The 277,845-nt window shown below is 43.4% G+C and overlaps 2 protein-coding genes across 15 annotated transcripts; both read right to left on the reverse strand.

Moving 5' to 3' along the window:
* Positions 1-1,376: 1,376 nt before the first annotated feature.
* On the reverse strand, positions 1,377-135,209 carry FAM13A (family with sequence similarity 13 member A). 11 transcript variants are annotated; one of them, XR_005102993.1, is made up of 24 exons: positions 135,095-135,209; positions 129,529-129,718; positions 126,512-126,721; positions 116,994-117,174; positions 106,246-106,405; positions 77,214-77,386; positions 51,547-51,588; positions 42,031-42,075; positions 40,254-40,433; positions 37,212-37,398; positions 34,241-34,317; positions 33,547-33,589; positions 28,296-28,446; positions 20,389-20,602; positions 19,891-20,029; positions 18,723-18,804; positions 18,364-18,584; positions 16,922-17,005; positions 12,728-12,823; positions 11,084-11,167; positions 6,895-7,091; positions 6,097-6,198; positions 4,209-5,091; positions 1,377-1,920 (listed from the first exon to the last, which is right to left on the reverse strand). XR_005102993.1 is itself a non-coding variant. In XM_037379201.1 (23 exons), the coding sequence occupies exons 1-23, from the start codon at positions 135,119-135,121 to the stop codon at positions 4,965-4,967; spliced, it is 3,012 nt and encodes a 1,003-aa protein (XP_037235098.1). In that variant the 5' UTR covers positions 135,122-135,209; the 3' UTR covers positions 1,387-4,964. The 11 variants fall into 11 exon arrangements, 10 of the variants coding, with proteins under 10 accessions (XP_037235098.1, XP_037235135.1, XP_037235127.1 ...); XM_037379201.1 differs by having other exon boundaries at positions 1,387-5,091; XM_037379238.1 differs by lacking the exon at positions 126,512-126,721 and having other exon boundaries at positions 1,387-5,091.
* Positions 135,210-170,948: 35,739 nt separating this feature from the next.
* Positions 170,949-205,126, reverse strand: GPRIN3 (GPRIN family member 3). 4 transcript variants are annotated; one of them, XM_037379295.1, is made up of 4 exons: positions 204,897-205,126; positions 203,974-204,115; positions 176,199-177,927; positions 170,949-176,144 (listed from the first exon to the last, which is right to left on the reverse strand). In XM_037379295.1, the coding sequence occupies exons 3-4, from the start codon at positions 177,816-177,818 to the stop codon at positions 175,374-175,376; spliced, it is 2,391 nt and encodes a 796-aa protein (XP_037235192.1). In that variant the 5' UTR covers positions 177,819-177,927; positions 203,974-204,115; positions 204,897-205,126; the 3' UTR covers positions 170,949-175,373. The 4 variants fall into 4 exon arrangements, with proteins under 4 accessions (XP_037235192.1, XP_037235202.1, XP_037235213.1 ...); XM_037379305.1 differs by lacking the exons at positions 203,974-204,115; positions 204,897-205,126 and adding an exon at positions 203,627-203,871; XM_037379316.1 differs by lacking the exons at positions 203,974-204,115; positions 204,897-205,126 and adding an exon at positions 203,146-203,303 and having other exon boundaries at positions 170,949-176,105; positions 176,172-177,927.
* Between the last annotated feature and the right edge of the window lie 72,719 nt (positions 205,127-277,845).

Consider the following 277,845-nt stretch of genomic DNA (forward strand, 5'->3'; position numbering starts at 1 on the left):
TGTGTACATGCATTATCTACAATAATACATTACACACACTATACAGGTAAGTGTGTATACTTTCTATAGATACTTACACGCACAGTGTGTGTACATACGTATTTATATCTCCAGTAGCAGATGCCAGCCGTGGCGGCGGTGAGGTCTGTGTCACAGCCCCCCGGGTGGCCTGTGCCCCACGCGCCTGGCCCCCTCAGCGTGGGGCAGTGTGGTGTGTGACCCGAGGTGCGGGGCAGCGAAAGGTCCTCTCCTTTTTTTGGCGAGACCAAAAAGAAAGTTGCCAGCTCAGGGCAGCTGGGGCAAAGGCAGGGCCATCGCTGCTGCCTGGCCACTCGTGTACTGCGCTGAGACACCCGCAGCGGCGTCTGACACGTAACAAAAACTGTCACCGAACACCTGCAGTCAAAATAGTTTTATTTTCTCATTTTATATAAAATATACACGTAACGTTTGATCCATTTATGTTAAAAAAGACACCCACCCCACCTCTACCAGCCTCCGCACTCCGATCAATTCAAATATTTGATATATACCAAGGTATTTGTGTAAATATAGCATGTTTGATGTATATACATATCCATATATGTATATGCTTCACCACTGCATGCAGGTATCCGAAGGGAGGCAGGCACAGGGATCACTCCAAACATACAAGGTTCAGCAAGTGTACAACACCCTGTGCTGCAAGGAGGTGCGCAGGCTGGCGCGACTCGACGGCCTCCCCCTGTAGCGGGAGGCGCTGCTCTGCCCCCAGCTCCGAGGTTGCAAGTTTTTTCTATGAATCTTCTGCATTTGGGGTGCAGGTGGGCTGTTCGCAATTGGACTCTGGGAGCCAGTCAGTGTGTCTTACAGCCCGAGCAAGGGGCCTTTGACACCGTGATGGTCAGAGGCAGCAATACCTCAGTAACCCCCTGAAGGAGAAACGGGAGGAGACGAGGAAACAGCGAAGCCAAAGGACGTTGAAAACCAAGCAGCCGTACGGCTCCGCACCCTGGATGTGCAGCAAGCACAGCTGGCCTGATGCAGGACAAGACTCGGGCGGGGGGCCCAGCCTCTGGCAGCTTGCTCTGCGTGGTTGCCGCCAGCCAGCAAGGGCCACTGAAGTAGCCACCTGAAGCAGCCACCACTTCAAGCCCAGCACTGGGCCAGTGGCTGGCATGGCCCAGCCCCACAAACAGGACAAGCTTCACCTCTGGGCACGGTGGGGACAGCTGGGGGCTACAGCCTGGCTCTCACCTTGGCAGCTCATTTCCAGCACCGCTGAATCACGCATTTGCAAACGTCTCCAAAGAGGACTTGGGAAGCACCTTGGGCTGGAGGACGTCTGGCAGCGCTTACCCTCTGAAACTTGCACATACCAGGAATAACAACTGAGGTCTTAGCAGAATGATTAAAAGGTAAGATGCTTTAATTTCACTGCCTTTAACATAAACATCTGTTATTTGACTGTTTACTCGAGAGTAAACAGAGTAAAACCAAATGCAACTTGTAAGGATGGCAAGTCTTCCTCTGTCTTTAAGTCTTGCAATCTTATTTTGTCTGCAAGCCATTCCTCATGTAAACAAGGGGTGATGATTTACGGTGTGGTAACACAGACACGCGTGTCTGAAATGGCCCCGGTAAATGGGAAGCCCAACAGACCGTACTGCCGTCCTACAGCAGACAGTTTGTTCTGGTGACAGGGAAAGAGGTTGTCTTATACTAACCAGCTTATTTATATCACATAAAGTACATTTTTGTACAGTACTTCACACCTTTTAAAAAACAGTCTTGTATTTAATCTTCTCCAGTCAATAGACATTGATGTTGGCATAGACAACTCATCAAACAAAACACAGAGATGTTGCTTGGATTGACTTAGGAGTGTGGTGGGGCAAACGTCATTTCTGGCTATTTGTGGTTAGTGGGAAGTCAGATCAGCTGTGGGAGATACAAAGACAACATTTTAGTGCTCAGGTCTTGGAGCCCTGCTCCTGTGCAGGCTTGGGAGAGGGGAGTTGCAGCATCTGCAAACCCAGGACAGAAAGTTGAGCATTTATACGTATCCTTCCACGACTGGAATTTAAAAAAATCACTTCTTCTCTACGATTATCTTTCCTAGCAGTTCCCTTTGCAACAAAGCAGATGATGATTATTTTTTTTTTCTTCTTGCCACAGGGAAAAACTTGAAAAGAACAGTTTAAGAATAGAGATAGCTAGGTGTGGTTTGTTTTTTTTTTTTTTTTCTTTTAATGTACAATCTCAGTTAACAGGTTTTGTTACTTTTAGCTCTCAAAGTTCAAAAATAGAAACTCTCTAAAGTGCATAATTGTACTTACATTTCATATAAACTATCTGAAATTCTAGCAATATACCATGTAAACAGCGGTAACTAAGCATCAGAAAATGCTACAATCTCATCAGTTTAAAAATAAAATGGACTGTTCCCTACTTATCATTTATCAAGATTTGTCAGGGGCAAAACCCAGCAAACAAGATAATTTATCAGTACACAGTGCAAACAGGCTTTTAAAAATAAGCAGAGAAAACATACTCCTGGGAAGCCTTGGCTCACTGGAAAAATGTGTGACTATGAAAAAGGGCAGAAACTGCTTCTCCTGTCCAGATAAAGATGCTCGGATTCAGCAAAGCACCCAAGCTTCAGTCCATTGTGATTCAGCAAAATCTCAAAGGTTGAGGCACGTGCTCACCACCTGTTTTTGCTTTGCTGAACTGGGCATGAACAACAGAAAACTGAGCCCAGCGCCAAGGACTTTCTGGCAATCCAACATCCTTTCTCATCCCACACTTCTACTCGTAGAGTGACATCCCAGCCAGTTTGCCTTAGCTGCTTAGAATGACTCGGGAGAGCCGACTATGGACTCAGAGGAAGAGCCCGTACAGCTCTGATTTCCCGGGCTGCCTTGTGTTCGGATGGGTTTACCCTGGTCAGGCTTCCCTTCCAGTCAAACATCTTCAAAAAGCAGTTTTTGAGCCCATTTGTCAGCTCAGTTAACACACTTAAAGGATCAGTTTTGCCGAGGCAAAGCCCCACATCTCTCAAGTGATGGGAACTAAAGCACCTCTGAAAAGCCAAGCCCTAAATTCAGTCTTCACTGATCTTCTATAAAACAGGCAATTTGCAATCAGTAAAAAGAAAACCAAAAACCAAACAACGTGGGAGTCCCCGGCGCAAGTGCTTTCACTAACGCACATCACTGCTTTACCCATCCAGACCAGCAATGGGCACGTGCAGACCCACTGGGAGAAGGTTGCCTTGTGAAGCGTTTATGGGATCCTGGAGAGACCAAACCAGCATCGGTGCTGGCAAGAATTAACACAGCACATACAGCAAGTGCAAGGGGGTAAGTCTAAGCACCACAACCCAAATACATCTATTTGTGAGCCCACTTGCCCGTATAAAGAAGGAAAGGGGTGAAGTTCTGCGAGTCCTCTGGCACAACCTCTGCGAGGCCTGGCTATGACGACTGGCACCGCATTTGATCTCAGCCACCTGGCTTCTGCCCGTTAGCTCCCCGGGACCAACGCGAAAGCAAGGCGATACAGAAATGCTCTCCCTGGGGCAGCAGGATTGAGCCCTGGCTCGGGGCTGAGCGGGTCGTGCGTGCAAGCCTCCGGAGCGGGAGAGCGAGTCCAGGGGGCCTGGGACTGCGGAGCTGCAGGCCCTCAGCTACTTGGTACATCCCTGAACTTGCTGCCTTTCACTCCTTCAGGCAGCACGTTTGGCATGAGCACCTGAATCTTTTCTGAAAGTCATGAACAAATTCAAAAACAATGAATTGTCAAAACCCGCACCTAACACACAGGCCCTTTCCGTAGGCAGAGCACGGCTCTAGGCTTTCCGTTCCCTTGCAGTATCCTCTGCTGGTACACTACCTAAACACACCGGGAAAAGACCATCCCCTGTTGCCACCATCGCAGTGTCATTGCTGCTGCCCACATCGTCTGATAGTGGACATAAAATAATAAAATTTAGGCTAGCAAGTATGTATGACACTCACACGGACGGTTCAGCTTAGATCTTACGTTTGTGTCGGGTGATGAAGCACATGTACTAACAGGGTGGGTCTTCCAGGTATCTTCCACATACTTGACACCAGATATTTAACCAATCGGCCAACCAAAATCCCAAGGGATTCTGACTTAAAGCTTTTAAAACCTCTTTTCTTCCCAGTTGCCCACCCGTGGTCATAATGTTACAGTATTACCTTCCAAGCAGAACAAGTCGGCAAGAACCTTTCTGTATGGCTCGTTTTCTTTGCTATCCTAAAGAGATGTAGGTACTTTCTTCTATTTCAGTCGAATCTGCCATCAAAAAAGTGGGAAGAAAGTCCAACTCGAGCCTGGGCAAAACCGTAACTCACACCACCTCTGGGTGATGACGAGGAGATTCTTACAGCATTTCTCTAGAGCAACAGAAGATGTTGGACTCCAAACAGCCAGGTCAAAAGTCTGAGCAAACCTTTACTGTAGCTACAAGAGAACAGTCTTGGTGCTATCTGACCTGTGCCTTCACATCAGATCAGTCAGGGCACTTGTCTGTGAAACTAAAGTAGAAGCTATTTGATGATTTAATCAGTATTCAACCTGCTTTGCCTCTTGCTACGATATCCTGGGAAAAAAAAGAATAGCATGGCTGGTTTTGATATTCTAAATATTACAGGATCTGTAAGCAAATCAAAACAGAAGGATCCCTTCAGTGCAGCCACTGAGTGCAGTGTCATGCCTCCTGCACTGGCAAACTCCATTTTGGGCATCAGGCCTGGAAAAAAAGACTGGACAACAGCAAGGGTAGGGAGTGATGGAAAGCCACCTTTCCTCCCCCTCCCATCTCTGGGAATGGCCCATCAGTTCCCAGGGAGCTCCTCAGCTCTCCCCAGCCAGGCTTCTGCTGCATCCGCTTCATGCGTTTGTCCATTTGGTGCTCTCTCCTCTTTGTTTGCTGGCAAAAACAATCTCTTCCTTTACATGATCTTGGAGCTAATATCTCTTTTACTGATCAGGACCTCCAGCAGCCTCAGCTTGGCCTTAATCTGCTTGTATTCATTGTATTCTTCAGCCATAGGAGTGCGGTCTTCCTTCTGCACGTTCCTAGTGGGAGTGAAAGCAGATCATGAGGATTTCTGTAACAGTCTTGCCTCAGCAACCTCCCTCTGTCCCTCAACAAGACCTACAAAGTAGCTCCTCTCCTCCGCTCCTCATCAGGGAATGAGACCAAACTTCCCTCCCCTCCCAAAAAGGAATAAAAGAGGGGCAAACAAACTGCTCTAACAAAGCATGGGACGTTTGCATATCGAGGCTGAACTCAATTCTGTGGTTCCAAACGCAAAACCTTATTTGAAGCATGCCCTGATTCTCTGAAATTGCCAACCTCTGCACGTTTCAGGAGACATCTGAATGTCAGCCTGCTAGCATGGGCAACATAAAATACAGCTGCTCCGGGCTTGGCACCACATCACTTACATCAACAGGGACACTTGTGAAAAGGAAGGTGCTGTTTGATCAGGTTGGTCTTAGCTTACATGAAAGTTTTCAGTGATTTTACAAGAACCTCTAAGGATGATGGCTGGTGGCAAGAAACTAACACGGTAACTTAGGAGTATAAATATATTAAAACATTCCCTCAGCTTATTAATGCGGGACATTTTCTGAAAACAATAAACTCAGCTTCACTGAAGCAGAAATACTTGTTAAACTGGTGTCTGAATACTTCATAGACAAGCAAGAATAGGACAGAAATCTAAACATATATCGTTAGGAAAAAACCAAATTATTCTATCACCGAGAACCTATTCCACCATTCCTGGCAGCTGTGCTAGAGGCAGCGAGATTTTCACAATCTGTACTTTTGCTTTCCACTGCTTGTCCTAAGATAAAATTTTCAAAGAGGCTGTTGTCCCTGAAGTTCTCTGGGGGGCAGGGGGCAGAGAAGAACCTAATTTTAATGGGCAACTGTAATGAATGTGGGTAAAACATTGATGATGATGAAGAAATACATAATAGTGAATTCAGGTGTCTTTCTGTATCTGGAGGTCTTTGTGGATGCCAAACATTAAAAATAGCTGAAGGACAGGGAGACAGCTGAGAAATTATTACCTTCCATTTTGTCGGAAAAAATTATCTTCAAAGTCTCTCAATTTTTTCCTGATTCGCTTTTTCTCTTCCCTGACTTCTTGGAGCTGTTCTAACAGTTCAGGGCTGTTGGGTTCAAATATAAACAAGATTATACACGTGTACACAATTAGAGCAGGAAATATACAGTAACTCCACAAATGTACGGTTGTACCTATGCCAAGCAATGGAGCTGCTCCTGCAAGCAGCTCTAGCAACCTGATGTTACTTGCAACAAAAAACTCTCTGAATTTTGTTCAGCAAAACGACCATACACTTAAGCTGAAGCCTCTAAGGAGATCAAGTGTGCATTTCACAATTCACCACTAACTCCTATGAAAGAGTTATGCTGAAGATGGGTCTAGTTTTGGTGACTTTTACAAGACCAAGATTCAATGGTGACAGCTTAAGGATACCACCTACATGCGTTTGCATCAGACCCAGCTGCTAGAAACTAGCAAAGCTAGTTCAACTTGATCTCTCCAAAAGCTGAAAAGCCTTGTAGAGTACAGGGTTGTTTTCATGATAAAGCCTTGCCACTGGTGAAGTGCAGCTACTATTTAGTGCTAGAATCCAAAGATGCAGAAGTCCAATATCAGTATCATGACAAGGCAGTTTCTTCCCCAACCTTCATATGAGGGTCTACTGCATTTAAAAATAAAGCTCAAAACCGTCCAACTCAGATCATAAATGGGGGAAAAAAATTCTAGACACTTCTCTGACAAATAAAATGCTATCTTAGCAAGAAATAACTTTTTGAAGTTGTCTGTGAATTCAACATACATGGATGCTTCATGGAGATTTGAAAGCCCCATATCCTGATTGCTCCTAGATGGCATCTTATCATCCACCGGGGAAACAAAGCCGTCAGCATCATCTTCTAGTTGATCCAAGAAGCTACGCACGTTGAAATCTGTTTTCATGGTAATTGTGAGATCTGCCTTCACGTTGCTGTCCTCCTCTGACCCCTCCTCTTCCTCCTACAGAGAGGGACAGAGCACCCCCGTAACAGAACAGGTTACTGCTTTCCTTCTTAGAAACAGGCACCTCCTTTCACCACATGCACTGGGGAACAAGTACAAAAAGAGGTGGATAGGCAGAGCAAGCACTTTAATTGCCAAGCAATACGGGACACCAGAAGACCATCAGTAAGCCACCCTGTACCCAAAGCATGTCAGAGAAACTGCAACCACCAGCTCAAGACCAGTTAAGGAGACCCAGGGCAACAAAACCAGGTGGAAAAAAACCCTGGAGTTCTTAGCAACGTGTCGCTTTGTTTATGTATCCTGATGTAAATAAAAACACTTCCAGTCATTATGCGTACTGTCTAAAGCATACCAGCCATCCTCTAGGTTTCCCTACAAATACACCTGGCAGCATACAGATTGCCAGGTTAAAATGTGAAACATTCCCTCAATAGATGCAGCTCAACAGCTCGCTGTAACGGCTGAATTCCAGACCTCAAACACTTGCGCAGCGATAGCGATGAGCTCAGATGTCTTTCAGTGGCCCAGATGTGGGATATGATTGACTGTAAGAGGACTGCTGTTGCTAACATGTTCCCAACGTCAGCTCTGCACCATTTAGTTGGAATACACTAAAACTGGAGTAGAAACTCTGCCCAGTGCAATTTCCCTGAAGTACACTGATCATTGGGTTGTTTCAAATTTTTTTTGCAAAATTTAGAGGCACAAGATTTGAAAGTGTCTGCTGTGCTTGCTAATTCACAGTATCACTTGTCCTGTGACACTGTCCAGAAATCATTTGGATTATCAGGGAACGGGGCCCAGTTTTCTCTTACTTACAGAGACATTTCTAGAAGGCAGTTTTCAACCTTAATATAAGGCATGAGGCATAAGCATGAGAGGAAGGTAATAAATGCCAGCATGGACAGTAAGCCTCTTAAATATGTATGTGTGTATATATATCTATCTTAACAACCACATAACTCTAGCCAGGAAGGATTTAAGCACATGCAATTCTTTGAAGGCTTTTGAGGTCTAGTATCACCAAAGTCTTCAAGTGTATGCAAAAATACATTGTTGCACTGGGATCAAAAAAAGCCATTTTCTTTACTTTTTTTCACGCGATTCCTTGTGAGTAGTTCAATTATTCCTACGCGACTGCTCCCATATTTCGAGCAAAAAGGGAGAAAGTAACACTAGGACCTGGCATAGTCCCATTAGATCCTCAAAGTCAAAGATTTATGAACCTGTACATTTACATGAAATCAGAGTTTGCCCAGAGTATTCTTCTTTTGTTAAAGCTCTAGGCCATGAAAATGCACCGCAAAGCCACAGGCTGAGAATTACAACTAAGGTGGAGGCTTGAGGATGAAAAAAAGGTGAGCTGAGGAGAAGTTTTGAGTAATAATAATAAAAGATACAGATAAATTGGAATACATCTCAGGAAAATCTGCAGTGAACTTGCAAAAGTTAAAGCAATATTTAGCATACAATTAGACAAAACCATTTCTCCAGATGTAAATTATATAGTTTAAACAGAAGGCCTAAACCAGCAGTCAGGTACTGTCCTTAAACCCTGCAAACAACTTCATGCTGGGTGGGGGAGGGGAGACCATCGCTTGGTGCCATTTACCGGTCCCCAAGCATGCCGCCCTGCCCTGCCGGGTAAGGGCAACCAGGGCTGAGGCAGGAGAACGCCAATCCTGCTGTGGCGTGGAGGAGGATTTGCGAAGTCAATCTAAGCAGTAAAAGCGGTGCGCTTTATTGTAGAGGAATCTCTCTGGCACCAAAGGAGGAGCTCCCGTGCCCTTTCCTGGAAGACCCAAGTTGCTTCTGGAAAGAAAGGGAAGGGACAATTTTCCTAAGCGTTGTGACAAACCGCTTCCGAGGACATATGCAAGGTGTGTTCCTCACAGATGCCCACGAGCCCATCTCACTTGCTCCACGCCAAGGCCCCAGTGCACTGCCCCTGCCAGCAAGGATTATTCTGGCCCAGAGCTCAGGACAAACCTCCTGCCAACGGAAGCCCATGGGAGGAAAAGAACGTGTAGAAATTTCACTTGTCTTGACCTCAGTGCCAAAACACTAAATCTGGATGTCACAAGACCTCTTAAAGCATTTTGCTGTTTAAAACAAAGGAGTGAATTACAAGTATTCTTAGTAAGAACTCGAATGGAAATGGCCATCTAAGGCCTTTGCTTTAAACAAGTCTCACACGGGAATCTTATTTTAAACCTGCACTGGCATTTACACCGCAAACCAGAATGATCTTCACTGACCAGATCTATTTGGCTTGCACCTACTTGGATCTTTACGCAGTCATGAAGCATCTGAATTTTCCAGAGTTACAAATATAGAATCTCCAGAGCATCTCATCATCGGCACTTCCAAAAAGCAAACTTTGCAATCGTTTTTTCAACACAGACAATATTCAAGATATCGTATCCAAATGTTTGGTAAGGCTTCACCTCAAATCAATTCCAAGGTTTTATCCAGCTCTCCCAAATGCTTAGAAAACCAAACCAAACCAAGAAACCACAACACCAAACCCCCGAAAACACAAGAGTGACAGGGCCTGTCGAGGCAGGCAGTGCTCTGCCCATAGCGGACCTATGCAGGGGGCACGTTTCGGAGCCTTTTGGCAATTTCCTCCCTTTAGTTCTGAATGTGGTCCAGTGCAAAGCTGCCACATGCAGCTTCACAGGGCCCTACTTCAGTGTTAATAGGCATCGAAGTGTTCACAGGCTTCAGGCTGTCACCCCGATCTTCAGTCAGAAACCCGCCAGGGTTTGCATTCCCCGCAGGTCACTGCTGAGCTGGTGTGATGCTGCCCGGCACAGCACCAGCCATGCTGCGCAGCAGAGATCACCGTAACTGACAGCTCTAAGTTCTGACTCTGGGTGCAAGCATAGGTGAAAAATAAGAGGACACACTAAAAGAAAGAAACGAACCCAAACCAAACTACCCCCACCAGACCACTATTGCAGATTTGATCCAGCAGTTATCTAGAAAATACTGGTTGCTCAGTGACGATTAACTAGCCTCCAACCAGCAGCTTAACACCTTCATTCTGCGATCTGGTTTTAATGAACACGTGCCTTGAACAGTCCCATTAATATGCAATCTACTGTAACTGCCTAATAATCAAATCACCTTGGATATCTAGGTCTGCAGTATTCACACCGTTAACCAAACTCTGGCTGATTTAACGGATAAGTGACCCAAGTGTGCTGAAGCACTTTTTCCCCGTTAAATCGCAAAGGTAACAAAAGAAAGCCAGGGCCACCCAGCTCCACACTGCATGTCCCGGTCAACTGTTGGACAACTTCTCAGGGGAAGGCGGCCCGATATCACAGCTGTCTTCAGCATCAAGAATGACCACCCCACAGCAGCGCGACAAACAATAATCCTCCCATCCAAATCTAACCAAGCGTTAACTAGCAGAACCAAGTTGTTCTTAACTTCCGTCCTCACGTAACTTGGTTAGAAATACCCTTCACAAGGTGGTGACCAAAGAGCCCTGGATAAAATAAGCATGTGAATGGGAGCAGGTAAAGGATCCACAGGTGCCCCAGTTGGCTCCACGTGCGAGTGTTAGTTTTGTGAGAGCTCATTCCTGCCACGGTGCAAGCCACAGAGCTTTGGAGTGAGAAAAACTACCGCAAAACAAGTTAGTGTCATTAAAAAGAAAGGAGGAAAGGAAGAAAAAAGCAAGGTACAAAGGTAATTGTGATTTCTTTTTTTTAAAGCAAAATAAATTATGTGCAGGTGGAGGGGGAAGGAGAAGGATGGGAAAGAAAGCAAAGCCAGGGAAATACTGTACTCTTATCTACAAGGGAAGAATTTGATCAGAACTGGCGAGGCTTAAAGCAGCTACTGATTTTTCAGGAGGACACTGCGAAAAAATCAACACTGATGGAAAAAAATAAATCAATCATTCTTTTTCATTGGTATAAGGGGAAAATTGATGCAAACTGAGCAATTAGTTAGCAGCTGGAGGTCTTCACCTTTATCTCCTTGAAGAAGGAAGCTGTTTCGCCCTCGATAATTGGCTGCAGCAAAGGGCTTCTCCGCTTGCTGGAGGGGGAACCCTGTGACAGGTGTTAACAAGTATGTTACATTATGAACCCCTTTCTCCTCCACCACCTGCTCTCAGCTCATTCTCACCCATACATTCACTCTCAGCTCATTGCTGGACCATCAGGAGAAATCTACTTCTTAAACATGCCTGGCAAACCCCCTGAACCTTGGGCTGTTTTCTCTCAGGACACTGGACATTGCTTAGGAAGGGACATCGCTGCCAAACACTTTTAAGAAAAAAAACTTGGATGCTGGAATACTAGCTGGGCAGGAACTACAAAGGAAAGGCTGCAAGAAAATAGTCCCCAGCCCACGGCCCATACACACACCCCACATCTGGCTGGCTCTCCAGAGCTACAGTACAAGCCCAGCTAGGCTTCCCAGGCTTGGTTTCCAGGACCCTGATTTCCCACTGAATTGTCTAACGATGGTAGAGATGGATTTTCAAATGTGTCCCGCCTCTGCATGAGTCTCTCGCTGTTCTCACTTAAGGGGCTGGGGAAAGCCAGTCTTGTCTCTCCTCTGCTAGCCACCGTACAATTTCAGTTTCCCATCTAAATGGGATCTGACCTCTCTCTTTTCAGAGCTTTGCATTAAACTGCCCATGCACAGCTACACAGTTTCTTCCTTCTTGATTGCCAGCACCATCTTCACAGCACACATTTTGGGGAGTACTCTGCATATTCAAGGAGGATCAGCTTTTTGTTTTGTTTTAAATGCAGGACCATCTCCCACTATTTACAGAAAACAATGCCACTTCCCAGTGTGACTGAACTGAGCAATGCTGTGCCAGCCCATTCACTTCACTGCCCCTCTACAAGAAGTGGCCAGGACATAAGCGCTGCTTGGGAACAGCAAAAAAAGTGAAGGATCATACATGACAGAGTAAACAGGAACCATGATAAAACAATTCTCTTTCCACAGACAGGCTAAAAGTGTTCTGTGTGGGTTTTTTAGATCAAATAATTTTTAGAAAGTGGCCTACACAAGTTGTCTAAAATTAGAGATAGTGCATTTACTCCCTAGATGGGTGCACTGGATTCCTGGCTGGTGGCAGTGCCTCCTTGCCAAAGCACCACCTCAAAAGAGGTCCGCCACTTGCAGGATTTATTTAATACACACAAAGCGTTAGGAGACTGTTGGCCCTTTCTCTCAGCCAAGGAGACTGGTATCTCCTGCGGGACCCACACAAGTCTGTGTTCCTCACATACCAGCCTATGTAACCAAGCAGCATGGAAGACCTACAGCTCAGAGGATTGGTAAGAAAAGGGAAGTGAGGCTGTAGCCAAACACAAGATGATGAAGTAACAGCAGCAGCTCAATGGAAAGAGAAGAAACAACACAAGGTGAGATGTGCCCCATGGCTCATGGGTGGGCAGCTAGAGGCCCCTGACCAGCTTTGCGCGACTTCAGTAAACGGTGTGTCATAGATTGACTCATTTGCTTGGTCTTTGAGTGATAAGGGAGGCTGGGACTTGGCCTTAGTGACTGTGTTGTATGCAAAGTGTGGTGATTGCTGTTTCCTCAGCCCAAAACTGAAGAAATAGCCCCGAAAACAACACTCTACTCACAATGATAGGGATGGTGTTTGCTCTGGAGAGGATCTGCTTGACCAAGCGATACCTGTCATACAAAGGCTTCATCACCTGTCGTTCGTTTTTGGTAACCTGAAAAGGAAAAAGATTTGAGAACCATGAAGCTTGCAGCAGATGCTCCACTCTATAATGCATGTGCTTGTGATCGCTGTTAGTCAGAGGGGGCCTGAACAGAATCTCCTGAGGATGATGGGTTAGCAGCATTAACCCTGAAACTGGTAATGCAAGTGCTCCCATACATCATTACATCTCCTGTCGCAGGTGCCAGATGAAGCAGCACCCAAGCTGTGGGATGTCTTGTAATGGGGCTGTATGAGACAGGTTGTTTAAATGACCGGTTTAGGTATGTCCACAGCACAAAATGACCCACAGAGGCAACAGTCTGTGCCTGTAATCACGTCTACCATTATAAGGCACAACATGAGCTTTCCCACCCTTGTTCTTGTGGCTGGGGCCTCAGAGGCAATGTTTATGACGCACAAAAAGAGAAAAGAGGTGCAATGACTGGATACTGCAACGTAAGGAGTCTTTCTCAGGGTAGCTAAACTACAGGTATCACAAAAGCTGACCTGGCTTCGCTATTCCTCCTAATTTCCTGTCCAAGGCCGCAGTTCTTCATCTTTTGAACAACCTAACCTTGCTCTCCACCCCTCCTCCCAGCAACCTTGCTGAGGAGAAGTTACCACAGAGCTGAGAAGGGATGAAGGTGCCAGGGCTGTGTGGCACAGAGAAGACAGACTAGTGCTGTAATGCCCACCCCAAGCCCTCCTTACACTGCTCTGCCCCTGACTCTACTCTCCCTAGCTGTGGTCATGCTCCCTCCCCCGTGTGACAGTGTTACAAACTGCCAGTGTTTATTTCTGGTTTCTTTCAGACCCAAGCTAAGCTGAAAATCTTAGTACCGATAGTGCAGGAGAAGGGAAGACCTAACAGCTAGTAACTCATGTGGTAAAAGCAAAGGTCTGTCCAACCAGGTACTAGCTGTGAGGAAGTCAGGGTTTATTTCTTCAGTGTTTTGTTACAGCAGGCTTAGAAAACAGAGTACTCGGCAGAACCAACCTGACCATCACCTGTCTTTGTATTCAGTACTGTCTGACCCACATCCTATGACTGTCTTTCCATTAGCTCTTTTGTCTAACTTTAGATTATAAAGCTCTTACAAGGTGAAGCTTTAACTGATTCTGATGCCTATCTTCCTCAAGGCTTTTTGCTGCTGCTAATCACCAAAGCATCTGAACAGCCGCCACACAAAAATCAACAGTGTAACCCCCTAGGGAGCTTTGTACAGTCTCCTTTTCTGCAACAGAAATAGGAAGGAAGGGAATACAGCTTAAGACAGGGAGGAGATTTTAAAATGAACGGTCTTTTATTTTGTCTGCAGTTGACTTTCATTGGAGTGAGCTTCCTAAAACTTTCTCATCCTCCCTCCAAGCAGGGCAGGGTGCTGGTTTGCAAGGGGCAGAAGAGCTCCGAGCACTCCCAGGAGTGGGACTGGCAGGGAAGAACTCTTAAGAATCTGGAGGCAGCATCTTCCTCCTGATAATCAAGTTTCTTTCTTATGTTGGGGGCAGATGAACAGGGAGGAAGGAGGAGGAAGGCCTTTTTATTCCTTTCTGGGTTCAATACGAACATCCCCAAGCCTGACAAGGGGCGTACAGAGGGGCAGTCCCAGCTCTGGGGCCTGCATGCCCCACACCTCTGGAGCACAGGCCAGCTCCAACACCCTCAGGCTGGCTGTTGGTTGCATAAGTAGCACATATGGATTAGAGGGATGTGAGCAGCATCAGACAGTTCACTCGGCCCTCTCTGTATTGAGTGTTGTGTTGATCTGTTGCATTCAATGGCACTGGCTAGCAAGTTGCCTCCAACTTAGGGTATTTGTCTGCAACCCGTCAAGCATGCTACTGGAAAAACTGGGTAGCCTGCCTCTCTCTCATTCTCCCTAGCTTTACTAGGTTAGCGGTTAGTAGATCAGGAGGCACAGCACTACTGTTAGCTCAGTCTCTTACTAAAAAAATAAAACAAAAAAAAAATGACTACTGAGGCTGAGAACTAAACCTTCAATTAACAACATTTCAAAGCCGATAAATAGCACTGTTCTGCACAGAAAAATAAACATAAGCCTTGGAATGGGCAAAAGATCCTTAGGTATGTGGAAGAATGGAAATAAACGACATGCCTCAGTGTCTGAATATCAGCGTGGAGAGAGAACACAGAGAATTAATTCAGGCATTAGAAGTGTATGGGGCCTGAGTCAGCCCTGCTGATTTACACCAGCACACTTAACAGAAGGCAGATTCTGAAAGAAAATGTTTATCACACAGGCAAACTGTCTCAGTAGGTAAACATAAGTAATACCAGCAAAACCTAGGTATATTTTGGGAGAACATTAAAATGTAAAAAGCCTGTTGGAATAATGGAGCCTTTGACACAACTCTGGGGCACACTCCACATGGCAGAAGAGCAGCAGCTGAGGAACAGACCACTGCTTGCATTGTCACAGCAGCTCCAGAATTTCTGCAGAGATGGTCTTTTTGGCTTAAACAGTTCAGTTCCACCTTTGCAGGTTCATCTACCACTGGTGCAGAAAGACCCGGTTGCACGATAAATGTCAGCTCCATTGTTTATCTTATTTAGTTAAAATATCTTTAAGAAAAAAAAAAACTTGGCTGAACTATCCCCATTCTCCTCAGGCTCTCAGTACTTTTCCACTGCTGCAGTGCCAAGCGCTGGGAACAGCAAAAGCTGATCAGCTGCAGTCCTCCTTGCCATGCAGCGTTGCTAGGTATAGACTGCTTACTTAAACCCAAACAAATTAAAAAGCAGTTGTATAAATAAAGCATCAGAAAGGGGAGGAAAAAATAAAAGGTATGCTGACAAGCTAGGCTCTGGACTTGCCCTCTTTTTTAAACAGATTTAAGTGAGTTCACTTCAACGAGATGCCACCTGTTGATTTATGTCATTGTAAAAGCAGAAAAGCAGACTGTCTCGGGGGGAGGCAGGGAAGGTGAAGTGGATTCCCTTGTGCTGGCCTTTTGCTCCTTCACCCAAGAATAAAACTGCACGTCCTCTCATACAATTATGCTGTTTTAAGTTGCCAGTATATGTGACTGTGCAATATTAGCCCTTCACAAAGGTATTTAAGTAAATTAGCAATACTTTTTTTAAAACAATGGACAAAGGAGGAAATAATTCAGGAGCAAAAGGAAGGAAGCGATCAGGAATCCCGTGCAGCAGCAGAATGACAGATTTGTCAGCTGCACTAATCAATTTGCTGCTCCCGAGCCGCTGCTCAAGGGATTAGCACCACTCTGAAATTAAGTTACTTCACCTATACAGCGGGTAGCAAAGATTATAACGCCGTCAGTGAAAGAGGAGGAGGGATTCATACAAAGCCAACAATGGTGTCCTGGAAGCCACAGTGTTTCTGCCATGGCAGGGACACAAATACTTAATCCTCTGTCTTCACAAATAATTTTCCTTTGTTAAGATCAAATGTGCAAGAAACCTCATGACCTTTGCTTCCCTGGCACTTGGAAAAAAACATTGGTTTCTCAGAAGAAGAATGAAATTGCCTTTCAACTTATGCTGGGCTGCTTAGGAGACAAACTTGCATGAACCTTTTGGCACAAGCAAATTGTGCAAATAGCAAGGTGCTGGCACCTCCCTGCAAACAGCAAGGTGCTGGGAGAAACATGCTGTAGCTCCTCCAAGAAGGAGCAATGTATGCACACCTGTCTTCCCAGTTAGCCACTAATACTAGCAAATTGCAAAATTCCTGGTTGGATGGGGGACCACACACAACTATTCACATGCAGACTATATCCCCAGTAAAGGTGGCTGAGTCCACTGGGCCACAAACTGGGTATCTGTGGATCCTGGTGAGTGTGATGCTAAAATAATGCACATTCTGCCTCAGTCAGCCTGGAGGCTCGGTCCTACGGGTATCTGCCAAGCACAGCGCCGCGTGCAGACATCGCCTTGCTGAGAACACACTCTTGGGTAGCGATGGCCGCGAAGGATCAGAGAGGTAGATTAGAGGATGCACGTGTGGTTTGAACAGCAAGAAGTCTAATGACTGTGACATCAAAGGAGCATTAGGGGGATCATTTACCACAGACAAAGACATATAAAGATGTACTTTATAAAAAAAAATGCTGCTGTACATACCGGTCTGCCATGAATGCTTTCATAATACAGCAAAGCTTTTTGAAGAGCCACTTTTTCAGCTGCTATCTGATCTCTTGTCATGTCCTATGAAGAACGGCATACAGAGAGAGGAGGAAGAAAAAAGAAGTCAAGATTCCTGGACTGAACAATATTGATCTGTGGCCTAACCGAGTCACGCCATTTTGTCATTAAAATGTTCTGAAGATGGGTCTCTGCCTTCCAGTCCTCTCTTCCCAGCTATATTGCCAAAGAGACTGTTAACATGAGTGGCACCCTATGCACAATGCAGGAAGATTAGAACCATATAAAATTTGTATATGAAGGTGTTTTATGTACATATCGGGGACTTACCAATTATCAATGTGCTCTGAGAAAACAATGGCATGCAACTTTTAATCACAGCGCCTCTTTTTCAGTTAAAATCCAACATGTAAATTCTACACCAAAACACATTTTCCTTCTTTTTCTCCCAATCTGGGGCAAGCTCCAGCACCTCTTGCAAAGCTTGCCATCTTTGCTTTGACTGCCATAAACAGACTACCAAGAACTGAATTGCAGTCAGACCATCTCCTTCTGCCAGTTCTGCTATAGAGTGAGAAGCTCTGGCAGACAGGCTGAGGGGACCAAGCCAAAAAACCAAAGGGCAGACAGTTAGGGAACTCTTTTAAGTAAGTTTGCCAGAGCTCCCCCACTGAACTTGCCTGACACCAGGCCTTCTCTCCCTATCATAGCACCAAAGACTATCACAGACCCTCTTTTAAACAGCCAGGCTGTGGATTCTTGCTACCACCAGAAAACAGCCGAACACACGCTGTGTATCATCTTCTGAAGATCTAGTAAACAAAGATAATGCTGTCTGCCCCTCTCTTACAAAGCATGCACAATTTATGTGTCAACAGACTAAAGGACTTCACTTCCAAGGCTGCCCAAACCTCAGGAACTAGCAACATCAGACACAAAGATCTCCCTGCTCACAACCCTCAGAGATCACAGCAGCTAACACAGCTCAATGCAAAACTCTGAAGAGTAGTGACAAAAACCCTGAGAGAAGAGCATTCAGCTTTGGAGCGATAACTAGAAGAAAACAGATGACCCGATGTCCAGAATCACTGGAAGACTCAGAATTTGCCAAAAGCCTTTGTGGATAACAACAGAAATAGCCAAATACAGGGCAGGAAATATTGCAATAATTCAGAAACTTTACGTGGAATATACAAGGATCAGGAAAAGCACACACAGTGACATTCAACAGAAATGAAGGTCTGGAAAAAAAATCAGGTACTAAAGGCAGAGGGAAAGAAACTAAAGCAAGTGAGCCAGGAGTAAAGGCTGTAGACTTTGCAACAAAACACAGAAGACCACAAGGCTTTCCCAAATGACTCTGCAGCCATGAGTGACCCACTTGTACTTAAAGGCCTAAATTTGATCTGTCTAAATCGTACCTTAATATCTTCAGGTCGGTTTGTCTCTGTTCGTTTTTCTTGAAGCTTCTTCTGGATAGAATCAAGGGTCGCTTCCACTGCAGGCTTGGCAGAGTTATCTGACAGGTCTTGCTTCTTGTCATCGTCCTTCTCGAGCTGAGAGCCGAAGCTCTTGGGGAGCGTGTTGCTTCGCTGACGCACAACAGGGCCAAGGTCTTCCTCCGATATCTTTAGTTTTGACTCTAAACGGGGCATTCGGGGGAAGAGGAGTAATTTTTCTATTTAAAAATGTGGCAATGACAAGATCGCTGCCTAACATCAAATTTAAATGAGGCAGAGTCCAGCTGCCCCACAAAGGCGCACCAGTGGTGGTTGCTCACCTTTAAGTTGCTTTCGGAATTTGGCCAAATCATTTGTCCATTTGAGCACTTCAGGGTTGGCTGCTTTGTCGCTGTGGGAAGGCTGGGAGGAAAAAAACAGTAATGCTGAATCTGTGTTAAACCAACAGGAGAGACCCACTGAAACAAGTATATGTCACAGAAGTAGGTACAACAGAATTCGGACCCGGCATGGACCATGAGCACTAGCTTCTGACTGGCACCCTGCAGGCCTCTGACCAGCTCATTTCAGACCTTGTTTTAATTGCTCCTCCCTGTCACAGCACTGACTCTTCAGGGCATCGTAAGATTGATTTTCTTTTTAGAAAACACAAAACTTTTGATGGCAAACATGAATTTGCAGGAGTGCCTCAGAGGGCCAGATGAACGTTGGAATCCTTGTGCCTACTGTTTTCTAACAAGACGGCACCTCCAAAATAGTTAGCCTAGCCTGAACAGTTTGAGAAGTGTTAGGGTGATGCACATATTCACACCAAAAGCTTCCTTACATCCAAAGACAGCAAAATAACACAAATGCTAGGCTACAGCAAGCTCTGAGCATTTCTTCCAGCCTTTTCTAGTGCAGGAAGATCCTTTCAGCACATTCCTTTGTAGTTTAGATCCCCAGCAAAGCTTTATTTCCTTAAAAAGCTTTCTATGCATCAGAAGGGCATGTCAGGAACAATTAACAGTACAGTACACTGCTGCTGCTCAGCAGCACTTGACTGTGGTTCCTGGCTCAGAAGTAAGGCGGCTGTTCTCTCTCCTCTGCAATGCACTGCTGTCCTGGGAGTACCATCATGCAAATGAGATGTGCAATTGTGCTTCCCATAAGCTGAACTTTAATAAACAAACAATCAGAATAGCATAGCTATTCCTACACACTGAGTCTGTGCTTGTGGCACACAGTCTTACGTGTTGATCCAATTCTTACCGGTTTATTAGGCTATCCCTTGTTTTGCACTGATAATGCATAATGCTTGGAAAGGCAATTTGCTTAGTACAGATGCATGTTTTCTTTTTTCGGGCAGTAGCTTTTTTCATTTTTTCTTTTTCAGACCTTATAAAAGCTTTCAAGCGCTCTGTATGTTTGACAGACTTGCCTGATGTCCCTTCCCTTTGTTGCTAATGCATAACTCTCCATACAAATGCTTAACTCCTAGAGACTCACTCTGTATTTCCTCTCCTCTTCAAATTTGTCCTCAAATCTCCTGATCTTTTTCTTCAGTCCCTGAATCCTCCGGGTGAGTTGTGCAGGGGTAAGGTCCTCTCTGTCGTCTTCATAAGATCCCAAAGATGAACTCCGCCTCCTACCAAGAGCAGAGAAGAGCTTATCCAAACAGCCACAGTACGTCTTCATGCAAAGAAGGCCACTTAAAACTTTGTGCAAATAATGGGAAATCCCACAGAAGTGAGAATGCTATGTTGCTACTCTGTAATGACAGCAAAAGATGCTGCAACAGCACTTTTCAGCAACAGCCACTCCCTAGATGTCAATTCACAAACTCAGAAACTATTAGTTACCAAGAGTTTTCCTAAAAATATCTCTTTCCCATCAGCAGGAACAGAAACCAAACACAGCACAGCTATCTGGCATTGTGGCTTGATGCAACTGTGCACACCCTTTACAGCTGGGTTTGAGAACCAGGACAGGGAAATCACAACCCACCTCATGAAGGAATGAGAATTGGGAGGGGAAGGAGGCACTTCTGTATCATCCAGGTACTGTTGGCTCTGTCCATAGGCATAGAAGCGAGGGGACAGCATGGGATCGCTGTCCTCATCCAGAAGCTGGCGAATTAAGCGACCGGCCTGCGGGGAAAGGCGAGCCTCATCTGAGTCTAAGCCGTCTCGCTGCCATGAGGAAAGAGCAGGGATGGGCTCTGGGAACAGTAAGACAAAGGCTGGTTTTATCGTTTTTGTTTTACACGTACGACAGACTCCAGGCAACTTTTCTAATGAACCCTGACCTGTTTGTCCCGCACAGTGATTCCTTGTCATCAGGCATTCTCTGGGTCATTATTTGCATCTATCTGCCCAGCGTGCAAAGCATCGCCTGGCCATGGTGGGTACTCTCCAGAAACACAAATGATCACCTAGGCACAACAGAAAACTGTACCCAGAAGTTGGCCAGCAATTACCATGGACTGACACCAAACGAGGCTATCGCCAGCCAGCACCTCTGAGGGAAAAGTTACGCTGGACAAGAGAAAATTATTGGCACACTGCAGTATAAAGGAGGTAACTGGATTACAGGAGGGGTTTTTTTCAATTTCAGGGTGTACAAATGCTGTAAATGAGTTGCGTATTAATTGTCCTGCCATAGCCTCCAGCACTCCAGTACAACCCTGCTACCCACTATTGGAAATTCAAAGACTGGGAATAAGCCTAGGTTCTTCTAGTCTGCAAGGAAAAGCTGTCTCACATTACACCCAGTTCCACAGGGTGCTTAGCCTCGAAATGAACAATGATGGTAATACGGTCTGAGTTTCCCCCTTCTCTATCCCGTGTGCAATCCTGCTGCTTAACAGCATGGTGGAAAAGTGGAGATCTTCAGCCACCTGGACAACCTCACCAGCTGGAAGTAAAAGCAATGTTCTACAGGGAGATGGTGGACTGGGAGAGAAAGGGAAACCAAACGTAGCAGTAGCATTGCTAATTAGCATAACGGAGCCCAAGGAAAGCTACCACCTCAATCTTGTGATCGCTCCCTCCAGATGCCATAAGAAGTCCAACATTTTGTGTTCAGATAGTTTACTAAGCTGATTTGCATGCTCCTACTTAGCACCACGGGATTAGACAGTTTAAGAGCCAGGCTTTGAACTTACAAATCTAACAAATAGTTTGAGAGTCAAGTAAGAAAACAAAAACCTTATAGAAAGCTCCCAGACCAGTTGCAGAGCTACGGACTCATGATTTCCCATGCCTCGTGCATCTATTCTTCCATGAAGAGAAGGGGCTTTTGAAGTTACCGGTTTTTGAATAAAAAGCAGTATTTCCTTTTGCTGAACAAGGTTAACATTTTCATAGCTCCGAATGGATTACATAAGGCTTCCCTTACAGAATCTGTATGCTGTTTAATATTCCCACCCATGTACAATTCAGACAGCACAAGATCATCCACAATTCAGTAATGACAGGCTCAGCGGTATTTTGCCTGCACACGGCATCAAATAACGCTCTTCCCCCCTTCTTCCTTAGCACATGAATATAAATGGCACGCCTCTGCTTAGAGGTTGGTGCTGCATGCAAACTGATGTGCTGCTCTGAAAGGGATGGCTGGAGGTTTTTGCAGAGAGCCTCTTGCAGGTGTTGTGCTAAGTGAAGCACATACAAGCCTGGCTCACAGAGGCTACTTTGATGAGGTGTGTAAGTCCCAAGTGTATGTAGGCTGTTTTGCCACGGACTGGACAGCTAATGCAGCCTGCACTTCTCAATTAATTTCTAGAACAAGAGTGTTTTCTTAGCTGCGTTCAACCTTGGCAGTTCCTAATACCTGAAATATTTTGCTCAAGGAATCTGATAAGGAGGAGGGTGAAACAAAGGGCAAACTCTTCAGCCAAACTGCGACACTTTGGTGTTGCACACTTCCCTGATCTCTCATGATTTCAGGAGGGTCCTCAACAAGATCTCTTGTAGCAAAATAATGGCTAGTAACACTAAAGGAACAAATCTGATAACTTCATTCCTGCTAGTCAAATGTAAGTGATGCACACAATTCTTGCAGACATCTCTCTTGTCTGATTTTTGGAATACATTCTCACCCCAAAACAGAATTTGCTCTTGGAAATGGTTAAATCACACCTCCATGGGATTTATATACATGGAATAAACTTGGAAGAAATCAGCAGCATACTTAGCAGTAACCAAATTAAGCTGCTACACCACACTGGCTAACAAAGCCATTATTAATCATGCATGATGCATGTGACTTTGTCCCAAGGTGGATTTATACACCAGATAGCATGCGACATTCAGGGAATTGTAGTGGCTCAAAGAGCTTCTGATCAAACCCCAAAGACAGCAAAGCACTTTATGCAAGCTACCGGAGGCTGAGGTATGTCTACTTTCTCTTTTGTTAATTTCAGTATACTGCCCAAAAAGATAAACTCACATTCCACAGGAGAAAGTGTTAAAAAGGAGATGGGAAAAAGGAATAAAAGGAAAAATCAGACTTGGGACTTGATAGAAGAAATGGTTGCTATAGCAAATCAGCTGGTTTTAACCCTCACTCCTGGAGGGCCTGAGTCCACGCGTAACTTGTTTCCCTTACTGACTCTTAAGTATTTGAAAGAAAAAGATCTCATTTGGACACAAAAAATGGATAACCCCCTAGAATGTTGCACAGCAATTAATTAAGGAACATATTTAGGTAAGTAGAATTATGGATTTTATCTACATCCGATCACAAAGTGGACCAGAGCTGTAGTCCAACTTCCTTCCCTCATACTGGCCCGGTGCCAGGTGCTTCAGCTGGAAGCACTGGAATTGATGGATTGAATAAATATATAGGAACCTGCTAAGGGTAAGCTGCCACTTTTTCTGACAGGGCACAATGGATCAATTAGTGTTTAACAGAATACGTAATACCTTTTGTTACTCATTTACCCAAAATAGCTATCAGAGTGTTGAGCCTTTTCGGAAGGCTGCTAAATTCCTGGACTTAATGACTCAGGTTTGAAGTATTTGCTCTCAGGATTAATATTGTTACCCTTTCCCCTTTCTGCTACCTGAAGAACAAAATCTCAGTAAGGAATGTAAAAGTTCCACCTTTTCTTTGCCATTAGCTTGACAGAACAGTTACCCTTATTCATGTTCTGTCTTGAACAGATCTGTCTTGCTCAGAGAAAACTCAGTTTTCTACTCACCTCCACAGTCTTTCCATGTACTATTCCCCGCCCCCCCCTTCTCCATAATGAAAATCTTTTGTGAAAATAAATATATTTGGGAATATTTAACCAGCATGGCTATACCAGTGCAGAGAAAAGGTGAAAAAAATTTCTGTTTATTGGTCAGACTCTCAGTGCATTTCTTTTAGGTACACTTTCTCTAAGTCGGCACTGAAGAGATGAATTATGCTGGTATTGAGCCTGCAGTCCTTCAGAACTGCTGCACTCCCTCTCAAAATCCCACAACCAGCTAATCTTTCAACAAAGCTGTCAGCCATCTGCCAGGTGTTGCTCTGCAGAACTCTGTAGGCACACATACGCCTACGGCAATACAACCTCTCTGCAACCTGCCACACAGAGGGCTGGAGATATTAATAAACCTGTGTCATGCAAGAAGGGAGGAAGGAAGATTTAATTGTACCAAATTGGTGTATTATTGCTGAGCTCCAAGCCGCCACGCTGATAAAACCTGACTTTTTTTTTATCACCGTATTGTACATTTGCCACAGGGTTACTGGGGGCTGCAGGGCCAACAGAGGGGTGGCCACACACACACACACACGCAGCCCATGTCAGATGCAGCCAGCAAAATGCCGCAGGCATCTCCTGTTTCCCTTTCCTCTGCAGCCACACAGCTGATGCATGCTGCTCACACCGCTTTTACACAACCCCGTCTAACAAAGGAGGCCAAATCTCAGCTGCTGCAAACCCAAGTAGGTCCAGAGGGATTAAAAAGTCTGAACTCATTACCACACCTGAGGTCCTACTATTAAATCCCACCTGAAAGACCCCAGAAAGATCTCTCATAATAAAGTGAAAAAAGCAATTTAAAACCCCAAAACATTCACTAGCTCAGTAACAACCTATTTTACTCATCTTATAAATAACTGTTTGAAAACATCCTTGTTTGAATACATCAAGAGGTATTCTTCCTACACAGATCAAAAATGATCCAAATAAAGTGCTACCATGCCTTTTCAGTTAGTGAGATGACACATCTCTCAGCTACCAAACCAACTTTGTGTTTTGTTTATAACATCATAATAACCAATGAGAAAATAGTTTTTAAAATATTTGTGCTATCAAATAAAATCAGTACACAATGCAATTATTCTTTTCTACACATAGTAATAAAAATGCAATGTGTTTCATCACCTTTTGATTCCTTATGCTAAAGGGTGTTACACAAATACATTGATGTATCTTAAGTCCACAGTGTTGAGAAAAAGAAATCCAAATCTAGCTTCCCTGTTGCTGTACTCTTCGGATTTTTTTGGGGTGGGTTTTTTTTTTTCCCATGGGAAATTACCAATTAAGTCAGTGTTGAAACTATTCGTAGATCAGCTTCACCCTCAGGGTCTCAGTGCTGCAATACTTGAGTTCTCAACACTGAGAACCCAAATTGTGTTTTGAATTTCTGCTTCTATCCTTTTTTTTTTTTTCCCCCCAAGCTTCAAAGGTTGTAGAAAAATGTCTGCTGATTGTTTCCTAAGTGCTTGTTACTGCAAACTGCTTGAAATCTCATCCACAGAACCTTTTTTAAAGCGTCAGTAATGGGGCGATGTAGGCAGCAATCACATGCATCGTATTGATTTACTGAACTGCCAGCCGCCGTTACGGAGAGTAACATACTTGCAGATTTTCCTTGAGGGCAGGATAGCAAGTTCTGGGCTCGAATTAGAAACATTCGGTAAGAAATTTGTACAATAGTGCTGGACTGTGAAAGAACACTCTGTCCTCCTCGCTCACAGCACTCCATTCAAACGTAATCCGCAACAATTAAAAACTTTTTGCTAGGGAAGCAGCTCTGAAAACGCTTGCTCGCAAGCTGTCTCAGCTGGCACTGACTGACCCACCAGCTTAGCATGCAAGCCCAGCAGTCACACATCCCAGTTCACAGAGACAGCTCAGTTCACACCCAGCCCGGGAATAAAACGATTTGATTTGTGTCTGCCAAATGCACACTAGTCAAATATTTCTCCTGGATCATGGGAAACACACCTAGGCTTAGTGTTCAGAACTTGACTGTGGCTGGGGCACTGCTCACGCCCTGCATCCTACATCAGCAGCGTGATGACTACCACACATATGCCCTTACAGGCAGCAGGCGAGGCAGGTAGAGAAGGCAGGCACACAGCAGAGCGCCGAGCAGCCTACGCACCGGAGGAAGCGCGAAGCCGTCGTCTTTGTCCTTTCTCTGCCCAGCTTTAGGTAAAGGGAACATAGATAGCCTGGAGAAGTACAGCACTTCTCTCCTATTGTGTACAGATTGGACGATGTGGTGAACCTTAAAAAAAATACCTGGTAAGAATTACTTCTAGCGTAAGATAAAAGGCGGGGGGGGGCCTGGCAGCAGCTATCACAGTTCTGTGCCCCTGAAGGAGGGCTTTTAAGGTAGCTCTGGTCTTAACGTGATGGAGAGCCTGCCTGAGAGACAAATAAGAGCTAGTCAGTGGACAAGGCTGTCTTGTGTAATTCTGTGCCCACTCTTGAAGGCTCTTCCCTCACATTTGACTGGAGGCAGTGACAGCTACAGCTGAAGGCAACCCCTCAACCTGTAACTGTTCTCACAAGCCACTTTAAAAGGCGCAGCTGTTGTCCTGATCACTAGATGCTCTGTCTCCTGCGGTATGATACAGAGGACCCGGCACCCAGAAGTCAGCTCCACTATGCCCCAGAAGAACAGGTAATTTCCTGAGAGAAGGACCTACCAAATTTGCTAGAGCAAAGCAATAAACTCCTCAAGTGTTACTGCATTTGGAGGCACAGTCCTTTTCCTTTTCACTGGGGATGCAACCAGAGCTGCAGCACAGATCCTGAGAGGTCTGTGAAGGTCTGAGTGACACAGGCTGGCTGGCAGAGGAAGGGAGGATGCCCTGGCTGCTAGAGCTGTGGATGGGTGGTACAACCCTGCCTTGCAAAGCCAGTCTCAATTACAGACTCTGTCGTTAGCTGCAGAAGCAGCCTGAGAGTTGATGTTAAGATCTTCCACCTCCTGGATGCCGCAAGCTTGATTTCACGCCCACAGCTATGGAAGACTCAGAAGGCACCATTTTGCTGCTTTTTCATCTGCATCAACAAAATGGTGATTCTGGAAGGCATGCCTTTTAGAAGATGGCATCTCTCTCACCACAGACAGCTGTCCATCTCCTCCTCTTGTGAAATGCATGTGAGCAGAACAGAGGAAGGAAGGATCAAAGAGAAGCACTCTTCAAGCACAGCCACACATGCATAATCCTGTTTCATATTTGCAGGGCAAGAAAGCTAGAATCCGTAAGAGCACACCTATGAAGAAGGAATTGTACCAAAGGTGCAACTTATTTTGTATGATGGGAAAGCCTCTCTGGCAGATCTCTGTTCTCCCCTTCATGCGTTCATATGACTCCCATTAGTAACCCAAGAAGACAAAAAAAAAAAAAAAAAAAAAAAAAAGAAAGAGAGTCATTATTTCCAAAGGTTCACATGACTGCTGAAGCCACACATCACCTCTGAGAACACAGACATGCTCACCCTGGCCTGAGACCCTGTGGGGCAGTGCTAATTAGCATCCCAGCAAACACATACAGCAGCCAAGGCCTCCTGGGAGCCTTTCCATGGTGCTTTGATCAACCATGCTGCACACGTGGTGATACCACCCAGGGAATCCCCGCCTAGCAAGCAAATGGAGAAATGCTCTCCCAACCATGGTGACTAGTTGCTTGGTGAATCAAAGGCAGCCACGGCTGCAAGTTTTCTTTACTCATGCTCAAAGTGTCATAACTACTCCACTCCTAGAGGGAAAGGCAAAATATACTAGGTCACGTATTCTGTGGAGGCAGGAGCAGATTTAGAGCAATAAACTAGTTACACATTTTCCCCTCTCTTGCTTATTAGAATACCGTACTCCCCCTTTTCCTGCTTCTTCCCTGTCAAAGCCCTTCTTTCACTCCTAAAGCACAAACAGAATTCTTGCTTGCACATGGAAACCGTGTAACTGGAAAAGGGTTTGATCCCAGAGGTGCTGGACACCTTAAATTTATCTCAAGTTCAAATGAAACTGAGGTTCACGGCACCCACAGAGCTCCCCCAGATTTCCCACCCTTAACTGAGTCAGTGCAGCCACTAAGAACCACTATTAAAATAATTTAAAGCACACACAATTTAACACTGCTGTTTGAGCTGGCAATCAGAATTTTTTCACAGCATACATAAAAAAGTTGTTTGTAAGAGCTATCAAAAGACAAAACAGCAGACAGACAGCCTTTTTTCCAGCTACGCTTTTCAGATCTGAATCATTATTTCCAAATAGCGATTGAAGTGGAAGAAAAGGAAGAAAGAAGGAAGCTCCTTTCAGACTGTGAAACACCCAGCTTCTTTGAAGTATAGGGCCACCTAGCTTAATATGAGTGACCAGCCACCAAGAAATAAGTTATCCTGAAATGCTCCGGGACTTAAGAGTACTAAACAACACGTGAAAGTAACTTCAAGAATAAACCAACTAATTTTCTTCCTCTAAGTGACAATTAGAATTCGTACCCATCCAGTATTTTGCTTCCAGTTTCTCCAAACTTTCAGTTCCATATTAAGGACCAAATTGCTTTCCTGTTGTTTTTGGCAAGGGAAAATGATCACATAAAGACATATGCAGCTCACTCAGGTCTCCCTCTCTCCCTTTTCACTTGTACGACCAGCCATCACACAATCCTACCTTCCCAGTTGTTGTCATCACACAGCGCTGTCAAATCCAGCTGAGGCACTTCCGACACAAAGCTGTTTTCCTGGTCATCGGCATCTTGATTTCTTTGCAACTTGTTTTCAGGAATGCTTGGATGCTCTTGAATCTTCATACTTGAAGTCAGCTATATTCCCATATACCCGCAGAAATGAGAAAGAAAAAAAAAAAAAAAAAGGATGTTTCAGGAGGCAGAGGAGGAAAAAAACCCACCACCCTGCAGTCACAGCAGCAGTAAGCTCACACCTTTAGCTAAAAACATCCAAACAAACAGACCCTGGTGCTTCCAGCTCCAAATCCAAATCCCCTGCGTGGTGACCCCTACGTACTAACTGCTCACTCACACCGGTAAAAACATCCATCCATCTGTCTTCCTTGGATTTTTCCTTCAGGAATAGCCACTGCAAGTTCCCAAGACTACCTGCCCTGACAACTGCATGCAGCTGAAAAAGCCTCCGGTAATCGATTGGGATGAAAAGGGAGGGAGGAAGGCAGGGAGAAAGGGAGAGAGAGGGGGGCGGCTGCATACACTTCCTAAAGGAGCACAACTCCTTGGAGCAACAACAAAAACGCTGCTGCTGCTGTAAGTCTGTAGCAATATGGTGTCTTCTAAAAAGCAGGCACCAGAGCTCCTGAGGTAGCAGCCGCAGCCAGCCAGCAGCGCAGGCTACGTACATGAATGCTCTCATGCAGGCTGTGCTGGCTCAGATCAATTAGTGCCAGCTAAGCTGTGCTGGCTGCACATTCCCCGATTTCCTGTGGTTGTTTTCTAGCTGGGCGTGGGGAGAGCAGAACTATTTATGGAGGAGCTCTGGGTATTAAAGCAGTGTTGCGCAAATCCAAACGGCAGTGGGGTTTGGCATCTCAGCTGGAAGCAGTGTGGACTCTGGGAAAAAGCCAAAAAATTCACACAAGCATCCAATGACTTAGGAGGGGAAAAAAAAAAAAAAAAAAAAAAAGCAGCATGCTGTCAAGTAAATGATTCATCATTTAGCGCTACCTAGAAGCAACCGCTGTTTGCTTCACCACTATTCACCCCTGCACATACCACACGTCGTGTGCATTTATGCAGAAATCACTGCCATTCCCACAATGCAGATACACAGTGCGCGTGTCTGCAACAGTGTGCTTGATGACACGGGCAGTTTTGTCACTCTACCATGAAATAGCTGTAATGCCTCACAGAGGGCAGTCGGGAAAAGGAAGCGTAAGGCGTGTACATAAACATATAGTATATGATGTGATAATGTATAAACCCACCAACAAACGGAGCTATCCGAATAGACAGCGGCACATTACTACGTAAGCTATTTGATCTTGGTAAGAACAGCTTGGGTATAATTCTCTCAAACAGAGTCCAGCAGGTAGCCAACATGCAGATGTCCCCCTGCAGGAATTCTGATAATCTAGTTAGCCACCTGCATATGCTGATGTGTGAAGAAAACGGGCCTGAAGAAAATAACCAGTACATTTGGACATGTTTTATTTGTGAATCCAGAAGCATGGCCAAACTGTATTAAATCAATATCCTTAGTATATGCCAGTACGGCACATTTAATTTTTTTCATCTGCATAGAGCTAATGATGGGTTGTGGGTTTTTTCCACTCTGAGCAGAGGAAAAACAAGTAAACTTCATGCTGGGAGGGGAAAAATCTGCCCAGTAGACAAATTATATGAATCAATGTTTTTATCTGGATTCAATCCCATCAATCCCTGCAACTGGACAGGGTGCTGGACTATCTCATCTAGGCTCCCTTTCCTGTGAAAGGTTGGCCTAGGTGATCTTCCAAGGTCCCTTCCAGCTGGGGCTGTTCTACGGTTCTAAAAACCTGAGTGATGAACACACTGGTACTTGTAAAAAGTGTTCTGCATTGTATTTGTGTAAGGTTTGTATTTCCTTTTCATTTCAATAAATTGTCTTTTTGAATCTTTATAACAAAAGAAACACTAAATGACAGTTTGCCAAGCACTAATAACTTGTACAGCTTGACACTAAATCTGATTACAAATGTGTTTATTGTGAGAGCTGTAGATGGAAAAATTGCTAATTCATTATTCAATATCTTTTAAGCTGCTTCCAGGTTGGAAGGACTGAAATACTTCAAGGTCCAAGAACAAATTTCTTGCCAGGATCTAAATAGTCAGCGTACATTACAAACATAAAGACTGGTCAGTGGCCAGAAACAGGCAGTCTTCTACATTTAGTAAAGAACAAACTGTACCAGTTGATAAACTGCATTTAAATTGCCAGCACAGTATTTTAAGGCTGAAAGAAATAAATCAGTTAAGTTTCAAAGTAGGTGCTACTTTTAATAACATCAAGAAGCGTGAAGAGAGGAACTTACCTAGATTTTAAAAATTTCAAAGGTAATTTCAAAAGAAAATACCATCCTGTCACCACCACTGATACCAACTTCAGAGTTAAATGTCTTTCTATGAAGAGTGTACAACCTCCTGACTTCTACAAAGACTTGTTAAAAATATCTGTAGCAGACATAAGAGCACTTCCCAGATGGGTAAATGTTTCCATTACACATATATTAGAAAGATCGTATCAATGTTGTCTTCCTTCTAAAGTCACTTCAGCTGTTGGAAACATTTAAAAGCTGTTTAAAAAACAGACGTGTGCTGTGCCTGCAGCCGGTTACTCTCCTTGCTCACTGATGTAGCCTCTAACACAATAAATCATTAGGTGTTCTGGAGAACAGTGGTGGTACAAATCCAGGAGACTCAAGAAAGCAGATGTTTAACCTTCTTTGCACTAACGCTCCAAACCCATGCAGTGGTGGATGATTCAGTATTTGATTTCCTGATGCCACCAGTTGCCAACCCCCAGGACCAAAACCAAGTAAGGGAGAACCACTGTGCTTTAGGTATGGATGTGCCACAACTGCCCACAAACCCAAGGGGCAGCAAGTTCATGATTTCAGTAGCAGGTGGCAGTCACAACGTACACATAAATGACCACCCAAAAATCTTCAAACTAGGCACCTGATTTCTATTTTTTAGAAGCTTCTCCTGCAGCCGTGCTTTGCAGGTACCTCTAACTACAGATCTAAGTAACCAAGTCAGCTGCTTTGATTCTCCCTGCTCCAAAAGAGACTCAGCATAAAGAGCAGCTTAAGCAGCTAGAAGTAAAAGGCAACATAAAGGTCTTTGAATTCTGATCAGGAAGTTGTATTCTGTTTGATTACACGTGGACTGAAATCAATTTTATTTAAAAGGCTTGCTTCCCCCACATCTGACCATCCACTACAACCACAAGCAGGAAGTATCCTTAAGCACCTGTTGCTAACACCGTCTGACGCAAGCACGCAGCCATGCTGCTGCCTTACTCCTGAGTCATGCTAATCCCCCTCTACACCTGTTGCCACGCTGCTGTGAATCCTCAACACCCTTCCCCTACCAAGACTTGGGTACTAGAAACCTGTGTTTTTCAAATCAGTCTACATCCTAGAGCTTAGCTGCTTCCGAGGGCACATTACGAAGGCTACAAAAGCACCGAAAATTCATTCAGGACACGTGTTTCAAGGTATTTTTACTGCACCATGGACATGCAAGTCTGCACAACTGGTAGCTACGGCAAATTCCAAATACCTTTCCTAATATCTTCAGACTGGAGACAAGGTGAGAAAGAGTATGAAAGTCCCTGTCCCTTCCTCATCCTGAATGAGCTTTTTGTTACGGAAGGTACGTCTTTAAGCTGCCCTAAGCTAAAGCCTTACAAGGGACAAGGAATGTAAAATTACCCTGCAGGAATGTAACATTTTCTGGACCTTGTAATTCCTACATAATACAATCTCTGGGTTAAGGTTACATCTTCTCCCGCAGTTAAAATTCTAAATTTTAAAACTCTTCCTAAGGAGAAGTTTGTTTTAAGATTATGATTTCATATTCACATATACCTCGCCCAGATTAATTTAAAAGCTTAATGGGAGTATTGTGTGGCATGGCAGTGACAGCACCTTCTCCACATGCAAGCTGGTACGTGAGGAACAAGGTGTTGCAAAATCCATGCTCTGGAAAACACAACAGCTCGTAAGCAAGTGCAGGATCATTGGGAATTACTACTGACCCTCTGGGAGCAAAGTAGGAGATCCACCTAAAGCCCAGTTAGAGCAGTGATCAAAGGCAACACTGAACACCCCTCGCACAGTTTACAAGTTTCAGTGTCCCCTGAACTTCTGCAGTTACAAACACAGCTGGTCAGAGCCCAGCTGTTAGCAAATAATCTCTTTTACCTTTCCTGCTAGATGGAAATAATACCTACCAGAAACAAAGTCTTTCAAAGGCTATAAATGCATAGAGGCTGTTATTAAAAACAAACACACACCACCACCCCCAAAAAAACCCCAAAACAACCAAAAACACAAGAGGAGGCTATTTTAAAAATACTACCAGCCCTCAGTTAACTTCCAGACGGCCACAGAAACCAGACATTGTCCACAGCTGTTTTAGTGTGCTCCTCTGAAACGGGTGCACAGCTGAGGGAGAGGCACCTCGGATAACTCTCCCCAGTATTTTAGATGCTTGGCTGCCTGGAAGTGTTTCAAGCAAACTCAAACGAACCACTGACTGCAACGGTGTTCACCTAATCCAACCCCAGCCTTTCCATTGCGGAACAGTTAGATGAAAAACACCATAAAGTGAATGCCGGAGTGTGGTACTGAGCAGAAATGGAAAGTTTTGGAAAAAACTTTTGCCATCAATGTCACATCTCCCCTCCTGACAGCCATCCAACTACCAATTCCTACAGAGAAGCAGGAGATGTTCCAGTTTTCTAAGACAAATGGAAGACCCGCGTTCAAAGGCAACATTGGGAATGCATAAATAAAAGACCAAATGATTTTAGAGAAATCAAGAGAGACAAGCTGATCTTCTACCCTGGGAGATAACCAGTCACACACCCTGTTTGTAATGATTAACGAGGGAACTCAGCGTCACTTAAACCAAAGTGCTGACTTCAGTGACGCTTCCCTTTTTGGCAAGGAGGGATCGAAGGGACTGAAGCAGATGCTTTCAGATTCCTCAGCAGCTGAGAGGCTCCCTAAATTATGTAAATAAAAAGCAGAAGGAAGGAAAGGAAAGAAAAAAGCAAACGCTAACTCCATTTCTCTGGGAGAAATGCAATTTCACAGAACTAGATGCCTAACTACCTGTTTCCACTCAATAAAAAGCCCATTTAGAGACCACAAAACTGAAACACAAAATCCAAAAAATACCAACCTGAGGGTGCCTGAAAAAAACCTCATCGTTTTCACTTTCTTTGCTACAAAAAAACACAAAAAAAACACCAACATATTACAAATGCAAAACCAGACTTGTCTTATAACAAAAACAAGCAGGACTTCTGCACACACAGGTTTTTAGATTCTTGCTATGGCTGCACACATTAATTCATTCAGTAGACAAAGGGACAGGAGCTATTTGTGGAAAATATAATGTCAATTAATTCTAGTGCCCTTAATCCAAACCTTAATCTCTCCACAAACATAACTGTGGAGAGAAACTGTCGTTTCAGGTGAGCAGAGTGGGGTTGTACAGCTCTCGCAGAGGAGCAAAGCACAAAGAAAAGGGCTGGACCCCGCGGCCAGGTGAGACAGGCCCTGCAGCCCTCCGTGTGCAGCGCGCTGGTTCAGGTGCTACACAGCTGACTTCTCAAGTCTGCATCATCAGCATCTTCAGTGCTGTGCTTAACGGGCTGGGAGAAGAGTCTTGGTGGCATACGCTGCTGTGCAGAGCCCACACAACATATGCAGGGCCTCCATACAGCTCTACTTTGAAGCTAACACAGTGGATAATGCTGTTCTGCAGCATAACTAAATGTCACCCTCACAGTCTGTGGTGGAAGATCTCTTAGGCTGTACTACAACCACAGGGAAAATAAAACTTACATATATTTAAAGAAAAAAAAAATCACCTTTCTTCAGATAAAATTTCCATGTCATCAGGTCCTGTTCTGTCTATAGGCCTGGATGAGCTAAAGCTTTCCATAGTCTGTAATACAGCAAATGTTAAAGCAGTAAGATACATAAGAGAAATGGAGTCCAGCTGCAGGCCATTAAACAGATCAAATACAGGAATATCCAACAGGACTTCTAGAAACAAGACAACCACCAGACTATTGCCTATTGCACGTTTATAACAAAACAAACCCCAGACTTTGTTGCCCATAACCTGCAAAAACCCACAGCTGCTCACTGCTTTGTTGCTTTTATCAGATGACCTCAAGATAATGTAAGTAATGTAATAATGCTGCATGGTACTCTGTCTGTTCCCATTTTACAGACTGAGAGACAGGCTGAACTTGAGAGTAATTCTGTGGTGTGTACAAGTCCTGTAAGAGCAGATACCAAAATCCACAGCATCTTCCCAGCAGGACTACTTATGCCCATCTTAGAAAATACCCTCCTTCTTAGCCAAACCCTCCCCTAGTTTCTTCTTAAACAGGCAGAAGAACGCAAAGAGACTGTCATGTACACAGAGGTAATGTTAAGTTGTCCCAATACAAATGCAGGGCAAGAAATTCAACTGGTTATGACAACTTGTTCTGGAATTTGTCTTGGCTACCTTTAGAAACATTAACACTATTGTCTTCTAAGAGCTTGAGAAACTACTGTGAAGACAAGCCACTTGGGGCACATGTCCAGGAGGTCTTCTACCCTGGCTGTGGGCAAACCCCTCTTAAATAGAAGGACGTCAGTAAGCAGAATGGAGCGTGGTTCCTGCCCCAGCCCTGGGAACTGTATGTACAGACTTCTTGGGGCAGTCACAGCCCTCTCTCACCTGCTACACCTCCAGCCCCATAAGGTGACACAGCTCAGCCATTCCAGTCTTGCCCAAAGTGATTCTTCAAGTCCTACTGGCACCTGGCTACTGTGCCTCTGAAGTGCGGTTACAAGCTTTTAATGCTTTGTGGTTGATTTGCTCAGGAGAGTAAGCGGAACTGACAGTTCTTCCACCGCTGACTTACGCTTTTGAGTCAGATGCAATTAGACAGCTAAGAGGAAAGCTTCCACACACTGTCCTACATACTCTTTCAGGCTTTGAAAAGCAGGAAAGCTCAGAAAAGGGTAGCTAAGAAGATGCAACATCACAGGTTTGTTTACGTGATGAAGGCCTATTAGCAAATGCTAAGGAGCAGGTTATGTCCCCAAAGCAGGTAGTCTAATTTGGGTTATTACTTGAAGTGTACAGATGTAGCCAAAAGAGAGCTGAACCACCACACATCTTGCCAGTAGTCTCTGAAATGCAACTATGAAATAAGCCACACTCATGAAAATTTAAAAAGCAGCCTTTGCTCTTCAAAAAGAGTAGCACCATGCTCTCTGCCAGCTGTTTCATAACAATACTCCCAGCTGACAATCCCACTGCAACACCTCCTCTAGCAAAGCAAGAACCACACTGACAGTCATCTTGGTCAAAGTGCTTTTTGTGCAAGGTTAGTCCATTTTATGTTCCTTTCAGCCTCTGCCCCTCAGGAGATCCAAAAATGAGAGGCAGGGTGAATTCCAGTGGACATACTAACTTTGAGGACATTTCAATACTTCATGAATGTTTTTCAGGTCCACAGCAAAAGCAGACACTTCTGTCAGTCTTTCCTAAATCCCGAGCGAAATTCTCATTTAAACTGCTTTACGCTCCACAGGTACACAGAAGAGATGCAGAAAAGAATGTAAGCACTCGACCTTTGCCTATCAAAGTCCACTGCTACAAGCAAAGACGCAAAGTGCGCGTGTGCCTATCTCACCATGCTATTTCATGAAGTATCATGATTACTGATATAGAGCACTGAATCTCTACAGCCTACAATTTTTGGCAACTTCCCATCTTTTCATCACAAAGAGAAGTCAAATCCGCCTCTCTCTAGAATGCCTGCACAGGGTAACAGCATCAGGTAATTGCAATTTTGTGACCTAAACAAAATGACTCCCAACGCAATGTCACATGAAGAAGGAACTCACACACAGCAGGCTCTAAAAATTAATCAAGTACAACTGAAGGAAATGTCCTACAGCTCAGAAGGACAGTCTCTTCACACTGCTTTCACTCTACTGACCATGTAATGCATGCCTGGTGCTAGGCACCGGGATGCACAGCACTTCTGCCACTGCAAGTAGACCCTGCACTGAAGCGCAGTACAGTTTCTCAACTGCTGACACTACAACAAGTGTCTGGTTTGGTTGAAAGTGAAGGAGGGTGCATCAGTTTTACTCTACAGCTTGTAAAAGTTGACAAATTGTCTTCTATTGTGACGGTCACACACGAATATGATGGGCAAATTCTATAGCATTCCAGATTTTTAGGACATTCTATCAGTCTCATTTACCTCCTCCGTAAAAGGTAGCTAGAGGGATCAGTTTTTGGACCAACACACTCCAAAGCGTTCTGTAAACTGTAAACAGCACAGTAACTCACAGACTTCAGGGAAAAGGCATAAAACACCTTTGTCATCTTACCAAGAAGTCACTTGCAATCTACAGTTTCGGAACTTAGCAGGAATATAAAAATAAACTTGACCTAAACATGTGAGAACCTGCATCTGAGGTTCCAACCTCCTTGCAAGACTTTTGAAAGACTAGGAAAAAGATTGACTCTCTTTTTCCTTTTCCAACGTTCTTTGGCAAATTCAAAAGGAAAAAGCAAAAAGTTGGGGAAAGAGAAAATGACTGCAGATGGAGTAAGAGGATCATAGCAGAAATACGGCTTCTAAGTTGCCTCATCACAGGTTACAAGGGCGGGATCCAGTGTTCCCCATAGTCCAAAGTAGCCACTTATGCTTGCATTGTAGGCAAAAATAGCTACCCAAGGGAACCAGATTGCACTGAAATAAAAAAATACTTTTCCCCACCCTAGTACTAGGCATCAAATAGTACAGCACGCCAGCTTACCACAGGACTGTCCTGGTTGTCATTAAGCTCTGAAAGCTTGGTGCTGGATTTCTGCCGTTTTGGCTTATTCCTTTCACTAAGATATCCAGAGCTGTTGTCCTGAAATTTTTCTACTTCTTGAGTAGCTAGAATACAGTCTTCAAGATTGCTGAATCCAGAAGGAATGTTTTCTTTGTTGACGACTTCCCTAAAAAGAAAAAGGACATTACAAGAGGTTGTTTAAAACACTCTACCGCTACATTTACGGTAGCAATAGAGAAATGCATCACGGTGATTGACTCAGTTCCGTCAATGTCTTCTACAGCCTATGAAACCAGTATCTCTGGTTCTTCCTACTGCAGCAAACACCACACACTGTGCAATGCTAAATCCCATTGAGGAGTGAAAGCCAGGTGTATACACCTCAGATGAGAAAGCTGTGAGGATCAACATTTGGGACTTGATTCACTTCCCGCTAAAGCCAATGCAGAGAATCCCACTGACTTCACAAGGAGACTGGACTAGCTACTGGTTGTCTGTGGTATTTTTATAGAGAATATGCAGCATATTTTCCTTTGAGACACGTGCTTTTAACTTAGAAAAGTGATTCACAGCTGCAGTCCAAGGATCTCCTTTGGTGCATGCCACCACATAATCGCCCCTCTTACTCATCTTCTTAACTGCAAGAGCAGGACTGCGGTGCTTTAGCCAAATGCTTGATTCCTATTTGGAAATTACAAAAAACAGAAAAGGGAATGCAACTCTGCAACGGCAACGCAATGGCTAAGACAGAGAACTGTTCTGCTATGTTGGGAAGTGAATGGGACAGGTAGCTTGAAGTCATCCCATGGTGCTGGGACACTCTGGGCTAGCAGGGTTTAGGCATGTTTTCCAGAAGCCTGGCCTATGGTTTACCTTGCCCAGCACAATTAGCCTGCTGGGTCCTTTAGCATGCAGTTTTCCCTTCACAGCCTTCCCCCTACTTTGTGCAATAACGAAGATGCACATACATAACACATCACTGCATTACGGGAACAAGAGAAACCCAACACATCTCATTCTACGCTGTCCTACCCTGCTGGAGGCTAAAGGCAGGCTGCTTACACTTGACATTGAAAGTGGAACATTTGCTAACTGTTGTATGTGCAGCTCCCTCATACAGCGTTGTGCAACTCCAAAGCCTGCTGTCACGAACAGCAGGAGAATTTATCTAGACTTACACTGGTGTGACAAGAAACCCATTCCTCTGTAGTATCTGCACAGTGCCAGCACAAGAAAGTTTTCAGATCAAAAACAAAACCAGAAAATTTCAGAGGTTTTCTAGATCATGAATCTCTAGGGTTTGTTGGTGGAAGAGATTTCTAATACTTCTTTGTATCTCTATGATTAAACTTCTAAGGTAAGACATCTGCCTTTGTGGAAGTTTTTACAAACCCCTGAGCAGACCAATTACATATACATAGTGTCTAGATCACGTAGTCTGCAAAGCCTGGGAGTTCACCTATGTGTTTTTGTGATAAACATTCTTCCTGTCTTAAGTCCCATCTTGTGGCATTACAAATCCTCTTGTGATACATCACAAGGCAAAGAGATTAAATCACTGACAATCAAACCAACAACCGAAAGAAGTTTTGAAAGGAGCTCCCAAGTTTGACAGTTCACCCCAAAGAGTTTCAGCAATCTACCTAAGGGAACCAGGGAAAACAATCTGAACCATAGAGAGCATTCAAAACTTCCAGCGGGCTTTAAATCCTTGTCTCCAGCTTTACGGACCGAGCCTGAGCTACTGTGTCAACCATGTCTAAAGGCAGCTCTGTAACTCAATGTTGAAAAAAAAGCCCTGCAGTACTATATGCTTCCGAACACGTACACTAGCCTGTCCCTGACCTACTTACCTGAGAAGCCTGTCGGCAGGGCTACTAAACAAGAAAAACTACTTCAGAGCTGCTGCCAGATACTTGGGTGACTTGCAAACGCTGATTTCCCAGTCCATCTTCACAGCGTATTTTCATTCACTATGGATATGGCTTATTATTTTGTAACTACAGACTTTTTTACAACAGTAGCATCGATGCATTTTGGGAAATACCACGGCTGCAGCATTAACACAAGGTATTGCTGGTTATGCACCTGTACAGAAGTGGCTTTGTATAGGAAGGTGCAGATCCAATAGGATTTGGGGAATTCAGCACCCAGAGAAAAAACCCAAGAAACTAAATGTTTGTTTTGGAATCTAACTTGAAATCCTAGCAATCCAATACTACAGTCAAATATACACACTCTTTACAAGAAGAAGTGCTGTGTTAAAAGCTAGATATATGTGTAAGCACTGTTTAGATCACGGCCTTGCAAAGTCTGTCGTTACAGTTCCTCAAAGATAGCTATGCCTTGGGGAAGTGTTTTTTAAGGCTGCGATGGTAATACATTTGTACCACACAATATATGCCCCAAGCAGAGGGGCATAAAAGGAAAAACAGGTATTATTTTTACTCTTTGACAGACATTTGATGAAACTCACCACTAAATAATTCTTAAATTTTGTGTAACAGGGTGGATAAAAATTCTTAAATTGATTAAGCAAAAGGAAGTTTTTTCTACTTTCAGACAAACTCCCAAGTCTCTTCAATAAACCTAAACATAAGCTGTGCCTCCGCATACAAAAGGGGAACTTGATCTCATTTCTGAAGGCATTCTGAATTCAGAAAAGCATCTAAACGCAGTGTTTTTATCTGAAGAAAGTTACAGGCAATGGGGCCAACTGCTTGGGAATTTCCACTAAAGCAACAAATACTGTAATTAAAAACTCCACTATATTGTGTAAAAAACCGGATTCTTATCATGCTTTGCGCATGGTAAGATCCATGACCTCTAACAAACTACATTTTCCAGCTCTAACTGATGCAATGGAGCTCTGCACAGGCACTGCAGCCCGCTCTGCACTTTCAACACAGGGCAAGGGCCAGTGCATTTCATAACAGAACTAAGCATTGCCTTGATAAGAGGACATGACTAGGGTACACTTAATCAAATATACTTTCCAGAACAAAGAAATCAGGCTCATACATGTCTCTGTTTCTCCGGGCTTCCTCCTGCTCTTTGTGGTATCGCCTCCTCTGCCTGGCAGACACATTAGAAGAGGCTGAAGATGTTCCCGATTCAGAGTCATCTGAACTCTGGCCGCCTGAGCCATGAACATCAAAGAGATGCTGCTCCACGGCTGAGCGGATTGTCTTCTCTAAATACCTGTCAAGCCGAAAAATAAGGTCAATTGAGCTCAAAGACTGTGGAGCTCCCTCTCTGCAACATTAAATAAAGCAAGGGTATCTGAGGGTTATGTTTTACGATGGCAAGGCAGTATAAAAATGTCCTAGCACTCTGACATCTGCAAAGAGCTAAGCCAAAATCTTCAGATACCCTGATGACCCTTAGAAGAGCTAAGCCTTCCCAATTCATCTTGTTCTTTTTTATTTTTAGGGATGTTTGAACCTTCAGTAAAACAGCTAATTTCACTTACTGCACTAGACATTGGTGCCTAACTTTCACTCTCCACTTTAACAGTCCTTGCCCTGACAAAATTGTATATGATATCCAGTCATGCTGACACCGGCCAAGCCTCTTGGACAATCCGAGCTCAGCGAGGCAATGAGGATCATCTGCAAGGTGATTCACTGCTCTCCCACAGAGGGATGAGAACATGCAAACAGCACTTCACTACAACCTCCTCACACACTTAACTCGGTGACCAAGCATGCGTTTGGTTCTGAGTTCACCTGAGTTCATGCTGCTTTCACACTGTTCTTACGCCATGAATGCACCCACAACGAAACTTGACTTGCTCTGGAGTGCGATCACCAGCACGCCCACCGGCAGTAAGAGGGCTTCCACACAAGCCACAGCAAGGGACCCTCTGCAGTTGCATCAGTTAAAGATGTGAGACTACTTCAACTTTCAACACAATCAAATCTCCTTCATTTTGGTACTAACATTTTCTTGTAATATATCCTTCCTTCCGAGGAAGTTTTTATGGGCAAACTCTAAATGTGTGTGTGTGTATGTTAAAAGATCATTTAGAAACACATTTTTGCATACCCCACCCCTGTTTCTTGCAATGCTTTAAGCAGTCTACTGAAGAATGAGTTTTTCAAAAACATGCCTGTCCAAAGTCCATATATTGCTTCTAGTGCTTTCTCCATAACTAAAAAAGTTATTTGCAGGATTTGCTGGTTAATTTTCAACTGAGTAGCTATGAGTATGGGAACCTGTACCTGTGCTGACTTCTCCCGAGAATTTACAGAAGTTGTTGCTAAGTTGCTATAGTTAGAAGTCTGCTGAGACTGCAGTTCCCAAAAATGTCAAAAGGTCTTGCAACTGCAAAACCCCATGTGGTTTAACCAGGCAAGTATGTCTGTGTTTCATGTATTGACAAGAATCAGTTCTGCAAACCCATCAACCATTGGGAATTTCCAGCTCCAGCAAGGGAACCAACTTGTTAACTCTGCTGCTCCCAGTTATGGTAGTGGGGTCAAGCCCTGTCCTCTGCTGGGGTACAACAAGGTGCAAACAAGAGCAAGAGGATGACACAGTATGAATGGCTTCTCCAAATATGCAAGTCCTGCCTAACCAAAACATCACAGGCACAGTGTGAGAAAAGAACCAAGGGCCTGAGAATTTTTCAGAAGGATGTGATTTATTATCATTGCAGATGCTTTGGTTTGGGAAACATTGTCTTTTTGTTTGTGTAAGCACAATTCTTAAAGAGAAATCAATGAATAACCAGCAATACTTTAAAAAGCTCTGACATACAAAAAAGGCAGCTACAAAAATTGTAGGAGATACTTACTCTCCTGTAGCAGGAATGTTACTGCTGACTTGTGATACATGGGCACTGTGGAAAAGAAAAAAAGCAGAGAAAGTTAGATCTAAGTATCATAACAAGGTCTTAAAAACCCCTTTTCTTTGCAGTACTAAGATTTAAAGGTCTGAGTCGTCTCAACAGCAATTGCATGTGTGTGCACATGACTTGTAAAAGGGTTTTCCCCTTAAGGAATTTTCACTCCCATGGTATTGTGGCGCATTTTGACAATGCCAATATCCTAAAGAATTAATTTTCCTGTCATGCCCTTGCAGTAGGCCAAGGTGTAACAGAAAATATTTCAACCTCAACATGCTCCAGATTATTGGCTTTCTTCTTACCCTTCTGCTGCTGCAGGTTGTTTTTAGCCTTATCACAAAAGTCCTTGTCTTTTGAAAATGTATGGTCTGTGAAAGGTGACTTAATATTTAAGAATCTTTAAATATTAATGGACGACAAAGTCAAAATACATATTTTGCACAGTTCTCCTGCTACTCTGATACTCGTGTTCTTTGCCTCACGTTTTAAAAAATAAAACGTATGCTCTCTTCTTTCTCTTTTCCCTCTGTCTGTTTTCAGGCTCAGGCAGAGCCAACGTGACTGTAGGTGTCATCGCTTGCTGTTTAAAGCCCTTCTGAACAAGCTGACGTGCCACTTTGCGCAGCTGAGGTCTGCCTTACACTGTCACTGCTCGCCTCCCTTTGCCAAGCTGAGTCCCATCCTGCCCCTTCTTCCCCCACACTGACTCGGCTCTGCAGACAAGGTGACACTTTTTGCCTATTCATTCCTCTTGTGATCTTTGTTAAGTCAAGTAAGTTACATGCCTAGGGGCTTCATTTTGATTTAGCCCTGTTATCAGCAACGGAATTAGCAGTACCACCGACTGATCTATCCCAATGAAATGGCACTGCATGGCCAGGGTATGAGCCAGGCTGGGCACAAATTCTGCCTCCTGCCAAAACCACCATCCATTACTTTCAGCCTTTACCACCTTCTCCCAAACCGTTTCAATGCAGAAGAACCACCAACGGCTGACTTCCCTCCACCAGCCAAAGGTTTCCTCCTCTGCTTCCCTCAAATATTTCACGCTTCACCATACAGACCCAGAGCCAGCCAAGACGCTGCAGCACTCTCAGGTCATAACCGCTCTGTGGCTTTCCTGGGTTTGAGTGTCACTTGTGGCGGAAGGCAGGTGACAGAGGACAAGAAGGGTAAATGAAGAGCCACTACAGCCAGTTTAACCAAACTAACAAACCAGGCTAACTCCTGCAGTGAAGTACAACCCCCACAAACACTCAACTACAAATCAGAGTCCCCATACGCTTCAGCTTCCCTTGGCTGAGCCAGTGCTCCCCTCGGTGTGAGCAAAGCAGTGTGCCCGAAGCACATGTGCTTCTCTTCCAGTCCCAGTTTCACCCGGTGCTCGTCTCCAGCCCAGGGACAGGTCCCTGCAGCAGTGGCACCGTGTGAAAAACATCGATTTGCCAGTATATCCCACATCACCTGCACAGCATCCCAGCAGCTGTGTCATTCAGATGATTTCATGAACAGAAGACATACAAACAAATATTACCGTATTTATTATTATGGGCATGCAATCTGCACATAGGAAAACAAAATATTTGCAAGATCCCTCTCTTTCCACATGTGATATCTTGACTATTAACTACTGGTTGGCTTTGAAATTTGAAGAGTAAATGTCAAGTACCCTACTTGCTTTCCCATTCACTTACATGAACTATTCGGGCTCTTCACAGCCTGAAACCATTTTTTAAGATGTGGCCTCCCGTGGGAGATGAATTAGGAAGAAAGATGCTAGTGTGGTAGGCTAAACCATGTTCCAAGATACAATTCATACACTGACTACTGTTCCTACATGCGTGGGAGTAAGTTAATATTGTATCAACTTCCTATAATATTTACTTGCAATTCATACTGAGTGGGGGTGTCTTTCATATCACACCTTTCTTCTCTGTTTTCATTTCACAAAAGTGGTGGTGGGGAGGAGATCGGATTGTTTGGATTCTGTTTTTTTTAAAACATCCCCAGGATGTAGGTATATATACTCATCAGACAAGACAGAAGATCTCAGGAAATAGCTCTTCCCTCTATTTCCAACGGAATTAACACTGTGCAAAAATGCAAACTCCTCTTTCACATAAACTTGATGAAAGGCTAGATACCGTATGTAAGTAAAACTTCATGCTGATAACTCTGTGGTGTTCAAGGCCAACTGACTATCTGCAAACCACTCGCATCAGTACTGAAAACGCACCAGCTTCTTTACGCAAAAAGTAATAAAAAGAAGAAATAAAAGATAAAGCTGCAAAAATACCTAAATAAAATGCCAAAAAATTCCCTAACACCCCAATAAATACTGTAGTTGTCTATTTCTCAGTGAATCATGTGCTTTACTAACACCAATGCAGTTTTAAGTCCATTAACCTTGCTAATTCATAATGATGCTGTATCTGTGTAACAACTACTTTGTGGTATCTAGAAAAGCCCTACTGAGATGATACAGATTCTGTTGGAGAGCCACTAATACGGTGATTTTCAAACTACCAATAAATCACAAGAAAATATGTATACAGCTACATGCCAGCGGGGTGGATGACTACAAAATGAAGCTGTGATATTCTGATTTTACTGTATTTCCCTCCTAAATACTGCTTCCTGGCATACCGAATATAGCTTTATTCATAGCCCTGTGATATTTTAATGCTCTTTTATTAGCTTTCTCTCAATAAGATGGAGACTTTAAACCAGAGTTTTTCCAGATCCACTAAATTCCTTTTAATTCCGCAATTGGTAATTTTCCTTGCTATTTCATTTTGAAGCTTAATTTAAATGCATTGCTAAGTTGCTTTATTTACTCTGCACCAACCTTTTTTACATCAAGGAAGCTGACAGTCAAAACAAATGGTGGAGGGGAGAGTTACACAGTGGCTTTAGAAATTGAGCCTGCTCAGGGACAGAGGACAGAGCAGGAGGTGCTCCAGCGCGTTACTAAATGCAGGGAAAGGCACAGCCCTGTAAGGATTTCACAGCCCAGAAGAGCAACCAGGCAGGCAGGGCATATCCTGTGGGGTTTTCCAAACTTCTTGGGTGGCAAAAGTTGCTCTGCCTTTGGATTTAAGCTTCACAGAGCACGAGAGAAGAGCCATGCCCCGAAGAGCCCTCTTGGCATGCCCGCCTGTATGGGCAGCTGCCTCGGAAAGGCTGCTTTGCTCAGTAAATCATCCGGACAATGGGAACTCATGTTCTGCTTTGCTTAATTATTTTCTCCTCATGTCTGCTCCACTTCACTGATATGTATAGTCAATTATCTCCACAGCTAGATCATCTTTATTAAATTATGCAGCTGCTACAGAGCAAGCTGAGAAATAGTGACTTTCGATAGAAATTAAAGGTTCTCCTCAGCTGATGGAAAGCAGCAGGAGTGTTTCCCAGTTCTGGGGACTTTGACTTTCAGAAAGCCAGCCACAAAACCTGCATCAAGGCACACAGCTCTTTTAAGCGCTATAAACTTTTGAACTGGCTTCTTACAACCTTCTTGCTTTTCCTTTTGGGAAGTCTGACCTTTAGCACTTCCCAGTGTTAACTTGTTTACTGAAGTCTCTTGCTCACTTTCCGAGGTGTCACCAGCTCTGGATAACACCTTGCTCCACACACAAGGTCAACTCTTACTGCATGGCCTCTCGTCCCATTCTGGTTCTACCTCAAGTATGGGAAGGTTGTATTTTCCATCACCTTTAACACATTTAACCTCCCTTGCCTCCCCTGACTAGTACTCTCTAGGTTTAAAAGATACGCACTGGAGTAAGAATTCTCTCATGCAATACCTGCACCCTATTTGATCTGCATTGTGCATCCTGTGACAGCAGGCAACTAACAGTTGGACATCCACCCCACTCACCTGTTTTTTTTTTTTCATTCAAGGTACTACTGAGCAAAACGTTAGGGCATCCAGGTATAAAAGAGCAAAGTAAAAATATCAGCCAGAGCAAACTTAGTGACGTAGTACTTTTCCAGACTGAGTTTTCATTTATGAAGTTAATGAATTAATTCTTGACCATACTTAATGGCCTAAATCATAAGCTATACTTGCGATCTGGAACTAAGGTCCTTCATTGCGTTATTAATCTCCATCTGCTTTACGCAGGAAGCAAAGCTATTTTTTCCCCTGTTTTTGTTTGTTTCTTTGTTTTTTAAAGCCAAGCACAACAGTAAGAAAGCCTCAACAGATGCAAAAGCTTCTTACCATTTTGCCATTCCAGCACAGAGGAAGATGTTTAAATGGCTCTGGCATTTCAGATGGTAAATTTCTGAAGTCCTTCCAAATACATTATTCCAACCTGTGGCCTAGGAAATTCCTATTTCATAGGTACTTACATAGCTGAAACACTTTTCACTCTCCACAACTGTGGCAATACTGCAGACTCACATTGGATCTATTTTAAGACAACTACTTCAACTGACACACATTTCCCAAAAAGGAGGATTGTGTCTCCATACAAAATGTGAAAATAATTAGTTTAAGAATAGAGATGTGCTTTTAGTTACTGGGATGTCCCATCACACAGAGGACAGACTTTCAGTGTTTTCTGAAACATTTCATCTTAATGCTTTTGTGAGCTCAGATTCAGTTACCCTTTCTTTAAATGCAGTACATTATATTTGACACTACCTTCTTACCATGCAGAAAACTAAACCCACTGAAAGCAACTGTCTTGTTTTCTTCAGGATTCCTGCTGTTTCACTTGTACTGGGATCACCCTTTATGATGGGTGCACACTGACACCTACTGCTTGGAGCAGAGACAAGCCTGAAGGGGATTCATACAAGCCACTCAACTTACCTTGGAGAATTTGGATGGCTGAGTCTGTACAGGTTCCTCTACAGAGAAGGGAAATACTCCTAAGGGGAACTCTGACCTGCACAGTAGCTGGACATGTGAGCAGATGCATCCAGCAGGCCGGTGTTTATTTTCAGCCAGTGCCAATGTGATACAGGACGTTAATGTGCATCACACAACGTAATCATGACTTGTAAAAGGGTCCAGCAATCCTGTGGGCCTTTTCTGGTATGTCCCACTCAGGGGGCGGCATCCAGTGGGAAGGCGGCCAAGCAAATTTGTGAGCAGGCACGAGAACTAGAACAAGAATTTTCAGTTTCTTCAGAAAACTGACCTGAGAACAAACAGACCAAACCACCTTACCCAATATACTACAGGCTAAGAATACCTGACTTGCATTATATAAAAAGAGTTGTCTCAAATAACAACTGCTAAAAGAAGAAACAGTCAGCTGTACTGAATACTGCCAACAGGATATTAGTACTTCAAGGAAAAGAAGTACTAAACCAGGTGAAACTGTCCAGTGCCTTGCCTTGCACTCATGGGTATCTGCAATGCAGATTTTTGGCACTGCTTGTGATGTCAGCTCTCATCCCAATTTCAGTTGAATGCTCTGTACGTTAACAAGAAAGCTCCGCACTACAAAGCTTTTGCTTTTTTCCCTGTAATATCACTCTGGTTTATCTCAGGATATAGTCATCAGGAAACTCCTCTGAAACCATCTATGTGACTGATGTCAAATCTAAAGCATATACACCAGCACGAAGCACATCTGTAGATTCCCTGTCTTCTAAAAACTCACTGCACACGTTGAGTGGAAGTGTGCTTACAGGGAATTGCCATTGCCAGATGCTGCTCTCATTACCCAAAACTGCAGAGTGTTTCTCAGTACCGATTACTCAGTACAGCTGGCGTTCACAGTCTCACTACAGAATTATACAAGGAACAGCACTACGTATTTTTTAACAATCTCAACTCCCTTTGCCACAAGGTTTTGCAACAAAAGGTTTTGGAACATAAATGGCCTTCAGGCATGGCTCTCTGGAACAATCAATCACCCAGCAAGGCTCTTCTTTTAACAGCCCAGAAATCTCTTTGCCTGCTATTGGGCACAGCTGAGTCAACAAATCATCTTACCAAGGCGTACAGGGAGGGAGAGAATAACCCTGGTCAGCAGTAGATGAATGGACACAAACCCCAGATCTTACAAACTAGTCAAGCCCATCTCATCCTTGCAGTGCCAAACAAAAGAGGGCTCCAGTTACAAAATTTCTGATTTTCTGCCCAAATTTATTCATAGCCTGTTTGTACACATTTTCTCTTGCGTCAGTATTGTTACTTAACATAAACAATCCTTCCCCCTCTCTAAAGTCTGAAGGGAATATGTGTACTCTGGTTTATCTCTTATGGTGAATAAGCCTTCCCTGCTATTTTCTCCATCTTATACCAGGGTCTGCCTGCTTCTCTAATCATCTTCACAAATCTAATGCCATTGGAACATGGAGTTACTGAAACTGTACGAGGCTTCATCTGACTCTTGTGCAAGGGCATCCATTCTTTCTCTAAGTATACTGAAAACACTTCACTTTATATATCCACTGTCATGTGATTACTTCAACTTGATTATTTCATTTTCATCTCATACCTCCCTTCCATCCCTCCACAAACAAGAATGCCCACATCTTTTTCTTCCCTGCCATTTCCAAATGTGAGGAACTCCCCTTTCATGTAATGGATTTTCAGTATTAGTCCTGAGATGTATGACTTTATTACCTATGTTACTATTTTTCATCCCGTATTTTATATTTCATGCTTATCTTTATCTGTATCTACCTCAACCATCCTGTATCATAGCTCATCGTCATATATTTTCTCCTGAAGGACACCCTCATCCCATTCACCTTTCCTAGATTTCTGCTATAAGCCCAATTCATGAGCATGACTCTATTTTATTATGCCAGTGGCTATCAATGAAAAAAAAGTCAATGACACTTAAGGAACTCCACCAGCAACCTCCCTCCTCTCCTACAGCAGTACCTGTAGGTCTCACACCCTCTCTACCCATCTTGAAGCTCTAGTATAATGCCCATTCTCCCCATATAGATAGCATGACATATAAAGCATTTTACTGACATCAGACAGATTAAGTATACTCCTTTTCTTCCACTCTCTGGAAAGTCTTATAAAAAATAATTTAGTTGTACTGCTACCACCTCTCTTGACAAACCTATGTCACATTTTGTCTCATTTACCACTTACCCACTGCTTATTCAGTTACAAAGCAGCAGTGGTAATTAATTCTACACTTGGTCATGACTTTCCCAATGTCTAAAGAAAAAAACTCAAACAAATCGACAACCCCTAAATCAGTGCCATTTTAAGAAATAGCGTATAGAATAGTAAGTCTCTGGCCTGATCCTACCAAAACTCGTTTACGGAGGGACATGATGCTCCTTCAGTCTGGCAAAAGCCAAGTATTGTGCAGTGTTTGGAAGCTAAAGAGCTCTCATTCCTATTTAATTACCTTGTTGCATAATTACCTGTACAGCCCTCTGTGTGCAGCAATGGCCGCTCTGTACATACACATTCTTGATTCACTTGAAGGATTACTTGAACAGTATTTCAAACTATGAAGTGTGGTTGGTAGCAATACAAATAGATTTGACCATCAGACAGCTAAAGCAGACTGTCTCCCCTTCCTTTTCCATGGTCTGAAACACAATTCCTACATACGTCATGCACAACTCTGGGGCAACAATTAGAACATTCAAAGTTGCACAGAAAAAACTGGCCACCCACTCAAGTTCTCAGTTGTTGAAGCACCATGAATTGCCCAGCCAGCACCAGCTGTCCTGCCAAATTAACTGCACTTGGCAACTGACCTCAGAAGTACACATTTCTGATGTGTGACAAACAGCAGCAAGACTTACAAGCTGCTAGCTTTACTTACAAGTAATTGTGTCTCAGCAATGTTACAGAAGACACAAGGTTGGCATGAAGCCTTATGTTGCAAGGTGTGCTGCTCTCTCTCTGCCCCTACTAGCCATTTCTTCACTTTCCCACTATGTGTTTATTCCTGACTGTTATATTTCTATTTGCAAGAAATATTCTAATGGAAAGCCGTCCCTTCATTCCAATGGACACACTCATCCTTTGTTCCCCATCCTAATACGCCCACATGTCCATTTAACATTTCCAAACCCGCTCCCTGCCTCTCAGAAATGCCTTTGTTTTGACACCAGTTTCCCTGGGTCCACTCCTCGTCTCCCCATCTCCTTGGCAATCTCTTCAGCTGACCTTGCAGGAATCTCCTACCTGGATCATCTTTCCATGACCCAGGAAAGGGCTTGAAAGTACAGTTTTAAGCAGTAAGACATATAGAAATGTAACAAAAGCCTACCATCATTTCAAGGTCACATTCAGCCAGAAAGAAAAGGAAAGAAAGGGACCATTTTCAATGGAAAGACAGGATGAGGATTTAAACTGGGGAAAACTTATGATAACGGAAGGTATGCAGCTACAAAATAATCTCCCAAAGGAAAAGGCAGAACCTCCTCAGACAGTTTGGAGCTTTTGAAGCACAGACTAAGCAACATCTGCACAAATACACTGCAGGGAATGATGGTGCATCAACAGGAAGGAAGGCAAGACCATGGACTAGCCTGGCTGCATAAACGGTTCACTGACCCACAGTTTTAATGGAAGTCTGCATATTAAAAGTATGCATGAAATGCACACTTTCTGTAGATTACGTTAGAAAAATTCTCTAAGAAAAAACTCAAGCTACAAAGATAAATAGGAATATATGCAAGTGAATGAACAAATTTAAGAGACCACTGTAAGAATCCGAAATATCACTGCTCTCACAAAAAGCACCACAGGGATTTCTTTCTATTTGTTTAAACTCTACAGAGATCAAAGCACCCAATTATAATATCTGGCCCGCCCTCCTCTGCAGCCCTTCACTGTTAATTGCCCTGGCTCCTGTTCTTCTACTAAGTATAAATGAAAGTACTGGAATTGAGCCTGCTACTGAAGCAAGCAGAGCAAACTTTCACTGATGTCAATAGAATGAGAGGCCTTTTACAAGCAGTGACTTTGCCCTCCAGTTGGCAAAACAAGAAACGCAATTTGTTCAAATGCAGCATGAGCCCTATTCCCTCCAGGCAGGCACGCTGGGGACCCAGGCACTCTCCTGCTTTTCTGGGCTGCAGCAGCGGAGCAGTTGCTCTATGGGCTGCTGACTCACCATCTGGTTCCTGGTTTCTTTCTGAGCAGCACACGCTGCCAGTTCCTCAAAGCTTGTGGCAAAAATCTCTCCTGTGCCCACAGATTACAAGTTACTCATGACAGGCATCTATGCTGCATAATGACTGAAGAAAAGAGGAAGCGAATGTCCATCTTCTAATTAAGATCTTACAAGACTGGCACTAAACCCTGAGCCTCATCTCTAAATACAAAATACAACAGAGTTTGCATCTCTGAAGACTCATTCATCCCACTAGCTGAGCAATAATTAAGAGTTTAACATTAATCCTCAGTCTGATTACAGTCTGTTCAGCATTTCTGGCATCACTCCCCACATGAAACTCCAATAACGAGTCAATCCCACACAGAAAAATAAAGTAAAACAAATGAGTAAATACCTCACATAGAAGGGTGACATAGGCCGCTCATCTTCCTGGGAGCTAAAAATAAAACATATTTTTAAAGTTAGTATGCAGCTCTGTCTTGTATTTGCAGTTCAAGATACTCTTATAAAGCAGAGATAACAAAAGTGAAACAGAGGTAACACTTATGTCTACTTTGTCCTCTGACTGTGCTCGTGGAAGAAAACTTTTAAGTTACATTCCTTAAATCCTGAGAATCCAATTCATTTCTCAGTGTCCACAAACATGGCATAACAGATCTCCTGCTAGTGGCCAGGAGTCACTCCAGCTCTGTAGCATGCGAGGACTATTCCCATAGCAACAATAAAGCATTTTGCCAGCAAAACCACCAAAGCCTTTCGCTGTCTGCTGTTCCAGAATTAAACAACTTATCTATTACAGCAAAATTTGAGAAAAAAACCAAATGACATCTTCAGAGATGAAAGAAATGGCTGTTGGTGTATGCATTAGGCTATGAATTCCCCAGTTTTACTGCACCTGTGGCAAGTCGATTTGACTATGCTGCAATCTCCCCAGGCTTCTGAGATCAGAGGCTGCCACCGGCTGGCTTGGAGCTCCCCTGACAAAATGGTGCTTCAGCGGTCAACTGACCTTGCTCAAACATAACTACCTGGTGTATGGCCAACCAGTTCCCTGATCCAGCTCATCACGCCTGTACTGGCACAAGGGTAAGAATGAGCTGCTGGGATGCTGAAGCTTAAAGGTGTGGTGGACTGATGGTTTAAGTCAATTTAAGACTGTGCTGCTCTAAGAAGGGCCTTCACATGAATTTCACCTAGTTGTTCCAACCAGATAAAAGGGTCGCCCTGCTGGGCATTTAAGCCTTGTAACCCTCCAGAGCAGGACACTTGTCCTCTTCTAATCATGCGGGAAATGCCACCCAGGTCATTTCGCCCCCAAAGGACTATTAACTGGATCTGCTGAAGAGCACAGCATGTTGACAGAAAAGATGGGAAGCTGCATAAATTACTTTAAACAAAAGCAGAAAGGATAACGCCGCACAGGTGCTGGAAACCAAGCACCTCCCTGCTGCTTTCCCCTGGGGCTGCGCCAGCACTCGGCATTGCCAGCACTCGGCATTGCCACAGGTGCTGAGCCACAGGTGCCGGTGCATTGACATGCTGTGAAGGCACCTATTACTTCTGAGCTTGTTCAGAAGATGAGAGAATATGGGAGAATGCTCTAGGTGAGGTCAGCTCAGCTTCAAACTCAAGTCACTCAGCAGATTTGATCACCCCAACCAACTTCAACAGAGATCTGAAGTAGATCAAGCTTGGATGATTTTTGAAAAGCCTGCCTGAGCCCATTAATCTCTTGAATTTTGAAGGATTTTATTTATTGATTTATAAAAGCTTCTCCACGCACAGAATAAAGTGGAAAGGAACATCTCCGCAGGTTTTGTAGCTAGGAGATGAAACACCCAATATTTTTTGCAGCTTCTACCGGGCCGGAGGAAGCTCCCTGTGCAAGCTGAGCTGATGCTGGCCTGCGGCCAGGTAAGCACCCTGCTCCGCCACTGTATATAGCCAGAGGCAGACTGCAACGCCGCTTATTTTGAACCCAGCCAATGTTGTAACAGATCCACAAATATGAACGCCAAATTCATCAGGGGGCAAGAGCACGAGGGAGGAGGCAAGGATGCAAGGGAATCAGAAAGGCCACGAAGGCAGACGGGCAGATGAGCAAGCCAGCATGCCAGAGAAAAATCACAGGAGTTCAATTCTGCGTCATTTTGACCCCCCATACGGTACACAGAGATTCATAGAGAGATAGCCACAGACATCTACAGAACAGACCTTCCAGCACGTTGCACGGGAAGCCCGAAATACCAGTTCAAGGGTAACACCAAATACCACAGCCCGGAAGGAAGACAGGCTGCTTGTGCAATCGGTGTGGTCTGCCAAAACTCACATTGCCTCTACCGCAACAGTGACCAGGCAGCTCTCAGCAGCTCCCCAAGAAGACTGGGAGCACAGCTGCTACCGGAAACTTTGCTGCCACTTCCACAAGCCTGTCTCCAGCACCCAGAGTGAGCTGCAGTCGGCTGCCGCTGTCGTCCCTCCTCCAAGACCCGCACAGCCATGGAGCAGTGCAGAGCAGGCTGGCAGCGCCTGCTTGCAGCAAGGTAGGTAACGCAGCTGTCTGTGTGTGAGTGAGGCAAACGTCACCTGAGGGGAGGGAAATGGAAGGAAGGGAAACACAGAAGTGTCCATCATTGCCCTCACTAGAAGATGACCTGCAACAACAGCACAGGGTAAGAACCTCTGCCAGGTACAGGCTCCCTCCTCTGATGGCATGCAGTCTCTCAGCTTGCACACATTATCTATTTACCACTTATGGAATATACTTTTTTTTTTAAAGTGTGAAGAAGCTATTTAAACTCACAAAGCTGCCAGTAAAGTGTTTTGTTATGTTCAGTTCATTACATTAATGACTGTACTTGTAATCTCGATGTGAATAAGACCCAGTAGTGGACACAAAACATGAAAAATGTTTTCTTATGTACAGAAAAGTTCACATCACCATCAAGATTTCTGTGCATCCATGCAAATTCAAACGACACCAAATGCTGCTTTGTGTACAAGTGGCAGCTGTCAAAGCTGCAGCAAACATGCTTTCTTTTCCACAGTAAAAACCCTTCCTCATCTCAGGGTTTGTAATTAACTTCCAAGTCACAGAAGCACAACCATACTGAAAAAGCCCAAATAACTTTTATATTCACACTCCCACTAGTTCCTTTGACAGATCAGATGGAAAAGCGGTATTCAGCAGGAACTCTGAAACCTCTTGCATTTCCTTCCTTTTCTTCCACAGCAAGCACAACCGCTGCTCCACAAGTTCAAGTAAGTTTTATACCTCTTTATGTTTATAAACATTATCCACTCACACAAAGCAACTGAGAAGAAAAAATATTTTAAAATCATTAGCTGGTAATAGGGAAGAAAGAAGCTCTAGAAGTCAGAAACCAAATACTAGTTTCATTTAGACCATCCTGTTTCAGAATTTCACATGGTTGACAATAACTGTAGCTGTGTACAACCTCTTTTATCCCAATAGTGCTTTATAGTTTTGCACGTGCAGCACTGATCAGTAGCTGTATCTGGGATGAAGAGCTCTAAGCTAACTAGGAAATCTAGACTTTTGAGGAAACCATAAAAATTTTCTGACTTCAGAAAGATCTCCTGCATCTGAGTAAAGCACACTACCTATTTCACCACTAAATCACTGCAAACAACATAACCCAAACATCTTTCCCAAACTTCATGTACCTTAGTCAACCCACCTGTGCAAGCTGGAAGACATGAGCTGTGTAAATTGCAAACAGATTTAAACCAGCTATTCACATAATTCACAATCCCTCGAATTAGACGTGAGACTACCAAGCCCTACCACAATCACTTAGTGCACATGGATTGTTTTGATTAAAATACTTTAAGGAATAAAAAATTATTCATACTGTAAGATAATAAACGGATATGTTTTCATATTATACACGCAAACACAGATTAATTTAATGGACGAAATAAGAATTGTGTGTGAGAAGTTTTAAACCTGTGTATACCTAATCACATGGCTTCAGATGCAAGCGACAGGCAAGCAAGCAAAACCATATGAGATATGAATCATAAACCATCATCAGTTAATATTACACAATAAACAGGCTAGAAATTGGTTTAAAACCTTCCACGCAGGAGACTATCACTATCATTCACACTATGCTGACTAAAAAACAACTGCTTACTTGTTTTTAGAACACCTTGTACTGAAGCGTTTATTGATACTGCTAGGTAGCCCTATCTACCATGTATACTTTCAGAAGAAAATGCTAGAAGTCATTAAGATACGCCAAGCATTTAACTGTACTTTACTTGGGCTGCATCATTCCTCTCTGGTTAAAGGGATATACAACCCTTCCAGAAAGAAAGGGACGCCTAATGCCTGGCACAGTGACCTAGCAAAGCAAGTCAGCTGGCCACAGCATGGAGGGGACAAGTCATTCTGATGTGCTTCTCTTCTACAGTCTAAATTTCCACCTTGCCCAGCAAAGAACTTATCCAATAAGGTTGGCAAGCAGGTTTAGTAGTAAATTAGGTGGTTTGGGTTTCAGTTTTTTGTAGGTTTGGGGTTTTTTTATACCCTCAAAGTTTTGTCCAGCTTTACACATGCTTTATGGCCAGAAGGCACTGAAGGGACGACATAACTTTTAAAAAAATAAATTTATTTATTCAGCTATCACTGACTATATAGCCAAGCAGGTGAGTGCAAAATACATGTCTCTTTCTTCTCAGACACATACACAGCTTCCCTAAACCAAGGGATTAAACAGAAGTTAACTGCTGTTTCATGTAATACCCGAGACAGCAATCTCTCACACTCCTAAAGGACATCTAAATATTTGATCACGTCCTTCTTGCTAAAAACCAAAACAAAAACCAGCCAAACCAAAATAAGTTGTTCTCTTTATTTTACGGCCAAAGAAGTAATACTATTATGTTTGTGACCTTCATTGAGCTGACAAAAAAGTCTGTCGGACTGGAAGGAACGCCAGTATCGCCCACCAGTTAGTTTAGCTGGTGATTTTCAGGCACATGTATTTTACAGCATTCATGCAACACAGCCTTTCGATCTCTAAAGAAGGAAATAGTAAAGCTCGGGTGAAGTGTAACAGTTAAACAATATATTTCCATTACAGAACCACAGTTACCTTTTTTTGCCTCCCCCTTTTGCAACAGGAATGTTAAGGGCAACCGTTCACCCATGGCATTCTCAAATACCCAACGATGAGTTTCCTTTTTTTTTTTTTTTTTTGTTTTTCTGATGTCTCATCTTGCCCTTCAGAAAGAATACAGGAGCTGCTGAGCCCGTTCCAGAGCTGAAGCTGTAATACACCCATTTAGACTGAGAGTTCCCAATTTATTTACAGGATACTCCAGTCCCGACCCCCTCGCTGGCCTGAGCTCTCACCCCAGGTCAGAGGGTGCCTCAGGGATCCTCGCCCTTGTTTTATTTGCACTTAGTTATCAGCAGTTTTTCTATCCTGACTTGCTGGCACTGGAACTTCCACTGGAAAGCTATCACTGCTTTCCTACTCCACATCTCTTTTCAAAAGTTAAATGGGACATTTACTCAAATTTTAAAAAATAAAAATAATCACCACTTTTTTTTATAGTCATGAAAACCTACTTTGACTCAAGCATCTACACGTTGCACCAGAGTTGAAGGGCCCATGCTGCTCAGCCAAGGTCATGTTTTCCTAATGCCTTGCCATAGGCTCTATTTGTTCTGACCTCAAAAGTGAGATAAAGAAATGGCTCACTTTCTGTTCCACCACAGATATTCTGGACTTAAAAATAAATGAATTCTTTTTTAGTGACAATACATTTTTAAGGCAATGAGATAGCTGCTTCTAATTTTAAGGCAATCAAACAAAAAGGCATTGAAAATTCAGTAGTGTCAAATCACTAACGATATCAAAAGTTAACGCAGCTTCTAGGGGGAGGAGAAGGAAGGCTAAGTTTGGGTGACTTATTAAGACGTTAAAGTTCTCTCCCTCTTGTTTTCTTCTCACCATTTAGAACCACTGTGCCACCCTGGATTAACTGACATGCCATTTTTGCAATTGCAGAGGATTTTAACAATCTCATTTATTTACTTATTCTGACATCCAACGTTAACACCACTAAAAACAGCTTCAAGGAAGCCTCAATTTTGAGGCCACAGTAGTGCTGTGTCTTATTCACAATTTTTTCAGCATTTCTTCCCCCCTCCAAGGTCATTTCCCCATAAGTTATTTCAAGCTTGTGGCAAACGCAAGATGAAACTGCTCATGAAAATTTATCACATACTTATTTTCTCAATAGAGTGATTTACTCATAGCTTGTGCTTCATAGCAGTGGGTAAAAGGTAATGTTTTTGCAAATGAGAAATAGCAGGCAATATAAGCTTCTTCCTTCAAATAAAGCCTTCAAAACAAATTTCCTTCAAATAAATATTGAGGTATGTTATGCAAAAGAATGAAGAAAAGCATCACCCTTGATGCAAAAGTAACCATAAATTTAATCTAACATGATAACACCGCGGTGATACAATGATCATCATTACAAGTCAGCACTCACCATCAATTGTTGAGCAATGCCACTCTTGTTTATAACCTTAATCAGAGGAGGAGGGAGGGGGAATGCACCATATAGTCACTTTAGCAGCTATTTCTCTGTGAGAGTTACTTCCATGCAAACATTTGCATTTTCCCTGAAGAGTAACTTTTATAGTCAAAACTGTAACACTTTGTTTCAGATACTTATCTTCAGTCTTCACAACAGTTACACGTAACACCTAGCCATGCTTACCACTGAAACCAAGTTAAGCTCATGCTTAAGTACTTGTGTAAGCCACTCACCAAATGAGCCACATGTCAAAATACCAGGTGGACAACGCCACTTCTTTATTCTGAGCTCACATACTCTGAAAAACGTCTCCAGTAACTTGGGCGGGGGTGGACTGGTGTTGGTTTAAATATTAATCTCCAAAGGATGCTACCACCTTCCCCAAAGCTGTTTCTTCAGCAGTGTTTTTCCTAAGGGTGTCTCAACTACGTCTTAAGCCTGCAACATCACGGTGTGCAGCAATGTCACTGCAGGGCCAGAGAAAGTGTCCTCTTTGGGGGAGAATTCCCTATTAGCTTTCCAAACGCGTGAGCTTCTGTCTCCTGTTTTACCTGGCATTCAAAATACAGCATTGCTATTTCATAGACACAAACCGAGGTGAATACAAAGGATGACTCTCACACATTTGAGAGGCATGTACTATTTCTTGTTCTGTTTTCCACCTGCAAGATTAAGGCACGAGTACCCAAATGTAGAAGAGGATCTTTTTAATTCTAGGAAAGGCTAACCTACAGCACAGCTGTAGGCATTGAGAATATACTGCATTATCCACAGGTGTAGCTGCGCAGGCTGTGCGTGAGGGGGCACTGAGACCGAGGCACATTACCTGAATAGGAAAAAAAAAAAATACACTGAAGCTTTCTTGCACACCTTCTCCCACTTCAAAGCAACGTCAGAGAAGTACAGGCTATCCCATGACAAGCTCAAAGGAGTAGAACTCCTTGCTGATTAAATGCCACTGTGAGCAAGTGGCTGATTTTCCATTTATATTAACATATCTGAATCTACTGAAACCCTTGACAGCATAATTTTGTATAATTATTTTCTACTCACTATCCTCCTGGATTGCAAATATGTTTATCTTTTATAAAATGACGTCAATGTTAAACAGCTTGCTTTTGTTGTTTTACTTCTTAAACTAGTTGGGGCTTATTATGAAAGACAGGGCAGTGTCTTGTCTTCTACTTGTGGTTTGGCAATAGTCTTCACTAGGATAAAGCTAGAAAATGGGTCAGAAAGAGGCGGAATGAATGTACCAGCCAAAGTCTCACCTCTTCTCCGAATTTAACAGTGTGAAGTTGCATAACGCACACATACCTGTTGCATTATGATGGTGAAGAACTGTTACTAGGTAACCACCGATTTTGATTGCAGGATTGTTTGTTAAAGCTTGCATTCCTCAAATAAAGATATCTAAGAGTCCATTTTTTAGGTAAATACTCATATTTTCTTGCTTAATCAGGTGGATACCCCGACCGCAAAGACCACAGAAAATCTCCATATAATTTTCCTTTCTGTCAGAGCCCTCACCACCATCCACCCAGTGGTACCCTGAAAGTGCTTCCACATGCTCCTACACCCATCACGTCACAGCTGTGACAAGACAGGGTACCCTGCTGTGGGTCAAATGTGAGCCCAGAAGGCCAAAAAGTCACGTAGCCTTTTGCAATAGCCTATGAGTAGAGGAAGATCAGAACCACGGGTTTGAACTTCTCTTCATTCTTCCACCAGAAAAAAAAAACAACAAACCAAACCCCAAACAAACAAAAATCAGACACAAGTTCTCTCCACCCTCAGAGATCACACTTCACGTACGTTTTCCAGAACATACTTCACTAGGGCTTGTCAAGCACTCCCAGCACCTTGGATAGAAAGTGATAAAGTCCAAAGGATCAGACTTATTTACAATACAACTTTACACAGAAAAACGCTCACTAATCTGTTAAAGAGAACACAGCCATCATTCAAAAAAAAAAAAAAAAAGTCCAGTGGAATACAAACGGTGTTCTCAGGCTAAAATACTGGGTATTTGTCAAAGACCCCCAAGCAAACAAACCGATGAGGTAAATCAAACAACCCCGATGAGGACTGCAAGTGAGACAGCCCATGCAGACAACTGCTACTGTACGGGTTAGAAACAGATCAGTCGCACTCCCTAATTCTATCAGATGCACTTTCTAAAAATATTTGTGATGGCTTCATTCTTCCTTTGCTTTGATTTGTTTCAGCAAAGTGCAGAGCAAGAGAGGCCACTGATCACAAACGAGGCCTGAACATGCACCCGCCTTTCTTAAGCAGCCACCACAGGTTTCAGCTCGGCACAGCTTTCGTAAAACCTGCAACAGACTGAGCTAGAATAAATGAATTAACCCATACATTAACAGCACTAGTAATACTCTAACTTCCTAGGAATCTAGGTTATTAAAGTAAGCTAATGCTATTCAGAAAACACATTAGCCTATTAGCAATAGAAGAGACATTACTGGCGGGTAGGTTGACGGAAAATCAGTAGTGCAACTTGTGTGACATTCACAGATGCCTTTTACAGTGCTTGTGCAACGCAGGACCTATTGCAGTGGAGGGGTCAACACATTTGGTCTTCCACCTCTTCCCATGCAACGAAACATAACCCCGACATCCCCACTGTCACTCCCTTGCAGCAGGCGACCATATCCCATCATGTGCTATTCCACAAACTTCTATATATAGAATAAAATGACACCATATAATACATTTGGCTCTGTAAGAGCACATTATACGATTTTTAGGAAGACAGACTCACAGTTTAGATACCTTAACAGATACAATACTTTGCCGCTCTAGTGCCAAACGCTATGTATTCATCACAGCTGCTTAAACAAAGCCCTTCTCCCTCTCCCAAGTTTTACACACCAGCCATACAGAAATGCATTCGTATCGCTTCAGCACGGGAGGTTTCCCATGGCAGGCACAGCATGGCAGCAATCTGTGGCCCAAAGAGAGCAGAGAGGGGCACCTGCAGGAAACGGGCAGGAGAGAGTTCATCCACCATGGAAGGGAATCAAGCGTGATTACTGCTGGCAGCTCATTCCCTTTCTTGAGAGAGGAAGGTGCATGCTCTCAACTTGGGAAGTGCCCCAAGCCACAGCACCTGGAGGTTGCCACTAGTCTGCTTTAGACCCAGCAACAGGAATCATGTACCACAAGCTGTCCATGCCGAGCCAAAACAGCACCATCAGCCTGTCCACCTCACAGGAACCTCAAGGATACTGCTACCCATAACCGGTGGCTACTGCTGGGTACCACCTTTCTGAAACTGCAAAAAAATGCTCAAAGCCAGCAAGGCCCTCTTCTGCAGCAAACCTCTGCACTGAAAATGGAGGAGACAAAGCTCCAAGAGGAAGAACAGGAAAATAAAGATGCAACCTGGAGAACTGTAAAGGGGTCTAGTAGTCTATGCTTGTCTGCCCCTAGGTCCAAAGAAAATCAGGTGCTAAAAGTGTAGTATACATATAGTAAGAACAGATCAAGAAGATGGAAAAGACGACAGAATTTTATGAATAATTTTTTTTTAACAGCAAAGCTCAAACAATTCTGTACTGTGCTCAAGGCTTAATAGGAGTTTGAAGAAAAAATTTTGGTGTTGAAGTGCAGAGCACACTTCTAATTGATCAAGAGTTAACCCTTGCAACAAACAAAACCAAAGAGCCTAATTAGACCTACCCTGTGAGACCTATCTTCCCCTAGGGTGAACAGTCAAGAGCACAGTAACAACCACTTGTTATGACTCCTGCTAGGACAGTTAGATCCTTGGGAACATAGAAAAGGTTAAAAATATTATGTGAGACTGGTCCTTCAAATAGGAATGGTGCACTATGACTACTTCTTTAAGACATTCAAACCGCATTTCTGTTTCTCTGCAGTCATCAACATGGAACGCCGTGACTGCACTACTGCAAAGGAGACTTCCTCCACATCTCCTCTGCAGTGGACCCCGCGCTTTATCGAGACATTAACAGTTTGGGCAGCAATTTCGGTTACTATTTTATCGTGTCCAAGCAAGCAGCAACTCCGCAGCTTCTGCTGAAACAGCACCCCCCCCTCCCTGCCCCCGCAGTGCTGAAGCGGCGTGCTGAATTACTATTTGGTAGGTTTACATAAAGATTGATAGTCAGCCCATTTGAGTAAGACTACGGGAGATATGGACCGCTTAATTTTGAAAGTAGCAATAACAAAAAAATTGAAATGAATGACTCGGTAAAAGGCCTGTGCCCGCTCCCCTCTCCCCCGGGTCCGTGCCCTGCCGTTTCCCAGCCGGACCGCGGGCAGGAACGCATGCCGGCACAGGTAGCTCCCAGCCGGTGCCGAAGGCAGGTGTGTCTCGGCATCGTGGAAGAACACCAGCCCTTTCCTAAGGGCTGAACCCCTAACTTCTCCCAGGGTTTAAGAAAAACTACACCTCTCGCCCGTGCCGCTGCAGCCGGCGCCGGGTGTGTAAGCCGACAGCTGCAGGGGGCTGCAGGGGGCTGCAGGGGCAGGCCCGGCCGGGCTCCCCCACGGCTGCACGGCCCCCGGGAGGGGAGGGCCCCGCAGCGCCCGCACCCCCACACCCCCAGGCAGGCTCCCTGCAAGGGAAGGGCTACACCGAGCTCCCACCCCACCCCCGGAGCCCCCGCGAACACGCCGGCTGGTTCCGCTGCCCCGGCGCCCGGGCAGCCGGCCTGGAGCGGCGCTGCCCTCCCCGGCAGGGCCGGAGCCGCGGCTCCCTGTGCCGGGCAGCCCGGGGCCGGGGGCCGCCCCGGCGGACACGTACCTCTGCAGCGGCATGACTTCGCACGCCATGCTGGCCATCGAGCCGCCGCCCGCCTTGCCTCTCGCCTCGCCGCGGGGAGCCGGCGGCGCGGCCCGGCCCCGGGGAGGGGCGAAGGGGCCGCCCGGCCCGGGGTGGCGGCTGACGGGGACCCGCCCCGCCGCCAGGGCCCCGGCCCGGCCCCCTCCGCTGCCGCCGGGGAGCGAAGCTGGCGGCGGCCCGGCCCCGGCCCGCCCCGCCGGCTAACCGAAAGTGGTTTACGATGCCCGGTCGGTCCCGGACCTGCGAGAAATGCCGCCAGCTGAGGGCTAATGACCACGGGAGGCCTTTTCACAACAACACCCTACCCTTGTACCCCTTTCAGTGACTACAACCCGACACCCCCCCCCACCCCTTCTTCCTAAATGTCACCCCGGGCGCCATCCCATCACCCCCAGTTTCCCCCCAAGGCGGCGGTGCTGGGCCCTCCGCCCGCCCCCTGCGAGCGGCACCGAGCCCCGCTGCTGCATTCACCCTACACAGGTGTCTATAGGGGCTGGTACTGCTGGGCCTTTGACCTTACCCCCCCTTCGCGCTGCAGTAGATGCTACTGGGGTTCAGAATTTGTGGGTTCAGCAGGTTTGTGCCACAGCTGGCCAGCCGCTGTGGTCACGCAGCCAAGAGGCGCAGAGGAGAACTCTCCCCTTCACCTTTGAAATGAAGAGGTAAGTGTTGCAGAGGCTGAACTTAGTTTACTGATGTTCCTAGTGGGCCGCTTTCAAGCACTCCTGCTTCCACATCCGTGGCTGCTGCTGCTGACCAAACCCTCTTCTGGAACAACGAATCACGCCATTTCATGTGGTGGAAGTTCAGGGCTGGGAAGAGCAGCAGGTAGCAGAAGAACCCCACGCCATGGCTGTGCCACTTTCCAGGACACAGCAGCCTTAGGAAACAAACGGCACAAAATCCCTAAGGAAGTCTTGCACTGGAACATTTGATGGGTACTGAAGGAGCATACTGAAAGTTTTATTTTTCACCTTTGCACCTGCTCTGCCCAGAGTGCCTAAGGAATTGCCTTCAGCTTCCCCTGACACTGGACAGAAACCCTTCTGCTGCTGCCCTGCCTATGAACAGTGTTCCAAGTTGCACACTGGAAGGGGACAGTCTCAAACTGATAAGAAGGGGCATAACAGAATGGATCCTTTCAACATTTTAGGTGGTAAAAGCCTAATGGCTAATTCTGGCACAGCCAGACATGCCAGTCTTCACAAATTCAAGTCAAGCACCATCAACCTTCAACCCCTGCAACGACTGGCACTGGTTTGGGACAATGCTGCGGCAAGAGCTTAGTGCCTGCGTGTTTAAGACTTCCATACAGATGATTCCATACAGATGTAGATCATGTGAATTAAACACGAGCCACATCAGTTTTCTGGAGAAGCAGCAGACACAGGTTAGCAGAAGGGTATCAGACATTTCACAGGGATGTCTGACCGATCCTGACCTTTCTCAGCAGGAGACAGGAGTGTCTTCTGTCAAAACCAAGAGCAGCGGGCTTCTGCGGTCTCAGAGAGTGGTGGCACGGAGTAGAGATGCAGAGATCAATCGAGAAGTGGCTTCGCTTCAGTACACTGAACTGTTTAATATTTGCTCCTGTCAGCAGGCTGGCTGGAAGAAGTGCATTAGTAATGCTTCTGCCTGTTGCCTCAGCGCAAGCCTGTTCTGCTGCGCCAGGCACAGCACAGGGCCCCTTTTCAGGAGAGTCAGCAGTGCTGATAAAGCACTCCGCCACCATGGATCTGGGCTGCTTTTATCTGTGGCAATTAAAAGAATATCTTGATGACGTCCTGTTAAATTAAATGCACCATATGCGCTCTTAAGTGACTAAAACCATAAGAGAAAGATTTTTTTACTCTGATACGTAAAACTGCTTCAGTATAAAACAAAAGGGCCTTGTACTATTTCACAATTCGGCAATAAATCATATTGCTTCTTCCTGGCCAGTCTTCTTTTTATGCACACAATTATTTATAGTTTATTACACTTCTATAAACCAAGTATTATCAACATGATGCAAATTAAAAAAAAAATAATTTTCCACATTTACTCAGGATCCATCTACATGGGGAAGGAGCCCAAGTTCTCCAGAACAGCTTGCTGAATAAACAGAAGTGGAATAACTCAAATAGCTGCTGTGCTCTGAATTTATTCCCTAGCTATTTTGTCATAACTTCTGGGGGACTTGCCCATATAAATGAGCTTAAAAGTATTAAGATCCTCAACAAAGAATTCACTAACAAAAAGATAGTGTAATAACTAGAAAGATTACTTTATGAATTAAGTGCAGAAGATTAGTTCATGGCATCATGCTGATATCAACCAGATGCCTTGGGAGAACATTAGAGTTGCCCAGAGATCCCTGTACCACCAGTACCTTCAGATCCACCTTTTGTTTCTGTCCTTTTATTTTAGAGTCCCTTCAATGGGGTACCATTTTTCTCCTCTCCATCCTCATCTGCTTCTAACACTGCCAAAAAAGCGGAGCTACCCCAGCTCACATTTCCCTGCACACCCACTGGCATGCAACTTCAACACCCATTAAAAGGAAGGAGATCAAAGGTGGAAAAATGCAGCTGGTGGACTTTTGTTATTAGCACTGCTGGTTTCTCAAGTTTTTAATTATTTCTGGAGCAGCTGTGGATATTGCAATAAAAGTTTTTTAGTGGAGAAATGTCAAAGAGAGTGAAATTTTAAGAAGTACTTTGGGGCACAGTGGCCAACTGTCAGTAACAGCAGTAGTACTTGCTACTCAAACAGCAGGAAATCGCCCCCTGGTACACATCACCTTACTTCAGTTCACATCATCTCCATGGGCCCTTTGAATCTCTCACTCTGCTAAAGGAGCACACAACTCCTTAGTTCTTCACCTACCCTGTTCATGGGTACGGGCCACAAGTGATGTATTTGTGGCACAAAGCAGGTAGACAAAAGCTGCCAGAAAACTGCAGTCTTCAAACAATTCCACTTCCTTCTCACAGATATTTATGTTAAAGCCAACTTGCTACTTGACAGAGGCAGGAATTCCTACCCTCCCCCTGCCCTCTTATGCCCTTTTTAACTTGCATAAATCAGGCTGAGTTATCACGCATAAAACCTGGGACTAGACATTTTGTTTTGGATTTGTTTGTACTGGTTGAATTTGTTCTCCCATATTAAACACGGACAACAAAACCTCTTCTGCAGGTTTCATACAATTCTTGCATTCCTGTTGCTCAGAAAGGCAAAACTCATCTGCTGGCAGCCACAATGTACTGCAGTGGCTATTTACAGTACCATCAAACGTACATACAGAGGATGGGAAAAAAACCCAGCCTCTCTCAGGAAAGGCACAGCATCCTCTCCACTGACTGTATGCTCCTTAGTGTATTGTGAATAATTCAGGAAAACAGACAGCAAATAAAAACAAGAATTACAAACCCTCCTAAAATACCAATACATGCCACCACACTTCAGCACCTACCCCAAGGCAACACCTGGGTTCAAACTATTTGATCTGCAAATTTCTTACTGAGATTCAACAAAGGAAAAAAGACACTGGCTGGAATTAAATATGAATAATGACTTTTCTCCACCACCATCAACGTTTAAAGAATGCACACATGTTTGGAAAGGAAGTCTCCTGTCAATCATCATTACAGAAGTGCTTTCTCCTTTGTCTTCCCTTTTCATACTTAGCTGCACATCAAGTAACGTTCTCAGTGTATAAAGCAACAAGAGGATCTGTGAACAGCACCAGAGGACATGAGATATAAGTGATCTAGATAATGGATTTTATGAGGTTGTGGCTGCGTTTGCCTCCTGAAAAGCAGCTATCCCTTGCCTCCCTGCACTGTCATACACAAATCAGATACTATTTTTTAAAGAAAGAAAGAAAAAAAAAAGATCTTGCCTGGTCTGATAAAATCTGAGGGTTTTTAAGATGCTGGAGTTCTGCTCAGTACCATCAATGTATTCCCACAGTGTTTACTAAGTTACGCAATAATTTCCCTCTGGCAGAAACATGAAATGCAAAGCAAAGATATCATCAGACTGAAAATTAAAGAATGTACTTTTCAAAATAAGACCAATACAAAAATTCTAAATGCCATTATTTATGTACATATACATACATTGATACATGCATTTTTCTCTTTAGAGTATCTGTGCATACAAACATCTGCAATTATAAATAATAAATAACCTGGAAAATCTCCCTCAGGCCAGAAGATTTGTGAGCACACATGAAATAAGCAAGTCACATGTAAATAGAAACCATATCTGGAAACTGTAGCCCTTCATGTCCAAACAAAGCAGAGAGAGGATTAAATAGGCCCTGTCCAAAAGAGCACAAACAGGAAGAAAGAGCAACTAATATGTCAAAAACATAATTTAGTAAGAGGGTAATCCTCGGAAAGGGGGTAAGTGCTAACAGTGACTTTCCAAGGTTGGCAGTCAGCCCTATATCACTTAATGCTTTTATCAACGATCTGAAAGGAAACGTAAAATAATACCGATGGTTTGTTTTTTTATGTTGTGTGCAAGCCAGCATTAGAAGTTTCAGTACAGCCATAGAAGAGTCCAATCTGGGAACTACATGCAAGGGGATGGGTCCTACTTGGGGATACAACGTCACACCAGATCAGCACTCCTACACAAGCCCTGAGTGACTGTGTGGCTAAAGAAATTAACATTGTTCTCAGAGGCATCAGCATGAATATTGTGTGGAAAAGGTGTATTACGTATATGTATTATTTCCTACTGGGATGGTTGCTACAGAAGACTGATCAGTTCAGGAATTCCCATTCTCAAGCAAGTTGTGTAAAACTCAAGAGTGCTCAGAGACAACCATGCAGGGAACACAAGAACTAAACCCCACACATTTAGTGCTTTTCAAACAGAAGAGCCTATGCATGCAGTAAACATTAATACTTGACTTAGTACTCAGAGGCTGAACAAGCTCCAATGCTTGGGAGTCAAAGACAGACAAATTATGACTAGAAATGAGACATTTTTAAATGGCAAAGATAACCAACTACTGAAAATTCATCAATGATGATGATAGATTTTTAACATTATTACAACTTAGTTGCCTCTGTTTAAGAACACCAAGCCTTAGATAAACAGCCCAGATGTAATTTTCAGAATTTTCTTAACTAATATTCCTCTTGTCCAACAGAGAAGCAGGTTGCTCTCATTTTACCCTTTCCCTTTTTGCACTGGCATAGAAATAGACGTATTGTTGGCATATCTGTGGGGAATATACTGGGGTTTTGCAAGCTCTTCTGTTCCTTCCTGCAACTTGGAGGCTAAATTACCTTTTAAACAAAGCTAGGTAAAAGCTATTAAGGAGTAAACGTATTCCAGAATTGTTCCTTAAACTTGCTGGGACAGGAGAAAAGTAAACACCAAGCTGAAAGCTTCTCAAGAGTTCCTGATCTCAGCCAACAGATAAGCATGCAAGCACATTTCCCATGGAGAGGGACACCCCAGGCTCCCAGGAGACTTGGATTAGCTGCTGTGGCTGCTCTTCACTAAGCAGCAGTGTCCTTTGCAAGCACTGCCACACCCGCTTCTCAGCCGCTTTAACTTGTTCCAAAGGACTCTCGCCCCATGGGACAGCCCAGAAGTTTCCTGGCCTCCCTCCTGGAGAAGGGGGAGGGATTGGGAGTAGGTTCCTAAAGGGTTTTCTGGGAAAGCACCAAGTAATGAATGGCTGTGCCAGCTAATGCGCTGTGGGAACAAGGTAAAGCATGCCGTGCGACAGGTCACTAGGTTCTTCGTTTACACCGGTCAGTTCAAGTGCCAGAGCATGAGAGAGCAAGCAAACAAGCAGGAGTCTGGTTGTGCACACGTTATTTTCAAAGCAGCCTTTTTCCAAAGCTCTGCTGATCTAATGAAATTCCTAAATATTAATGTCTAATGAAATTTGTCCCACTCCTCTAAACTGTTGTTTTTATAAAACAGTTTGCACAAACACCCTTTAAAAATTCAGCTGTTTCAGACCAATGAAAATGTTTGTCATAGAAAACACTGAAGAAAAAGCATTCGTTTCTCAGCAAAAAGATTCCAAAAGAAATTAAATGAGCCCTTGGTAACCCCTGCATTATTTGTATTCCCTACCAAAAATGTCACTGGTTTCACACTTCCCCACCTTCCAAAACCATCCTTCCAATCCTCTACAAAATTACTATCCTTTCAACTCCATGCCTCTGCAGTCCCCATGTTTCCTGCTTTCTAAAGCATCTTGAAATGCAATGTTTGTAGTTCACCCTTAGCCTTACGAAAATAACCACCATATCAGAAGGGGCTGAGCAAAGTGCACATTCATGTTTGGTGCAGACGGCTTTTTACTCCACTGAAAGATGAATTGCCATTTGCGTTGGCAAGGGAGGCAGTCTGGCAGAGCTACCCTCCAGAAAGACCCTCTTGAAATAGCTCCTCTTCTGCAGCTGATTATGTGACCGAAAGGAGTCCTCCCTTTGCACAATGTCCCAGCGGCTGGCCTGGCTCCCAGGAGAGGTGGAGGCGAAAGACGACTAGGTAGGAGAGACCAACTCCAGCTGGAAGGCACTAAGAGAAAAGTGAGCTGGGTGAGAATAACCCCATCTCTCTGCCTAAAGCAGGACGATGCATCTGCCGTGGAAGCAAGGGAGATCCTGGCTAAAAGACAACTATGACCAGGTCTATTAAAACCTGACTGCATTTGACTGAAGCACAGCCCTCTCAGACCAGTCCTAGGGCTTGTTCCTGCACCCAGCGGTGTGTACATCAAGAAACACAAATTATTGTTTATGCACAGCCAGAAACAGCGATGCTGGGCTCAATCAGTGCAGCTCACTGCTGTGCCCCTCATTTGCAACATCAGCCTCATGTCTAACCGCTCTGTACGTGTCCAGCCTGCACAAACACATTCCTATCCTGCTGCAGGGCAGTCCGAGCAATGTTAGGAGTGGCACAAGTGGACACTGAAGGGAAACAAAGTTCAGCATAAGCCTACGTTTAGTTACCCACAACGTTCAGAACAACAAGAGAAAGGTCTATAAGCTTGCAACTTCCCAACCCGCCTTCACAGTCCTGGGAAAAGTCCAAGTTTTTCTACCCAACGGGCATAAATTCAGCAAAAGCTAACGACAGGAGGAAACTTATTTTCTGTGATGCTCAGTAGCCCTCTCAGAATGATGGCCACTTGATTTTTTTTGCAATTTTATGCTTTCCAGAGTTCTGAGGTTTTTTTTTTTTGAAGGAAAGATCTATAAATTTTATAAAACATGGTGCACTGTTAGTAGTGCTGCCAAGACAGTAATTATTTCATGGTGGTTAGGTGGTTCCTAACCATAATGCAGGACAATAAAAATGTTACTTTATTAGCTATTAATCCCTCCCTACATGACTCAAACTTTCTGAATGCTGAGAGCTTGCAGACTGTGAAAGGGCCTGAGGAATTGGTGGTGGAATCTCTTGTTTCCAGGAATCCTGTCAAAGCCTTAATGACTGGAAGTCATTAACACCCAAATGGCTTTCAGTAATTTCTTTGCAATCATCCCTAGTGCAAATATACTTCTTGCAGCAGGTGCAGAATGAAAAGGAAAGCTTTTGTACAGAAATGCGACTATCTCCACACTTTGCAACTGCAGCCCTCTCAGGCCAGGAGGAAGGCAGTGAGCCAATGTGAGAAAGTGCAATTTGTAGATAAGCAGTCAGCTTGGGATCACATTCCTCACAACAGAAAAAATGAGAGGAAATCTGTCATGGCCACTGGCTATGAAAGAGGAGGATTTTACAGCACTGAAACAGCTCAGAGACAAACAGATGAAAGCAAAGTGACAAGAGCAGTGAGTGACAACCCTGCCCTGCCACCCCCAGCCTTTTCTTATTAGACAGCCAGCTGACTGCTTTAATTAAAAATATACATGTGTGTCATGGGAAGTCCCAGCTGAACTCCATCAGCCTACACCGCAACGTGCTGAACACGGCGTCCAAGTGCACAGTTCTTTCAGCTGAACCAGGAAATGGCAGCAGCAAACAAGCCTGGCTGAGAACTCGGTGACCTCTGCCCACTCATCTTCCTGCGGACTGCCTGCAGGACACGAGCCCAGGTCCCTTCTGGGCAGCTGCACAGGAAGGAGTACCTCACTGCTTCAGGTGGTAGAAAACTGCTTACTCTGCAAAGCTGCGGGAAACAGGCACGCTCTGCTGAACCGCCTTAGCTGCACAAGGCACCAGCCACCTGAGGAGACAGGCTAAGGAAGCTGCAGGAGGGGGAACTACTCACTTACTGCCATAAAAATAAGTCAAGTCATGGTGCAGAGGCTCTGCCTTTTCCCTCGTTGCTGGTAAGACAGGTTAGTGATGGGTGACTTGGGTTTTGGAAACACAAATTCTAAAAGCACAGGATTTCCAAGGCTGGCTTAAACTCCTTATCATCCACTGTGTGTTCTCCCATATGAGGTCACTGATCTTTTCATTTGAAAATTACTTCAAAAGTATCACAGATGTTTGCACCTTAATTCCTACAGCAAAAACTATTATCTGACCCAGTTGGTATCAGAAAGTCACTAAGCCTCATGAGACAAAGGGACTTTCTCCTCACAGCAAAAGTAGATTAAAAAACCCCCAACCAACAAAACGACAAGATAAAGGATCCTTCTAGCTGAGAGGGCAATGCCTGAGACACAGAAAGGGAGTCAGTGTTCTTCAGCTTTGTTACTCAACTGCTGTAAACTTAACTGTAGATCCTTTCTGGTTTCTGAAGAGGCTGGATGCTGTCCCAGGAAACAAGAAAAAACTAATATACTTGGCTCATGGACTGAAAGAAGAACTTTTGTTTCCATATGCACGTTATGGCATTAAAGTGCTGCTTTCTACATCTAACAGTCGTGAGACCTTTGTGTCATTTATGATTCCTGTTGCTTCCAAGATGAACCTCCGCTTCCGTGCTACAGGTCGGGCATCAAATTCAAAATGTTCTCCATTCCACAAGCCAGAATTTGTCACCAGGTAAATGCTGCATAAAGAGGCAAAGACAAGATGGCTAGAGGAAGGTTAGAATAGCATAATGGACAAGGCCTAATCTAAACGAGGAACCTGTGCAGGGTGGAAGACAAAGGGCAAATGCTTGTAAAAGTAAACTGAAATCCACCCAGGTGACTTGCATGGAAAAAATCTACATAATTACACGTTTCTGTGACTCTCATTACATCTTGGCTACAGACAGGGGAGAAGAACCCAGGAAGAGCTCAGACCACACCCTGCCTTGCCATTCACAGTCACCTACCTTGGAGAAACACATAAATCACATGTCTTTGTGGCTGTGGTTTTAGAAAACTGAATGCTTTTCTTAACAACTCATTATGTAAGGCAGTTCCTACTGCCAGCATCTCACAATGCAAGCAAGAAGGGAATTGATTGCATAGGAGGGTGGAGACAAATGTACTCTCAAAGTTAAATGAGTCAGCTTGGAAAAACTAACTCAACACAACCTAAAGAGGCAAGTGACAAACAGCAACACCACCTTACATAAAAAGTCTTCTCTGAGGGCTCAGGGTAGAGGCTGCTGCTGCACAACGCAGAAGGCAACTGCCCTCACCAGCTCCCCACTGACCTCATTCCAGACCTTTGCTCCGTTTCTGAGCAGTTTTCTCGAAAAATCCACGGCTGTTGGAGGGCAGCTCTGTCGGCTGCCTGGCTGCAATCCCTTATGTAAACCTGGCAGCAAGGCTCCTGAGTGATAAGGCAAATTATTGCTTTGGATAGGGACTGAATGTACTGGCATGACAGACTTCAAAAACAAAAAAACCCCAAATCTAAACAAAAATAGTCAGCTAAGTAAACAACACCAGCCCCCCCTGTTCCATTTGTTCTGGCAACAACAGGCACCCAAGTTCTTATCACATGCCAGAGAATAATGGTAAGTTTTGGCTTGCCTTGGTTTTAAACCGCAGCTGCTAAAAGGAAAGCCAACAAATAGAGAAAGTGTTTATACTAAGCACAAACTTCTCAGTATATAAATACATGTGTTTTCAGACCTCAACAATTAACAGTGAGAACAGTGTCATTAAGAAGAGGGCGCAGCAGGGTACATTAACCCACCCCTTATTTTAGGAAGGCTACTAGAGCATGTGATCCCTTTATTTGCAGGACATAGGCCAGATATAAGGATCTTTGTGAACAAAAGGTTGATATAAACAAACCTTCTCTTTGAGAACATGCACATGTTTAAAAGCCAGCACAGGGTATCTGTGCTGGCAAATCTCACTGCAGCTGTGACTGCAGCCACAAACAGGAATTTATGATCTTTGGCACGCACCAAGACTAGAAAGCACGGGAGAAGGCAGCTTGCTTACTGAATGACTGCCACGGTTGCTTTAAGCTTTAGCTTTCAGGAACCACACAAGGTTTTTCCACGAAGTTTGGCTGCCATACACACACCCATTCCCCAGCACCTGACCACTACTAGCAGGAAAGGGTACCCAGATGCACAGTTTTGATCAGTATTTCCACCTAGGGTACATACACAGAGCCTAACAGCACTGCCAACAGCAGGGTGCCCTCCCATGGAGGGATACTCCTTCAAAACAGTACCAGGACTGCAAAGAGATGCAGCTCCAGCAAGTGTGAGCACAGCCATATACAACAGCACAGCATATTTCGGCACCCTTTCTCGGGCAAAAGATCCAGGAGGGTAACAACAAAAGTCTGCAGACAGCATGTGTGCCTGAGCCAGCATTAGGAAAGAAATTTCTGCTCACCATCAACAATCCCTCGCCGCACATTTTGGCTGCAGGATGCATGCATTTTCCCTCCTGCCTGAAGGCTATCCCTTTTTTCTTGTATACAAAGTTTAGCATGAAAGCCCAAGAGCACTGCTTGCAAGAGGCCCTCCTACCTTTGTATCCACTTAAATCTTAATATATCCTGTCCCTGAAGTAAAATTCATTTGAATCTGTTATTGGAAGCACTTCAGTTCTAGCACCTGTAGACACATCCAGAATCGTACCAGTTCCTACTGCAGGTACGTATGCCCTTTCTGAACCAGAGCTTTGAGCAGACTTTTGCCTTCTAGATAGTAGAAAGAAAGATGGACCTGAACAGGGACTCTGAGCTTCACAGGGCTGCAAGCCCAACCTAGCTCCCCCTGCACTGAGGGTCTGGTAAGGCCCCAGGAAGCCCTCTTCCCTCCTGCCTACACCCTAGGTCCAAAGCTGCTGCCTCCCCTGGCTCCTGAGAGCTGTGGTGCAGGTCTTGTGGCTCTCAGCCAGGTAAAGATCAAGTATGTGCATGGTTCCCAGGGGCCAGGAGTTTGGCTGCCATGCTCTGAAGCTCTGCACAGGAGCTCTTGCAAAAACGAGATAAACCTCGCAGAAATATGGACCAGGCTGCATATTGCCAGCAGACTTTCATCCTTCTTCCAGAGAACCAGTCTCTTCTCTCCTGCCCCTTCCTTTCTTTCTTTCTCCACTGTTTTGGGATTTACTTGAAGATTGTATTCAGATACAGTTTTTCGCTACTCCAGAATTATCAGTTTGCCCTTGGCACACAGCTATAATCATGAGGCAATTTTCAAGAGAACACAAATTATATTTTAGCGGGGATTATGGGTACCTATAGTTAATCCACCTATTTTGGTCAAAAAAAAAAAAAAAGAACATATCGACTTTACAAATATAATTTTCTTAAGAAAAGTTGTGAACAGAAGGTGACACAGATTTTATGCTCTGCAATATGCTTTGATTGCAACTGATAATATCACATATTTAAAATGACAGCAGCACCTTCAAAAAATTCCTGTGATGAGGAATTTCATACCTGCAAAGAGGCATAACATGTCTTTCAATATTTAAAAAAACTGATAAGCCATTCTAGAAGACATTGTCACTATAGCTGCTACTTAATAAGTGAATGTTCATTATAAGGTCAACTGTATGAAGACACATACTGAGAGGTATTTTAAACAGTATCAAAAATTACTAATCAACCAGAAGTCTCTCATTTTCTCCCTGAAGACTTCTGCTCACATGTCAAATGAAACTGACTGAAAATTTATTAAAGATTACAGTCCTTTGCGGGGGGAGGGGGCCTTACAGGCTTAGTGTACGTGGTTATTTCTTCCCTGTTACACTTCTGAGCCTGCTAAAGGGGTTCTGCATCTACCATTCTGTGTAGCACTTCATCCTCTTCTGATCTACCCCTATCGTGGTATCTGAGCATGGAAAGGGAAAAAACACAAGCATTTTCATGAAACAGCAAATGATTATCATTGCCAAGAACAACCTTTATTCTTTTCTAACAAAGATCACATCATAGCTGAGCAGATACACTCATTTCACTAAAACATATCTGATAATTACATATAATTAATGATAACATTTACTTAAAAACTATTAGTACCTTGTGACAGAACACACACACCCCAACAAGAATATCAGTGTGTTTGCAAAGCACTTTACAGTCTAGGTCAAATGCCAGAGTCCTGCTGAAAAAGGTGAAAACTCCTAACGTTGCCTTGCGCAGAGATAATACCAGGTAATACCTCACTGTGAGCTTAGATTACACAGGACTGACACAAGGCTACCAAAAGCATGTTTAAACACACTCCTGATATATCAGAGCAATACATTAATACCCGGGAATCAGGGTTTCTGACTGTTGCACAGACAGCTATCCCCTACATATGTTAGGTCTGCTAGAGACCTCTCTCCCCTCTTCCTCTTAGGGGTGGTCCAGGGCTTCCTCTCCATCCCATCCTGCCCAACAACCTGTCATCCTGGAGCTGGGTAGAAAACAGCAAGCACTACCTACTCCTCTTTCAGCAGCAGCAGATCACTGACAGAAAAATACTGGAAGCTAACAGTAGTGCAGATGCTCAACCCAATTAGGTAAATATGTGCAGAAGTGTGATACAGGACAGAAAATGAGGGCGTTCTTGAACAAAACGGGATTGCAAGGGAATTAATTTCTACAGTTTATTAATTTCCCAGATAAAATCAGAGATGTGGACAGCTTCCATCTCAATGCCTGAGCATGGAGACGAGGCTTCTGCCTAATTACAAACGCAAGTCATTTGGTATTTATGTCCTGTGCCAGTATTGGCCCAACTGTCTCATCCTTCAACACTTCAGCAGTACTCTTCTAAGGAGTTACACATTGATGGCGAAGTATGAATACCTACAGGAAATAATTACATCTTTTGGAGAATATTCTCCTTGAAGAATCAAAAATTTTGGGGGCACCTCATGAAGCATGTCAGTTACACATCCCTTCCCAGACATAAGACTCAGCAGTCTTTGTTTGAACTCTCCAGCACCTGATTTCCCTTTACAGCTTGCAACACGTAGCGCGGTATGGGCAGGGGCACGCTCTCTGCCAAGCTCCAGCCCACCAATCCAAGAGGCTGTAACTCCTGACCCAGCACCACCTGCATGGTGGTAGAACTGTACTGCCTTCTCAGTTTTGCCAGCCGACTTGCTTCGCTAATAGTTTCCTAGCTCATCTCAGTCTAAAAGAGCTGGTTTAATGAACAGGTGTAAATGAACATGATGTCTCCTGGCTGCAGGAGTTCTGGGGGCAGGCTTGGGGACAGTAAACCACACAGCTGGCACAGCTAGAAGTCAAAGAGCGTGTGTGCCTGCAAGGTCTAGAAACCGAATTTGACATCTATGCTTCACCACCATCATTATGAATCAGAATCTGGTGTTGGTGCATAATTTGCTAACTTGTCTCACAAGCTGAGTGCTGTCTGTCTGTACTAGTGCTGAGAATAGCACTCGTCTCCTGCTTACACAGTGAAGTCACTCGGTTACGTGTCTGGCAGCACTGCCTCTGCTTTGTGCTCTGCGTTGGTATGCAGAGACACCACGGTGTCCTGTTCCATGACATGTAAATATCACTATTTCCCACATTAGGCCAACCCCACGTTTCAGCAGCATACAGCAATTTCCCACAGTAACCTGAATCCTTCATGTACTGCACTAGTCATGAGAAGAAAGGGAATGACAGACCCAATATCCCAAGAACAAAAAGATACCGATTCAGTCTGATGTTCAGGGAAAGACTTTACAAGAAACCAAATTGCCCATTACCTGTTCACCTCATTGACAAGGTGCCAGCAATCACAACTAAAAATACTGTTTTAGATAGATACTCTTAGACTCATAAATTCAGATAGAGACACTTCATTCTCTGTCTTCTGTGAAGAACACTAGGACTATCGTCATTCCTGCCAGAAAGATAAAACCCCTCAAAAGCCCCTTCCTTTTTGGACTGAAAATGGGAATAAAGTCAGCCATCTGCTAAAACTAAAACTGGGCAGATAAAATGCGCTTAATTACTCAGAGGAGACACTTTACATTTCATTGAATCTTCTACTCAGTGTAATTTCTAGTGCCTTATCTTAGATCCGTCCTGTCCACCTGCACTTCACCAAGCTGGCCACCTTCATATGCTTGAAAATTCATATTGGAAAGGCAAACTAAAGCACACAGATGACTTTGTAAGGAACTTGTTGGAATGTGTGGCTTCAACAGGGATATGCACGTTAATTTACCTTACACCCCAGCATACCGACTTTGTAAACATCAATGGAAGTGTTCAAAATGCTCCAGTTCAAAAGAGCTGGAGGTGCAGACACACAACAAAGAAAGAAACAAACACAAAGACAAAAGAGGAGCACTAACCTGGAGAAAAACGTATCACTGTTAATGAAGGAGATTTCATCTGTTAAATCCATCTCCTTCCAATGTGAACCACTGTCTGTTAATTGGAGGCTGACCTGAGGTATTCCATCTGACAGGCCTGGTTGTGGCACTAAGCGTGTTTGGCTGGATCCTTCCGTTGTGGACTTTGTCATCTACAGAAGCAAAGAGAGAGAAAAATGAAATATGAAAGGCAGAAAGGGCAGAGCAGCCTTTTCAGATCATCTGTAACAGAAGGACCATTCCGTACCAGTGTACAAACAACAGAGAATATGACAACATGAAAAATCATAATATAAAATACATACAAATCAGGCATTCTGCTTGATAAGGACTATTTAAAGAAAAATAAAGGTGTGTATTGAAATAGCAGGGGCAAGACTGGAAGTAAAAAAAGGCAGGCAAGTAAAATAAACAGAAAGTTATTTTCTGCATCACAGAAGACAGACTAAAAACCTTCCCATTGAATTTGCTTCTTGACATAAATGGAGAAACAGATGGCAAAAGCAATTATCCACCTCTTCTCAACCCCCCTCCCATCCTTTTTAATGGCAACTGATGTTAACGTGTGTGCTGGAAAGAAATTTCTTAGGCCAATGTTCTGGATTGGCGTTTTTGCTGCCACAGCCAGGACAGAGAACTGGAAGTGCAGTCAGTGCTGTGTCAGGCAGGTGTCCAGTACCAGTGGCAGAGAAGGATGTTCAGGGGAAAAGAGCAAGTCTGGAGGTCTGCCCCTCATGCACCACCACAGCTTTGGGCAGGCTGTGGTTTAGGGCTTTTTTTTACTTGGAGGTTGCACCTGGTTGGTTCACTGTGTTTAACGGCAAACATCAAACATAACCTTTGTGATTTCATTCAGTTTTCTCGTCTTTAGCCTTTGCAAGATCCTATAGCTGGGAGTTTCACAACGTTGTTACACATTGATTAAAATAGAAAAACCCCACACTTCTGTTTAAGATATGGTGACAGATATTCTTTCCCTTGTTTTTGAATGATGAGAATTTGCAAATAATTTTCCTTACCCACCCACCCCATACCATTTTTGACTTTATACTACTCCACTAGTAGTACGTAATCAGACTGATAAGAATCCAGTTCATAGAGTGTTTCATTTTACAGCAGTAATTCTGGCGCATTTGATTGTTTTTGCTGCTTTTCTCTACACCTTTTTACCTTCTACTAAGTCTCTTTTGAAAAATGTAGCCAGAACTGCAGGCAGCATTATATACATAGGAAGATTTGTGGTGGCTTCTCATGAAAATCCAACTTTTAATTTGCTTTCATGGTTGCTTACCGAGCTGACAGCTTTGTGACCTCTTCGCAGCATTAAGAGATCTTTTCTGAAAACAATAGCTAATTTGGTGTTCGTCAGTACACACACGTATATAATTTGTGGGGTTTTGTAGACATCAGTCAGCATACAGTGATGGAAATTCAACTAATCATTTTTTTCAGCCAATACAGAGTATATTAGGAGCCCTCTGTAAATCCCTATAGCCAGCTTTTAGTTTTTCCTACTTTGAGTCATTTACTATTATCAGGACATTCAGTCTCTTTCTGGGTCATATTGAAACGACTGAATAGCACAGATTCCAGCAAAGATCCTTGAGGGACTTCCCAGGAAACCTCACTCCACTGACAAAGCACTCATATGTTTTTATTGCTTTCTAACTATTAATCCATAAAAAGTCTTTCCTTCTAATCACAAGACATCTTTGCTTCTTTGAAAACCTTTGATAATCCTATCAAAACCTTTTCAAAGTTCAAGTGCACTAGATTGACTATACCCGTCCACATGCTCGCTGGCTCCTCTCTGACAGTTTTTTCTCTAAAGAAGTAATGTTCGTGACTCCTAATGACTCTGATTATCCATTTGTTTATTGATTCTGCTGCCTGCTATAGTTTCTACAAATGTGCTGGACAGTAAGTCAGACTTTCTGGATCACTCCTAAAGTCTTTTCATACCTGGCTTACCCTAAGATATTTTTGTAAAATTCTTGATTTTACCTCTGTTTCATAATGCTTTGTTTCACTCACAATTGTTTTCTAATGCTTTGTGTGTGTTGAAAAGTTTCCTGGGACAGAAAGCCGCTCCTTACTGAGCTCTGAAGAGAACAAACTGAAAAATAGTATGTGTATCAGAGGCAAAGGGAAACCAGAAAGGTACAGTGAGACACCTTCCCGGTTTCAGCTTCTGGACACTGCCCACTCTCCACAAGATCCTGCCTTTGCTGATGTCAACAGGTATTTTGCTTGGAGTGAAGACCTCACCTTTGGACCACCTCTAGCTTCCAGCAATTCTCTGTTAGCGCACTGCCTACAGTGGTGACCGACTGTTACCACCACCGAACTGGGCGCACAGCATGCCAGCACCAGGCTGTGGCTCTCAGCTGCTACTAAGTGCCAGCGGTGCTGTGATTTAGAAGGGGAAGACCATGTCTGTGGAGAGGAGGGGAGGCAGGGAGCTACACATCCACAGCATTACAGGAGGGAATCACAACGGGAGGCAGCAGGGCCTGGGATCTGGAGGCAGCAACTCAATTCTGCTGGAATGGCTGTTAAGCCTTTCTTTCCCACTGGAAACTTGCAGTCACTCAGTTTAGCTTTTCTGCAGCTGGAGGTGACTGTTACCTGTTGTGCCTGCACAGGGACATCTCTCACCATGGGCTTTTGATGTTACTTCACCACCACCTGCTAGAGCTGATGCCATGCACACTAGAAAAGCTCTCAACCAGAGTAACAAGAAATGGTGACTATACACATGCACAAACCTCTAAACTAAAACAGTTCCTACACTGTCCCATTAGTACTTTAGAGAAACATACTTGGGTGTAAGCAAAACAGGCAACTTCTATGATGTACCACATACACCAGCAGCAATTGAAGCCTGGAAAACATCAGGAAGCCAGCCTTTCCACCTCTACCATACTGTGTGCATCCTGATTTAAGAATGCAATTAGAAAAGCTAAGTGATTTTGCTACCAGAACCTGCTTTACCCAACAAGAAGTGCAAGGGAACGGGCAACATCTGCTAAACAGCATGTACCAGATTCCCTCTGTGCATATTGTTCATGAACTTTACACTGATGTACAGAAGTTCCTTATACTGGAGAATTCAAGATAAAACCTATTTATTGTTCTGGTGCTTTAAAAGTAAAAAAAAAATAATGTTTTGGTACAGTCTTCTATTCTTTTTGTTTTCTGGCAGTATAAGATCACTTGGACGCAACCACTTCTGACAAAAGGCATGCCAATCACATACAAGCTCTACAGGAAAATTCTGTTTGAAAGATCAGATTCAAATTTAGCATTACCACTGCATTTTTAGGGCACTTCAAAATCATTAAGAGGTAGAAGGAACCAGTGTTCTCCATCCTCTGTTCCAGATGATCCATAAGCTAGCTGATAGCTTTGGAAAACAGTATCATAGCATTGTAGTTATTTCTTCAGCAATATAGGCTACAAGTAATGGCAACTTATATCTGAATTAAACTTACATTTACTTTCTTTTTGGACAAAACTGCTTTCAGTTGCATCAGTATAAAAATGCAGGTAAAGTATTCACTGAACTCACACATTGAAACTTAAAAAAAATTTCCATTTAAGTAACTTGTCTTTAATCCTTACCAACAATAGAAAGGAACAATGTTCACTATCTCATTCTACAGTTAGCAACTGTGTGAGAAAGCCACCTGTGCAACTACTGTAACAGCAGCACTTCACTGGGTGCCACTGAGATGAAGGCATGCCTGTGGGTAGACAAAGACTTATGTAATTTGAATTCCTTACAAAGCAGATTAACAAACTATGGACAGAGGCAGCTGAAATGCTTTTTGGGTGGTGGAGCTCTGGTGAAAAAAATTTGGCAGATTTCTTTGTTCATACACATGTGTATGTTTCATGCAATGAAGTCTGAAAGAACAATACCTTCCAAAATGAGGACCGCGCTTTGCAAAACAGCAATGCTACAAGTTACTCATTATCAAGACGATACTGGGAAGACAAATTTATTTAGCTGTTAAATGATAGGAAAGAGAAGAAAAAAACAAAAAGAGGAACACTTTCTAAACTATATTCTAATATTCTCCAATTTCTCCTTTTTGTGATCAGTCTAATGTGCAACCTCCCCCTCTGGGGACATGGAGGATAGCCAGTGGAAACCCCAGGGCGTGACCATTATAAAGTCACACAAGAAATCCCTAAGAGTTCAAGGATTAGTTTACAAGGAAACAACAACAACAAAAAAAGTCCCTATAGAAACTTGTTGCATGTTGTAACACATTTCTACAGGCTGTTACACTCTTTAAGAAGCATTGCAGGAGGTTTGTAGCTCCCTGTGCAACACACCTTCATTTGCGTTTTGCCTCCAGAGCAGACAATCCACCAAATGACAAAAAAAGACTCAAGCAAGGTTTAAAAAGGTCACCAGTGGAAGAATCCCCACATGTGGTGTGGCATGTGTCAAAGAAGCATTTTGTCCCAGGTGAATTCTAACTGACATGTTCTGCCAAAGAGAAATCTATAAATCTTTGTAAATAAATAAAAAGCTTCACTTTGGAAGAAGACACCAATAAATGCAAGGACAATCCCAAAGATGAGGGATGTTTTGGTTGAAGAGCAAGTTATTTGATATTTGTCTCCCGCAAGTTTTTTATCTGGTGAAGTTTAACCTCACACTTCATTTGGCAAAGATCAGATTCACTCTGAACCAGGTATGTTGTAGGCTGTAACATTATAGTTCCAGACTGTGGCTGCTGAAAGCATGGGCTATGCCTAAGTCTGTTTTAAAATACATCTTCATCCTCAGCTAAATACAAGTAAAATAGTATCAGGTGCTACTGACAATCAAAGGGACCATCCCAATAAAGGATAATCCAAACACCAAAGAGCAGACAACTACAAGGAATTATTACAATTATTACACCATACATCCTGCATTTGGCTTTCAAATTTTGCTGTCTCATAAAGTTCAGATGCAAGGAACTGTGTTTGCAGTTTTAATAGAGACTAGTCAGTTTTGTGACCAGTATAAACATGTATCATGACGGGTGTTAAAGAAAGCGCAAGAAAATTTTTCCCCTAGAGGCACACGCTGACCAGTCAAGGTGGCACCATCCCACACAATACCACTGCCAAGATCCTTCGTAACTGACTGGGTGCATCACAGAGATGTTTCATCTCCTTATGAGGTGTCATAAGTTCCTGGGTTCAAAGACAAATATGCCATATTTTCTAATGATTTGATGTGGTATGGTGACTGATCTTTCTCTGTTCTTGAAGAACAGGGACTGCTCCATACCAAGATCAGTCTGGAGAGCTCCGTGCATATGCATCAACATGGAGTAAGACATTGATCCTTAGCACAGGTCATCCTGCTTTTCCAAGTACCTTACTCGTCTTCTCAAGGAGGAAAAAGAAACTTCCAGTATCACAAGTTATGCGTGAACACATTCAATAATTAGGACAATTCATACCACTTGAGTAAGTAATTATGAAGTCTAAACGCAGAACTTTTGGAAGAAACTAGCTATGAGTTTATATTTAAATGTCATAATTGAAAGGATGATAAAGATGTTTCCACAAAGTTGTAATAAACAAACAGGAGGTATTTAAAACATATACAGCACATTATTTAATACTGCATGAACATAGTACTCTTTCAGACAAGAGAGCAACCGCTCTCAAAAACTCCATTAACAAACAAATGGTACTCTCAGAGCTGTGCACCAAAACAAAGAGGTCCATATTACCTTTTGAAGAGCTTCATATTTTGTCAGCCCGAGACTCTTTCAGCTTACAAGTTGTATGTATCAATGCAAATATTCTACAGAATAGAAAAAGGCACATTTCTGTGCAAAAACCTAGGTGTGGACGAGAAATGCAGGGGAAATTAGAATGTTTTCTTTCTCACTCCAGTCTCAATCTGGCTAGCTATCAGCACAAACCTTACACATCAATCTATCCACTCATCAGTGTTACCTCTGCCTCATGAATGACTGAGAAACGGGAACCATTAGCCAGAGGTACCTCTTGCCCGACAGCTAACCAACCTGATTCAACCAGTTCCGTTCAGTCAAATAACTGGGGATGAGCCACCTGCCAAAGTTACCCAGGCTTGGTATTTGGCCACTGATATATTACACCGACTCCATTTTAAACACCAACTGTTTCAAAGGGTTTTCTAATCACACGTACACAGAGCTGTAAGCTCTCTACCAAGGTTACTTAATGGTAACAACAATGATGGCGAATTTTATCAGGCTTTGCTTGGAAATACACACTTTTGCTGGAGGGTTTAGGTTGTCCTAAGTTGTTCCAGAGGATCAGGGGGAAATTCCTTGGTCTATTCACTGAATGACTTGAAGGGCTTTGCTGTCTCAGCAGGAGTTATGCTGTACTTGTGTTGTTCTCTAAAGCTTCAGAGTGCAGCCAGCTCTCACACAGCACCAGCTTCAGCACCATTTTACTGCAGTCAGGGACTTCTGGGATGAATCTGGATAGGATGCATCTCCTGCAGCTATGAGGACCATTTATCTTTCAGGCCCAAAGGGCTTTCAAAGGCAGGGCTAATTCTGCAGTGAGATTTTTCAGTTACAGTCACCTCATGCTTCTGACATTACTCTCTCACTTTTCTATTCTTGTGCTCCAAAGGTGGGCCTGATTCATTATGTTACTGGCCACAGCACGGAATTTCTGTGTGTGAGGAACCAAGTGCCAAAGTCGTTTAAATGCTATGTGTACTACACTAGCAGGAACAAAGACGCCCCGAGAGGCTGTGGAACAACATCATCTAAACACACCTGAACTATGCTGGCATTTTTTTCCTTAACAGTAGAGCTTAAGGCAAGGGAAAAGCTACAGATGTCATTTATCTGGACTTCTTGAAGGTTTTTTGACATAGTCCCCCACAACATCCTCCTCTCTGAATTGGAGAGATGATTTGATGGGTAGACTGTTCAGTGGAGGAGTTGGCCGGATGGTTGCATCCAGAGAGTAGCGGTCAATGGCTCAATGTCCAGACGGAGATCAGTGACCCCTCAGGGGTCTGTTTTGGGACCACTACTGTTTAATATCGTCATCAATGACACAGCACGATCAAGTCCATCCTCAGCAAGTCTGCAAATAAGACCAAGCTGCGTGGTGCAGCTGACACGCTGGAGGGACAGGATGCCATTCAGAGGGACCTAGACAAGCTTGAGAAGTTGGTCCCATGTGACCTTCATGAGGTTCAACAAGGCCAAGTGCAAGGTCCTGCACCCGGGTCAGGGCAACACCTGACATCAATACAAGCTGGCGGATGAAGGGATTAAGGACAGTCCTGTGGAGAAGGACTTGCATGTACTGGCGCATGAAAAACTGGCCATGAACCAGCAATGTGAGCTTGCAGCCCAGAAAACCAACAGCATCCTGGGCTGCATCAAAAGAAGCGTGGCCAGCAGATCGAGGGAGATTATTCTGCCCCTCTAGTCCACTCTGGTGAGAGCCCACCTGGAGCACTGCATCAAGCTCTGGGGTCCTTAGTACAAGAAAGACATGGGCCTGTTGGAGCAGTTCCAGAGGAGGGCCACAAAAATGATCAGAGGGATGGAACACCCCTCTTATGAGGAAAGGCTGAGAGAGTTGGGGTTGTTCAGCCTCTAGAAGAGAAAGGTTTGGGGACACCTTATTGCAGCCTTTCAGTATTTAAAGGGGGCTTTTACGAAAGGTGGGGACAGACATTTTTAGTAGGGCCTGTTGTGACAGGGCAAGAGGTAATGGTTTTAAACTAAAAGAGGGTAGATTCAGACTAGATAGAAGGAAGAAACTGTTTATGATGAGGGTGGTGAAACATTGGCACAGGTTGTTCAGAGAGGTGGCAGATGCCCCACCCCTGGAAACATTCAAGGTCAAGTTGGATGTGGCTCTCAGAAACCTGATCAGAGGTTGAAGATGCCCTTGCTCATTGTACAGGGTTGGACTTGACCGTTAAAGGTCCCTTCCAACCCAAACCATTCTATAATTCTAAGTCCTTAAGCCTGGACTAAACTTAAAGCAAGAGAACAGTTAAAGACTGCTGCAAGTGCTAAAAATGGGCTTGGGTTTAAATACTTGCCAAAGCACAGACTCAGTTCTGAAAGTAATAAAATGTAAAAAGGTAATTAAAACCCCCTCAATTCATCACTTCACCTACCACCTGCAATATTGATTTTAAAACCACATAGGCATATTACAGCTGACAAGTTCTTCTCAAAGAAAGAATGCCTCATCATCCTAAATACACTGACACTGGGAGACAAAGATCAATACCTCCATAATTCTTCCCAGGTTTAGCAGAGAGGCAGCACAGATAACATAAGCAATAACACATACTTGCAAAGCTCAGTTACCAGCTCTCTTCCATACTCAGAACCAAGTCCCAAATCCTTCCTTGATTAACTGCCACACTGAAATCATAAAGTCACGATGAATGTAGTCATCCTTACAATCTGTGCAGCTGCCACTGCCAAATTTGGATTTCTCTTACTCTACTCGTATTTTTAGGTATTAGATCACTAAAACACCTCCTCTGTACTCCGCCCTACTCGGATATCAAAGTTATAAATTTCATGCAATCCCGAAGCATATGATGCTTTAAAGTTCAACCAAGTTCTGATGTTTTATGCAAATTCCTGTCTCTTCATGAGGACAAGACCGGCTGGAATCAAACAGCTGAGAAGTATCTTCCTTTAAACCACATCACCACAGTCTCCATATTTGACAGAAGCCACTGCAAATAGCAGAACTGCTTAAATGCTTAGAAGTAAACACACGTTTAAAACTTCGTTAACGCAGCATGATTCCAGAGGTATCTGAGAGCAAATGCTCTCAGAAAGCCTACAACATTCAAGCACAGCTATGCAGATACTGCATTTCTAGCTCCAGAGTTAGTTCACTTGTTACTGGCTGTGAATCCCGTAACTTTGTTCAGTAAACCTTCTCAAAGTTAGTCATGTCTCTGTTATAGACTGGTCAAAACCCATGGACTTCAAATTATATAGGAATCACTTGCAATTTGACTTATGACCATAATCCTGTTTTTAACTGCTATACCGAATTTTGACTTGTCTTCAGTGAAGTTTTAAATAAAGGCTGTAACAGCAATTACTGATGGTGTTGCAGATATCCAAATCACAATAAACTCGCTGTCTCTAACTGCACCAGATCCACAGAGCTAACTGAAATGAAGAGCAGTAGACACTTATTTTATTTATTAAAGTTAATAGACAGGATTCTGAATATAGACTGAGACTCACTGAGATGGTAACAGATCTCCCCAGTTACTTCCCTACCAAAAAAAATCCCTTGAAACCTCAGAAATGCTGCTGATAGAAAAGCCTGGAGAAAAAGAAAACTGTACAGTATGGCTGATTCTGGCCTAAGGCCTCATGAAACCACTACAGCAAACAGCACCTGTGGTTTATCAAAGCTGTTTAAATTATAATGTCTCAATGAGTGTATTTGAGCTTGCTACTCATTGTTCTTTGTACCAACAAGAATAAAAAGAGATACATAGAGGAATCAGTTCCAGCTGCTCTCATCTTTCAACAGAAATTGGGCATCTGAGACTCTGCATACTTTGGCTACATAATTCAAATACCTGCACTAAATTTAATGCATCAACGAACATGACTTTAGTAGTACCTACCCTGTGGACCACCTACCTACTGTTACCCCGGCCTTTAGCGCATTAACTGGAAAACGTTTGGTTACATTTACCTTCTTCCCAGACTCACTGCCCAAACACTTTGTCAAACCAGCCTACTCAGTGAACCCCGTAATACAGAAAGGGAAAAGCCCTATATATATATATGTTCACTGTGTCTTCGTTTCCCAGTGTTTACCCACGCTACCTGTGTTTCCATACTTATTTAGGCAGCCACTATCTTGGTTTAAACTATCCATGTGTGACTAAGAACGCTAGACTTAATGACAAGTAGAAGCTCCCTAAAAGATGTCAATAATACTGACCCTATCAGCTCTATTTCCTAAGACGCATCATATAACTTACTGAATCATTTTGCCACCAGTGAAAAAGGCTTTTTACCATAAATATATTGCTGCATGATATGTAAGAAAAATAAATCCAATGCAAAATACTTTGACAGCAAAGTGGCCATTTATTATGACCTGGGACAACACTCACATTATTGATATTTAAGGAGAACAAAATTTGCCGGTTTTCTCTGTGCAACTGGCAATTCCAAGTATCAAAGAGCTTGATTAAGTGCTTTACCAAAAATAACTGACACACTGGTACTCAAGTAAGGTCTGAATGAACAGTGAAAAAGTTGTTGGAGACAGTTCCACTAGGGCAGATTCAGTGAACAAATCCCAAATTCTCCCTGAAGGCTAAACATAAAAATTGTACGCTCCAGAAAGATGTAATACAAACTGAAAGCTATCCTGTCCTAAAAATGTTCAAATTCCAGGAATCAACCCAGTAGTAAGATTACCTTCAAACCTGGGACTCTCCATGGTACAAAAGGTTGTTGCAGTGAACCAACAATACCTTGCAGCCCCTTTTCTGCAGGAGGCCAGGTGCATTTGCCTAAGGAAATCCCTTCAGCCTCTACCCTGTGCCCCTCTACAGGCAGCTTTGTCAAGACGCCACAAGCTTGCAGCACGCATGGGATGGAGGCCAAAAAGCAACATGATGTATGGGCCTCAAGCCAGAAGATACAACAACCTCCCAGCAATCGACAGCTGCTAGAGTTTTCTGCAGTTTTTTTGCAGAAGCACACCTTGCATGGGCAATGTTCTGAACCATGGGTGGAGAGAACTTTCTCCAAGTGGAGAGGAAAGAGCAGGATTGATGCAGACCTTGCAAGTCAGGGGTCTGCAGGTGCAGCAGAGAACAGCAGCCTGCAGCTGAGCCACAACCAGTTCATTGCAAATTAAAATGAAATGTTTTAAGCGTCTGATTTAGCAACCGCATCCATCAACGAGGAATCTCAGTGAAAGTTAATGTTGAGGACCAACCTCATAAGGAAAACAAGTATGCATGCCTTCACATCAGGGAGATATTCTGCCTAGTTTCAAAGAAATATACAGGAAAAATTACATAATAACAAAAATAACTTCTTCTTGAGGCAATACCAAATCACTTATGCGTATGCTTTCTAGCACAATATTAAATAATCCTCTCTTGCACTCCCTTCCTAGAGATTTCCATCAGCTAATGATTTGGCACATACTGTCTGTGTGTCTCAAAATTATCTTACTGCCCTGAGAAAGACTATAGTTTGGTGGGTTTTTTTTTCAGTTCCCCCTTTTAAATTTATGTAATTACTTCCATACATGAACTTCTGGTAACCTAGATCTGCCCCATGTGTAAGCCTGGTTCCACATACTCTTGCAAAGTCACTCACAAATTCATTTTTGAACTCCAAGGACCTCAAACTCCCCCTTTTCATCTCCTGTGTCCACACTCCCAGGCAATGCACTAACACATCAGACTGGCTGTGTTTTCTCTTACAGGATTTCTCTCTAGAATTGTGTCTATGCATGTATGAACATCATTATCAAGTATAAAGCAGGGGCAAATCAGCCTCATAGGTAAAACCAGTTAGTGGACTGTAAAAGGTATTTACCTTCTTTCCTTTGCATCTCGGTTTCACATACGGAGACTGGAAAGATGGATCTACCATTGGCCACAGTAACAGTATCTCTTAAGGCCTTTGCTTCATACTGGTGGCTATTCTTCAGCTTCAGTATTTTTAAGCAATGTCAAGCACAGTAGAGATGCTGATGAGGTATCAGGCATCCTACTACCTCAAACTACCAAGTGAAGCTTTGGTTAATGAGTCCCAAGGTTGCTTTCATAAGCAGACACCTTGCACCAACCAGGAATTCTGTCACAGGCTTGACAAAGACAAAGAATCAGCTTAATCTTCTTTTGGGCATGCTTAGGTGGGGTCAGCACTACAAGTCAAGCAATTACTGCTAAACAGTTGGTCTGTACCAACTCCTTGTGTGGACTCATATAGCACAGAGCATACCTTGGTGCAGCAGCAAAGCTTATGGCCCCTTAAGAAATATCAAAATTAAGCCTCAGTTGCTACCCTGAACGTAAAGTCAGAGCATACCCACAGACAGCAACGATAACCTAAATATTTGTATCCAACTCTGCTGACCACAGAGATGCTGCTCTGCTGGGAATAACTTCTGACTGTCATTCCCTTGGTTTCTTTGGACTGTCCTAGCTTGAAAGTAGGTATCTAGAGTAAGAAGTACGAATACAGCCAGGTGATCACAATCGGAGAAGAGATGTAAGAATGAACTTAGAAGGCTGACTATGGTAATGTTTTCAGTTTCCCACAGGGCAGGCCTTCTGCTCATGTCTGTATCCAGCTGCCCATCCAGAACAATAGTGAGAGCCATAAAAATGATGGTAGGTTACTGTAGTTACAATGGGCATCATTTGGTATTTCAATATACTCTTAAAATAAATATGCCACCTCTGGTGAAGAAATCTTAAAGCAAACGCTCTGTAAACATCAGCTATGCTGTGAAAGGGCAAATGTTAATGAGAGCATCAAAAGCCAGAAAACAGAGGTAAGTCACTACAGCACCCATCACATTCCTCCAACCTTCCTGCTGGCTGACCGAGGTGTGAAAAAGTGTTTGCCAAAGGATTTCTGCGTTTGAAAAGCGTGAAGCTGTGCCAAAATTCAGAGCTGCTCCACTGAAGTCCATGTAAGTAGGTTGGAAAGTCTCACACAAGCTGCTGAGAAACCTGTCTTTCTCCATGTATGGTACTTCTCGCCTTCACAGCATGACAATGAATTACACAGTAATGAAAGAATTTGCTGCCTAAAAGACTCTGTTGACACTGGCCTGAACTGTACTATATCCCATAAAGTGCAGATAGATCCTTCAAGGAAAATAGTTTTCTCTCTGTATTTCTCCTGTCCTGCAATACCATATGGCTGACATTAATAAAGGAACTTAAGAACTGAAATGACTACTGCAAAGGTCCACTCCAGCTACCCAATCACTTTTCCTTCCCAGTAATAAAGCAAGATGTTTGCGAAGTCTGTAAAAAAAAAAAAAAAAAGCAGGTTCAGGCTTTGGGGATTTTGAAGAGAGGGGGAGCAGCACGTTCAAGTATACCGTTAAACTGGTACTACACGTGCCTGAGCTCAACTAGTACATTTTTTATGGCCCTCTGAATCAACACAGTAATACAGATAAGCTGAGACTCCACTAGAAATTCCACTAGACCATGTAACAATCCAGCAAAAAGGGCTATAAACTTCCTGTTCTTGCAGCATTCACCTCTAAACTAGAAATAGTATCACAAAATACATTCTGTACTCTAACACTATCTTCAAGGTGATCTCATAGGTCTTTTCCATTGCCCATTTTCATGGCACTGTATCTTTGTTTTCAGTAATTATACCTCTAATTTTAAATACAAGTCATTGCAGACAAATGATTCAAGAGTCATGTAGGTGTGTTATATCAGATTCTTCTGTCACTTGCCAGCAAAAGTTAGAAATAACATTCCTGCAGTTAGCATAGGACCAGGCTTGCCACTGACTGAATACTATTAAGATGAGCATGTGATTGCAGGAATCACGCAGTACAATAATTGTTTTCATTATCTTGGAGATGAAAAATGAGAACAGTGTGTGTAACTAAAAGTAGCACACTTAAGTGGGCTATCAAAGCGTGCAGTTAACGGATTCTGTAACAGCACAGGTAGATTGATGTGTTTCAGTATAAAAATGCATTTCGTTTACTCAAAATAATGCTTCCAAGGGAACAGGAGATCCGTATACTGAGAACACAGCAAGCAGCTCTAGCTAAGAACCTGTTAAACATTAACCTCCACAAGTCTGCCAACACAGGCTGTGGCAAGAGAACTTCTTTGCGCAGGGAAGAGTGCACACAAGAATATTTTTGTGGTTGTCTAAAAAAAGATGGTATTTACAGTTTATTCCAACACTTGCAAATCTCCTGTCCCCTCCTTATTGTCCTCCAATCCATGCTGGTTTTTACAAGGCAGTCGTTAGCACAAGATTATACCACTCCTACAAACTGGCTGTTTTCTCTTAATTTTACAGCATATCTTTACATTAATTAAGACACGGGGAAAAACTCACCACCATTAAAACAAAAGACACAGCTGAAAGGCAAAAGCTAGTAGAAGGTACCAGGCAGGCCCAACAGTCACATTTTCAGGCTGCCTAGGTTCCTAGGCTACTTGGAAAACTTACAACAAACAAAGCAAAATCAGAACCTCAAACACAGTTCAAGCTGAGAATCTGCTGTTGTCAATGTTTTATTCTTAAGTATTAGCTCCCAAAGGACTGGCAGTCTGTTTGATGTTACCCTTTAAAATCCATAAAGTAGAAAGAACATGTGCTCATTTCCAATAATATATCACACTTCAGTAACTAAGCATATTTTGTAATATATTTTGTTTTTTAAACATCCTGTGAACTGGCAGCTCAAAAAAATTAAATCATTCTGATTCCTAACTCTACTAGCAAAGATTAAATAGCTGTAGATCTTTAGAAATCTGATCCTGACGCTCTCAGAACACACTCTGGTATTGGGATTCAAACAATAAACATAAGTCATAATTTTCAGATGTGAGTATTTAAAGTCAGGCACCTGCATTCCACATGGAGAAATAAAAATGTCGAAATTTAGTCAAGTCACATTTGCAAAGACTTAAAGAGCAGATGTCTGACTGTGTTTCTGATAAGAAAGATTACGGAACTACACCAACTATTGTACTTGCATAAAAAAATAATTATGTAGTTACCTATATGCATTTCTCTGCATCTCTCAATTACTGAAGTTTGAAAATCCTTTGAGATTTCTATTTATTCATTTCTAGTGTTGCTTGTGAAATTTGTGAAACTACAGGATGGAATCTGTTTGGAAGCCTATTTTCCTTTAAAACCAATGAAATGGCTACTATACAGCTGGGATATATCAACTTGGACCCATAACATGACTAGCATGCATCCCATGCAGGAGTAGTACCCAAGAATCACTCTTCTAAACCATTAGAGACACCCAGAGAATGCTGTGAGCAGTCAGGCTTATTAGCAATTGCATAATTTCCATTCTCATATGAAGAAAAAAAATCTCCAGTACAGCATACAGGATACAAACAAGCTCAAGGTGTGTTTTGCCCAATTGTGTATGCTCAATGATCAGTGTAACTTAACTGTCTACATCAGAAAAATTACCCAAGTCTTGCTTACTGTCAATAGCTGCCTGCAACCACCTCTCCATCCCAAACAGACAATCCCACCTGGAAAAACTGCCACCTCCCACCTATCAACTCTGAATGATGCAGGAGCCTCTCCAAAACCTGCCCAGAGGAGAGTACCTGCTCATTATGGCATCAGGTCTCGCCGTCAAGCCCAACTACTGTTACTAAGGGAAATGTTCTACTATCAAGAATATTTGGGCCAAAGAAAATAGCATCTGTACAGGACCACTGTCAAATCCCAGGTTTTGAACTAAGCTTCTTTAATGATTTTCTAAGAAAGAATTGAAAAGTTCATGGGACAGCCAGAGACTATTGATCTAGTTTCCTAACTTTGACAGGCAATGTTTATTGGCAAATGGTCCAGTCAGAAGTATGTCAGCATAAAGCAAAGCCTCTAGTCATCTTCTAAACTCATGAATGCAGAAAATTCAGAGACTTCCAAATCTTCCTAACCTGACACTGTAATAACTTCCATTCTAAATCATGGCCTGTTATTTTCCATGAGATGCATTATCATTGTACCAAAACTCCCAAATACTTTATATTGCTCAAACAGCTCAACAAATCTGTAAGCTCCCTTCAGGCATGCCTGAGACCATCCTTTAGCTCTGGGTTAACGTAGCAGCACTTCCTGACCCTCAAGATGAGATTTTTAGGTATGACTCTGCTACAAATACTAATAATTATCAAAACCTACTACACAGCACAGCTGACTTGCTCATACAACCCAAACCAGAGGAGAACTCCTCATTCAAGTCGCAGCCCAGTGTTCTTACACCTGGAACAGATGAATTACACTGGCCCGAGGAACAGGTCCTCTTCCTTAAGAAGGCTATTGTGCCGATAAAGATTTTTTTCTCTCTCTGGCAGATTCTTTGCAAGTCATACAAACTGCAGATTTTACAATTTACAATGCAAGAGACTCCACCTCAATAAAAGCTTTAAACCAATTAACTATGGAGACCTCCGTGGTAAGGAAAGATTAGAACATCCCTACAATACTCTTTGACCTATTCATTCTTCAAGAGAATAACCCTTTCATGTCAAAAAGCGCTGATGCTAATACAGACAGGGGGTTGAGTACTCCAGCTCCTACCTTTGTCCCACATGAATGAAGAAACACAATAGGTCAAGGACATCCTTAAAGCAGAGACTAAATAATGGCAGGGTATAAGACACTTAGCAATGTCTCTTTGTTATTCTCCCTGTACTTCTCCTCATGTTTATCTCTTTGGACAGACAGACCGACTGGGATTAGTGGTAGAAGGGTGAGAGTGTTCAAATACACATATATTTTCAATTACATATTTTAATTAATTTTATGGAGATAACTAACATCAGCAGAAAAGACTAAGAAAGACCCTAGCACAGAAAGACCTGACCTCCCACCATCCTGAATAGTTAGCGCTACTGGCTCTAGATGAGAACCTTGGCAAATTTTCAGTAACTTTCAATGGAATGAGAAAATACTTGCTACAGTAGTTCAGCTTGAGTTATTCATTATACCTTCTCTTCAAACAATAAACTGTGCTGGGTCCTATATCCATGGCCATTACTAAGTAAGAGGGATTCATACAGCATACTTGCATGTTGCACTGTTATCTGGCTAGGATGCAAAGTTCAAACTGAACATAATATTACCCTTGCTTTTATCCTTTTCAACAAATTGTTCAATGGGCATAAAAATCGTTACATTTCAGCCTCAGTCAGCTGTAGCCCCAGAAATACTGAACTGCACATTGAATTTAGTCTTTTGTATTTGCAGCACACTACCACACCATAACAAGAGTTCAAATGCATCTGATTACAACTGTCCCAGGAAGGAATAAGGAAAAAAAGTTAGTAAAAACAATGGTTATACACTGTGCTCTATTTTAATGACAGAGATAAACTTATTTGTTGATAATTTGGTATTCCAAGATATCTTTGTAACAACCTCATTATTACTGCTGTGCCCAACCTCTCTTTCCTACTTGGTTCAGTAATTAATCTCTTTTTGGCCTCACAAACTGCATAATCAAAGGAAACCGGCCTGTGGGATTTTCAGTTTGAAATGCTGCTAGAAAGCATCAGATCTATTTTGTTAGCTGTTAATACCTAGAAAATGACCTTAATTAAAACAAACTTGAATTTTTGCAATGTGAAGCTTTTTCTTAACTAAGGCATAAATTAGGCCTTTTTTTTACAGAATGAGTCAGATTGCCTTCTGATATAAAGAAGGTGCATCTCTGAACTTCACCAAAACATCATCCAATTTACTGCATCAAAGTATTTGGCCTTGTACCCCAAAAAAAGAGCTATTACAAATGACTGTTTGCTCACTGATTCTATGCAGCAGCTTGACAGAAAAACCAGTTATTGTCAGTGCAGTAATTAAGGCTGCAAATGTGAGTACTAATTTTTCATTAGAAAAAAGAAATCATGGTAGCTTGTAGGGAGGATCTGACAGAGATATACAAAGTCATGAGTGGTAGAGAGAAGATGGACTGTTCACCATCTCCTTCAGTTAACAAAAATAAAGAAAACCAAGAAAAAAATAAAGAAAAAAAAAACCCAGGTGACCTTCAAATGACTCTAGTAAAAGCCATGTGTATAACAAACAAAAGCAGTCAGTTCTTCACGTGAGAGGAAGCAATTTATGGCACTTTGCCAGATGTCATGTTGGAAGCAAAAAGCTTACACATGTGCAAGGGGTACACAAGACAATTACTTCGGACATCACTAAGTACACAATCCACATCAAAACCAGGAAAGCTTCTGAGAATGGCCACAAATTGTAGAGTAATTGAAGGAAACACCTTGGTGCCCTATTCTTACTCCTCCCCAGACATCTGCTTATGGCCAGTGTGTAACAGGCTAGACGGATCCCAAGTCTGAGCCAGTGCAGCCAGTCTTATTATGTAGGACGAGCAACCATTAAGGGGATTATTCAGTGAATTCAATGCTGCAAATGACTGCAGAAATGATGCATTAGCTGACTGCACTGGGATAGCCTGCACCAGCTGACTCTTTACTGGGTCAGCAGCTGTAAACCATAGAGGAGGGAATATTCTGTTTCTCCCAGCAGCACCCCATGTAACAGTGCAATGCAGCCCTTGCTTCAGGTAGGTGTCAGCAGGGTCACACCTGGGATTTTTCCCTCAGCTACAACAAAAGCACACAACAGTGCTGGCTGTGGAGCAGTACAGAAGAAACGGTGAATTTCAGAGTTCCTGGCTCTCCCTTCATTTGATGTTGGAGAGTACTACCCAAACCAATGCTGTCCCCTGCATAAAGTTCCCTGGAGCACAGCAGTGCAGACATGACACGTAGCAGTGCTGTCAAGGGTGCCAACATAGAAGCAAAAGGGTCACAGCAATTACAGAGCTGCTCTTCCTTCCACTCACAAGGTGAAGAAAATATGGAATGTCTTCCCCTCTGTGATCATGCAAGATAGCTCATGGCTGATTAAGGTTCTGCAAGACACACAAAGTATCAAATACTCTATATTTTTAAGATTAAAATTGCGTAGCTGATGGCATGGGGAATTTCAAAGCCATTTTCTAATTCATGTGGTCACAGGTATTTTCATACTGGATGAAATAACTGATTTTTACTCAGGTGTCAGTTCCAAGAGTTGTCATTCAGTGGCACAGATACCTCTGGGAAAAACAGAGACAATGTTTTAATGTGAACAGTAATTAAAAAAAATAATAAAATCTCTTCATAATGTATTAGGCTTCCTTCCCATTTTGTACCCAAAAAGTGATGAAAACATCCTTGTTAGAAGGGGGAACAACATTAGCAAAGCCGTTAAACATTATCTTATCTAAACAAACGGTATAATGAAGACTGAAACAGCTAGTATTTGTATATGGGATTTTTGCCTTGGTTGCTGTTGGCGTATAGGAAGAAAAGCAAAGCTGACTCGGTGTCTATATGCCATTCTACCTCGCTATCATTTACATTATACTTTATCAATCAGAATTCAGCAGAGCTGTTTCAGAGAGAAGTAATAAAAAGCAAAATCTCAGTTTGCAAAAGCACATCACTGCTTTTCAATATGAAACAATACGCTATTCAGCTCTCCTTTCATTTCCTTTTGTTCTCCCAAGACTATTTATATATATGACCTTTTACCTGAGACCATATCTCTTAATAAACAGCTAAAGGTTACTCTGCCTTGCTTCGGTACAACCTTAACCTACTGCAATTATTGCCACAAAACATGTACAAAGGTCATGAGTTGTGATACAAACGCAAGAGAGAGAGGCGGAAATCCATTATTTTTAGAGAGGACTGCAGTACAGAAAAGGAAATGACAAACATAGTAATAATCCCGTGATATATCTCAGTGCTGGCAACTACATCTGTGGAATATCGTGGTATTTTCTAGGAGGAAAAGAAAAATGTGTATCCAGCCATCCAGGAGGAGCAGTTACTGAATGCTGCAAAAAGTTCAACTAGTAATGCTGGAATCAAATATTCAAATTCCAGAACTTGTAAAAGGTTACCAGGACTTCACTGAGTGAAAACATTCATCTTCCGTGACCATCCCCACAATCTGTGTCTGTGTCTGTGTGTGTGTTCAGTAACAACAGAGCAAAGATCTGTTCCAGGGGAACATTTTATTCTCTTCTGTAATTTTAAAAATTGGAGTCTGTTTTACCTATTTATTATAATGTTATTCATGAATAGAAAAAGTATGATCTAAAAGAAACACATGACCTAGCTGTGGGAGAAACCCGGGCTCTCTAGACCTGCATCTCACGTTACTGTTGCTTAAACTCAGTTTTGAAAAAGCTAAATTGCATTTCTGATCTAAAAATCAGAATACTCACAAGGAAAAAAAAGCTTTTCACACCTGAAATTCAGCAACATTACATTTAAAAGGAGTATCTGACGTTGCAGTAAATTAGGGAGTCCTAAGTATCCCTATATTGTTCTAGTTACTAGTGTAAGATTACCAGCATACAGAAAACAGACCCCTTTCTCAACAGTGAAACGGAGATGCTCACTGCTGGCAATTACAGTCAAACGCTGCTGGGATCTGCTCCATAGATCAGATTTTCACATGTGTACATATTCAGACACATATGAAGCGTCGTACTCCTGTTGCTCTCAGACTGTCCTGAGCCCTGTTTATCACTGGTAAGTTTTGGGGCACCAGTCGATATTACAGGCGCACCAGTGTGAACCAACCAGCTACTGCTGCACAGACTGTGATCTCCAGAGCACTCAGAGGAGGGCTTTTCAAAAATGCATAGGACTTCTGAAGTCAACAAGCATTTCACTACTATTATAACATGGAAAAGAATTACTTCAGCACTGAGCCCTTCTGAAGCTCCCACCTTGAAAGTACTACAGATGAAGCTAACGGCGGAGGTCAGTGAGAACTGAACCCCCACAGGCTGAGAAATGTCTTACACTTCACTTTGGATCAGTTCTGACTGCCTGCAATATGTCCTTGTTACAAAGACAGCGCTGACTGCTGATTTATACAGAGGGAATAATGCTGATAATTTTGTGTAACCTGATTAACTGAATGACTAATTAATGAGAAACAGAATAAACATTGGGGAATCTCAGCAGGAGGAACTGAGAGGGTTTTTTTTCTTCGTAGAAAAATTCTCATCCTTCCTGCTAACTTGCTTTTTTCCCCATGAGTACTACAAGGATACTCAGAAACAGCTGGCTAGAGCAGGGGCTCACATGCTTATCTTACTATACCTTGTTTCTTGGTGCTGACTTTGATGCTTCCCTTTCAAGAGATGCTGTGTACTGAGTGAGAAGGCTGCAACCAAGCGCTACGTTATGATGTCCCATCGCCCCCCACACCAAAAAAAACCCTCCAACCTCAAACCGAACAAAACAAAACAGACAATGAAGGAAAAACTTACCAAGTAAAATGTGCAAATACAGACCAGGACACACATACACATATGGATCTTATTTTCTCTACCTTTTGGCTATGTGGTATTATCATGGGGCAATGATAATATCATGGGGCATTTGTTTAAAGAAAAAAATTGTAAGAAAGTAAAGTTACAAGCATCTCAACTGCAATATTTGCCAGCTGGGTTAAAAAAATTTATACACTAGAAATATGGACAGGACGATAGAAAGAGACATTTGTTATATACCCCTGTTCCCTTTAAACATGCTAAATCTTGGCAATTTCATTCCTGTAATGTTTTAAAATGAAAATATTGTTGGTGAAATCCTAGCTTAAAAATATTAGCATAATCATTTGTTACTTTATAGAGTTTAGCATTAACATATTTGTGTAAATATTCAGGACTGCATTTAGTAACACCCCAAGTGACAGATTTGTAATCTCATGAATGCTTTAATGAACTTCAAGAGCAGAAACATTCTGTTTTAATAATACATATACGGAGTTGTTGAGAACAGCAAACCTAGCAGCCCTGGAAAGCTATTTCAAAACTCACACATGGAATTGTTCAGGGATCATCTGATTTTTCGCTTGCTTTTCTGAATCACAACCTAACTATAACCATCCTCCTCACTCCACATGAATCTACTCTAGGTGAAGGGTTTGGAGGCTTATAAACTTTCCCCTACAGATCTCATATTGCTCGTTTCCTGTCAGCTCGCATCTTAAAATGTCATTCTGGCTGAATCACTATATACCCTTACTGTAAACATGCCCATCTGCTCACTGGTGGACAACTGCAAAGTGAATTCTAGCTGAAGAAATACTGAACAGAAAACCGAAGACAGACTTCCACAGGTGCTCCTTCTCCTCACACACTTTCCACCCACCTTCACATCTTCCATGTGAACCCACTCCCATCCCTGGGGGCTCCCCGGCCACGGCAGGAGTAAACTGGTGTAACTTGCCCAAATCAGGCGATACTGAACAAAATGTAAACTTTTGTTGAGACCTTCAGAGAGGATTTTCAAAGGAGATCAGTTCCCTCTACCTCCTGATGGGAAAGAATTAATCCCGTACTGAAAGCTGACCATTAGCATGAAGCTAAAATGGTCCCAAACATGAAAGAAGAATAAAGGAAACTACCTAGACCCTGCAGGCTTAGCTAGCGCAGCGTAACATGGATTAGAAGTGGATATCTTTTTTCCTGACGTAAATGAGGGATTGCTCTTGTGTCTGCTGCACGTATAACCACGGGGCCAGAGCACTGAACTGCCAGGGAAGGGTGACTTATTTAGGGGGAGCCCACCCAGCCATAGCACTGGTGAGTTTTCAGCAGTTTCTCCTAAATCTTGTCACAGGTTTAGATCCTCATGCTAAGGTATTTAAATGAAAAAGCTGAGGAAGGGAAAGTAATATTCATTAATGAAGATCTTGCTTTACCCATCTGGGGAAGCAGTCTGAATGAAACATTGTGGCTTTCAGTGGAGACAGTGCTTTGTAACTGACTGCAGAGGGAGCAAAGTCAAGCCAAAATGGAGAACTTTCTGACCATCTTACCTTGCCTCTCTCTCCTCCGGAATGAAAGGCTTAAATCCAATGAAGGGCTGAATGATCCGGTCTGAGTGTTCAACCAGAAGGAGCAAGCAAGCACTCCACTTTAAAACAGTGCTGCCAAAGCCAGCTGGAGCACTCTCTTTGGCATAAAAATGCAATTAGGGGCTTGCCGGGCTGGGCACCACACACTTTGCACACACCAAGCACCAACACACACAGCTACACACAGTGGAGTGCTTGGATCATTAGAAATCTAACAGCAGGCTTGCAGAACACAGTCCATGCACTTTTGCTGCCGTTGCCATTTAAAATATAAGGAATTATTTTGCCAGCTAATCCTGACAATCGAAATGGCAGCTTTTGTTAGGAGACTGGAAACAAACAGGATAAAAATGCAAGAAGTTAATTGCATCTAAATTAAAAGGGTTGTTTGGAAGCTACTAGTTTTTGCAAAAGCCAGCAAGAGACTGATTTCTATGGCTCTTCAGGGAGTGAAATCTGCCTGTTCAGAGGCAGTTGAAATTGTGCATTTATGATTTTACTTTACTTTGTAACACCAATTTTTAATTTAATTTAAATGTTATAATTTTAATTTTATAAATGGACTTGCTTTCTCTTCTACATCAGGTGAACAGGGCTATGTATTCTACCACCCAGCAGGGGAAGAAAGGGAAGAGTCTTTTGCACTCCTGTGCCAAATATGTGATCAAGCCAGGAACACCATTACATCCTCATCACATCAGTGCTTGTGTTCCAGTGCAAACATTTATGTGCTCCGAGCTGACTGGTTCTTAAGACTAGAAAGTGCTCTCTCAAGAACGCATTAGAGAGAAAAAAAATTATCTTGTAACCTTGCATGACTAGGTAATAGGTTGTAGGTTTTATTCGAACACAATACTGAGCTAAAAACCCTCACACTACTAAAGATTACGTTTCACCTGAAACTGATGGAAGGGCTAATTCCAGAAATCTCCCAAGAGTGAGTCTCACAATAGTTTGCCTGCCCAGATTTCCCTTGCCACTTGAACTAAATAAAAATCTTCTTCAAATCCTATTTTCGATCATTAGAGAAACCTAATCACTGTTACCCAAAGGTCCCATTTCATTGCAGTTTTAACAATACACCACTGGCTAGCTATACAACATAGGACTACATGCAGCTGCAGTTTGAACAGCACCAAGACCTTTGGAAATGAAAGGTCCTCATTCAAAATTATCTTTTTTGTGGTTACTGTAGGTTTTGTAAACCTATTTATTCAAGATGATGATGAAATTGGCAATACTGCAACTCAAAACTGACTAATCTTTCATTGCATGAGTTATCACTCAGTTTAGTGCCACAAAAATTTATCAGGACTATACATACCCACACTAGGAATTCTGTTCCAAAACAAAACATACACAACATCTTATTGTAATACCCTCACACATAACATGATAAGTGCACAGCAGTGCAGATAGACTGTCAGAGAATTAATTGTTCACACATAGCACTGCCCAATAAAAAATAGCTATTTATGATCCTGAAAATATGAACACAGAGCAGATTGCTATCAGAACACTCAACCCACTTCTCCACCCATTGCTCTCTAACTAGCAGAACTTATCGATCAACAGACTGAGATTCTTCCAGACCTTCACTGGGTTAGGAAATTAAACTGAAGATTGGATAAGAGTCTTAAGAACTATAACAATAGCTAGCTGCAAATAAGACCTGTAAATCCCAACAACCCCCAACTTATTTTGGGATAACAGGAAAAAAAATAAATCTAACCCCCTAATTTTTATGGGAAGGGATCTCCAAATATATATATATCTATATATCTGTAATTTCTGAAGAAAGTACATGTTATACTTCCACCTGCTGGCCACCTGTCTGGAAGATCATATGGATCTCATTCTACTAGGTGGAGTGAGAAACTAACGACGTCCTTCCAGGCAAGGCATCAGGAACTTACTTGACAGTACAAATTCCCACTGAAAGAGAGACTATTCCAAGATAAATTCCCTACTTTGTGAAAAATGCATTATTTTTTTTTTTAACAAAGAGGTTTCCAAAGAAAAACTCCCCACCATTTCTAACTATAATCCTACAATATGTCTAAGCAATGAGTAAGAGGAGGATTTACAGTCCTGGGAACAAAGCAGGGACTGGAATGCAGCTTGGAGAGTATTTCATCTCCCTTCTTTCTGAATTATGAGCCACTGAGAAAGCAAGCTATGAAATCCCTTTACCTGGCACAACTTGTCTTTCCCAATGACTGAGCAATCGTTGAAAGAAGAAATATAACTGGGGTGAAGGTGTTCCTGTGCCTCCTCAATGCACATATGCAGCAAGAATGGTAGCTCAGCTACCAACAGCCCTACAGAACCATGTCTCTCCCACCTCTAAAATTTACTAACTTTTGGTTTCCTTAAAACAGATTTTCTTTAAGCTGTCGCAACCTGTACCTGATCAAAATGCTCTTATTCCTTCTGGAAGTCTGTAGCATTGTGGATTTCCCCTTGCTATGACCAACATGGTAGACAAGATGCAACTTGCTCTATTCCAGCAATTTTTCCTTTCCTGAACTTTCCACTGCTGAAAGAGAAGCCTGATGCTTTTGTGACTTTATTGGAATAATCCACATATTCTTGTTTTCATTTTAAAAAGCAGTACTTCCTGCTCTTAAAAATTCACTGATTTTATGATTAAGTGTGGGAAAACCTTAAGATATCCAGACCATGAAGTGTCATTCAAGTTCAGGAAGACGGTAAACATGACTAAGCACATGACAGGAGATACATTCCCATATTGGAATGGGATGGCACGAGCCACTACTTCCCTGTTTCTGCGTATTTGCTCAAAATTAATGATTTAGTGTTGATGTTGACTTCAAAAAGATGATTATGAGTGGATGATGTGAAGCAACAGGCACCTAAGCCATCTCAAGAATGACCTAAGACTGCAAGGAGAATATTCTTGCAATACCTTTAGACACTAACTGAAGGCAGGTACCTGTTTTTCCAGTTGCGATTTCAGCACCAAAGTAACAGCCCGAAGCCATGAAAAAGAGATAAGAAAAAGCAGGGCTGATTTTGTAATGCAGTAAGCCAGAAAGGCACAGTAGAGCACTGAGAGAAGTGCATTGTTCAATGTTGTATTTTCTGATGTCTTTCCTTATTTTTTTAAACCACTGTCATTGGGCTTCAAATTTTGATCCGAGTCAGTCTTTCTGCAAATTTGTGGTATTCTTCTCCCTATATAAGAGCTTTCATGCTTATAGGTGCTCTTTCCAAAGTCTTAATCAAGAAATACCTGGATCAGCACTGATGGTTTTGACCATCATATCTCTTAACACAGTAATTTCTTCCTGTAAGTATCTCCACCCCCATTTTTGGAACCTTACCTTTGGGTAAGGCTAAAGCAGCATTCCAACCAAAAGGAGGCACTGAGGCTTGTGTAGGAGAAGTGCCTCAATAAGCCCTAGCCACAGACTACACACCACACAGGGGAGGCCACGTTACCACAAACACTGTACTAACCTCGACGAAAAGTTATCTCCCTATTCAAGAACGTAAACGAAAGGATGGCAAAGAAATACAGGCTGTGGAGGGGCTACAGCATGTGTGCAGTGACGGGAGGTGATGGAAGACCATGTATCAAAAGAGTGCTGGAGCTTTTGCCATTCACTACAGACTGCCAGCCTTTTCTCTGGAGTGGGAATCAAGGGCTATCAAATTTGAGTACAGGAAGAACGGTGGGACAGGGCTGGAGAGAGAGTGAAGGCAATCACAGGAAAGGCAGCAGTGTAATGTCTCAGGGTGAAGCGCTGGCAATACAGCCAGTGATTTGGGGAGGAGGTTGACAGAAATAGTCCAGAAGGAACTGAGCAAGGTCATCTAAATCTCCCCTCCTCACCCTCTTGCTACTCACAGCGTAGTAAAAGCTAAAAAAGCCATTTAGATAAATGCAGCTGAGTGCGGTAAAAGGGCAGGTCCTCGTTTTCTTCCCTTTCCTTGCTGTCTGCTCCCCCGTTCTACCATGGTCATGCCTGAACGCAACACCCTTAAAATCAATAGGGCCTCAGTTTACGACAGCGTTGACCTGAACATCCTACACTATTCATTCTTTCCAACAGGATCGCTTGGCAAATCTCTCTCCATCTACCTGTAGATAGGAATTCATCAGTGGCTTTTCAAGAAGCAGTAACTTTGCTGACAAATAGCTTGCTATTTTCTGGATACTGTGACCCAGGTCATGCCAAATAATTCTCTGAGGCATTTGTTCTTTTATGACACAGGTCAGCTAGTTCCTACTGTATGTAACAGTTCATGCATTGGCAAACTGGTAATCACTTTTCTATTGAATCTCATTTACTACCACATGGTTTTCTCTTTGAGTGCACGATCTCTAATTTATTATACAAATTGGCTAGGATAGGGGATATCTTCTAGGATACAAGAAAAGTAACCTTCAGGAACAGTATAAAGTATCCTTTTAAAGAGCCACCTGACAAATTTCAACAAGCACTTTTTATGTAGCTTTCCTACATTAAGTTGTAGATGGTTGTATTTGTTGTGTTTGAGTATTTGTCTTGGTTAAGCTAGAAAACTTCCCACCCAAATTAGATGGCAGAGGAACAAGGGCAAATTTTTGCAGCTGACTGCCAGCAGAATTTAGAAGCTATCAACAAGATCCAAAGACACAAACACAATGTAAGCCCTTGTGTTTAGGCATGGCTCATTCCTCTCAGGCAGTCATCTCTCTCCTGATGGAAGGAGATGGGCAACACTTCTCATCCCACTTGAGTAACTATATCTTTCAGACTATCTTGTTGCAGTAATTCTGGTATTTTGATAGCTCAGATCTCTGAACTGCTGTGGGAAACCTCCCAGGTCTCCAGCTTTGTGCATTCTCAATTACTAATAAGTCCTTAGAAGTAAAAGACTACCTTGGCTTTTGCAGCTGGCTGAGGCTTGAAGGAGATGGAGACATACCTGAAGTCTTTCTTCTGGGCTCTTTAAAGTACCACATCTTTTTACAATTACATTCTTCTTTACCTGTTTTTTTTACTGAAGTGACCATCACAGCCTCTAAACATCACTCCCGTCTGCCAGGCAGATCATTTCCATTACCCAGAAGTTACTGGGACTTCAATAACATGTATTAGCGAGGACGCTGCAAGTAGCCAGTCATTCTATCTCCTTCCACAGAAGGATTTTAGATGAATGTTAGTAACAGCTAAAAGACTAAACAGCTAAAGACTTCCTCACTGATTCACCACATAAGAAAACCGCCAACCCTTCTAAAGGCAGCTGGGTCCGACTTGTACAGATTGCCCTGCAGTTTAGATTCAACAGACCCTCCTGAGATACAGCGCAAAGACAGAGACATTTTCAGCTGATTCCACTCGAGTGGCAGAACTTAAGCTCACACCAAACTTCTTGTTCTGTAAATGTCAAAGACACTGTATTTTTATAACTTCTTTTCTGACAACTTTCATTCCAGTCAATGAAGGCTACAGATCCTTGCAAAACCTTACCAAGAAGGCATGTATAGTCCAACCCTCTTGAACTCAAGAGTTCACACCTTGGAAGGGAGTCATTATCTGCACAGCTAACACACAAAGGAAATTAGGGTACTGCAAACCATCCTCAGGACCGTTTCCTGCACAGGCTTGAGGTTGCTTCCTGTAGTAGAGACAGCCTGCCCTACTTGTTGACTTTTTCTGAACTTCAGAATCCTTTGATGTTACACACAGGCCCTCTTCCCATGAAAGATACAATACTATAATTACATCACTTTTCCTTAACAGCTCCAATGTACTTTCTATAATAGTAACTACTCTTTAATGTTTCTCTTCAAGTGCACTCAGAAATGGCTGTTCTGAGTCAAAGCACATGATTTTTAAATTCAGGTAAGCGCTTGAGACAAGCAGACTTCATAGTGGCAAAGGCTCAAGACCTCATACATGTCCTAACACATGAAAGCTCATAATCACTGATGTACACCATAAATGATCACCATGTCAGAAAGCTTGAACACTTCCTAGAATTATTCTGCCTCCTCATTTAAAAACACTTAAATTTTAGTGAATGTGTCGTATATAAGTAACAGTGAATAGCTAACAAAGAATAAAGATGTTTAACAGAATCAGCTTCCAGACTAGTAATGAAAATTAGCCTATCAGCAGAATCGATCTGTAAACCGTATACCAATCAATAACACAGAACATTATTACAACAGTGCCTGTCTCCTACTTACCTAAAAGACTTCTGCATTGAAGCCTGCAATGAGCCTACATTATTGATTTGCTATAAGAAAATGAAATATTAGAGATACTCACTTTTACCAAAATAATTCTTGCAAGCTCTTCACATACAGGCTTTTCTTCATCCTTCTTCAAACCTTCCAATTCAAACAAGGTATTGTAATTTTCCAGCATTTTTGTCATGATCTTATTGCAGATCTCCTGTTCTTTTATACCTTCAAATCCAGAGGGCACGCTAAAATTTGAAAGAACACAAAGCAGAATGTTATAGATACTCACATAAAAAGTTCCTGCACAGAGTCTCTGAAACGTTCCAGTTGTGGATACAGGCTGGCTAGCAGGCACAGGAAACTTCGTCTTGGAAAGGATTGTGTCTATGGTGGTAACAACTATCACAGGAAGTTTGCAGGTTTTCTTACCTATACCAAACACCCTATCTGTTGGTCAGACTGTCTACTTCACAGAATCTAGATAGAGATCTAATTGAGACAACCATCAAATGACACACCACCAACTTTGCTAGAAGCTGGGCTCATCACTGCAACACAGCACTAACATTTAAATGCTCTGAACTGTTAATGGGAAGAGTCAGATTCCTCCAAAAAGCGGTCTGTGATAACCTCAAAAGGTATACAGGAAGGATGAGTAAAAAACTTAAGAAAACCCACATGGCTAAGCAGAACACTAAAAGTTAAGCAAGATCTTCACAGCTTCAGGTGGTCCCATGCTGTACACCAGATTTCATTATCTGATTTATCAGTTGCCATTTCTTCTGAAAGTAGGCACATAACTCACAGGGCTTTTCAAAACATGAAAATGGAGGCTGCCTTCTGCAGAACAGCCTAAAAGATTCATATAAAAAGAGGTTCCTAACCTCCAGTTCCTGGGAGAATAATCAACTACTGGGCTGCAGAAGCAGCAACTTCTTGCTTCCTTGAAACGAGCCCCTTAAAGGCACACACAAATGAAAAGGCAAGATACTGACTTGGAAGGAGTGTCTTGGTCCAGTCTATGCTCCTTTGCCTTCCTTATGCATTTTCCACAACTCTGTCATGTGGTAAAAATGCATATTACTCACAACAGAGCACACAATTCACTGACGCATCGAATGATCATCTGTTGAAATGTAGGCTTTCTACACATCTTATTGGACTTCAGTGCCCCAAATTTACTTAACTTCTGTTTTAATACAAAAGAAAGACCTCTGAAGAATTTTTTTCAGCATTTAAAATATTTCTGCAACCATCCGGTGTTTCCCATTGTACAGGACTTCCAGCAGATGCACTTTGCTCTCAATAATCCACAAAGCGGCTGCATGGATTTTATAAAGACCTTATAAAGTGGCAGGGACTGTAGATCAGGAGGTACAGAAAACACAAGAAAGATTTAAAGGGAAGAAGCAGGGAAGCAAAAACCAGAAACAAAAAAAGTTTCAAGTATTTTTTGCCTGAAGACAACTAGTGGTTGCACAAGAGGCAAAACCAACCTAAATCCCCAAAACTTAAATAAATGCCATCTAAGCTATTTTGCAGGGATGTAACTTGAAAGTAAATCATTGTTTACTATAACCAGCAAATAAAATTTTACAAACAATTACCTACTGTAAAATTGTAACTGTAATTTATTGGGGCCAGATGTGCATTTCAACAAGAAGGCTCTGAAAGCAGACGCTCCCAGAAATTTGCCATCAAAAAGTGCCTTCTTGTAGGGGTTCATGCTACTGATCCTTCTCAATATTTTACTTTCTACATATCAACAGGGAGAGGATTCCGTTGCAGCAGAATGCATCTTTGTAAACTCCAGAAGAGAATCTTTACAGCTCTCATTTCAACATTCAGTACATGTTAAGAGTCGCAGGACCTGAACTTTAGAATCCTTAAAATTCCTAAGTTTAAAGGAATTGTATTATTTTACACGGCAGAACATTGCCAACTATAAAATGGGTCAGTCTCAGCTGACTGATGTCATTAGTGTGGAACCTGGCCTCAAACTAAATAAAGAAAAAAATGAGACAACTTCTATTGATGGATGTGCATGTACACTTGGGCCAATTCACTATAAAGAATGTCACATTCACTACAAGATAGTAACTGGCCTGGCTAGAAGTGTATGTATGCAATAGGCCTGTGCAACCACCCTGATTTAAGGAACCCCTCTTCCTATGCTAAATGATGTGCTCCGGAGTTGCCACGGCACAGACCTTGCTTGATAATTCAAGCAAATCCTGTTACCTTCCTGATGTATTTCTTCAAAACAGGGTCTCACTTAAATAAGCCTGGCACACCTATGAACCTCATTCCTAGGAAACAGACTGAACATGTACTAGAGCGAGTTCAAGTCAAAGTAAAGACTCCAAATAGCTTCAATGAATTTTAGAGCAGAACCTTCACCTAAACCACATTTGCTGGGAACTACAGCCAGCACCTCCCTACTGGCAACAGCTAACACCAAAAACCTCTTTGTGGTTGAAAAACCATCCAGGCTTTAAAGTTCCCACACAAACAGTATTTAATTTCTGCACAATTCTATGGCTTTCTTGCCCTCCCTTCCCCACATTACTTTGTCAGTTATTAAACTTTATTAAATCAAATTTGTGATAAGTCCAACCTCTTATTTTTTATTACCCCTCTCTAAATGTAACCAAGCAGAGCAGCATGAATTGTTTTATTTTAACGGCAGTGTAACGAACTTTAGCTATTGCCATCTCTCTGCCACTTGAGCAAGCATATTTTACAGTTTCTCATTTATTTTCTCCTTTAATTGCTGCTATTAGACCTCCATCATTACAAGGACTATTACACTCTTTGAGCTATTGATGGTGACCTTTTCCTTGCAATAAATCTTCAGCTCAGCATATACAAGAAATTTAGATTATAAGCACGCACCACCCCGCATATTTATACAAGTTACAATCCATCTGTTGCCACACTGCATGATTCACCAGTCTGATCAGACTTTTTTGAAAATGTGTGTAAAAAAAGAGTATCTTGCTTTAGCTTTTCTTACTCTGAAAAGTCGTGATATTGACAAATTTCACTGCCACTCACTAGAAAAACTCAGTCCTATGAGAAACTATTCTCTCACCCTACCACTTTCATTATCGACACCCTACTCCTTGGAAATTTTTCACGTTCTTTTGTAAAGACCTTGTTAAAATATTACAGTAAGACGATGTTCATAGTCATGGTTCCTTTATGTCTAACTTGCATGTTAATTAGGCATTATAACTGTGTTGCTTTTAGAGTTAGACATACATCTTACTCCAGTTACAAAATCCCTGAAGGCAGGACTTGACCCCCTTACAGCCACCTATGTACAAACCACTTCAGTAGCAGCAGCAGAACATCAGCTTTGCTACCAGAAATACATTTTCTAGAAGGGAGGAATAAACTTGTAATTTCTGTGGTCATTTCTAAAAGAAAACCTGTTGATGGGTTCAGGTCTATCTCAGAGATTTCAGCTGGAAAACTCCCACTGAGTTCTCGCAGCAGCTTTCCAAGTTATGAACATACATAGCATAGGCAGTGACAGAAACAAATTCTCTGATGTTCCCCTCTGAGATTCCTCGGACACCCTGCCCTTCCTAGAGAGAGATCAAAGTGCTCTGGGTGCAAAGCACAGCAGCTCCACATTAAGTATTTGGAAAAAAATGTGCTTTTGTCTAAACAAGGCACCAGCATAACAGTATCTGACTCAGCCCAGCAGTGCTGAGGGCAAAGGTGCATTAGTACCACAAGTTTTACAGGGTATTAAGTTTGAAATTATTGATGAAGCCAATTTAAAGAAGGAAAACCAGTAGTTCTCAAAGTTAAAACATGACTTGGGAACAGGATCAAGTTGTTAGCCCTTCACTTCAAAATAGGACACCCGGCAGTATTTCACGCTTCTGCGCAATGTCCTACCAGCATGCCTGGCCCCTGGCTCACCCACCACAGCTCCACGCCACTCATTTCCATGCAGTCCCATGCTCACTTTTCTTTAGGTTCTTCCAGACCACTTTAAGCCAAGAATGTCTCCTTCCATGGCAATGCTCCAGAAAGCTAGTCTCAAACAGGTTAAACCACATCAAAGCCCTGTGTCACAACTATTACTCAGAACTAAAGTGACCTGAGGTCAATTTAGCTCACTGTGAAAAAATTACTTGCATTTAATGTTTTAAATGAATTTACTCCAGGGTCCCTGTGAACAAGCTGTAACAGGCTAAATGCTGAGTGGGCTTATGAGACAGTGAATCTCCAGACTCTGCTGAGAGTGGTGCAGTAACACATCCAAACACGACTCCATCCAGCACGAGACAGGCATCACCACAAGGCTCTGTCACCCATGCACCACACCTGAGAAACCGGCTTCAAGAGGAAACGAGGACTGGGAGGACTTGGGATGTAGTCATCTGCCTGTAATGAGTTGGACTGAGATCACTGAGCTGATTTCCCCAGGCAACAACTGCTGACAGCTCCCTGTTAGCACCAAACCAGCGATTTCTCATGTGAAACTGTGTGTCTCATTATAAATTCCCCACGGTGTTTGACCCCACCCTGCCCAAGATGAAGAATGCACATTATCATTTCCTTAAGTAGCTTTGCAGAAGCAGTTTGCATGGAACGACAGCACTGTAATCCTAATTTACAAACCACTGAGGGCTATATGCTCTGTATTCTCTGATTGCTGCTTTTGCCGTTTGTACAGCACCCTTTGTAAAGCAGCACCACAAAGTGACTTTACCGTTCTCCTAAGGGATCCTGCAAAAAATTAAGGGACTTGGGGGACAAGTAACACTGGGGTTTGGGTATTTTGTTTCTCCAGGCCTTGCAAAACATTTTCATTAGTACCTCAAATGCCCATGAGCTCCTCAACAAGCATGACTGAAGACTTTGAGAGCAGAGCTGCAGTAATCTGAAAAGGTTACAACTTCAGATGATCCGCTCTGTCTCTCTAGACAGATGTTACTGTATCCATAACAGATGTGGCCTTATGGCCACAACTTGGCCCTTTACTTCAGCTGATGAAAGTGATTTGTCTTAACACACTGGATCACAAATTAGCGCAGCTGAAACCAGGCATATATCCAAGTCTGCAGACTCTGCTGCAAGATAGAAGCTTAGGTTGCTAAAGATACAGCAACACTAACTTGAGGCAGGTGTCCATCTCAGTGTGTGTGACTCATTTACATGCTCTGCATCATTTACAGATTTATGCCTCAACAGTTTGGACCAAATGTAAGGCCATATATCACTACTGAGATTTTACAGAAGTGTTTTAGCTTCTGAGGCACTGGAGAATCCCATTATCATCTAACTGCCTGCCTTTTAAAATCTGTTCCAGGTTATCTTCTGTAACATCAAATTTAAGAGCCTAAATTAACTTGGTAATTTATCTCTGCCTACATTACTTGCAGTAGATGCAAAATGGAGGTAATTCAGGTAACACAAAGCAGTTAAGACTGATGCTGCCACAAAGACTTTACTGACTGGCTTCACTTGCATGCAAAATCTTTTGCTCCAGCAAAAGCTCAATTTTTCATCAGGAAATTGCAGTGATAGTAGGCATCTTTGACAGCATGACCTATGCAAAGAGGGACAAAGGACAATCCATAGCCTAACACCCACTCACAAAGTACATCAATCTCATCTCCAAAACGTTTCTAAACAGAGGCTCTTCAAAAATGCTTTGTATTGTATTTGAGCTGTATTGTTGATCGAAAACACAATTTTGTTTTGCACATATTAGGAAAAAGTTCTTCACTAAGAGGGTGGCCAAACACTGGTACAAGGTCCCTGGGGAAGTGGCTGTGGCCCCAAGGCTGTCAGTGTTCAAGAAGTGTTTTGACAACATTCTTAGATGTGTGGAGACAGGAGTTGGACTTTATGATCCTCATGGGTGCCCTCCAACTCAGAATATTCAATGATGCTATCATAGTTTTTCCTGTGAACTGCTCCTCCACTTTAATTCTGGGTGTATGCTTTATTGCCAATCCTCAATCAAGATCAGAAGAAAGAACATGGTCAACCAAGAGCAGTAACTTACTTTCATGGAGTTATTCAACCAAAAAACAAACTGAAACACAAACAAACAAAAAAACCCACCCCAAAACAAAACAGAACATTTCCTATTGAAATAATCACTACTTCATTCAAGAGATGAAATAGGAAATACCTGACAGATCATAAAACAGAAACTATCTCGACTAAAATTTTAAGGGGTGGGTGTTCACTAGTAGAACTGATGACTTGAGATGGAATTTGGCCAGGACACCCCTCTACTTACGAGGACGCCAATGCATCTTTAGTAATCTTCAGTTTATTTTACACATATGCCATTCAGTGGACTCCAGATGACAGACAAAGCTGAGTACACAACAGAAAAGAAACAGGAGAAGAAAACATAAAATATATCACAGAAAGGCTCGGCAATATAGTCCCTTATGCGCTTCCCAAACAGGAGGCAAGCACCCATGAGTATTTAATATGATTATGGATGAGAGTATTTATGGCCTTCCTATATTATGCTTGATGATTTAAACTTGCATCATAGGGTGTAGCATACTGGATTCTTATGAAAAACAACTCCTTTAATCTGCTGGCAAACAGGACGTAAAATCTATACAGACCCTGTAAGAAAGGTTATGTTGCATGCTCCAATTTGCAATAATGATTGTTAGAAAAACAATTTTCAGTATTCACTTTGACCCTGATCCTGGATGTATATTTTTTTTTAAGACTGGTGCAGGACTGGGACTGCACTGCCTGAATACAAACTTTAATCACATAATGTTTCAAAAGCCAGTATTTCTCACTGAGGAGTTCTAGTTCAGCCCTTACGCTTTCACCTCAGCTTCATACACCCAATCTGTGTAGGCTCCAAGGCTGCTACAAACCAAGCTAAGCCATTCATGCAGAACTTCAGATCAGATTTTACTTCTTACAAATTCAGCAACACTGAAAATTTTTTTGCATCTCTGAAATACCTACAGCTACCCTACAGAAGATCTACATTTGCTCCATACCGAAAGATGATCTACCTTTCCTCCATAACAAATACTTTCTTGTAGAACCCTTCAGGTAACTTCTGTTACGTAGTCATCATACAGAAATAACTGCCTCTAACTCCAGCATTTTAACTGGATGCCTGCATTTGCCAGCCACTTTTGGAGGGATGGAGCAAGCCCTCACAACATGCTTAATCTCCGTTGGAATGAAACGGTCAGGGTAGCGAAGGCTTGAATTATGGAGGCCATACACAGAGATCATTCTCAGAGAGAGAGGCAAAAAAGGGTGCAAATGGATCCCCTGCTTACTCTGTAACTGGTAGACCTCATGTCTCCTACCACCCCAACGGAAGGACAGGATGAGTGCTGCAGCCCCTCTGACACCCAGCTCCAAGAGAGCAGAGAGGAGGAGAGCAAACCCAGCTGGTCCTCTCCTTCCTCTTCAGCACAAGCTGTGAGAGCCGAGCAGAGGCACACAGCAGGCCACAGCTAAGGCTGCAGCTCCACAGGCGCTGAAATTCAGGTCAATGGACAATAGCTTCCTCCAAGAGTAACCACACTGCAAGTGTTAATACTCTACACAGATTAGCTCAGTGACAGAAAAGACAACTATTTATGTTCCTTCATGCTCACTGTTCCTCAAGGGCTGTATTTCTCTGCGTACTTGACCTTTGGTTTCCATCACAATAAATCTGAACATTCCAAGCTGGAAGACAACAGTGCACTAAATCTCAAACCATCAAACTTTCCTTTCTTGAGCTGTTTGACCTTGCCCTTTACATCTTCCTGTACCCTACATCACACTTCATTACAAGGACTGGAAATAGCCATTTTCTCCCTTCTTCCACTCATTAGAAATACAGAAAGCACAAGATAATCTTTCATTAGAAAAGCACCAGTGCAGTTTATCAAACAGCAAGAAAAGAAACAGCAGACATAGTGGATAAGATAAAAGTAATAAGGGTCGAACGTTTAGGAGATGAGATAAATTACAGAGAACATGACATAGAAAAATAGAATGAGATGAACACAATCAAAATTAAGTCTAAATGTCTGGAGAGTGGTCCAACAGTGAGATTTATTCAATTATTAAACAGCTTCAGTTATGATGTAGGAGATAATATGTTTAAATAGCTAAAATGTCACTAAAAGTATCTTGTAGAAAGTAATCCTTTGCTATCAGCAGATGGGCTTTATCTTCTCTGACACTGTGCATTAACTACATGGACTCTAACATTGATTTTAGACATGAGTATGAACTTCTGACAAAAAAAATCTCTGATCTTCCTGCTTCAGCAGTGTAATTGCTGACAAGCCGGATGCTAAGCCTTCTTTCCTTGTCCCAGAGAAACACCGCATACACTGCTCTGAACAATGTAAAGTGAGAGGAGTGTTTGCTTCAACCACCTGCTGATATTAATTTCTACGGCTAGTCTCCCCAGGGGCTGCCTGTAGCCAGCAGTAAGACAGCCCTGGCCAGGCAGGCTTCAGACAGCCTTACTCCAGAGCTCTGAATTGTGTTCTGAGGATCTCTGACTGCTTAGCCAACCATCTGGCTAAGCCCAATCCTTAAAGTTCACTGCTGTTAAGTTCCTTCCTCCTCCTATCAAGTCTTTGTTGATAGAGATGGTCACGGTTCCAGCAATTTAAGACTGCATCCGTTAACGCAGGAGAAAAGGGTATTTGAACTGTTGCTCACAATCTTTGTGTTTGGACCACAATCCTGAACTACCTTGAAAAGATCAAGATGTGATGAAACACATAGCTGAATTACCAGATGGTGAAACTTAAGCAAAAATCTACATCCATAATTCTGCATATTAGGCTCTTCTAAAAAATGCATTAGCCATTTGTTAAGCGTCAAGCCTTGCTTTCACTGCCTCTTTTGCTACGTGAGCACTTATTTCAACGTGTGTCACAACTGCAGGGCTGGCTGCATTCACATACAGCCACAAGAGCCCTTGTGTTTTCACCTCCAGTGAACTCTGCCTTTCTCAGTCTTCTGCAGTGGAATAACGCGATTCCGTCCCTCTTGCACACAGACCCTGTACTTTACAAAAATTACTACATCTTTTCTATGCCATGTTTGGAGCAGAGATCAGCTGAGGCAACAACTATGCAGCTTTTAAGAAGTATGCTTTGGCTTAATCTTAGGAATGCCAATTGCAATTCCAATCTGCAACACTCTGCATTCTACGCCAAAAAGTATGCAGAGCTAATTTTTAAACTTTCCTGAACAAAGTGATGAGTAAACTAAAAATTATTCTAATAGCCACTTGGGAGTTTGATTTATATAGAGATTCAGCCATTGGACTCAGATTCTTCTAATCTATTTTGTTTGCTCTTAACTCTACTAATACATTTAGACAGAAATTCCCAAACCACCCATACAAATGTAATCTTTAAAAATTGTTTTGCTTTTCCTTGTCAGAAATTTGCAGTATTGTGCTTCCACTAACTCTCACATTCAGGCATTTCTGCACCTACTACTGTCTTTTGAGTTTCTTTCTTTTTGAGAGGAACACATTTTTTTTTCCAAATCGGCTTTATTTTTTTGTACTAACACAGCAAATGCTTTAATTCTGACATATTCACCATTATTATCCATGAGCAACATCTTAAGATGAGGCAGCAATGTAGTCAGAAGGACAAGCTTTGGTTTAAATGTCTCATCTTGTGTTTTCTCTCCCTAATCAATGGAAAAAAATACGCTTCTTTAAAAAGAGAGCAGGTGGCATCTAGCCTAGGTATGTGGAACTGGCTCAATACATTACAAGGAGCCTAATTTCTGTTTTCTCTGTTTAAAGATGTCTACTTCTTTCCACTGCCTACAGAGTAGGGAGATAGTCTCATTAGGCAATTAATCTAGTAAGTCTCATTAGGCAATTCAGTATTACTCCAGAGTAAAATTTTACATAGATCAATATAAATCTGACATTTGTTTCAAGGAATTCACTTGTCTCTTTTCGCTGATACCACACACCTTTCAAGACTGATGACTGAACTAAATTCCCTGCGTGTCTCCTGTGCCTTAGATCTTGGATGCCAGCCAGTGGGAGTACCACAGACAAGACCAGGGTGAAGATGCTAACCGTGCACTGCATCACAGCAGTGACTCAACAGAAACATTCTCACTCGGGATGCGTTCTCACACCTGGAAATAACTGTTCGCGGTACTGCTGCAAGCTCCACAAGCATGTACATGTCTTCACCACAAGCACCAAAGAACTGGGCCCAATGAAAGAAACTAGTAAAACTAGTGAGTCCAGTAAGAAGTCTCAAGAGACTGGTGGAACTCCATAACCTCCAGAGCAGTTCCTGAATGTACTAGAAGGATAAAGAGCCCAGAATTATTAGTATCTTGAGGACAGACACCAGATCAGAAGGCCAAATCTACAGAGAGTGTGCAGTATCCACCTCTAGAAATTACACAGCACCTGGGTGCTGCACAGGAGTCCTCCCCCAGATATCCTTTCTCAAAGCCTTCTACAGAGAAGCATCCATATTATCTGACAGCAAAGGAAGAAAGCTGTATGAGCGCACATCTCCTTGCACTTACACAGTCTGAAAGCCTTTCATTGTTACACTCCTGCTTTGCTGTCAATGCAGCAACAGGAAACTGACCAACTGTTGAGCAAAATAGCAAGAGGAGATGGGAGAGCAACTCAACTCCCATTCAGCTCAAACAAAAGCTTTAGCACTAAAATTTATCACAAAGCCCCAGTCGTTGCCTCTGTTAGATCATCCTGACAAATTAGGGTTCTGAGTTACATTTCTGGCCATCTGCTCCGTTACACTCTCCGTCAACATATGGAGAAAAGTGAAAACCCCAACTTACTGAAAGCAGTTTGGTCCAAATACAGTGGCAAGATTGCAAAGGTTCATCCTGTTCTCTACATGATGTTCAGCAACCTTTACCAGGAACTGGCACAGATACTTCAGCAGGCAGTAATGAGCATCAGGCAGCTCTTTAAGGAGTTCTTTCAAGTTACTTTCCTTCTGCTTGTCGTTTCTAGGATCTAGGAAAAACAAGAGAAGAAAAAACATACGTATATGGTTTTCTACATTGCTGCCAATCTACTTACATGGGTGAGCAAGCAGTGGGATCTAAAATTTAATATAATTTCTGTACAGAGACAGAATCCCTCAACCCCCTCAGTTTTCCTCAGGAAATCTGCACCTTTCTCCTGAAGCTCATCTTGGCCACCACTGGCACTGCTTTATGCTCACCTTTAAGTTGTTAACTTTTCCTGAGCAGAATCAGCAGAAGTCATAGGTAACAGCATTAGAGCATATTTATTCCCACTCTGTACACAGCTACGGATTTAACTCCAGCTCTATCAGATCTCCTGCTTCCGTGCTTCTTCTGGATGTTAACGCTACTTCCCCAGCCCTCTCTCACAGTTTTAGTTTCCCCTCCCATGAAAGTCTTCAAAAATAGGAAAGCAAGAACAGTAGAACAAAGAGTGTCCTAAAATGCAGGTGTCCTCAGAATACCAGTACTCCAGTACTTTCTGTGGGTACATTTTATGAAATGCTCAGCTTTGTATCTTTTGTCAGTGGCAACTCGTCTTAGGTGAGGAGTCCTGCCTATGGAAAAAAGGCTGTGCAGGGCAGCGTCATACTCTGTAACAACTGGTCTGGTGTTAAGAGAGCAAGCTTGTTACACCGTAGAATCTTCTGGAATGCAAGTATGGATACAGGTTTCCCATACTGAACTGAGCAAAGTCAAAGCCTGACTAAAGTCAGTCTTCTTTCATGCAGGATTTTGCTGCTTTTTTTAAAGCAAAAATTGCATGAACTTCACAGATGCTGTGCTTACACAGACCCAGGCAGAGAACACAAGCCTGGTGTCACACACAGCTTCTAGTTAATAGCATTCTGCTTCTGAAATTGAACTAAAAACCTGCAAAATTCTTTGCTTCCCTCCTGCAGCCCAAAAATACTTTCTAAAAAGTAAATGGTACCCACCAAAATCTTGGGTTTGCATGTTAACAAAAGCAAAGTTTTGAAAATAATTCAGTATTTCCTTCCCTTTATGCCAAAACAGGATGCCTTAATGCTTGGAAATACTAATTTCTACTCTCCACCAAAATGGAATTTCTCTGAAATTCTCACATATGCAGAGTTCTTGGGTTTTTGTGCAACAGCATTTTCAGACAGAAGACCTCAATCCCTAAAGCTTTTCCTCACCAATCTAATTATAAGCAGGATCCATTAACTGTTAATACCCAACTGAGGGCAGCTGTGCATTTCCAGTGCTTTTTTTTTATTATTATTTATCAGCCTTATAGGTTGACAGTGTTAATGATGTAATACTGTTGATAGGTAACTGCTTTTTTCTTAGAGATGTACTGTAAGGTTTAAAAACCGTTCTAGTGGTTGGAAGGATATCTTTATGCCAGAAAGAAAAAGTGAGCTCACGCTAAATGCAAACCTTCTGTGTTCTCTGTAACAGATTGCCTTGTCCCAAAGCAGCTAGCTGCCTGCTTACCATGGGAATACAGACATCCTCTTCATGCTTAGGGTAACAAGGTATTTTTTCATTCAGAGCATATTATAATCCTTAGCAAGGAGATTCACCCAGCATTCAATCAAACCCAAACCTCGCTCAGTCTTCAAGACTCAATTTCAGTCAAGAAGATGAAGCCAGCTGATTCTGAAACAGTTCAGGAAGTAGTTGCTGCCTCTGCTGTATGCCCTGCTACCAGCATGCAAAGGAGAAGTGGTAGGAAAACATTCCATGCCTTGTGTTGCAGGAACAAAGAACATTTTATATTTCCCCAACATTTTTGTGAGGGTAAAAATAAACAAACAAATAAATAGGAGGGGAAAAAAGGGAGAGGGTGAGAAGGAGGAGAAATAAGGAAGAAAAACTGAAAACCTTTGAACACAGAAGTTTCATCTTCATTTTTACTTTTCATTTCCCAGAAATATTCCAGGGCCAGACCGCACAGTATTCCAGGGTAGAGTGCTTCGAAAAGTGGTTTAGCTGTGTAAATTAGCAGTCTGTATAAAATATTTGAAACTGACTCCTGAAAACTCAACCATTAAGTTGCAATATGAATTCTGCTTTACAATCAGCCATTTTTGTGGCTAATAAACAGGATTTATGAGTTAGTTTGTTTTGGGAAACTAATGAGTTCTGTATGTACATACTTGCTACTTCGTACAGTTGAACCTGTGGGATTTCATCTACTTCCAGGCTCAGGTTTCCTGCCTTACACGCCATGCATAATACAGTATATAGTGAAAGAAGCCTTTTTAAGTTTTATGTGCATGGAGAATTCATTTTTATCTGTTTTGGTACAACAGACTTAAGATGAATTCTTTCATGACAGCAGGCCAAAGTTTAAAATGCCAGTCACATTAAAAGACCAAATGTTTCAGCCAACTGATTAATTATATCCTTTTCTTCTACAGCTAATAAATTAGCTCCTTCAGAAAAGCCGAATATCAAATATGCATGGAGCAGATATAATAAATAAACAAATAAGATTTTTGGTTAAGTATTTCTTTCAGAATTTGTTTAGTTATACAGAATAAAAACAATCTGACTTTGCTAATATGAATCAGCTTGGTAACAGTAAGCAATTAAATTTATTATTTTTATTTCTGCAGCAAAATTTCAGGATGCTTCTGAAGGCTGTGTTAAATGGCATAACAATAAAGAATTTAATTGTATTTGCACTGATCAAAGTGGACTGGACAGTCTCTGACCTGATTACTAATTGCCTTTTCAGGAAGCTTAAAGAAAATAACACACAACTAATTTCCACATTGCCAGAACATCAAAATTCACCTAACACACCTTCATTTAGATAAGAAAACAACTAGCACATAGTGTTTTCTACTATAAATTGCTTGCAGTTATGATAAGGAAAGCCAAAGCCAACTCCTAGAAAAAATGCACCTCTTCCACCACCATCACCCCACCACCTAATTAGGGAATGCCCTTGAGAACTAATTGCGTCTCTGAGACTCCCACTGGGGCTTTAGACTGACAGGTACTTTTCCATTCACTTTTTTTCAGTGAATTCAAGGCTTTTTCATCCCTTCCAAATTAGAAAGATGATAACCTCCACAAAACATTCTGAACACAGGTTTGCACTCTGACAACAAACAAAGCTACTGGCCTCGTGGCAGCAGTTGCGTTTGGTGGGTAGGATGTCCCTGTTCATTAACCATGATACATTACGTGGTGCAGATCAACATCAGAGATGCTTATCACTGGGCACAGCCAAACCTTTGTTCATTTCTGTACTTTCAAGAACTGAGACAGGTATCAGATCATAAAATCTTGAGAAATTACCCTAATTGAAGGACACAGAGACACTGAACAACAAACAGTTGCAGCAAACAGCAGCAGCAAACCCCACTTACTGAGTCATGAAATTCCTTGTCCTTGTGAAATGGAAGAAAGAAAATATGGCTTTTATCTCTCCTTTTCCAGTGAAAAACCAAGGGAAGGAACTCAAGCTTTTCTCCCAATACAATCCAAAACACAAAACTAACTTGCTAATTCTCCTGCTGCTGACACATTTTTCATGGATTTCAGCTTAATTTTTTAAAATCACGATTAAGATTTGTGGTGATCTGCTATCCCTGACCAAATTACTTCAAATAAACAGCTTTTCAACTTACATGAGAGCAAAAAATAGTCTTGAGTCATAACAACCAATTGCTCAGAGCATTCCTCCTCCTTTTGTTCACCTGCTAGACAATTTTTCAATTTGCTTCAAAATCAATCACTGGGTTTACTCAGCTGGTACTGACCATCACAGAAACATTAGAGCACCAGAGCTGTTTATGCCACCATGCAGACAAGCATCAAGCGTACCAAAGCCCTAAGCTTGTGTACCTGCCTAATTCTGTGAAGTACAAGCTGTCCCGTGGAAGTCAAGGTTACCAAATGCAGTCTTTTTTAGTCGATTAAAGAGGGTGGCATGAAGCTAAACATATGCTTCAGTCTCTGCAGCATCCTAAGATGAGAGAAACAAGCTTGTCAATAATGGAAACAACAGAGTGCCAGACTTTCAAAGGCAATTCAAGAACCTATATTCAAGCCATATTTCCACATATGCTCAGCTACAAACACACTCGGGATTTTCAAGCACAGCACATGAAGCTCTTTTGACAATTTTGCCCAATACAGCAGAGCGAAGGAGCAAGGAGTAAAAGAAGAATGAAGGCTAAGGGGAAGGTGGTCTCAAAGCAGTCAAAGGCATTCACTTTTTTATTTTGGGAGCCTACCAGAAGCCACATGAGACAGACAGCACCCCAGAAGAGGTCTGCAAGAGAAGTCTAGCTAGATGAGCAGCCAGGAAGAGCTTGAAACCAGGGGTGAGATGGTGGTTTCTGGGCTGAGGAAGGGAACAAAACCAGCAGCCTCAGGCCACATGCAGGTTCAGCAGCTGGAGGACACAGAACACAGTATGACACAGGTAGAGGGCCAAGGAAGCCAGCAAGGGCAGTGTGGCACCTCAAACCTGAGCAAGGGACTCACTAGTGAGGGACAAGTCAAGGAGACAACTGAAAACAACAGGCAGTCTCTCTAAAAATGTTAATTAACTAGCAACAGAAGCCTCAACAGTGTAGGAGGCACAGACACATTTGCAAGGGTGTTTTCAGTCTCATTTAATTTCAGTATACACCCACAGATCACAACAAGGGGGACATATTTTCCAGTGGTTCATCCTATTTCTGAACATATTGAATTTCTTTGACATGCTACTGACACGATTTAATTGCCCAGTTCATCCCTCATGCTACCCCTTCCCCCTGCAGAGCATGCTGCCTGAACATCACTAAAGGTATGGATGCCTGTAGACAGGTGTGTGTGCAATTACTTTGCTCGTATCTCAGATGGTCTGACCCCAAAAAACTCCAGCCTGGAAGCACTGAAACTCTATCAGCATGGTGCTGTGCCCTAGCTAATTATCTTTGCTTTGAGATGAGGAGGAGAGCCTAGGGCTCAGTGTCGTGCTACCACGTCTGCATAGCTTTCAAATGCCTTGCGTACTGCCAGCTTGGAGGGCAGACAGAAAAGCTTGCATCTGTCTGTAGCTATCAACATGCTCTAGGAAGTTCATCTTTGGCACACAGGCAGCAGGTTGTACATTGCACTACTGCTGCACCCACCGGGCTGTTGGAGGAATCAAAGCATTTCTTTCCACCTCCACAATCTACAGGCAGTGGGACTCCAGTCTCTTTCTGCCAAGAAGCAATTGCTTCAGACACTATCCTGCCCCAGAGGAGAAAAAACAAAACAAAAAAAGAAAATCATGCCATGTTGCCGTCAGTAGCAGAAGTGCTGGAAGTCCTCATCATAAGAAGGCTGTCATTACAACCCAACTTGAGACCCATCGCTCTGCATCACTATGGCACTTTGCAGCACTGTATTTATACTTCATGCCAACATATTGGGAGCAGAGCACTCTCCCTTTCTTTTGCAGCTCTGCCAAGTGTCATCATCTGCATAAGAAATACAGTTCCAAGAGTTTTTACTGTGTAACAAACATCATCTGCATGTGGAAACCAGCAGCTACTTCTCTAGTTTGGAACTAGCCCTAACAACACCAAAATGACAATAAAAGCCAAAGAAAAAGGCTAAAATTATGCCACAGGAGCCTGGAGAACCACAGACACCTAGTGAAACTGATTTGCTGCACTGCTGCAGATACCATGGTTAAAGGGTCAGCTCTCACCTATTGATTTTCGCACTCACTTATTCATTTTCACAGTCACTGTTCAGGTTGATACTTGACCTCTAAAATCCCCCAACACAACCTGTATTTTTTGGTTCTGCTTGTTCATGTAACTCAAACGGCTGCTGACCACTAAGCGTTCCCCAAAACTGACCTGCTGATCCAGAAGGGAGCTGCTCCTTCCCTTCCACCACCTCTCATCCCTTCTCCCTGAAACTAGTAGGGCTGCTGCTGGGTACCAGACAAAACTTTGCCAGCCATGGCAGGTTGTGAGCAGGAGGAGGTATATGAGATAGAACCTGCATCTAGCTGCTGCCCACTGAAAAATATAAATTCTTTAGGATGGAGCAATGTCAGAAAGACAGAGTGATCAGATAGCATTCACCTTAATTAGACTGAGTACCAAAGGAAGACAGGAACCCACTTTTCACTGTATCCCTGCTGGAGGAGGGAATGCAATGATGAACAAAAGAGAAATTCACTTAAGGGGAAAGCTTTCTGTATGCTAAAAAGGGAAAGTACAATAGCAACCTAGTTTCTAGTATGTACAAATGTCTTAAGAGTCAGTGATCACTATATGAAAGATAAAGAATGAAGAGCCAGAAGGAACAAACAAGCTCAGGCAGGGATTGCTGTATGGGAGCTGCTGATTTCTTCCAACTGAGGTTTCTGAAAGAGACTTTGACCGCTGTGTAAGCACAGCCATTTTGCACAGGCAGGCACGGATCTGCTCTGCAGTGAAGGCTCAGTCACAAGAGATTGCGATGGACATTTTTTACCCCAGGATTCCCTGAAATGGGCAGCCTTCATATCTGTCATGTGCTCCAAGGAGACTGGAGCAACACCAAGATCACTATCAGCGCGTCCCTGGCCTGCACTTGCTTCACACATCTCCAATCAACATCATTTACAGAGGGAGGCCCTTCTTAACTCCCACTGCCACGGCTCTTCTCCGAGGTCAGAGAGAGAATGTCCGGACACACCAAACAGTCTTTAGGATATGCTACGTGATGTTTTCTGGAACTGCATAGTCTTGGCATTATGCTGAACATCTATATAAACAGCAGTGCATCAAGATTTGGGGAGAGTGCAGAGCTCTGTTTCATGTGACAATGCACAGGTTGCAGAGCGCATGCCAAACCAGCTGCATGGGCTTCCTGAACTACCAATGGGTCAGGTTCTCTCTTTTTCATAAAAGGGCAGATTATTTACTTCTTAGTTTGGTAACAAAGACTACACCTGGAATTAAAAAGGGTTACAGCTACTGGTAAAATCGGTAATTTTCAGTCCAACTATTCTTAACTAGAGGAATCCCTCCCTAACAGTTTTTATAGGAAGAAATTGTGTTTATTCTCAGGCCAAGATCTCAACTGGTTTAAAAAAATGCCCATACCAAGCCCTGAAAATATTCCAAAGGAACCCTAACGTAATAATGAAAAAAACATTTCTCATGGAAAGCTTCAACAGGAGAGAATACAGAGGTTGTAACAGAGCTTGTAATTGTCTTCACGGTAGACATGCAGCAAAATGGCTCCAGATTCAAAGTTATTTTTTAATAACCTGTTGGCTCATAAGCAGCTTGACCTACTTTCTTCATAGTTTACAAGAAGAACACCCAGGCATGTGCTCTCTTGGTACCATTTTGCAACAAATACCCTTGTACGTACTTTGGTAAGTGAACAGATAACTCCTCCAGTCCTGCATAGCTGGTTGACCATTCAACTGTAAACAAAGGCCCACCTACCCCTTAAACTAATCTGAACCCAATGAGAGTCACCAGTGCCTTTCATAGCAACTCAATTATGCTGTATTTTCTAGGCCATGAAAACAAAAATCTGTTTTCTTCAAACTTTACAAGAGCTTCCTCTTGCCATAACAGCCAATCTGGCATTTTTCAAATAAGAATTTCTTTTCCCCTAATCAAAATCATAATGGGACTATAACTGGAGCCTATTGCGCAATACAGGCAAACAGTTATGAAAACACATCACAGTTAGACTGGCTTTTGCAGAACTGGGTTCATAAGTTACACCAGTAGGGTTTTTTTTCTAAAACAAGAAAGCTTGGTGGGTAAACCTGCTAAGTAATGATAACTATTTCATTTCCACAGAAATTACTGGGGAGATTTTGCATTTCCTGTGGGAAGCAGGCACAAATTAAACTTTCCACAAACAGCACTGTTCACAAAGTACATTGGAAGCTCCCAGCACAATGCACCAGTATGACCTTTGTGAGGACAGGGATGTAGAACAGCAAAGATGCAATTTAAATAAAATTTCCACTTAAACAGTGATTTCTGAGAAAGAACACAATACATACAGATCATGAGTCAGACCCCGTGAAGTTTAAAAGACCCAAACGAAAGCACAATGATGACCAGAAAAAAGGGACTTTCTAAAACAATGGCATCTTCCTACACAACATTTCCTGAACCCTATCCTTGGGCCTCAGGCAACTTTACTGAACGAGGAATGTATTTTACACAGCCCGCACACAACCTGATTACAGCTGAAATGTCTGCACTTAAGGGAAGGCACTGAGTTCTTCTCTACTGCAGCCTCAAAAATCTGTACCGCCCCAAACAGGGAAGAAAGAAAACACATAGTCATGTTCTCCATCCTCCAGGCTATGGCTAAACTTCACCTCCACTGCAGGCAAGAAAAGCTGAAGCGAGACCTCCGGACAAGAGAGCGAGGACTTTGTACCATCCTCCACTAGGGATGCATGTCAGAACGCACGTTCCTCCTCTGCATCATGCCATCACATTTGCTGCTCTGCTGTAAAGAGCAGATCTCTAGTAACCTTTACCCACCCACTCTGCAGCTTCTTAAGAAGACAGGAAGAAGACGCATCAACTACCTGCAGCAAGAGAAAAGAACTGCCACTGACATATGCTTAGGGAACAGGACCAATCCCCTATTCCACTAATACCACTGACTGTCTGATACGGATGAATTAGATTGAGAAATCATTTGACAGACAGTTGTGCAAGTTTCAGCTTTCCAAAGCAGAACTGATGTTCTTTTTTATGACTGATCAATCACTTGAAGGGGTTGGGGGGGCAGAGAGAAAGAAAAAAGAAAGAAAAACAGAAGTCTTCCAAGTTGTGTGCTATGATGCAGAATAGAAGTTAAATGTTAGCTGTTACTTGCAAACTGGCTCATTTTTTGATGGGCAATTACTTAATGAGAAGCAGAAACTTAGACAATGTGTGCTTTGGACCCAATGGATATTCAATTTAATCAGCAGATGAAGTTGTTGGAACTTTCCTGAGTCCATTGGAATGAAATTGCCAGAAACCACTCTAGCTAAACAGAAGCACTGTGTTATAAAGAGACTGCAGCTATTGTCTACAAGCTTGTCCAAAAGAAACCAGCTGATCATTTCAGTTTATGTTCAGCAGATTTAACTGGATTAGAAATTCATAAATAGTCCAGACTTTACTGAACACATAAGAAACAATTTTCTGTCTCTTGTAACAGAACTCCACATCTGGGAGCACTCTGGGAGCAGGTGAGAGCTGAAGTCAAAGGAAATACAGAACGAAGCAGGTAAAGTAAGAAACAGAGAGGACTGGTTATGCTTACTGCATAACCAATTACCCAGAAAGAAAGCACATTGAAGGATGGAGATTTAACCTCTCACTTACCCTGGTAAAGCTCAATGAACCTGGGATGTAAGGCAGAGGTGATAATCCCATCTGGCAACTCTCTCAAAAATAATTTCAACAGACTGGCTGCTGAGTACACATCACCATCTTTAACAAGTTCCACCTCTTCTCCACGCTCGTATTGCAGACGCAACTGTTCTACCATTTTCATGCTGCCATTTACCCTGAAGAGGCCTTCCTGTGTCATACCTGTAATCATATATTGCGTATGAGATTGAACTGAACTAAGACATCCCCAGTGACATGATGAAACAACAATGAATACAACACAGTTTTTTAAAAAATACTATTTTCCCCCCAGAAACCTCCTCTAGTCAAGTAATTGGATTATGATAATTAGCAAATACTAACAACCAGATCTTGAGGCCTGGGATACTCTTTAAGAACCCACAAAACTCAGTGGCATTGCTGTAACCTCACACCTTACAGAAATCAATTGAGACAGGCACATTTTGCATTGGTATATTTCAACAGAAAAGGATCCAGGCTCTACAAAACAGTTCTGTTGTTTCACTTTTGCAAGTAGCCCATCACCTTGAATGGGACTCTGCCAAATTCACACACATGACTACTTCCAGCTTCACGTTTTAGGGTGACAGCTTCTTACCTGTGACCATCACAAAGCAAAAACATCTGAATACGTGCTGATTGCAGCACTAACTCCATCGTGAGTGCTGCAACTTTATGACAGCAGAAAATCTCAGCAAGCAAATGTGTATTTTGGACAGCACAAAGCCCAAAGTATTTCACAATGAAAAAAAGGTATCAATGACTTCAGGCCAGACACTTCACATGCAGTGAAGGAGATGCAGAAAGGTTTCCACAGAGGAAGCCAGATGAATCATACTGTATCAAACATCACTTTCTAGGCATATGCTGAGATACAAAACCTTCAGCGAAGTGCCAAAAACTGAACCCAGTAAATCAATTTTTCTTAGAACACTTTCACCTTAAACATTCTGCCTTTTCTAATACCGCGTCTCAAGACCTGCTTATTCTTCTTCAGAAGTGTAACACTAAAAGTATCAAATTATATATGGTTTTGATCAGTTCAGAGTAGACATCATGAAACAGCAGTCTGATAGAACACCTCCAGTCCAAGAAACCGATACTGATGCAGCAGAGTTTGCAGAGAGAAATAATCTCTTTTATTGGACCAGGAGACAAACTATGTAGTAAGGGGAAAAAAATGGACAACCACTGAAGCATTTTACTTAATTAATATCAGATACTGCTTACAGATCTTATATGCCTGTAATCACAGCAAAACGCATTCTTATGTGGCATGCTGTACTGCCATCTTGAGGGCAGCAGAAAACAAAAAATATTTTCATTTCTGCAGCACTAAGCGAGCAAAGGACATAGTCCTCACACAGATAAAACTTCCTTTTCTCTTCCTCAGTCATTTATGGAAATAAAGGCTAGAACATACTATACTCCTAAATTCAGCATAGCAAAACTTGGCTTCACCTATGAATTTGAAAACAGGCCTCTTAATGCAAATTTAGTTCAAGGATGTAGCTGCCCAACAGTCAGCTCAGCTTTTTCAAATGGGTAGTCAGTTTCTCATGAGCTGGAAGAGAGACTCTGAAATGTTCTGGCTTTAAAAAGCCCTACAATGTGTATTAAAACAACTTCTCTGAATAGAAGTTTTAAGACAACACCATTATTCACAGAACACTCTGCCTCCAAATAGTTTGAATTCTTACCTGGGCCTCTGTTAAAAATGTCTTCACAGTTAACTTCACCATTAATTCACAAAACAAACTTTATGCAAGCTAAGGACACCCGTTTCAAGAACTCCCCACGTGAGGGGGCATCTTTGAAATCTTGCTTGCACTTCTGAGAAAAAGAATGGATTCTGTCTGTACTGGGGCTGGATAATCACCTTGGCATTCAGAAGCCTAGTTAATCTTTCTGCACAGTAGAGGACTTGGCCTGTTTAGTTCATATTTGGGACACAGTCATGAGGGATTCAGATCCTTTTATAGAACACAGCACAGCCCACAAGAGTGGTCAAAGGTGCTTATCAGCTTCTGGATTTAATTGACCCCTAAATGATGCAAAAACTTGTTCCATCCTTGCTCTTTTGGTGTTCTAGCAGACCACTTCAAGGCAAGTTGAAGTAGATCAAGCAAGATGATGCTGTGTGAAGGTAGGATCACATTTTAAATTTGCACTATACCTTAATTCAAGCTAACAAAAAACTCATGTTTGCATCTACCAGCTTCTGAGGGTCTATCAAGATACAGACATAGAATCTAAGGTTCTGCAACTGGATTATCATTACTAAGGGGCTAAAAGAAAAACCTTAGTGTAAAACCAGATGCAGGTTCTTAAAAGATGAAATTACCTCCACAAAATCTTTTCCATTGCTGAACAACTGCCACAGAATACATCTGTGCACCAACGGTGCTCTAGATTTCTGCAAAGAGATATGTTTTAACAATAGGAACTAAAGTTCCATTAAACGAATGAAAGAGAAGCTAAGAATTGTACACCTGCTTCCTTGGGGAATTAATAACAACTGGAATATATCTGAAAACCTGCAAGAACACATATTCCTATTCAGTAATGTTCTCTGATGGGTGTGTGCGTGTATGCACATGAATATCTCTATATAGATAGATATGTCTTCTTACTGTCAGAAAGCGTTAAAGACAAATGTTTTGCAACTAGAAAATTACACATACCTTCACAAATGAAACATCTAATTTATAAACTGTACAGCTTGTTTATGAGAGTGTGCTGCTTCATAACACTGTAGTTTACCTTTATAAACATCCTACTAAAAAGCAAGTTCAGAATGGAGGTAGAAAAAGAAAGCAGCAAACCACACACAGTAATAACTATACGTGTAATAGGACATAAAAGAATAACTTGCCTGTGGTTAGTGCCACAACCCTGTTTAGCCCCTATACAACCAAAAATATGGATCCCTCCCTCCGAAATACATAAAGAGCGCTACTAAACAAAAGTGATTCCATCAAGCTTACCATGCTGGGTGAGGTACTCAACTATATTCCACACAATTATTGGGATGCCGTTCTTGCTCAGTCCCTGCTGCTGGAGCTCCAGAAGACTCACACCAAACACCTTCGGACAGGTCGTGTCCCTCTGTTTGTTCAGTGGAAGTACAGCTATCTTTTTCATGTCCTCCTTCAATCTCACAGTTGATTTGCTTTGCTTAAAGGAGCAGAGGAAAAAAAGTGCATGAGTCACATTTGTTGCAGAAGGTTGCAGTCTCAATGTATGCACAGCCATCAAAACTGGCTTCTACGCTCTGGAATAAGGTTTTGTTCTTATTTCCCTTTAATCCACAGTAAAAACTCTGTGCAGTAGGAAAATAAAAAAGAACAGAGAAAAAACTAGAAGAGTAACTAACAGGAGAAGAGTGTAAGTAGCCTGTAGTTAAGATAAGGGAGAAAGACATGCTTATGTATGCAAGCTTGTTACTAAATTAACAAATACTTGGGAATCGCAGGAGACTGCTGTTGTAACTCATGCAGTTCACATGGGTTACAAAAGCAACTGGACAAACATGAACATGAAAAATCCCAATATCCCACCATTAGCTCAGGTTGCCTCCAGGATGCCTGTCAGAGTCTGGGAGACTACATACTCTGGGGAAAGTTCACTGCACCCTTCTCCCAGAAGCTGCTCCCTAGGGATTACTTTTGGCCACTGTCAGGTGAGATCTTTACGGAAAGTCTTATGTTATGCTTGGTATCTGCTAAGCCTGAAATTTAATTACCAAGGTTTTAAGGTTAGAAAGGGACTATGCAATCTAATTACACATAATAAGGAGAGTGGAAAACCCACTCCACAATAAACCCTTAATTGCATACATCCCATAGGTTCTTCTGGAGGCACAACATTCTCACACATTTTGAGTTGCAGTGCCAGAGAAAACATGACAGCATAGCCAATAAAATCCAAGGGAATAACTTAATATAGGATTAATTTATAGAATCAATAATAGGCAGAAATCTAAATCTGCATACAGTGTTGCACATTTGGAAACACAGCTCAAGGCAGAGCAGCAGCATCACCCAGTACAGTTGTGATTTCCAGACACACCTAAGCATTATTTCACTAATACGGACAAACACATACAACTCAGAAAACCTCACTAGGGGAAAAAAGAAAAAGTAAGTTTTTTTATTGATTCATTTCCTCACGTTTCTGACATCACATTGCAGGAACCGTGGGCCACTCCTACCATGGAGATCAATCTTATTTTTTTAAGAAGTCCACCACTAGCATGATGCTTAAAAATAAACTAATCCTTACTGTGTTTTATTACCAGACAGGTAGTAGAAACCTTACACATAGGGAATATTGTGCAGTAACACAAAAAAGAGCTCAGACTCTTGCCTAAGTCTTGGCACTTGACTGTGTAAGACAGGTTTTAGCAAGATATGGATCTTTAAACAAATCCTTGAAATCTCTTCATTTGTGAGATGACACTTTTCCTACAGTCTGTAAGCAACATGAACATCTGCATCGGTGCTGCAGTTAAGCAAGACTGTCCTTTCAGATATAAAAGGATCTAGCAGTTCATGTCACTCACTCTGCTGTGGTCTTCCCATTAAACACAGCTATTTGGAGCACACCGTGTTCTATAGTCCCAGGTCCTATGCAACGCTTACCTGATCTTTACAACAGATGTTACTTATATTAATATGTTTTATTATGTGTGAAAGGAAATGGAAATATATAAACAAACACAGTATTATTGTGACCACTTTATAAATATTTATGATAAACAGTACACGCCTCTGTTTGAAACTAAAATTTGACTGACTTGTTAAAATATCAAATTTATTTTTAAAAAAAGAGATGTTCCCATTCAGGATTAAATGAATAATACATGATTTTCACTCCAGGCAGACACATGCCAAAGCAAAAATCATGTAGCCTGGGTTAAATGCAGAAGACAGCAAAAATCCTCTGAGCAGTTTCTGAGCAGATGTGATGCTCAGAGAGCTTTTCCAATTAAGGCCTCCAATTAGCCTCACCATCTTGCTCAGTTACAGGTTTCCAGCCTGTTCCTGCCTCAGCATTCAAAAACCTCAGTCATAGAGTGGGATTCACTTGGGGAAACTCATGATTTAAATTTGCAAGAGAACCAAGAGACATTTCCCATGCCCACAGGCACTGCAGATGAAATTTCTGAGCTTGTTTCAGGATCTGGAGAGGATGCACTAACTAGGAACAAAAAATTCATAGAATTACAGAATGGTTTGAGTTGGAAAGGGACCTTAAAAATCATCTAGTTCCAACCTCCCTGCCATGGGCAGGGACATCTTCGTCTAGACCAGGTTGCTCAAAGCCCCATCCAGCCTGGCCTTGAGCATGTCCAGGGATGGGGCATCCACAGCTTCTCTGGGCAACCTGTTCCAGTGCCTCACCACCCTCACAGGAAAGAATTTCTTCCTAATATCGAATCTAAATCTTCCCACTTTCAGTTTAAAGCCATTCCCCCTTGTCCTACCACTACACGCCCTTGTAAAAAGTCCCTCTCCAGCTTTCCTGTAGCCCCTTTTAGGCACTGGCAGCTGCTCTAAGGTCTCCTCAGAGCCTTTTGTTCTCCAGACCGAACCACCCCGACTCTCTCAGCCTGTCTTCATAGGAGAGGTGCCCCAGCCCTCTGATTATCTTCATAGCTCTGGTCTGGACTTGCTCCAACAGGTCCATGTCCTTTTTATGTTGGGGGACACAGAGCTGGACACAGTGCTCCAGGTATGGTCTCAGGAGAGCAGAATCACCTCCCTCAACCTGCTAGCCACCCTTCTCCTGAGGCAGCCCAGGATTCAATTGAGTTTCTGGGCTGCAAGTGCACGTTGTTGGGCCATGTTGAGCTTCTCATCCATCACCACCCTAAGTCTTCCTCCTCAGGGCTGCTCTCAATCCATTCCCCACCCAGCCTGTGCTTGGGGGTTGCCTTGATTCATATGCAGGACCTTGCGCTTGGTCTTGTTGAACTTAATGAGATTTGCACTGGCCCAACTTCAAGGCTGTCAAGGTCACCCTGGATGGCATCTCCTCCCTTCAGCAGGTTGACCACACCACACAGCTTGGTGTCATTGGCAAACTTGCTGAGCATGCACTCAATCTCACTGTCCATGTTGCTGATGAAGGTGTTGAACAGTGCTGGTCCCAGTACTGACCCCTGAGGAACACCACTCATCACCAGTCTCCATTTGGACACCGAGCCATTGACCACAACTCTTTGAGTATGACCATCCAGCCAATTTCTTATCCACCAAGTGGTCCATCTGTCAAACCCACATCTCTCCAGTTTAGAGACAAGGATGTCGTGCAGGACTGTGTCAAATGCTTTGCACAAGTCCAGCTAGATGACATCAGTTGCTCTTCTCTCATCCATCAACACTGTAACCCCATCACAGAAGGCCACCAAATTTGTCAGGCATGATTTGCTCTTAGTGAAGCCACGTTGGCTGTCACCAATCACCTCCTTATTTTCCATGTCCTTAGCACAGTTTCCAGGAGCATCTGCCACACGATCTTGCCAGGCACAGAGGTGAGATTGAGCAGCCTGTACTCCCCCAGGTCTTCCTTATAAAAAAGGGGCCGCCTTTTCCAGTCAGTGGGTCTTTACCAGACTGCCACAACTTCTCAAATATGATGGATAGTAGCTCAGCCACTTTAACAGCCAGTTCCCTCAGGATCCGCAGATGCATCTTCTCCAGTCCCAAGGACCCGTGCACCTTTCACGTTCCTTAGATGGTCTCAAACCAGATCTCCTCCTACAGTGGGTGGTTCTTCCTTCTCCCAGTCCCTGCCTTTGCCTTCTGTGGCTTGGGCAGTGTGACTGAAGCACTTGCTGGTGAAGACTGAGGCAAAAAAGTCATTTGGTACCTCAGCCTTGTCCATGTCCCAGGTAACCAGGTCTCCCATTTCCTTCTGGAGAGGGCCCACGGTTTCCCTAGTCTTCCTTTTATCACTGATATACTTGTAGAAGCTTTTCTTGTTACCCTTGATGTCCCTAGCCAGATTTAATTCTATCAGAGCTTAAGCTTTCCTATCGTGATCCCTGCCTGATTGGACAACTTCTCTGTATTCCTTCCAGGCTACCTGTCCTTGCTTCCATCCTCCACAGGCTTCTTTTCTATGTTTGACTTTCTGCAGGAGCTCCTTGTTCATCCATGCAGGCCTCTTGGCATTTTTGCCCAACTTTGTCTTTGTTGGGACGCATTCCTCCTGAGCTTGGAGGAGGTGATCCTTGAATATTAACCAGCTTTCTTGGGCCTCTTCCCTCCAGGGCTTTATCCCATGGTACTCTACCAAGCAGATCCCTGAAGAGGCCAGTCTGCTCTCCTGAGGTCCAGGGAAATGAGCTTGCTGTGCATCTTCCTCACTGCCCTAAGGATCTCAAACTCCACCATTTCATGGTCACTGCAGCCAAGGCTGTCCTTGAGCTTCACATTTCCCACCAGCCCCTTCCTTGCTGGTGAGAACAAGGTTCAGTGTAGCACCTCTCCTTGTTGGTTCTTCTATTACTTGGAGAAGGTAGTTACCATCAATGCATTCCAGGAACCTCCTGGGTTGCCTATGCCCTGCTGTGCTGTCCCCCCAACAGATATCGGGGTGGCTGAAGTCCCCTAGGAGGACACCAAGGCTTGTGAACATGCGGCTGCTCCCACCTGCCTATAGAAGGCCTCATCCCCTCGGGTCCTCCTAGTTGGGTGGCCTGCAGCAGACCCTCACTGCAATGTCACCTGTCCCTGCCCTCCCTTTGATCCTGACCCATAAACTCTGGGTCGGCTCCTCACCCACCCCCCCAGGCTCCATGGACCCCAGCGGGTCACTGACAGCAGCAGACACCCCCTCCTCACCTCCCCTGGCTGTCCTCCTCACAGGGCCTGACCCCTTCCATTCCAACACACACAGTTACACAGAGTTATCCAAAACATACATCTAAGCAAAATAAAAATGAAATCCCACCCACAAAACAGCTCCAAAACAAGGAGTTCCACGCTGTATGATCTTACAGATGGAAGATCTGATTTTACACAGGGAAAAGCTGTCCAAATGTTAATGCAACCATTAGCGATCACCAACACTGGAAAAAGCAACTTAATCATCTCTGCACAATGCCGCTGCAAAGTGCCGCCCAGGCATGGCTGGAGTTGAGAAAAGCTATTTATATGCCATAGGGGCACAATTTTCCAGCTATCCAACCACCTCAACTCAACCCTGGGAACGATGCAGAGCAGTTACTTGCCGACTTTAAAAATGGAGAAAAAGAGAAAGAAAGAAAGAAAGAAAAAAAGAAGAAGCCTGGAACGGCCTTCATCAGCCTTCACCTCTCCCAAGGGAGAGGCAGCTGCCGAGAGGGGAGGAGAGCGCTCCGGATGAGGCGAGGGCACCGGGCCCGGGCGCAGGCCGGCCGCTTTCTTCCCCCGCCTCACACGGAGCCCCGGCGGGAGGGAGGCGGCAGCTGGTAGCCAGCCGTCCCCCGCTCCCCACGGCCCGGCCACGCTCCGCGGCCGCTCGCCCAGGAGCGCCGCCGCCGCCCTCCCACCCCCTACTCACGCGTATGGCCAGCGCCCCGGCGCCCATGCCGGCCGGCGGGGCCGGCTCCCGCAGCCTGCCCTCGGCACCCGCCTTCGCTGGGCCCAGCGGCACCCGCCAGGCGGGAGGCCCGGCCCCGGGGTGCCGCCCGCCCTGCCGGCCCGCCCCCGCGGCCTGCGGGGGGAGCGGGGCCTGCCCCCTGCCCCTCCCGCGGGAGCCGCCGGCGGGGCGCGGCGAAGAGGGCTTTCCCTCACGGAGGCTCCCCGGGTCATGGCGGACGAGGGGCAGGCCCTGCGGCTGGCCCGGGCGGGCCCCCCGCCATCCCCCCGCCATCCCCGGCAGCTGCCGCTCGGTGCCGAGCAGGGAGAGGGGACGCGCCACGGGTGTGAGGGCCTGGCCGCCATCAGCAGCGGTCCGCCGCTGGAAGCGCCACGGCACAACCGGCCGTCGGCCAAGAAGTAGTAGCGGGGCTGTGGTGAAAATCGCCAGCAGCTCTAGGCCCTACATGCTTAAAGGTTAACAGAGACGGCCAGCGTGGCGGGGAGTCACGTTAGCGAGGCAAAACAAACACCTGTGCCAGGGCAGCCTCTGACGGCACAGCCAGGTGCGCCAGGGCCCAGGAGAGCATGACGCAGTGCAATATTTGGCCCGAAATTAGAAAGTGTGAAGCAGTGCAGACATAACCCCTCTGAGATTTTCCATGTAGGGCTATGTTGGTGAAATAACAGAAAGGTTAAACTGAAAAGGGGAGGGGGAGGGCACCCACACAGCTGGCGCCTGCCAGCAGTCACGTCACGGTGGGAAGAGGAATTAGTTCCCCCAGCACCCCGCTCCCAGTCGCTGCAGGCTGGAAGCAGTATTTGTCCTAGAAATTTAAAGCACATTCCAGAACAGAGCTGTGGAGTTGCACGTTTCACACGTTTGAACCTTTTTTGTGGAAGAAAAGCACATAACACCACATGCGTATTTCTGTATCCGCCTGTATGCAGCCAATGCTCAGCTGGGCATTAGCAATGGTAGGAGCAAAGGTCTTTGGAAAGTGCCTCTCAGAAATACCTGACTCTCATACAGGGACAAAAGAAAATCTGTCCAAGTAGAAAAAAGGGAAGAAGAAGATTTTATCAGTCTCTCCATTAGAGGGAAAATGCTACCCTGCAGATTGGAGTTTTCATTCAAAATTTATTTTTTATTAAGTACCGCAATCAGAATGTCCTTCCTACTCAGTTTCTGTTTTCCTCTCTCAGCTAGTCTAACCTCAAAAAACAAGTACTTTCTCAGTTTGCGAGTTTACAACAGAAAGTTAAGACTATGGATTAGTGTTTCCTTTTAAGTCCACTATGGGACTCTGAAAGTGAGCTGATGTAACATCCTCACCCTCCTCTATCCCTCTCTTTACTGTAAGCCTCTAACATGCTTTTCGCATAAATCACACACAGCTCTCTTCTTAGTCCTAATTGCAGCTTCACAGTAAAACCCAATGGCATGCTTCAAACTGTAATCTAGAGGGTGAATGATGAGAAACTGCAACTCCCTGGAGGCTCTGAGGGTGAAGAGTTCAGATACGAACCCACAGCAAACAGCAGCTATGGCATTAAGGCTTTTATAAATGTATGTTGACAGGCAGCAGGTACAGTCTCATTCTATAAAAAGGACAAGCACGAGCAGCAGCAGCCCCAGAGCCCGTACTCTGGCTGGATGCAGTATTTTTCCACCACAGCTGTTTATCAGAGCCAGGAAAGTCATAGTTCTGTTAAGTCACTGGAGCATCTGGGGTTGTGACATGCTGGTAACTTCTTTGTGTTAGAAAAGACACTCCTGTACTTGCTTAAAGTCATGAGAGAGCTGAAGGCCAGCACACTCATCTGCTGTGTAGCAAAAGAATGGGAACCACACTGAAACTTCCTCAATGTGTTTGTCTCCTCTTAACTTTTCCTCATCAGCACCCCACAGGGCCAGCTTCCTCTGTGCAGGGCAGGGTAAGATTTACCTGAACTTTTTCTTAACCCCACTCTAGAACTAAGTAGATTCCTTCCTGCCCCTTCCACCCTCCCCAGGGATGTGTTTTTTATATATATCCTGAGGTTCCTCCACTCCCTTCAGTGAACCACCACCCTTCAGGATGACTGTTCAAAAGAAAGGTGTGATGAACAGGGAACACCCCGCATGTACTTCTGGCACCACAGAAATCAGCCAAGACGTGCTCTGGTGTTTGACTGTAGGTTGCACCCTACTCAAGAAACCTTCACTGTTTTCCTGTAAGCAACTCAGAAAACCCTTTAGAAAACAAAAAATCAGAAGCAGTCATGACTACCACAGAGAAACAAAAAACTCCCTAAACCCAACAGCAAAGCACACCTCTGTATAAGATCCCCATTGTGCTATTTCATGTTCTCTGGCTAAGGTGTTGCGTCAAACCACTGTCTCTTCCCTTTTCTACTCATAAGGAGTTTTATACTGTATGGGCAGTGCAACTGCAGGATGAATATTCATACAACTTGTCATAAATATGTCTAGAGCCACGAGAGCTCAAATCAGAGCAAACATGTTGTGAAAGACTAATGAAAAGTCTATGAGACCCACGAGCTGAGGATCACTCGCTTTTATGACACACCATGCCTACCGACCCTTGGTCACACAGTTGTTTCCTACAGCTCTCAGCCACACCGTCATCTGTGTGCAAGAAGTGCTCGCTGGCTTTTTAACGTGCCTGTATTTATGGAGGCCAACAGAATATATTCTCTGGCCGAGATACACACGTCCATCATCTACACTCTTAATTTCACGTACCAGCTAAAAGGTAATGTAAAAACACTGCAAAGGACAGACTAATAAAATCATGCAATGAATCAAGAAAGGAAAAAATTACATTTTTTTCCCTTCCACTTGTTTACAAATAAGGCATTTAATCTCAGATGTTGAAACAACATTCCCAGAGGGAAAGAACAGCTGGGGTTCAAAGGAACTTCCTCACGCTATTTCTGTGAATAATCCCTTTATCTCTGCTATGCAATATGTTGCTTTAACCTGACTATTATTCATCGTTTCCACTGTGACATCAGAATTCAGTACTCATTTCACAACAGACCGCATAAAAGCAGCCTGCTGTGAAATAAATGTCTACTGCAGCTCTGACATCCTTGAACATTACTCTGTTCTGTCCTGGCTAGCCCAAGTAGCCAGCCACAGGACACTTGCTGTGACCTTCCAGGGCACTCATGAGGAGGCCAGTCCAATTAAACATGGGGTGTACTGCAGTGACGAGCACAGTGTAGGAGCTGGCAGCTGCAGGTAAGAGAAGGAGGCAAATCAAGGCATCAAGAAGCATGCAAGTACAGCTGGAAACTGCCAGGCCAAAGCATCTGGTTGACAGGTTTCAATACCATTGTGTAACTAACCAGGACTTCTCATCCAAAAAGCAATAACAAGGCACTTTTAAAGAAAGAAAGAAAGAAAAAAGGCAAAAGAAAAGCATGCAATAAAAAGCATATGATTCATTTTGATCAAGACATCTATGTGAAGTATTACTGAACTAACTTAGCATAGTAAAATACAACTCCAAGGATAAGGAACCAAGGAAAAAGAAATAGCTATCAAACAGCTGAGTACAAAATTAACCTATACTTAAGCAGTGGGATTACCAACCTACTGAATCAATGAGATGGAGACAGTCAAACTAATTACAAAATTATTTCAATTAATACTAGGCTTATTCAGGTTTACCTAATTACAAAGTTAAACATGTCTGTGCAAAACTGTTTGACGTATGAGGATTTGGCGATCTGAGTAATTTTGCCATGCACAGAAACAATACCATTGCAGGGCTGTGTGATAATTTAGGTTATGATCCAGGAAAGCTGGTTTTTTAAAAGAGCAATAAAGTACCAGGAACAGGAGTCACCCCAGCTCCTAGCTTGTAGCATGAAATGTCACTCCCCTCTCCAAACCAAAACTGTATCACAGCAATTAACTTTTGCCCAGGCAAATCGCTACGCCTGCATGAAGTCATACTAAAAATCACAGTAGTTGTTAAACATATGTGGGAGACTAAAAGCACAAAGCATGTTCCACAATTTCTGCCTAAATGCAAGCGCAAGGCAAGTTGCCCGACAGCAAACTGCTTCTGAGGATTTTACTCCACAGTAACACAGCCTGCACCTGCGCTACAAAGAAATATCCTCAGAGACTGGTGATGATACTGGCACTTGGGCTCAACCTGCCAGCAGCCCAGGATAGCAGCAGGGCCCTGCATCCCACTCCCTCTGGTGCCAGTGCTAAAGGACACAAAATAAGTATAAATAAACAAATAGACTAACTTCTCCAAGCAGCCTGGCAAAATGCTGCCTTCTGTCCCACTGGCTCTAATTTGATCAGCCTTGCTTACCTTTGCTTGGTAACGATAGTGCTAGCCCTTCAGTAACACTCAACCAAAATACACTGGGGTTTTGGAGTCAAAAGGATGACTTTCCCCAGGATGCTGTTGACGTAGACAGATTAAACTGATATAAATGGTTTTGTTTGTTTGCTTGCTTGCTTTTGTGAACAAATACATGGCTGCCTTGCACTTCTGCATGAAAATGAGAAAGTGACTAGAAATGAGCTTGTTTTCACTTCATTGCATTGTCTGAATGGAGAAACACTGAAAGCCACCAGGCAGCACATACAAGACAGAAAATTAAATCCAGCATTTTTGAGGCTTTCACTGAAAGATTGGGCAGGCCTTTGTTGTGTGGCTCTTTTGCAATGTAAACCCTACGAAATGGCAGGATGACTTTTGAATGTCTTCACAGCACCTTTGCCCCTCAAGGCAGGGAAGGACGTGTGGAGAAGAAGAATTCTGATATGAAATATTATGATCGCATATTATGATTGCAAAGTAAAAACCCCAAATTCTTGCCCGTGAAACACAATTTACAGTTTAATCAAGCCTGAATAATGTTATTCTGCTGCTCAACATCATCTTGTTATCTATGACATGCCACTTTATTTATACAAAATTTTCTTTAGAAAATGTCAGTATTTGTTGGAGGCAGTCATGACTTCATGGGATTTATCTGAACGTAGAATACTCTGAATGAGTACTTCATCATATAAACAGGACTGTAAAAGAAAGCCCAGAAATAATCAGTGGTAATAGAGAAAGGATTTATAAATACATTATTTTTTATTGTAGGTAAACAATGAAGAATGTCCAGTACCTACATTTGTAATATAGTGTTTGTGGGTGTGTGGTGTATGTGTATTTTTAAGGTTTATGGTACTTAAAGTTTCATTTTCTTCCCCTCCTCCCCTCTCCTTTGCTTTTCTCCCCCCTCCCAATAACCATAAACACAAATTTCATCAAAGTGCTGTAGTGTTTGATCTTCGTAGAGCTCCCACATCCTGGAGCAGACCTGTGAGAGTGATTAAAGCTATTCACAAAGATACCAGTGGTCCCAAACTGGTGATGAAAGGATGTATCACCTCATAAAATGGATGACGCAAGATGGGATTTTGGGTGCTCAAGTCCCTTTCAACAACCTGCATATGTGCAAAGCCTAAGAAAAAGCTGGCTAAATGAATGGCTGAGTATGCTAAACACTTGCCCTTAGCTCAGAAGGAATGAGAAGCTTCCTTACAGCAACATAAAGAAAATAAGTACATATGTGACACAATACTTTCTACCAAAACCTTTCATGGCTGCCCATTTGCTATGTTATGAAGTGTAGCCTGTTACTCATTTCAGCCAAGCTGCCAACCCCTGCCAGCTAAATACCAGATCTGCAGGACAAGGGCCTGCCCCAGCCACATTGTAGCCTGGCTTCCTTCTCTTGGCCACTTGGAACAGAACATTTGTGAGTATTTGATAAGTCAAAGTTGAAAACAGAAAAAAAAAAAAAAAGCACAGCTTATGTAAGTTTAGAATTGATTCAGGTGACTGTATCAATAGTCAGCTATTAGCTGACTAATCATTAGCTCACTAGTCTGTACTTAGTGACATATATTCACATAGGTATTTTTAGAAAGATGTTTGCCTGTTACTATCGCTGCAACGACTTAAAATTTGACCTGGAGATGCAAGGAGCTCAAATGATTTACGGCCAACTACATCACAGAGATGTTTAAATTTCAGCAAAGATAAGAAACAGAATTGTTTCAGATCCAAGCATCCCTCCATAGCGGCAAAGCAGTCCACCAGCTATTGTCTATGAATTAATGTATCTTGTCAGTATGCACGTGCCAAAGAACAGCAACCAGACGAGGTCCCTGAGTGGGAAAGGATCGTGGAGAGTCAGTCCTGCAGGGGAAGCAGCAGGTTCATACCTGGCCTAAACTCGTGCTTACGTCCCCATCTCGTGGCAAAAGACAGTGGTTGCAAAGCAGCAAGAGAAAATGCTTTAGCGGTCTCGGGTAACCCCGGTTTCCCAACCAGCCAAGCAGCAGGGATGCATGAGGCATCTCGCTAACCCCTGTCATGCAGTTTCTAAGCTCACACCGGGTTCTCTGCTTCCAGTTCTCCTGCACATCAATAAGAGAGGCCCAAGGAAAATCCTTTCTTTGTCAAAATGAAATCAATCAATCAATCAATCCTTGTTTCTAAAGTCTCAGCAAAGTTGCAATCTAAAGACTTTTTTTGGTTGGCGTAGAAAAGGTCTCCATTCCAGGATTGTGCCAACTCAATTAGGAAACCTGCTAGCCCTACTTTAAGAACAATATCTTCTCCTGAGCCCCATCTTAGCAGGGGACACCTGAGCTTAAGTCCATTAGTTTCATAGACTGCTGGTAAATTTTGGATCAGGGCGGTAAGTAAAACAAGACTTAAGAGGTGTGGTCTGCTGTGAAGATCAGAACAGGGAATAGGTCCATTTTTCTTGAAGGCTAGTCCTGTGTTTGCATGGCAAAGCCTTGACTGAGGCTTGTATGCTCAGGCTGTACAGACAACCTTGTTACAAAGTCTGTATGCACACCATTTCTTTCTTAAGCCAGTTTCTAGTTACTGGAGATTATAGCGTGAACCGACACTGATGATTACATGATGTTACCTGCTCACAGTGCACCGTACATCAAAAGCATCCAGTATTATTTTGGAGGTAGTCTACTTGGTTGTTCCCATGGTTTTTTGTGTCTTTGTTCTTAGCTTTTAGGAAAGTATTTTCTGTCCTTAGTGATATACTTTTGCCAAAGTTCTTTCATTTTTTTCCTTAAAAATGTTAATCTTTCAGTGACCAGTTACATGCAGCAGACCAGGTTAATTTTTTTGTCTGGAAACATCACTCATTATGTGAATGAGCTTAATGTTGCAGCCCTTTCTCAGGCAAAGCTGGCAGCTATGTCCCCACTGCTGCTTGCCCAGGAGGTGGCTGGCAGCAAAAACCACACAAGGCTTTGTGGCAGCAGCATTGGCTATGCCCAGCACTCAAGATTTTCTGCTCTTCAGTAACTTTGTGGTTTTCATTGTCTCTCTGCATTACAGATGTAAAAGCCCAGGCCTTTCCTTCAAAGAAGCTATTTCCCAGTATCGCTGAAGATATCCCTGATTTTGCTGACACAACCAATAGTCAACCCCCGCCTCTCAAAATCTATTGAAACTATTCAGTTTGTTTGCTGAGGATTTTTGCAACGAGGGGAAGAGCCACAAAACACAGACCTTTGCCCTGACTGTGGCAGATGAACTTGGTGGCCTCAAAGGTGAGGCACCAGCTGGCAAATTACAATCAGAGTCATTTACCCCCTTTCAAGTGTAACTGGGGGGAAAAAAGCACATGCACATGTCTCCAAACTCAAAATATCGTGAAGTCTTACCCAGAGTGGACCATGGCTATGACCTTCTATTAGTTTGTTAAAAAAAATTTTGTTCTCACTGGCTTTGATCACTGCAAAAAGTGTGTTCTGAGCAGATGTTGCCCCAGAAGAGGCAAGCCAAAGAGGCAACAGAAATCATGTATCTCTACTGCAGGACAAAGTGAAGCATAATCAATAGGAGAGGAATACATGGGCTGAGCCTAAATAAAACTTGTATTTGGTGGGTTCTGCTGTTGTCTTCAAAATACAAGCCTATGTAAGTAACAAAAAATTCTGCGTACCAGACTGCAGAGCACCACATCTGATACTGCTAAAGGATCCTGCCCATTGATTCATATGAGCAGAGAAGCCCAGAAGCCAGGATTTGGGCACTGGAGGTGAAAACTACTCAAGAGGGAATTTGTACTTAGGCTCTGTACTGCAAACAGCTAATACTTGCATTAAATCTGAGCTTGGTTTAGGAATCTCATGTCTATCAGGAGTTTGTCATTGCCTACAAGGAGAGCAAGAGATAACCTTCATGGTAAAGCTCTGAAGCCTTATTTTGGCTATGCAGAGATTAAGAAGGAAGATCTTGTGTTGGCTGCCATTGCCCTATGAGTTGGGTTTAGTTGTATTTTTAATTTATCAGGAATTTACCAAGTGTGTAAAATAAGCACTTCGAGAACGACTGGCATTTGACAAGTTGGTTTACTGTAAAAGTCAGCATCCCAGCTGAAGCCCACTCAAACAGCCTTCAAAAAGCAACTGTAACAGTGACACTGATTACCTGGTCTGCCTGGAAATGGCCATCCTGGAGCCAGGAGCCATGCAAAACTCAAGAGTCACATCAGAGGCAAGTTTTGCAAATATGATTTTGTCCAGGTTTTACAAACTTCTTTACTGGACTTGTTTACTGCCCTGAAAGCTAGTACCAGGAGAGATCTAGAGCTCAGCAGAGTTGCTCAGAGAAAGAGTTTAGTTCAGAAGAAAATAGTGTTGTTTTGGTGTGGGTTTTTTTTGTTTGTTTCTTGTAAAATGTTAGCACACACCATTTTGGCTGAAAATAAATTATTTCAACTCTACAACTCCCCCACCACATCTCATAGACATTCTGGCCCTATGACTTCTGCTCCTGTGCTTTAGCTGGAAGACCAGGACCTGTTTTGGCTGCAGTATGATAATGAACCCTGGTGCAAATCCCAAGATCTGAGATGTGATGTGTTTCCAACTGAATCAAAGAGCTATTAATTCTGCTGTTTGAGGAATGGGCACAAGCTCATGTGCAGTACTGTGTTCAGTCCTGCTTTGCGAGAGATTAATTTAAATGAAGACAAGTCCAGAAAAGAATGAGCACAATGAAATAGAGAGGAGAAAATTCAACTTGATGTTGCAAAATGAAGACAGAAAATAATTATGATTGCTTACTGCCACAATATAGTAGAGGTAAACACCGGAGAGGAGAGCGCTACAATGTATGGAACAACACAAGCAAAAAGTCAAACTGGTGTATGTGGCTAGTGAATAATTTTAGGGTGGAAATAATAAAAATATTTAAAACCTAGCGAAGTTCTGGAGTAGCTTTTTGGATGGAAGAGTAAAGGCAAGAAACCTAACTAGTCTGAAGGTGAATTATGTGATGGCGGTGCTGTTGGAGCAGGAAGCAGCCCTAGGGACCCAGCAAATTTTTTTCCTGTGCATGGTCCAAGGGGAGTCTCAATAGGGAAAGACACATGACACAGCAACCCCCGGTCACAGAGCTTTACAGGAACTGAGTTTCCAAATTTAATTTTTTTTTTTAGTTGGGATTTTCCCTTTTTCAGCAAAAGACGACTTATCCATGGGAAGCAGACACGTTCCACAAACATGCTCATTTAGTCAAGAAACTGTTTTCCACTGAAGAGTAGTTCATCTGGAAATTTTCAAGAAGCCCAAGCGCTAACATCTGCTTGGACTGTAAATCCCTCGGGCAATGGCCTCATCTCCTCATTTCTTCAGTGTAAAGACCCTTGGTGAGACAAAGGATGACCGGGCAAGGGAAGCAGAGAATCTGTCCAGCTACTGCCACCTTGCCTTTTCATGGGCTGTCCACAAGAGAAAAGGGTAGTGGGTGACCCTGACACACTCAGACAGCAGCCAGACAGAGCAGGGAGTTCTGTAATGATGTAAACCATACCATGGACCTGACCATAGAGAAGTCAAACACGACCTTGCAATGCACAAACTCTTAATGGAATAAATCTAAATGAAAGGGTAAAATAAGAAATAATAAGTCATTGTTTTCAACAAATCAGCCAAGGGTTGTCTCAGACAAAACAGGAGGCATTTCAGGAACCCTGGGTACAGTCAGAAGCCTGTAATTATTTGAGAAATAATTCTATTCCAAGAGGAGAAAAGGATGGGATTGAAGAGCGTGTTTTTAAATGATCCATTACAAAATTTTTCTGTTTAAGAAGCAATGTTTTATCCACTGCAGCAGAACCGTTCTACTTGCCTGCTTGCTCATCCTGTGAGTCACACAGAGCTCTATATATCTCATGCACCTGGAATAACAAGTTATCTTCCTGGAGAAAATGCATCCTCTGACAGATCCTCCACATTTTTGCCACCTATAGGTGTCTTGGGAAATGTAGTTCAACAAGCTTGAGTTTGCACAGAATACGGCTCAGCTCTTCCACACAGCTTTTTAAAATCTTGATTATCAGCGAGATGTGCAGGGGGTGCTCAGGCACAGATTTCAGAACAGCTCAGGAGTTCCAAGTATGATGCAGAACTCTGGGCTGCAACCCAGCTTCTTTGCAATGCCAGCTAGTCACAAAACGCATGCCCATGTGCATATACACTCACACATCGTGCTTCCTGTTGCAGAAAGAGAATTCTCCATGCCTGGGAGTTTCTGTGGGAAGCCGTGGAGACAGCAGCTCTCCTCCAGCATGTCCCCACTTGTCAGAGCCTGACCAAACAAAAAAAAATGGACGTGCACAGATCTGACTTGGACGTGATTGATTGCTCTGATTTACCCTTGAGTTTTTTCCCACAGCCTTCTTTTCCTGCTGTAGCTGCCAACTGATTTAGTGCCTGTGCTGGCTCAGAGAGGCTATAAGGTCATTTTTACTGCATCTGTCCCACACAGTGCAGTGCCTAATCATCTGGAGTTGCAGCACCCTTGCCTACAGAAGTGCACATAAAGCGGTGGGGATTGCTGCCACTTGCTGTGCCCGTCCTCAGTGGAAGCAGGAAAGTCTTTATGCACAGATAATTCTACTTATGTTTTACCACTCATTGGGACATTTAGGGTCATACAGGCATCAGACAAGGTCAATGGAACCACTGTAGTTTGAATGTAGATGAAGCACAATTGTCACCTGAGAGCACTGCAATCATGAAGCCCGCTTTCATTGAGTAGTTGAATTCACTGTGACAGGAAAGGAGCAAAACCCCCATTTCACAGTGAAGGTAGAGACAGATCCTGTAGTGCCCTTCTAACAAGACCTCAGTATGCTTCTCAGGGGGAAAATAGTGGCGAGAGGGTATGCCCTGTGAGCAACCAAAGCAACTGCCACACACAGCTCCGGCCCCCAAAGGGCAACTACCGCTGCCCAGCACCCCACCCCACCCCACTGTAGGCAGTCAGAGGTAGGAACACCAATGTCCTTCTGACAGTTTGACTCAGTGCTCTGAGTTCGCAAGGGGTACCCATTGCTAGTGGTATTAGACAAGTTTTCAAAGTGGTGGAATTACAGGGAGTTTAGGCTCGCCAGAGAACTCTGGTCCCAGAAATATGAATTCAGGTACCCTATAGATGTATATAACTCAATGACTCTAGCACTGTGAAAGCTAAACTAACCCTAAAAAGCCAACACAGCATACAGAGGTATATAGTAACCAGCACAGGGATGCGGCATTGATGTGCACTACTTGCTGAAGGACCTCACTGCACGCTCAGCTCCTTGGGATCTGTCTTGATGAGGTCCCCTCAGAGCCAGCTCAGGATTCAGAAGAGTAGAAAGCAGAAGGAAAGTAATTTTCACAGGTCTCTGGGGCTCGTTACCAGCTGTAAGTACATACTAATAATTGTTTCCATGCTGGATTACAGAACACATTTACATGCATACATACAGCACATGATGGCACATGTCCTCCTCTATCCAACCTCATGGGTTTGTTCAGCCCACACTCTAATCTCCCCTGACCCAAGCAACTTCTTCCTTTCCCACTATTCAAAGCACAGTGGGGAAAAAAAAGGTCCCTGGCTATCAGCACAGGGAGTCTCAGAGAAAACTTTCAGGTCATTGCCAATGGGCTGAAAACATTTTCACCTGTCCAGGAGTACCAGAAGGGGCCTGGAGTTTGCCTTGTGGCCATTAGACTGATCTTTGCTGAAAATTGCTTTTTACAGAGGTTAGTACTGGACAGAAACATGTGCCCATCAGGGCACTGAAAGCAAACCCTCTCCCGAGTGCTCAGAGTCCAGTGCTCTGCCTGCCAGCTCAGGGCTACAGGGGCAAAACCCTCTTTTTCGAGCCACCTGAATTCACAGGCAGCCAAATGAACAGCATGAAGGCTAACGGGTCCCATAAGAATTCCGGTTAGATACATTTGTGATTAACGGCCTGGCAAGACAGCAACAGGGTGGCTGGAGAAAGGCACAGAGCTGAAAAACACACTGCATATGCTGATGGGGAGGAAAGGGAGGTGCAGCATGAGGAAGCAGGGAGGCGAGGTCTTGCCAAGCCCAGGAACTACTCGATGGTAAAATTGCCTCCTGTTGCCTACAGTAAATGCCCAAGCGCTTCAGCGGTGGTTAGCAGTGCTGAAATACTCCACAAGCACTTGTCCATGCTTTAGCAATGTTGAATGATAGGTTAGCTGCTTAACTGACTAGTACAAGTAGGATGCCTGAGCTTCCCAAGGACTAAAGTGCTTGTTCACAGCATCACTGCTGCCCCATCAGACCATCACTACAGTTACGCCAATAGAAGCATCTCAGGTTTTAAGTCAGCTTCATAATTAATATTCAGATGTGGTCCTGAATGTCTTGTAAGCACTTGGATATTTTTTTTCTTCTGTTTGATATTAGCTATGAAGCTATCTAATCTTCAAATGCAGACAGGACTGATGTGTTCTTCAACTGTCTTTTTTTGTTGTTTGTGTTTTTTCTTGGATTTGTTTTTTCTTTTTTTTTTTACTTTTCTGTTGAGCATATCTTTAAACTGCTGTCTCTTACTGACTTTCTCATGGCATAAATTTATACCACATCCCCAAATCCTGCAACAAGAGAACATTATTTACTGCACAGACAAACACTCAGAACCAAGGAGAAGCTATAACAAGGGCTATCTGCACAGCTTTAACTTGACCCCAAAGGCAGACACATCATTTTATAGCCCTTAATGATGTGATCATGCAATATTTTCCTCCAGAGAACACCATGGTCATTTACCACAAGGGGTGTCATCAGTTTTGTTGCAAAGCATCTGACCCTTATACTGGGCTATCAGGCTGGATCATTGCTGGAGAAGATTTGGTCAGAGGAGCACAAATCGACAATCTCAGTGTTCATCCCATCCCTTACCCCTAACCACTGCTGAACCCAGGTGTTGGTTTCTACCAGGGTCAGGAGATTATCAGGCACCCCAGAGACATTAGGTTCCTACAGCTGACTAGGGAAAGAGAAAAGAGGTATTTTTCATGCCCATCTGCAGGGTTGGTAGACACATGGGCTTGCCCCTTTGCAGACACCAGAGATTCCCCCTGAAAATCCATGTCCATATCCCAGGTGTCCTTGGCTCTGCAGTATGGAAACAACTGGGTTTTTTCCTGGTGTGCCTCATTCCCATGTTGATGCTGGCCATTTCTGATTATTCTGTTTCCTTGCCTATGATTTTTTTTTCTTTCAGTTCCCTAGGGCAGAGCAGTGGCTCTGTGAATGCTGGAGAACAACTGGCAGCAGTGTGAGAAATTGAATTTCTCTTAAAAAAATAATAGTAATTAGATTTCTAAGTGAGACATCCTGTCCTGGAACAACAAAAAAAGACCAAGCAAAGGCACAAGAGAAGTTAGTTCATTTTGACAAGAAGGTAAATCTGGAGTGAATAATAAGGTCGTTGTTTTGCATAATCAGATCCCAGGGAAGGGGCTGGAGCATCTCGGAACCTCCATAACTGACACTCGCTTTGAGATGAAAAGCTTCCTTTTCATGGACTAGATAAGGGATCATGGCTCTGCAGAGCCAAGAGGGCCAAAGTCTTATGGTATCCTGGGAGGGGAAAAGAAATTAAAGATTGCATCATAAGCAGGTCACAATTAATCTGACCTGTGCAATGGATGGGAACCTTGTCACCCCAATACTCAAGCAGCTGTTAGCACTGTGCACTGTGTTATGATCTCCTATTTACACATGTACACTTTATGGTTAATAAAATCCACAATGGCTTCTCTCAGCTCACGATTTTAGTTTGGGTCAGCAATATATGTCTTTTCATCTGCATTCCCTTGCCTGGCTTAGTTAGTCTGAACAAAGATTCAGGAGCATCCACAGCTTGTAGCTTGGGGAGGTGAGAAAGGAAATACCGTTGTGGTGGCCTTGCAGAGAGGCAGGCGCAGCAGGCTGGCAGTGAGGAGGAGGAGAAGGTGGTGCTGGCTTCCAAATGGGCTTTAAGACTGGCAAGAGCAAGTGGAAAAGACTAGGCAAAGTACTTGAAGAAATCATATTCCTGCTATTTATAACTAATTCAGATGGGGTGCTTTGGTGACACACATCTGAAAAGAGGGCTTCAATAGCTTGAAAACAGATGGCGAGGCAGTGACAGAGATTTGCCATCCTGGCTCCCAGCAAATTGCCTGTGTTGTGAAGGCAGGTAGATGCAGTGGCTCTCCAGCAGCGCTGCTGCCAGGGGGGTAAGGAGAGCAAGCTCTTTAGATACCCTCTTCTCATGCCGCTAGTTCTCTGCTATTATAATGCCGAACTTGTGTCCTGCTATCCTGAAGGCAGTAGATGGTGCTAGTGATAACACTATTACTGTGTATGTTAATCAAGTAAAAGTATACCTAGATGAGCAATGTTAAATACTTATTTTCCTCATAGTCCTCATCTCAAGGAGCCTCAAGGCACTTGTGAAAAATTGAAAACCTGCATTTTTGTGTCAGCTCACGTTGAGCCTCAGTGCAGCTACTTTGTGTGCCCCCACAGACTGGCTCCGGAGAGAAGACAGAAAGATATAGCAGACAGATGCCAAGTAGCAAAAAACCTTGTTACATCAAGCCTCACTGAGACTTCAAAGATAATTTCAGGAAGAAGGATGCAGACAGCCAGGTCGGAATGTGGCAGGGCTAATCTAAATCAAACTAATCTCTCAGTTTTACAAGAAAGCCCTTAACAACTGGGGACCAGGCTGTTATCTCTATAATCTCTTGGGAAAAGCTGTTCTCAACAGCTAGCACTCATCACCCTGTTGGCACATGGTAGCTGCTCTGCTGCTTTTCAGAATAGGGACTTGTGATCTTTGTCCCATTACAATAATTGACTTGTTACTCTCAGAAGTAGCAGATTAGGCAAAAGCTGTGGTTCCCAGCGGGGCAGAGACTGTGCTTTCGCCGGAAACAACTTACAAAGACAACTCCTCCACCCTAAGAAATGAAATCAATAGCATCACAAAGTCGAAAACACTCACTTCTGACTTCCAGATCAGTCATATTTACAGGAAGCAGCAAACTCCTTTTCTACCCTGTACAAAGTTGTCATTACAATCAAGAACCATGCACCCTAGCAGAGAGGCTAATGAAGGAATGGGCCAAGATACACAGGCAGAGAAATGTCCCTAAGGATGCTGGACTGGCACACCCAGCAAGACATTCAGTGTGCTTTGTGTTACTGGGCTTAGAGGAAAACATCTCGGGCCCCATAGAACAGAGACTTTAATTTCTGTAGCTGAAAGTGTCAGTGCACATAGGAAAGGCAGCTGTCTGAGGAAAGGAGGTGCTCAGAGCTGAGATGAGTTTAACTTTTTTGTGTACCTTAGGTCTTCTATGTTTTACAGCCCTTTTCCAAATGCATCCAAAGAAAACACATTCAGCCTCGCAAAATGCATACTAAGCAGGAGAGTCACTCTGGTCCAGTTCCTAGTCCTCCTTAAAATGACCACTCTTCGCTGTTCTCTCATTTTCTATCATTTTCCTTTGCTAGCAGCAATCCTTTAAATTGATCTTTGAATGTGGACAATTTTGTACTCTGTAGATGTCTCAGACAAGATTTAAATAGCAACAGATTGTTTCAAGCATTTCACATTGATGGAAATTAAAGGCCCATTTCCCAAAGCTTTTAAATACATGCTTAACTTTGGGCACATGAGTAATGCTATTGACAGCAAAGGAATAATTCATATGCTTTGCTGTATTGCTGCCCAACAGCTGTACAGACAATACAAACTGCTTGAGTGATATCCATGGGGTAACTCTACATGGTTTCTTCAAGATAAGCCTACAGGAGGGATATAAGCTGGGAACATCTTTTAGCAAGGGGTAGGGGACAAAGGACAGAGAAAAGGCCAAGGTACACAGTTGTCTTTGTCTCAGTCTTTACCAGTAAGACCATCCTTAAGAAATATGAGGCCCCTGAGGCCAGTGGGAAACTCTGGAGCAAGGAAGGCTTATCCTTGGTTGCAGAGGATCAGGTTAAGGAACATTTAAACAAACTGGACATACATTAAGTCCACGGGCTCTGATGGGATGCACCCACAAGTGCTGGGGAGCCAGCTGATAGTACTGTGGGGCTACTCTTACCAGTCTTTGGAAGCCTTGCGGTCCTTGGGGAAGGGAGAAAAGGAAATTTAACTGCTGTCTTCAAGAAGGGTAAGAAAGAGGATCTGGGGAAAACACAAGCTAGTCTTCCTCACTTTGATCTCTGGAAAGCTGATTGAGGAAATAAACCTGAAAACCATTTCTAAACTTATGAAGGACTAGTCAGCATGGATTTTTGAATGGACAAGCATGCCTGACCAACCTGATAGTGAGGAGATTACCAGCTTGAGTAGATGAGAGGAGAGCAGATGTTGTTTATTTGTAGAATAGACTTTAGTAGCTTTCAATTCTGTTTCCCGTAGCATCCTCATAGACAAGTTGATGAAGTATGGGCTAGATAAATAGACAGTCAATGGAAAATTGACCAAACTGCTAGACTCAGCAAATCATGATCATGAAATCCAGTTGTGGCATGAAGCCTCGCTAAAGGCCAGTGACCAGCGGTGTACCCCAGAAGAGTATACTAAGGTCAATCAATACTGTTAAACATCTTCTTTAATGGTCTGGATGATGTGGCAAAGTCTACCATCAGCAAGCTTGCAGATGATGCAAAACAGAGAGGAGCGGCCAATATACCAGAGGATCATGCTGCCATCCAACAAGTCCTTGACAGACTGGAAAAATGGGCTGACAAGAACCTCATGCATCTGGGGAGGAACAGCACCATGCACCAGTACCTGCTGGGGCCAAGCGGGCATAAAGCACCTTTACAGAAAAGGACCTGGGGGTCCTGGTGGAAACCAAGTTGGCCATAAGCCAGCAATGTACCCTTGTGACAAGGAAGACCACCAGCTTCTTGGGTGGCTTTAGGAGTATTGCCAGCAGATCAAAGGAAGCAATCCCTCCTGCAGCACTGGTGAGACAAGTGGAGTGCTGGGTCCCGTCCTGGGCTCGTCGTACATGGAAGATACAGATTTACTGCAGCAAGAAGAAAGAACAGGTCACAAGATAATTAAGGGACTGAACCATCTGTCATACAAGGAGAGACAGAACTAGAACTGTACAGCCTCAAAAAGAGACAGATAATGGAGGATCTCATCAAAGTGTAAAAACATCCAATATGGGGAGAGGGGATAGAGAAGATGGAGTCCAACTAAGCACTATCCAGTGACAGGACAAGAGGCAATGGGCACAAATGGAAGTATAGGAAATCCTATTTAAGCATAAATTTAAACTTTTTTTTTTCCTCCCTCTTATGAGGATGAGCAGCCACTGGCACAGGTTTCCCAGAGAAGCTGTGAAGTCTCCATCACTGGGAAGACCCACAACTTGAGTGGACATGGCCCCGAGAAACCTGCTTTGATTCTGCTCTGAGCTTGAGGGTTGGACTAGATGGTCTCCAGAGTCACCCTCCAGCACCCACCAGTATAAGATTGTGTGAACTGCATCTAGAGGGAAGAAATAAATTCTCACCGAGTATGAACAGGAAGCTCTTTAACAAAATTGGAAGTAGAATTTGATTGTGATTGACTAAGCAATTACTAAAATTGAGGGGTGGCTTCGTGAAAGAAATACCTGCCTAGTTTCATCAGTTTCTACAGTTCAGTCTTAATCACACACACAAAAAACCCCAAACCAACTCTGTCATTCCTATTTTGTATTGTTTGTTGGCTTTGGTGGGATATAACACAGATCCCAAAGATAAATCTTTGAATTGCAAAACCAAAAATGACGTTTGCCTTGCGATAAGTCATTGTTTTGACCAGGAACACTTAATGACATTTATTCTCAACAGCCATTTCAGCAACAGCTGCCACAAAACCCACACTAAATTCAGATTTACATTAAGCTTTTTCATATTACTTTTCCTGGTGGGTAAAATACAACTTTTAAAGGTGGCAGCTATATGCTATAATTCAGCTCGCCCATGAAATATCGGTCATTGCAATATACTCAAGCTGAAGACACTAACAGCCAATTACCCCACAAGTGGTGGGTTTTGCAGAGCTAACCTTTTGGCTACATCTTTACTATGTCTGCTCCACAGCTGCCAGTGCTGCTGTTTACACGAAGGCTGAAATGGACAGTATTTATTTTCACTTTGGATACTGACATGAAATTCAGGTTTAAAATGCCTAGAAGAAAGTTACAGACTAACACAACAGAATTGCATCCAGTTCCCTTTCTTTTTGCCCTCTGCCTGCAAGGTTACAGGAACACTTTAAAAACACACCTGCTCTTGTGCAAAAGTCCTTTCTGTTGCCAACTGCACTAACGGTTGCTCTGTAGTTTCTTTTGTCACAAAAGCAGCAAATAGCTTTTAAACTTGCAGGAAATACTAGTAAACTCCTGGAATACTTATGTTTCCTCTAGCATCGGCTGAGTCATATTAGCACCAAGACGTTGGGAAGCCTGAAATGCTCTTAGATTGTTGTCTTTGTTGGTGAGTCAGTTCTCCAGGTCTGACTAATTGTCAGCTTGCTGCAGGCCTAGGAGGTTTGCTGGCCTCCCTCACCATCCAGGGGAAGTGTTAAACTGATGAAGCTGCTGAGAATTGCAGGAGAGAAAGCATGGAAGGTGGCTATGGAAGAGAACTGAGTATTAGATTTTAATGACTATGCTCAAACTCACTTCAGCTGTATGCCAGTCATACCCATTCAGTTCAGTCCCTAATTCCAACATCTCCATGGCTGAGTGGCAACATTAGGTTTACAGTTGGACTCGATGACCGTAAGGGTCTTTTCCTACCTAAATGATTACAATCTATAGCATACTAATTGCACACATACACTATTATCATGAGCGCTGAAGTTTGCGGCAAACCTTCCCAGCAGCAGAAGCATCAAAGCCAGGCAAACTCTGCATTAGCAGCAAATTACCTGAATCAACATTTACTTCTCTAAGAATCAAAACTAGGAACTTTTGCAGGCAAAGGGAAAATAAGAAATGTTGCTAACAGGTATGCAGAAGGGTCAGTAACAAGGTAACTGTATGGAGTAGCCTTAAGATTGATCTTCCTTTTCCTGTTGGGATCTAACACAGGGATCGTCCACCACTACTGACTGCAGAATTGCTCATGACTTGGCTATACTGCAACCACAGAAACTAGATGCTGCAAACAGCACCTCTCACTCATACACCGTGTAGATGACCATCCTACAAGGAGATTTTATTTGGTCAATATGAATGTTCCTTCTGCTGGCACTGGTACTGGTGCCACCGGTTGCTTGTTTGGAACCTCAAGCACTATTGAGACACGAGTCAGTAAACTTGGATTTCTCCAGCCCTGGAGTTTACAAGCCAAGACATGAGGTGTAGTTTTAAGCCACTCTTCATGTTAGAAGATATTTATAGTTGTGAACACTGCTGAGCACTGCCCTCATTTTCTCCTTAGTTCAAAAGAGAGGTGAAAACTAGGGACAATTTCTGCCAATTTTTCCCCTCCCCCTTCTTCACTCCCAGTTATAGAAACAAGCCAGAGCAAAAGGAAGGGCTAGGCTGAGCCCCACTCAAATCATGATGCTTGCAATTAGTACACAAACACGCTCATTAACCAAATGCATTGTAGACTGACTGGTGACAACATGGAGCAGGAGCTGAATCACAGCTGAGCCAGAGCCTAGGTTTTACATAGTAAACAAAAAGACATTTGTGGAGTCAGTCCAGCAAGACAAAACCTGCTTTCTAACTCAGCATGGCGTTAGTTGGCAGTCTGAACAGAGTAACCTACCAGGTACCAAGCAAATGTAGTGTCACTGAGGCTCCCAAAATTTCTGCTCACCACAAAAATAACCTCAGTGTTGGTGTTTCCCCCCGCCGTATAATTTGTTTTAGAAAGCTTTTACTTCGTTTTCAGCTGGTTGCTTCTATACCAAGTAGGACCACATTTTACTACACTGAATGAAGGAGGGATTAGAGCAGTGTTACAGAACACATGTTGCCCCATCACAGAAGGTGAACCATTATTTGACCCTATTTGAAGTGGCTTTGCTGCTACATGCAATGTTTTATGACCGCGTGATTACAAGTTGCTGGATCACTTAGCTATGGGCAAAAATCCCAGAGGCTTAAAAATTAGAAGACAGAGATAAATAGTTTATATGCACAGTGATGAAGATGCAATAAATTTCTGATCATATTTTAAACATTTGGGGTAGACAGTACTGACACAAAGTAACTAAATAGAAAACAATATAGGAATAGCTAAGATTATTACTTTATACATCCACTGGATACACTTTCCAATTGACCATGACGTTGATCTCTACACAGCTATTGTATTTCTTCTTAGCAGTGCCGATTACCATTTTTGCCTGCAAGAGCATATGCATCACACATTAAATTGCAGTAATTTGTGCCTCTTCCACAGCCAAGCCAAGAGCCAAAATACGAGGTCTGGATGACACTGACCTCCCACAGCTGCTGTCAGGTGTTGGTGTCATTTGTAAAAACAGGCAACACATGGGGACTAAGCAAAGCCTCTGTAACCTTGGAGAGCTTTTGCATCATCACCTCAAAATTTTGAATGCCAAATGTTTTAAAATCAGTAACGAAAGTGTTTACACTCCCAGCCCACTGCAGCCAGTGTTTCTGTGGCAGTGTAAGTAGGAAAAGGCTCAGTACAGAAGCATTTAGAATATACATGCAAAAAGTATTTAATGAAGTGGAAGTGTTGCCTCAATGCTGCTGAAATAGCACAGCTCTTGATTCCAGGGATGGAGGCAAAACTGAAGTACCATAAAGCTACACTTGTCAAAAATTTTAGCAGTTCTTGATATCTTGTTTCTGTAACTCATTTGACCATGGCTAGAAAGAGTTTAAACACTCGCTGTTTGTCATTTTCCTGGACTCACTGGTTTGGTAGCATTTGCATTACACTGTAATAAGGTAAAGATAGCATACACATAAAGGTAGAAATAATTATTAAAAAAAAGGCAGCATACACAATCTGTAGCCAAATGTTGCTTCTTCCAGTAAGAGACAAAAGAACTTCTGTCTTCTTGATTTATGTAAGAGATGCTATTGCTAACATATATGGTCTAGCTCAAATAGGAGTAACAGGACTTCCAAGTCCAGCATACTTTGGCATTAGAGCTAAGTATGCCTTAAAATCCTTCTTGGACCAGACTTGGAAAACTGATGGGAAGATTTAAGAAAAATGTGTCAATAGAAAAACAGCCTGAACTGTCAGGAAGGAGTGAAGAGTCAGATTTGGTGATCATCAAATGAGGTCTTGAGCTCTGTTTTAATGAAAAACATATCTGTTTCAAATCATAAGAGATTTATATTTTTTCTCTGGGCTCCACTATCACAATAAAATATTTTGTCTAGTTTCAAAGGCACTCCAGATACAAGAGGGGACAGATAGTGCTGATAGATGGCTCCTGTGGTACCTGTTACAGGGCATCTGTCACACACATCCTGGGCTGTTTCTCACTGCTGTTTTAAAGATGACAGACATGTTTTCATTCAACAAGGCTGTCTATTTATATCCCCTAGACACAGCTTCTTTCAGTGCTTGTAGAAGCTTCATCCAAACAGAAAGGAACCCTGTAAGGTCTGCAGGATGCTCTTCCCCCATTGAAATTCTGTATACAGGCACATCTGCCTGGGAAGGTATGGGGGGCAAAGCTGGAGTTAGGGCTAATCCATAAATACTGGTCCCAGTTAGCTTAGCCATGCAGTTTTTAGCCAGGGACACCCATTCACTTTCTCAGAATGCATGCATGAAAAGCAGCGCCTGTATACCTGATGGTTTATAAACATGTTTTAAGAAATTAAGGGAAAAGTCACCAGGGACCTGCCAGGTACTGACCTGGGCACTGCAGTGAGGAAGGATGGAGTGAAGGAGCAGATTGTCTTCCTGAATCAACGTCCCAGCAGCAAGAAGGGATGTGTCCATGACGCATCTAAAGGCGAGTGCTTCACTAGATGTCCAACCACCAGAATAACCTCTGAGTTATCACTCAGGGCTGTTGCCCCACTCTGAGCTCTGTGCTGGATGTGGAGCTGTTTGAGGGTCCCAGCAACATCTTTTTGCTCTGGACCCCAATTATTATTCTGAACTTGTGCCAAAGACCCCCTGCAGGCTAGCCTGCTGCAGGAGGAACATCTTACTCAGGTGATGTGTTGCTGCCCACCAGCTCATCCTACAGACACCTGAAGATCGTCCCTGTAGGAAGCCACTTACAAGATAACCTGGTTTTCAGCTGGGCCTTAAGCTGGCACAGAGTTCTGTCTGATAGTTTTTTTCTGCTGGTAAATTAGAGGGAAAGACAACATACTCCTCAAGAAAAAAAACCTACAAAGCTTCTAATGTCAGAGGAAGCTTTCCAGTGACTTCAAAAAGGCCAGGATTTTGCAGTGATCTGAAAGTATAAATATAATGAATGAGCAACAAGTTTGAGTCATCCTTCTTGTACGGATTTTTGGTCTTTCTAGGCACCTATGTACCAGAAAGAAAAGCATTACAAATTAGCCTAGATGCAGTTGTCCAAGCTCTCCATTTCAGTTTCAACATAATGAAATTCTGCCTGGTAAAAATGATGGGCTTGTTGTTACTTTAGCCCTGCCTAAAATTACTACTTTAATAGTATGTTTCACTGCAAGACACTTATTCTCTATGAAGATTCAGCAAATGAGAATCTGACTGGGTATTAAAGCACTGGGATAACTTCATTAGTTCACTGCAGGGAATGATGTGGAGGAGACCCTCATAGCTTATGCTTTAAGCCCAACACTGAATAGCCTCAACTTTCTATCTGAAAAATAATTAAAATAAAAATCACAATGACCTGTCAAGACTCACTGAATTTCCTGCTGTTCTCATAATTTTTTCCTGAATCTGAATATATCTAAGGAGTTAAAGATATGTTATTAATGCCTTAAATCAAATCTTCGCTTATCTAATTCTTTCTACATATTTCTTTGAGTAACATAAGGAGCAGTTAGCTGGTAGATTTAAGGAGTATCAAAGTTATTGCTTAGAGCTAAGGCAGCACTGCACCTTTTCCCTTCCCATAGAGGCAAACTTCAAAAAATAGACAAAAAAATAAACATTGATGATGAAGTGATGTTTGCCGCACAGTGGAGATACACTTCAACCACAAAACAGTCTTTCCCATACTGTCACGGACCACAGCCACTTCCTCTGCAACAAGCCAAAGACTGGCAGTAAAAGCCAGAACGCTGCAGAAATCAGTGCATTACGGATACAAAAAAGGAGATACTGTAAGAATCACAGAAGAAACACTTGTCCTTGGAATAAGGATGACCTCATCTGATGTTGAATTCTTTGCTACCTGTTGCTTCCACATGCACAAATCCCCTGAGTGTTTAAACACCCAGCCCCTGAGCTCTCACCGCCCCCCAGGGCTTAGCGCTGCCCTTAGAGCCTGCTGCTCCCTATCACTCAAGTTGGGTGTCAAAAATACCCAGGAGACAAGATCGAAGCTTTAGCATCTCCTGATGGTGCTGCATTCACAGAGACAAAAGCCACACTGGTGCAAACTGTTTCCCCCACCCCTCCATCTGCTTCAAGCGACTTCACAGGCTATGCCAGCTCCACCTTAGCTGGGCTGTTCCTTACCAGCCCAGCTGCATCAGGCTATCATTAGCTATTATGCTGCTGATCATCTTTATCTCTCAGGCACATCTTCAGAGAAGCTGGAATTTACAGATGCTTTCTGCCTCCCAAACCTTCTCTGCTTGAGAGCCATAAAATCTGGGATGCCAAATGCTCATTAGCACTGACCTTCACTGTGGCAGCATGCAGAAACCTCCTGATGACACCTGGTGAAGGGAAAGAGCTGCCCTCACAGCACTGCTGGAGATGCAACATGCTCACCCACAGCTGTGCACTGCCAGCTGAGAAATTAGCCTAATGCACGTCTGCGGGAACAGGATTAAAAGGTCAGTTGATGGTGATCAGCAACACCCCAAACCTTCTGTTTAGTGCCGTTAGCAACAGCATATGGCAGCTATGAGATATTTCCCATGGCTTCCTAGCAGAGACCACAGCCCTGACCTGGATTTACACAGAGAAATGCACACGTTAACCAGGCACAAAGCTGAAGCCGTGCCTGCAGGCAGGACCGCAGCCTCTCCTGGAGCAGAGGGGATGCAACAGGGCTGCGTGACATGGCCATGCGGCTGCAGTGATGTTTCCAGGCCCTGCATGTGGTGAGGATGGAAACCCCAAGGAGGCTTCAAGGGATCGGAGGGGGCTCATGCTGGTTGTAGTGGTGAGGATGTGGAAACAGCTACAGTGAACAACCAGCATCACCACCCCCACCCCCAGTCACTCCTGAACAGAAACACTACAGCAAGTGAATAACTAATTAAATCAAGGGCACTTCAGTGGAGGGACTGAATGACCCTACAAGTAGTACTAACAGCCACATCAGCTTCTCACAAACAGTGACTCCACGTTCAGGTAACAGCAAGCAGGTCATTCAGGAGGCAGAGCTCCTTGGCGGCAGCACCCAACGGTGTGAGGCAGGGGCAGTTATCCTGCCCCTCTGGGTCCATGGTCCCTGTCCTCAAGGACTGGAATGAAACAGAACAGTGAAACAAAGCGACTCAGGGCTGGGAGGTGAAAAAATAGCCAATATTTGGGCTCTGTCCACTCTGAACAGTGAATTTCTGGCAAGGGTGCTTAAGTTAAACCTCAAAATGAAACAGAGCGCTATGTCTAACCTCCCCTAGAAGGTGCAAAGCTCAGGCTCACCATCTACAGGACAGCAGCTGTGCAAGTCAGGTCAGGCCATACATTCACTAGCGTATGGAGTTATTCAGAATCAAAGTCAATTCATCCGCTACTATGAAGTGACTGAAGGTTTTGTTGCAGTCCATAGCACCATGTTCATTAGCTCCAGCTGATAATCTGGCCCTTGGGGCTTGATACAGACACAAATCTTTAATCAACTAAGCACTACCACGAGAAGCTGCAGATGCATTTGTGGACAGCCCATCGATTAGAACAGGAAGAAAGAGGCTATTTTTCCATGTACATTTAACAGCTGTGGTGGGTTTTGGTTTTGTTTTTTATTTTTTTCCTCCAATTTTAACATCAGTCAGACCCAATACGTCTCTTTAGAGCAACCTACATAAACCAAAGTCCCTGTCCTTACATACAAAAACAGTGCAGCGCAGCTGAGAGTATGATGCGTATTGTTATTCTTGATACACTGCAGTCTCATTATATTCCAGGGCAGTCATCCGAGTCGACTGCGATGCCCAGAGTGCTGGCGATCGCAGGACTGCAGAGATGGCACTGAAGACTAACCAAAGCATGTACTGCTTGGGGACAGCCTGGGCAGTACCGAGCAAGCGGCACAGATGGCGTGCCTTATTCACCCTTCTGCACAGAGCATGCTGTAAGGTGTCCTACATAACGTCAGAGATGGCGAGGTGCCACAGGCAGCGCCGAGATGCGTCATAGGTCTGTTAGTGATGCTACTGCAGAGTTGGCTGGAAGGTGTCAATGTTTAGGCAGATTGTCAGACGAGCATCAATTTACAAATTCTTCCAGGAAGCAGCATTATTTAATGCATTTAATTAGCAAAAGTTCCCTGCTCATTTTGGCTGCTTAGCAAAGGGATGCAAAGGCTGTCTGCCTCCACTTACTGGGGACCCAGCCTGGAGGCCTTTGCTCTCTGTTGAGCCCTATGGCAGATGAGTGAGCTTGGCTTCTGGAAGGAACTGACTTCTGCAAGGTTATGTCCTTTGAGACATGGAAAACCTCAGTGAAGAGCAGGTCTGCTGCAGGTTTTATCACCCAAAGGGACCTCCTAGTCACCTGAACAGATTGTTTCTCTGGCATATATTAGACAGACACGTTAACCAATTTCTGCACCCAGCTGACTGAGCTGGAGCTTGCTGGTCCTGCCTGAAACACTCTCAAGTGATTTAGTCGGACAACATTCCTAGACTCTGGCACTGACGCTATTCAATAACTCCCAGCCAGTATTGTCTCACTATGGCCTCCATACATTGCACACTGCCAACAGCTGAGTGCCTTTAAAAAAAAAAACACCCAAACTACTAAAACTGTAACTGAGCACTTTACATGTTGAAGTCAACAGGGGTAAAACACTTGGGCTCCGCACAGAAGCTGTAAAACGTCCTGCAGCATTTTCTGGCTCCCCTGCTATCAGCATACCCTAGAGAAAAAGGTTTTCTTAGGCTGGATTTAACAGAGAGTGTAGGCATTTGTTCAAGTAACATGGAAGGAAAGACTGCCTCAAAATATGGCAGGTAATTAGAAGATTAAGGAGCCTCTCTCTTTCAGACATTAAGGCCAAGGCTTAGAAGACCAGTGCTAGGTGCCTGGATGACTGGCTGAAACCTACCAACACAGCAGCGGCCAGGATTCCCTGATGCCTGATGGCTTTGGGATCGCCTACAGTAAAAGAAATGTCCAAGTAAGTAAGAATCAAAATTGCCAGGCTGACCGTTTTGATGGCAATTTGTTTGAAGAGACATAGTCCCAGGAGTAACCACTTTGCCTGCTGAACCAGTGAGGTAGTGAATGCTGCTGGGGGAGGGTTACTCACTACAGTGAAACGTATGAGCTCTAAACCCTGGGTCAACACACTTGCCCTCTTTACTACAAATTTGTTGCTCTTGTGAGCAAGAGGCTGTGTGCAAGCGCTGCATTACCATGACCTGAGAAGTCATGCTCAGTAAATGCTCCCTTTGGGTTTCAGTCATTTCCTTAAGAGAGAATGATCCATTTGCAAAATTCTCCAGAAAGGTCATCTCGGGAGGAGGGCGGAGCTCAGCCACAGAGTGTGCCAGCCCTGAGCCATGGCAGGAGGCCCTCAGAAGGGTGAGGGCATTTTTCCGTCGCTAAAAAGCACATTTACCAGGCTGCAATATTTTGCTGTTTGTAGCATGCGAGCTTTACTTTATGTGACATTTCCAATTCCCTTGGGCTTGAAATACAGTTAAGCTTGTAGCTTGCTGAAACAGTTTATCATCGAGGATGTAAACTTGGTTGCATAGCCATAGAGACATAAGGAGGGTCACTCTTTCCAGAGGGGACAACTAGCTTTGCAGTGCAAGAGTCCTGCCAAGATGAGCTCTTTCCTCTTGGATTCTATCAGGATTTGACAGCTCATTAAAAGTTAGGAAGGAAAAAGATTTTATTTGCTTCGCCCAGAAGTGAAGCAAAGGCTCTTGCCATTTTGCTCAAAGAAAAAAAAGTGACCTTCACCCTTCCCAGCTTTTCCGTGCTATAGCTGTAAGCCATAGCTAACAGCAGGGGAGGACCAAATTCTGTGCACAATTATCACCAATGGTCTTTCGGGGCTTTAAAATTGATTCTTCAGTCAGATACTAATTTGCACCGCAAGAAATGATTTGGAGCTACCCGCAGATTTAAGGTATAGAGCTGCATCGATTATGCCAAAGGCACAATTTCAAGGTAATCTTTGCAGTTTGGAGAGCTAAACATCAGGTTTTTTGGTTTGTTTTGGTTTTTTTGTTTGGTTTTTTTTTTTGTTGTTTTGTTTTTTGTTGTTCCACCCCAGTTAGAAGTGGAGCCTCTGCTTCAGGCCCTGCATGCCAAAGGCACAGGGCAAGAAAGAATGAAACATCCATGCGATACCACAGCTGGTACTGCTCCCAAAAACTGTTATGGTGTTTGCATGCAGCATGTTAGACTGACATTAAAATCAATGTGTGCTGTGTATACCTGCAGGCAATGCTCAGTCCCTGGTAAACAGGGCAGGCAGAGCTAGGGCGAGAACGATGAGACAGAGGACTCAATAGTTTAGCTCAGTTTAAAAGAGATCTCATTTAAGATAGATGACAATCCCACATAACTAGCCAAGAACGTCCAAATTACCAGAGCACATTTTCATTCTTATATTAGAGTCTTAATACTAAACAAACCCCACAATAAATCCAAATAAAAACCCCTAGATTCTGCTGACAATACCTTTTTATGCATGCATGTAAAAGCTTTCATGCTGCATTCCTCTCATACCCTGGAAGGTTACCCCAATCAATTTGCATCTGCCTTTTCTAGCTATCAAAAACCCAGCCAACACATTTTTCTCCCACTAAAACCAATGCAAACTTAACATAAGGAGTCTACTAGGAACTTCATATTTCTTTTCACGGTTACGCATCTCTTAGCAAGAAAGAGAGGGAAACAAAACCTCTCGGGGAAATCCTGGCCATACAGGGGTTTGTGTCCCTCTCCAGCAAGCCCAGTCAGTCACGCCACTTTGCACTCCCTAGGCTGCCCTGGTTGGTGGGAGCACAGAAACACCTGGTGAAGCCTTAGCTCTTTTGTCCTTTTCTTTGGATCTAACTCCACCTGTTCTTACTCTCGATTAGCAAAACAAGAGCCAGGAGTCCAGCCCAACATCCCAAACCACTTCATCTCTGTGTCGGGAATCAAAGCCTCTCCGAGAAGCCACACCTTTTCCTTGCTATGCATGGATTACACTCTGCACTCCACGTAGCACGGTGACCCACCTCTGGGACTCTCTTCTCAACCCAAAGCCTCCATTTGCCAGATTCAAGTTTCACAACCCTTTGAACCAACCCTGAAAGAAGTCACCACATAAGCAAGAGATCAATATTGCACCTTACCTGTGGCTCACCTCATTCCCTCAGCTGTCCTGCAGGACAAATGGCCTCCTCACACCATCACCTCGGGCTTTCTCCATCTCTCCTGAGCGCCATCTCACCCACTCTTATACCTAGGTCTCTGCCACAACTCACTGCATCTTTATCAGCTATTGTTAGGCTCTTTGCCTCCCATCTCCCCTGCTCACTGGGATTAAGTAATGAAGAACAGTTGGGTCCCTGCCCTCCTCCCACCTGGCAGATCCTCTGTTGCCTCCTGAGCTTAATGCACACCACCAGCACACTTGTTTGCAAAGGTGGGGAGGCATGGAAGCCTCCTTTCTCACTGTCCTCCCTAGCCAGGTCCAATCTGCCCAGACCGCTGGTTAGAAACCAGTCTTACAGGAAAGCTGCTCAGAGATTTTTCATCCAAACCAGTAACGAGCTATTGCTCATTTCCATCCACATTGCAGCACTTTGGAAAACATGTCAATCACTTGATTTTTGAAAGCCAAACTGAACTGTTTTTACAGTGCTGAAATGCTTTTGCAAAATGTAATTCATTCACTTGGAAAGGCGTGGAGAATTTAAACTGGTCCATCCCTTCCCCTCTAGACCTTTCTCTTTACTACCGAAGTGAAGCTCTGTGCTGTGCTGTTCTTCTCAGCTGCACTTGTTGGTTGCACATGCTGCATTCTCAGACAGGGACACTGAAACCGGACCTCTTTTCCTTCCTAGCATCTGGAAATGTAGCAGGGTTTTTTGATTTTGATTAGGCATATGACCTTTTAAGGAAACAAGCCACAACACTGAAAGACCCAAATAATTTATTCAAGCAAAACTTACCAAGCAAGTTACAGAAGTGTGGTATTGGATGCCTTGTGATGGTAGAAAAGCGTGCGATCGGAGCAGATTGCACATGTGCTTGGATGAATAAAAGAGGGAAGTGTGCCCTAGCAGAGGGAGGCTTCAGTGTAGTTTTTTTCTTTTTCTTTTTTAACCTGCACTGGAGACAGAAAGGACCAGCAGTGCTGGAGCTGGACACGATCTCCACATAGGTAGCTATAAAGAAAGCTGTAAGCTATACTATACAGTTCTCTTTCTGTCGGGGGCAGGTTCTATAAAAGCTCCAGCTTCTGTTTCAGGAGAGATTAGGATGTTTAGGGGCTTCCCTCAGTTTTGCATCTCTCTCTACAGTGCTGTCAATTCGTTTGCAGTAGCTATTCCAGCTTGTATGAGCCAAGCTAGAAAGAAAATGCACAAAAGAAATGAGACAGATTTTCTTCCGGCAAGCAAAGGGGTGGACCTTATGACATGGTTACTGGAGCTCTGTGCCGGTGGGAAGGGTGCCATCTCAGAGCAATAGCTGGTGGAGAAAATACGACTGCTTTCCGCTCCACCTGTGCTGCCATGGGGGAAGGGGCCAGAGAACCTGGCTTTGGCTTTGCAAGGGCATAGAGAACGTGAGAGATGAGAGGCAGGTGAGGAACAGGCTGCTCACCCCCATCCATCCCAGGGAGCAGCAGCCGTGTACCGGTTGTGTTGTTTGCACTCAGACTGGTGATCTCAGGGTATGTCCCCCCGAAAGCAGAGAAACCCACATAAGGGAATGCAAGACAGTCGTTAGTATCACTCATGGCAACATCAAAAAAGTGAAAAGCAGATGAGAGCGAGCAACCGAGTGCTTCACTCTTCCAAACAGCCTTTCAACATCAACAAAGCCAAGCTGGAAAGGCGGGTGAGTCTGGGAGGAGAGAGAGAGAGCACTGCTTAAGATGGGTGGATGAAGGAGGTATAGCCTGATGTAGCAGAAGCTGTGCAGCAGGGAAGTTAGGGTGAACAGCAGGAGTTTTCCCAGCAGAGAAATATATAAGCATGCAGAGCCATGTCAGTACAGGCAAGGAGGTAAACCTGTAATAAAGAATATTTCATATCATTAACCAAATTGGAGCATATACTGCATTTGCATTGCCTCAGATAGTTTGTAAGACTTATCTGATTATGGTGTCTTACCTAAACTGCCGTATACCTCTCAGCTTTTCTACTTCAAATAGCTGGTTTACATAAAGGTACAGTCACAGTGGGTGTGGGGAGACATTTGGTGCTCAGAGCATCCAAAAACCTAATGGGAGCCCAGGCGTTTCAGAAGGGTGAGTACACTAATGCATGCAGCCACTCTCTCCCCAAAGGCTTTTCTCTTAGCTTAAGACTTACTAAACCTAAGCAATTTGTCTCATTAATTAATTGCTCAGTAACAGCCCTTATAAAAGGAAGACACCCACATGTGAGGGAGGAAAGGTGAGGTGCTCCCAAATCACAGGAGGAGCAGCTTCGTGGATGGCCTCACCTCTGCCATCTCCCGGGCGGACCCCGTCTCTCCTTCCTGAGCCCGGGGTGAGGGCAGCCCAGCAGTCTCCAGCTCAGCACCGGCGTGGGGGCTTCGCAGAACCCGGCACCCATTCTGATACACCAGCCATTTCCCAACGGGTGCCGAGGAAGAGGCAGGCACCGAGCGGCGGTGCTTTAGCTGCAGGTGTATTTTCCACCAGCTCGTGAGAAACACATCCTCGACTGCTCGGCTCGCTTCGGTCTTTCTGATGTTATGTAAGTGCATCTAGAGAAGAAGCACTGCCATAGGCAGGCTTCTAATTAGGAAAAGAAATAAATAGAATTATGGAATTAAGGCAGAACCTCAGCATGAATGACCCAAATCCCTTCCTTGTGCCGCAGTCCACAGCAGGCTATTAGAAAACACTTTTTTAAAAAAATAGTTAATTCATCACAAAGATGGCACAGCAAAGGCAAATTCCTTTGCAGGCTGGCACCCGTTCTCCCACGCTGATCCCGCTTAATTTGACTTTTGTAAGTGCAAAAAGCAATGCAGCAGTACCCTCACTCCTACCGGCGCTGCTGGAATACGAGTGGCAATGGGAAATCCCGTACATTTACCATTTCCTTATGTGCGCTGACAGCTTTCTGTTGGTCCAAACATGCAGGCTGTCATTACAGAGCTGCCTACGATGAGTTACCTACTGTCACATGGGGTTATAGGTGCCTCATCAACAATGGCTTTCTTTGTAGAGATACCAAGCATCCACAGGGCTCTACAACCTGACCTCAACAGGAGATATGAGGCCCTACACTTCCCACAAATGAGGCTGTAGTTATCTGAACACTGAGTCGCAGTCTTCAGTGCCTGCTTTTTAAAACGTTGGCCAGCAAAACTAGCCGTTTATGGTTCTCAAAGGAGTAACTTGAAATTTGATGAGGAAATCTTTCAGTTTTCCACTCACAATACTGCCAGCTACCACAGAGTGGTTTTGATGGCATTTGAATCCCTAATGGCACGGCAGTTTCTGTAGCTGGTTGAAGAAGCGAAGCAGATATCCCAGGATGTAGTGCTGCTGGTGGAACCTCATATCCTCTGTAAATCAGCTGGTGCATGAGCAAGAAGCCAGACTTATTCTTTATATATGAAGGCACTATTCCCCTGAAACTGTGATGTTATATGGTCTAAAATCTGCCTCAGATGGAAAACATGCAGTGATGAGTATTGGTTTGATAGGATGCTAGCTTGTTTTCTGCACTGGTCTTTCTTCTGCTGGGTCAGTCCCCTGGGAGTGGGGCATCTCTGGGCTTTTTTCCTACTGCAGCAAGACTACAGGGATGAAGTAAGAAAGGGAGACCTGTTTTCCTGCCCCCAAAGAGAGCTTGCCAATTGCAGCACACAGCTGAATGAGCACAGCTACCGTAGGGAAACACCCCTCTCCTGGCAGTTTGGGTTCAGGATTAATCTTCGGCAGCCACTAGCATGCAGGAACCTGAACCGTATGCCGTGGAATCCAGCAAAGCTAATTAATAAAATACCCTGCCCAGTTGCCCAAAGCAATGGGTATTTAGCTGAAGCAACCTGAACCCTACTGGCCAACCACCAGCCACAGAAATACAGCACAAGAAACGATGATTTTGGGGAAGAGGGCTCCAGTGTGGGGTGGGCAGCCAGGAGACCCCCAGTAGCAGAGGCACTGTGCAACCACATTATCTCGGGGCCTGTTCCGCTCCTCCTCCCTCACCATAGGAAAGAGCATGCTGAGGTGGGGGCTCATGCTCTTCAGCAGTAGACAGGCACATGGAAATACCATACTTGTAAGATCAGATACCATACTGCCAGATCAAACTACTTCACAGCCATCGCCTGTTATCTTATGCTCTTTTGTATTACGAGATAAAACTTCATTTCTTTTTCTGCGGAGGAAAATGGCTCAGGTTACTCTGCTGCTGATGCTCTCAGCTCTGTGCATGGTGTGCAGGCGTGCTGGTGGACAGTGGTGACCATTTGCTCCAGCAGTGACACCACAGGGTTAAGCCGCTGCCCTTTCCACCTTGGCTCCTGGCCTGCTGAGCTGGGCCAGTGCTGTGGGGCAAGGAGCTGCTGCAAGGCTCAGTGAATTCATGCGAAAGGGTAGAGCAGCAGCTGCTGCTGGGAAGCTGGTGCTCATGAACCACCGTGAAAAGGCAACGGCAACCGTGAAAAGACATGGAAGGAAGCAGACAGGTCTCTGCTCTGGCAGGGACAGCGCGTGGTGGCTTCCACCACACCGAGCTTTGCAAGCCGCCAGGTCTGAATTCAGAAAGCCCTTTGTAGCTGCTCTGTCGTACAGACATTCACAGATTTAGCCAAAGGGCCACACTTCAAAGTCCTTTCTGTTCCCATGTCAGCCTACAAACAGAGACCCAGAATAATTAAGACAGTGTTCATTTTATTGTACTCGGCATGGAAACCAGGAGATGTAAAACAGCAAAACATTAAATTCCTAAGGGACTTGATCAGGCGGGTAACATCGCTTTAGTATCACTGTAAGACTTCTTCACATGCAAACTTCTGTTGGTATGTCTCGAATGAATGCCACGTACACCTGGATGCCTAATACTAGCTTTACTTTGTACAGTACATCACGTTCAGTCATTGTAATTATAAAAATAATAAAGCCACAATGATACCAGTTGTTAGAAGCCCACAAGCTGTTTTTCTTCTGCTGCTGAGTGATCTGTGGCCACCACTTCTGTGGTGCTTGCAGCAGCCAGGAATTCAAAGTTCACCGACCCTTTCTTCCTTTAACTCCAGACGCTTTCCAGTGTGCAACTGAGACCTTAACTTCGGATGTGATTTTATGTACCATGAACACATGGGTCTTTTTCTTCCATTTTACTGAAATTCCTAGGGCAGCGTCTAAACTTGCATTTGATGTACTTGAAACTATTGATTATGAAAAGGGCTAAGGGAAGCACTGTCAGGAGGACCCTCCAGCAGAAGGATCATTTGTTGTAGCAGAGCTGCTGAGAAGCATCTGAGAGACTCGTATTCTGCCGCAGACAACTGCTGGAGACTTTGCTGGCAGAACTGGCATTTATTTCTACTCCAGAGAGTGTCAGTCTAAGCAGAAAGCTAACAAAACCTTAGGTCTAGTATTTCAAATGGGACTCGGCTGATGCGATCCTATCCGTGATGAGCTCAGGTGCTTGCTGTCACCCATAGTCTTTGTGCAGAAACCAGTTTGTGCATACAAGTGTGGATTTCCACACAGCTCAGGAGCCAGCATGCATCTCTGTACACCCCTGCCACTGCACTTTCTGTTGACAGTCTAGACACGGAGGTTGGCCGACTGCTGGGGTTTTTGATATGGATGTGGGAATTGTTTTAGAGACCAGATAAGGAGAAAATCCTTGTTTCTGTATGAGTAATGCATGACACCTCACACACGTACACCCACCTTACCACACACACCTTACTGCATACACACCAGAAGCTTACCTACAGCAAATGCTTTCCTAGAGGAAAAAATACTTCTTCTTTGTGTGATTTGGCTTAGTAATAACATCATTTTCTTCTTTAAGGAAGCCTGAATGATGAAAGATATGTTGCACATTGCGAAACCTTCCTTTCCAGGATTTGACGCAAAATCCACATTATAAACTCTAGGAAGGAAGAGCTGCTCAGAAAAGCACAAAATCCAATAAATCTCAGAGTTTGTTTTTTTTTTTTCTTTAAAAGAAAGATTATATCAATTTCAGTTTGGCACAATTCAGCTGTAATACTTCATGCGTTCTTTTCAACATCTACACTGTCTCAAGTGGGATAATTTAGGCCCCTAAGAGAAAATTGCAGCCATTTCAACATACAGTACCTGACCTTCAGGCCTGTGGACCACTGCAGCATCCAGTGAGCCCAGAGATATTTGGTAGTGCGCAGCATTTGGCTAAGAATCTATGTGCATATCTTTGGGATTGCTGAAAATACCGACCACTCATACAGGCATCACAGAGTCACCAAAAAATAAACCAGCAGAGGTTGAGACGTTACAAAAACAGGGGAGAAAAAAAACCACACCAAAACCCCAAAAAACAGAGGGGAGAGTTTCCTTCCAACTACAGCCTTTAACTTCCCAAAACCACAGTCTGATGATCAGTTGTCTCTCAGCCATTTCCATAAGCTGGGTATGAAAGACTTGCTCTGTCCTGGTAACCTTTGCATTCATTTTTAAACGGTGTAGAATGATAGACATGGAACAAGACAATAGAGCTAATAGGCTAATAAAATTTGTGCTTTCATACAAACCTTGCATATACTGAGCTCAGTAATGAAACACTGGTATGGTAGATTCCATCTCGTTTCCAACCTGAAAACCAGTCGCAGCCAACTTGAATATTCCATCAACTTCAACACCAGTTTTCATTTGGATTTCTGCTTCTAAATGTAACACTTCAATATGGTCATGAAATTAAAGATAAAAGGTAGTGCTATCTTTAGAGCGTTTATTCACCTTTTCTGAACCCTTTGAAGATGCTTCTCCAAAGGGTCCATTTTACAAGCTTTTACATGGTAGTAGCGGTAATAAACTGAGGTTGTTTGCCTAGTGGTTTTGTGGAAATGCATTTAGATATATCTATACATACTAGCAAAATAGAAAGCTTTTGGAAATGTTCATTTTCCTAAAAGTCACGGGATGCCAACGATATGAAAACATCTGTGAGCTCAGAATGAACAAATGGGTGAAACTTAAGAAAAACATTGGCTTTATAGACATAGGAACAGGAATTCCTTGTGAAGTACCTACATCAACTTCATTTTACTTCATTTCAGTCCCTCTCTCCCCATGTTTCTCAGCAGTTCCTTCTTGCATACTCAAAAGAAGGTTTTCTTCCTCTGAAATGGAAAAGGGAGATATTGTCCTCCTTGTCACTCCAGCTCTTTCCCCACTCTTTTTTTCCAAACTAAGTCAGCAGAAATGAGACAGGACTTTCAGCACTTGTGCCCAAGGCAACGCAAAGCTGGCAGGTACCAACCGAGTGCACAGAGACAGTAGTGGAGGTCACAACCTCACATGAATCCAGGACTACATCGCAAATTGCCTGCAATGAGATTCTGCTTCAACACAGGTTTTGTATTGGCAACATTGAAACGTGCTTATCTCATCTTGCCTAGTGGAAAACTCCTGAAGTGAAACCAGAAGTAACTCTTTCATTCTCATTCACTGCCTTTATTAATGGTTCTGTCCATGTTAACATTCCCAGAAGATGCAGCCAACAGAGAAGAATTTCCTGACAATTAGCTTGTTTCCCAACATTTCTGATCTTGCAACAAACCAAACTGAAGAGTTATTTCAACTGGCTGGGCTGCAACACAGGTCTTTTTTTCATACACATTTTACTCTTGGGAATGAAAAATACTTTCTGTTTTCAACCTTCTTTTTACTAGCCCAAATTGATTTCCTTTGGTTGCTAACCATCCAACCAATGCAATGTGATTCTGAGTCACAGAGAGAAAAAGAGCAGGGTGGTGGCACACACATCACCTCTCCCTACCCTCTGCTATACCGTTACTCCAAGCACACTTTCATTTTCAATACTGATGTGACACCAAGAACAGTCCTTCTTGGCTGCTACAAGACCGCTCACATGCATAATATTTGCTAATTGCTACCCAAAACATTGTTCTGTTTTGCTGCTGGTGAAAGATGCATCATCCCTACAAGGATACACATTGTCATCTAGACATTGCACACAGGAGAAAGCATAAATTATCAGTATTAAACCAGCAGGTTGCCTACAGTCTGCCCTAGCAAGACAAAGTGAAAATCTAAAATATTTTCCATGAGATGCGCTGGTGATTATCGACTCATATTGTGTGTTGGTTTTTGGCACGTTATTGCTTGGCTTCAAACACATGCCTGCAGGCCTTCTGGGCCCACCAGGCAGCATCATCGACGTTTTGTGGTTTGTCTTTGCACTCCTATTTTCCTGGAATACAGAAGCACAGTGCTCTGCTGACCAGTACAGTTTTCCCAAGTATGCTCATGCTGTTGTTCAGATGCATCCACTTCATAACTTGCCCATCGGTGTTTTGTGGTATGTATGTATTGATGAAATCTTCCTGGAAGAAAGGTAATCGTTTGGGGTGGGGCGGGAGGTGCAGGTGGACTGGCTGGTGAAGACTCACAGCTGGAAGCAGCTGCAGGGAACCAGAAGAGATCTCCCATCCCTCATGAAGAAGAGTTAATTCCCGTGCTGGCCCAGCCCCCTGCTCACTCAGTGCCAAGCCCAGTTTGATCTCAATAAAGCAACTCATACCCATAAGCCAGAAATATTTTGGAGAGCTTAAGCTAAAGGATAAAGTTCATGGAAAGTGGTGAATGTGCAATAGCCATTTATTCTCCTCTGGCAAAAAATATAACAATGCATTTATATATTCAGACTGAGCGTATTTGTAAGGGGACAGTTCAGAGTAAGCTGGCTCACAACGCTACAGTGAGGGGGACACGGGAAAGGAGGACGCGAGCTGAGCCAAGAGCCACTGTTTCACGGGAAGACAGGCTGGGCAGCAGCTGGCGAGGGAGGGGGCAGAAGGGAGGCAAAAGGAGCAATGCAAAGCTTTGGACCTGGACAGGACACAGCAAACACTGCAGACAACTCAGGGAACCTCTTCAGGGCTGACATGGACACAGCGTGGGAAGAGACACCGAACTTGTCAACTAACCTCACCTAATGATACTGCCAATATTGATCCCACAGAAAATTTCACATGAAACTCACATCTCTGCCACTGCTAGGAATGGGATGGAAAAAATAGTATTAACAGAAAAAAGGTAGGAGAGTTTCCTCCCAGTAGGCAGAGGTGGGAAGACACACTCTAATGTGGCACTTCAGAATTAGCAATTCAGCATCAAGTGGGACAGGACTTGACACAACATACAGAAATGGAGCAAGGACGTGCCATGAACTCCCTAAGCATATACCAGAGGAAAACCAGGAGTAAATTCAGTACTATACTTAGGGGCAACACCTTTCACTGATCAAATTATTGTATCTTACAGTATTTTACCTCTCTGCGGGGGAAAAAATTCCCCATAACAGCTGCTTTGAAGGCTTGGCAGTTGATATACTAAAAAAATTGCTAAATAAAAGGGGACCACCTCAGGTCTGCTTCAGACAAAAAAAAAAAAAAAATAAAAAAAAAAATTCAATACTCATTTACACTGTGTAAACCTGTAAGATTTACAGAGTAAGTTGCAAGAGTAAGATCTACAGAGTAAGTCAGATGCGTGGTACTAGAGACAGAAATAAATTATCGTCATGATTCATGAAAAATCTTTAATGGAATAAAAATAACCCCTATTTTTAACTCTAGTACTCTGCAGGATTACAATATCCAAATCCTCACTGCTTTGCAGGATTGAAAACTAAATTTTCTACAAACTGCAGGAGTTCCCCAGCCTCCCATCATGAGCTCTAGTGGACAGAATAAAAAGCTAGTGGGAAACACATTTCCCAGGTTGAAAAACATTATTAAGGTGAGAAATGTGACCAACATACATTTGAGGCGTTATTGTATAGCACAATTCTGGAGAAACAGTGACTAAGCTACCTTTTATTAGCAGTTTCTACACCTTTTCTAACATTAGAAATACAGCAAAGATTGTCTCAAGACATCAGTACTTCTGTAAAGTAAATGTTTCAAGTTAACAATATAATGGTTTATAATATAGAGAGCATTAGGTAAAACAAAATACGCACAGGCTAAATAAATGGTATTTGGTTTATGAAAGGCAGCAAGAAAAGCACCAAAATACTGCACAAAAAAAAAGTGGAGTTGGCTAAGGACTTAAAAAGAAAAAAAATCAGTGTAACACACTAGACGTGGGCTCATGGACCCAGATGCAGGGGATGGCCGGCTCCTACAGGAAAACGTTGTTGTGCATCCCTGGAGAGAGAAAAAAAGATCCATACCACTTTAAAGAGTGATTGAGAGCAGAGGTGCTCAGCACCACGGGAGGCTGGAAGCAGGGGCTGCCCACCCCAGCTGAGGAGCCAGAACGGCCTGCTGCTTTGGAAAGACTTGGCTGGAGCACCCCGGTGCAACTAAGGGCACCGTCCCCCTGGACGCGGGTACATCTACCGATGTGCTCCCTCGTGCCTCGCCTGCCCTGGGTGCGTCGCCTGCTTATGCTCTGCGTGGCTGACGCAGGACAGAAAAAGCCTGCAGAACAGATCCCTCTCACCTCCCCTTCTAGCCAGCAAAATCCCATTGACTTAACTTCTCCCAAAGAGATAATCCTTCAGCCTTGATCCTCCCTCTTTGCCTGGTCCTCCGTGTCCATGGGAGGGGAAGACCTGGCTCTCTGGGGCTCACATGAGAACAGTGCCCCATGGCATCAACAGGAGTGGGACCACGTCCATCGCCTTTTTGTGGACTTGCCCCAGCATGGGCGTCTCACACACCAGGAAGGTTGTTTTGCGTTAGGTCTTTACAGCTGCTGAACCTCAGTGTCACCTCACCCAGCTTCCCACAGCCCAACCCTTTGTGTAAGACCTCGTGATGCACACAAGTAATTTCCCGTAATAATTCTGACAATCCCTCTGCTTCTTGCTTTTTCAGAAGGTGCTGCTCTCCCTGCAGCAAGGTGGCAATTTAAATTTGTGCTTTTACTAAGTACCTAGCTTTTCATCTGACAGTAGTCGGGATGGGGCACAATGTGGCAATACACCAGCTGTGGCAATAATAATGGCATGACGGAGCATGTGGCTACTCAGAAAACAAAGGGGAATAATTTTCCACTGTTGCTGCATCATAACCCCAATAACACAACTGGACAGCAGGACTTGAGACTTGAGGGGAGGGATTCTTGCTACCACCACAGACATCTACGCACCCCCGCAAGCCACATCAGTCTAACACAGACGAGGGAGCAGGTCGGACGCAGCAATTAGGACGCCTAAAATTCTGCAGCATGGACTGGAACACGTTGTGCTGCCTCCCTTTCAGTTTTTTATTTGAGGATGTATCCGAGGAAATGGATTTCCGGGTCTGACTGTTCTGAGCCCGGATCAGTTTCTCGTGTTCCCGTATTTGTCTCTGTAAGTGGTTCTGGATGGCAATTCCCAGGGATTCCGGATCAAGAGAAGCACCGTAAACCTCCCACGTCATGCCCTGCTCATCCCAAACAACATCCCTGACGTGTTTGGACTGCTTCACCTGCACTTTTGCCTCCATGGCCGGGGTGGGCTGCTTTTTGTTTTCCCCCAGGTTCGGCAGGGCCTGAGCTGAAGCAGAAGGAGTCGCTGTGTGAAGCTTGCGCCCGGGCTCCTTGGCCTGGAAGCCTTGCTGCTGGGGAGCTGCCGATGTCTCCACAGGAGGGGTGGCATGTGTGGAGCTCACGCTCAGCTCGGGCACCAGCCCTGCCTGCAGGCTCCGGCTGCCAGCCATCTGAGCCCGGCCAGTGTCCCCCTGGCCTCTGCTCTCCTCCTTTCCACCTGCATCCTCTGAGCACGCCTTTACGTGGACAGCAGCAGGTTGGCTGCTGACATCCATCCCTCCTTTAGGATCAAGCACCACCGAGCTTTCTTCCTTTGGTTTTACCACAGATTGATTAGCAATGGCCTCCTCTTGACTCGCACCCTTACTTTGCACAGGCTTTTGCTCAGAGCCGCCCAGGACCTCCTTCTGCTCAGAGCTGCCCAGGACCTCCTTCTGCTCAGAGCTGCCCAGGACCTCCTTCTGCTTGACTTCACTGCCTGTGCTACAGAGTAAAGGTAACCGGTTGCTTGCCACATCGTGGACAGGGTCTTGCACATTGTTCCTGGATCCTGGGAGAGCAGCAGCAGAAGTGGTGCTTGGTTCACCAGCGCCAGACCCAGACTGTGCTGGAGTTTGATTACTGGAGTCAACTGCAAGCTGCTCCACAGGGATGGGCTTTGGTGGGACTTGAGCCTCCACTGGCAGGCCAGCAGCATCCTTGCTGTCGCGGGCTGCACCGATCACTGTAGTGTTACCCACAGATGTCCCTTGGGAGGAAACTGCTGAAGGGGAGGAGGGAAGAACAGGTTTTGCATTATCTGCTGCCACTGGGGACACGACGTCAGACTGGAGCCCAGGCAGTTTGATGGGCTGCGTTTGGGCCGAAGCAGTCACAGCCGTAACAACAGTTGATTTTGACATGATACCAGGAGAACACAGAGACTTCTGTTGTAAGGATAAACTGTCAGTAGGTGCAGACTGGCTCAGCCCCATACCTCCTCGGTAAATTACGTGTAGTTCTTCCTCCTCCTCTGGAGGAGCATTCCCTTTTAAGAAGGCAACAAGGATGCTGGGGCTGGTGGAGGCCGACTTGCTTTCCACAGCAGCCACAGCCTGAACCTCAGCATCTCGCCACGTCCTGCTTGCTGCTTCCTGAGTTAAAGACCTGCTCTCTGGCTGAACTGTCATTGTACCCGTTTCTCTGAATTTGGAGAGCTGGGGGGGGCCTGGGCTCCCCGGCTCGGGGTCTGTGTTGTGTACTGGATGCGGACTCCGGTAGCTCGACGGGGCTGGTGCCTCACTGCTCTGCACCACTTCAGTCTTATCTGTGGGATGCAGCTGCGTGGTGCCTGCAGCCCTGCGTTTTGCTTCCCAGCTAGCCTGCAGGTCTCTCCCCAGGTCAGCTTCAGTGTGCCTTGCTGGCGAGGCTGGCTGACATGCAGCAGAACCAGTTTTTTCTGCTCCCTTGTCTTTTTCCCCTCTTTGCAGAAGGTTTGCCTGAGAAGTATGACAGGACTCATTACCCCTGACAGGGTCGCCCGGGGAAGAATAATTTAACACCTCAAGTGCTGGCTGATTGTCAGTCCCCTGAGGTTTCAAGGCAGAGTCATCTATTTGTGTCAGGGAGCTTGCTTTTGCCTGGCTGCCTTGCACAAACTGCCGGGAGCTCTGGGGGGCTGGCATCATCTCTGGCCCCTGCCCCACCAAGGGGGCTCCTACCGCAGTGGGGGCTGGTGCTGCTGGTCCCTGGCTGCCTGCTGCCCGGGAGCAACTGGCTGGCTCTACGGCTGCAGGACGCCCCTCCACAGCTTTGCTGGCGAGCCTGGAAGGAAGGGTTTCCTGCTGGCTAGCATCGTCCTCGTGGCATTGCTCGCACCTCTGTGCGCTGGCAGCCGCCGTGCATTTCAGGTCGAACAAGCAGGCTCCAGCAGGGCCGGTCGGTGTGCACGGAAAGCCATTGCTGGCCCTCTCTCCTCCGCTGGGTAGTTGGGGCTGGTGCTTAGCAGACTGCAGGTTTCCCAGGTGGTCCTCCTCTGCAGAAGCTGTGACCAGGGAAAGCTTGGCAGATCTCAGAGGATCTGGTACAGTCCCCATGAACTGCCTGTGAGATGTGGTTTGTCCTCAGCTTCTCCTTGGAGTTTTCTTACTGGGTGGTGGGTACAACAGGGCAGGCTGTTGGTGACGGGTTTCCTGTAAAGCTAATCTGTTAATGAAAGAAACAACAGAGTTAGCAGCAGTCAGATTTAAGAAGAAAAAGTACCCAGAACAGATAGATTTTGCGGCTTGGAGAGAAATACTTGCAGGTAAGGGGGAAAGTGAAGCACCTCATTTGCCTATAAGTCACATAGAAGACAGGGATTTCAAGGATCTCCCAAGTCCAAGGTCTGGATTGAGAAGACAATACTAGGGACAAAGCCACAACAGCTGCCCTGTTGTTGATATATTAATGAAAACATAATGACATGCCAAGAGAGGGAAAAAAAAAAAAAAAAAAAAAAGACATGCAAGCAGGGATGAAGGGGAAGGGGTGCAGACTTTGTGTGGCAGTTTGAGGCCACAAAATAAGCTCAGTGTGATTAAAGCCTCTAGCAAGCCACCTCTGGAAGGAAAGGTGCTACCTCACCTGTTGTGTCTATGTGAAGAACAGGTCTGATTCCCACCCCTGTGACGTGAATGAATCCCACACCTTCACTGAGCACCAGCTCCCCTTCCTCCTCACGGGCAGCCCTCCTCTAACTCCACTACCATCAAAGCCATGCTCACAGCGGGCAACAGGTCGGTTCAGACTGATGTGGATGAACCCAAACCCCACTGGCAAATGGAACACCGAGGGATGACAACCTGTTGGGTGGTACAGATAAACACCAAGAGTAGCTACTGCACTGTACCGCACCAGGGCTGTGCACATACTTACTGCTTTCACATTTGAATCCTTTGAAATAATTACAAGAAAGCCAGCTCGATTACTAAATGGAGGCACAGATGATATAGAAATCAACTTACAAGCAGGTGATATGAAACTGCAAGGGGAACGCTGCAGCACCACAGAACAGTAGGGGCCCATGCCATAACCAGTGAAATACTAGGGAGGGATTTTAAGTCGGTGGAGCAGAGTTATCCAGGTGGAAGTCCAGCCAGGACTGCAGAGAAAACATCACTTCCAACAGGAGGCAATCTCCAAATGCACTCCTTGGCTGGGCTTTCAAAATGACTTGGCACTGCCTGACTTGGACCCTGCTGGAGGGCAAGGGCTGGATCCCTGTCAGTGTCAGCACAGTGGTAGTGGTCAGTGATAAAATCCCACCCCAGCCTTCTCCTAACTGCAGGCGACCTATGCTTGTTTAAAAGACTTTCCCCAGCTTACGCTGCTAGCAAAGCACAGGCATGAGATTTGGGAGACACCCTGAACATTTAGTTTTTATGTTAACCAGAGGGATGAAACTGGAAAAATCATCGTACCTCCGTGTGCCCACGTCCCTGCAGGCACACAGTAGGGTCTCCTTTGCAGCATTACTTGGGAGACACTGCTAGGAAGAGCTATGCAATCACTCAGCTGTTCCAGACCCTCCCTCGCCCAGTAGCAAAATCAGCAAAAGCCTTTTCCAGAAACACCCCTCCTCTCCTTCTCTCAGCCTGAATAGCAACAGTAAAACTTCCTTAGCTTCTTTAAAATTAATCCTAAATTTCAGCACATTAGGCTACTTAGAAAGAGAGGAGAAAAACGCTCAATGAAAGGAAAACTAAACCAAATACAGCGAGTCTATTTTTCTAAGAAAAGGAAAATACCACAACTAATTCATTAAGCTTTAAGTCTTCCCGATACTAATAGTTTATTATTTTTACACTGTCTCTTTGGGCTCTGTCCAACCACAGATATACACAGTCGGCTGGGTTAAGCCAGTCCTGGGGAACAGTGATCCTGATGCTGGAGGATCTGCAATCACCCCAAATGGCCTTCCAGCAAGGCTAACGATCGCTAAGCTTTTTGAGAAGTACTGAGGTTATGTAAACCAGACTGCAAATCGGTGGAAGTTTGTGTCCACCTACAAGATGCCTTCACTTCATTTTGTGCTCGCTTTAAAGCCAGCCAACACAGCCCTGAAGGACAGGAGAGCCGTTCCAAGTTCACGCTGTTGTACTATGAACGTCTAATGACCGTGAGGCGAGGAGCAGATGGCTTTGGGCATCTGTTTGTCTAAATTCTGTTACTCTTCTTTCCTTTTCCAAATATTGATGCAAACCAAACCAGTATATACAATTGGGCAGGTCACATGTTTTTGTGTTTTTTTTTAAGATCCAGAGTTTATTTAAGAACAACTAAACACATAATGGAACACAACCAACCCCTGTTTTTAGGATGAGTCGTACTACTCAGCAAACAGTTTCAGGAGAAATAAAGATGGCAGAGCAAATCTGTTTGGCTCTTCACTACACAAAACCTGGGAAAGGCAATCTGCATTCCAGAGCACTGTCTTTAACTCACACCCAGTCAACGGGGGAATGATTCCTAATTTTTCAGTTAAGTGAATTAGTTCTGATCTGAACCCTCACATGAATTCTCCCCATCTGTTTAAGTGGCTCTTCACCAGCATCACTAGGAACACACATTTAAATGACTGCCACATGTGATAATTAGAAGTGATTCTATTACCGAGCAGTTGACACACAATGTCGACAGAGGAAATTCTGCCCCCAAAACCCCACGTAGGTCTCTTCTCTGATGTGGGACCCCAGAGCATAACCCAGATATTTCATGTGACCCTTTAAGGGACAGGGTCATTCTACTGCCTGGGATGACTCCGAAAACATGTTAGTTTATGAGAATAAGGTTTTTATAAAGACTTTGTTGTCATAGTCATATAAGCTACTTTCTTCTTACACTCTTCACTAAACCATCCTAGTGATGGGAGCCAAAGGCATCACAGTAGTCTACATAAATGCAGTAATTTTTGACAATGCTCTTTCTTAAGAATGAACAAAAATCAGAATGAAAGGTATGTCTTACACAAGAGAAAACCAATCAAACCCAACTAACTACAGAACTGGAAAGGCATTTTTATTATTGGAGTCTTATTTATGATAACTGTCTCATTTTTATTATTGGAATCCTATTATATAGGAATGAAGAACAATGCTGGAACCTGCGGGCAACACTGTTCAACTGCCAAGACAGTGAGGATTCAAACCAACAAGCAACATTACAAGCAGATATCTAGAAGAAACAGAAATACAAAATTCAGTAGCAGGCCAAAACCCATGTATCAAAACAAATCAAGATTGCTGATGAATTTTTCAAGTGTTATACGCCTGACCTGGTGCAATCATCCAAAATTTTCTTTTATCAGGAGGTGAAATTAGTATCTCTACAAAGGCCAAAATCAATTTTTATTAATAAGAACAGATTTTCTACCCCAACACAGTTCTCCTTCGCCTTAATCTGTCAGACCAAATCAGTCTGCCTGACTGTGTCAATCTTCACACAGAATTTTTCTGGACCTTTTTTCAACAAGAAGTTTCTAACTTTGACAAAGCCTATGTTTGGCTTATATGGTCTGGGGGTGTCCCTGCATGGCCAGCAGACCTTCATGGACTCTTGTCACTGAGCAGGTCTTCTTTATGTGCTTTAAAAACAAAAAAGCAAAAACCCCCAAACCACTAAACCTCAAGAAGTTTTGAGGCCACTCAGTGCTGACAATACAAAGAAACTCCTCTTTATTTCAGTAACAGCTATTCCCCAGTAAAACAACACTTCAAATTTCCCTCTTGCTGCTTATGAGAACATCAACAAAACCAGAAAGTCTGCACATTTGATAAAACAAAACAAAAAAATTCCAGGAAATTCCAGCATAAGATTCTGCCTCCCATTCCCTCTTGAAAAATCCGAAAAGCTACAAAAGCACAAGCATCTCCACCGACCCTCAATTTTATAAAGAATTTTAAAACAAATAATGAAAAAATTAAAAAGAAGCTCCCAAACTAAGCAAGCATCCCCTCCTCAATTCTGGAATCTCACCAGCTTTCCATTCCTTGAGCCCCCCATTCTTGGAGCCCTCTCCTCACCTGTTTTTCTACAAATGTAAGAACTGAACACCTGCTCTCAACAGTTCTAATCTCATCGTATGTTCTCTGAGATCATCGTGAAAATCATCATACAACTGCATGGGTTAAGAACACAGATAAACATCTGTTGAAGCAGAAATTCAGCCTCCCTTCTTGCTCTTGATCTAAGGAAAAGACAACGGCATGCTTTAACTAGACCACTGAACATACAGAACATGAAGCACGTTTCTTTAAATTTTAAACATACACATGCACTTGAATCCTCCTAATTATGCATCCAGTGGTTCTTTTCCCATCTCATTAAGTTGCTGTTCTCTGTAAATACAGTAACTTCCTAGTTAATGTTGAAGGGTGTTTGTTATTCTGTCTGTGTGTGAGAAAATCTGCTTCGTGGGTTATTTTCTCTTAATTATCTGGGGGATCGAAGACCGGCACTACAAAGGAAGGACAGAGCAAACCAAGGACATATTCCTTAAAATACAAAAAGAGGCTGCCCGAAGACGTAAGATCCAAGATACACAGCTTCCATCTTTCAGCATGCCTTGGGATGCTGACAGGAGAAAAGGACCTTTATTTGTACAAGCCTGCTCACTGGAAGTCCAGCAGACTCATTTTAGTATTAAAGCCAACACCACCAAACAAAACCCCACAGCCCCTCCTAAAACCCTTCCCAGCACCTGCACGAGAAGCACTTGTTAACCATCCATGATGCATGCTGCGGTATTAAAGCAGCTGAAGCTGCCAACCGAAGGCACGGACAGACCCGAGGAAAACCCAGCTCCTGCCAGGGTTCTTGGGATACAGCCTGGCTCCTTCGCTGGACCCTGAGCCTCTTCCTCCTGGATGCTGAGGCAGAGCCTGCAGTGCCCAGCAGCTCTGCTCACACAGGTACCAAGACAGACTGCTGAAAAAGTGGAAAAGATGGAGGGCAAAATGGGAAGTGAGTCCAAAAGGAAAAACAGAGGGTAAGTACTGAAGAAAAATATCAGGGTCTCCTTGTCCTTGCTTTGTAATGGTAATACACAAACGAAAATTGGGTGAAAAATCAAGGGCAAGATGCACTGCCATTTTTTGCCAAGAAGAGGTGACTGCAGATCAGCCTAACAGCTACTGAAAATTTATCTAGCAATATTTTGTACGAGCTGAAGAAATGTATTTTTCTGGTTGTTGACTCTCTCATCTTGCATCGTATAGGCTTTAACTGCAAAGCGCAGAGCACGGGAGCTCCACTTTAGAAAGACAAAGCTCAGTTTAACCTCCTGCCCACAACCTGCAAATGAGAAAATGGGTTAAGCCAGTCCCACCGAACGGCAGAGCAGCCTCTGGGCCTAATCCAGAGCAAAGCAAACTGCTTTGCACCTTCCAGCATTACGCTGAGCTTTTGACAAAGTTTAAGTACACACTTTAAGTAACCTCACTGTGAATGAAACAGTCTACTCAACTAGATGCAAAAGCAATTCTGATTAAATAAATTTTAAAATCTAATATTTGCAATATTTTCTCACTGCAGCATGCAGACAGCATTGCCAGGTTTTGTTTCTGCAGGGAGCTTTCAGATGTGTTCTCTTTGTATCTATGCCCTCTGTGCTCCCTAGACTTTTTGCTGAATTCCTGGGAGTCCAGAAAGTGCAGTGTCCAGCAGGCTGCAGAAAAGGCTTGCTGAAATGGGATCTCTCCGAAGTGCTCTCAGGTACTTAGCAGTGAGCACAAGGGATCATCCATCTGTAATTTTGGTATTGCAGTGCTAATCCCAGTTTATAAGCAAGCATGTTACTCCATCCCTAGCATAACCTCAGGATTGTCAGAAAAATCAGTACTGGCCTGAGCAGTTTAGACTGGTATACAGAGAATCCATGCAGGCAGGGCTGAATCAGATTTGGGGTACACCTCTGCTCTGGCTTCAGGCCAAAGGGTGTGAACCAGTCCAAGTCCCACGGCTGCCTGAGTGCAGGACGGTGCTGACAAGCTCATCTGAGAGCCTGGGCTTGGGAGCTTGCGCAGAACCTCACCCCAACACTTCAAAATGGTCCAGAGATGCATGCGCTCCTCAGCAGCCACCCAGGAACAAACGTGTGGGAATATCTGCCGCTGGCTTTGAATAGGCAGGCCCATAACCACGGATGCATAAAAACTGTGCAGTGACCAAGCCTGATTCAGCTCTCCTGCTGGCAGTAGGATAATTAGTTACCCTTCAATCAGAAAGATGTCCATCCAAAAGGAAGTACGGCTGCAGCCCTGCTCTGGGCGGGTGTATTCTAGCCTGTGCTCCATCTGCTCCCTTGGGCAGTGCCTGTTTTGCCCCAGCCAGGAGACAAGCAGCGACCACCGCATCCAGTGCCGGTGCCTGTTCACGGAGCCCTGATGGGAGCCCAGGCACTGTTAGCAGCACCACGATGTCGATTTCCTGCATAGGCGTAAACTTCACTCCTGGTTGCAGTTTGGTTTTAATCTCTGCCAGCAAGTCATTGTATCAGAAGAGATCACGTTACCCTTTTCTGTGCCCTGATGCGTACAGCTACCACGGTCACCAGTGACTTTCATTCCGAGGTTCCCCAGCACCAAAGCTGGGCTGGCTCTGCTGACCAGGTCACTGTCCTCTGGCCACGGCCAAAGGGAGCACGCTGGCACGTGCTGCGGAAGTGCTGCAAGAGCAGCTTGTTTTCATGGGAGTAAGGACCAAACAGTTACGGATTTACAGGTGCACCACGGTTTTTGCAACATTCTGTCAGGTTTCCAGAAGGAAAACAGGGTTGCTTTGCACTCCAACACTCTGAAGTGAGGAAAAACAATATTTAGGAATGGTAGAAAATACAGTCTTTGAAAAGATAGCTAAAAATCAACATTTGGAAAGGAGGCTGATAATCCTGATTTAAATTAAGAACTGTGGTATCATCTGTTGCCACTGAAGTTTTGAGCCTTTGGAGTTCACCTCCTTCCCACAGATTAAAAGCCTTTTCTGGGGGAAGCAGAGATCCTTGCGTAGTCGCAGCCTCCAGAATCTCTCCAAGGAGCCCAGCGCATGGTCAGAGGGGGGTGATGTGGGAAAGAACCACAGGAGGGGTGGGTGGCAGCTTGAACACCTGCCACCTCCACACCCTTCTCCAACACTGTCCCCTCCTCTGCCCCACGCCCCCGTCCTGCCCCTCTACCTTCCCACTCAGCTCATGCTCTGCTGTGCTCCCGAGTGTCCCCCCTGCCAGCAGAGAGGGGTCTCAGGCAGCAAAGACAGAGTCTCTCTTAGCACGCTTCTTCCCAGGGTTCCAATGCCCTGTAAAAAGGCTTTCTTCAGCAAGGTGTCCAAGTATGTGGAAGCCCCTGCTGAACACCAGGCTTGCTGCAGAACACCGCCAAGAGCCTGTCAGCCTTCCTCCTCCAAGGTGAAAGGGAAGGATAAATGGCTTTATGAACAGATAAATCAACCAACTACACCAACCGGCAGCCAGCTGTATCAGCTGCACAAGCTACAGCGACATTCCTACCTCACATCCTGGGCTACCCTAAAGGGGATGTGACATGGATAAAACCCACAGGGATACGTATTTTGCCTTTTTTTTTTTTAAAAAAAAAAGCACGTTACTCTGTTTAGCCTTATTCTTTATCAGTGCAAATTTTTATTTCAGTATCTGACACTGGAAGTCATTTTTAAGGAAATGCAGCCTGACTTCAAGGGTAAGCCAATTGCAGGAGGAACATCTGTACACACACTCTTGATGTGCACAGGAGTGGAAACCAGCAACCTGCTGTCCACATCAGGCAGGTGACTCCATTTCATACAGCTCACAGCCACATTACTTCAACTTATTATTGAGTAAAAACAAGAAGTGGTGTTAGAGGGCTGTGAACAGGAGGGTGATACGGACCTTTCAAACACCACTTTCACGTTTGATGTTGAAAGCAACAGAATTGTCTATTAACCAAGTGGGAATTTCATTCCTTATCTGTCCCACTATCTTCTTCTGTCTGATAAAAGCATGGTGAAATCTAACCCCTCATTAATGCATTTCATGCAACTGAATGCATTTGAACGTTGACAGCTGACAAACAAAAGCCCTGTTTTTCAAGAAGGCAGTTTAACAATAGCCCGTAATAAATACTTTTCTCCTACACAGAAATGCCAACGTGACTTCATTATAAAGCAGGGTGTTTGTCTTTAGGGGTGAAAGCATAATGCTGGCTTAGTGCTCATGCAATTCTTGCTTTCTGTGCTAAGACTCTCAGTTGACTAGCAGCAACCAGGATGGTGAGGTTTATGTAGACATCTCCAGCTACTGGGAGCTGGACCAGGACCAAAATCCCATTTTGTGTGGCCAGGAAAACATAACTACTGCTGAGTACGTGTGTATTGGAAAGGGTCTCTCTATGGGGCAAAGGATGTTACCTACTTCTAACATGCTTTCAGATCCTCCAAAGCAAATTTCCAGAATTTCACAATGACCTTCTCCTTAAGAACATTCCCCCAGCGCGCTGAATGCACTCACCAAGTGACTGAAGCAGCCCCAGTAGTGGTGGCAGCACTCTAGATAACTGGGACTCATTTGCTGCTGAGTAACCATATTATCAGTGTCCAGAGAAGTGTGTTGTAGCAGCACTTTTTTTTTTTAACCAATCTTACAAGTAAGGAAATTTTGTCTTGAAAGAGCTGATAGCAGGAGGAATGTCTTTTGCATAAGGTAAAACCCAACAACAACGTTTAACTCTCATGCACCATCTGAAAAATTAAGTTCTCCTCATATTATTTTAATGAAGACGCTGGGCTTAGTATTAGAGAAGGGAATAGTTCTGTACATAACAGGCACCTGGCAAAGGACATATCCATTGACATATACAGGCATTATCCTAACAGGAAAGAAGTACTCCAAATGGCATGTAATTAGAGAAGGAGGATGCAGAGCCTAACCAGTCATTACTCTAACAGAAATTTGCCATAGCGTGTGATTAACCTAAGAAAGGCATGATGATGATCTCACCATGTCTGTTCTTGCCTCCTGGCTATCAGAAACACAACTATTGTGAATAAAGAGGCTGGCAGCTGAAACAGCTGTCGCCATGGCTTTTGAAAAAAAAAAGAAAAGAAAAAAAAACCCCACAAAAAACCCCAGTTAAAAATATCTTGCCTTCTTCCTGCCGCCACCTCAGCAGTTGCTTCCTGTTCCTTCACATTCTTACTGTGCTCCGCTGCTGTCTGTCATTGACAATAAGCAGTAAAAAGAACAGAATAATCTCCTTAGTAAACCGCCTCCTGCTAAACACCTTCTCAGCAGAACACGAGGAAGCGCCGTGTGCTGGGCCACGCGCTGTCTGATGGATTGGGGCCCTGCAGGAAACCAAACGGCTGCAGGTTGGAAGCCTTCGGCGTTCAGAAATAAAATCGGAGCGATTCAGTGGTATCTTTACAGTGCTGGTAAGGGCTCTTCTGAGGGCAATGACTCAAAGCTGTACATCCAGCTGAGGACTCTAACCTGCTCACCTCAGTCACACGAGCTTACGATGTGACTTCAGTGAAAGCTGTCATCTCAGACTCAGACTCTTTTTTCACTTGAGGCGACACGTTTCATTTTGTTGAATGTTTACCCTGGTGGAATTATCATAGAACCATTTAGGCTGGAAAAGACCTTTAAGATCATCAAGTCCAACTGGTAACCCAGGACTGCCAAGTCCATTATTATTGTTGAAGTGTACCAAACCAGAGACCAGCAACTCTCTAATTTTTTTTTTTTTAACTGATGAGGTGCTGCGTATGGGACATGGGGAAAGCAGATGGGCTAACCAAGCAGGGACAGGATGACACATCCTAAATGGCACTTTGCAAAGCCAGGAACAATGACACTTATCACATGCTGCAGATAATCAGTGACACCATCAATCTTTACATCCAGAAATGATGGAACAGCCTAACCGTGTACACAGCACTGCAGCCGTGTGAGGGCTTCCAGCCACTTGACCCTAACGAAGGCAAATGCTGGAGAAAAACTGTTGGTAAAATAGTACAACTATAAACCATGCCATGTCCTCCTCAGTCTCCACCCAGAGCTGACAGAAGGTATTGAAAGACACATCTGAGAAACCTCCCACACGATAGCTACTGCCACTGTGGCAGATATAATCAGGTAAAATTGAAAGAGATTGTTTTGCCTCTTGGCTTGAGAAAAAGAAGGTACTGGCATTGATACCAATCCCCAAACCTTACCTCACTAACTCTGAGTCCTGAAATTCATTATATAGTCAGAGAGCTCTTCAGGACAAAGAGAGGCACTTAAGTCTTCTCCATCCACTGTGTGGATGTGCTTGAACAAAGAGACTGCAGTGCTTTCACTGGGTGAAGAAGCCGACTCAGTCACCAAGTCACTCACTCAACACCTCTGCCTTCCTGCAGCAAAGAAAAACACCAACAGATGTGCTGTATGACAGCTTATTTTAGGAACAAGTCGTTATTTGCAGTCTATCCCACAGGTGTCTGATGGTAATAGCTTTTCAGAATTGCCCTTGCAGGCAGCCCAGGGGTGTAAAAATCTCTCGCGCTAACAGTCACAGGAACTGTCCTCCCTTCTGTTAGAATTGTCTCCTAACAATGGCTTATTCATAACACGTATTTTTATCCTTAGACTCAATGTGCTTCTATCCTTCCAGCTCTAACAAGGAGGACTAAAGTACCCAACTGCCTGCAGCTTTTCATACTATGTTTTAAATGGGGATTTTCACAGGCTTAAGAATAGTTACATTCTCTGCTTCTGAATTATTAAAACCAACAGTATTCATAAGACAAATCCTTATTTAGTATCTGAGACTTGGGAAGCCCCATCTATGTCAGAACCAAACTAAAACCAGAAATAGTTTCTCAAGACAGCAAACATTTAAGAGAGGGTAATGCAAAATCTGGACTTCAATAAAGCATGCTGGAAACTGAGACCCAGCTTAACTTATTTTGTAAGCTCTTTCAAAGCTAGTAATAATAACATTGGGAGTCAGTTACTGGAGTTGTCATAAGCTAAAGCTTTGCCTGTTTGCTATGGCACAGCTGTATCCACACCCTGGACCTCTCCCTTACCCATACACACAGACCTCTGCCAGGCCATGACGGCTCACACCAGCTAATGTGACACCCCCACTCCTGTCGAGGACTAGGATCTTCCAGAGCTAGAGTTCAAGGTTTACACTGAGCCTGATGCTGGACATTCTTCTTCTTCTCATTTCTTCTGCATTTAAGCCAGGCACATTCACATTTCCAGTTATCAGACAACTGAAGCAACACACGCTGTGGTGGAGGCACTGGTAAAAGACACTCAACTTTGACTTGAATCACTGTCCGTCAGGATGATTGCCAAATTTGTTAATGAGTATAATTAGCATTAATTAAAATGACAGCTCAAACAAGATCTATCACATCTGGGTTTAACAAAGTCGCAGGTTTACTGACTGCCTTGACCACCTGGCCGAGGCCAAACCAGACAGCCCCATGGGCGGCGTGACTGGCACTCACTGCAGCAGCTATCCCTCCAGCTCACCTTCATGTATGGTAAAGCTACAAGCTCCTCAAGCTACACACAGCTGCTTCACAAAAGCAAAACGTGCCCAAGCATTAAGGAAAATAAATAAATATATATATATAAAAAGATGTGGCAGCCCCAAGCAATTACTGCGTTTATCACCTAACGCCCAGCTCCTCACATCAGGCTGCATTGCCTTTTACTCCCCTGTGGAACAGCTCTCCTTCCTTGAGGAAGCTGCCCCTCCTCAAACTGCCAGCATATTTAACCTGCGAATCTTGGAAGTGACCTGCGGTCAGGTGGTACCTTGCTAGAGCAGAGCTGTGAGTGAGCTGGGCTGTGTGATAGCTTTGTCCTTGTTTCTAAGTCAGCTGGAGTGAAAGCTGGCAGGGCATCAAAAAGGATCATTCACAGCTTAGGGCTTAATTACCGGACTTGCATGGAATGTAGATGTCTCACACGCAGAGGCATACTCAGAGTGAGAAAACACACGACAACCTTAGAGCCAATAAGAATATCCAGACAAGACGGTTTATTTCTACACGTGACCTTCTTGAAGATAAGCACTAGATACTTCAACCAGTCATCTGACAGCTGCGGATGCACGGTAGGCTTCCTACCAGAGTTCATTTTTATTGACATCCTAATCATGGATACAATTTGTATTACCACAAACAATGTGAATGTATTTGCAGACAGACATATACGCATAAAATTAAATACATGCTAACATAGAGGTAGTCATCTAGCCTAATCTGGGTGATTAAAGCTAGGTGCTGAAATCAAAGAAGTCTGATTTGCAATAGAAATACCAGTAAAGCCAGAGGGAGTCAAAAATTGCTCAAAATTTTTGAGAATACCATTTCTTTTGTCCTTGTTCTTATCCAAGAAATGCCAGAAGACCCTAACGTACTCTACCATTTTGCTGGATGCTACATGTCAGCACAGAGATGCTAAACAGTCACAGCTTAAGCAGCCAAGATAAAAAGCAGAGGTAGGAACCGGTACTTTTTCTGCCTCTTCTTTAGAAGCTAACACAGCTGAAGATGACAGAGAAAACTATGCAACAGTCAGTATCTAACGCCAGCAATTTAACTGCAGAACACCCTTCTCCTACATCTCATCATCGACTACCAAAAGCTCTTTGCAATCAGGAGCGTAAGAATCTGGCTTTAGAGATCCACCTCTGAAACATTAACAAAAACTATTCAAAGGACTGTCTCCCCTTGATGGATTACTGCCACACAGCAAGTCCTGCATCTATAAAGAGGTGAAGCAGACTGGTACCTCTGTTAAAGCACAAGCTAGAAAACCAAACAAGTGAGCAAAATACGCTGTTGTCAGAATTTGTGAAGGAAAAAAACCCCAAACCCCAAAAGCACCACCTTAAAGCTGAACAAGCAAAGGATGCTACTGACCTAGGAAGGCCATCTAACCAAGAAAAGAACTTGCAACCACTGCATATCTGTAAGTGTTCATACAAGGAGGTAAGCACTTTCAGAAAAGGCTCTGTTCATGCTCCTGCTCTTCAGAAAGCTCAGGCAGGGCATGGGATCAGATGGAGTATGAACATTTGACAACCGAGAGGAGGACATGCGGTGTGAGCAGGGCAGCAGGCATTGAGATACTGAGTAAGCGACTCGACTCAATTATCTTTTTTCTTCTTGCAGGTGAGCTGCTGCTTTGTAGAGAGCCAGGCTAACAATTCGTTCTGAATGACCCCTCCTATAAACCTGTAGCTTGTGTGCTTGAGCATCGGGACTCAGCAGACCAAGAACAAATGGAAGTAGTATGTGGACAGGGAGGCAGATTGGGTTAGAAGATCAAGTTAAGCCCAGGCTGTAGAGCTAGGAAACTAATGGCAATTTATCAAGTATTCCTTGTACAACCATATTATCAAAAACTCAGGCCCCACCCCAAAAAACTTGGCTGTTTCTGCGGTGAGGAGCCTGCACCTTCCCCTCCATCCCTGCTCAGCTGCTGGTCAGCACTGTCCACATTAACGACTGGAACTTGGTGCTCTCTGCCTCAGCTCTGTTCGCTCTGCTCCCTCATCTATTTATTAACAACTTTAAATTACAGGTGTGGGCAGCCACAGGAAAATGGCCGGGCTTGTTTGACTCCATGTCAACAGGAGAAAACCACTTTTGCAAATGCAGCCTGCCACAGGAGGTGGGTCACGAGCGAAAGATGTTTGGCTAGCACTGCAGATGGGCTGAAAAAATCTGCCAGCACCACCTCAAAACTCTCACCCTTTTTCTTTCTCAGGAGGACAGATTCTTTTCCCCTCGTGTGTAGGGGCTTTTAAAGGAAAAAAAGACACAATGTCTAGAAATTCCTTAGCCCCCTGCTCTTCTCTCCGGGTAGCAACTAGATTTGAATTGCTCAGCTGTTGAATGTCAAAGTTAGCATGCTTCAGTCCTACGTTTCTCCCACAAAATAAGAGAAGCAGACTAAATGCCGATCCCAGGAACACCAGCCTTTCTCCCCGAGGACTCAACAATTTTATTCCATTTATGAGGCTGACCTATCTCTACAACTGCTGAGTGAATTTTGGCCAGGTAAGAAGGCAGGAGGCGGTAAGAGATGAAGGGCAGAGCAGCTTTTTCAGGAAGAAGATGGAGAAGGTAGGTTGGTCGGTCCATGTGATACAGAAATTTGTTGGCCCTCTGCCTCCTGGACCTAGGCTTCAATGCTCTTCCAGCACTGACTCCCCATCTGTCTCTTACTGTGCTCCTTGCCAGACCATTCACAGCTTCATATAATTCAGGGCCAGGAAACTGCTCATAAGAAATGGACGTTTTTAAATCATGTTTTGCACCTTGGTATAGCATCATTTTGAAAGACAATTTTAACACTGCTTAAATACTTGTGATGCTGACCATGTTTGTACCTCTTGCTACCTCACATGGAATGCTCAGCTTGAACATCGTAAGCGCTGCTCTGTCTTTCCAAGACTCTGATGGGTATTTTTTCCCTTATTGCCTGATATTTTTTTTTAATTGGTTAAGTCTCTTTCAGTGGGTTGACTAACAGCAAACACTATTCAAAAAGCTGCTCTCTGACTACACAGAAAGTATTTTTCTGTATATAGGGACATAAGAAGCAAAAAAAGGAGAGCAAATAAGACTTAACTAAAAAAACCTGCCTATGTGCTGATGGGGAAAGCCCATTTTCCCCAAGATTGCCCTCTTTTCAGTCACAAACAGGAAACCCTCTCTCAAGAAAGGCAGCATTAGTCATTAAGTATATATGACTGATTAACCATTTCAACCGTCAGCAGTGAATAATTTCAAATCAAGATTAGGTGATTACAGGAGATTTAACTCTGTTAAATTCTGGTCATGGAGCTCAGCTCAGGAGCCCATGGATGAAATTCCACATGCCACACACAAAGTCAGCCTTCAAGAGGGGGAAGGAGAGATGGAAGTTCATTCAAGGGGTAATATATATTTTCATGCACATTTCTTCTTCAAAAAGCTCTCCAAAACTAAGCTAGAGGGTCCACCCCAAAACACGTTTAACTGTGTCTTTAACTCCACTGTGCAAAAGCTTAGCAGGAGCCACCATATGATCTGCTAGAAAACAGGTACTTCTACAGTCCTGTTTCCATTCAAGATGTGACAAGAAGAATCCCAAAAAGATTCAAAGAAGCTTCAGGAAGACTGCACAAAAGCGATCAGAAAACTCCTTTCTGCAACCAGACGCAGAACCGAGAAGGTCATGACAAGACCTGTTCAGTGTCTTTTTCTCTGTTGTTCTTAAATTCAGTGATAGGAAGCCACTGCAACAAACGATCGCATAGAAAACTCTGAGCTTGAAACCTTCTGCACAATGCATTGCATCCACGCAAAACACACTGGAGACATTCCGGCAGAAGCCCTGGAACGATCAAACTTTTAACTCTTGGGAGTTTATTATATAATCATAATATATAATTATTCATCATAATTATCTGCTGTTTAGGGTGGCAACATTTCTCTGTAGAAGCCAGGAGTGTTTCAGGAGCATCACCAAAGACTGTAGAGGACAAGGATTTCAAAGGGCATGCTACTGGCTGGGTGAAGTACCATGGCTAAATGTTCTGTCCATTCATCTCTACCTCGTCTGCCCTAAATTCATTCTGAGTCAGCTGCCTACGACAGAATGACTGAAAGGATGATGCTGTTTGGCTTCATGTCAGAACAGCAACTATGATGTTTGGAATAATTTCATATAAATTTACTAACTCTAGTTAGATACATCTGGTAAAAGGCCAAATTTATACCTCATATAAATTACAGCAGCTCCATTAATGGGGTTTGCATCAAAGGAATTGCAGCCTTTAACTGCAGGGTCAAATTTCAACCATCTAATTAAGTTTTTTTCTGAGTAGCACATTAGCTACTGACTCTGATGTGATTTTACAATAACAGGTGTGACTTTGATCGTCAACTAGTCGAACTCATGTGATGTTAAAGACTAATTTGATTGCTGAAGTTGGATTATAAAGCACATTGAAAAAGAAGGAAGGTTTCAACAGACAAAACATGAGACAAACAGAGGCTGAGTAACTGGGATTCATTAGTCACTAGAAGGCAGGCTCTGCTACTGGAGAAGCAACAACACATGGGTTGCCTTGGAGCATCCATACAGACGGAACTGATGAGTAACAGCAAGTAACACTTGTTACACAGCTCACTACTTGGGATCATAGTATTAGAAGCTTGCTTTCTTAGTAAATACTTAACAAAACTATTATTAGCTTTGTCCTCCTTTTACTTTATTTTCTTCTCCCAAGGCTTTTTGAGGAGTGGCTCAAGCAGACATTGTGTGGGCTCTATCACCTGCGTGTTTGGGTTTGCCACTGATAGGAACATCTGCTCACATTCCGGCAGGCACATTGATTTGGATATAGCAGACACATACTAATAGCCTGCATGCAGGAACCTAGCTGAAAAAACTCCCTGTGCTGTATCATTAATAAATTCAGTCCACCCATCTTCTTGTTAGGGAGCAAGTGTGAGTGTGCTTATTGTCCATCCCTTTGGCAAGCCTCCTGCCACCTTCCTGCCTCCCCCCAGCATGGAAAAATAATTCTAAAATAGGTCATTTTATATTAAAATACATTTTCCAAGCAATATTCCCCTGGGGCTCTTCATATGAAGAGCATCTTTTGAACTGGATAAATACTGTTCTGCTATTTCCCAATACCAAATGCACGTGTTTCTATGATAACGGCCAAGCATGGTCCAGCTGGAAGCAACTGTTAAAGTAAGCCGTTTAATACAAGAGTATTTCTGAGGGAAGGCTCCCAGGACTTGCGATAGGATATTACCTGCTTTTATTGCACTGTGAGTGGTGTAAGGTGGTCCCATAACCTGAAGTTTGAATTGTTCCTTTTAAGTTGTGGTGTACACTGAACCCAGCCAAAATGTAAAGACCCCTCTCCTCAAGAAAGGGCAGCCCATCTCTCTGTTAACAGTTTCTATGCCTGCTACACACAGAGGAAACCGCTTGTCCCTTCCATTTCTTACGCATCAAGCTAATTCAGACTTAAGCAATCAATAAAGGCTGGATTAATTCCTAAGTGTCAAAAGCACATGCAGCTGAATTGGTGAAGTTAATCCTTCTGTAATACCCATTTGTTAAAACCTTCCTCTGCATCTCCTGATGGAGCTTGCTTGACTTCTCAGGAAATGAACAGCTTTTACTCCTCAGTCATAGTTTCAGTGCATCCTCATGCATTTCTCACACCGTTAGCACATGGCCAAAACTACAGGCTGAATTTGGCCCCATGAGCCCTATGTTCTCCGGCATGAGCTAAACAACACAAATTCTGCACAGTTCTGATGTGAAGTGACCACGTGCAGGTATGGCTCTTCCAAGTCTATTCAGCCCTTGGTTGAGGCAGGTGACAGCACATTTGCTATTAGTAGTGTTCACTCTTATGGCATGAACAGGTTTATTTGAAGGACCAGAGAGCAGGCAGGGCCAAAAAGCCTAGTCCTTTACTGTGCCACACCACAGCCTGGGGTGACCCTTTGAAATATCACCTACCTTTTCTGTGAAAATGCCTTTGGTGCCACAACTAAGAATTGTCAAATGTTGCTACAGCTGCATTTGTACCTGGGATACTTGTCCCTGCAGACTGGATGGAAACTGGTGCATTACCTTTGGGTACTGAAACAGGGGATCTTGTAAGGCTGCTGCTTAGCCCGAGCAGAAATCTGGGTTCTCAGACTTATGCAGACCTTCATAACCTGTTTACTGGCTTTTAACAGATACTCCCTAATTATTAACCTCAAGGGGAAGATTAACATTTTCTTTTCATAAATATGGAGATGCCATGGTGTGCTGCAGCATTATAAAAGAAGTTCAGCACTTGTGAAATCCCAGCCTTTCAGGGTGGAATAATTCTGTCATTTTGTTTCCATACAGCTCTTCTCAGAGCATCATCTTTCTGACAAACATTTTATCACATTACTTTACCCCTTCCTACACCCCCCAGCATGCTTATTGTATTTTATCATTTTCCTAATGACTCATCTCTAAAGCAAAGTCTGTCAACTGTGTGAAGTTTTTAGTGAAACTGATGCTTCAGAGGAACAGAAGTGATATTAGTGACAGCGACCCTTTAGTTCATTAAACGTTAAGGGCTGATTATCCTTCCACATTTTCTAGCCTAAGGGCTAACTAACTCCCCAACAGCCAAACTATGTCTAGGAGAGCTGAGACGGGATGATTTATAGGACTTTCACACCTCTCTGCTTCCTGAAGTTGGGACCTGGTGGTATTTAGTTCGTTCCTCAGTGCCCAAAGGACATTCTAAAAGCTGCTCTGAATAGTAGCTCCACCAGCCTAAGAAAATGGGGACTTGCTAAAATGCAACAGTGCCCTGTCCACATCATCTTCTTTGCTAGAAGATTTTCTGCCTAGTTTGTTAGACTGACTTTCGAGGTACACTCTGCTGTTCGACCCTAGTTTTGGAAATACTCCGCAGTCCCAGATCTGGAGCCCTGTGGAAGGGAGGGCCTGTTCCCTCAGCACTCGGCAGCCACGCTGCCTTTTGGACTAAGATCCCACTGGCAACACACAGGAGGTAAAGCACCAATTCTTGGACTTCAAAGAGTTCTACAGTTTCCTTACTAAGGCAAAACAACTGCCCTAGAGTAGAAAAATCACTTCCAGTCAGTCTGTCTTTAGGTTAAGGGACTCTGCTCACCCCCAAGCTGACAGATGCCACGTTTCTCTCATACAAACCATGCTCGAGCTCTACCCTCCACCAACAGGAACACTCATCTCTTCCCAAAACCACGTAAAATCAGATTAGCAACCAGTCTACTGTTCTCTTCCTTTCCTGTTCCACCCAGGAAAAAATCCATCCGTCTGAAACTTATGCCCAACCACATATTTTTTTTTGCACACAGATATCAAATTAATTTACTCCTGTTCATGCAAATTTAAAGTAACATCAGATTCCTTTGTTATCCTGTGTTGGATATTCCCACTGTTTCCATGATAACACCTTGATTGATTTTCTCACTTTTCTAGTGTTTTTTTCCATGGAGCACCAAGTCTAGCCTTGCATGTAAAAAGGGGGCCTGGAGCCACTGGAGAATTTCTGAATTAAATCTTCACTGTCATCATTTGAGAGAAGCCATTGCTTTTTATAGTATCCTTTTAAGAGCAGTCATAATGTAGCATAGTATTTGTGTCCTCTATTTGAATTTGTTGTCTTTTTGCATGAAGAGCAGTAAAAATAATTGCACAGCACCTTGTTTCATTTTGCCTTTTTTTTTTATTGAGTTCCCTTTTGAAAACTGAGCCATTTGTTTGTTTGCACATTAGCATCACTGGGAAAGAGATTTTCACCACTAGAATGCAATCTGTGATCCTGATCACAGTAACCAGTATTTGCTCAACTTTCTCCAAACGAAGAGGAAAACCACCTATGCATATAGAAAGCCATCCTGTTCTTCAGGACAACACACCAACTGGTGATAATGGTATGATAATTGTGAAGAGCTGACACTATTAATTACCATCACCAGCAGACTATCAAGAAACAGGTGCCAGAAAATTCAAGCAAACACTGATTACTTTCCAAGAGTTTTAGGAACACCTGGTCCATTTAGCAGGGGAAAAAAAAATGGTCAGAAAAAAGGGCAAATAATATGATCTGCCTTTCCAAAGTTGAATGTTTGGTCACTACTTTCTGCCTATGATTGGTATGTTGTTTTTTCAGACAATAAGAATACATTACCTCTGACTGCAGGCCCTTTTCAAGCATCCTTTCCTACACTTGTTACTGCTGTCCTAATCTATGCTTCAGCTGAACAAATACATAGTTGTAGCTACCTGAACTACTGAGGTAGCTTCGTTAACTCTTGCTAGGCTAGCTAGTAGCTACCAGCCCTTCACGGTACACTGCTCTTCCCCCCATTTGTGGGTGCATGTGCATTAACGTATAGGCACACAAATGAGAGTGCATACATTATTCTTATGTAGCTACAATCAATCTGTAGACAGTATGAATGATATTAAGTTCAGCAATGCTTCTGCTTCCTGGATCAGAAGTTCACCAGACCACAATGAAGATTGCTGTCTAGCCATGTGCTGCATTGAGTTTCCTCCCTTAGTAGTGACTGTGAGTGTGACCTGAGAGAGAGAAGAAATATCTCAGTTCAGAATACACTCTTCTTATGATCCTGTTCTAAAAAAAAATTCTTGTCTACTGCCTCAGCAGAATATTTTCATTTCCAAGGCTAGACAACAGTGATAAAACCCAGCTCGGAAAATGAATAGTTATCATTTGCCAAGTGATAAAAGTTTAAAGTCTCAGCTCAGAGCTGGTCTCCACTATGTTAGCTACAGCTACTAATAATACGTAGAAATGCTAACAGTACAGATAACAATAGTTTAACAAAGCACTGGGGTGTCTGTTTGTGCCCCCTCGATTAAATCCTCCTTGTCCTTCTAAGTGAACTGCTTTTAATGGGAGGAATGCAGACAAGGAAGTGAGCAAACTCGCCTGTTATTACCACATTTTACTAATGTATAATAAATATAGTAAGATGAATGTCAAAAGTAATGGGTGTTGCTAACAATTGCAACCACAGCTGTAATGGATGCAGACTCTTGTTCCTGGATCATTTAAAAATAAATAAATGACAGGATCTCCCTGGATGTCTGGTTGATACCAGCTGTGGTACTAAGTTTTCTAACACAGGATCACGGAGTTACAGATCAGGGGGGCGGGGGAAAGCAAGAATTCACTCTGTCCTCTGTGGACATGTCTGTAGCACCCTGACCGAAATTTTTACAGCAATTTATTATAATATTTGTGATTGTTGGCATTCTTCCCTCCACTTAATTTTATTTTCCCCAAGTACGCGTGTCTACTGCTGACCAAGGACAAATTGAGGCAAAATGCTATTATGCTGGTTCTTAGTCATTACTCCCTTGGTCTCCACCTTTCCCTTTGTCTCTCTCCCCCACACCCTGCATGGAGTTGCAAGTGTTGGCAGTGTGCTTTTTCACTATTTACTCAGCAGCGTGCTGACACCTCTGCCCTTCCAGACCTGCTGCCAGTTTACAAACGTGAACTCTCAGCCATAGACTCCAAGAAACAAATCACTCAACTTTAATAAGTAACTGATAATCTGTGATTAATTTAACTACTACATGTGTTTGTTTCTATAGAACTGTTACTGAGTTCAAAGTCCATGTATAGAATAAAACAGATTATACACAGCCCTCTTCTATTTTTACTATTTGCAGAAGTAAACTGTGCTCAGACATGCTCTCAAAGGCTTTTCCTACTGGAACATAATTAAATTTCATTCAGAACATACCCAGATCTTGTTTTCCCCCAGTAGATATTAACAATCTTTGTTTTATTCTGACTCTCAAGAAGATTACGTTTACCTAAATGATCCAATGTAAAAGACCAACCACTGGATCCGGTTAGACCTCTTGTCACTTAGTACTGAGGCTTACAATTAGGGCACCCAATTTGTATCCAAGGTTAATACAGAAACAATCCTGGGCTACTTTTGTTACCTTTCTACTTTTCCATAATAATGTCTAAGTACTGCCAGTAACAACACAACCAATTTTAAAGAATTTAGCACAAATAGAACCAGTTCATAACCCTGTAGGGCAGGTATGAAAGTTTTATCAGCTATGAAGTCATTACATGCCATTAGACAATATCAGCTTTTAACACAGAATTGCTCTTAAATCCACAAAAGCAATAGATTCAGCCTATGCCCTACCTTAGCCTTTAATGTGTGAGTTACATAGAAATGATGTGCTGCTAGAAGCACAGTCATCCAACTTACAAAATTTTGCTTTGTTTGTAGCTGTAAGACTGTGAGCAGCTTGCTTTTACTCCTACATCAGTGACGATTTCACAGACAGTTCTTAATATAACCAGCTTCTCCTTAGCTTTGGCTGCATGTGGCAGAGAGGGTTTATGTTGTTAAAAATAAAGGTGGCAGTAACAGTTGTAGGACCCAAATCTGACAAATTTTACTACTGCAAACATATTTTGCTAACGATATCTGCCTAACTCTAACCTAGCACTTGCTGGACTGTCTTCAGCTGATGCTGTAAGTTTGAGACTTATAAAAACACTGCCTTCTGTCTGTCCTGGCCTTGTAAGATTAATTAAAAGCCATCGTTCTTAATGCCGGGCTGACCCTGGTTGGGCATCAAGATCCAAAAATATGTAAGTTTTGGGACCAGTCACCCTATGAAAACGTATGCATACTCTTCTGATTGTAAAAGGAGTTGAAGAGAAGATGCAACCCTAAGAAGGGAAAACATATGTTGAAAAGACTCAGGAGACATCAGCCCAGTTTGGAGGAGGGAAACTGAGTCTCAATGGATGGGGAACAGTATCTCGCAGATAATAAACTTTCAAAATTTCAGAGAGGAGGGGAGGGGGAATATGCAATTATATAAACAATTCCTAAGATGCTGACACCAGCCTGTAAAAAATTCACCACAATTCTTAAGCTCATAGGGTTATTCTAGTCAATCAGATGTGATATCAGCAATGATTTTTAGACCTTTTAAGGGTTGTTTATACTTAGTGCAATCTTTTGTATAGACATATTCCCAGGGACTTGAAAAGAAAAACAAAAAATTATTGTGCAATTTCAAGAAAGCTCTTTGTCCTAACACTTGTCATTACACAATCAGAATGGACTTTTTCTTAATTTTAACACTTTGAAGACAATTAGGTAATTTGAAAGGCTGAAACCTGCTATCTTCATTCACGCAAACAAACCTTACTCACAAGGATCATGACCTCACTTCATGGGATGGTCTGCATGTACAGGTGAGGTCTTTAATTTTTGGACCTTTCTTACATCACCCTCCCTCAGTGTGCATTAAGCTTGTAGACAGGGCATGTCAAGCGTGGTTACAAAAAACACTGTTCCTCCCCCTCCAAAAAAACCCCAAATAAAAACACCCCAAAACAAAACACAAAAGGAAAATAATAAAATCAAGAAAAGAGCCTTCTTCAAAGAACTTTATTATTTTGTACCATCTCCAACAGCAGGTGCCTTCAGACTACTCAATCTCATCCTTTCAGCCCCTTTCAAGCTGCTACATGCTATTGGAAAACTGGACATTATCTTGTCAAAGCCACCTACTTCTGGCCCATACTCTCAAACTTTGTTCTTTCTAAAGACAGCTATAAAGCCAGGCTTAAACACACTCCAGATTAAGTAAAACTCACAAAATTCCATTTGAATATAACGACAACATATGTATCAGCCTAGACATCACACCCAGCAGTAGGATTTACAATTCTGCAAGACAGAAAGCAAAACTTTCTCCCTTGCCAACACTCGAGGCACAGCTGAACAAAAGCAGTTACAAAACCGATTCACTGTAATGGGCACTTTCAGTTTGCAGTTTGTGTAACTCAGCATAACTTCTCCCCCAATAAACATCAAATAACTTTAAGGTCATCTGCAGCCCATGCTACCACGACAGACAGGCAGTTTTAGCGTGGAGGTCCCAGGAAAAAGCTCAGCTTACTTCCAGGGGGAGAAACACCAGAGCTCTACCACCATTCCCCAGCTGAAGATTCCCTGGAAGTAAAGCGATAGGAGGAGAGAAAAATCCATATAATATAGGCAGATCCAAAGCCGTGCGTATAGGAAGATTTAATTTAAATGCCCCCTACAGGACAGGCAACTGGCTTCTGAGGAAACCCTGGCTCGCCAAGAACTGCAGGGATCACTGCATGCAGCTAACGGGAGAGAAGTTCCCACCGTGTAGTCGTGGGAAAGAGGAGTTTGTACCGTTGGGTGAATAGACAGGGGAATACTGAGCACGAGGTTATTATCTCCACACGTGACGTTAATGAGAGTCTTCCTGGAATCTACTGTGCAGTGCTGGTGGCCAGCAAGGCCAGCGGCGGGGGGCTTGGAGAAGAGCAGCCAAGCCCCTTCTCCTGGGGAGCATCTGCATTCTAGGGAGAGACCCAAGGAACACGGTCTATTTATCTCATCAGAGACAACCTTAAGTGGCTATTTAATTACTACCCTTAAATACTTGAGCACGGAGAGATGATCTGAGACTAGATAGCTATTTAATCTGACAGACAAAAGACATTACAAGATCCAGTTGCTAGAAGATGAAGTCAGAAGAGTTCAAAGTGGGGAAAAAAGATGCCAACAACGTTTAACAATGAGATTAACAATCAGAGCCAATTATCCAGGAATGTAGTCAATCCCCCGTTGGTGGAAGTCATTAAATCAAGACTGAAGAGGCCGGTGGGCTGGCCCTGGGGCTCCCTGCGGAACAGAATAGCCTGTGCTTTACATTACAGAAGAGACTATGGGATCATGGTAATTCTTTGTGACTCTAACAAACTGGCCAGCAGCATCGTTACCTTCTCCCGAGAAAAAGAGAAGGATAAAGGGGGAAAGTATTAACACAGCCAAGGCTTGCGTGGGGCACAAGAAGCGGGCTGAGGGCGGACAATACAAGCCACAGGCCGGGAGCGGGCAAGACCACCCGCAGCGCCGCCACCACCCCGGCAGGAGGAGAGGGCCCGCCCGGGACCCCAGCCCCGGCGGCTGCAGACGGCAGCGCAGCTCCCACACGGGCGGTCACGGCCGGCCGAGCCGCCACATCCCGGCGCGGCGCTCCCAGGCCGGGCTCCGGCAGCCCCGGGGAGAGCCCTGCGGCGGCACATCGCTACACCCGCACGCCTCTCGCCGTGCGGCTTCACCCCGCCGAGGCGGCGGGAGCGGGCGGACCCCGGGGGACGCCCCTTGGCCGCGAACCCCAGCCGGGGCGGCACAAAGCGGGGGGCCGGGGCAGCCCCCCGCGGCGGCGGCGGCCTCCGGGACACCTTCCGCGCTGCGACACCGCGGCCGCCGACACGTTGCCGTGGCGACCGCGCCGCTGCCGCGGCGACCGCGCCGCGCATCCCCCCGGCCCGGCCCGCCGCAGTCCCCCGGCCCGGCGCGGTGGGGCACCTGGTTTTCATTTTTTAAGTTTTCCGCGCTCCCGGACACGCAGGAGCCGAAACCACTTCCAAGCGCCGGGAAAAATCAGCAGCGGGTCAGCGAGGCCCCTCGGACCTGGCCCGGCCCGGCCGCCCCCCGCCCCCGGGGTCTCCGCTCGGCGGGGCGGCCGCAGCCCCCGCCCGCCGCGGGGGGGTCACCGCCCCCCGGGCCGCGCTACCGGGCACGGCTCGGCTCGCCCGGCACCCCCGCGCCGGGCCAGGCCGGCACAGCGAGGCAGCCCCCGCCCCGCCACCCCGCCGGCACCTGTCCCCGCACCGACACCGCTTCTCGCCGGCGCCGAAAAAACTTGCCGGGGGAGCATGTGCGGAGGTGCTCGCCCCCCCCCGCGCCCCTTACCTCCGCGGCGGAGCCCGGGGAGCCGCGGGCACGCCGCCGCCGCGGGCAGGGATGACCTTGCGGAGAAATTCATCATCCGGGCAGGAAAACAAGCCCTTCCTCGGGCCGTGCAGCGCGGGAGGAGGGCGGGCGAGCGGAGGGAGGAGGGCTCCGCGGTGGCGGACCGCCCCGCCGCGGGGGCAGGAGGGACGCGATTCGTGCCGACTGCGGAGGGGCCGCGGGGGGCTGGGGCAGCCCGGCCCCGGCCAGCCCCCGCCGCCGCCCGGGGAGCCGTGGGAGCGGGCGCCTCCCAGCCTCCCGCCGCTGCGGCTGTCGGCGGCTTGGGGAGGCGGCTGCGGCGCCGGGCCGGGGCCGGGCTCCCCCCCGCGGCCTCAGGGAGCGCGGGGCAGCCCCCGGGGGCGCACCTCGCCCCCCCGCACCCCGCTCAGCCCCCGCACCCCGCCTCAGGCCCTCTCAGGTGCGGCGGCCGCGGGGCACGTACCTGCTTCCCGGGAGGCACCGCCGGCTGCCACCAGCCCCGCCAGGGCCTCGCCCGGCTTTTGTAGCCCGGGCGCTGGGGTCTCCTGCCCTCCGTCAGGCGCTGGGGGCCCGCGGGCCCCTCGGCAGCCCCCCGGCAGCGCTCGGCACCCCCAGAGCCCCGACGGTGCAACGGGGCTGGCGCCGCATCGCCTCCGCCGCCAGCCGGCGCTTCCCAGCTCCCCAGCCAAGCCTACAGGCTCAGCTGCTCCGCGGCGGAAGGGCTGGACCCGCACCCCCCGAACCCGCCGGCTCCATCCACCCTGGCCAGCCGAGGCGGAGCGCCTGCACCCGGACAGGCACCGCACCCACCGGCCGCTTGCGGGGTTGGACAGATTTCCATGGGGAATTGCGGTGTATGCGAATGCCGATCGGCTCTTGTCACGCTGTCGGTTTGGGTGGTTGTGTTTGATAGGCAAACCTGACTTTCTGTACGAAGCGCTGCCCTGTTTGCCTGCAAAAAAAAAAAAAAAAATGGATCCAAGCACAAATATTAGCAGCAAAAGACATTTTGGGTTAGGACTCGGTTGTCTGGAAGCCTTTGAACTAATTTCAGTTTATTCCCACCCGTGTGGAATTTTCTCTCTCTCTGCTGCAATCGCAGAAAATGGTTCTGCAGTGCCCAGAGATTCAAGTCAAGTACAGGTTTTCAACCGGGAAGATTTTAACTCTTCTACCTTCCTTTAGGGATAAATAGCATCAGGATTTCCAAAACTATAGGACAAGCTGTGAGAACTCTGCTGGAATATGAAAAAGATTGAGGGGGAAAAAGAACAGTTGACTAAAGGACCTAAGAAAATATATTTTTATTTAATCACTAATCATCGTAAATATCAGTGAATCCTATTCCCTTGATCCATATGAGTGTACCCATATTTTTTCACTGCTCTGCAAAACACCTTCAGGCTTAGTTATTGATCCTAAATATCTTTGACTCATGGGTTAAGCGATCATGAAAAATGTCTTACATTTCCTACTGTGTCATCTGTAATTTCTTCCCCAACACTGGCCACTAAGATCAGCACATATTTATGTAACAGCAATTCCTGAATGTGGCTTTCAGACAGTTACTTAACCATGGAAAATGTAAGAGATGTTTTCAATATTCACCAACAATAAATACTTTTTTACATGTACCAGAACCAAAATGGCAGTAATCTTAAGAGCCTGAACATCTCAAGCAGATGGGAACCTCACTGGAGGGTGGGTAGTGTGGAGAGAGCGTCAAACCTTACCAGGAAAAGGAAAACATTTACAGCACTAGTGCAGGCAGGGGTTCCCGGCAGCTCTTCTTTACTTCATTCTCTTCCACGATCTTGCTGCATTGTTGGTGCTCTGGAGGGCTGTATAGCCTGGCCCTCATCCTGCTCGTGTCTGAATCAGGAATACAGGTTGGCAAAGTCAGTATTCAACTCCTCTTCATTATTCTGCTAAATGACCTACTTTTAAAGAAACATTGCCAAACTTCCTAGAATTAATCCTGCTTCCATTAACATTACTACACTGAAACTTCCCCTTTTTCGATAAAGAAGAAGAAAGGCTGGATGATGCAATTTCCTTTTGTCAGCTATTGTACTTTTACGATGAGGTAGCCATAGGCACTTGCAGATCTTGCCACTGCAAGGACTTCACGGGACTTCAGGGACTGCTCAGTGAGGGACAGCCGCAATTAGTGTAGTTTTCCTAAACTTTTCTAAACATAGAGTTCCTTATCTGGATTCTTGAAAGACACCCTTTCTGATAATAATACCCCCCTTAGCCTGAGATACTAGAATTGCAGTCTTGTTAACCAGTTAATTCTGCAAGCTAGCCAAGCTTCTTGATTCCTTTAATGTAGCTTTAACACCCCACTGCCATCTTTTCCTTTCTGTGTCTTTCTCCTCCTGTCCAAGTTACTGAGAAATATTAACACTATTCCCTTCGACAGCCATCATCCCTGCGCAGGAAGAAATAACCTGCCGCAGAAAGGTAAGAATCAGGCTTGTCTCTAGGCAGCCCTTATTTGGCTCTGAAATCATTTGCAAAGCAAGGGATTTCAACTCTTTTAGTATCCATAGCTATTACTTTCCTCTTCTTTGGAAAACAACTTTGAGATTAATTGAAATGGAAATATGGTAGGATTTTCAAAGGTATGTAAGGTATGACAAGGCTGTCAAGCCTTGAAAGTCACAGCAATTAAGAGTCATATACATTCAGCTGGAAAGACTGGGAAGCTTTTCTATGGGCTATTGTGCCCTTCCTATTTTAGGGTTGTGAAGCACCTTCAGAGCATGCGGAGGACTCAGGCCCAGCATCTGCAGGAAGGGAGCAACTGTAATTCTGAAGCAAAAAAGAGAGGGGTTGGGAGCTTTGTTTGCTCCAAGCCCCTCCATGCCCATGCACTTCACAACTGGTGCCCAAATATTTTCCTGCCAAGTTCAGATAAACATTTCCTTCTGTCTGTACAGAATTACTGAGAACCTGCATGCTGCTCTCAGCAGCCATAGCTGAGCACTCGAGCTACTTGTCTGGTGGACAAGGAAATCCAACAGGAACAAAGAAGTAATGTGACTGAAATACAGCTCAACTAATAATCTTTTCCCCATGCCCGGTAGGCCATGGATGCCTTTGTTTCCAAATGCAATGATGACCTAGGAGAAGAGGCTAAGAAGAGGCATCAAAGAGACTCAGATCATTACAGAAATTGGTTAAGGTGATGAAGTGTACACATGCACTCTGGGCATGGTCACTTTATTTATGAACTCTTCTCATGTACCTGTTTTTTCTCCTATGTCCTTTTCCCTGAACCACAGCCTACCATAGAATGGCTTCATTTGATACCTCACGCAATATTGGTACTAAAGACCTCTAAACCATTTTCCAAACCCTGTTATGAGCTCTGAACATCACTACCTGCTGTTAGGATAGTCTAAAGAAGTCATCATAACTCAACACACCAATGTGTCACCCTATCAATGCAAACCCCGTATTTAGATTATTCTGGTTTATTTGAGTTTTTAACTCATTCACTTGATCACCTGAGTCATGGCCACTTTACTACTATTTTCCCCCGTCCTTTTGTCTGTTTCAATCTCCAGCTATATACATTTGTTTCACATTAACTTTTTGTAGGTCTTAATGCAGAAAGGCACTCATACTGAGGGCAGCACACAGATGGTTGCTTAGCTTTAAGCATTGTGCTTAGCACTTACTAAAGTCAGTGGAACAGGCTTAAAATTAAGTGTGTGCATAGGTCTCAATAATGTCGAGAATAATAAAGAATTAAACCTTTTAAACTTGCTAGTATTGACCAGAGTGAAAGCATAAATTTAACTGTGGAGGGATTATCTTTTGATATGTATTAGTCCAGAGCTCATGGCAACAGGAGCCTGGATTTTCTAGGAGCTGCCAGAATACAATTAACTGTCACAAATGACAACCACACTTCTGCAGTGCCTTTGAAGGCTCTTGTAGAATGTTTAAAAATCTCATCTTCAAACTATATCACCATCTGGCTCAAAGAAAGTAAGTTACTTACTGTAGTTGAAAAAAGAGGCAATGACTTTTTAAAATAAGTAGTGGTATAACATGTTGAGAAGGTGTGTAATTGGCCTAAATTGGTGTAGTTTTGCTTACTTCAGTAGTGATACACAAATTTACATTGGTGTGGATGAGGCCTGTTGTTTACTGCACTGCTTCTACCATATTTCTCAATATATTTCAGTTTTGATGACATTGGTACCAACTTTAAATTCTATAGAAGCTTTTTTTTTTTTTTTAATGCAGTATCTTTCATGTCTTCTTTAGGCAAAGTAGTTAAGGGTACTTCAAAAAGTAAATAAAAGCAAAACATTTCCCTAGCAAAACTCCAGTTGAAGATGGAACTGAAAACAGCAATGAAGAGCAAACTTGTGAATACAATCATTTAGCATTTGTATTTTTGTGAAGGCACTTACACCTTTGCTTCCCATTAACGTGGAAAACAAGTGAATGACTGGATGAACAAGTTCATTTGGGACTGGGAGCTGAGCCAGAAAAGGTATGAGTCCTCTGGCGTGATAGCTGCGGTGAGCAGCTGCACCATTAGAGACAAACGTGTCAGGGAAGAAAACAACACATGAGGTGACGTGGTGCGTGTGTTTTGTGATCATGCGCTTTCTGTATAACCAGAAGAGCAGAGCAAATATTCGTTCCACATGTTAACAGCATCTCCCTCTCCCTTTACCTCTCACGTACCTAATGGGCTGTACTGGGCATCTCACAAATGGATGTGCTGTTCAGCCACGGTAATAACACTCCTGGAACATTGGGCTGATAACACAGGCTGGAACTGGCGCTGATAACACAGTTTATGGCCAGAAAGAACAGGTTCTGTCGTTATATTTCCTTTAAGAATGTTTCGCTTAAACTTTATGGTCTTTATAAAAATAAAAAGGGATATAAAGAAACCCGCATGGAACAAATAGTATGCTATTATGAGTGAACTCAGTATTTGGGGTGGTTTTCCATTTCATGGTAGCTCAAAACTGCCATGAATCCAGACACTAGTTGCTGTACCTCAGGCAGCTATGTCAAATTTCAGTTGAAAATATGTAAGGGTGTGACTTTCTACAGTGCTGTGAAAACATCTTTGGCCCTCACCAGGCACCTCTTGACAGTATTTGCTTCTGACTGTGCTGTGGCGGTCCTCATGGGGAACTTCAACCACCCCAATATGTACAGGAGGGACAGCACAGCAGGGCATGGGCAATTCTGGGCATTCTTGCAGTGCATCAACTTCTTTACTCAAGTGACAGAGGAGCCGATGAATGGTTCTTGCTGGACCTCATACCCACCAACAAAGAGGAGCTCACTGGGACTGTGAAGGTCAAAGGCAGCCTTGGCTGCAGTGGCAAAGAGATGGTGTAGTCTGGGGTCCTGAAGAGAGGGAGAATGGTATAAAGCAAGGTCACAACACTGGACTTCAGGAGAGCAGAGTTTGACACTGTCAAAGATCTGGTAGTAGAATCCCACGGGGTAAAGCCATGGAGGGAGGAGGGGCCCACGAAAGCTGGTTAATATTCAAGCATCACCTCCTCCAAGCTCAAGAGCAGTCCATCCCAATGAGGAGGAAGTCAGGCAGAACGCCAGGAGGTGTGCATGGATGAACAAGGAGCTTCTTGCCAAGTTCAGACACAGAAAGGAAGCATACAGAGGAAGGAAGCAAGGACGGGTAACCTGACAGGAATACAGATACACTGTCAGAACATCCAGGGGGGAAGTTAAGACAGCTAAAGCTCAGCTGGAATTGAATCTGGCTAGGAATGTCAAAAACAACAAGAAAGGCTTCTACGGGCACATAGGTAACAAAAAGACAACTAGGGAAAATGTGGGTCCATTGCTGAACGAGATGGGGGACCTGGTTACACAGGACATGGAAAAGGCTGTAAGGATGCCTTCTTCACCTCAGTCTTTACTAACAAGACTGTCCTTCAGAAATCCCAGGTCCCAGAGACCAGAGGAAGTCTGGACCAAGGAAGACAGTGTCGGTGGATGAAGATCAGGTTAGATAATGCTTAAGCAGAGTGGACATACACAAGTCCATGGGCCCTGACAGGAGGCACCCACAACTGCTAGGGCAGCTGGCTGATGTCACTGCAAGGTCACTCTCAATTCTCTTCAAATGATCATGGTGACGGGGAGAAGTACCTGAAGACTAGAGGAAAACAAATACCACTCCTACCTTCAAGAAGGGCAGGAAGAAGGACCCAGGCCAGTCAGCCTCACCTGAGTCCTTGGAAGATGATGGAGCAGCTAATCCTGGAAACAGTTTCCAGGCACATGAAGGATCAAAGTCATCAGGAATAGCCCATATGGCTTCAACAAAGGGAAGTCGTGCTTGACCAACTTGATAAACTTCTATAGTGAAATGACTGCCTTGGTAGATGAGGAGAGAGCAGTGATTATTGTCTACCTAGACTTCAGGAAGTCTTTCAACACTGGCTCCCCTAAGATCTTCATAGAGAAGGTGATGAAGTGTGGGCTGGATGAACAGACTGTGAGGTTGGTTGAATAGCGGCTGAATGGCCATGTCCATAGGGTGGTGACCAGTGGCCAGTCTAGTTGTAGGCCAGTCACTAATGGTATAACCCGGGGGTGAAGACTGGGTTAATACTATTAAACATCCTCATTCATGACCTAGATGATGGAGGAGAGTATACCCTCAGCAACTTTGCTGATGACATAGGTCTGGTAGAAGTGGCTGATACGCCAGAGGGTTGTGCTGCCTTCCAGAGGGACCCTGACAGGCTGGAGAAGTGGACTGACAGGAACCATTTCAGCAAGGGGAAGTGCAAAGCCCTGTGCCTGGGGAGGAATAACCCCAGGCACTAGTACATGATGGGGCCGAACATCTGAAAGGCAGCTTTGCTGGGAGGGTGACCAAGAACTGGCACAGCTGCCCAGGGAATCTGCAGAGTCTCTGTCCTTGGAAACATTCAGAAGCTATGTGGGCATGGTCCCAAGCAGCCTGATCTAGGTGGCCTTGCTTAAGCAGGGGGGTTGGACCAGATAACCTCCAGAGGTCCCTTCCAACCTCTATTAGTCTGTGACTCTCTGATTCCTTTGGTATGATGGGAATCTTTGGTCAATGTATTGTCACACTTATGTTTTCACCCTTAGTGTCTATGTAGTACATTTAAGCATGATTAATTTCACATTCTGCTATTCCTATTTAACACATACTCTGTATATTCATTACTGTGATTCTACATGTGAAACAGGCCACACAAAAAAATAACCTTCTCCCTTCTCAACAAATTAAAACAAACCATTTGATGAGTCAGTAATTTATACTGTTTACCTCCTTTTATGTCAACAATACTGAAATCTGGAACAACACATAATCATAATGATTATAGACATAATGAGGTGATTTATTACGTACTCACCACATGGTATTCTGGTGCATATTCAACTGTAAAGATGTCAAATAATACGACTGGAAAAAATATCTGCTCAGACAACCACTGCCTACTGTGAACAAGAAACTAGCGCAGTATTAGATACACGGGGTCTCTGGCTTCGGAGCCCTGTCTCTACTTAAATTATATTGACTGTATATATCAAAAGCCTTTGACATTTTCAGAATTTCAGGAAAAAAGAAAATCAGCCAGGGATTCTTTTAAGGAGTGGTTTTGACTGCTGAAGGTAAATGTAAATGAAGTACTCTCCCAATCCACTTCTGCGATGTGGGACCGCTCTGTAGCTTGTACATTTGCGCTGAGTTTAAGAAACTGTTTGTTCTAATTGAAAGTCTAGTTCTGTCTACTTCCTTGGCTGTGTAAAGTGTTATTCCAGAGGGGAACGTCCTTTGGCAAAGCTACTGCAGCTACTTTCGTACTTCCACATTTTGTCGCACAAGATGGGAACTTCCCACGCTACCAGAAGAATCATTCCCAGGGCCACCACCATGGCTGTTTATGGCTCACAGTTGCCTTCCCTACAACATGGATTGTTATGCTGATTCATACAAAAGGTGAGATGAAAAGCAGGTGTAATAGGTGCTGCAAGGTGAGTAGATAAATAATGGATAGGTGTAAGCATCAAGAATAAGTACCACGAACAGCAGAGACTGGACATGAAGAGAAAAGAACTGAAGAGGACCAGAGGCTCTTGTTTAAATATAAAGAATGCCATAAATCTGAGAATAACTACATATAACATAGGTCAGCCTAGAACCAGATGCTCAAAAAGAAAAAACTCCAAACCTGGAATGAAATCACATGTCAATATGATCTCTAAACACACCAGTACCTCGTTGGAACAGAAACATTCATTTACATTCATTTCAGGCAGCTGATAAAACAAAAAATCAGGTGTTTGTGTTTCCTGCATATATTCAATAATTTTCACCAGAATCTTACTGACATATGGTCTCAACTGTCTGTGATGCAACTGTGCATTGTGAAGCAGCATTCCTGGCTATCATCTTTAAATTTGCCTGTGCACCCATTATTCCTGAATTCTATATAAAAAATTTCTGATTTACTTTCTCTTGGCCATTCTTTGTGTTGTTGTGTCTATCATCATCATCTATCTATCAGTCATCCATCTATTATGTTGTTTCATCTAAAATAAGTCAGAACTTTCCAGATTTTTTGCCATTTCACGCATCTATTTCAGAAACAGGTAATTAAGTGCACTATTTATCTGAATAAATAGAAACAATATATTTGGCTAAAAAAGCTTAGTGGTGGCTCAGTTGTGCCCCAGTGTAGCTGTTTCTAGAAGCTGAGCTTGATCTCGTTTTGCCCTTTTTCCTCCTTTTCTCACCACAGAAGTAACTATTTCGGCTTGATCAAATTACCTGATTTTACAGTTCCTCAATTTAAAGTAGGTCAGGCCCTGTCTTCTGTTTCTCAGGATTATTTTCTGTTTAAGCTTCCACGCGTGCTGTAAACAGCTCAGTCCATTGACGCTGGACACCCTCCCCTACAGACCCAGTTAGCCCCGGCCGGAGGGCTGCCCGAATGGCCGTGCTGCGCCTTCCCCGTGGGCTTCCCCAAACCGGCTGCACCACGTTGCTCGCACTGGCTTCATTTCACTCAAACGGACAAAGTTTGCCTGGAGTTTCTCCCTCCCTCTTTGTCCTTGTAACGCTTTCTGCTAGGCTTATTGTCCACTTTTCCTTGGTTAATACCCCTTGTAAAATCTTTCCTTGCTACAGGGACCATCCAAACTGTCACTAACAGCAAGGATGTGAGTTACTCAAGCCAGGACTGAACTGATTCATCTGGGATATGTACAGGGTCCATTCTATATGATTTCAGCATTTTTATGACCTGTGAACCTATGGAAAGGATTTTGAGATGGGCTTTCTGCAGTATAGACCATCACTGTTTCCCATGCAAATTCTGAAAAAAAAAAATGTCCATTTTGACTGTTGGTGAATTGCATTAGGGGTAGCAACATGGTTGCTTTGCCTGCATATTCTTTAAAGGTGTTTTTTCCCTCCAGAACATGAGCTAGTCAAGGTTCAGTGATTTGTGGGTAGATTTGGAAGATACCTGTCTCACAGCTGTCGAGGAAAAAGACATTTTCCTGTCATTCCTAAGGAAATGTATGGGTACCAAAAATTATCTTTGAGTTTAGCACAACTGACACTGAAGTTTCTAGGTGATTTCTTACTGATTTCAGTGGACAAGGCAAAAATAAAAGAATAAGTCACAGGTGGCAAATGAAAAAATGTTTTACTTCCCATTTAAAGCCAACATTCCTTAAAGTAATTTCAGAAGAGCTTGATCTTGTCTTTGAGCTAAAAAATCTTCAGACTCCTGTTAACTAGGGAAAAGGGGGAGGGAGAAATAGCTGAAAGTAGTTCTAATCATTTTATATTATCTTGCCTACTGATAACATACTTGAATGGTGTTCAGCGTGGAAAAAAAAGTAATTTCTGCATCCACATCTAATGGGAATTTAATGTCACATTGCTTTATGACAGAAGGTTTGATTAATTAGCGACATTCTGAACTCAGAAACTGATGGTCTGTGAGTTTAGCTCAGCTCTAGAAAGCCATTAATGTAAAAAAACCCCACTGACTTGGTATTTATTAATTTCTGTCTATTCCTTCAGAATTCACGTTCAAGAAAATAGGCTCAGCAGGTATGCATTACCAACAGTCACAACCACACATCCTTGGCTTTGACCACATATACCAGACTTCATATCATCACGCAGAGCTAAGGAGCCCTCACACGCAGTGTCACTCTGGGACTTGCAGTCTTTGTTATTCTAAGTATGAATTGGATAAGTAGCGGAAAGAAGGAGTGAATGAATGAATGAATCAATGTGCATTTGGGCCCATTTGCAAAGCTAAGCTGCAGTCCAGCAGTGTGCCTTCCTACAATTCCTAGTACTGGGACTACACGTATACTAGGTGAAACACTAGCTGTGATGTTTGATATGTGCTGTGGAATTTTTCCTTTTCATGAAAGTTCAGTTTAAATACTGCTGTGCAACACTGAAGGAATGACAGAATAAAAAGAAAGCAAGCCACTTCTCTCCAGCATTCAGGATGTCAAAACATTCAAGATAAGTCAAAATGAGATGCTCGGAGTAGCATCCACCTTTTATCCCACATCGGGGCTAAATTACAAAACATCTCACTTCCATAGACCAACCTTAAGTCTTATCTTCCAATTCTGTTCCAACCTGTCATCTACCTGTCTGAGTCCAGTCACCTCCTGTGTCCTTTTCCTTTAGAACTGGTAGAGTATAAGGCATCTTCTACTAGGGAAGACATTATAACCTCTTCTTTTGAAGCAGTATTGATTTCTCAAAAGATGCTAATCTTCTCACCTGGGCATGAATGCAAATGCATTTTAAAGTGTAGCTTACCTGATAAAGCTGTTGTAAGAATCATAAAATCTCTTTCCCTAACATAGCAGAGGTAAGACAAATTTCTTGCTGAAGGTCAGTCGAGTATTTCAGGCATATTCTGGGGTAATAGCGCAGGAAGAGAAAGCATTTCACTGTTGCCTCCATGACATAAAGTCAGGCATTATATCTGACCAAATGACTTCAGTTTTTTTGCCTATGATGTAACAGTAAAGCAATAAATATTAATGCTTATGATGTACCTGAAAAAAAACCCCACCATGTGTGCATTTTGTTTTATTGACCTCAGGAAGCATTGTACAGATTAATCAAGAATAATTCTCGCAGTTCTGCTTAGGTACTGATAGTGGTGAAAACCCCCCATATTCCAGAAAGGGATAATATTTTAGAAGGCATAGGATCTAGAATACACAAGCCTGGATCTGCCTTTCATTTACTCCCTTACTATTGTAATTTGCCCTTTTTCTTAGCTGAATATTTAGTGATGTGTAGCTGAAGAGTGTTAAGATCAATGTTGCATGTGTAGCCAAAGGCATTAAATAGCACTTGCTAACATCAACCACACCAAACCACCAGCACATGAAGAGCAAAACCAAACCAAAACCACCCCCAAAAAGCCCCTCAAAACCCCCAAACTGTAAAATGGAAACAAATCACCTAGATGGCTAGCTGAGAGGCTGAATATTTTAGAACAACTTTGTTGAAGATGCACTCGTATGCCTTACTACAGTCTACAAAGTAGTCACCAGAACATTCCCAATATAAATGTGAGTGTTTTGGAGCTGGACAACTCTGAATGTTTTATTGTGCATTTGGGTATGAACTTTTACTAGGCTAACAAATGACTAAGGCTAGCTCAAGTGCTTTGGGAAAGAATTTTATTTATTTATTTTTTTTTACAAATACGAGAAAGACAGAAATGGTTCAGTGGTTGGGACACTGGATTCTGACATTATTTTATATCCATTTGAGGACCACAGACCTCCTTCATGACCCAAGTCAACCCCTCAGGGCCTTGGTTCTCTTTACAGGACAGCTGCAAAAAGAAATCCATAAGCACAGGGCAGGTGCGCAAGAATGACAGAATTGGGAGCAAAGGAGATAGCTCTTTGTCAAACAGGGCTGCTGGGGTTTCAGAGGTTTTTTTTCTTTGTTGCCAAGCTTGCAGTGGAATCTGACATATCTGAGTACTGTGATCACCAGAGCTGACAGAAAGGACTCAGTCTAGATTTGCTTTTTTCAGAGCTAGCATTGTGTGGAACAGCAAGAGGCAGAAAAAAATCAGTGGTAGCCATATTGCCAGTCCATTTTTTACAACATGCAGGATTGATATTTGGGAATAGGAACTACCTGAAACCTGCTTGATATACAAATTGGCTCCTTTTTTAATGGCTAAGAGGTTCTGACAGATTCTCTTGGACTTTGACATTGCTGCACACCAGGCACATGTGAAAGAAGCCAGCCAGCTCAGGCCTAGGACATCTCTGTCCCATCACAGCGGCTTGATTTTCCTCATTCTCGTTGTGAAAGGCTGATCAATCTCCCTACCTGTGATGCTTCTTTACCCAGCTTTCTCTGAACATGGTCCTAAGGCACTGATTTCCACTGTCTCCCAGGAAATAGAAATATTAAAAGCAAAGTACTACAAGAGTGGCATGGTTTGGGTTTAATATTGAGAAAATCTTTTCCAGATTCCCTTAACAGCAGCCCTGGTGGCAGCCTTATGCCCTGGGGCTTTGCAAAGGGAAATCACACATTTGCCCAGACAGCCAAACAAGCATGGCAAAATCCATTTGGCTGTGCTCTGAAGAAGCAGCTGCTGAGTATTAAGGGGTACATATTGACACCATGTTCTCGTGTCAAATAGCACAGAACAGTTTCCCAGCTGGCAAAAAAAAAAAGAAAAAAGCCCAGTGGCTTTCCCCCGATCCAGTTGCCAACTCCTCCCAGTCTCCTGCTGCTAGAATAGCCACAAAATCCACTCGTTACTCTAACCCCACTATTAAACACACAGACAGGTCTCACCTTTACAAGTTTCCACCAGATCACAGTTCCCCATGCTCCCATTAGGAATGACCTCAGCCCTCAGGTGTTAGCACCTTTTGCCCTCCCGTCTTTTCCCTATTTGTGCTAAATGCTTATGAATCAGCTGCTGCTTTTTCCCTGCTCTGATGGCATCCTGATGGGATGACTCCAAAATCAAAGGCCTGGGTCTAGTCCTGCCTTCCGTCTCATCATCAGATTCAGCTGGCATGAGATCCTGGATGTGGTCACTGAATAGGATACCAAGGTAGCAAGAAAATAAGGCAAATAAAAATCCTCTTTCCACTATTGCTTCTGCATTGTAGATGAAAAACTGCAAAGCTCTCAGCTGTTATGGCCAATGCTTTCTATGGTTATATACACAAACACACACACACATGCATATATCTATCTATATAACCTTCTAGGCTAAGGTTTTGCATGCCTAACTCCTCATGCTGTGTGACTGATTGCTTCAAAAGAGCCGGACCTCCTCATTTTTTTTTAATGCTCGGTACCCCAGATATAACCATGTTGAATTTAAATGAGAATGTTGTACCTGCTCTTCCTGCCAGAGTGCTCTGATCCTGCATCTTGATCAAAGTGAGGCCAACTGGTAACACTGTAAGAAGTCGTCATTATCAGTAAACCAAAATCAATGAATCTCAGGCAATTTAGAGTGGATAAGAATCTGCCTTCAGCAATAGGGAAAGGCTTAAAACTGATCTAAATGGTCCAGGAAGACACAGCAATCCTCAGCAGTCGTAAAGCTGTCATAATGGGCATAATGGTCTTTTCCAACCTTGCTGATTCTATAATTCTGTGAAGCTGAAAGCTCTGGGTGAACAGGGTGGCACTGCCAGGTACAGTGACCCCCTGGTTGCTGCAAAAGTCCTGAGAGATAAAGCAGGTGTCTGCAACTTCAAGTAGTCATGAAACTGCTCCTCCTCTTGCTGGGTATTGAGAGCTGTAAAGAGCAGGGGAACAAGGCAGTGACATGAACCAGGCTGGATCCCAGGAAGACACAGGGAAGTCCCGCCAGAAAAGATTCCTGAGTTTTCAAAAACAACTGTAAATTTTAACTCTTTTGGTATTACCTTTTAGCAATACTTAGAGGAAGCACATTTCTTACTTCCAACAAAACAGCACGTTTTTATGCCACTGGGGTAACAAACATTTTAAATTTATAGAGGTCTTTTATATCAGCTATTTGCCTAAGTATAAATCACTTTCACTCATTACAGGAGAAAAAACCCCATAAATATGACTTGACGTTCTTATCACCTACTCAGTTCCCAACCGAAAGATTTACTGCATTGCTCTCTGGGAAACATTCTTGTAGTTAAGGGACTCGTATAGAAAAACTCAGCTGTGAAGTAACCTTATAGATCTATCTGAGAGATGTAAGTCAAACTAGTCATCTCCATAAATCTATAGTATATTAACTGCCAGATTGCAAAGGATGGATAAGACTGCTATTGTTCACTTGACTTTGACATAACTACCATACAAACCACATTCTCCACAGAACATCGTGATCTTTGAGAGGTTTGTGGCCATCTCAATTTGCTAGAGAACAGCTTACTATTCAAAACAGAATCATTCAAGGCAGTGAATTCTTTGCTGACATAATATCTTCAGTATAATTGAAAAATTGATTTGTGTTTGCTAAATGTTATTTGCAGCTATAGTCATTACAGGTTTGTTCTAATCCCTTTGACTTGCATGACCGTGGTGACCCAAGAGTCACCAATACCCTGTTTCAGGACTCACCACAGAGATTTTTTCCACTGGGATGTCCCCAGTTTTGTAAGAGTATGCGTTTACTTTGCATTATTCCTGCTCCTCTTTGGGAAGGGTCACGCTGCTCGTTGGAAAAGCAGTCTGTGAACTCTCTTCAGCATAGGAAATTCGGTTGTGACTAGTCTTTAAGTGGCTCATACTAGTGGAAACAAAGGCAGTGGCCTGTAACAGATGGCGTACAGCCATTTTGGCAGTACAGTCAGTAATAAAGCCTCATCCCTTGCACGTCCTCTGGGAGAAACTCTGCCCCTGCGTAACTTCTTTTGAGCTCAGCACAGCATCTACCTTTAACACAGCCAAAGATAAACGGTAACTTTAGTAATTATTGAAGACAGTCAGTATTGGCAAGTCTGCTTTTTAAGTAAGTCTGAACAGGATTATTTTTCACTAAGATGAATGAGTTTGCTATTGATACTAATGGCAGTAGGATTATCTCCCCGTACACGTTGTTGCCTATTATGCATATACATACAAAGAATTCATATTGTCAAGAGGAAAAAAGCTGAAGCTAAGTATGAACAAGTCACACATGGAGAAAACTTACTTCTGAATCTGTTCATCTGACTCAGCCCATCTTTTTTTGAGTGAGCTGAATTCTTTGCCCTAGAATAAATGACAGGCTGCTAGGGCATTTTCTAAATAAGCCCTGGAAATCCTCATTGAGAGATAGAAAGCTTCCTGTGGCCCATCCTTCCTGACAGGGATTGCCATCACCAGGTCTGAGGGAGCAAAGTATGTGATGCTTAAAGCCATTTTTACTATGATTTTAATAAAAATCTCTGAAGCCTCAGGGGTTCAAGGAGACATTTCTTTGTGATGACTTCATTCCGCACACAGTAACCTGCAGCGCAGGAGCGGAACAAGCAGATGGGGGAGGTGGAAAACAATAAAGGAGAAGTTAATTCCTGCTTTACCTGTACCAAGAAAAGTCACAAGTCTATTTATGAGTTCCTTGCAAACATTCGTTGGGACTCACACTGGGTGATGCTAGGAGCCCTTGTGCAATTGTTCATGTGGCTTTTTTCAGTTAGTGGTAACAAGTTTGGGGCACAAACTTATTTCATTCCTGTCAGACTTAGACACGCATTTGTCTATGCTAGTTTTGATGTAAGAAGAGTGACTATCTTTCTTATCTTTGAACTTGGTCCCTGTCTTGACAGCTGGGGTTTTTCTCACTCTTTTGTGGTTCCCTTTCCTCCTCCTGAATTGATTCTCTGCATTTACTTCTAGTTATGCCAATTACCTGTGTGTGAATCAGATACTGAATTTATCATCATTGCAGAATACTTCCAAGGAAGACTCATCCGTTAAGATTTCTATCAAAGGTCACAGTGCAATCTATGCCTTTTGCAGAAGATCTTCTTCTCTCCAGGATGCCATGCCAGGTTTTGAATAGAGTCCATTGCTGTTCCTTTCTTTCTCAGCCTAGGTTTACCTTTCTTTATCCCAGTGTATTCTCGTCAGATGATTTTGACAAATCTTTTGACCCACAAGCAAGCATCACTGTCACAGCACAACGATGCTGACAAGAACTATGTATTTAGCCTGCTTTCTCAGGAGTGTGGCCTTCAGAAGTGTCTCAACCAACAAGTTAGCAGAGCACGTCCTGTACTTTCCCTTAGCCACCGGTGACTCTTCAGCATCACTGCCCATGAGCTTGCACATATCCACCACTAACTAAATAATTCAATGGCTGCTGAGGGATATATTGGAAAAATTCAATTAGTCTTCTGAAAAGTGTATATTAATGAGGTGTGTCTATTTATGAAACTGCTTTAATAGGCAGCAGGAGAATTGTTAAGAATTCTGCCAAGGGCAACGGGTGCAATTTATACTGTTAACAGAGGTTATCACTCACAACTAGAAGAATAAATTGGTTATCACCAGTGCACTGAATGGCTCTCTTGAAATAGGTGTGGGGAATAGAAGGGAAAATCATATCCTGATAACATTAAAGAGTCTATCAAAGACTTTGAGGCTTTTTATTAAAAACTGTAGTCAAAGCTGGTTTGCATTGTGCTCTCACTCTAGCTTAATGGTTGCAATGCTTCTCTGATCTCAGTGACATTACTAAGAAGAGGCTCAGGTTCAGCTGAGCACAGTAAGAGGCAGATTCTTTTTAGTCTCATTTACTTAAAAGTGGGCTGAAGAGAAAAAGCTGTTTACCAAGACTGATGAGAAGAGGCTACAGGAATGAAAGCTATATTCCCTCCTGTGTTCATTTGTATTACACAACTGCACAGGTTAACCATACCATCTCTGGAGGCAGTCCCCTCCACACCACAGCGATGGGCCATGGGTATCAGCGGCATGGCACAGGGGAATCTGCGCTCTGTGTGCCTGCCTGCTTTCCCTGTGCTGCTGTATGACACCCGTGAAGGGGTACCACAGTGTTGATCAGGACTTCTGTTAGATGACAAGGGTCTTGACATGCATACCCTTTACCCTTGAGTATGTACAACTGGATCAAGTCATTACTGCCCAGCTGGGCTTCCTCAGCGAGGCCAGCCTCTCTCAGAAAGACTTGGTTTCTCCCTCAGTTTGGGTTGCTTCTCCCTCAGGATGCACACAGTCAGCACAAACAGCATCTTGCTCTCCAAAATCGGGAGCCTGGGTACCTTCTCCCTGCTTGGTCATGCCTCTCCCAGGCCACGGGTGTGTTCTGGGTGGTCCTGCCATTTCTTCCCCTCCAGGCTTGGGTGCACTTCTGCATATTAAGTATGGTGTGAAGATTGTTGCCCTGTTGCAGGGTACTGGGGTGGACCTGCCACAGCTCTCCATCCTAGGCTGACTCAGCCACTACGTTTTGCAATCATTCTAACTCCTGGACATCAGTTCTGAGGACATGCTTCTGGTCATTTCTGGTTTATAACACTTGGGCCTGGTTTTCTACTGGGTGAAGGCAAGATCAGGAGCAGGTCTTGGGGCTAAACAGTGCAAGCAGTGCCTTGAGTCACATTGCACTTGATTTTTTTCAGAGAAAATGGCACAGGTGACCTAAACTCAGTCAAAGTGACTGTGAAGGATTTGGCACCTTTAACACTACACACTGAGTTATCTCTGACATTTGGGATACTCCTATGAGATGAATGAGTCTTTATAGAATTAGACTAGATATACTGCCCTTTGAAACACTGGCCAAAGTTGAAGTTAGAATTTTCAAAAATTTTTTTAACTGCTTGGCACAGGCTAGCCTGGTGTAAGAGAAGAGTATTCAAGGGAAAAGAAGATGCAAGAAGATGCATCCCATGCTGGGAAGAGGTAGGACAAAGTCAGGCCCTTCTCTACAACTCACTGGGAATTCTGTAATATTCCAGAAGGAGCCGAACCAAGACCCTAATAACAAGACTCAGCAACCCTGTCGCGAAGGAGGGAAGACACAGTCACTCAATATGAGTGATCAGCAGACTTCGTTTATTGTGCCTTACAGTCACCTTTTATGCCTTGTTATAATTAGCTCATACATATTACAAACGTTAAGCTCATTATTGGTTAGTTGCCTAAATACCAAGCCCGCCCCTAGTTTCTCTTCTGTAGTTATCTGTTCCCACCTGCAACATTCTTTTCCCACCGCAATCTTCCTGTTACTGTGTAACAAGAACAGCCAGGGATAGTGTATTTTTGCTTTACTTCAGATAAGCTGAGAGCGATGTGCATTTTTGTCCAGCCAGCTGGACTTTGTCTATGTGACCTTTTTCAGCTAGCCAGTTAACCACACAACCCAACCTCTGAAAACACCCCAACCTTTAGAAATCTCACAAAAACATTGGAATCCATATAGTTTCCAAATGTTTAAATTCTGGAAAATACAATATGTTCCTAGTGAGGCCTCCTTTATACAGTCAATTATTTTTTGTTTGAGAAAATGTCATATCCGTCTGTGGGAAAGTAAGTTGGAAATATTTACATGGGCAGTTCTGTCAAATAACCTTGATGTACCAGCTTTTACTTACTGACTCTTAGAAAGTTAAACAAAATTGTGAAGTGAATGGAGACAAATGAGTAATTTTCAAGTATCTCATACAAAAGTGATGTGGGGTGTTTGTAGAGTCATCAACATGTTGCTTTTTGGTATAAGTCAGCAGCGTGCGGATTTTTTTCTCGTGCTGCATGCGCTGTTTACTGATTCATTTTAATTGCATTTCCACAGAGGATAGCAATATGCTCGCTTTCCATAGCCACTGAGCTCAGACTTAGCCCAGGCTCCTCCAGGACTTTTCCCTGCCTGTGTGATAGAGGGGCAAGGATGGCAATTTCAGATACACAAAATAAAGGTGCAGAGGGAATTCAACAGGGAAAAAAAGGCACTTACCTAAGATGATGTTCTCCCTTTATATGGTTTTTCTAATCCTCATGCAACCCAGAAGGGTCATACAACACCAGGCATGCAGCTGGACTGTGGTTTTCCTGGAGAACTAATGTCGAACTGGCAAAGTTCAAGCTCTTGAGGGGTCCAGGAGGCACACTGATGTAACCTGACAGACCTGTAGACCAGAACATTGTGCCTTCCATGTATTTTATCTGTGCCAACTAGCACTTTCCCAGGCAATTCCTGGGCATGGCTGGCTGGCAGGTAGGATGCTCCAGGTCCATACCCAAGAGCACTTTGGGTGCAATTGCCCTGTTGTGGCGGATACAAGAATTTACAAAGTATGATAGAATTTGCTCCATGACATTTGGTCTCAGCCTTCAGCAGAGGGGCCACAGACACAGTCTTTGCTTGGGGACTGCCAGAAGGATGTGTGGGAGTGTAGTTTCAGGGAAGTCTGCAGTAGCCACAGTCCTGGCTGCCTCCTCCCTGCCAGCTGCATGCTGTTGCCTCTCCCCAGACCAGCACAAACACTCCCTTCCTTCCACTGTGAGCTGGACCAGAGGGCTAATCCATGCAAAAACTAGCACTCCCCAAATTATTTGTTTTAGCTGTACCAGCTCTCCAAACTCTATCACAACTGTGTAGGGACCCCCTGCCACGTCAAGTGAAGGGTGGGAAGAGGAGTGAAACCTCCTGATCATAGACTTAGCCTAAGCTGTTGTGGAACTATACCTAAGTCATGGGTAAGATCTCAGTGCTTCTCTACCACTTCTCTTTTCAATGCTGATATGAAAACCAATTGTTTCGCAGTTCTGCTTCAGAAACAAGAAGTGGGACTCTCAGTTTCTATAAATAAAACCATGCCCTTCTTACAATAAGACATCATACTTCAAGGTTTAATTCAAAGGAAAGGGTGGCTTTTGCAAGGTCTGAAAGTTTGAAGAAATATTTTCATGGATCTTACCACATAGTGGTTACTATTGAAGCAGGGAACTTATAAAAACCAGTGGACCTAGAAAAACAGATTGTCCTGGAAAGTCCGAGTGGTCCCATACAAGAGAATAACTTGTGATGGATACTGTAAACTCATTTGGCATATGATGTTCCTTATTCCATATTTGCACAACACTTTACCAGTGAAACCTCGCTCTCTGTTGCCACATAATACCACAATATGTCACAGAGCAGCTGAACAGGCAAAGTGGGAAGGTTTCCTGCAGAAATGAGGCTAGATGGCTCCAGGGCCCTGACCACTTTTCTTTCGACTGTCACTGAAAATGTCTTTACAGGAGTCACCAAAGCTTTTGCAGCTAAGAACTTCAAGTGGGTCTAGCATCCTTGCAGGACAACTTGATAGCTTGAAAATACCATTCAAATTTCACCCACAAAAGTAAAAACTTGCAGATTCTTCCCTGGAGAGGAACTTCAGGTGATGCCTGGTTGGCGGTCCTCTAGAAGATAGCCTTAGAAGCCCTAAAATATCCAGTTCCACAAGCAGTACATCTGTAAAGCGTGTCTATTATTCACTACTGTGCTACTCCAGCTGAATTCCAAAGCAGCTCTGTAACTGGTGCAAAATCTGACTAATGAAATACTAAATCAAGCCCAGCAAGTGGAAAGATTCAATTCTTTTTTAGTTCAAAGCTTTTGCAATTAGGGATAATTATGAACCAACATTTATACTGCTTCTGTTTCAGTTTTCCTGCAGATGAGATTTGGGTTTTACACACATACTACTGTTTTGTTTCAGTAAATATTTCAGTAATAGTATAACTGCTCTATTATCTCATAGTAAAATCTGTTGCAACATTTATTTGCTAATAGCTCTGAACTCTTCAGAAATGGCCAAAAAAAAAAAAAAAAAAAAAAAAAGGCCAGTCTGGAAATGCATGAATGAGTTTGCAAGAGCACTGTTTGCTTTTTTCCTGTAAGCTTCTGTAGCTGCAGGGAAATTTGATTTATGAAGCCTTGAGTCCATGTCTGCTTTAGACCCTGGCCTGTTGCTTAATTTAGCAACAAGGCATTGGCTGTGGATTGGCTGCCCTGGAGCAGCACAGTGGTTGGGCTAGCTCTCACTTTCCCTTGTGTAAGGTCACTTTCTCCACAAGCTTGAATGTGTGATGTGTTGCATACAAATGGACAGGAAAAGGCAAAAGCCTGTTGTGAAAACTGTCTGGCTGTCTGGTACTCATCAGCGATATTCAGCCTGCTGCAACTGAAGTGACACTGCCTTACTCCTCTTGTCTTGTACCTTAAATTTCCCTTTAACCCTATGCTGTTTCTGCAAGTCTCTCCCCTCCCACCCCCTTGTGCTTCTTGCTTGTGTTATTATTTTATAGCCCCTTTACCCAAGAGACTTTATCTTGCAGACGTTTTAGAGCAGAGACAGACCATCTGAGCTCCATAGTGTTCAGTTCAATGGACCAAAAGGAAGGTGATGTGACAGCCGATGTAAGTATCGTATCGTTAAACACACGTAGTGAGATGCAAGGAACTCTTAAGTCTCACAGCTTCACATGCTGAGTGCTTGGAAGAGGAGGTGCATTATATAAAAAACAAGTTACAGAAGGCCTAAAGGGTTCAGTACCTCAACTTTAGCTATATTTTTTCCAGAGCATTTCTCTGTACTTTCAGGACATCAAGTAAAGTTCCTTCCTATTTTTACCTTCTAGCCCCTTAAGTGTATATTCTTTCTAACCTATGTCAGTTTAGGACTGGAGTAGCTGCAGTCACTCCTAGGAATCAAATGGGGTAAATGGTCCGTTGTAAAAATTTGCATTTACCAGATGACAGAGAACAGAGGCAAAGCAATTTTTAATGTCCTCTTCCAGCAAGTGCAGAGCTTAAATCTCTTTGAAAGCTGCTGACCACTTTGGTTAGATGAACATTTTGGTTACTGACTTCAAGAGGTGACCTGTTTCAGTCTGTACCTTTTGGGATATACATATTGTTCGCATGGATGAGAGCTGTATGGAGCTCCATAAGCAAAGCAGAGTCATTCTACAGCCACAGGGCAGTCCTCCTGTCAAGCATCAGGCTTATTCAAGCAAAGAAAAAAGTCTCAAGAACCCATTATAATGAAATCTTTCACAGAATCTAAATATAGACATTTCTGTCAGCTCCCTCATTAATAAATCACAAAGAAGAAAACACGATTGCTGTTTACATAGGAGTCAAATCAAATCACCTAACCTTTATTTAGCATTGGCTTCTGCTATGAGTTTTTCCATAGTTGACCTTTTCTACTCCAAGAGAGATCTTTATAAAGAATAGGCAGGGACGGGAGGAAAAAAGAAATGAAATTATCTTGCTGAAGTGATAATTTAGCAAGACAAGGGCCATGAAAATAATGTCTTTTCATACAGCTTGCAAAGGTCTCTGCATATGCGGTCGCCTTGGGCAACAGGACAAACTACATGATGCTCTGCCCTTCCTACAGCCCTTTCTGTCCCTGACATCAGCACGGCACTGTCATCAAAACTGTAGTAAAGAAATAGATGGGGCTGATGGGCTGGCTGAGAGAAGCTGTGACAGCTGCTTTGTGTGTGTCACTGGGTTTTATCACTCCATTACAGGATAATAATAATGATTAGCCTTGCCTTGCTTTCCAAATGGAAAGAGGTATTTTTGATGAAAGGAAATAAAAACTTGGTTTGGGCATCATGGCAAGATTTCAAGAATCAACAGCATCTGTCTGCACAACCCTGCATAGTTATTCTAACCTGTGTTACAATAACCCCCAGCTGGCAAATGTATGAGACAACCCCTGACCTGAAGGGCTCATAGGTTAAAAGATATTAAGCACATGGTGTGGAGGAAGCACTTTTTGGGTACATTAATGTGCAGTCCTAACTGAAATACGTCCATATGTATGTATGGTTTGTATACAAATATGGCACAAGCCAGTTTCTAACACTGCCTGCCGGATAGCTATTGCTTACAGGACACTGTGCTGCCCTTTACATGTTGGTTGCCCACTCAGCAGGGGAGGTGGCATCTCATGCAGTTTCCCTGAGCGTGTGGCAGGGACCAAGATCCTCCTGTTTTTTATATATGAAACCAGATTGTTCCAGGTTAGCTCCTCTGATTCAGTTTGTCATGTTTGTGATGTCCAACCTGCCATCTGAACTGACTCCCCAGTCGATGAGCTCCTAGGTTGATCAGAGATGTTAGTAGAGTGTACCCAACCACTTCTCTGCAATAACACCCTTCCTGCTTTAGTGGCCTTCTGCAAATTCTTCCTGCTACCTTTTCTATCTGCTAGAAAGGTTACAAAAAATATAAATGCAGCATTTTTCAGATTGTGCAAAACTAAACACAAACACTGAACAAACTGATCTGGATAAGGAAGCCAGATAGCTGCTAAACTACTCCACCAAAGTAAAACCACTATCTACAATCTTATTATTCTTTTTTTTTTTTTTTTTTTTTTGCTTCAGCCCTGAAGTGACTTTCCCAAGCATATTTAGGGAACTATGCCACTAGTTCTTTAACATACCAACTCCAGTCTCTGCCACAGCACCCTGTTGCAGATGACTAGAGGTAGCACACTGGGGTTAGACATGGGTCTGTAAAACAGCAGGATCACATATACATCAACTCCTAGTAGGTAGTCTACATATGCCAAAAGCTATTCCTTTGTTACTTCTTTTCTACTAGTTATTTCCTTAGTGTAAACATTAGCAGTCTGTGTAAGAGATCTAAATGTCTTTTTTCCAATAATACACCAACACAATCTTTATTTTCTTCCTAGTGGCCCTGGGAGGTTGTTAACTCATGGAGTACACAGAGTGGGCAGTGCATGAGGAAGAGAACTGCAGGAAAAGACAGCTGGGTTTTTTTCTGGGCTCAAAGCATTAGAAAACAAGTCAGAGGTTCTGGGTCACTTGCAGCCTTCCTATTTGATGCTAAAGGTATAACACAAAAGACATACGCAGGGACCTAAACAAAAATGGCACAGATAATCTCAATTCCTGTATTTTCTGAGAGCTCAAAATTTCAGTCTTCATGCACATTAACACTGCATTTTAAGTTTTCAAACAAATGTGAAATGTTCCAGATAGTTATATCTGGCAACCACACGTACTGTGTGTATTCCCACAGTTCTGTTTCTAGCATCCCTCTCTTCACTCTTCCACTTACAGAGGAAGCAGAGGTCTGACTGCAAACACATCACCACCAAATGACTTGGAAGCATGTGCCAGTACACTGACACATATTTTGTGGCTCGTCTTGGGCCATGGTCTACCATCTTTATTTAATTCAGTGTGTATCTTGCTCAGAAAAAAGTCCAAATGTAATTAAGTTTTCTTCTGATTTAAGTATAGGGGGAAACAGACTCATGTCTTTATCGGAGTGTTCCTCTCCACGAAGATGAAAGTTCGCAGCAAAGCAAGCACTTTAAGCCATATAGTAGGACCACGGTTGCTGATAATTGCTCAAATCGGATTCTCAGGTTTTCTCACAGGGTACCAGTGTAAGCTACTTTTTCCATGGTGATTATCTGTAAGCAAGCTTTATTTTTTCCTGGTTTTATGATTTTGTTTTTTATTTCAGTCAGAAGTTCCTTGGGCACGAAGTATTTTTCTTGTCTCATGAAATGTCAGGATTTCAGGAATCCTATCTGTTGCACACGCAAAAAAACTATGAACTTTTAAGGACAGAGTACTTTTTGGAAAAAGCAAAGCCAGTAAAAATGGCAGACAAAACACAGACAGCTTTCCCTTTAATGAAACGAGCTCCAAATCTGAGACTCCTCTATGGTGCAAGAGACCCAACTCTTCCTCTATCAGGTCAAAAAGGGGCTTGAGGTTGGTTCACCTCCTTTGCTACTTCGTAGTTGGTCTGTAGTGCTGTTCCACTGACCACAGAGCTCACGAGCAAGATGGACTCTGCATCCTGTGGTTATATCCCTCGTGGGTTCACAAGCCTTCTGAACTTCCAGCTCTTACCCTGCCTGATTCAAATCAGGCAGCAGTCAGGACTGAACCACCTGGGGTTTTTTGATCTTGGTACAATGGATATTGTCTCAGTACCGGCTGATGAAGGGTTTTTCCTTTGGAATAGTAAATTATTGCTCTGTAAGAACATTATTTTTTGTCTCCCAGACTCCTACACGTATGCCAGGGTTGATATGTTGTATAATCCCCGTATATAGGCCATAGCCAAAGAAGTCTACAGCACCGGCTCTTCTGAAGGACTCATTTCCTTGCAAAGCTGGCCCACTCCTTTCTAGCCAAGAGAGAACTGTGGGTGGGTTAAGCCATGAAGCAGGTAATTTGCGAGAAGGAGAAGGTTACAACTTCAAAATATCCTAGCAATTCAAGATTCTAGAAAAGCCCTGCCTGTGATCCACATGGTCAGCGTAGGATCTGACTGCACGCTCCTGTACCAGTGGAAGCCGAAGCAGCCACTCTCTGTGGGTGTGCAATGAAGTCAAATACAGTTTGGGAGTAATCCAAAGATATCAAGTTAATTGCTTAGTGCTACGTCTGTGTGCCGTGCAGAGGAAGCAAATGGCAATTTCATTAAGCTTTTTGTACCAACAACACACCTCTCTGTCTTGCTTGGTTCTTAAATGTTACTCAAAATTTGCTGCCCTCTTCGTATTTCATTTGTACAAATTGAACTGTCATTTTGCAAAAGGGACACCAGCTTCCATTTTGCAATCATTAGCATTAACTGCCACATTCTGTTTTTATTCCTAACAAGGCAAAATGTATGTGGTCTTCATAATTGACCCTTACACTTACAAGTTAACAGCATGAAGTGCAAAAATACGGTACTTTACAAGTTCCAGATTGTAACAGTATTCATGAAGCACCAACAAAGAAATAACACAATGTTCTGACCTATAATTACTTAAAAAATATAATTTGTGGTGGAAGTGCAGAACATTTCACAACGTAGTGACTTTTTAGTACCTGTGGATAAATTCCTTTGGGTATGCTTTGAAAAGCATCATTTTTAACAGCCAGACTCTCCCACTGACAGAGAAGGCAGACAGTTCTGTCACATGGAGATGTGGTGGAGGAGGCACAGCAGGCAGCAGAGGGACAGCCTGGACCTTTGGACAGAGTCTGCTTGATTCAAGAGAGGTGTAAACACCAGCACTGTTTTATCCGCTCTTTGTCATCCTCAGTTAAAGGAATGCAGCTCTTGTTTAAGTCCCAGCTGCTGCTTGAAGACTCAGTGAATTTTTTTTACCTTTAAATATACAGGCACCAGGCATGACCCATCTGCCTCTTGTCCACGGTTCCTCTCCAGAACCAGGTCTCCAGGCTGATTATTTCAGGGTGCCTCTACCTGTCAAAGCTTTTCTCCCTGACCCACGCTATGCTTCATACCTGCAGTAGTTCCAAGCCTTCACTGCCTGCATCAAGCGTCCCACTTTGGCCCTTTGCTTGGTTACTCCTGCCAAGGCATTAAAGGGCTTCAAAATCACCTTAACTTTTGACCAGTGCCGACACACTGTCACTTCATCTTCCTATGCAATGGCAGCCACGTACTATATTTGTTTGGAGAGCCAAGGAAAACTTAATGCAAAACTGTAAAAGCTGCCTCAGGGATTCCCCGTGTCTATTAAAGTGGATGGAACCACGCATCCCTATCTCCTAGTTATTTTAAAAACCTGCTTTAAGTGCATAATCTGTCATGATTTCATGCATTAGCACTGTCAAGAACAGCACTAGAGAAGAGGAAATCAAAATAGGTTTCTAACCTGAGCATATTTTTACAGTTTCCAATGTAAACCATATGGCATTCAGACTGGTAACTGCATGGAGTATGCTGCAATTTCTCTTTTCCCTGTACCTATGGGATATCTTACCCATTAAATTTTCATATTTTTTTTTAATTGGGACCACAATTTTCCCATGCCTGTGAGCAGAGCTTTATTCATTCCTGAAAATAAAAATATTTTGATGTTTCCTAGAATTAGTCAGAATTTAAAAATATTGCTTATTAATAGTATTTGGTTTTGAAATTGTAATTTTGATGACAAAAAGACCTATGCAAAAGTGATTTTTTTTGCTAAAACCACTTCAATTAGAGACAAAAGCTGTTAGTATTTCAATGCTCAAAGATGAAAAGAGGAAAATAACATGCCTTCTTTGACTACCTCTACTACCTGCTGTAGGAAATCTTTAGCAAAGAGCACATGAACGTTGATTTGGAAGGCAAAATGTATCTACATGCTTTACCTATGCAGTTACACCATATCACTGCCGGGGTTTGCCTGCCTGTTTTCAGAACTGGACTCTTGTTTGGCAATTTGCCCTTTACATAATTATTTTACAAGAGGACCTCGAGAAAAAGACCTAAATTGAATTTAATCCCCACCTCAGCTCCCCCTCCCCTGCCCCCTAAACCGATTCCTAGGCTGTGGTTGCGTGCTCCTTGATGCCATAGCTGTACAAACAGAAACCAGCTGAATGAACTTAAACTGGATCAAGACTTTACATGTGGTTGTGGCATTTTAAAACCTGATTTAAGATTGATAGTTCCTTCAAAATTAGGCTTAATTAATTCCAGCCAAACTAGTTTAAAACAAAATAGTCTCATAGCCAGACACAACAGTTTAACCAAATGAGTAGAATTATGCCTTACCCAGGCTGTTGGTCCATGATAGGTTTTTCTAGGTAGCAAACATGGGTAGAGAAGACCTCAGAAAAACTGGTTATGCAAACCAAGGAGCACCTAGATCTTTGTTCTGACCCTTTACAGTCTTTCTCAGCTCATCCATCCCCCTGCCCTCTCCCAGCTCATCCTGTGCCAGTTACTATCCAGTTCACAGGTGAGCCACATAAAAAATTGACCTGATACAACCAAGGCAGACTGAACTGTAGGGCAGCTACAGACCAGAGGCACCCTTTGGGCCAGCTTCACTACCTTGCAGGTGAACACAAGGCAGGCTCAGGCACAGTCAGAGCACACCCTCTGCGGCAAGCAGAGCCTATGTGACCAACCAGGTGGGGAGGCGTGGGCACCCATCCCTCTGCACAAGCTAGCTGCGGCCCCACTGGGCTTTCCCTCTCCTTCGGTACAGCTGATGTTCAGAGACTTTGGCCAGATGTAAGGTCAACAGGTGGTTTTTCAGGGTCGTTGGGGAAAGGAATGAAATGGGTGATTTTGTGTGTTGTTTCTGTTGTATTTCACATCCTTTAGCCCAAGGAATGTGATGATGTTTTGTAATGTCCTTCATCACGGTGGGCAAATGAAATAGAAACAATGATGAGGTGTCTGATTGCGATTTTAAAAGGAAGCCGTGGAATGTTTCCAATCAGATTTAATCTCGCTTGTTATTTTTTCAAAAGCTAGCAGGCAGTGTCCCTTTTCATACTTCAATGAGAAAACAGATCACTGCTGAAACCCATAACACTCGGTAGCATACAGTAATTCCATAACCCTGGCATGACAAGCAGTACATTAAAACATGATGCTGAAGATCAAGATAGGACAATAGATGATAAACATACACATCACACATGCAGTCTCTGCAAGAGGGGCTCCAGCCTTCACATGCCGCGAACTAATACCCAATTGCCAGCCTCCTTCCCATCTCCAGGCATAATAAGGCACACAAACATGGGCACGTTAGTTTTATACCAGCCTTGTCAGGTATAAGCTTAAACTTTGGCTCCACACCAGCCGCCTGCTATTATTCTGGCTTTGCGCCAGGGTCTGTAAAAACAGGAGAAGAAAAACCTTTCAGTCCTAAAGGTTCACAGAGAAGATCTTTGTTTGATCCCATTTTCCTTTTAACATTAATTGCATATTTCATTTTGATGGGCAGGGGGCCAAAAAGCAAAATAACAGCTTCCACCATGAGAATGACTAGGGCCGAGCAACAGAATTTAAGGCCGTCCTGTTCCTGCTGCTTCTGGCAGTGAAAATCCCCGAGTCCAGCTCAGCCCTTCTCTCATCATCTTGGACGTGCATTACAGAATAACCTTGTGCATCAAAGAGTGCAGCATGAAATGAGGGTGTAGGTTACCAGAGTGCTTGGGACTATCTACACAAATGTAGCAGTTTGTTAATACCTCAGTTTACCCCCACTGCCATTCTGGCATCTCTCTTCCCCTTAGCACGTAAGATGCATTCACCTCAGTTTCCAGTCAAGAAGGGGCAGTGAAGACTTGATACGCTCATTTCTTATTTGAAAGTGTTTGTTCTTACCCTTTGCATGTTCCAGCAAACATAACCACCCTGCTCAAAAAGACAACAAGTTGTTGTAAAGTGAATATGCAGGAAAAGAGCCCATTTTCATTTGTTTAGCTCTCAGTAGGAAATGGATTTGGTTTCCAGCTGGATGCAGCATGTGATACAATGCAGACTGATACGGGTAATCAGTTCTTCATGTTTCAGAAAGAGTTAAACTTTATTCCATAGTTTGATGTCACCCCAGTTAAGAAAGAGGAATCCCAATACAAGATAGCCCAGGAAAGCAGGCCGTGAGGAAAGGGTGGTGGGTTGCAGAAGAGAATAAAAAGCATCAGCGGAAAATATGGGTGGGTATAGTTCCTCCTCCCCCGAACTGACCTGAGTCTCCGAGTCTGCTGTGTTTGACCTCAGGGGCTTGGTGAGAGCTAGAAGATGCCCTGTCATTGCCCAGCTCACGCTGGCTTTGTAGCACACCCAGAGAGATCCCTTTGCTCCCAGATCAGCTCACCCTAATGTCCAGGCAGTTCTGGAGGACCCTATGGCTTCCACCTGGGTCTCCAAAACAGGACACAGCTGAACCACTTGCAAAGGGCCCGAGTTCACCTTGGTGTGCCACAGCCCCTAATGCAAGCAGGAACAAGCTCATTCAGAGTTGTGTTTTTTCCTTCTCAGCATATTTTGGATATACTTATTACAAGATAAGCTCTTTTCTCTGCCACAAGCATAATAATAATTTCATCAACAGTTATCTACTGTATCATTTCCTTCCTTCCACCACCACTATCATCCTTATGTCCAAAGTCATTAGAAAAGCAATTAACCACAAACTTCATTTAGCTAACTAAAATGGAATGAGATATTTTTATTTGTTTGTATTACTGCAACAGTAGTAACAATTTTGCTTGTTTATTTTTGCAATGACTTAAGGGGAAACAAACAAATGTTTTCAAAGGTGTAATAAATACCTAGAGAAAAATAACAACTACACATTCAATATCAAATACGTGTTAACTCTCCCTATCCTCTATTTTACATTCTTAAGGTGTTTCCATTTTTAAAGACTGTTTTTAAAGCAAACCAGTGGATAAGTGGTTCCTAGAAAATACTGTATTTGATGGTGCTTTTTTTTTCATTTCTAAAAATGCAAGAAACGGTGCAGAACGGTCTAGGGGCAACTATTGAGTTTTCAGCTGTAAATGCAAATGTAAACCTATCCCAGCTTGTAGTTTGAATGTGTGCTATTTGCTCCACATGTTCTGCGTTTGCAAGGTGTGATTCAATCCCCTCTATCAAATGACACTGTTTAGGTTCTGTGGTTCTGGCAAAAACACTGAAAGGTGAAGAACGTGAAAGTGATTTCAAGGTAGCCAAATATATTTTTTCCTGGTTAGATATGTAGGCAAACCACTGCCTGCCCAAAAGGTTTATAGAGTTTTTGAACAACACATTTAGAGAATAGAAAGAACAGGTGTTTTTATCCCAATGAGACTTCTTTAAACTGTGGGGGAGTGGACAGGGAGAGGTTTGGGGCCCTGCTTCTACATTTTCTGGGGAGCTCCAGGTCTTTGGTTTTTCCTGTCCACTCTACCAGGAAGAAGTACATCTCTTTTTCATGCCAATAGTAAGCTTGCTCATCCAGCATGCTGAGCCTCCCCGACTGCTTGCAGTATACAATCAGGGAGTAAAGGCGTTCCCTGTGGGAGTAGGTATCTCAGCATAGTTACATTTTGCAGGCTGAGAAATCCTGGTAGAAGAGGCAGCTGGGATGCTGAGAAATCAATCCCAGACTGGTGAGGTTCGATGTTAAATAAGGCTCTCACATGCTGGAGATGGGAACGCAGTGTCAAGCTTTAAAGTAAAATCATGAATTGCATGGTCTTTTGGGGAGGGAACAGTTTTTTTCCTGGCTGAACTTGTAAGAAATCCATCTCTTGCCAGATGATCTGTAATACCAGAACACGGCTCTATGGGAGCAATGCCAGGGTTGGCGGAAGGGGTCTAACATGCAGAGCATGGGTCCTGCTCTGAACCTGCCCCAGGATCCCTGAGGTTTGATTGATGTTCATCCCAAAGCGTTTCATCATTTTGTTTACCTTTCAGCTTGGTGCTGCTACTGTTATTGCCACAGCACTGTACATCTTGAGCTGAACACATCTCCAGCTCTCCTAACATATCAGTTTGAATTATGTAGATCTCAGTCACTTTGGAGAATTTGTCTTGGGGCGGAGAGCCTGTTTATTTGAAATGCTGCTGAATCTACGCTCAGTCCACATTAGGGTTGTGCAACCAATAAAAAAACCCAACATGCAAATTGCTCTGAATGCCAGTTTACTTGGAAGCATAAATTAAATCTGGATACATGCATTGTCAGATTGATAGGCTCTGCTGCAGGAAAGAATAACTTTCATTTTATGGCAGTATTTGCTTATGAATCTACAGGGAAACTGTTTCTTTGTAGCACAGTCTCTGCCAGCAGCCTTGTGAAGTGAAGCTTTGATGTTCCCGGTGTTCCTCATCTTTCTGGTCAAGTGCAGAGACCGACCAGGACTCAGGAGACTGAGTTTCTGTTTCTAGCTCTGCTGCTGCGGAGCGGGACACAACCTGAGCTGACCGCAGCCAAATCAGCTACAGAAGCAGGCAAATTCTGCTTTCCTTCCCCTCCTCTTTGTCTGATGTGACTTTGAACGTTTGGAGTTAGAAGCAACCTCCAAAGGTACCTCTGTGCTGCATTGTTGCGGTGGAGCAGGGAGGGAGATAGCTGGGTTGTCCTGAACCAGCCACATCAAGCAGCTCAGCTGTGGCGGTGCCAAGCCGCACACCCTGCTAGGCACTGTGCAGCCAGAAGCACAGTGAGCTTCTACAGCTGACTAGTTGCCAGCAAGGATCTCGTCCAGCTCATTTTTCTATACTTTATGCAGTGTGCGCACACCTTTCCTATGTTTCTGCAGTCAAATATCACAAAGGGCTGACATTTTACAGTGGCTTTGTGGTGCAGGGAGCAAGTTCCTCCAGAGCATCATGGTCTGCTTTAATTTATTTGAGGTCAGGCTCAAGTAATGTGGACAAGCTGCAGTTTGTCTCATTAACACAAGCAAGACAGGGAGCAGTTTAAAGGCTTTGAAAGCTGAAGGAAAATAGCTTATAAGCAGTTTACCCCCATTGGCAGCTGTTGTAATGGCAGGTAAAAAATAACTGTCCTCAGCAAGCCCCTTTCCTGGCACTCAGAACCATGCCCCCACCACAAAGTAGCCCATAATAATAAAAAAGACAATCCAAAAGCCCAAACACCCAGAGTTCATTTTCAGCCACCTAATTCTGGCACTCTTTTTATCCCCCAAACCCCTTGCTTCTGCAACAGCCAAACATTAAAGCAAAGGGAAGAGTAGGAGTAAAAATGTCCTGCGGGAAGCCGGCCCATCGTCTGAAGTGGTGCTCCCTGCTTCCCTCCCTGGAGCTTGTGTCTTCTGGCGGTGTACCGTATGGCTTAGCAACTCCGCACATGGTGAGACAAGCGTGTTGTGGAGCAAAAAAGTGTTTCCTTCTAGCCGTGTCAGGCTGTCACTCCTCTGCCTCCCCCGCTGCCAGGAGCTGCTAGACTCTCTCAGCCATCTGGTGCAGGATCCGAGGCTTCCCGCGGATAACTCTGGCACTGCTGAGCACGTGGTGCGGGAAGATGAGACGGGTTGTGAAGTGTTTGTATAAAGCTGGAAAAGCAGGGGAAAGGCTGGAGGAAAAAGAGTGGGAAGGTGTGAGGTGGAAACAAGACACACTGGTGCTGAGGGAGGCCTCAGCATCCGTTTCCCTTCGGAAGGGGATAAAGGAACTGGCTTTGCCCACAGGCTCTAGTTGTCATGGGACGCAGCTATGGGAGTATAAGGTGGTAGATGTCACGCTTCTCTTTATTCCCTGCTGGGGAATGGAGATGCAGATGGATTTCCAGAGAAACACAAGGCCTTGAAGCCTTTTGGATGCAGAAGGGTCTGAGAAGCCATCTGCCTCAGTTTCCTTTGCCAGCTCCTCACCATTGGATGGTACTCACGTGTGACAATTGTGAAGCTAAAGAAATCCTTATGTGATGTATGTAGACTAGTGTGCCAGTGACTGGATCAGAACCAAGCTGTGCCTGCGTAGTTTGCACGGGCAAGAGAAAAAGCGGTTGCTGCTCTTTGTGCGGTGGCTCTCCCTGCTGCAGTCTGCTCTGACCCCTAGTTATGCTGCTTTGCTAATGCAGCGAGCTGCAAGGCAGGTGTTAGGCTACTTTGTTTACCCACTTTTTTCATCCTGTTGGCATTCGGGAACCTATCCCACTGAATAAATTATTAACTTGGCCACGTTAGAAGATGTAATTCTTCCCATAGACTCAGTGCTAACGGTGCTAGCAAAAGCACAGAACATCCCTTTCCCCGACAGACAGGTGACACCACTGCCACCCTAGATCAGGCTCTGTGATCCCAAACTGGCTGCTCACTGCTGTGCCAGGCTGTGCACGTGCCCCCTCATAGTCACTAGGATGAGTTCTGAGCTGGTCTTGGAATACCCTGCAGATTCCCATAAAGCTGTACAGGATTTGTTTTTAGTATAATAGTCAACCGGAGATATTATTTTCTATTTCCCAGTGAAATGTTGATGAAATTATTTACTGTCTTCCCACAGTTCTAATTTTTCCCTGTGTAGCCTTACAGGCTCTCTCCGTGTGTAACGCATTTTATTCCTATATCTCCACACAGAGGGAAGAGTTTATTGGCACAAGCTGGCACAGCCCCACTGGCTTGAGCTACCTCAGTGACTTAGGTCGCAGTAGCTGGGGATGTGTCTCACATGAAGTGCATCTTTGCACCTCCCAACTTCATGCCCCTGGAAGTCAGCTGGAGTGCCCGTTAATTTGAACGCTGTTTAAGTCAGGCTCTTACAAACCTGCTACCTTGGTCCTGTTCAGGTCAACATCACATAGAATTCAAAGTGAATTCACTTCCTGAGTAAGGAACAAGTAATACCTGCCCTATTAAAGCTGCAGTTACAGCAGCTCTGAGAAGAGTACCCAGCTACATTAACAGCACAGAGATATTAGGGCTGCTTGTGACAAAGCTGTAAGATGCAGAGCAAAATCTCCTCAGACACAAAGCAGGTTTACAACTTGAGCAACCCAAGTGCTTCCCTGCACCAGCCCGTTTACACACGAAGAAACAAAAGGTTGCTTTTAAAGGTATCCTTAGAAAATCTTGAGGGGGAGCAAACAGATAAAAGTGTATGTTTTGCTTTTCTTTGCTGTTGTTCCATCTATTTTCACATTTCTTTTCTAATTCAGTTAGCTGTTGCTAGAAAAATAACAACGACAACAGTGTGGTGTCCTTTACCACCTTCAACCTCATCTCAAGCCAGTTGGTTTGGGCCAGAGAATCCAAAACCAGGCGTGGAACTGCTCAAAGCACAAACTTCACATCTGAACCGATTCAGGTCTACGCAGCAGAGCTGGTTCTGGGCCAGGTATCTACCACAGATGTGCTGAATTAATAGATCAGACAGTGGTTATATACTGAAAATCCAAAATCTCTTTCTGTACTACATCCCAAGAAGAGTTGAGATGGTGGAAGAATAAAGAACCTGTCTTTTCCACAAGAGCAGGTGCTTCTTAGAGCTTGGTGTGAAATAGAACACACATGAGTTTTGCACTAGCAAAAGGGTAGGGAGAATCATTTTATTAGAGAGGAAAATAAGACACCCTTTCTGTGATGTGAAAATTAATTTTATTACTTCCTACAGTGAATGTATAGGAAGAAGCTACCCTATCACAGCGAGTAAATATAGAGAAACTTTTCTCTGTATGTGAGATCAGCAGATTGCTATGCTCAGTCTTTTTGTTAGGCTACATTTCTTGCTAATATTCTTCCATCTCAATAGTAATTTGCCAGTTTCACCAGCAAATTAAAAAATACAGCTATATGCTTAGCACCTTTAGAAGCCACCTGCTTAGCCAAAGATATTTGCCCTACAAAACAGAGGGTTGTGACTGTTCTAGCATTGTGTCTGTAATGCTGTAAGAAGCGCTTGCATATTATTATCAGCTAAAGAATCATCCAAGATTACAGAAAAGCTTTCAAATCTGGCAGAACTCTGTGCTTGGAGATGAACTTATAAAAAACACTCTCTGATTTACAGAGATGAAAGAGAAACCCAGTGATTTCAACAAATTTTTGCATTGTAAGAACTTGGCTGTATTGAATTCCCTAAATATCTTTTTATTGACTTTAGAAGGGACAGGGTCTCATTTGTTGATATTTTGTATTTCTTAAAATTAAGAACCTTGACAGGGCCAGATGAAAACCCCTGGAGTCCAGGTCAGGTGGCAAAAGGAGGCTGCTCATTTGTCCCACTGAGTCTCAGTCACAGCTTCTGTTCCCAAGCACTCTCAACAAGTGACAGGTTGGACCCTGACCCAGAAATCCTTATTCATGCTCTGTTTGGATTAGCTACTATTTCTTCCTCCAAAAACTAAAAATATATCTAGATATAGGTGCATTTGCTTTTGCTATTGTTTCTGGAACTAGTTTGTTGGTGTTTGGGTTTTTTTGTTCGTTTGTTTGTTTGTTTTTTAATTTTGAGAGCAGAAAGAAGATTAAGATGTATCTGAACTTCAAAGAAAAATCTGACATTTCCTTTAAAAAACTTCCATTTCCTAACAATCCATGGAGATGGTGCTTTTACAGATGTGGTTTTGGGTCAACACATTATCACTCTTCATCTCGTTCTTCATCTTCCTGTGCATATTAAAGCTCATGGCTTGACAGACAGCTTGGTACCTATAAATGGCTATTTGTTATTTATGGTGATTATTAAGTGTCTGTGATTTCAGATCTATTACGTATGCAGTGATGTAAGGCTTCTATTTTAAAGATAATATTTATTTATCGTACCAGAAGTGGCCAATGTCTGGAAAGGTTATATCGGTAAAGTAAACATGAAGCACTACCGAACAAAGTATAACCTAAATGGTCTGTTTGCATTCAGTATTGAATTTATAATCTCATTTCCCCATTTTGTTACAAACAGTAAGGGGAAAAACCAATACAGAATCCATAGGAAAAAAATTCAGAGTACTGTACATTGCATCTGAGAAAAAAAGTCCTCCTTGTGTCCTTCTGCTTTGTTATTGACAACAGTTTGTTCCCTGTCAGTAACAGTAAGAGCAGCAGGGCTTGCTTTGAGTTCTCTTTTTCCTGTTTGTAGCCTAGCAAGTTTATCAGGGTGAAAAAATAAGGTGGAAAGGACAGGAAGGAAAGAAGGCCTTCATGGTGTGTAGGTTGCACTTTATATAATAAATTTTTAACTCCCTGGTACCCCATAAAGTCTGTGTTCCCAGGCAGATCTGCTTTCTTGGGTTGCAGCCAACAGATAAGGGAACATACTCTACTGGCAAGTCCCTTCTTGGTACAGCTCTGAAGGTCAGGGTAAATGAGAAATGGAAAAGGCAAGCAAAGGGTAGAGAGAAAGGTGACAAGAGGTTAGCTTGATCTGGAAAGGCATGGGAAGTCAGACTAAATTTCTGAGTCCTCTGTGGACTTAGTGCAAGCTATCTGAGAGAAAGTCCTATTTTCTCAGAAGACATATGAAAAGAGAGCTACAAGCCATGCTGACCGTACCAGGCAGCTAAAAGATTAAAATGCTTGCGTGATTAAGGTCAGGAGAAAACACTATGTGCATCTGGTCTAACCTCCTTCATAAACCTGGCCAGAGAAATTCATCCAGTGATTTCCACATCAGGACCCAAACACTTTTATGTAATCCATAAGACTTCTAGAAGACAGAGAATGTCAACTTTCTCGTGCAATTCCTCTCTTGCAAGAGTATCCTCATTTCAATAAACGTCCATCTGCTCTTTCCTCTCTTGATAAAATGTGTACGTTTAGTTACATGATTATTAGGTCTCATTATTTTTGATTCCCTGAACCAAATCCAGGATTCTAAAGTCTTTCCAGATGATCTTACAGGGAGATTAGTCTGTGTGCACAGCTGTAGAAACATCTCCATCTTCTACTTTGCTTCCAGTTTTGTCCTTAAATCTTGTGAAAGAAGGAGCTGCTGTCACTGTAGTCTTAAAAATAAAGAAGTCTTAAGTTGGATTATGGAGGTTAAAATCAATGGAAAGTCATAATTCTTACATGATTTCTGTAATGACACAAGGAAAATAAAAATGGTAGCTTGCAATAGGAAGCTCATGAAAGTGAAAGCAGGGTAAAATCCTGCAATTAAGGTTTGTCAAAATCTCTCTACAAAGCAAACTTAGCTGATTTCATGCACCTCAGCTGATAGACCCTCTTGACCTCATTTTTCCAACGAGAGTCCAACAGCCAGATCCACAAACATTTTTATAAACAGTGAAAGCAGCACAAAGTAAAGAAGAACAAGGCAAATCAGAACTGACTACTATTGATTTTGTGATAAAGGCTCCATGGAGATGAGCTGTTAATTACCTTTCCAGATACTTGTTTAGCTTGGAGCCAGGACTGGTTCCCCCCCAGCCCCCCTCTTTCCTCACAGGTACGGTAGACTGTACTGCTAGGATTAGCATAGGATTTAAACTATAAATGTGCATTGGGACAAAGTTATGATTATTCATCCGTTTTATTATGGTACTGCTAAAGACCAGGCAAGAATGAAGCAATACACAAAATAGGCACTCCCTGTCCCAACTGCTTTGCTAGTGAGCAACCTTTCCAGCAGCGTTTAGCATCACTTTCTTTCCTTTCCAGTCAAAGTTATGCCAAAGCAGCATGCATCTGTCTATCTCGTTTTCTTTTCCACTGCTGCATTTACATACATTAATGACTTAACCCTACCAGGTAAGGAGAATTAATAACTTAACCCTGCCAGGTACAGAGGTCTCTTGATGCCTACTGCCTTCAGCGTGGGAGCAGAGGGGGGACACAGTGCTGTGTCACTGTGCTTAGCTCCTTTCTGAATAAAACCACCGAGCCCTGGCTGTACGATCTGTTTGAGCTGTGCATGGTGGAAGACTAGCAAGTAGGGGCAAATGAGGCTTGAAGACCATCTGTTCACTCACCAGAGCCTGACATTGGCTGATTCAGTCCATGACATGGCTGCTGCAGCGTGTGCTGGCCTGCCCAGGTGATGTGAGCTGTTACTTATGGCAATAACAGGTGCAAAGCTTCCTGACAGAAGTGTTGTTTTTAAATCCCTGAGTGCCTTTAAATAACCCAGAGAGGCAGCAGGCTGAGCTCTCCAAAGCCATAGACTGACTTCGTACACGCAACCTGGGCAATTATGGATGCAAAACAAAGCGTGCAAGCAAAGTTGCGCTGTTCCTCGCTTCTCAGAATTACTGGGGATAGCACACAGAAAGCAGGGGCATACACAACAGGAGGATAACATTGTTAAAATTTGCAAACACACATGCTTTTCTCTGAAAACCTCTCTGCTGTTGCTAAGGCTGGCGCGGTTTTGCTGAAAGCCCTAGTGCAGAGATCTTCCAGTTTTTTAGCCACCTGGATAAAGAAGACCAAAGAGCAAGGACTTTGGTGGCCACAGACCACAAAGAAGATGAGGATTTAAATTACTCATTTTATAGAAAATCTCTCTATTCAAGATTTAAAAAAGGTGGTGCCTGGAACGGCAGCCCATAGCTGCTTTCTGATTGCCAATACTCAAACCATCATTATCCGTGGTGTAAGGAAAAAAGCTGTAGCAGATGCAGCTCTATACAACCAGAGAGCAGCAGACCAGACAGAAAAAGCATGGCTGTGCTTTAGGTTATGAGCTGTAAGCACAAATAGAATTATGGTTTTGACCCAAAGGGAGGACTGTGTGCAGTAAAACTTGGGAGCCTTCAAACACTGCAACTGCTCAAAGTAGACAGGTTGTTTTCTTAGTTGCTCTCCTCCCGTCCAGCACACATTTCTTTTTTTTTTCTTTTTTCTTTTTTTTTTTTTTGTGCTTGTATAGCAGCACATCTAGTGCAAATTAAGCGAACGGTGTAAACAAGAAACAATCAGCATGATGATCTTGGTTCACACTTCAGCTCCCACGTAAACAGTCTCTCTACCTTAACAAGCTCCCACTCAGAAGGAAACCAGTGCAATCACAAATTAACAGTCTCTGCTTAGTTTTGATTCCAGATCTATCGTGCCTTGAGAAATATTACAACTAAAAATACTCTGTGTTAAATATCTCCTGTGTGCATCAAGCACGGTGTTCGAGAAACGATCTCTAACACCTTGCACGTTAAAGAACAGCAGTGGTCTTGGTGAAGAGCAGTTCGCTCATTTGTATTTATACACGCTCCCCGCTTAGTGAAGTGGCCAAGGTGACTTTGGGGGAAAACGCTGCCTGAGTACAGCTGGTGCAATCTGGGCCCACAACTTCCCGTGCATGTCAAAAGTCGTTTGCATATTTATTATGTTTTGATGAGCGCTGCATGGTCAGGGGAAATGTACTTTCCCCTTTGGTATATATTTCAATTTGCTCAGCCTTCTGTAAATCTCCCGTGCTCTGTATCAGTGTGTGTATAATGTAGCCCATTTCCTGTATGGATTAGGTCCTTCTCCCCAGATTACTGTGTTTTTAACTGTAAACAAAATATTTGGGGAGGCAAAAGCCTGGTGGGGAGTTTGCTGGGGGCAAATATATAATTGCTAACTGTTTAATTAGGACTGGTCCCTAGGACATTTCCAGGAGGTAAAAGTAGTTGCTCGCTCACCAGGTTAGAGTGGCAGAGGTGCCAAGCAGGGTTAGAAATAAATCCAAAAATATCTGTCATCAGAATCCATCCTCTGCTGAGGTTCAAAAACTCACAGCTCTTCTGTCCTCATGATGGAGGTGTGCGTTGTAGGAAAGCGACCGTTGAAGCAATTTGTGATCCACTCCTAGAAATGAGGCAGAAGCTTCAGAAGAAAGCGATGGGACTCACCAGACAAGCAGACCCCACTACAAGTGAATTTGGCCCTGGAGAGGTCACGTTACTGGAAGCTGGATGCACTTGGCCTGACCGCTTTCCTGTAGTAACTCAAGGAGCAGCCTGGCTTGTAGTTCTGTGGGAACCATCCTGTGTCTCTCTCAGGGCTATTGTTACAGGACAGCAATGCCACTCAGTGGCTTTTGTGAAAGCTATTCTCTCATGAAAAAAATTGCCTGTGTTAGAGAGCCAGAGATTCGATTGAATGGCAGCTCACTGCTGAATCCCCAGCGTAGAGTTACTGGTTTAAAAAGTGAAGCACAAATCCCAGTGTGCTGCAGAATAAGAAGAATAAGACACCGCTCAAATTTTCCTTCTTCATCATTTCCAGCTCTTACACAAGGCATAACCTCCCAGTGGGCCGTGCCCCATCCCCGCGTGAGCGCACCTAGCAGACAGCACAAAGCCCACATGCCCTGGGAGGGTGACGGGGGAGGCTTTGGACACCAAAGCCCACCTTGTCTTAAGGAAGAGGTCCACCAGAAGGCTGGAATTAGAACAATTAACCACAATTCAGCAGGAAAAGCTGTTCTCAGGAGACAACTGGAGGCTGGCTGGCTCTCTGCTGTCCACGCTGTGTGTTCATTCCCAGATTTGTCAAGGTGCTGTGCCATCTAGAGGAATTCAATATGCATTTCCCTGGGCCTCTCCAAATTGCTCCTGGCTCGGCCAGTGGAGGGTGGCTGCTGAAGGACCCAAGCCGTGAGCCCTGCTCCTGGGCCAAAAGCACTTTCTGGCAGCCCCTGTGTCTGGTGGCCCTGCTCCAAGACAGCAACCAGGCCCAGCACCAAGTGCATTTGCACGAGTGACACGGAACGCCTTCGAAATGCGCTGCCTTAACAGTGTGAATGTGCCGATCGTGGTTTTCTTCACTGCTTCAGTTTATATCCAGATCTGACTTACAGCAACAAGGGCACATCTCTACCAAAATACCAGGCTGCTGCTGACAGAGTTACCTGTTACTAGATGAAACAAGGGCTTAATCTCTTTTTTTTTTTGCTTTATCACAGACAGTGTCACAGAGGGAACCGCTGTAATTTCCAGCTAACAGCCACTACAGGCAGAGAGGGCTTCATGGCTTTCGGGGTAAGGTAATTACAGAGCATGTTAATGCTCGTTAAGATGAAGTGGAAGCTGTGGCCTACAGACAGAGGCACTGCGTGTATGGTGGGTGAACGCTGCTATTGACTGAAAATGGTTGTTTAATCTTCAAAAATGTTAAGTTGCTGCAAAATCTTGCCTTCATGCCTTTCCTGCTTAACAACACCTCAGGCTTCACCTACCCCCTGAACCGGCCAGCTCATCCAAGTGTTCTCAGCTCTGTCCTGCCCCGTATGCCTGTCCTGTTGCGCATCTGTCTCCTTTGACTGACAGCCATCCAAAGCAGATGGCCTGCCTGTGGCTTTCATTGGCATTGCCAGAGTAACCCTGTGCTCCCAGCCCTCTACAGCTCCTCTGGGCATCCTAATACCTACGTGACCCTGACCATCAGAGAGATGAACTATATATATGAATAAAAAAACAAAGTCCGTCCTATTTTCCATATGAAAAATGCAGGAATTCTTCACGTTCTCATCAGTTTGAAGTCATCAATTGACACAGCCTACTTCCTTTTTGGCTTGTCTCCAGTTTTGATGCCCTCTGCTCCTAAGTTTGACCCTAGTGACCTGCAGGGCACCACTGTGGTTCCCAGAAAAAGGCTGGGTCTCTTCTGATAGGAGGTGACTGTTACCAAGTGACTATCAAGGTGAAATGTTTGTTATGGGAGCCATCACCTCACACTGTTTGGAGTCTAGGTCCTGGGGTGGAGAAGAGTGCAAACGAAGCATTATTGCTGCAAGAAGTGATCCATTAACATCTTAATTTCATTCTGTGCTTTTAAATTAGCATGTGTCTGGGAGGTCACTTGGTAATCTTTACTCTGCTTTCTGGGAAGTCATCAAAGGATACCAGTAGCAAGCTCTAGCTGATGGTAAGCTAAGGACAGATGGTGCATATAAAAAAAGAAAGAATTTAAAGCTTCATCTGTCACCTGACATGGTCTTTACTGGAAGTTTAAGTGGGCTTTACAGGAAGTTTTAAACGGTCTCAACTCCTGGTGTTGAAAATATTTGCTCTGTTCTTAGAGGCTGAAATGCTGATAAAATGGAAACACCAAGAACACAGAAAAACTGTCCTCACACTTGGCTTTTCATCTGGTTTAGTTGGTGACCTCCAGACATGGTGTGGCCAAAAGTTTAATATCAAGGGGAATATTATGAAGCAGGTTTAGATTTCTCAAGGAAAACTAACAATAGCAGCTTGAAGGAATTGTCTGGTCTTGGTGCACTAATTTAGAAACCACAGCCCTGTTGTTGCTGTGGGAGGAGCCCAGATAAGGAGAGTCCATCCTTTCCTAGCATGAAGCCCTGAAACTTCAGTGGAATTGTGCTGATCTGCACCAACTGAGGATCACCCGTGGCATTTTTATTTAACAAACGGCAAGCATTCCTGTTATAGAAACAAATCTATGGCTGAACCAAAACTGAACAGTTCAGGTGAATTTTGTCAATACTCGCCTCCACTTCTTAAAAAAAAATAAATAAATTATGTAGTGAAAGATGTTGGCAGAACTCTTCAGAGGTTATATCTTGTTTGATATTTACGGAAGAAAGAAACAGCTTTACCATTGCTACATTGTTGGTTATCTGGAGGTTTTACTCTATATGTCGTTATGCCAGAGGCAGCTGCATAGACTGCTGCTCTTTTCTGATGCTTCTCTGGTTAGCAAGTTCACAGATCTAGAATGGATTTACTTTCTCCTGGTTATCCAGCAGGTGAGGTCAGGGTCTCATGTCTCACGTGCTTGCACTCGAGGGGGCAGACAGCCCCACCGCCCCCCACGTGCTCTAGGGCTGAGATCTGCGGCTGACCGTCTTTAACTTCTGAGTAACTCTTATGAGTAAGTCACTTCCCTTCTGTCTTTTGATCTCTGTCCTGACCATGTAGGGGCATACAGCATGCAGGGTGGAAATGAGCTTTCACCGCATTTTCTTTCCTTCTGAGACTTCCACAATATGTTCAGAATGAATGTTTTTTTGGTTTTTTTTTTTTTTCTTACAATGAACAGCACAAACCCTTGTTCTTTTAACCTGGCCACTTCCTCATCTCAACCTCCACAGGAGAACAGAAATAATTATTTCAGGGAATAAGTTATGACCTTAGAAACACTGCTTGAGCAGCAAAACTCTTAATATTTTATTCTAATCCCATAGTATCTCAGACCTGCAAAACAAAGCAGAAGATGTTTTAAGCAAGTACTCCAACCACTATAATTTCAGAACCAAAGGGCAGATATATATATATATATAATCATCTGAATTCATCCCTGAAAAAGATGATACAGCTCCTCTGACTGTAGCTACTTCTGCCTTCCCCAAGCCAAACACAGTTGTGCTTATTCACTAGAATAGACTAGTGAAGCACGTTCAGTCAGTGCCCGGTAAGAAACAGCACCACTGACTTGAAAGTCAAGTTAGCGTACAAAGATAATATATATACATTTTGTGATATATTTATTAAAATTACCCTGTGTTCTATGAAATAAGACTATGTAGAATAGAGGGACTGTATGTAGGGAAACAAGAAATTAAAATGTGCCTAACTGGGTAAATGCAGCAAAGTAACTGGTTCCCTTCTAAAGAATGGAACATAAGGGACAAAAAGTCAAGTCTCAAGCCCTGGAATATAAAATATGTGCCAAAAGACATGGCAATTAGCAGTCTGGTAATCAGGATCATACGTCGCATCAAACCTGTGCTGTTTCAGTCAGCCAGTTGCTAACTTGCTGGGAGTCTACAGTCATGTAAGGAGAACATACAGAACAGGAGCAAGGCTTGCAGGGGGAAGAGGGCTTACACCTCAGGTCTGGAGTTTGCTTGCAGAAGCCCAGTTCCAGCACATCCGATACAGTCTTCCTGAAAAATCACATTGCTTTTGCTTCCTCCTGTGTTGGGAGTCCCACACATTTTCTTATCTCACAAGAATGTAGGGAAGCAAATTAGTCACCTAGGCTAAGAAAAACAGTGCAGCACTTGTTCAGGTACTAAGGTAGTGGCACCTGGACCGGGATACCTTCATGGGTAACCACCTCTCCATTAGGCTAGTGAGCTAGACAGATACTGCAGTGGAGGAGGTGGGAGGAAGAGGGAGGATATATAGATGTATAGATAGGAAGCAGGTGGTGAAACCATTTAAGACAGATGGTTAGCAGCAGGTAGCAATATAACCTTTTTTTTTCTTTTTTCTTTTTTTTTTTTCTTTCTTTCTCTCTGCCCGGCTCTGAAGCTCATAGCTGAGCTTGTAAGCCTGTTCCTGCTGCACCACAGGGATTCAGGGACCGACTCTGAGCTCCATGCACAGCAGCGCACTGTCCCTAGCTGCAGCTCCAACTTTCCTGAGCTGGAGGAGGCTCCAAGGAAATTGCAACTCTTTTCAGCTGGTGGTTTTCTAGAGAGAAGTTTCATAAAAAGCAATTGCCTGCGGAATTTCTTCCTTTAGCTGAGTGCCTGGCAGACAAATTAATAACTGAGGCAAGATTAGGCTGAAGACACTGTGCTAAATGGCCCGACACTTCATTTGTGAAACTGTGTTGTGCCATTCTCTACCAACCCTAGTATTCGTTGCTTACCTGCAAGGACGTTCTGAGAGCAGTTTGGACAAATGTACGCTTCTATAAGGTGTTAAAGGGCCTGATTTAATAGCACCTTGTAAGAATTCTCCTGTTTTTCCTCCAGTAAAATGTAGTAATTACTGTCCAGACTTTGATCAGTGTTGGTTAGGGCTTTCAAAGCTGTACTCTAAGTAGGGTGGCATCTTTGCATCCTGCAGTTAGGTTTGTCTGATGATTCACAGTTTGCTGTGTGACTCAAGAATGAACTTATTTACGTTCCTTAATCTTTTTACATTCACCCATCAAGCCCAGAAATCCTTTCCACCTTGTGTTCCCACTGCAACAGCTTCCATATGCTATCCCCTACAAGGACTGTTGTTACATGTATCATCTCTGCGTATTCTTTTTTAGATTATTATTGTTATTTTATATAATAATTATTTTTAGGTTGGCACCTAGAAGCCCAGATGGAGACAAGGGCTCCAACATGCTGAGTGCTGTGCAAACATGCAAGACTTTATCGACCTTGAAGGTGTTCAGGCTGAACAGGCAGGGGAGATAGAAGGTGGGGCAAGCAGTAGTGAAAAAAGCATTATCCAACGCAATGAAAGGGTTTGCCAGTAAAGCCAGAAAGGGTGACCAAGCTTCCCAAATCCCCATCTATGACCCTATCCCCTTGGTCAAACCTCGTTTGGCTGATATGAGTCTTTCCTGCTTTGTGACTTGCCTCATTGAAGAAAATCATAGGTAGGCATTATCACAGCAACAACATGAAGATTACAGAACAAGACTGTCCCTCGAGAGAAATCTGGGCAACTGCATAATGTAAATTGCATGTTGTAGCCAGGAACGTCTGTTTTCATGTCCTGATCTCTCCAGAGGACTTTAGGATTGTTATCTCTCTGTTTCAGTTGTCTTCATGCACTGGATTGTGGCCCTCTAGTAAAGGCACACCCATGTTTCCTCTGACATAGATCTATCTAGCTTTTAAATCAAATAACATGGCTGGAATGTAGTTCATACACATGCACTCACAAGTGTTGCTCAGTCACTGCTCTAAATCCCCTTCCCTCTATAGACTGTTGCCGAGCTCTAGCAACATATAGGGGAATGACAAAAGAGAAATGGGCCAGAACTTACTTCTACTAACAAGAGCAGGCTTGGCTTTGCTGGCACAAGTTCTCAGTCAAAGCAATCCAACTTTCACCATAAAGAGGACGTATCTTTTAACATGGTCACCTTGTAGCTGTTCTCTTACCACATGCTCCCTTTGCATTCATGTAATCGGTCTGTTTGGCAGATGAAAAATGAGCATGCCACATGGATCCTTTGTGGACGGCTGAGAACAGCGAGGCTCCCCTGTCATGAGCACCTCTGCACACAGAGGGCTGCATCACTACACACAACAGGACATTCTAAAGAGGTGGATTAAAAGCTTAAAGTAGCAACACAGGCAGCATAAAAAGAAAACATCCCTTTGGTTAGAGGTGATCAGAGAGAAAAAAAGAAAAAAGATGAAACACAAGAAGTCATAGAGCAATTTAAATAAAATAATTAGTTTAAGAAATTGCTGGTAAGCCTGGAAAACTCTATGCCCACACGCAAATCTGTGACTTCCCCAAGGCCTGGATGCAGTCACAGAGATAATGGCAGAACTTTTGCTTTCCATAAATTGTAGAGTACTTCACCTGAGACACACCTGCGTGCCTTGGATTGCCCTCCCATAAGAAATGGGAACATGGCACTAACTAGTGACAGGTGAAGGTCTGCAAACCTATGTTTATTTCGTTAGTGTATTGTAGCTATTTAAGGTTTGATCTCAGGTTTCCTCAATCCCAGTCCTTTTATTTTAACCCTCGTCTCATTCTTCCACTTCCAAGAGCAATACTAGCACTAGAGGTAAAAAAAATAAATCCTCATTCCTGTTCCAATATATACTCCCATATATTTCTATTTCTGTACACAAAAAGCTTGTTATGACATTTATGTAAGCAGTGAAATTAGAAGTCTTTAGGTGTACATTTTAACAAGCACAAAATACAGCCATCAGCTCCTTCGGGGAAGCTAGATCCAATGCCCCACTCCTTTAAACATGCAAGAAGTTTCATTCATGTATCTTCTGCTAAGAAAAATTCCCCTTCCTCAGAGGGACTGATCATTAGTATTGGCAGTCTGTACCTTCAAACATGAATGGTTTACTGATGTCTGGCTGGATACACCTAAATCTTTTTAAGAGTTGTAGGTCTGTTAATGGTCACACTGATGGTTAAAGCTGTAGAAACAGCCAGTGAATATAACCCAATACAGTATTAGCGAGCATGTAGCGTGCACCATTTTTTTGGCAGCAGTTGCATTTATTTTATGAGATTACCCACAGCAGCTCAGCAGTTTCAACATGAATGGCACAGTTACATCTGGGGGAAAATACGTAAACATATTCTGAACCATACTTGTCTGCAGAGGGGGACATTTTATCATAAACTTAGCAATAAACCTCAGAAACAAACTCAGTCCTGGTTTTGCTTTATGGTAAGAGCTACCAGCACCTGCATGCCAGAGGTCAGGACTGAATTTGGTCAGGAAAAAAACAAACCAAAACAGAAAGATGACAGAATTGCTATTTTTAAAAATTTTAAAACTCAGAACAATCTCTAGAGATATAAAAATAATAGTGTGTGGGGAATTCCTCATAGTTCATGCCTGGATGTAGACAGCAAAGTCAGTTCCTGAATTTTAACTTCCCAACACACAGCATGGACTGTAACTGTAGGTTTTCAACAGCTGCTCATTTCCCCCCACTACCTTTCAAACACCATATTGTTTAAAGACACAGGAAGCATATTTACTCACTATAATTAAAGATCTGGAGGGTGAAATCCAAGGAAGGCTTGAACTCTACCAGTGCTTCAAAAGATGATATGATTTCACCCTACCACAGGGAGTGGAGAGGAGAAATCCTGGCTTGCTTAGTAACACGGAACCATCAGCCTTTGCTTTTCCTCAAGCCTACAGATGAGCTTGCAGTGGACCCGTGCTCTTTGGAAAGTGTCTTCTAAGGCTGACAACATGTTGTGCTGCTTCATAGCCTGTCCTCAAAGCTAATCAGCATGGGTCCTGATGTGAAACAGCTGAACAGCACTGCTCTGGCTGGTGGCACTTTCGTCCTAACACTGCAGGTGTCACTGTAAAATAGAAAATCTGCACGTAACACATTCTGTTCTGGTGACTTTGCAGGGAGCTGTACACAACTAGGATTTATGTGAAAATATTTGTCCTTTGATGGTGGATTAGAAGCTAGCCTCTAGTCTAATCTTGCTGCTTGAACTGTATCTGGTGGTCATGGTTCTCATAGGAAGAACAAAACGTTGATGTTATAAAGAGAGATTTTCCCCTCTCCTATAACGTTGCTGTTCATGAAAGGCACAGCATTCCTGGTCTGCAAAGCCAAAGTGTCGCTTTCTACAAGCACAGTGGAGTAGTGACAGTTCAGCAATGTAAAAAAGCAGTTTTTTTCTGTCTCCACAGGCATGTAATTGTCCATGGAGTTGTATCTTTCAGGGATGCCTGAGTAGTTCTGTGCAGAAGGAGGTTCAAATGCCTTAATTAGGGTGGGTATACTCACTCCACCAAGTTGTTAGGACACTATAATAGAGTAAATCCACAGCAGGCTCCTGTCTAGTAAATGTGAGAGGTACCTTAACTTTGCTGCAGCACAGTTCTGTAAGACAGGGAGATTGCCTCCCGCCTCAGAGGTTCATTGTGAGAATAAATGTATTAAAGAAAGTGAATCACTTAGACATTTTAGTTGTGAGGGTCAGACCATAGGCAAAGTGAGATTCACCTCTCACTCAGGAATACCAGTTTTCGCTTGTTGTCTCACTGCTGTCACTGTCTGATGAGAAGTCGCTCTTTGAAGGTCAAAAAACCCAGCCTGCCCCATTCCTCTCGTTGTAAACAAAATTATCTCATTTACCCATAATCAACCTTATGTGTCCCATAGTATTGCTGCTGCCCAGAGCCCTAGATCTGCTGTGCCGGGCTGAATTATGAGCCATAGCCCACAGAAACTATTGCAAGTGTAGTCTGGTACCAGCCACAGATCAGAACTCTAGCATTTCCCTTCTCACATTGTAAAACCACCTCTTCACATTTGCCCTCTCTTTTCCAGATGGCTCTTAACTTCTCATTTCTGCTCACAAAACAATGCACAAGCACGATTGCTGATGAAAATCAATAGCAAGCTGGTTCCTAGCTCACTTAACAATTTTGGAAAATATTCTTGGCTTACTGATATGTGCATTCTCGCAGCTAAATACCCTCAGAAAATGGACTTCAGGATCTTGTAGCCTGCCCTCCAAAGCCTAGATTCTTTCAATCAGCAGAGGTGTTTATAAAGGAAGAAAAGCAAAACCCTGATATTTTTTTTTTAATTTGCATTGATTGCAAGTATTTATGCCTTTGAAACATTTCTATTTGAAACAATATGAATTTTGGTACAAAAATGACTTATATAACTGTAAATTCCAGCTCCAGGTCCCTATAACTGCTGCTGGCAGCAGGTGAGAGGTAGGTTTAGGAGCACTCATGATTTAGCCATTAAATTGCTCTTATTCCACTTGTTCTTTTCCTTCTAACATGAACATGTTCTTTGCAATCTTATGGGTAACCAAAACTATAGTAAGTATTAAAGCAGCGGGTCTACCCTGCTGCTTGTGCTTGTGCTGCTTTCAATAATGTCTGTGGGGATACTGTGCCTGTATCCTGGGCAGAAATTTAATCTTCAGGAGAGCAAATATGCTGGAATTCAGCCCACAGCTAAAGTCGTGTCTGTGTCAGCTATAGCCCCACTTAGCCACCTTGGGGGAAACACAGACAGACCTCTCCTAGCTATCTGCTACCATACCTTTCCTCTTGCTGCTACTAGTTGGCACAGAAGCACAGAAAATCTGGTCTGAAAGAGCCGGTCCACCTCCAGCCTCTTGCATTTGTCTTGCAATGTAAAACTGGCGCTGTGCTCCAGTCAAACCCAATGCTATCCTGCTATATACCAGTGATTATTCCTGCCCAGACAGGAATAATCACTTCTTTTTGTTAGGCAGCATCATGTTTTTCCAGGCTGTGACTCCCAAGTTGTCAAGATAATTTTGATGAGCTAATGAGATCCTCTAAACCCCATTTACAAACTTTTCCAGACTGGTTTTGTTTGAAAATGTGATACATGTCTCTGTTACAGAAAATACAGACAAGAGCCACAGCTAAGACAGAGCCTGGCAGAATCCTGCTTGCTGCAGCCTTTCACTTCAGTGATGAACCTTCTGGTAAATATTCCCCTGTGAGGAGTTTCTCAAAGAATTTTTATGTTTTGTGGTGTTTTCCCTAGTCAGCTACTGATAACATCACATGAGGCAGAGTCAAAAGCCTTATTGCTTCTGATATGTCTCCATGGAAATTCAGTTAGAGCAGCAGATAAAGTAAAAGCTATGCATGAGCCATAGACAATTGGTTCCAACTTCTATGCATCCCACATGGCAATTTCACATTTCCCCTATGTCCAAACTAAATGCAATCATAGTAGGAAAATGCCGGATTCAGTGCAATTTTCTCCTTTGCACTGTCATAAAGAAGGGAACTGGTGGACTTTCCATCCCAGCAATTCTCTAGTGGGATAATCCACTAAAATTGCAAGATGTTATATAGTGACATTTGCAGCATCTTTAAATACTGAGAATTTCCTCCCCCTTTATAATTTTCCATCTTTCTCTAAACTCAGGGAAGGTCTAGGGATCCATTCAACAAATTTTGATTAAGTACTCAAAGACAGGGAAGGTAAGGTGGCCTAATTTTCAAAGATGCTGAGTGTCCCGGGTTCATGTAGAGAGTGTAAGCAGGTTATAGGCATCTAACTACATGAAATGAAATGCAAAAGTGTTGGCCCACAAATGTAGTTCTGTGCTTGCAGCAGAGAAAACAGCTAGCACAGAATACTGCAAAAAGAGTTTGGGGTTTTTTGGGGTTTTTTTGTTTGTTTGTTTTGTTTTTTTTTAAATCACACCACTTCACTGCAATCAGATCTCTGGAAAGAAATCTAGATGTTACACTTGAGGCTACCTTAGCTGCAGAGTAATCTCCTAAAACAAAGGAGGGGCTGCAGCCAGGTTTTAGGCACTGCGAGACCCTCAAGATCACTGCTTCTCTCTCAGGCATTTAGATTTTTATCAGAAAATTTCCAAGTTGTCTCTTTTGTTCTGTGTGTGTGCCTGTCATTTCTGTGTACAGCAATTCTTATCTGATGCCAAAGTCTTTAAACCAGAGGGAACCCCCCAAAACATCAGTCTTTACTCCTCTATGCACACTTTGAATTGTGAGCTGCTGAGCCCAGCCTGACCTTCTAGCGAGCAGAAGATGATGTTAGGGGTCTCTGCCGGGTCCTGAGACGCAGCACAGGAGCCCAGCTTTACCTGGTTGCCAGGTCAGATGGATCTAAACAGCTGTAAAGACAGGCATCATGTGGCAGGCATGGTACAGGCTCCAAGTTATGGCAAGTGTTTTCACATACCAGTAGATGGTGATCTTATCATTAACTGTCAATGCATATGCAGGTATCTCCAAAGGCATCTTTTCCACCTGGTGCTCTGATAACAAGGTGAACCCCCAGCCACTGCGCACCATCCTCTCACAGTCCTGGCAGTGCAGGGTAGAGGCAAAGGGTTTCTCTACCGACACAAAGACTCTGCAGCACCATGCAGCTCTGGAAACCCGACCCCCCTGACAGCACCACCGGGCACTGCAGCCTCGACTGGCACCCAGGTGATCATTTGGCTTTTCATCTCTCACTGCTACGGTTTCCCAGCCTGTGGAGCAGAGGTAACAATGCATACACACTTTCCAGGTAAGGTCTCCAGGCAATAGTGTTCCCTTCCTCACCTGCTCAGCAAGGGAGACACTGGTCCACCTTCCCAGTGGGGAGTTCTGCAGCTGGTCTGCAGCGCTGCCCCTCAAGGATTATGCACCAGTTCTGCCATTTCTGTTGAAGCGGTAAGTGTAGTGAGAATGAAAGCTTCAGGATGCTTGCCCAAGTAGATTTTAGGTAAGTTGCAGCCTGTCAGGTGTTCCCAGAATATTTTCACTGCCGTGCCTGAGCCTTCACCAGCTTTATGGCCAAGCCATCCCTTCATAGCTCCAACATGCACTTTCCCACGAATGTGTAGTTGAGACTGGGTGGAACAGCCACTCTGTTCTGTCCTTCAGAGAAAGTTTTATTAATACATCTGGCCACCAAAAATGACTTTATTAATTTTGTCATTGCCCTTCATGGAAAGCTGGTTGATCAGACCTGAATGAAAATGAAGAACTCTATGTAGCACTTCCAAAATGATGACCTGCAGTGGTAGGTTTTTTGATGTGGGAATGCATGAGCATTTTCCCACATTTCTGTTATTGTAACTACAGTAAGATCTTCTTAACTAACTTAGCTGTTACCAGACCAAGCTGGGCTAACACTGCTGACTGAGCCATTAAGGTCTAAGAAAATTCCATCCTGCTTTTCCTAAAACATTTTGTTTCCTCTCAGACAACAGACCTTTTGCATTTTGTGTGGTATTTTCACACCACAGATCAGGCATGCTATGAGGTCAGAACACCGGTGTTTAAACATTTAAGTCAAGATTTTAAAGAGTTGGGTGGGGTTCTTTTTGCCTATTTACAGAATTGCATGAGCAACTGAAAAACAAGAAACAGAAATGTTTAATGAAATTTCATAACCTTCACACCCCCCCCCCCCCCCCCCCCCCCCGTCAATCAGCTTGAAGAGCAAGTCAGGGCAAACTCACTGATCAATGCAAGAAGAGGATGAAGCTGTATCACAGTACTCCATGTGTGTAAACGTACCCTTTCCTGAAGTCATTTAGAGATTGGAGCCTCTGAGAAACGGTGCTATAAAAAAAGCATCAATAATATCAGCTGCTTTCCTGCTGTCTAAGAGTACTCACAGCATTACAAACTGCATTTTTTAATTGTTTGTCCTCATTTTATCTCTAAGGCAAAAACTCTTAGGTGAGAGAGACTTAATTTCCAGTTCCTAGTCAGGAGCACCCCGCTGGTAACCACTCTCAGAGGAAAGAGAAGAGGTGATGATAAATCAAAAAAACTAGAACAGCATTGCTAAGCACTAGGCTGGAAAGTCTAGGGTTTGCTCTCTAGTGCTTACACGTTTGGTTAGTGCCTCTGAGTGCTCAGGACATAGAGCTGCTGCTAGTAAAAATTAATCATAGAGTATGCCTCTGAACTGGCTCAAAGCAACTCTTGCACATTTTTCAAATGGGTGTTGTGGTGGGTTGACCTTGGCTGGATGCCAGGTGCTCACCAAGCTGCTCTATCACTCCCTTCCTCAGCAGAACTCCATGTGTATGTGTGTGTGTGTTAGAAAGTAAGACGGAAAAAAAGCCCTTGTGGGTAAAGATGAAGGTGGTTTAATGAAGCAATAGCAAAAGTCATGCACACGGAAGCAAAGGAAAACAAAAGATGTTACTCTCTACTGCCCATCAGCAGGGGATGTTTGGCCCCTTCCCAGGAAGCAGGACCTCAGTATGGATAGCGGTTGCTCCAGAAGACAAAGGTAAATAACGAATGCCCCCCACCTTCCTCCCTTCTCTTAGCTTTTGTATCTGAGCAGTCATCATACGGTATGGAGTATCCCTTTGGTCACTTTGGGTCAGCTGTCCTGACCACGTCCCCTCCCAAGACCTTGCCCACCCCCAGCCTACTGGTGAGGGTGGGGGGAAGGCTGGAGAGCCAGCCCTGACGCTGTGCGAGCGCTGCTCAGCACCAGCCAGAACACCGCTGTTATCAGCACCTTTCCAGTTACCGATACTAGCACAGCACTGGGAGGGCTGCCGCGGGGCTCAGCCAGACCCAGTACAGGTGTAGTTAAGCTTGAAATTTAGGATTACAAAACTGTTCCCATGAGGCGTTTTGAAGTTTTCTTAATCATCGGACAGCTGGACCACACTGGATAAATGTAGAGCTGAGTAAATATACATTTGATGGAAGAAATTTTAAAAAGCTTTTGAAACCTCTTTTAAGAATGATGCAAAAACCTTAAGAAAATGTAACTTTTCCAAATGACTTAAACCACCATTTTAATTATGCAAGTATATTAGAGACATATATTAGTATTAGTATATTAGTATTGGTATATTACGGTATATTAGGCCGTGTCAGATAAGGTACCCTGGAGTAAGCAAGAGCCTAGCGGTCTAGGAAAGTGATATCAGCATCCATTTACCTGTCTTTATTCAGGAAAACCTAAAAGGATATTTGCCAGAACATCAGTATCTCCATACTTCCCATTACTCAGGTTGGGCAGCGGTTATTCACAGGTATTTAGGTCAGTATTAGCTTCTGCAACCTGAGCTCTGACCGCGCTCCAGTAAAAAAATCTGGACCACTGGAGTTCTGCCACTGAACTGTTCGGTACTTGGTACAAGGAGGATGCCAAGACACTTGGTTAGGACAGTAATTTCATTTGTCAGCTGCTCGTCAGAGTAACAACAGGGTGTGTGCCGGATCTGGAAAGAACATGCCTGAGAACCTGCAGGAAAAGACAATGTGCAGCCAAAGTGTATTGTGCCAATATTTAAATAATATATTTATGCGGGACAAAAGTTCTCACCTCTCCTGGTATTTCACGTGATTCTATGGCTACGACCACGAACATGGAAAACTTTTTTTCCTGTTTTTCCATGCTTCAAAGAAAATGGTTGCTCTAGGCAGAGTTTTACTTTTGCCTTGTCCTAGCTAGTATTTTAGGTTAACAGACAGGTTCTGAGTGAACGAAAAAGATGCATACTGAGTTTATTCTAACTCCTGTGCAGGGATCCCTTCCACTGCTTGTGTGGGTAAAGCGTGCTGCTCCAAATACTGTAGACACCTAATATAATCTTCTGTTCCCTTTACCCTTGCACTGCTGGACAAATGGGTAGATTATTTTAATTTGTTTATTTTTGATGACGTGCCATTCCTAGATACTACGGTAGAAAATTTTTGATTACTTCAATTTACCTTTAACATAAGTAGCATATTCTAATAAGCCTGTGAAATAGCAATGGTTTCTAGAGATGGCCTTTTAGTTCAGTGTTATTCTTACTATATTATTACTACATTACTACTACTACTACTACTACTACTACTACTACTACTACTACGGTTGGTACCTAGAAGCCCAGACAGATATATGTTAAAATAATTTATTAGAATGCCTTTTTTTGACTTACAGTATTAGAAGTCAGTCATAATTTGTGTTAGCATGTTAAAGAAATGAATATAAAACAGAATGTTCAAGTTAATGTATTTAAAAAAATATAAAGTAAAAAAACATAAATAAAGTAAGTATTTATACTATGCAATTCCCTTCAGGTCACAAACTTAAAAATTAATTATTTTGAGCATTTATTTGGTGCTTCCAGTCCTGAAATGACAGCCTTTGTTCCTAATCAGGGTTTTGGAGCAAGCAAATACGTTCCAAGGGTACAAGGTAAGTGGCTCTTTTATGTTCTTGACTTATTTTTGATCCCTACAATTCAACATGCATCTATAGACTCTCCAGTGGGTGACAGGAAATGTCTACAGTCAGAGAAAGTTTATTGCCTATTTCCATTTCAGCTCCGTTCTAACAAGAGTTAGTGAAGAATCCATGAAAGGCATATGTAAAATCCTGAAATTGTGGATGACAGCTATTCTTATGTGCCTGTATTAGAATTATTTAAGGTGGGTTTGAAAGCAAGAGAAAGAGAAAAGGAAAAAAGAGAATAGGGTGGGTTTTTAAGAGCTCTGAGGTGGCTTAAATCTTTTCATGAAGGAGAATGGAAAGCTTGTGCTTCTCTTTCTGGTAGTCTCAATGGGTTCTCACCCGTCTGGAAAAACTGTATGTATTAAAAATATCAGTGAGTAGCTGCTCCTATTTCATCTGAAACAGCCGAGACTTCAGTACTGCACCTGCCATGAACAACTGCAATGCTGTAGAAAGAGGTGGAAAACTCAAGAAAGGTTTTCTTTGCCATTAGCTCTCAAAGAAAAACCTCCAGTTATCTGGGAAAACACATAGGGCTGCTTCTTAAACACGGTTCAACCCTCTACATCTTAGTGTGCTGGACAGTAACCTGACTAAAATCCATGTCCTCTGACTGCTTTTGAGTGAGTGTCTTAAACTTGCATTTTCAATGTTCTTTCACCGGACTGGGGACTTTGTTATCCTTTGTACAGCGAAATGCTGCTAACTCCACCCCTGCTCCTGAAAAACATTTAAATGCATGCTTAAACTTATTTGCACACGTGCTTTGCTGCAGAGCAGCCAGCGCTCAGCAGTTTTCGGGCGCCATTATCTGGAGGGAAGATGAATTATTCCATGAGAACTGCAGAAAATAAAATTCTTTCAAGCAGACCAGCATAGAGGAAAATATTTTTTTGGGTTTTTTTTGGGCAGGAAGGAAACGGAGTGGAAAGATAGTAAAATCTAAACATGCTTGACTCAAAAGCTGTGTCACGGCTGTCGGCCTGTTTTCTGTGTTAGCACTGATTACAAATAGGCTGCTGAAAGAAGAGCAGCTGGTGCAAAGAATTGGAGCAGATTTAACTCAGCCATTCTCCTCACATTTCATTAACACAATACTGAATTCACGCTAGGCTGAGAAAGATCAACAAGATTGACAACAAGGGTCAAACATGAAGTGAGGAGGAAGTATGTCACCCTGGCACGGATGGCAATTACTCTATGGGACACGTGTCAGATCCGCATCTCGGCTTCTCTACAGCCTGTCTTTGTGCTCAGCAGGTAATGAATCATCACCATTCCTGGTAGCCAACTGATGCTGGAAGAGGAAGGTGACTGCCTGGTCTTGAGCTCTGTGGACATGTTCCGTGGAAATAAAGACGTGCTCTAGTTGATTTTTTACTCTGAAACCACAATGCAGTTTAAAAATAAATTAATTATTTTATACTAACCTGGCTAGATTCTCTGCATTTCTAGGGGATGCAGGAGTCCTGAAAGACCTGATGCAGAAACAACGTTCCTATTCCTTACCTGCACAGCAGACTTAGGACACACATTCAGGTAATAAAGTATCCTGCACTACGATCATCACTGTCTCCCTGTATTCAGATTCAGCCCATAGCTCCTTGAAAAGTAGGAAACTAGGAATAATAGAAAAGGAGAACTCACATACATGATTTATTTTTTCCATCTTACTGAGGCCAAGGAAGTGGTACCCTTTAAAACAGGACTGGATAGTTGTTTCGGAAGTGCTCAGAGATGTGATTCTTTCCTTTGATCTGTATGAGAAAATACACAGATAAATCTGTTGTACAGATTATCTGATATGCAGGGAAACATGCAAGAATAAATATTACAGAAGGAAAAGATGAAATAGATTATAGAGAAATATTAATCAAACAGTATTTAGAAATGCACTTGTTTACTGCCTCTTCAACTAAATTTAGTTGAATCAGAAGAACATAGTTTTTTTCTGTCTACTGTGTGTAGAAATACATAATTTTGTCCAGTTTCATTATGGGAGGTAATTGCTCTCCCATTCATATACAACACATGTACCAACAGAATGCCATATTAATCTCTGCCTCTCTTTTCTCCCAGGGTAGAATTATTGATTGTGAACTTCTCCTATGATTTTTTGTTTATAATGAATTAGAGGTTGCCATACTCACTTCATTAGAAAACTACATGTATTTACTTATCTTCTTATAGTAACCTTGTTTTAAAACCACCAAATTAAAGAAATCTTTTTCACACCCGCGTAAGGTAGGTAGAGGTGAGGTACCAATTTGAAGACCTTGGTATTACTTATAAAGTGGCAGACAGCATTAAGTATTAAGGGCTGTAGGTTCCTTACATCAATCATAATAACATCTCTGTTATTCAAATATGAATAAACCCCATTTATAATGCACCAATAATATTTAATGAAAGACTGTATCTACAAAAGCATTTAGAAGCTTCAGTACTGCCTAAAGGCCCAGTGTAAAGTTGAAAAGTTAACTCTTCATTCTCCTGCTTTTGTGTAAAGTTTCTGCAGATCAGGGTTTTCACCAGTGAAATCTCAGTGCAATAAGGGCTCTGAAGTGCAGAGCAACAAGGTGCCCCGAATCCACACATCTCCCTAGTCTTTACTGTACAAACTGGCACATAATCTGACAAAGTTAAGTTTCATATTAAGGCAGTATGATGAACCTCCTGCAACACCTTGTTCTTTCAGCTACTGACTTAATAATCCGGGCTGCCAGAAGCTCAGCTTCATCTCCTTCTCCTTCCTGAGGCAATTTTATTCTGCATATTTTCCTATTGCACCCTATGGCAGAATTGTCTTAACTTGTCTTGGTGTTGCATTTTGTATATGGTAATGAGAGCCATCGGACAGAAAGACTTACCACGTTCATTACTTATTTAGGCATTACGCAGGACATAGGAATTACTTGGTGACGGCAAGTTGCAGCACCAGGAATGAATCATGTTTCTTACTAACTCTTTATTAACAAGGAACCCGATTGCAGAATATGTCCTTCTCATCTCACCCCAATGGGAATGCAGCAGCCGGTTGGCTACAAAGTCATTCTTGCTTTCCCCAGCTGATTAAATAAATAAATAAATCAGTGCTATTTAGCATTTTCAGAAGTTGTCAAATATCTTGAAGGTTCAGCACCTGAAGGACTATATTAGATACAACTATCTGCATTTTCAATAATTCCCCTCTGAAAGGCTCAATTTTTCATCTTGTGCTGAATTGACACAGTTTCATTTGCTTTTCTCACTATTAAATGTTGCTGTTATCAAAAAAAGCTTTGTTAAAAATATTGGTTAGCACAACCGCATACATAAAGCAACAAGAAACAGAAATGATTTCTCCTTGAAGAGAATGCAGCCTCGGAACTTGAGGATTTGATCATTTTGGCTATAATTAATCCAGTGCAGAGGTAGAAGAGCTACATTGTAGTGCTTCTGCATGCTTTCTTTCCATTAAATGAAAGACAATAGCTATTGACCTTTTGCCGGCAGCTGGAATAAATTGGTATGTTCAGCCCACTGTTTATAAGTAGGAAAGAAAAGAAGTGCCCTATGAAACGTGCTCACCAGTAAGCCCATCCATTTGAAGACTGTTGCTGACTTCTGCCTTTAAATACTAAGCTTATCCAAAGCCCCCACAGTGACAGGACTCTTTCACCGACTACTAAAGTTTGGAGATGGTTCTAACGATTACACCAGTAAAATAATATCCAGCTTTTGTGATTTGGAGCCTCAGCTTTGGGGCCTGTTCCATCATGGGTAGATGAAAGGGTTAGGATGTGAGCTGTCAACTGGGTGGTCCAACCCGTCCAGGGCACCTGGAGGAAATCAGAACTGTGGGAGCCGGAGACACGCACCAGACAGATGCAAACCGTAGGTAGGGATGGCACCCATGCAAGCAGGCATACCCCTGTGTCCTCTTTCAGTAGAAAGGACAGCCTGAAGGAGAGACGTGGGGTGCAAAGGGCAGCTTGTGGCCCTCTGAGATTAGTCCTTGATTTAGATATCAGAGGAACCAGGATCCAGTATCTTATTTATAGGGAGCAATGCCATTCCTGCTTTGTTTTTTCCTCTGCATTTCTATGCTAGACATGGCCATGACTGAAACATACGTGTGGTTTTATATTCACTAAGCATTCTCTACTAGTTTATTAGAAATTTCACTTTGACTTATGGAAGGGTTTTGATTTCTTTACTTACCTTTGCTTTCATTGACAGGAGGAGGGGACTAAAATGTTGCTGTCATGATATTGCTGCAAAACTAAGGTCAGAAACTAGTTTTCCCTGTGGAGTTGTCCACCTAAAGGCTGACTATCATGTAAAAGAATAGCATAACTAGTTATCTACTCTAACGAAGAGCAGAGCTCTGCTAGGGCAGCAGCTGATTAGCCTTTAAGCTGTAAGTCAGACACAAGCTTTTGAGGAAAAAAAATCCCTCTTTCTTCCTCCCCACAAAGAAAAAAGTCAGGGGATATGGATCAAATTTTTCAAAAGATGACGGTGATTTTTTGTATTGTTGAAAATTAGTGGTTTATACAAATTATTTATCTATTTCTATGTTAACATAAATGATGAATGAAGGCAGGTGGGGCTCACAGAAAGTCTCTCACAGCACCTTCCCTTTCTTTGATCTCTAACGGACAAATTGCTAAAAGGTTGGTGACTCATGACAGAAAAGTTTGCGTCAGAACCTATGTTAAATTTATTGTGCAGAGCTCTGGGGTCCTTTAAGATACACAAAACGTCAGGAGATAGTATGGGAAAGGGAATGTGATGTCTTAGGTTTACAATTTGTACTTTCTTTTCAGATCTTACAGTTTTGCTAAAAATATAACCATAGGACATTTTGTACAATTCCCAAGTCACTGTAGCCATTACACTGAGCAGGGGGGGGGGTGCACGCACAAGTTATATGCATGTATCTTACTAAAAAAAAATAATATATATATATACTGTATATATATGTACATCTGAAATGAGAATATGTATGGGAAAATTATATTCCAAAAGAAGGAACAGAAGGAAAATAAATAGGGAAAGAAATCTATTAATTTTAGGCAAACATGTTCACTTTCAAATTTTACTATTTGGCTGATTGCTCATAAGGAAATCTAGACATATACAGGTGTTACTAAACAGTAACCTCTCTGAAGTACCTGGAAAATGAACAAAAATTCTGCACTGCAACTCAAGTAAGTGGAATCCTAAATACCCATTTAAATTAAGACCCAAGCGTCTCAAACCAGGTTGTTCTCAGCATGTTTGTTACGTGTCTGTATCTGATAACTACATTACTCATTTACTGTTACAAGTGTGGAGTTTCTGTTTCTAAAACCAAATGAGATGCAATCCTTTCTATTTTGTCTACCAGAATTACCAGCTAAATCATCGAATATCACTTTTCAAAGTTGTATCTGTAGACAGCCATGCTTCATCTGAGCAACAATGTACAGGCAAGCTGTAGTTAATATCTATGTGTGGTCAGCAGTAAAATAAATGTGATAGGCAGAAAAAGAAATTCATACCAGTTCTAAAGAGCTGACAGACAAAATATGACCTGTTTCATCATCACTAAATAGCATTTTCCCTGAAACATCTCTCCCTGATCACTGGGAGAAGCTGTGGCAAGCTGCAGTTCTGACTCACAGATAAAAGTGTGAGAACAGGTGCTGTAATGACCAGTATTATCACTTAGAAGGATGAATTCCTATTTGATGCTCTCGCTGCATACCTCTCAAAACATTTTTAGAAAAGGTAGAGAATAATGTCATGTTCTAGCAGATTGCTAATGGACCCAAGAATAGCTTAAATTCATTTATCTGAGTAAATAAACACATGACAGTAGAGAAAGAAACATTATTTAGAATATACTTTTTTCTTTTCCAGATGGCTAACTCCACATTTGTTGGTAATGATGGAGAGACAATAATGCCAGAACAGAACAGAACAAACAAGAATTCAAAGAACTAAGCACCAGTATTTACAGACATCAGCAAGAAAGACAGAGTGGTATAAAATAGCCAACTATTCTGTCCATTCTCACAAGCTGTTTTAAGACAGTTTTTCATTCCTGCTTCTCATTGAGATACATCTATAGACCAAATGGTATTTCTTTTTATAAAGCAAGACCATGTGCGGCTGGTTGCGATCTCTGGATTTTGGTTTCTGTCGCTTCACTGCATAGCCTTAGTCCTGAGTCAGTGGCGATGGCAACACACACTCATCAGCCTCCTCCAGAGGATTTATTTACTGCCTTTTTTTGTCTGCTTTTCACCTCCTTTCTCTCTGCTCCCTGTTAAGCTATGTGAGCTAATCCTGCTCCCAGTCCTAGCTCTGTAACTCGACAGTTGCCCACTGGAGAGACAATTTAAAATTTATATGCAGGTGTGGCAAACTACCTCCCCTCTGCTTGTCCAAGGCTGGTTATGAAAAACACTGCAACTCCCTAAACAAACCAGTAACAAGCACCAAGCCCTCATTAGATTCTAGAGATCTTCATGGACTTCTTTCCCTGCAGGTCAAAATCCCATGCAACCCCACTGCCTTTTATTTTTTCCAGTGCTGATACGGTGTTGTAAGTGTTGTGGACACACCAGGAGGCTACTTTGAAAACTGGAGGCTCAGCCGAAGAGCATTTTAACAAGTAAGCTTTTCCACTGACATGGGACACTGTACTGGCCCCAAAACTTTTTAATCATTAATTGCCTGACTATGCCAGCAACGTTCAAGGTTATATTGGGCCTTGCTCAAATGTTAGAGCAGCACTTCCACCGCTGAATTTACACCTCTGCAACAATTTCGTGACTGGGAACCGCTGTAACCTGCCATGATGGGAGATACATTCGTCAACTTACCGCAGTCCAGTCACTGAGGTCAGTGCAAAAGGTACATTGGTGGCACTTCCCACCAGGCCATTCTCTGCCTTGGCAGCAAACTTCCATGGGACTTCACTGTACCTTGCTGGTATCCTCACAATGTCTTCTCCTGATCTGGGATTTGGGTGTTACACCTGAAGATAAAGGTCCATCATCTTTGCCACATCTGGTACCGAACCCTTGTTCAATGCTAAATCTAAATGACATGTGCAGTCTTGCCAGCTTACCGGCATCATGTCGTACCAATATTTTGTGCATGGCAAGGATCTTTTGAGTTCGGTGGGCGTCCAATTTCTTTCTTGCTTTCTGACTGAGTCACAGAACGAGGCAGTTCAATTATAAACACTGCTGATATTACTGGAACATGTAATTTAGCTTTTAAAGCCTCCAGCTCTGAGGTGTGGGGTATGAGCTCACAGCTTCTGTCAGTGAACGACACCAGTTGTGGGGTTTCACCTGCTGCCCTGAGCACAGACTTGCCTCCATTCGCTCCTTTAAGTCACTGCCTTCTGCCTGGTGCAGGGAGGGTACAGGAGCCCCTTGATCTTGTGTTTTTTTCTGGTGGATGTTCCTGTTTCCATCTCCGTGAGGGCAGAGCAGGGTCCCACCAGTCTGTTTCAGACTCCCTGATGCTCCTTAACCTGGCCGCTCCCTCTCCAAGCTCTGCCACCGATGGAGCAGGTCACCCGCTGGGTGACACCTCGCACAGGTGTTCTCCCTCCTGCCACCAGCTGCTGGGGAAGGCTCCGGTGGCCCCACAGCCCGGGACCTGGGGGGCCGCCTGGTTTCCTGGGAACTCTGCCTGGGTTGCCACATCCATTCTGGCAAGTGCAGAGGACGTGGCTTTCTGCTGGTGGTAAGCACCTTGTGGGGGGGGTGGTGACCAGCCACCAAAAGGACCATTAGAGCTGGCAGGGTGACGATGCCCTGCCTGGGCCAGCTCGTGCCCAGGGCCCTCACGCTCCCTAGGCTGGCTTTTTTGGGGTGGGGGGTGGCCATCACCAGGCCTGGGCAGCCATTCCCAGAGAAGGGGTCTCTCCCTGCCTCAGGGATCCCCCCACAGGTACAGCAGGATCTGCTGCAAGCCGGCCAGCGCCGTCACCGGGGTGGCCAGCCTCGGCCAGGGACATGTGTGAAGCACTGAGCTCGCCTGGCCCTGTTCCACACAAATCCGTGGTTATCCCCTGACATTCAGAGCACGGGCAGCGGAGCAGGCCGTGCATCTGACAGCACACGGACAATTTTCTTTCTTCTGCTTTCTGCTCTGGGCGAGCGCTGAAGTGGTTTCTTCTAAAGCAGAATACCTGATGTGTCTCCTCACGTGACAAAGCAAAACACTTTGCACGGCTGCTTTTCTCTAGTTCTGAAAATGATTCAATATTTTATTAATCTGAAGAATGTCTTTAAGCTCCGCAGAAATGACCTACCTATTAATTATTCCACCTTCTCTAAAGATATTCAGTCACTCATAAGTCTACCTCTTCTTTTTTCACACTAGAAGCCCTACCTTTCCTGAAGCTAAAATACATGAATACTTTAGGAGCTGAAATAATTCAATACAGTGTTTTGACAGTTTTTTGTAGTCAAAATTATAATAACTTTTGATTACCTGCTGAACATGTTTCTCAAACAGACTCACAGGTGCTTGGAAAGCATAAGGGGTACTGTAACCTGCTTGGGGAAGGCCACTGTTCAACGTACAGCTACAAACAGAACAGCCCAGGCAAGCAAACAAGATGACAGTGAGTATTATGGAGCGCAGTGTGATGGCGTTGATGTAACTTGAGGCAAAGTGCTTCCAGTTGGAGTGGCACCATCTGGCAGGGATACTGAACCGGGCTTGAAAGGGACACTGCAAGGCATCACGGGTCTAGAAAAGCTCATGCGTGAAAAGAGATTAAGAAACAGCCTGGGAATTTCTTGTGGAAGGCAGGGGGCAAGGAAGAGAAGACCTAATGATTACGTAGAAAAATATGATTGCATTACCCCATTCCACAATGCCAAATGAAGAGGCCAGCCTGTGAAGGTGATCAGAGGGGGTGAGTGAAAACTGATAAAATGAAACACTTTTCTTCACTATGCATGGCTGCAGAGCAGATCTCTACCCCACACCAAGGCTGTCCAGAAAAGGATGAGAACACATACAAATTACAATATCCACCTTCATACCGGGCATAGGATAAGAGCCTTTGGTTTCACCTGCAACACATCTCTGACTAATAGAGAAGAGAAGGAGAAAGAGAAAAATCCCACCATATTTTTTTGCTGTGATGTTTTCTAGCGTTTTTTGTTTGTTTGTTTTTTGTTTTCGGTTTTGTTTTTTTTTTATTAAATGGCAAGAACTTCCAGACAGTATGGATGGTCTGACCTAGGAGGGTAATTCGTCTGACTTCAGTACTTTTTCAGAGCAAATTATCTTGTGGCTTTTTAATAGGTAACTGTTCGGCACAAAAAATCCATGCAGAAACCTGCGTGACACCTCTCTGCAAGCGCCGGCTCCAGCTGTGTTCTCGTACCCTTGCTAATTTAGTGAAGACATCTGGGTTATGCTGATATACATAAGGGTAAGTCTTCTGTGCCATTCAGGGTGGTGGTGCACTCTAAGTATATAGGCTGTTCAGGGATGAACAGTTGGTTCATTAAGTAACTAAGGTTTTATTGAAAATGTTTTTATAAATTGATTTCACATGGTAAACTATGTAACATGTCCATATTTAAAACACATATAGCAGAATCTTCACCTCCTCTCCTCCTTGTATGTGCATATTTTTACAGGCCAGAAAAGGTCAGATCTTGCCTGGATTTTTTTCTGTTATTTAGAGTGTTTCTGTTGGTCACTTATCATGGGGCATATTCATGCTGTTCTTTGCCTGTGCTGGAAACAACTATTGCATTATACTTGAATGGCCCAAGCAACTTTCAGCCAAACAGAAACAATTCTGCTACTGAGGCTTGTCAGAATTGCTGTGTTTTAGTGAAGGCTCAGAAAACACCTGACTAAGCAGAGCTTTCATGCCTTCAGTGGAAAATTTGGGGTTTTCCGCTTGTGAGCATATCCAGACTCTTCTGAGCACATCAATTCCAAACCCTGCAGCTGTCCCCAAAGGCCCAGATGGGCTCTGTGAGCTGAAGATAAAAAACATGTATCTCACCACCATCCATCCAGGCCAGCCCTGAGTACCATTAGTCCCCTAGGATATTACAGACATATGGAACTGATGGGCGCCTTTAACCCAATGGCTGCTCCACTAAAAAACCTCTCGTTGCCTCTTCCTGCTTTATTCAGGGTGTTTCTAGAGATTAGGTTTTTGCACATGTGTTCATATTGCACAGTGAGTATACCAAAATGCAAGTATTTACAGGGCTGGAGCTGGAACAATCCCAGAGGGAGGACTTAGGTCATGGTTTCATTAAAACCCCAGAAAAAAAAACCCATTGACATGCTCAGCTCATACAAAGCATCAGTTCAGGCAGGGCTGGCCAGGCAGTGATCGGGGAACTTAACTTCCCTTGAAAAATGTGTCGTCCTTGAAAAATTAGTGAATTAGTAAAATTGTTCTGATTTGGCAAAACTTTGCCTCAGAGAACAATACAAGGAAAAGAATTCTGACAGTATTGTAACAGTCCATTTATTCGTAATGGCCCACAATTCATAAGAATTGACTTCTAGGTGTTCTATTTACAATTTCCAATTGTATAGCATAATACAGACTGTTTCAATCTACTCTGCTTCAGCATTATTTTTCTGTTTAGTATGAAACTTAATTTGGAAGTCTGAAAATTGAATCTGACTTTCCATTCTCTGCCTTACTTCTACTCAGATGATTTGTGCAATGTTTTTCTAAGCTACCAGCTTTCTTTACATTGATTGGTGAAAGCAAGAATTTATAGAAATTGTCCTTGTTGTAGTTGATAGAAACCATTGTGCATAAGGTGCTTAAAAGCCTTTGAAAAATCTGGCTCCAAGTCTCTATGGTGTAATGTGAAGATACATGTAGATAAGATTAATGAACACAAGTTGAGTAGTGAGAAAAACATAATTAGGCTGTGTCTGATGTTTATCAGAGTGGAAGGAGCCATGAATAAAAAGGAGGCATTTAAACAGAGCGGAGAGACACACTCATAGCTGTGCGTTTGTTGCAAGCAGACTCTCTCTGGCTCCTTTATGAAGCTGTTTGTCTGGAGATGCACTGTGCAGCACAGTGGAAAGCTGTGGTGAAAGGAGGCACGTACGGAGCACAGCTCTGCTCCCCAGGGTGCCGTGAAAATGCACAGCACTTCAGCGGTGGGGCTGTCATATGGCAATAAATCAAACCAAGAAGTATATACCTGCATATGCTTCCCTCTCCGCTGGGGCGTGCTTGGAAAGAGAACGTGGGAGCTGCAGTACAGTCATGAACTATTGTCCTTTTGACTTGCTGGCGGTACCCTTGGGAGTTAGCATGAAGCTGGATGTCGCGTAAGCTGATTTCCTCTGGTGACACCACAGTGTGCCACAAGGAGTTTGGATCATGATTTTCAGGACTTTTTTTCAAAAACATGCAGGAAGAAGAGAAAAAACATCAAAGTTTTCTTCCACTCTGAAAACATTCATCTATCTTGTCAGCCAGGGGCAGCCTGTAAGACAAAGGGAAATGGCAGAATCAGCATCTTGAAAGGACTCTGAATTACATGGGAGAGTAAGATTATTTTTCAGCACAGGAGAGAAGAGTGGATTGCAGAGTATATCGACTGCAAGGATGATCCTAGTTAAGTATCTGATCCAGTATGTAGAAGCTAAGTTTGATAGCTTTTTTAGCGTGACAGTGACCGAGCACTGGCACAGGATGCCCGAAGAGGTCATGGAGTCGCCATCATTGGAGGTACTCAAAAGCTGCCTGGACATGGTCCTAGGCAGCCTGCTCCAGGTGGCCCTGCTTGAGCAGGGTTGGTTGGACCAGAGGACCTCCAGGTGTCCCCTCCAGCCTCAGACACTCTGTGATTTGCTGTTCAGATAGGTTATTACTGTTATTACTGTGTCCGCTTGCTGCTTCTCTGTAAATAACACAGCAGAAGCTCCTTCTTCCAACCTCAGTGCCGTCTGCTCACATTTGAGGCTGCTCCTAAGGCATGATCTCTGGGTCAGTAAGGTTGTCATGAAACTGTGACCTCAGAGGCAGCTTAGAGCTAATACCATGCCACTGCATTTGATCTAACAGTCTCCTCACTTATGGGGAAAGAGGATAGTATTTTCACTGTGTATGTGTACAAAGCCAAAAGCAAAATTTTATACAGTAGAACCACTAAGGAAGCCCGATTGCTGCATCTCAAATACATGTCATACAAAGCAGCTGAGCAAAAATAGATATTATTTTCTTACGATGCATTCTTTTTTGCTTTTGCAGACTAAACAGTCATAACTACATCTCTCTCCCATGTATACTATAAACACCTGTATCCACACTAAAACACCCCCCCTGGTTACATCCAAGAGCATTTTTGCACGCTTACCTTTTTAAAAAGGCTTTTGGGGCATGGTGTGACCTTGTCCTGCAGCTTCAGGTAAGACCAACAGGGTGGCCCACAGATGGCAGCTGTGTTTGGCTGCTCATTCCCATCAACATCATGGATGTAAGCTAGAAGTAAAAATAGCCTGAGATGGCTCACACAGATCCCATGAAATTGTTATTCACTCTTTATTATAAGGCATCTGTTTTAACTACAAGATAATTACAAGACTCAAGCAGTTTTATGCCCTTTAGTTCCACTTCTGTACCATTTTATAAACAGCTGTAAGGCTCATTGGATTCATGATTAAGCTCAACTTGACCTCATCTTAGCCAGGGACCACAGCATGCACCCAGCATCACTCTGGCAGCATTTCATGAGCAAGATTCCTCTGAGATGTGAGGAAACACTGAGCAGTGTAGTCCATCTCACACTGGTAGCTGGAGATGGACCTTGAGGTTGAGCACCAGCCCACTGACCCAGGTCTTTTCCCTTTCCCCCTTCCTGTTGACTGCAAATTGCCTTTTAAACTCTTCACCCTGTCAGATATATCTAGAACAGCTCCAGGAACTGCCACAGCACATGCAGCCTTAAACAGCCAGACAATAAACATCAGTAAAATGTATACCAGCATCCCTGATTTCTACTCACAGCTCTAGATTTACAATACTGATCCTCCCGCACACAGACCTGCAAAGCTGAGCCTCTTCTGGACAAGGTGCAGGCAAGTGTGTCCCTGACACGGGGAAGTAAAATAGACAAGTAGAGAGGAGGACAGCAGAAAGATGAACACATTGCACTCTACCAGCTTTCTGTGGCATTAGGTGCTGCAGGGTGGGATGGCTAACACACTTTCAAAAGGCTATGCCAAATCCTTACACTTTTTATTCTTCCTAGATACAGCTTGTTTCTTTGAAAGACAAAATGGCTCAATCCAGCCCTGGTGTAATTACAGTGGTTTCAGCGAGGTTGCAACCTCCTTACAACCAGGGTACAATTTTTCCTCTGTTCCACATTTCCTTTTTCCTGACCAGCTGTAGCTCCATTGTCCTGGCTTGTAACTCTTGTACCAAACCAGCAATTGCTGCATAAAGTGTTTTTGTTGTCTGTTTGCAAGGGTTGACCTTCCTTTTCCCTTGGCACAGGTCCCCAGATGGAAGTGTAATCTTTCACAGCTGAGTGACTTCCAATACGCAGGCAAAAGCAGAGCTAAAACCTTAACATTGCTATTAAAGCTGCCCTCTGTAAACAATTACTTGTCTTAATAGGTATGAATATAAAAACTAATCTAGTATTGAAAGAAAGTAAAACCACTGCAAAGCCTGTCTTGCAGCTGCAATTTCCTTCTGCAAACAGAGCTGTGGAGCTACTAACCAAGTCAGTCACTCTTCACTAAGGAGGTTACCAACAGACTGAGAGTGCAGAAACAGGCTATACTAGTACTCATGGCAATTTTTATATATTTATTATGAAGACTGCAAATAGATGCTGACACACAGAAAACATACGCTATAAGGGTTATAGTGGCTTGCTAGCAATAGAAAATTTACGTAAGACTTCAAATAAAGAAAAACTGACTAGTGTCTTCAGAACACTAGAACAAATCAGAATAAGCTGGGTAATAACTTTTATTCAGTGAATTTTAATGCACAGACAGTTCATTAGGAGCCACAACAATACAGAACCAACTACTCAGAAGTACTACCATAATCAGCTAGATTAACTGCAACCTTGTGAACCACTAATAAGATTACATTTCAGTGAGCTAATCAACACAATATTGTGATTACATGGAGCTCAAATAGATTACTAAAATAGAAATAAGGCCAGTAATTTAGATGCAATTAATAGTCTGTCTTTTCTCATTTTCACATTTCTTAAAATTCAAGCTTAGTGGCAATAGCTTTACAAGATCTTTTCTTTGTTACGTTCTGTTTATTTGCCATTCACTAGGATAGCTTTGTTCAGCCACGCAAAGAGATTAGTAGAAATCCCACGCTTTGTTGTAATGTGTGAAAAAGTGACATCATCTGGGGAGATCCATGTTTCATTTTGCTAAGGGGCGGTGGCTGTACAAAGATGCTAATGGAGCAGCGCAGTCAGAGCCTTCTTTAAATGCTGAGTTTTGGACCCTGTTAAGCGTCTGACTTGATGTCCTGATGACAGCGCTAGCCTGCTCCATTTCAGAGTCACCTCTGTCTCACCTGCCTGGAGATGGAGGCGGCTCCCCTCCTTCAGCTTCTTCTTGGAGCTCAAAAAATAGCTCTGAGCTTCTTAAGTGATTTGCAGTTTAGTGTGGCGTTTGCTCACACCAGTCCTCCCGAGCTGCGTGCTTTCCCCGAACAGCCCGTGTGCACGGCATTGCCACCGTAGATGCAGAACTTTGCCGCCTACCATAGGAGCACCTATCTGTGCTGAGCACCCGGAACAGGCACATTCAGTCCATATAATGCAGTATCAAACACTAATAATTACATTATAAATTATGTGATAAAAGCTCACCTGCACAACTATAAAGGGCCACAGAGATCATCACCAAACCTGCTACTTGTTACTTGCCCAGCCAGCTCTCCCTGACTGCCCACTGCAATCTTCCCCTTTTATATGCAGCTTTTTACCTGCTTTATATTTTTTCTATTAAATTTTGTCTCCCTCAATATAAGTAGTAGTTTTTTCTAGTGGTATGAAATCACTGTGCTTAAGTGTAAGCGTAACTGTACTACCTTCTTGTCTTAAAAAAATAATGTCTCATGAATCCAGAGGTTTGTTTGCTTCAGTCTGCCATCTATCACTGCACAACGTTTCTATTTTTCTCTGTCAGGTTTCAGAATTTTGTGCATTCTGAGGTCAGATGACAGCATGCAATGTTTGCACAACTCTTTTTAATCTTTCTCAAAAAAAATGTTTTTTGATGGTCATGGTATTTAAGACACCTCAATTTGGTGTTTATTTAAAATAAAAAATAAAACCTTTGACACCTTGAGCCAGAGCTCTGGGATGGAGAACATCCTGTTTACCTGTGTCTTTTTTAACCTCTAGAACAGTCATCTTAATTTAGTTTCAATGCCTAACTATTTATTTCTATATGCCAGAGTAGCCTCTGTTGCAATCTTAACTGAAAACTGATGCAAACTGTGCTGAACGTAATGCCATTCTCTTTACATGACTGTCCTATTTCTATTTCTTTTTTCTCCACAAGACTGTTCTAATTTCCTTTGCATGGTCAGTAGCTGCCCGAGCAGCAGCAATTTGTACTTTATCGTTATTCTATAGTCTGCTAATATCCCCCTATTGCAATCTTTATTATCCCTTTTACTAAAATAAATACAAATTAGAATATTATTACTAAATTGTAAGATATAAAGAGAATAAGCAGACAAATACAACTGAAATAAAATGTAAATCGTTATTTTTAGGCAGATCCATGCGAAATGCTTGCTGGCATCAACCTGGTTTTCTCCACACAGCCAATCTCCTTCCAACCATGAGCTCAGGTTAAGAACCCTCTCCCTGTCTACAGGTGGTAAAAGCTTTTGTAATTGTTCCTCAAAGCAGAATGGTTGGTATGGCTCTCTTTTCCCTGCTTGACATACATTTACATGTATATTAAACAAAGGGAGTTGCTGGATTTCCTGGAAAATTACAGGAACTCTATATGTATTGTGAGCAAAACACATAATTTACCATCTACACACAGCAAGGAGCTTCATGGGGGAATAAAACACTGGCTGCGAGAGGCATATTCAGATAATTTGGTTATTCTCTGATGAACTCTGCATAATAACCGCAGATGAAAATAGCACATTTACAGAAAATAATGGTGTTAAATTGATGCTGTCTGAAGATCTGACAAAGGGTGGCTAAGCCATTGAAACACAATTTCTCTTTCCTTTTATTGGTTCAAAAATATGAATTGTACTTTTTCAGTTTTGCAGTTGTGACATACCTTTTGCCTGGGAATAGAATTTGTTTAAAAGGTAGTTAACTTCTGTACTTAAACCAGAAATTTAAGTCTCTTAGTTGAACTGACCTATTCATATGATATATTTACATCCAAAGGTGGGCTAATTCACTTATTTGTCACTTGCTCAAGCATTTTAGACAGTTTTAGTCTCTGAAGATTTTTTAAAGACTCCTCTTAGCTTATATGAAAAAAACTTTTTTCCCAGCCATTTATTTTAAGGTTGAAGAACCTTTCTAACTTTTATTGCTTAGTCAAAGTACGTTAAAAAAGAAAAATGCCTAGGATTTCCAGCATTCTCTCCTGGTTTTCAAGCAATGACAAACACCCCAGGTAAGTTCCTCCTGTTGATCTAATTACAACACTGTGATGGTAGGGCACTTGAGTACAAGACCATACCAGCAGCTGCAGAATCGTGACATAGAGAAAACCCAGGAAGATCTAAGTCTGTACCCTAGTCTGTCTGGTTTTGAGTCGTACAGAGTTTTGCCACTTACCTTCGTCAGACCTGGTAGCCCAAATGCATGAGTTGATGCACTTAGACAAAATTACATCTGCAGAAAGCTCGGGAGACCTTGCTGTAGAGTAGTCTGTCATAGTAGGAATATGAAGAGGGCAAAAAGCACTGGTACCAAATGAGCTTACTATTTTGTGTCTTGCTTGTGACTAATGGAAAGCAATCAAAAAGGCACTTCTAGTTTTCTAGGGATGAAGAGTGAATCGGATACCACATCGGAGTAGACGTGATCAACTCCAGCTGGGTCTGTTACCCCCAGTTTGTCACCAGCACATGTGGCTGGCAGGTAAATACATCAGTGCTAGAGAGGCACAGGACAAAGGTTTTCTACAAAAAAAAGACAGCAACTATTTCTTGTTCTACCTGTGTCTTTGTTTCAGTGCAGTCTTCTTAGCAAGTATTTGGAAATTTGTTTTTCTCAGAAACAGCCCCAAAAATAGCAGATAACTCCTTCAAAGATTAAAAGGAACAATTCTTTACAATTCTGCATCTATCAATAGTATGAAAAAAGGTTTATACAATCAATGAATACCTTCATTTTTTTTCTTATAGATTACAAAGAAATCAAAGTTAGAAGGTTTAGCTGAATTTGTTGGCTGCATGTTGCACTCTGTCCCAAGCTACAGAAATTTTTGCTTTCTTTTCTCCTCCACTCTTACCTCCTTTGAAATGACCCCTTCCACTCCCTTATCTTTGCAGAGAGATTATTTCTCAGTATTTTCCCCCTGTATTTTTGCTTAATGTTTTACATGCCTGCAGGCAATCCACAAGGAAAAAAACTGAAAGAGAATAGCTTCTTAACCTAACAAAATGAAAGGTAGAAGAGGGTAGCATTTTTCCTCAGGAATATTACAGAACAGTAACTAATGCAAAAGGAGATCACCATTGTACTGACAGCAAAACAAAAAGCTACCAACCAGTTAAAAATGCATTTCAGCTGGATATTTTGAGGGTTTAGTGCTGGGACTGAGCTTCCAGAATAGTCTTCCAACAGCAGCATGAAGATAACCCATCAGAATTGTATTCAAATAGTGCTTACTACCACTATATAAAAATAAAAATGATTTGTCAAGGACAACTGTAACATCAGGTGACTGGAGAACCTCTCCAGATCTATAAACTTACATTACCAGCTTCCCAACACCTCTTTCCATGCTAGAATTTCCTCTGACTCTATATGAAAATATACGCATTTAAACAAGAAAGACAAATGAAAGCCTCCAGAACCTGCATTTTTCTTCATAACCTTAGACCAGCCACATCCAGAGAACTCACAGCATGCAAAGTAGAACTGGTGGCATTACTTCAGTTCCTGCCTCTTTTTATGAGGCTCAGAACACCTGTGAGTTCCTAACAGAAGATAATTAGCTCCTAATTAACACTTACACCTATCACATTCAATTTTATATAATCTCACATTTTACAGCTTTCCTAGCTTAGCCTGCTCTGATCCTTTCTGTAATGAATGAACAACTTTAGCTCTTTAAAGTCTTTAACTCAGCTTCGCTACTGTCAAGGGAAGTAGCAGGGGAGATGCTGGATGCTGATGCTCTTCTGCGGCCTGTGTCTTAGACAGACCCCGTTGCACTGCTCTGGGTATCAGGGTGATTCCTGCTAGGGCTGTATTTCTCCAGGTACACAGGCAAACAGAAACCTATTTTCTAATATATTTTCAATGAACTTCAGATAAAGGCAAGAGCAGCCCAAAACTGTAAAGCACTCTGAGGACACGGTAGTGGTTTGACTGAACATACGTGAGGCAACTGGTGTCATACTTAATGCTGACTAACCCAGAAGAAAAAAACCACAAGGTGTGAGTTCAGAGCTATGCACACATCGCATCTGAGGAATGTTTCTTTTTTGTTCGACATCCACCAGCCTAGAACTTCTCTGACTTTTTAGATGTCATGCCTAAATATGAAGTAGAAAGCTCTTGAAGTCCCCATATATAAGAACACGCTCTTCCCCCAGATGGTCAGAAGGAAGAGTGAGCCCTTTTCTCTCTCCATTACCAACCATTTCATCCAGCAGCACTTGAACACATATTTACATTTTCGTTAAAGTTATGTTACCTTTGGAATTGTGTAGAGCTCCTAAGCAGGTCATTTTGAAGGTGACTGAAGGTTACACATTTTAGTTGATGACTGGAACATGCTGGAAGAGTCAGTACACTGCCAAAGCAGGCTCTGAAACATGAATTTAGTTTGAACATTTGCTTTTTACTGAGAACATATGTCTGGGGAGAAACCCTGAGGCCATATCCCACCTTATCTTTAGATTTGCATGCTTTTATATATTCAGACAAACAAACCACAAATCCTCTAGGCAAGGGAAAAGTCATCACTATTGGACTAGAATATTAAACATCAGTCTTGGTTATTCCATACCTAAGGATACAGCCCAAGGTTAGTCTTATCAGTGTACGTGTACTTCTGCCTGTTGTCCCATCTTCTTCGTATGTGCTCCATTTTCCATCAGTCATGATGACTGTCAACTTCCACA

Source organism: Falco rusticolus, chromosome 1 (genome assembly GCF_015220075.1).
Source record: "Falco rusticolus isolate bFalRus1 chromosome 1, bFalRus1.pri, whole genome shotgun sequence".
Classification (NCBI taxonomy): Eukaryota; Metazoa; Chordata; class Aves; order Falconiformes; family Falconidae; genus Falco; species Falco rusticolus.

What these genes read in the sequence shown, in the direction of transcription:
- FAM13A (XM_037379201.1), bottom strand. Translation starts at nt 135,121, where the DNA reads ATGGGCGCCGGGGCGCTGGCCATACGC. An exon ending in TGAGTACCTCACCCAGCATG is followed by an intron (nt 126,722 to 129,528) that starts GTAAGCTTGATG and finishes ATATGATTACAG; the next exon opens with GTATGACACAGGAAGGCCTC. An exon ending in CAAACACCATCCCTATCATT is followed by an intron (nt 11,168 to 12,727) that starts GTGAGTAGAGTG and finishes CACCTGTCACAG; the next exon opens with GGTTCCCCCTCCAGCAAGCG.
- GPRIN3 (XM_037379295.1), bottom strand. Translation starts at nt 177,818, where the DNA reads ATGGGGACTGTACCAGATCCTCTGAGATCTGCCAAGCTTTCCCTGGTC. An exon ending in GTGAAGTCAAGCAGAAGGAG is followed by an intron (nt 176,145 to 176,198) that starts GTCCTGGGCAGC and finishes GAGCAGAAGGAG; the next exon opens with GTCCTGGGCGGCTCTGAGCA.